The following is a 288,358-nucleotide window of genomic DNA, read 5'->3' on the forward strand; positions in this document are numbered from 1 at the left end:
AATTCAATTAGTCAATGGTTAAATTGTAACCCATGAAACATAGGGGTTATGGGATAATATGGCTATGTGTGAGCCATAATATTTGGCATCCCTTTAATTAAAGATGTGGTAAAGCAAAAGGAAGGGTGCTATTTGGTATAGAAATACTGTGCTCATGCATCCAACATAAGGCACATTCAAATTGAATCCTGGTAACTTCTAACCTGAGAAACACTGGGGATACCAAATATTAAAAGCCATATAGGCAATTATAGTTGGTATCCCCTAAGGGCACGGAAGCTAAATCTTGTGGAATGATGTACACAGTGTGAAAAGATACTGTAGTCTGCTATCAAACAAAAAGCAATTCTAACTATTCAATTGTTCAATGGTAACCCATGGAACATAGGGGATACGAGATATTAGAGCAATGAGTGAGCCATAATATTTGGTATCCCCCTGGTAAATGATGTTGGAAAGCAGAAGGGAGGGTGCAATTTGGTATAGAAATACTGTGCTCTTCCATCCAACATAAGGCGATGTCAAATTGAATACTGGCAACTTTTAACCCGAGAAACGCTGGGGATACCAAATATTATAGGCTGTATAGGCTATTATTTTTGGTATCCCCTAAGGGTACCGGATGCAAAATCTTGTGGAATGATGTACAAAATGTGAAAAGATACTGTAGTCTGCTATCAAATAAAAGGCAAATTCAATTGGTCAATGGTTAAAGGGTAACCCATGAAACATCAGGGATACGAGATATTACAGCAATGCGTGAGCCATAATATTTGGTGTCCCCCTAGTAAATGATGTTGGAAAGCAAAAGGACGGCTGCTCTTTGCCATAGAAATACTGGGCTCATCCATCGAACATAAGACCATATCAAATTGAATACTGTAAGTTCTAACCCCAGAAACACAGGGGATACCAGATATAATAGCTGGTAAAGCCATTATATTTGGTATCCCCTAAGCGAACCGGATGTAAAATCTTGTGGAAAGATGTAAAAAATCTGACAAAATGCTGAAGTCTGTTATCAAAGAAAAAGCGACTTTAAGTCATCAGTGGCTAAATGCTAACCCATGTAACGTAGGTGATACGAGATATTACAGCAATACGTGTGCCATAATATTTGGTATCCCCATAGTAAACAATATTGGAAAGCAAAAGCAAAGCCTCTAGTTGGCATACAAGTATGGTGCTCATCCATTCAACATAAGACGATGTCAAATTAAATTCTGGGAAGTTCTAAACTAAGAAACACAGAGGATACCAAATATTATAGCCGGTATTGGCCATTATATCCCCTAAGGGAACGGGATGTACTATCTTGTGGAATGATGAAAAATGTGAACGGTTACTGTAGTTTGTTATCATGTAAAAGGCAACTTCTAGTGGCAAATGACTAAAGGGTAACCCATGAAAGGTAGGGGATACGAGATATTATAGCAATGAGTGAGCCATAATATTTAGTATACCCCAAGGGAACCGGATGTAAAATCGTGTGGAATTATGTAAAACATCTGAAAAGATACTGTAGCCTGCTATCAAATAAAAGACAACTTCAAGTGGTCAATGACTAAAGAGTAACCCATTAAACGTAGGGGATATGAAATATTACAGAAATGCGTGAGCCATAATATTTGGTATCCCGATAGTAAACCGTGTTGAAAAGCAAAAGGAAGGTGGCTATTGTTCAAGGAAATACTGTGCTCACCCATCCAAAATAAGACCATATTAATTTGAATACTGGTAAGTTCTAACACCAGAAACACAGGGGATACCAGATATATTAGCTGGTAAAGGCCATTACATCCTGTATCCTCTAAAGGAACTGGATGTAAATCTTGTGGGATTCATGTAAGAATTCCAAAAAGACACTGTAATCTGCTATACAATAAAAGGCAATTTCAACTGGTGATCGGCTAAAGGGTAACCAATAAAACATAGGGGATACGAGATATTACAGCAATGCGTGAGCCATAATATTTTGTATCCCCATTGTAAACGATGTTAGAAAGAAAAAGAAAGGCCACTATTTGGCACAGAAGTACTGTGCTCGCCCATCCAAAATAAGACTATGTCAAATTGAATTGTGGTAAGTTCTAACCCAAGAAACACAAGGGATACCAAATATTATAGGCGGCATGGGCTATTATATATGGTATCCCCTAAGGGAACCAGAGGTACAATCTTGTGGAATGATGTCAATCAATCAATCAGAGCATTTATATAGCGCACTACTCACCCGGAGGGTCTCAAGGCGCTGGGGGGGGGGGGTCCGCTACTGCTCGAACAGCCAGGTCTTGAGCTGCTTCCTGAAGGCGAGGTGGTCCTGGGTCAGGCGGAGGTGGGTCGGAAGGGAGTTCCAAGTCTTGGCAGCCAGGTAGGAGAAGGACCTTCCTCCCGTGGTGGCTCTTCGGATGCGGGGGACGGCGGCGAGGGCGTGGCTGGTCGATCGAAGCTGGCGTTTGGGAGCGTAGAAGTTGAGGCAGCTGTTGAGGTATCCTGGTCCTTGGTTGTGTAGGGCTTTGTGTGCGTGGGTGAGGAGCCGGAAGGTGATTCTCTTGTTGACCGGGAGCCAGTGCAGGTCTCTCAGGTGTCCGGAGATGTGGCTGCGGCGGGGGATGTCCAGGATGAGTCGTGCTGAGGTGTTCTGGATCCGCTGGAGTCTCTTCTGGAGTTTGGCGGTGGTTCCAGCGTAGAGGGAGTTGCCGTAGTCCAGACGGCTGGTGACGAGGGCCTGAGTGACCGACTTCCTGGTCTCGGTGGGGATCCATCGGAAGATCTTTTGTAGCATGCGCAGGATGTTGAAGCATGACGAGGAGACAGCGTTGACTTGTCTGGTCATGGAGAGGGAGGAGTCCAGGATGAAGCCCAGGTTGCGTGCGTGGTCTGTTGGTTTGGGTGCGCTGCCCAGGGCGGGGGGCCACCAGGAGTCGTCCCAGGCGGAGGGTGAGGATCCCAGGATGAGGACTTCAGTCTTGTCCGAGTTCAGTTTCAGGCGGCTGTGCGACATCCATTTGGCTACGTCTGTCATCCCTTCGTGTAGGTTGGCTCTGGCGGTGGCGGGGTCGTTAGTGAGGGAGAGGATCAGCTGGGTGTCGTCGGCGTAGGAGATGATGTTCAGGTTGTGCTGGCATGCGATGGCTGCGAGGGGGCTCATGTAGACATTGAAGAGTGTTGGGCTGAGCGAGGAGCCTTGAGGAACGCCGCAGGTGACTTCGGTGGCTTCCGATCTGAACGGGGGGAGGCGGACTCTCTGTGTCCTTCCGGAGAGGAAGGAGGTGATCCACTCCAGTGCCTTCTCCTGGATTCCGACGTTGCTGAGGCGCTGTACTAGGGTACGGTGGCCGACACTGTCGAAGGCCGCGGAGAGGTCCAGGAGGATGAGGGCCGCTGTTTCTCCGTTGTCGAGCAGGGCTCGGATGTCATCGGTGGCTGCGATCAGGGCGGTCTCGGTGCTGTGGTTGGCCCGGAAACCAGACTGCGAGAGGTCAAGGGAACCGTTCGTCTCGAGGAAGGCGGCCAGTTGCTTGTTGATGGTCTTCTCGATGACTTTGGCGGAAACGGGAGCAGCGAGATGGGGCGGTAGTTCTTGAGGTCGGTTGGGTCTGCTGATGGTTTCTTGAGTAGAGCGCTGAGTTCGGCGTGCTTCCAGCTCTCCGGGAAGGTGGCGATGTCGAAGGACGTGTTGATGATGTCCCGCAGGTGGGGTGCGATGACAGCGTCGGCCTTGTTGAAGACGTGGTGAGGGCAGGGGTCTGTCGGAGATCCAGAGTGGATGGAGTTCATCGTGCGGATGGTGTCTTCGGTGCTGATCGGGGTCCAGGCGCGGAGGGTGGTGGTGGGGGGCGGTGGTTCGGTCGTGGCGTGCGTCGGTTGAGTGCTGAAGCTGTTGTGTATGTCCGCGATCTTGTTGTGGAAGTAGGAGGCGAGGGAGTTGCAGAGGTTTTGCGAAGGGGTGATGTCGTTGTTTCCGGCGTTGGGGTTGGAGAGCTCTTTCACGATGTTGAAGAGTTCCTTGCTGTTGTGTGCGTTGTTGTCCAGTCGTTCCTTGAAAGCGGTTTTCTTAGCGGCGTGGATCAGCTGGTGGTGTTTTCGGGTGGCGAGCTTGAGGGCAGTCATGTTGTCTGGTGTTGGGTCTCTGCGCCAGGTTCTCTCGCGTGCTCTGCAGTTCTTCTTGGAGCTCTTGAGGTCGTCGTTGAACCATGGGGCTTTCTTGCTGCCGGGTCTGCTCGGCGGGGTCTTCAGCGGGGCGAGGTCGTCTGCGCAGTCGCTGATCCATTTCGCGAGGTTGGTGGCTGCTTGTCTGGGGTTTGTTGTGCTGGTGGGAGGGTTCTTGTTCAGGGAAGTAGCGAGCTGGTCTGCAGTGATCTTGTTCCAGCTTCTGCGGGGAGCCTGTTGCTGGTGATGGTGGAGCCTGGTCCTACTGAAGCTTAAGTGAACACAGCTGTGGTCCGTCCAGTGGATCCCTGTGGCGTGGCTGAAGGCGATGTCCTTGCTGGAAGAGAAGATCGGGTCGAGAGTGTGTCCGGCGTAGTGGGAGGGTGGTCACCAGTTGCTTGAGTCTGAGGTTGGCGAGGTTGTCCAGCAGGGTGGTGGTGTTGCGGTCGTTGTTGTTCTCCAGGTGGAAGTTGAGGTCCCCGAGGAGGATGTAGTCGGCGGAGGGGAGGGCGTGTGGGCTGATGAAGTAGGCGATGTCCTCGCTGAATTGGGTACGTGGTCCCGGGGGTCTGTAGATGAGGGTGCCTCTGAGGGTGGTCTTGGGGTTGACGTGGATCTGGAAGTGCAGGTGTTCGGCGGGTGCGAGGGTGTCGTCGGTGTTGGTCGTGATGCGGATGGTGTTCCTGTGGATGATGACGATGCCTCCTCCTGTCTGGTTGACGCGGTCCCTCCGGATGATCTTGTAGCCGTCTGGGATGGCGATGGCGATGTCGGGCGCTGAGGAGGCGTTCATCCAGGTTTCCGTGAGGAAGGCGACGTCTGGGTCTGTGGTGTCGAGCAGGTTCCAGAGCTGGACGGCGTGTCTGTGGACGGAGCGGGTGTTGATCAGGATGCACTTCAGGTGGGTGCTGCTGGAGGTCGGCTTGGTGGGTGTTGGTGTGGCGTGGGTCCGGTTGCAGGTGAACTTGCAGGAGTGGCAGCTGAAGGGTCCGTGGGTGCGTCTCGGTGTGGCTCGGTAGGAGCCCGGGATTCGGCCGGTGTTGAGTGCGTTGAGGTCGGTGGCGTCGTAGGTCCGTCGGGTCGGCTTCCGTCGGTGGTGGCCGGGGGTCCTGGCGCTGGGCGCGGTCCAGGCGCGGACGGGCGCAGACGGGCTTACCTTTGGCGCACCTTCGGCGCTCAATCGGTGCTCCCGCTGCGCGCGTCCGCTGCGCGGTCGCTCTGGGGGCGTCATAAGTAAGGAGCCGGGTGGGCGGGTCAGCTGGGTGGCGTGAGCGGGGCGGCCAATGGGCTGGTGGTGGGCGGGGCCGCAGGGAGGAAGCGGCGGGAACCTCTGGGCGTCCGGCGGTGGTTCTGTATCCCTGGGTCAAGCGTGGGAGGCAGGGGGAGATCCGGGCGGCCCAGCAGCGGCAGCAAGCAGGAGGCAGGCGGCGGCAGGCGTGGGAGGCAAGGGGGTGACCCGGCCTAGTTAAAGGCGCAGATGTAAAAAATATGGAAAGATACTGTAGTCTGTTATCAAATGAAAGACAATTTCAAGTGGCCAATGGCTGAAGGGTAATCGATGAAACGTAGGGGATACAAGATATTAAAACAATGCGTGAGCCATAATATTTGGTATCTCCATAGTAAACAATGTTGGGAAAAAAAGGAAGGGTTCTGAACCACATAGAAATACAGTGTTTACCCATCCTACATAAGACCATATCAATTTGAATACTGGTAAGGTCTAACACCAGAAACACAGGGGATACCAGATAATAAAGCTGGTAAAGGCCATTACATCTGGTATCCCTGAAGGGAATCGGATGTAAATCTTGTAGGATTCATGTAAGAAATCCTAAAAGATACTGCCATCTGCTATACAATAAAAGGCAACTTCAACTGGTGAACGGCTAAATGGTAACCAATGAAAATAGGGGCTACGAGACATTACAGCAAAGCGTGTGCCATAATATTGGGTATCCCCATTGTAAACGATGTTGGAAAGCAAAAGGAAGGCCACTCTTTGGCAAAGAAGTACTGTGCTCACCCACCCAAGTGGAGAAGCGTGGCTCAGTGGTTAGAGGCGGCAGACCCGGAAGCTGAGATCGGCCGTGGACCAGGGTTCGATTCCCCGCCTCGGCAGGTCTCGGGCTCAAAAATTCCACGGACTCGACAATTCTCGCTCCGGTGCCTACTCAACTCACGGGGTCACACTCTACGACTCTGGGCAATAGCTTGCTTAATCTCCACTACGGCCCCTCGCGGCGGGATGCCTGGATTTCACCTTGTGGATACCCTGCCGGGGTATCTCACAGGGGAATACCAAGCAAGCGCTTAGATACCGGGTCGGTGATTTGCGCTATATAAATACATGTACATTTACATTTACATCCAACATAAGACTATGTCAAATTGAACCCTTGTAAGTTCTAACCCAGAAAACACAGGGGATACCACATATTATAGACAGTATGGGTCATTATATATGGTGTCCCTCTAGGGAACCAGACGTACAATCTTGTGGAATGATGTAAAAAATATGAAAAGGTACTGTAGTCTGTTCTCAAATAAAAGACAACTTCAATTCGCTGAGGGCTAAAGGGTAACCTATGAAACATAGGGGATACAAGATATTACAGCAATGTGTGAGCCATAACATTTGGTCTCCACCGTAGTAAATGATGTTGGAAAGCAAAAGGAAGACCGCTATTCGGCACAGAAGTACTGTGCTCACACATCCAACATAAGACTATGTCAAATTGAATCCCGGTAAGTTCTAAACCAAGAAACACAGGGTATACCAAGTATTATAGGCAGTATAGACCATTATATATGGTATCCCCTAAGGCAGGGGTACTCATAGTACGGCCCGCGGGCCGGTGGCGGCCCGGCAAGCCTTCCTGGGCGGCCCGCGGACATTGCAGACACCTGTGACCTGTGTTTAAAAATAAATAAATTAAATAGTGTTCGCAAATACAGCCGCAGCAGCGCGGACTCAGACTCTGCTCTGTGGGGGCCCGGGGGATTCCAGTGATTGTCAGAGGGGAGCTGCAGGGGCCTAAGAGGTGAAATTCAACAAAGCCTAATTACCATGTAAATGGCCTTTTAAAGACTCATGAAGTACTTGGTGGGGCTGTGTGCGCGTGGCCGGGGAAGCTGTCTCAGCCCGGGCTGAGGGCTGACACACACACACACGTGAGAGGACAGAGAGGGAGGGAGGGGGGCAGAGAGGGAGGGAGGGAGACACAGAGGGAGGGAGGGAGACACAGAGGGAGGGAGGGAGACACAGAGGGAGGGAGGGGGACACAGAGGGAGAGGGACACAGAGGGAGGGGGACGCAGAGGGAGGGGAAGGGAGACACAGAGAGAGGGCAGGAGGGAGACACAGAGGGAGGGAGGGGAGACACAGAGGGAGGGAGGGGGACACAGAGGGAGGGAGGGGGGACACAGAGGGAGGGAGAAGGGAGACAGAGAGGGAGGGAGACAGAGGGAGGGAGACACAGAGGGAGGGAGGGAGACACAGAGGGAGGGAGTGGGACACAGAGGGAGGGGGACACAGAGGGAGGGGGACGCAGAGGGAGGGGAAGGGAGACACAGAGAGAGGGCAGGAGGGAGACACAGAGGGAGGGAGGGGAGACACAGAGGGAGGGAGGGGGGACAAAGAGGGAGGGAGGGGGGACACAGAGGGAGGGAGGGGGACACAGAGGGAGGGAGGGGGACACGGAGGGAGGGAGACACAGAGGGAGGGAGACAGAGGGAGGGAGACAGAGGGAGGGAGACAGAGGGAGGGAGACACAGAGGGAGGGAGGGAGACACATAGGGAGGGAGACACAGGGGAGGGAGAGGGACACAGAGGGAGGGAGGGGGACACAGAGGGAGGGAGGGGGACACAGAGGGAGGGAGGGGGATACAGAGGGAGGGAGGGAGGGGGACACAGAGGGAGGGAGGGAGGGGGACACAGAGGGAGGGAGGGAGGGGGACACAGAGGGAGGGAGGGAGACACAGAGGGAGGGAGAGGGACACAGCGTGAGGGAGAGGGACAAATAGGGAGGGAGGGGTACACAGAGGGAGGGAGGGGGAAACAGAGGGAGGGAGAAGGGAGACACAGAGGGGGCAGGAGGGAGACACAGGGAGGGAGGGAGACACAGAGGGAGGGAGGGAGACACAGAGGGAGGGAGGGGGACACAGAGGGAGGGAGGGAGGGGGACACAGAGGGAGGGGGACACAGAGGGAGGGAGGGGGACACAGAGGGAGGAGACACAGAGGGAGGGAGGGAGACACAGAGGGAGGGAGAGAGACACAGAGGGAGGGAGGGGTACACAGAGGGAGGGAGACACAGAGGGAGGGAGGGAGGGAGACACAGAGGGAGGGAGGGAGACACAGAGGGAGGGAGACACAGAGGGAGGGAGGGAGACACAGAGGGAGGGAGGGAGACACAGAGGGAGGGAGAGAGACACAAAGGGAGGGAGGGGGACACAGAGGGAGGGAGGGAGGGGGACACAGAGGGAGGGGGACACAGAGGGAGGGAGGGGGACACAGAGGGAGGGAGACACAGAGGGAGGGAGGGAGACACAGAGGGAGGGAGGGGGACACAGAGGGAGGGAGGGAGGGGGACACAGAGGGAGGGGGACACAGAGGGAGGGAGGGGGACACAGAGGGAGGAGACACAGAGGGAGGGAGGGAGACACAGAGGGAGGGAGAGAGACACAGAGGGAGGGAGGGGTACACAGAGGGAGGGAGACACAGAGGGAGGGAGAAGGGAGACACAGAGGGGGCAGGAGGGAGACACAGGGAGGGAGGGAGACACAGAGGGAGGGAGGGAGACACAGAGGGAGGGAGGGGGACACAGAGGGAGGGAGGGAGGGGGACACAGAGGGAGGGGGACACAGAGGGAGGGAGGGGGACACAGAGGGAGGAGACACAGAGGGAGGGAGGGAGACACAGAGGGAGGGAGAGAGACACAGAGGGAGGGAGGGGTACACAGAGGGAGGGAGACACAGAGGGAGGGAGGGAGGGAGACACAGAGGGAGGGAGGGAGACACAGAGGGAGGGAGACACAGAGGGAGGGAGGGAGACACAGAGGGAGGGAGGGAGACACAGAGGGAGGGAGAGAGACACAAAGGGAGGGAGGGGGACACAGAGGGAGGGAGGGAGGGGGACACAGAGGGAGGGGGACACAGAGGGAGGGAGGGGGACACAGAGGGAGGGAGACACAGAGGGAGGGAGGGAGACACAGAGGGAGGGAGGGAGACACAGAGGGAGGGAGAGAGACACAGAGGGAGGGAGGGGGACACAGAGGGAGGGAGGGAGGGGGACACAGAGGGAGGGGGACACAGAGGGAGGGAGGGGGACACAGAGGGAGGGAGACACAGAGGGAGGGAGGGAGACACAGAGGGAGGGAGAGAGACACAGAGGGAGGGAGGGGTACACAGAGGGAGGGAGGGAGGGGGACACAGAGGGAGGGAGGGGGACACATAGGGAGGGAGGGGGACACAGAGGGAGGGAGGGGGACACAGAGGGAGGGAGACACAGAGGGAGGGAGACACAGAGGGAGGGAGACACAAGGGAGACACAGAGGGAGGGAGACACAGAGGGAGGGAGGGAGACACAGAGGGAGGGAGAGAGACACAGAGGGAGGGAGGGGTACACAGAGGGAGGGAGGGAGGGGGACACAGAGGGAGGGAGGGGGACACATAGGGAGGGAGGGGGACACAGAGGGAGGGAGGGGGACACAGAGGGAGGGGGACACAGAGGGAGGGAGACACAGAGGGAGGGAGACACAGAGGGAGGGAGACACAAGGGAGACACAGAGGGAGGGAGACACAGAGGGAGGGAGGGAGACGCAGAGGAAGGGAGGGAGGGAGGGAGACACAGAGGAAGGGAGGGAGGGAGACAGAATGAGGGAGAGAGGGAGGCAGAGGGAGGGAGACACAGAGGGAGAGTGGGAGACAGGAAGGGAGACACAGAGGGAGAGTGGGAGACACAGAGGAGAGTGGGAGACTGGGAGGGAGACACATAGGGAGAGTGGGAGACAGGGAGGGAGACAGAGGGAGAGTGGGAGACAGGGAGAGAGACACACCGGGAGGGAGGGAGGGAGAGACAGAGGGAGGGAGACACAGAGGGAGGGAGAAAGAGGGAGGGAGACAGAGGGAGAGGGAGAGGGAGGGAGAGAGAGAGGGAGAGGGAGAGGAAGAGAGAGAGCGAAGGAGGGAGAGAGAAAGATGTGTGTATGCTGGGTCTGGTGGCTCAGTGGACGAAGGTGTCTGCTGCAGGGAGTTGTGTTTTACCTCATGGTCACAATTTTTGTTTGCTTTAGCCCCGCCCCTCCCCCTCTGACCCCGCCCCCACCGGTGCGGCCCTCAGCCACAAACCACACTGTAAATTTGGCCCCCGAGAGAAAGTTTGTGAGTACCCATGCCCTAAGGGAACCAGAAGGAAAAATTTTGTGGAATGATGTAAAAAATATAAAAAAAATACTGTAGTCTGTTATCAAATAAAAGACAACTTCAAGTGGCCAATGGCTAAAGGGTAATCAATGAAACGTAGGGGATACGAGATATTACAGCAATGCGTGAGCCACAACATTTGGTATCCCCTAGTAAACAATGATGGAAAGCAAAAGGAAGGGTTATGTTCATCATAGAAACTCTGTGCTCACCCATCCAGCATAAGACTATGTCAAATTGAATCCAGGTAAGGTCTAACCCAAGATACAAAGGGTATACCAAATATTATAGGCCGTAGAGGCCATTATATATAGTATCTCCTAAGGGAACCGGAAGTACAATCTTGTGGAATGATGTAAAAAATGTATAAAGATACTGTAGTCTGCTGTCAAATAAAAGACAACTTCAAGTGGCCAACGGCGAAAGGGTAACCCATGTAACGTAGGGGATACGAGGTATTACAGCAATGCGTGAGCCATAATATTTGGTATCCTGATAGTAAACGATATTGGAAAGCAAAAGGAAGGACGCTATTTGGCATACAAGTACTGTGCTAACTCATCCAACATAAGACTATGTCAAATTGAATCATGGTAAGTTCTAACCCAAGAAACAGGGGATACCAAATATTATAGCAGGTATAGACCATTATATATGGTATCCCCTAAGGGAACCGGACGTACAATCTTGTGGAATGATGAAAACATGTTAAAGGTTACTGTAGTCTGCTAACAAGTAAAAGGCAACTTCAAGTGGTCAATGGCTAAAGGGTAACCCATGAATCGTAGGGTATACAAGATATTTGTCATGATGTCAATGGATTTATACCACTAACCTCTGAGAGATGTCAGCAGGAACGATGGATAGAAGCGATTCCCCCCTCTTCTCCAGAACGCACAACACACAGTGTAAACCAAAACACAGCTATGTAATTATGCCCCTTGGGGAAAAGGGGAGTGGATAAAAGAATAGAGACTGTCCATGAGACTTCTGGACGTAGGTTCAGGTGTCGTCCACCCACACTCACACTGGTCTCTCAGAACCCCCAGTAGTACTGCAGATGAGGAAAGAACAAGAAACCATTGGTTAGGGACTTGCTACGCTCACAGGAGTTAGATAAATAAACATTGCTTCATCAAGATACTAACTGTTGTGATAGGTTTAGATCTCAGAGAAGTACTTCTGGGTTTAATCCTAATTGTTCCAGAGTAAGCAGTGTGGATTCAAGATTATTCTCAAAATCAGCAAGGTAAGTATAAGCGGCAAAATCAGCAAGGCAAAAAATGAAAGGCAAAATCAGCAAGGCAAAAAATGAAAAGGCAAAATCAGCAAGGAAATAATGGGAACAGCACACTCCGTGGGCGAAGGCTCCTATTCTAGCAACCTGTACCGGTACCGATACTGCAGGGTTCAAAGGAATGTATGTGTTCGCCGTAAGGTCACAACAGACATAAGGTACGCAAGGAAACACTCCTGTGACGGAGACGACAACGCGCTCCTGCGCGGGTCTCACAAACGTCACGGAGTGTAAATAACCCGTCTTATATGGTGCGGGTACTCACACGAATACTTGAAGGCAGAGGTCGTCTCTGTAGCTGTCTCTCCACTGGCAGCCACAGACGAGGCCGGGGATAATGAGCAAAGTACCTGGAATTCCTCGAGGGAAACGCGAGATAGCTCCGTGGCTCAATCAGAGCAGATCCGGATTGACAAGCCCAGAGCCGATACCTCGGAAGGGTTTTGTCGACACAGCGCTTCCGGGTCCGTTCTCTCTGCGCCTCTGGGAACTGTAGTTCCGCATACACCAGGCTCCCTCCGGTGGCTGTTTGCGGATACTACATCTTCTAACAGACGTGAGACACGCTGTGAATCCCCTTCCTTTCCGTGTCCCCCAGGTAATCGCTACAGAGCCCCCTCTCGAGGACCGACGTCCCGGCGGTTGACCAGGCCTGCCAGGATTTGCAGCATGAAACTGTTCCACCAACAGAGGGCAATGCATGTTGGCTGAAGGTTCCCAGGTCCTGTCCTCTACTCCAAACCCTTTCCACGATACCAGGTACTGCAACCTCCCACGGGACATACGGGAATCCAGAATCTCCTCCACCTCATACTCATCATCCCCGTCAAGATCAATGGGGCCAGGACGTGAGGGAAGATGCATACCCACCCGACAGTGTCGAAGCAGGGACACATGGAACACGGGGTGGATTCACCAAGAAAGGGGGAGTGACAAACGGACAGCCACAGGGTTTACTAGCCCCTCAATCCCATAGGGCCCTATGTACTTGGGAGCCAACTTACCCCTCCCCTTCAGACGCATGTTCTTAGTGGATAACCAAACCTTATCCCCAACCTTGTACTCGGGTTCAGGGGCCCGCTTCCGATCAGCACTCCGTTTCTGAGCTGCTTGAGAAAGAGCCAATTGGCTTCTAGCGTCAATCAATACAGCCCTTAGGTGAGCATGATGCTCCTGAATGGAAGGGTGAGTGGAGGTGACTGGCCATTCAAAGGGGAGCATATCAGGATGGAAACCGTATAGACAAAAGAATGGTGAGCACCCTAATGTGGAGTGTTCTGCGTTATTGTAGGCGAATTCCGCCATCCACACCAGAGGGAACCAGTCATCTGAGTTCTGCAGTGCGAAGCAACGTAGGTATTGTTCCAGGGACTGGTTAAGTCGCTCGGTTTTACCGTCTGTCTGGGGATGGAAACTGGTAGATAACCGAGCTTCTATGTGCAGTGCCTGACAGAGAGCTTTCCAAAAGCGAGAGGTAAATTGGGATCCCCGGTCTGTGATTAGGACTCTGGGTATTCCATGGGCCCTCACTACATGCTGGAGAAATACCAAGGCCAGTTCGGAGGAGGTAGGCAGCTTTTTCAGGGGAATGAAATGACCCATTTTCGTCAAATGATCAATCAGTACTAGGATCGTGGTATAGTTCTCGCAAGGGGGCATTTCAACAATAAAATCCATCAACACTGTATGCCACGGGGAAGGAGGAATTGGGATGGGGCGTAGCAACCCCACAGGTTTGGAATGGCTGGACTTACTTTGCGCACAGACAGCACATTTCTTTACATAGTCTTTGACATCTTTTCGCAATGAGGGCCACCAAAAGGATCGTTCTATACTAGCAATGGTCTTGTATTCCCCCAGATGACCTCCTAACGTAGAATCATGAAACCAAGGCATGATTTGTTCCTGGAGCGTGCCCATAGGGACGTATAGAGCGTGATAATGATACAGCAGGTCCTCCTTGGTGCTTCTGTGGACAGGATCTTCCTGTATCCAGGAAGTGACATCAATCCCAGACACAGCTACTTTTACGTCTTCGAGGAAGTCTTGTGTCATCACAAACGCCAACGTTGACTCCGGAAAAGCCGAGGAAGAAAGGATAGTGGGAAGAACTGTATTAAGGTCCTGAGACGGTTCGGTGAGGTCGACCCTACGGGATAGAGCGTCAGCCTTGCCATTTTGGGGACCAGGTCTATATTTAATGACAAAATCATAATCCGAGAAAAAGAGTGACCACCTTAGTTGCCTTGGCGTTAATGCTCTTGCAGTTTTGAGAAATAAAAGATTCCGATGATCCGTATACATCTCAACCGTATGAAGAGCTCCCAACAAGTGATGCCTCCACTCTTCACATGCCCGTTTAATGGCCAGCAATTCTTTGTCGGTGATAGAGTAGTTCACCTCACATGGTGTTAGTTTTCTGGAATAGAATGCCACCGGATGTAGTTGTCCCGTTTCCGGATGGCGCTGGGACAATACCCCTCCTAATGCGTACTGTGAGGCGTCTGTCTCAACCACAAATTGCATATTGGGATCTGGATGACGCAGGATGGGTGCTTGGGTGAACCGCGTTTTCAATGTTTCAAAAGCTTGATTCGCCTCTGGAGTCCAGTCAAAAGGTACGTTCTTTCTCAGCAGTCTTGATATCGGAGTGATGATGCAAGAAAAGTCTTTAATTAATCGCCTGTAATAATTAGCAAACCCCAGGAAACTCTGCACAGATTTAACATGATTAGGGGCTGCCCACTGGGTTATAGCTTCTACTTTGCTCATGTCCATTTGGAATCCCTGGGCATTGATGACATATCCCAGAAAAGCCACTTCGTTGACATGAAACAGGCATTTGTCTAATTTGGCAAAGAGGGAATGTATGCGGAGGCGATCCAAGACTGTTTTAACATGGCAAACATGTTCTTGGGGGTTGCGTGAATAGACCAAAATATCATCGATATATACGATGCAGATGGTTTCCAGGAGTCCTCTTAGTACTTCATCCATGAAGTACTGGAAGGCGGCAGGGGCGTTGCATAGCCCAAAAGGCATTACTTGGTACTCAAATAAGCCGAACTTTGTGCGAAAGGCGGTTTTCCACTCATCACCGGGTTTTACTCGTAGCAGGTGATAGGCACCTCGAAGGTCCAATTTGGTGAACACTTGTGCCCCTCGAAGCTGATCCAAGAGTACTGGTATGAGGGGCAATGGGTATCTGTTTTTTATGGTCACCTTATTTATAGACCTGTAGTCTATACACGTTCGAAGTTCGTCACAATCCTTTTTCGAAATGAAGAAGAGCGGAGACAAAGCCGGGGAGGAGGAATGACGAATAAACCCCGAGGCAAGATTGTCCTCCAGATACGTCTTCAGATAACGTGTTTCAGGCTCTGTGAGGGCGTACACTCGACTGCAGGGTATATCCGCCCCTGGAACAAGATCTATACGACAGTCGTAGGGTCGGTGAGGTGGTAGCTGGGTTGCTTTTCTTTTATCAAAGACATCTTGATAATTCGAGTAGACTCCAGGAAGTGAGGTGGCACAGCAATACCTTCCTTCTGTGCATCCCAGGGCAAGAAGAGCAGCCTGTGTTTCGTTGGTTTCTTTGGAAGTATACGGAGGGCAGCAATGTTCTCCACAGTACTGTGATGTTAAAGATACTGAACGTTCTGCCCATTTAACGACTGGATCATGTAATGTTAACCAGGGCATGCCAAGAATCAGGCGGAACTGGGGAGCGTCTATGATATCGAATTGTATGGTTTCGTAATGAGTCGCCCCAATGTACATAATCAGGGGGACTGTGTGAAACCTAACAGGACCGGATGTCAGCGCTTTTCCGTCCACTGCTTTCACCATTTCGGGGACTCTTTTCTTCTCGTAAGGAACGCCCATCTTCCAGGCGTATTGTTGATCAATGAAATTCCCTGTGGCCCCAGAGTACAATAAGGCAGACACTGTAAGAGAGTTGTCCTCGGCAATTCTCAAGGAGACATTGAGGTTCATGTGAGCCACTGAAGGTTGCATGGTATTGGCTAGGTATAATGGGATCTTTTCTTCTTCTTCTAAACCCAAGACGGAGACCCCGTCCGCACTTGGGCTCTTCAGTTTTCCGACTCCTGTGTTGCTGCGACTTGTCATCGGGGGCCCATACTAGGGATAGACGTCTTTCCCCTAGCTCGACATTCTCTAATGAAGTGGCCACTTTTCCCGCAGTAATGACACAGCTTTTGTTGGCGTCTTTTCTCTCTCTCTTCAAGAGTCAGAGGGCCCCGAACTCCCCCGATCTGCATGGTCTCAGTCCTGTCCCAGTTTTTGAGTAATCCTCGGGAGGACGACGAGACTTTGGAAAATAGGAACGTGTTTCCCCTCCCTTCCTGTCTCCTTTTCTGTCTTGCACTCTATGGTCAAGCTGTACAGCAAGCTCAATCATTTCATCACATGTTTTGGGTAATTGAACCACTTATGAGAGGACATCCTTCAATTCCCCACGTAATCCTTAGTAGAACAGAGAGGTTCGTTTCTCTGGAGGCTATTCTGTTTCCACGACCAGACGATTGAAGGTGGTAATGTAAGTCAACAAATCTTGTGACCCTTGACGGAGGGTGATCAATTCGCGGTCTAGGGAAAACATATGCGTTTTCCGATCGAACAGTTTCCTCATTTCGATACAGAAGTCTTGAAAGTTGTGTAGGATTGGATCATTCCTTTCCATCAGAGGTATCGTCCAACTGGCCGCATTGCCCCCCATGTACGACATCATGAACGAGGTTTTTGATGCATCATCCACAAAAACGGTAGGTTTACAAAGGAAATGGAGCCTACACTGGTTGAGGAATGTTTCAAATTTTTTAGTGTCCCCATAAAAACGTTCAGGAGGAGCTAAGGGTATTCCAGGATTCTGAATGACATGGACTGTGGGAACATGACCCGGAGAGGAGGAACTGGGGGTCGGGGGAGTAAAGAATCCACCCCCCAAAGACGCCCCTTCCATGGGCTGTGAGGGAGGGGGAAGCGTTCCCTCTCTGATATAACTCTTTCCTTTCCTGACAATGCCAGCCACCTCTCGTCTAAGGGAACCTACTTCATTTCTGAGGTCATGGTTCTCCTGTCGCGTAGCTTGTACCTCCTGCTGGCGAGCGGATAGACTCTCCAGCAAGGAGGCCAACACTGTATTGGTATCCATCGCTCGGGCTGAAGAAAGTCGTGGGCTTGTCAATCTGTCACGATGTCAATGGATTTATACCACTAACCTCTGAGAGATATCAGCAGGAACGATGGATAGAAGCGATTCCCCCCTCTTCTCCAGAACGCACAACACACAGTGTAAACCAAAACACAGCTATGTAATTATGCCCCTTGGGGAAAAGAGGAGTGGATAAAAGAATAGAGACTGTCCATGAGACTTCTGGACGTAGGTTCAGGTGTCGTCCACCCACACTCACACTGGTCTCTCAGAACCCCCAGTAGCACTGCAGATGAGAAAAGAACAAGAAACCATTGGTTAGGGACTTGCTACGCTCACAGGAGTTAGATAAATAAACATTGCTTCATCAAGATACTAACTGTTGTGATAGGTTTAGATCTCAGAGAAGTACTTCTGGGTTTAATCCTAATTGTTCCAGAGTAAGCAGTGTGGATTCAAGATTATTCTCAAAATCAGAAAGGTAAGTATAAGCGGCAAAATCAGCAAGGCAAAAAATGAAAGGCAAAATCAGCAAGGCAAAAAATGAAAAGGAAAAATCAGCAAGGAAATAATGGGAACAGCACACTCCGTGGGCGAAGGCTCCTATTCTAGCAACCTGTACCGGTACCGGTACTGCAGGGTTCAAAGGAACGTATGTGTTCGCCGTAAGGTCACAACAGACATAAGGTACGCAAGGAAACACTCCTATGACGGAGACGACAACGCGCTCCTGCGCGGGTCTCACAAACGTCACGGAGTGTAAATAACCCGTCTTATATGGTACGGGTACTCACACGAATACTTGAAGGCAGAGGTCGTCTCTGTAGCTGTCTCTCCACTGGCAGCCACAGACGAGGCCGGGGATAATGAGCAAAGTACATGGAATTCCTCGAGGGAAACGCGAGATAGCTCCGTGGCTCAATCAGAGCAGATCCGGATTGACAAGCCCAGAGCCGATACCTCGGAAGGGTTTTGTCGACACAGCGCTTCCGGGTCTGTTCTCTCTGCGCCTCTGGGAACTGTAGTTCCGCATACGCCAGGCTCCCTCCGGTGGCTGTTTGCGGATACTACATCTTCTAACAGACGTGAGACACGCTGTGAATCCCCTTCCTTTCCGTGTCCCCCAGGTAATCGCTACAATATTACAGCAATGCGTGAGCCATCATATATGGTATCCCCATTGTAAAAGATATTGGAAAGCGAAAGGGAGGGTGCTATTTGCCATAGAAATACTGTGCTTACCCATCCAACATAACACCATGTCAAATCGAATACTGGTAAATTCTAATCCCTGAAACACTGGGGAAACCAGATATTATAGCTGTTATAGGCCACAGTATTTGGTATCCCCTAAGAGAACCAGATGTAAAATCTTGTGGAATTATATAAAAAATGTGAAAATATACTGTAGTCTGCTATCAAATAAAAGGCAACTTCAAATGGTCAATGGGTAAAGGGTAACCCATGCAACGTAAGGGATGCAAGATATTACAGCAATGTGTGAGCAATAATATTTGGTATCCCCATTGTAAACGGTGTTGGAAAGCAAAAGGGAGGGTGCTATTTGCCAATGAAATACTGTGCTCACCCATTCAACATAAGACCATGAAATTGAATACTGGTAACTTCCACCCCTAGAAACACTGGGGATACTAAATATTATAGCTGTTATAGGCCACTATATTTGGTATCCCCTAAGGTAACCAGATGTAAAATCGTGTGGAATGACGTAAATTATGTGAAAAGATACTGTAGTCTGCTATCAAACAAAAGGCAACTTCAAGTGGTCAATGGCTAAAGGGTAAGTCATGAAACGTGGGGGATACGAGCTATTAGAGCAATGCGTGAGCCTTAATATTTGGTACCCCATTATAAACGATGTTGGAATGCAAAAGGGAGGGTGCTATTTGCCATAGAAATGCGGTGCTCACGCATCCAACATAAGACCATGTCAAATCGAATACTGGTAAGTTCTATCCCCAAAAACACTGGGGATACCAGATATATTAGCTGATATAGGCCGTTATATATGGTATCCCCTAAGGGAACCGGCCATACAATCTTGTAAAATGATGAAAAAATGTGAAAGGTTACTGTAATCTGCTATCAAGTAAAATACAATTTCAAGTGGTCAATGGCTAAAGGGTATCCCATGAAACGTACGGGATATGAGATATTAGAGCAATGTGTAAGCCATAATATTTGGTACCCCCATAGTAAACGATGATGGAAAGCAAAAGCAAGGAATATATTCAGCATAGAAACTCTGTGCTCACCCATCCAGCATAAGACCATGCCAAATTGAATCCGGGTAAGTTCTAGTCCAAGATACAAAGGGGATACCAAATATTATAGGCTGTATAGGCCATTATATATAGTATCCCCTAAGGGAACCGTACGTACAATCTTGTGGAATGCTGTAAAAATGTGAAAAGATACTGTAGTCTGCTGTCAAATAAAAGACAAGTTAAAGTGGCCAATGGCTAAAGGGTAACCCATGTAACGTAGGGGATACAAGATATTACAGCAATGCATGAGCCATAATAATTGGTATCCCCATTGCAAATGATGTTGGAAAGCAAAAGGGAGGGTGCTAATGATCGAGCGCGCGAGGCCACCCGGCCAATAGTTTTCGCCGTTTCCGGCTTCAGGGCCCATATACTTTCCAAATCACCATATACATCGATCGGGTGACTTCACGAGCTCTACCAGGTTGAGTGTGTGTGTGTTCCCTGCTACCAATTTTCGGTGCACCTGACTTACCATCCACCGATGCGGGTGCCTAATGACCACAATGAATCAGGGAGCTAGCTGTAAAAGAAAGGCAGCAAAATACAAACCCAACCAATAACATTCAAATACTGTTTAAATGACCACGGACAACTGGAAGTTTTAAAATGTTTATCTAAAGTTCAATATTTTCTTGCATGAGGTACAATAAAACAAGGCAATCAATAACCAAGATAACGTAAATCACATAAGCATAAAGAAATAATGACAGAGTAATCATCAAGGTACTAATAAAATGTAACGAAAAAAGATACTATGCAAGTCAGTATTATCTAAACAGGGATAGCCTAAGTGTGGGTGACTATAGGAGAGTTTATAATGAATACCACGCTTCACTTAAGGTGAATGGGCCTTTGAACAATCTAGGCAACGAAGTTCTAGACCATATCAGGAAATGACACACTGCTATGCAAAATATAATTTCTAACAAATGAGAAGACATAGGAATAAACTTTAGGGAAAATATAAATGACTTTCAATAGTTGCAGAAAGGCATGGAAAATATCACATATGCAATGTTGAACTTTATTAAAGCAAAAGTTAGAAATTCAGAAGGTGCAAGAATTTCAAGAGGTTCAGAGCAATATTTACCTAGAAAGGTGTGGAAACCAAACCCTGGCCACGGGTCAGTTAAGGACAGGAAACCCTCAAGGAAGGATACCCCTCAAAGGACAGCAGGTGCAGAATGGACACCCAGGACAGGACAGGATACCCTCGGAAAACGAATCAGGACAGGACCCTCAGGACAGGACAGCAAACCCTCAGGACAGGACCCTCTTCAGGACAGGACCGGAACCCACAGTTCGGAAGCAACGCCTGCGCTCCACCCGCTCTGCAGCTATCGATCAAGACCCCGATTGGGTTAGCGAACTCCCAGCTAAGTGCCTTGCCAACACTTTAAGGTTCAGTAGAACCTTAGTCTACGGTCAAATTCGGACAGAGTGCTCCGCAGCGCTCTGTATCTTCAGTCACCTATTGAGTGCGTTGGGTCAGTGACAGGTCAGCTAAACCAGACAAGTCGGACGGTTCACTAGGTGAACCCAGGGTAGATATACAGTTTGGGGACAGTGTACCACCCCCCAATGTTGCAAAGTGTCAGAATCCCTCAATTTCGATTGGTCCTAAGGTAGGGTTTGGGTAACACACCAATCACAATACACGAATTGAAGCCTTCATTAACATATTTGGGTACCGCCTAGCAGGTTTGGGGTTCCCATGAGAAGTTACACGGCAAACAGTAGCGCAACATTACAATGTATCATATAAGGAGCCACATTCGCTGTTCTCGCAGGGCAGAGGTGACTTTCTCAGGAGCATCTTGCCCATCACTGCCAACTGGCGGTGTTCCATCTGTCAAGGTCCCTCGTGCTGCCGAATGTCGCACAGGCGCAGAAGGGACCTCCAATATGGCTCTCCTCTCACTCAGACCCCCATTTCCCGCGGTACATGAAAAGTAAGCGAAAACAAATTAATACATAATAATGTCATTATGAAAACACATCACAGGGTTTGTACTTTTAACTCATCATCAAGAAATAAACTTATTGCATCTAAATGTTAGCTACATTGACACGGACACAAGAGCAGTGGCACGAGCAGTACCACATGATAAGCACAGCTATGAATTACGCATGCGCATAACTTTCCCTCCACTTCTGCAGACGCGTCAGGACACGTGAGTGTGGCTGACGCATGCGCAGTAACTAAAATACAAGTGGCGGCCATTTTTAGGGACACGGATTAATTCATTAGAAATACACATAGGCAAGCTTCGGGAACTTTGCCTAAACAAAATAAAGGTTAGTAAAACATACATTTTTGTTACCTTATTACACATAAACGAGGTTCTTGATTTCGGCAAGCCGCAAAATATGCGAAGCTTTGCTTCATCAATCCCCTCTTTGATGATATCTACTATCATCACAAATTATAATGGAACCAGATGCCAACTTTCTTTCACACTTTATAAAGTTCTATTTCTTCCAGCAACCGTTCTAACTTTTCTCTTTCAGTTTTAGCAGGGTGAGAAGTCTTCACCTTTTTGTATATCTGATCATTCACTTCCTCTAATTCAATCTCATCCACACTTCGTTTCACTCCTCTTGCATTTATCTCGTGCTTTTTGGTGCGCTTGCGGTATTTACAGCATAAGAAAATGGAAAGTATAATAAGACCTATAATACCAATTGGCATCAGAATTTTGAATAATAAGCTTTTACCTATGCTAGCAAGCCAATGACCTACATTTGAGAGACCATCTACCAGTCTCTTCCAGGCACTATCAACCTCGAGTGGTTTGAGTTCCTTTGCCAAATTAGTAATGTTTTTCACATATCTTTTGATCTGCACACTTTTATCCGGAATATAAGTGCAACAATGTTGCGCCTTCAACATCCGGCAGACTCCGCCCTCTTTCGCTAATAAGGTGTCAAGAGCAAGTCGATTTTGTAAAACCATTGATCTGATCGCAACCATTTCGGTATTGACCAGCAGAAACCCATGAGCTGTTTCAGTAGACAGCACATCTACTATAGTAGATAACTTGCAAATTCTGTGAGTATTCAGAACCACTCCCACTCCAGGTATCAGTGCACTGAAAATACTACCCATAATTTCACCTATACTTTCTCTTTTACTACGCACTAAGCCATTAGTATCTTCATTGCTTCCAGCTTTTCCATTCACATGGTATATTTTCGGGAAAACAATGCCAAAGTAGCAGCTTCCATACCAGTGATCCGGCAATTTGAAATAAGCCTTGTCCCCACAAATGTAATAAATTCCAGGAAACACAGGCTCTGACCCATTTTTGAAACCCCAACCTCCAATTACCTTGTAATTATGTTCGCATTCACTGGAACCAATGAAAACATTATTATAATAGCTAGTCTTCTCGCGGTGAAGACATAGCTTGCCTTTCTTTTCAAAATCCAGCAACAGAGCAGGACCCGCTCCACCAGATGAGGTGCCTTCCATGTTTTCTGCCCACTTTGGCTTTTTCTGACTTTCGTCATTAGCCTTCTTCTGAATTTTAATTCTCCTTTTCTCTGCCATGTTCAGGAACATCTTTTCCTGCTCACGCAAAGAACAAGTCAAGTTATCTCTGTGTGCGTCTGCTATGTCAATGTTCCCTATAGTCAGAAAGTAGTCTCCCATATATCTTATGGTGTCAGTTTTGGTATGTACAGGATTCAAGTTCCCACGTATAGGAAGTTCAGAAAAAATCACGTCATTGTTAGAGTAATAATACTGTAACGGTCCCCTTTTGTAAAATAAACTAGCTAAAATGCTACAGGAAATTCCATATGTCAATGGCAGATGATGGTATGTCACGCCTTCAGCCACAGAAGTAGGTAGCTTCATGCAGACATAGCAATCTTCAATTTCCATAGTCTCTACATAGTGTATTAACAAGTTTGCGAAAACATTTAAGTGTGTCTTGTTCTTAACTCCATGATAATGTAGTCCTCCCTCATCTGATGCTTCTAAGTTCTGTTTGGTTTGTCTCAAAGCTCTTTCATGTCTTTCTACACTCTGTGTTGTCAACTCCTCACTGTCAGTATTTTCAGTTTCAGCAGGGACAATGTTAGTATCTTTACTTACAGCAAAGGGAATGAAAATTGTTAATCCTATCCAGATAACTATCAGTACTACTACACTACATATACACACCTTGCAACACGTCTTAAAACGGCTGCAACTAGGTCTACCATTCACTGTTGAATCAGACATTTTGGCTCAGAAGGAGTGTTCTCACCCCTCTTTTTGGCTTTTTACACAACTAGCTTACTTTGTGCAAATTCACGGTGGTTCGTCTTCCTCTTCAGCTGAGTACTCTGGGACAGGCTCCCCGTCGCTCACGTCAGTTATATCAAGATCTTCAAGTTCTTCCAAAACCAGTGTCCATTCAGGAGACTTGTACTTTTTGTTTTGTCTTTTTATTCGCTCACTCCTTCTTTTGGAAGAGTCTTCTTCTTGCTTTGCTATCCGAGCACTTCTTCTTGCCTCTGCACGTTTTTCTTCCACTGTCTTTATCCTAAGTCTCAATCTTTTTACAAACCTAGGCTCAAGGTTGTTTCTTTTCTTTAGTCTCTTAGTCGGTACTTGGACTTCACTTTCTTTTCTTATCTTTTTGTTCTCTCTATCTTGTGGTAATTCTTCTCCACTTTCTTCTCCTACTTCCCTTATCTGGCTAGTTCCAGGGCTAGCATCAAATTCTTCTGCCTGGTTGTTAATCTGGCCTTGTTCAGGAATATTTTGTTTTTGGCTTTCGATTGTCTTTATTTCTGTTTCTGTTTCCTGAACCCGTTCTTCTAACCCTCTCTGATCCTGTTCAAGCACTTCGATCTCTTGATTTTCTTCTGCTCGAACTATCACTCTTTTTCTAGTCTCTCCCTTATCTGCATCAGGTGTGCGCGGTGGTGTATCAAATACCTGCTCTGTCCCTGTCTGACCTTCTCCTTCCTCAGTTTTGATTTGAATCTCAAGCGGCTGAGGTTCTTCGCCTGTGCCTTGCTTTTCCTGACTAGTCCACTCTCTACCTTCACTAAGTCGTTCTCTTGTTCTGATAGGATCTTCAGTCAGATCAATCATCGGTATCCATTCTTCTGGCCATATGCTTGGCAGCTCGTCTTCAGCTACTCCTGGCTCAGTTTCCTGGACCTCTTCAGCAGGCTGGATTCTTGGCAGTTCGTAGTCAACTACTCCTGGGCCAACGTCTGCTGTTCCTGCAACCTGACTGGTGCTGGGCTGCTCGTTGTCAGTTGCTTCTGGTCTGGCTCCTTCAGGGTCCTCTGCTGGTTGCCCTTCTTCTTCAAATCCTTTGTCTGGCAATACCTTCTGGGTGTGTCCAGCGTGGATCCACTGAGGAACACCTGCGACCTTCACTGCAGTGGTTGTCACCAGGATTACTTGGCGTTTCTTTCCCCACCTTGGTGCCAGACAGCTTGATCGAGTGTGCTTCTTTATTTTGACCCAATCTCCTGGAACCAAGCTGTGGAGAGGAGTCGTTGGATTGAGGATGCCGTCGTCTCCAATCTGGCGAGAGATAGAACGCACTTGGTCACCCAATCTTCTGCAGTATTCAAGCACCAAATCATCAGTAATACTCAACAGTTTGCTTCCTGGCACCCATGCTTGTCTCATCACTCTTCCCATAATGATTTCATGGGGACTTAGGCCTGTCTTGCGGTCTGGAACACTTCTCAGTCCCATCAGGACCAGGGGCAGGGCCTTCACCCAGGTCATGCCAGTAGCATCTGTCAGCTTTGCTAGTCTGTTTTTGATAGTTCCATTTACTTGTTCCACTATTCCAGAAGCCTCTGGGTGGTATGCACAATGGAGTTTCTGCCTTATTCCAAAGGCCTTACAGAGTTCAGCCAGTATGTCATTCTGGAAATGTCCACCCTTATCTGATTCAATAATGCATGGTATTCCGAACCTAGGTATCAGTTCTTTTAGTAAACACTTCGCTACTGTCAGTGCGTCACTTTGAGGAGTAGGGTAAGCTTCTACCCATTTTGAAAATACGCAAACAATGACAAGGACATATCGTTTCCCTTCACAACGGGGCATGGTGATGAAATCAACCTGTATCCTTATAAAGGGACCCCCTGATCTCCCAATCTTGCTCAGTTCAACCATTGTCCTCTTGCCTGGGTTCATCTGTTGACATGACAGGCACCTCTGGCAGAGGGACTCTGCTACCTTCCTGAACTTTTTACTGTACCAAGTCTGTTGAAATACCAGAATCATGGCATCCCTACCAATGTGTGATCCTTCATGTATTAATCTAGCCATTGTGCCAAGCAAGTGTCGGGGTAACACAGGCATACCAGTTGGGCCCAAGATGACACCATCCACACGTCTCGGTCTACATCCATCCTCCTTCCATTTCTCTCTTTCTTGCCAAGGAGCCGACTCCTGCCACTCTCTCACCTCATCCCATGTAGGCACTTCCTCAAACACCTGAAGCTGGCAGCTGGTTCCTGGCCCCCCTCGTTTTGGATTTACAATATACCGATCTTTGGCACACCATTGAGCCACTCGATCAGCATAATCGTTTCCCAGTGATACTCTGTCCATGCTCCTTTGATGAGCGGTACATTTTACCACTGCCAGTTCTTTGGGCAACTGGATGGCCTCTAAAAGGTCATGAACAACTTTTGCATTCCGAATGGGAGTACCTGAGGAAGTCATGAATTCCCTTTGTAGCCATAATTGGCCAAAGTCATGCACAACGCCATAACAGTACTGACTGTCAGTATACACTGTTATGCGTAAGTCCTTCCCAATTTTGCAAGCCTTTATCATGGCTATCAATTCGGCTACTTGTGCAGACTTGATGTTATATAGGTAACCTGCTTGTTCAATTTTTGTGAAAGACACTACTGCATAAGCAGCACTCAAGCCTCCTAATTCATGTCTTAGACAGGAACCATCCACAAATAGTTCTTTATCATGCTCAGGCAATGGTACTTCTTTTATGTCTGGGCGTGGCTTAGTACTGAACTCTGTCAGGTCAATACAATCATGTTCATCATCATCCCCACCTTCCATTTCCAAGGGGTCGGGGAGTAAGGTGGCAGGGTTCAGAATACCGCACCTAACAATGCTTACATTTGCTGCACCCACAAGAATCCTCTCGTATTTAGTCAGCCGACTAGGGGTGAGATACTGTGTTTTAGTTCTGGTCAATAGAATTACCACTCCATGTGAAACATATACGGTCACAGGATGTCCCATGACAATGGACTCACTCTGTTCCAAACTTGCACAGGTAGCAGCTACTGCTTTCAGACAGCCTGGTAACCCAGCAGCTACTGGGTCCAGTGTGGCAGAGAAATAAGCCACAGGCCTTCTGGTCGTGCCATGTTCTTGAGTCAGGACAGACAATGCGCAATTATCGCGAGTGTCACAGAAAAGGGCAAACTCTTTGGAATAATCTGGCATTCCCAACGCAGGGGCTGTACACAGACAGTTTTTCAGTCTTGTGAAAGCCATTAGACTTTCATCGTCCCACTGTACAACATCTGGCATTCCTCTCGTGGTCATTTTTATCAAGGGCCTGGCTAAGGCTGCAAATCCCAGAATCCACTGCCTGCAGTACCCTAATACACCCAGGAACATTCTGACATCTTTTTGAGTACGGGGCAACTGCATTTTTTGAATTATTCTCACTCTTTCTGATGTGACTTTTCTGACACCCTTTTCTATTTGGTGTCCCAGATATTTTACAGATTTCGCACAGAACTGTAGTTTGTCAGGGGCTACTTTATGCCCTTTCTCACACAGATGATTTAGGAGGGCAATGGTGTCAACTACACAGTCCCGGTGACTTTTAGACGCCAGTAGAAGGTCGTCTATGTACTGCACTAACACAGAGTTCCCAGGTAAGATCAAAGACTCTAGACATTTCTTCAAGATCTGATTAAAGATAGAGGGGCTCTCTGTATACCCCTGAGGGACCCTGTTCCAACAATACACGTGACCCTCGAAAGCAAATGAGAAAAGAAATTTGCTGTCGGGGTGCAGGGGTATCGAAAAGAATGCATGACACAAATCAATCACAGTGAACCATTCAGCATCCCAAGGAATCTGGTACAATATCACTGCAGGGTTTGGGACAATAGGGCAGCAAGGAACTACAATTTTGTTAACCTTTCTTAGGTCCTGCACTACCCTATACTTGCCACTAGGCTTTTTGATGCCCATAATCGGTGAGTTGCATGGGCTGCTCATCACTTCCTGTATGATGTTTCCTTCCAATAATTTTTGTATTTCCAGAGTGACACCTGCTTTCACTTCAGCATTCATTCGGTAGGGCCTAGTGTTAGGATATACTGCATTGTCCTTGATGGCTATTTGTATGGGGTCCACATCTTTCATCAACCCCACATCCTTTCCAGTGAAATCCCACACCTCTGGCTTTACAGCTTCCTGTAGTTCTTGGGGCAAGTCCTGCAGGGTCAATCTTTTAATTTCTGAGTCAGGTCTAAGCAACAATAATTTATAAATGCCGTCTTCATCTGGGGTCTGTATTTCAACACCTTTTGGTGTGCAAAAGATGGTACAGTTCATTTTGCACAGCAAATCACGTCCCAGTAGATTCACTGGACTGGTGTCACAGACGACAAATCTATGCATCTGTTTAAAATTTCCAATTGAAATCTCCATTGGTTCGGTAACAGGAGTACTAATCAATTGATTAGATACACCTACTACTTGGATATTTTCTCCCGAGAGGGGTAGGTTTGGAACGTCCACTGTTCTTACAGTAGAACGGGTAGCGCCAGTGTCCAACAGGAAGGTGACATCATTTCCGTCAACCTTTCCTTCAATATATGGTCCAGACTGGTCTACCGGCAAGGAAGCGCCAAGTACGCACTCCTCATCCTCCCCTCTCAGGCCCCGTCAGTCCTGATCGTTACAAAGGAAGGTATCATTTAGCAGATACTGCGAAGTTGCTGTATTTCTGTTCTCCCCGCTTTCCCAAACCTCTATCTCTTCATTTTCTGCCTGTCTTCCCCTGTATACCTGCTTGGGTGCTCGAGGCACCTGAACTGTTTTTACCTGGGGTTGAGTCTTTCTTGGTCTTTCTTTCTGCGTCTGTGGAGTTAAATCAGGAGTTTTCTCATTAACATCGACTAATTGGGGACACTCGTTTCGCCAGTGTCCAATTTCGCCGCACTGATGGCAGGGAAATTTTTTCATAGCCTCTTCCCTGCTAAATTTGGGCCGGGGCTTTCCTCCACCCCCTCCCCCAGGACCTTTGTTCTCAGCATTTTTAACCATGTTACTCAATTGTTTTTCCTGTTGTTCTGCGAGCTTCACCTGAGCCCACATAACCTTCTCCTTAAGGGCCTTTTTCTTTTCTGCCATCTCGTCCTCGCAGTACTTAGCGTACCGCAGGACCTCATCCATTTTCTTAGTATGCCAACAGATTTTATTGTCTTTTATCCACTGACAAATTTCAGGTCTTAAACCATTTACAAACCTGTAAATAAAGTGCGTCATATCTTTCAGGTCGATGTTGTCAATACCACTGTATGTTTTAAATACCTGCAATAACCTCTCATAGAAGGAGTGCACTGTCTCGTCCCTTTCCTGTGTTGTTCTATCTATTTTTGTCCAATCAGTTTCCTTTGCGGGCACCTTTTCTTTCAAATGCTGAATTACCTGCTCATATTTTCGCATGACATCCTTTGATGGCTCTCCAGTTTCCTTGTTTCTGGGGTACTCCTCACTCGGCCAGTCTATGTTTATTTTACACTGGGTCCATAAATCTACTGGAACCACAATGTCGAAAAACCCATCCAGGTCTTTCCACAGACATTTCTGTACCTTCACGAACCTCTCCACCTGCCTGTACCAGTCAACTGGTTTCTCTCGTAATTTTGGAAAATCGTTCGTGAAGGACACAATATCCTGCCTAGACCAGGGGACATGCACATATTTACCTCCTGGAACTTCGCGCATGGGGCATAACTGCTCAGGTTTTTCTACCTCTCTTAAAGCAAACTCGGGAGTCACTTGTCGGGAGCGAACCTCTTCCCTCTTTTTCGCCCACCTGCTTCTCCATCTTTCCACATCTCCCCATTTCTGCAGTACCCCCATTAATTCTTTAATCTGCAACTTCTTCCCTGCCACATTCAGGTGTTCTATATCTTTGTCTGAGAAGTCTGCTCTGTACGGTTTCTGTAAGGGCTTGGATTTTGAGATATCTACCCCCATACTAACTGCTGTTTCGATCAGTTTTTCATGGAGCACTCTGGTGTTCCTAGTAAAGCTTTTACATATGAACGACAATTCTTCCTCAGAGTAGGTATTCAATCGATCCAACCCCACATTTCCTGCCATTAATTCTTCTATTTCGACCCTCAGCTTGTAGAGGTCTAAAGGTTTTGTTTGCGGAGTCTGCTTCTCTAATTCACGACTCCAACTCTCAATTTCATCCGGAGTTACCAGAGAGACATTCCTAGTACCTGTTGCTGTCTCTAATTTAATTTCTTTTGTATTAAAAGGGTTATACCTCTGCTGTATTCCCTTTCCAGTCTGTTTGTTTGGCAATTCCAAAAACGCAACTTCAGACTCGCACTCACTGGACTGATCATCTATGATGATCGGTTCCTGTCTCGGGGTTGCCATGACTGGGGTCATAACTGGAGTAATCGGATTTCCCTGACCATTTCCGTATAACGGGACCACCGGTCCAATAGTTACTGGAATAGTCAATGCCTCAGGACTGGTATTTAACTGAGAAATTTTCTGAATTATTTCTGTTCTTTGTCTAGCTAGAGCCTCTTGCTCCTTTTCCACTAGTACCCTTCTTAAAGTTGTGTCATGTAATATCTGGGGGGTCAATGGAGGAGTAAAACTCGGGGCAGTAGGATGCGTTTCACTTGGTCCTCCCCCATAATTTGGTTTCGGGAATAAAGTTCCAGTATTAAAGGACCTGCGCTCTTCCCCATATGGAGGTTGAACAAAAGGCAGTCCTGAATTCGATGGTTTCTCTTCGCTTTCATACAAGGGTCGGGGGAAAAAGGTTTTCGTACGTGAATATTTTTCTTCCTGGCTTGCGGGCATTTTGGGATATATATCCCTTGTTTCCGTCGGTTCGGGTTTTTCAGGATAGGGCAATACTTGACCACCCCCTCCCAGTCCCAGGGACCTGTCTTCTTCTTTTAGGAAGTGGCGTCGGGGAACATCTCCTACACTGGAAGGTCGGGTTCCCTCATTGTAAGGTGGCGGACTTCTGGTACAGATGTCATCTATTAGGTCATCATCTGAATCCCCCAGGGCCCCCCAATGCTTACATTTCTCAGTACTTTTCTCACCCGCTCCAATGTTATGACATGCCGGCATCATGGGAAACAGACCCTCAACAATCATGCTCTGTCTCCACTGTTTCATCCTTTTATCCCTGGACTCCTGTTTCTGCCTGGGGTACCACTTGGTCAAACCCTTGTCCATTCGGGGTCTTTCTCTTTCAAAAGCCTCAATCTCCCATTCCTCTAATGCCTCATACTGCGTTAGTCTTGGTCTGGGATGCAGTTCATTCATTCGGGTTCTTAAATTAAATAAGATCCTACCATTGAAAGTACCATCTAACGGAAAAGCCAATACTCCGTCATCTTTTGTGTACTTCACCCAATTCTCCAGCCACACACAGGTATTGTACCCTCGGTCAAACATCATGAATGAGGCGGGAGTATTGGGTGCTGGGACAAGAACACCTTCTCTAGATTTAATCGGTTTGTCCGTTTTAAAATAATTTTTCACCTTACTTACAAGGGACATTTTTCTCTTGGTTCCGTACATAATATCGTATCTATTAGCCTTCCACTGATCCCTTTCAAACCCTAGATGCCTTGGATCAGGTCGAGTCTCTGTAGTCTGCGAGTGCCACATACGACTTCTGCGCTAACTTTGTTTACAAACTACCTCCAATCAAAACGCGCTTCAGAAAATTCGTGCAACCAATGGGTGCGCGACACAAAATAAGCTCCGCCAATGGGTGCGCGGCCCCTTCGTGAGACAGTTCCCACGCTCCGGCGCTCACCCCTCCTTTACAATTTCAGCTCCGCTACCCGCCCGCTGCTTCTACCAATCCCAGCGCGGCACAGAGTGACGTCAGAGGCGCTTCGCGACTGACTCCCTCCCTTCACAAGGTAACGGAAACTTTCTTTCTTTTAAAGTGCTCAGTGCTTGGTTATTTTACAACAAATACACATTCGCCACAGTGCTCAAGTGTCTAGACAGAGAAAGAATTCTTTTACTGCAAGTAAACTACTTCCATTTACTTTTCACTCGCTGCGGGCAGATCTCTTCCGCCTACCCTTCACTCTAGCATCGGTGAACCTGTTATTCCCCTAAACTCATCCACTTCTTTCCGGGATATATTCCGAGTTTAAGGTTTCTCAGCGGACCCCTCTGCTTTCACGCTAGCTCCGAGGAACCTGCTACTTTTCCGATGTGACCCTTACTAGGTTACGCCACTATGGGAATTTTGCCAATGAACCCCGTTACTGTCATTTATTCACACATGTATTCAGAAAACCCTAGTTAGTGCTTCCCGGTTATCCTAACCTGCACCTAACTTTCCTCGAACCTGTGACCTCAGGACAATGGATTCTATTCACCACTTGCCCTTTCAATTCCCCGGGGAGTTCGGACAACACTTAACGATTCGATTTACAAATGCATGGATTAGTACATATAACAATATAAGAACAAGAAAAAGGACAATACAAAAATTCATGAATTATTTTTTTTACAAGATATTATTCGTGCGTATTCACAAGAGATTGATCAGGTCTCTTAGAACAGCCGCTCTTATAGCAGCATTAATATAATAGCAGCTTCCGACTTAACTAGTCCAACTAATCCCTGCCTTACTCTCAACTAGTCCCTAACCATCCTCTAGCTACCAGAAAACTGATCGAGCGCGCGAGGCCACCCGGCCAATAGTTTTCGCCGTTTCCGGCTTCAGGGCCCATATACTTTCCAAATCACCATATACATCGATCGGGTGACTTCACGAGCTCTACCAGGTTGAGTGTGTGTGTGTGTTCCCTGCTACCAATTTTTGGTGCACCTGACTTACCATCCACCGATGCGGGTGCCTAATGACCACAATGAATCAGGGAGCTAGCTGTAAAAGAAAGGCAGCAAAATACAAACCCAACCAATAACATTCAAATACTGTTTAAATGACCACGGACAACTGGAAGTTTTAAAATGTTTATCTAAAGTTCAATATTTTCTTGCATGAGGTACAATAAAACAAGGCAATCAATAACCAAGATAACGTAAATCACATAAGCATAAAGAAATAATGACAGAGTAATCATCAAGGTACTAATAAAATGTAACGAAAAAAGATACTATGCAAGTCAGTATTATCTAAACAGGGATAGCCTAAGTGTGGGTGACTATAGGAGAGTTTATAATGAATACCACGCTTCACTTAAGGTGAATGGGCCTTTGAACAATCTAGGCAACGAAGTTCTAGACCATATCAGGAAATGACACACTGCTATGCAAAATATAATTTCTAACAAATGAGAAGACATAGGAATAAACTTTAGGGAAAATATAAATGACTTTCAATAGTTGCAGAAAGGCATGGAAAATATCACATATGCAATGTTGAACTTTATTAAAGCAAAAGTTAGAAATTCAGAAGGTGCAAGAATTTCAAGAGGTTCAGAGCAATATTTACCTAGAAAGGTGTGGAAACCAAACCCTGGCCACGGGTCAGTTAAGGACAGGAAACCCTCAAGGAAGGATACCCCTCAAAGGACAGCAGGTGCAGAATGGACACCCAGGACAGGACAGGATACCCTCGGAAAACGAATCAGGACAGGACCCTCAGGACAGGACAGCAAACCCTCAGGACAGGACCCTCTTCAGGACAGGACCGGAACCCACAGTTCGGAAGCAACGCCTGCGCTCCACCCGCTCTGCAGCTATCGATCAAGACCCCGATTCGGTTAGCGAACTCCCAGCTAAGTGCCTTGCCAACACTTTAAGGTTCAGTAGAACCTTAGTCTACGGTCAAATTCGGACAGAGTGCTCCGCAGCGCTCTGTATCTTCAGTCACCTATTGAGTGCGTTGGGTCAGTGACAGGTCAGCTAAACCAGACAAGTCGGACGGTTCACTAGGTGAACCCAGGGTAGATATACAGTTTGGGGACAGTGTACCACCCCCCAATGTTGCAAAGTGTCAGAATCCCTCAATTTCGATTGGTCCTAAGGTAGGGTTTGGGTAACACACCAATCACAATACACGAATTGAAGCCTTCATTAACATATTTGGGTACCGCCTAGCAGGTTTGGGGTTCCCATGAGAAGTTACACGGCAAACAGTAGCGCAACATTACAATGTATCATATAAGGAGCCACATTCGCTGTTCTCGCAGGGCAGAGGTGACTTTCTCAGGAGCATCTTGCCCATCACTGCCAACTGGCGGTGTTCCATCTGTCAAGGTCCCTCGTGCTGCCGAATGTCGCACAGGCGCAGAAGGGACCTCCAATATGGCTCTCCTCTCACTCAGACCCCCATTTCCCGCGGTACATGAAAAGTAAGCGAAAACAAATTAATACATAATAATGTCATTATGAAAACACATCACAGGGTTTGTACTTTTAACTCATCATCAAGAAATAAACTTATTGCATCTAAATGTTAGCTACATTGACACGGACACAAGAGCAGTGGCACGAGCAGTACCACATGATAAGCACAGCTATGAATTACGCATGCGCATAACTTTCCCTCCACTTCTGCAGACGCGTCAGGACACGTGAGTGTGGCTGACGCATGCGCAGTAACTAAAATACAAGCGGCGGCCATTTTTAGGGACACGGATTAATTCATTAGAAATACACATAGGCAAGCTTCGGGAACTTTGCCTAAACAAAATAAAGGTTAGTAAAACATACATTTTTGTTACCTTATTACACATAAACGAGGTTCTTGATTTCGGCAAGCCGCAAAATATGCGAAGCTTTGCTTCATCACTAATTGCCATCGAAATACTGTGCTCATCCAGTCAACATAAGACCATGTCAAATTGAATATTGCTAAATTGTAACCGTAGAAACACAAAAGGATACCAAATATTATAGACGGGAAAGGTAATTATATTTGGTATCCCCTAAGGGAACCAGATGTAAAATCTTGTGGAATTATGTAAAATTTGTGAAAAGATACTGTAGTCTGCTATCAAATAAAAGGCAACTTCAAGTGTCAGTGGCTTAAGTGTAATCCATGGAAACAAAGGCGATATGAGATATTCCAGTAATGTGTGAGTCATCATATTTGGTATACCCATTGTAAAGAATGTTGGAAAGCAAATGGAAGGGTGCTATTTGGCATAGAAATACTGTGCTGACCCATCCAATATAATACCATGTCCAATTGAATCTTGGTAAGTTCCTACCGAAGAAACACAGGGGATACCAAATATTATAGGCTGTATAGGCAATTATATTTGATATCCCCTAAAGGAACCGGATGAGAAATCTTGTGGAATGATGTACAAAATGTAAAAAGATATTGTAGTCTGCAGTCAAATAAAAGGCATATGCAAGTGTCAATGGCTAAATGGTAACCCATGAAACATAGGGGATACAAGTTATTACAGCAATGCTTGAGCCATAATATTTTGTATCCCCATAGTAACCGATGTTGGAAAGCAAAAAGAAGGGTGCTATTTGGCATGGAAATACTGTGCTCACCCATCCAACATAAGACCATGTCAAATTGAGTCCTAGTAGGTTCTAAACCGAGAAACACAGAGGATACCGAATATTATAGGTAGAGAGACCATTATATATATTATATCCCCTAAGGCAACCGGATGTAAAATCTTGTGTAATGATTTAAAAAATGTGAAAAGCTACTGTAGTCTGCTGTCAAATAAATGTCTACTCCAACTGGCCGGTGGCTAAAGGGTAACCCATGAAACATAGAGGATACAAAATATTACGGCAATATGTGAACCATAATATTTGGTATCCCCATTTTAAATCAAAAGCAAGGGTGCTATTTGCCATAGAAATACTGTGGTCACCATTCCAACGTAAGAACATGTCAAATTGAATCCTTGTAAATTCTCACCCAAGAAACACAGGAGATACCAAATATTATAGGCAGTAAAGGCCATTGTATTTGGTATCCCCTAAGGAAACCAGTTGAAAAATCTTGTGGAAGGATGTAAAAAATGCGAAAAGCTACTGTAGTCTGCTAACAAATAAAATACAACTTCAACTGGTGAATGTTTAAGGGTAGCCCATGAAACGTTTGGGATACTCGATATTACAGCAATGCGTGAGCCATAATATTTGGTATCCCGATAGTAACTGATATTGGAAAGCAAAAAGAAAGTGTGCTATTTGTCATAGAAATACTATGCTCACCCATCCAACATAAGACCATGTCAAATTGAATACTGGTAAATTCTAATCCCAGAAACACTGGGGATACCATATATTATAGCGGTTATATGTAACTACATTTGGTATCCCCTAAGGGAACCAGATATAAAATCTTGTGGAGTTATATAAAAATGTGAAAAGATACTGTAGTCTGCTGTCAAATAAAAGGCATATTCAAGAGGTCAATGGCTACAGGGTAACCACATGAAATGTGGGGGATACAAGATATTACAGCAATGCTTGAGTCATAACATGTGGTATCACCATAGTAACCGATGTTGGAAAGCAAAAAGAAGGGTGATATTTGGCATAGAAATACCGTGCTCATCCATCCAACATAAGACCATGTCAAATTGAATCCTAGTAGATTCTAACCCAAGAAACACAGAGGATACCTAATATTGTAGGTAGTGGAGACCATTATATTTGGTATCCCCCTAAGGCAACCGGATGTAAAATCTTGTGGAATGATTTAAAAAAATATGAAAAGCTACTGTAGTTTGCTGTCAAATAAAAGACTACTTCAACTGGTAAATGGCTAAAGGGTAATCCACGAAACATAGAGGATATGAGATAGTACGGCAATGCGTGAGACATAATATTTGGAATCCCCACTGTAAATGATGATGAAAATCAAAAGCAAGTGTGCTATTTGTCATACAAATACTGTGGTCACCCATCCAATGTAAGAACATGTCAAATTGAATATTGGTAAGTTCTCCCCAAGAAATACAGGGGATACCAAATATTATAGGTGGTAGAGGCTATTATATTTGGTATCCCAAAGGAAACCAGTGGTAAAATCTAGTGGAATGATGCAAACATTCTTAAAAGCTACTGTAGTCTGCTAACAAATAAAATGCAACATCAACTGGTGAATGTCTAAGGTTAGCCCCTGAAACGTTGTGAATTCTCGATATTACAGCAATGTGTGAGCCATATTATTTGGTATCCTCATAGTAAATGATATTGGAATGCAAAAGAAAGGGTGCTATTTGGCATAGAAATACTGTGCTCACCCATCCAACTTCAGACAATGTCTAAAGAAATCCTTGTGAGTTCTAACCTGAAAAACACAAGGGATATCAAATATTGTAGCTAGTATAGGCCAATACATATGTTATCCCTTAAGGGAACCAGATGTTAAATGTTGTGGAGACGATGTAAAAAATGTGAAAATATACTGTAGTCTGCTATCAAATAAATGACTACTTCATCTGGTCAATAGCTAAGGAGTAAGCTATAAAACGTAAGGGATACGAGATATTACAGCAATTCGTGAGCCATAATATTTGGTATCCCCATAATAAACAATATTGGAAAGCAAAAGGAAGGTTGCTAGTTGGCATAGAAATACTGTGCTCACCCACTGAACATAAGACAATGTCAAATTGAATCCTGGTGAGTTCTAACCCGAGAAACACTGGGGATACTAGATATTATAGGCGATAAAGACCATTTTATTTGGTATTCCCTAAGTAAACTAGTTGTAAAATTTTGTGGAATGATGTATAAAATGTAAAAAGCTACTGTAGTCTCCTAACAAATAAAAGGCAACTTGAACTAGTGAATATCTAAAGGGTAGCCCATGAAACATAGGGAATACGTCATATTACAGCAATACGTGAGCCATGATATTTGGAATCCCCATTGTAAAGGGTGTTGAAAAGCAAAAGGAAGGATGCTATTTGCCATTGAAATAGTGTGCACACCCATCCAACATAAGAACATGTCAAATTGGATCCTGGTAATTTCTACCCCAAGAAAAATGGGGGATACCAAATATTATAGGCGGTATAGGCCATTATATTTGGTATCCCCTAAGGGAACCGGATGAGAAATCGTTTGGAATGATGTCAAAAATGTGAAAAGACCCTGTAGCCTGCTGTCAAATAAAAAGCATCTTCAAGTGGTCAATGGCTAAAGGGTAACTCATGAAACGTAGGGGGATACCAGATATTACGACAATGCGTGAGCCATATTATTTGGTATCCCAATTGTAAATGATATTGGAAAGCAAAAGAAATGGTGCTCTTTGCCATAGGAATACTTTGCTCACCCATCGAACATCAGACCATGTCTAATTAAATCCTGGTAAGTTCTAACCCGAGAAACACAGGGGTACCAAATATTGCAGCCCGTATAGGCCAATACATATGGTATCCCCTAAGGGAACCAGATGTTAAATGTGAAAAGATACTGTAGTCTACATTCAATAAATGGCTTCTTCATCTGGCCAATAGCTAAAGAGTAAGCTATAAAACGTAAGGGATACGAGATTTTACACAATGCTTGAGCCATAATTTTTGGTATCCCCTTAGTAATCGATGTTGGAAAGGAAAAAGAAGGGTGCTATTTTGGCAATGAAGTACTGTGCTCACCCATCCAACATACCACCATGCCAAATTGAATCCTAGTAGATTCTAACCCAAGAAACACAGGGGATACCAAATATTATAAATAGTGGGGACCTTTATATTTGGTATCCCCCTAAGGGAATCAGATGGAAAATCTTGTGGAATGATTTAAAAAATGTGAAAAGGTACTGTAGTTTGCTATAAAATAAATGGCCACTTCAACTGGTCAATGGCTAAAGGGTAGCCCATGAAACATAGGGGATATGAGATATTATGGCAATGTGTGAGCCATAACATTTGGTATCCCCATTGTAAATGTTATTGGAAAGCAAAAGAAATGGTGCTCTTTGCTATAGAAATACTGTGCTCACCCATCCAACATCAGACCATGCCTAATTAAATCCTGGTAAGTTCTAACCCAAGAAACACTGGGGATACCAAATATTGCAGCTGGTATAGGCCAATACATATGGTATCTCCTAAGGGAACCAGATGTTAAATGTGAAAAAATACTGTAGTATACTATCAAATAAATGGCTACTTCATCTGGTTAATAGCTAAAGAGTAACCCATAAAATGTAGGGGATACGAGATATTACAGCAATCTGGTACGTTCTAACCCGTCAAACATAGGGTATACCAAATATTAGAGACGAAAGAGGCACTATATTTGGTATCCCCTAAGGGAACTGGATGTCAAATCGTGTGGCATTATATTAAACATATGAAAAGATACCATAGTCTGCTATCAAATGAAAGGCAACTTCATCTGGTCAATGGCTAGCAGATAACCCATGAAGAATTGGGGATACGAGATATTTACAACAATGCATAGACCATATTATTTTGTATTCCCATACCAAGAGATGTTAGAAATCTCAAGGAAGGGTACCAGTTGGCAGAAACATACTGTGGTCACTGAGCCAACATAAAACCATGTCCAAGTGATCCCTGGTATGTTTTAACCCTAAAATTCTAGGTGATACTAAATATTATAGTTTGTATGGACCATTATATTTGTTATCTCCAAAATTAACTTGATGTGAAAGCTTGTGAAATACATTCAAAAGTACTGAAAGATATTGTAATTTGGTGTTAAGTAAAAAACTATTTCAAAATGTCAATTGCTAAAAGGTAAACCTTGAAAAGTAGGAAATACCACATATTATAGCGAAGAGTGAGCCTTAATATTTGGTATCCACATAGACAGTGACTTGGTTTACGTCCAGGCAATTTCACTCATTATTCCTTCGGATTGGCCAACATGCGTTCATGGTTCCTCCTGGTCGGCCATCGCAACACGTGCTTCCTCTGCTCTTTCCCCCTTGATCAGCACAGCACACAGCACTTTATGCATTCTTCTGCATGGCACGCCAACTTTAAGCATTGATGCATTTGCACAATAAACTGCATGCTTCAAACAGATCCACATTTTGACCACTGCGTGTTTCTCTGTTTATTAGGCATGTTTCTGCTCAAGCAGGTTAGGCTTCATTTCTTTTTCACAGACGGCGATTGTGAGTCACGTGGGGGGATCTCCCAATGTGGTTGTTAGACTTGACATCCTTGGCGTGGTTTTGCAGATTTTTTGCCTCAACCTCCTGTATCTTTTAAGCTGTGCTGGTGTTTGTTGTCTTAGAGGCTTTAGGAACTTTGCCTCTGCTGATCAGTGTCAAAGTGAAAGTGCACCCAGTATAATTTTCTATTACAATTTGTGATTGTATTTTTGATTTACTGGTAAGGTTCTGTTACAGTGCACTATGTGAGCCCAGGGCCTGTAAATCAAATGCTACTAGTGGGCCTGCAGCACTGATTGTGTCACCCACAGGAGTAGCCCTAAAAAGGTATCTCAGACCTATCGCTGCAGTGTCTGTGTGCAGTTTGAACCTGCCATGCCGACCTGGCAAGTGCACCCACTTGCCAGTCCCTAACCTAACTTTTTCTTAAATGTGGGATCACCCCTCAAGTAGGCTCAAGGTACCCCCATGGGCAGGGTGCAGTGTATGTGAAAGGTAGGACATATTCCGACTGACGCTCCGGCTCTGTTTGTCTGTTTGAGCATGCTGCCTCAGCCTGCGTTACAGACAAGGAGCACTGCGATCCATGTCCTCCCATGGCACACGGCACATCAGGCTTCCTGTGGTGGCTCTGCTGCATTCTCTACAGTCCCGCTCGGTTGACAGGGTAAGTGGCACCCTGATCTCCTAACTCTGAGGCTGGCGATAGCCCCCCAGGTTTTGAGCATGGTTGCTGACATGCTATGGTCTCTGCTGCTTAGCCTAGCTAGCTGAGACGACAATCTGACCCTATGACGACGATGGAAGTTTCCCATTGTCGGTGAGCTGAGGCCATGGCTCATCGCAAGCCATTCCAGGTGATTGGTGCTACATTACATCTCTGGCTGTACACAGTATTTCCCCATCGCATTCTTTTGTAAGCGGTCCTTGATGCCGACATTGATGGACATAACTCAGCCCTCCTGGGGACGAGTTGGAGGGCAAGGCGGGCTGTACTTCCCAGTAACACCGGTACTGGTGCGACCAATGGAACTATGACGATGCCCCCTAGGCGGAAACCACGAACGTTATACTAACCGCGGGCCCGAGCTAGCATGGCTGATGCCCGGTGAAGCTGTTCAGGCAACTATAGAGGAGATTGGCTCTGGTTTCTCCCCCTTGGCCGTGACATACCCAGCCGGACTTTGGACATAGTTTTTCCTTGTCTCTCGGCTGTGTTTCCTTCCCTTCCCCGCCTCCTTTCCCCTTACCTGTCTGCCTGACTTGATATGCATTCCCTACCCCTTTTTGCCATTCTCCCTCTCCCTTCCATGCCCCATTGGACGTGTGTCTTCACTATGCTAGGCACTAACTCAGGTTATTGTTTAATCACAGTTTTTTCACTTATTTTATACTTGGCTCATGTAACTGATGTAATTCTTTGTAACTTGTAATTCACTGATCCTCATGTAAAGCGCTCTGATACCTCCGGGTCTAGCCAGTGCTATATAAAACTCTGCAAAAAAAATACTGGTGTGTTTTACATGTCCTGATAGTGAAATACTGCCAATTTAGTTTTTCACTTTTGAAAGGTTATCTGTCACATAGGCTAAAATGGGCGTTGCTTTATACCATCTTAGAAGCATACATTTCTATTGGGACAAGATATAGAAATGGAGTTAAGGTTCTCTGAACTTAGAATTTAATAACACATCTTTTAGTTAAGATGGTTTTTTAATTATGTGTTTGAAAATGGCATTTTTAGAAAGTAGCGAAAACACAAAAAGATGATGGAGGAAGCGCTAAATCCTTTCAGGCACTCACCCTAGTCACAGATCTGAGTTGAATCCATCATTTTTCTTTAGCTCACTTCGCCAACCCAGTTTTTAAACTTTTAGAAAGTAGGCATTTTCTTGTTTAAACATTCTGCATGCCTCTGCTGGTTTGTGCAATGACTATCTGGCTGTGGAGTGAAAGGGGCTAGGGATGTGCATTCACTGTAGAGCCACTGGAGGGGTGTTGATGTGTGTCCTGCCTTTCCTGGGAGATGCATTGCTGGGCTGAATAGACCATGGCTGGCTTTAGAGGGGTGGGAAGAGTTTCCCTTGCACCTGAATAGGCTGTGTCTCCTTTACACAATGCTGTCTCCACCTCCTGTGGCCCTGCTGCACCAGAGAAGACAGAACTGATTAGACTGGGCTCAGACACCCTTGTCACAGAGACAAAATAGAGTATGAGTAGAGAACCTTTAACCACAGAGAATTAGATCACTTCTGGATTCAGGAGGAACCTTTGCCTAGAAGAAGAGCTGGAGCGCTGTGAGTAGGAGTACTACCCCTTTTCTTTTGGCTTTGCTTGGTTGACCTCCAGTTGTTGCTTCTGCCAAGGAAAGGGCATAAACTGGACTTGTGTGTGCTAGCGTCCTGTTCTGAAGTTTCAGGAACACCAAGACTTCACCTGCAACTGACTGACCAGCACCTCGACTACTGTGTGGACTCCTGCATTCAAATTGCACCAATCCCAGTTGTGTGGTTGGTCCTGCAACACAAAGAAAACCAACTCCGATGCCGTCTTCACCACCACAACGAGCAGCGAGGCCTGGGGCACCAACCATGAACTGCACGATGTACCGCCCTGTCTACACTGCAGCTTCGATGCCCTGCGACGTCTGCAGTTATCGCTCTTTCCGGTGCTCACACCGACCTCGTCACCATCAGCACCTGAGTCCCATTATTGCTGAGCCAGTAACCGACAAGGGTGAGTTCACAAGTGTTTGACTTTGCATCGCTCTACTAGAACTAAAGCCTCACCACCTACTGAACTGATTTCCACTGTCTTGGACTCGACGCATCACCTCCTTGTGGACATGACGCCTCACCTCAGCCATAGCAACCAGCGAACGGACCTCAACCTCGGCACCGATGCCTCACCTCCATGACACCGTGTATCATCCAAAGACTTCGTTCTAAGGTACTTCTGCTTGGGGGTCCATGTGACTCCATGCCCTGTGCCGCGCATCTCGCATTTGACCCATTCTTTGAATTATTGCCTGTCACAATGTCATAATAGACCCAGGTGGAGCTATTTGTTTTCTGCAAGTTCTGTTTTTGAGATCATTGTTTTAAAGTCGTATTTGAATTCATATAGGTTGGATTTTTGTTGTTTTGGTCTTGTTTGGTTTAGATAAAGTTACTTTATATTTCCAAACAGGTGTGGTGTCCATTTCTGGTGTTTTCACTGTGTTACTGTGAGTTTGGGTACAAATACTTTACACATTGCCTTTGGGTTAAGCCAGTCTGCTTATGCCAGATACCAAGGGGGTGAGCAGGCTCTATCTAAAGTGTGTATCCCCCTTACCCTGACTAGAAGCAAGGGTGCCTTCTTGGACAAAGACACATTCCTCTGCCAACTATAGACCCCGAGTTCTAACAGTGCTCTTATGTTTAGACCTGAGAGACCGGTCACCGGAAGCACAAAAGATGATTAGAAATGTTACTGGAGAGATTTAGACTGAGGGAGCTCTGTGCCTCGCTGGCTTGTTAGTATAGACGGCTTCTGGAGAACTGATACTGTACGTTGTTTCAGAGCTGTAAATATTAACGCTCATGTTTCTCCAAGATATAGTGTGGAGTTGTTGAAAAATGTGTGTTCTGTTAAGAATTCACACCCCACCATGTAAGATGCATTGTGTAGTTCACCCTAAAGGGCTTTGTAGTCATCTCTTCTGTACAAACATTCTCCAAGGCAAAAATTGAGTACCACAGAAAGTAACTTTTTGCGCCTCTTCATCTCCTATACTCTTTGCTAATTTTACGATAATGCTGATGGCCTTCAGCTCCTCTAGACTTAAGTCAGCGACCTGCCCTTGCCTTGTTCTTGAAACTGAATCTGGAAAACAAGACCTTTTTCACACTGAATCCCCACTCCATAGCATGCCCTCCACTGTGGATAGAATCTGTCCACAGTAGTGATGATGTGGCTACTAGCACAGTCTATTATCAGGCAGGCTTCTGTCTCCTTCCAACTCTTCCCGAATGCGCTTCCTGTTACCCTTCTGATTCGCCATCTATTTTCTGCACTATTGCCAGATAGCCATGTAAGCAAATTAAACCCACACATTTCTTCTCTGTTTGATTTTGCAAATAGAAGAGTAGTGGTGATATCTGAGGCAGATTACCTGCTGGGTGCACTTGTTGGTCTTACTATCAAATAAGAAACTGGTTATTTTTACCGTGCACGTGTTTACGGTATATAGCGCTGTGAATAACAAGGGGTCATTATTACCCAACTCACTTTTCTGATTTTCGAACTATGAAATGGTCAGTCAGCCATGCCACTATCAAACCTGTGACTAGGAGGTTTATAATAATGATGATGATAAATAGTTTTATGTAGTGCGTAGCGTAATACCAGGGGTTTGCATCTGTAGGCGCTATTATAACAAGTGTTACACAACTTGATGCTACTCATTTTATCCATGCTGAATGGATGCACGGCGGAGCTGGTCCTGCTAGATTTCAACCTGACAGGTCACACAGTAATATCAGTAGCGAACACATAACCTACTGAGCAGACACACTAACTAGGGCAGAAATACTAGAAATCCACTTGAATATGAAAATTTCTCAGGAAATTCAGTAATAATTCAACCACAAGTCTTCCAAGCCCTCTGGAAGAAATTGTAATTTATTGTATTTGGTAGTTGATCTAAGTCATTAGTGGCGAATGACCATCCCAAACACACCAGCCCTAAACACACGAAGCGATCACATTGGCGTTGAGACAGGTCAGCATCATTATAAAGAAAACAAGATTGCCCCCAGCGAGATCCAACCCCCATCTCATGTCTCAAAAGGTACACAAGGCAATTTCAGATTGAGAATGCCGCAAGGAAAAAGTCAGGAATATAACAGTAACCCTACTCTCTGCAGCCAGAAGAAATGATGCAGGTGTCTTTACTCTTTAATGTGATATAAATGTTCATGCTTTTTTTTCTTACCTCACTCAATAGCTATCTAATGCTGAGGCATTTAATATGTTTACAGTTTCACAAGAAAGCCACTTGCTGCCTGCTGAGCAGTGAATTAATCCAAAATCCCATGAATCACATACACATTTATGGGTGCTTTGTTTGGACCGTTGGAATCAGAATTCCTGTATCAAATGTGCTAGAATGAGTTAAGATGAACATTCCCTCCGCCACAGATGTGCAGAGCCCTAGCATCATTAGCAACCCAAACAGCACCCCACATTGTTCAAGCCCTCCCTAAAATTCACCAACACATATGTCACTGAGTATTCAATATGCATGTTTTATTTGAGATATTTGGACAAATCTTTGCATATTATAAAATTTTGTAAATTTGTGCACAACGAAAGGCCGCCTTTTATTCTAATTGTTTCATCATTTTGAAACTTGGTAAGAAAATCTACACAAATACACTCCATGGCATGCAAAATAATTCCATTCAGCATATTTCCACTCAACACCACTGTTAGACCTGTCAGCCCTTTGGGTGGTCCCTCCTATTATTTATTTATTTTTGTCTCCCTTTTGCCCCTCAATTCCTTTCATTTTTATGTCCACTGGAATTTTTAGGTGTTTTCCTGGGGTTTAAGTACTCCTTGACCCTATAGTTCCTCATAGGCCTTGAAATCCCTCCTTTTCTAGGGCAAGTTTAGCTACGCAAAATGGTGGCCAGTAACTGCCATAACTGATTACCTCAGGGACTGGGCCAGTCATTTACTGGGGTGAATGTACGACATTGTTCTGCATTCTGTCCATTAATTGCTGGTTTTGCATTTGTCAACCCGAGTGGGACGGGAATGCTCAGACGTGAGTCCCGTGCTCTCCACACCACTGGAGTCAAGCTATCCTGGCTGAAGATGGCTGATAGCCAGAAACCGGTCCTAGGATGCTTTATTCCGGTCCAGGAAAAACATGGCTTGGCAGTTCGGGCTGGACTGTTCCCATGAGGCACAGGGTCAAGGCTGATTTGCATATGGCCATGTCTCAACTGGGGTGGTGTGGAGTGCACAAAAATGATGGATTTAGGCCCAGATCTCTGTACTGTGGTGAATGTATGACATTGTTCTGCATTCTGTCCATCTACTGTTGGTTTTACAGTTTCATAGATAGCACTCTCATAATCCAATGGTACTGCTAGAAAGGGTTCATGGAGGGGAATCAAAAGGGTTTGCTGTTCATTTCATTCAAACAGCAGCAAAGCCAAGAAATGTAACCCTGATTGAGGTGGTTGATATATTGAAAAAGGTGCTAATCTTGCACCACAAAACAGTGCTTATTCAGTTTAGTACTGTAGAAGCACTACAGAGGAGCACAGCTGAGCGGCCAGGTATTCCAATGCCTTTTTAGGTCGAGCCTGGGCGGCGCACGGGCTGCTCTGCGAGCCATGCTGTATTGGACTATGTACTTGAAGCCCTGCCAACTCTCTCCCGATATTTGTCATTGGCTTGTGTCATTGTCCTTCGTAAATACTGGCTTTTGATTCGTTATTAGGCTTGTTAGTCCCTCCTTAGTCCCGCCTTGTCTTCATTTGTAACCTCCCATGAGGACTGGCACTTTTACTTCAGTTGTTACACAGTATGACTTTTTTAGTCTGTATGCACTATTTTCTTTAACCCCTTCCATGCGTCGGACAGCCGGCAGCCGGCCGACGTCACGGTGGGCGTGTGCGGAGGACGGCCGGGGGCCGTCCGAACCACGCCCATGCCATAAATCACCCGCACCGCGGCGGAATTTTCACCGCGGTCAAGGGGTTAATGAGTTTCTCTTACTGCAGGAGTGACCACTGGCAGAGCAAACAGGGAGCTCTTCAGGGCCCATGGAAGACAGAAGGGGGCAACTCAGCGATGACTTCAAGAATTTGGAATGCAATTGGTCTCAAATTTGCAAGAGTTGAAGCTATTGGCATTGTAAATGGCAATGCCTTTTATTTATGTTTAAAAAAATCAAAACATAAATAAAAGCATTGCCATTTACAATGGCAATAGCTCAATTTTGAGACCTATTGCATTGCAGATGCTTGTTAAAACAGGGGCAGAGCGGCACTTGAACCATGAAAAAAACTTGTATTGTCATCTGTAGGCCTGCTGCATGACGTTTTCATGAAGTACGGGCAGATGCATGCTGTTCTTATTAATCGGGTGTGCATACACCAAATGTGCCTGCTTCGGTATTAGCTATGAAAGCAGAGTGCAAATATGCTTACTTCTACCCATCGCAGGAACTTTGGCTATATACACAACAGATAGTTGCAAGGATTTATGGCTATTGCCAACTGATACAAGACTCAAATATGGAATATCCAGTCTATAAAGCCTCCTCCAGACTCATATGCAAGACAGGTTTCACGTGACTGCGCCATATAAATTCCGCAAACCCTCACCCCTTTCTACACAAGGGATGGGATGCATTATGCCAACAAGAATGCAGAGGTACTAAATCGTGCCAGCAGTAAATTTACTGACTTGCACAATACCCTTGCAAGCACAACGCCCTGGGGTCTCCATCCATAGCAAAATCAGACCTGTAGATCACTTCCCCTGCCTAATCACAACAGCTCCACCACATGTTATAATCAAACTCTTCAAGTTCAAAAACATCTTACCATTTATGAACCCTAATCTTACTGGACTGCAAGGTCATTTTAAACTGGCCTTGCCTCACATCAGTGGTGAGCGGAAGTCAATGAATGCACACTTACCCACATTGCCAACCGTCCATGTAAAAGACAAGCATGAGTTGCAAAACCAGCTCTGCCAAGTACCGCGCATCAGACGTTAGACTAACGCATTTCAGTGTGGTGATTCTCTTCACCGCACTGAAAAGCAAAGTTACTCATTATAGTGCCCCCTCAACTGTCAAGCCGGAGTGCTGCTATATAATAATGTACCCTTATACAAGCTTAAGTGGCAGAATGCAGTGCGTACTGTTCCAGGCAGGCTTGTGGGCTCTGGTGTAGCTGCAAGAGCTGCACAGTTTTACAATATAACACTTAGGACATGCGTGCAGCATTAGGGTTCACTGACACCAGGATGTCGAAGTCCGTGCCTGCCCAGGCCAATGGCTACCAAGACGTTGTATTGTTTGAGGCATGCAACTTGAGCGGGCGGCATTTCACAAAGCTTTCATGGGCTGCTGGCTGCACTAAGGGCTGCTGGGGCAATGGCAGCATAGATGGCCGCTTGCACCACGTGGCGGGTTACCAGTGATGAACCCGACCCAACCGGCGGCTCATGTACCTGCTGGCACACTGACACTCTGCTGCAGCCGGCACTATGAGAAAGAGCTCGCAGCTGCAGTGCATGCACACAGTATCACGCAACCGGACCCAACCAGTGGCTCAGTGGTTAGAGGCGGCAGACCCGGATGCTGAGATCGGCCGTGGACCAGGGTTCGATTCCCCGCCTCGGCGGGTCTCGGGCTCAAAAATTCCACGGACTCGACAATTCTCGCTCCGGTGCCTACTCGACTAAAGGGGTCACACTCTGCGACTCTGGGCAATAGCTTGCATAATCTCCACTACGGCCCCTCGCGGCGGGATGCCTGGCTTTCACCTTGTGGATACCCTGCCGGGGTATCTCACAGGGGAATACCAGGACGGGTTCCCTAAGCAAGCGCCTTGATACCTTCGGGTGATACGTGCTCTATATAAGTCGCAATACATTTACATTTACATACTGGCCACACCTGAGACGTGTGCATGTGTGCTCAGGTCCCGGACGAGCCAGAATTAAGTGGCGTGAGGAATCATTGCCACCCTGGAAAGAAGTAAATGTGTCTACGTTCAGTGTAGTAGTTGCTTATGGCACGAAGGCCAGACTCCACTCAGTGGGGCATCTTTAAGGTGATCTGCCCTCAGCAGCATTTCATCCATGGCTAAAGAACTGGCAGTTCCTCCTCCGGGCTACTGAGCAATGCATGCCATAGTAAGCCCCTGGTGGACCTCTGCTCACGGACAAGCTGCACGTGAGGCCTGCTGTCGTTGTCAACAACTTCCACACTCCCTGGTCGAAGGCGCTCGGCAGAGGCAGAAACATGCCATGGAATCATTTGTATACACTCCCAAGCAGACATTCCACTTTACATCATATTCAAAAAGAAGGATTTTATTTCTACAAGAACTGTAGCCATTTAGGAGCGCAGTTTCTATGTGGAAATGTTCACCCTGTGTACCTGGAGCCATACTTTGTACAAACCTCGTTCTGCACACAGTAATCATAGCTCACGCTTGTAAGAAAATTGTAAAAACAGGGACAACATCCACAAATGAAGAATTTTAACTCATGCCTTGAAGTCCATTTGACATACAATGACACAGATTCATGGTATTTGTAATAATAAAGTTCGTTTTTCTACAGTGCTCGAGGTGTGACCATCACTGGAGCTTCACAGCACTATAATAACAGCACACCACCCCACAACAAACAGCAGATAAAAATGAAGAACGGAGACCACATCCATTCATGGGCCTTGCTGATTTTACACCAATCCTTACAGCAGGGAGTTGAACCTACTTAGCCATATTACACGGTGCCTATTTCAGTTCAGTCCCCCCTGCCCCTAGCAATGGAGGTCAAATAAAAGGCAGCATTAACTTTTCCAAAAACCAGTAATAGTAGTTTTACATGGTAAATATTTAATGTCAAACTAGGGGCTCCAACTGTTCGCACTAGTATATAATATAAGTGCAGTACACCCAGTATGGTTTGTTTACGGGTGAGCGACAAATAGATTTGCAACAATAATCATAAATGAGTAGGGGAGAATGGATAAACTATAGAATGAATTCATTAGAAAGGAATGGAATTTGAGAAGAAGAAACATGTCCACTTAGATGGGATTTGGCTCTGCCTTTAAATGATAAGCAGTAACTCAGTACCTACAAGTTATCTAACAGCAATAAAGTGCACAGCATGTTGATTTGCAAGAAAGATGAAATATTGATGCAGACAAACAGTGTCACAGGACAGAAATACTGATTTGTCTTCCTAGTCAACGATTCCTGGCAAGTACCATTTATTTATTTATTTATTTATTTTAATTGCTTATATCGCGCAAGAATCGACCCATGAGGTATCTCCGCGCTTTGCTCGCAAAAGTTCTAAAAAAAGAATATATTGTCTCTGCGGAAGCCACATGGAAAATTATGCCATCTGAAACAGGAAAGTTTTTAAGGCCTTCCTAAAACACAAGTGGTTGTCATTGTGTCTTAGGTCAGATGGAAGTTTATTCCACATGGTTGGGCCTATAAATGATAGGGCGTTACACCATTCATAAGGTGTAACGCTTTTCAGTGCGGTCGTCCCTCCTCTGTATTGCTTAATTCTGCTGGCGAGAAAGTGTCACCCATAGTCATTCAAATGTCACTCATAATTACTCTGACATTATGAAAATGTCACTCATAGCAATCTAAAACCTTGGCTCTATGAAATACTTGTTAAAAATTAGAATGTAAGGGACCTAGCTCCCGCCTCTCCGCCTAGTTCAGTCCCAGGGTCAGGTCTCCTCTCTTTCGTCCAAAACCCGCCACCGCAGTGGCATCATGTCCGAAGTCCTGGCGCCGGAGTTGCATGGCCTGTCCAAAGAAGACATGGTCGGCGCGTGCACAGACTGTGACCCCAGCACTAAGGATTACTTGATGGAGCAAACTATGCTTAGGAAAAAAGATCCCAAAAAGTCATTAGAATTTTACACCAAAGTTCTTTGAATGACACTGGTGCAGAAATGTGATTTTTCATCTATGAAATGTTCACTTTATTTCAAGGGTTATGAGGACAAAAAGGACATTCCCAGCGATACAAAAGAATGAACAGCATAGGGGCGCTAGAGGGCGCACTTGCTGAATGGCCGCACCTACGTGAGGCTCCAGCAGCCTGGCATAAAGATCCGTCATTTATCCTCCATTCCCTGCACTCACCCACCCGAAAATCCCCACGGAGGGGCGGCAGGCCACTCTCCACACTCGGGGAAACTTTTGTGGCTCTACTCCTTAGTGCCCCGGAGTTATGACCTGCGGAGTCCCCCGGCCAGCGTGAACCTTGCGGCGACGGTGCCTGAAGTCGGCTCCTGGACCTGCGCGAGCCCGGGGATCCCCACGAGGCGGGTAGGCCTCAAGCACTTAAGGAGCGGCGCGACTGGGACTGGCGCTGAGGCCGACATCGAGCAAGAGCCACGAGGTACATACAAGGCGTACTGCTTGCGACGCGGGGGCGGGGACGGTGAGATGCCCCCACGGGTCTCGCACTGCTGAACACTCCACAATTGCCGTGCTGGGCGCGCTGTTTTGGCGCCATTGACGGCTGGCTGCACACACCTGCAGGAGGCCCGAGACGACCGGAGGCCTGCCATCCCGCCGCCATACACAGCATCGGAGCCTGCCTTTGCCGGTGTTCTGATGAGCGGACGAATCTAATGGCCTAGTGGTCTTGCTTGTATCCTCTAGGCGCTACTTCTCTGGCTGCTGTTCCCGCACTCTATCACAGGAGACTTGTCTGCACCTGAACTGCACTTCTTACCACTGCGGGCCGCCCCGCTAGAGATTGCTGTACCTTCCCCAACGCCTGGCACCTCGGTTGCAGGAGAGGCACCGCTGCGCCGCGTGGTGCGGGCTTACTATCTCCCTCACCAGCTCCCCTCCAGCAGCAGTGCAGGTGGCGCATAGACGCAGAGGGTTCGTACATCTCGTTGCCAGCATGGGAAAGCCAGACAGTCGCCAACCCAAACTGCAGTTTGAAACCGCGTCGCAGAAGAAGGCGACGCGGCACACAGGGGACGCAGCGCCACCTCGAAGCCCGATCACGGAGGCCTCAACATCGACCCCGCTGACCCCAGATATGGCCACCATACTGCAAGAGATACGCCAGGGCTTCGCAACGGTGGTCGACAAAGTAGATAGACTCTCATCTAGGATGGACGGAATAGCCCAAAAGATGGATGTCCATGAAGAACGCATAACTGAGGCAGAACGCAGAATATCGGTAAATGATGACACGACCGCGGCACATGACACTCGCCTTGCCAGAATGGACAATGTACTGAGGGTGATTGCCGCCAAAAACGAGGAGTTGGAGGCTAGGAGCCGGCGGAACAACGTTCGCGTCACGGGCATTCCGGAATCGACCAACACTGGGAAGATGGAGTTGTACATCGAGAAACTACTCACAGCAGCGGTGGGGGCGGACGCTCTTTCGAGTCAATTTATTGTGGAACGCGCACATCGCTCCCTTGGTCCTCAGCCCAAACCTGGAGCCCCACCGCGACCCATCATTGCACGCGTGCTCAACTACCGTGATCGCGATGTGGCGCTCAGAGCCGCCAGAGCGAACCAGAATCTAACATATGATGGCGTGCCCTTCTCCATATACCCTGACTTTACCCCGGTAGTCCAGGAACAGCGGCGAAAATTTCTTGCGGTCAAGAGGAAACTTCGGGATCTGAACATTGACTATGCTCTCCTGTACCCAGCCAAGCTGCGAGTCACCCACCAGGGTACACAGCACTTCTTTCTCAACCCACAACAGGTTGAAGACTACCTTAAGACTCTGCCCAAAAGGCCCAGACGACCTGCGGACGCTGAAGACTTAAATGCATCTGGCCCCGAGTAGGCAACGACTGGCTCTCTACGGTTACTACTCCTGCATTTAATTGGCTCATCCTCACTCCCCTCTCTGCTAAGGGGGACTCATTCTTTTCGGCGGTGGCTGCGGCTGCCCCTGGGGTGCCATGGACGGGTGTTGGACTGCAGGCGGTAATGTATGCCAGGCCCCCACCCCCTTACTCCCTCTCTGCTCCGGATGGAGGCCCCAAGGGTGGACTTGCACGGAGTGGGATGGCTGGGGGTGGTAGGACGTGCACCTCTGATGACCCCTACTGGGTGTTCCCCAATGACATTGACTTGGATTCTTGTTTGTTGGTTGCTTTCTAGTATTTTTTTGGTTTGTGGGTGGGGGGCGGGACTGGGGTACTGGCAAGTTGGGGTGGCTTCAGTGGGTGGGGGGTGGTGGACTGTCTATCGGGCGGAATGGGCTTACACTAGGCGAGGTATAACTTCCTTTAGAAGAGCCGGTGACATTCGCCCTGTATGGTTGCATACTGAGAACTGTTTGTCCTTTTTCCAGTTGGGTCTGTCTGTTAGGGCTGTTGGGGGGGGTGGGATGGGGGAAGTGCTGGGGATCTTGTTGGGATTCAGGTTTTGACATGTGCATGATGTGTTATGAACTCATTTATCTGCCCTATGGAGGGCTCCTTGGTTATGGCCGTGGGATGTGGGGGTGGGATGGATGTGCTGCGCATTGTTTATGGCTGGGACGTGGCTGGGACGTGGCACAAGAGGTGGGGGCGATTCCTTGATGTTCCGCTCCATTGTTCCGCTGGGTGTCGCTGGACTGGTCCGATTAGACAATGGCCTATATGTTGCTAAGGATGACGTGGCCGTCTTACACGCTTTAATCCTGCAGTTGTTGTTTTACACTATTCCATGGATGACACGCGCCTAAATGTGGTTACTTGGAATGTGAGAGGGCTGGGGGACCATAGGAAGAGGAGACAAATATTGAGCTACCTTGATTGCCATAGCGTTCACATTGCTTTCCTCCAGGAAACACATTTTGCACCCCACAAATCACACGCCTTTGGGAGTAGGTGGGCCTCTCACTCGATCTTCGCTAATTACTCCTCATATGCACGAGGTACAGCCATTCTAGTTAAGAGATCCACACCTTTTCGGCTGGCTGGCTCCAGGGCTGATCCCCAGGGGAGGTATTGTTTGTTATGGGGCAAACTGGGGCATATGTCAGTGACACTAGCATGTTGCTATGGACCCAACACGGATGACCCACAATTCTTCACTTCTTTATGGGCTGCGATTGGGGAGACGGGACCACAACACCTCATATGGGGAGGAGATTTCAACATGACCCTACACCCCCCCCTGGACAGGTCGCACCCCGCCCCACACCACTATACTAACGGGCGAGAAGTCCTTAGAGCGACCATTGCCGGTAACAATCTCATTGACGCCTGGCGTTCACACTGCGGGACAAGAGGGGAAGGTACACACTTTACAGCGCAGGCTAAGTCATGGGCGCGACTCGACTATTTCCTCCTAACCTCACAACTATATACAGCGCTTATACACGCGTCACACCTCCCCAGGACGTATTCCGACCACTCCCCCGTTCTTATCACATTGACCGGTTCTGAACTTGGCCCCCCAGTGACGGCGTGGCGTATGCAACCCTCTATGTTGTTGGACTCGGTATTCCAAGAGGAACTCCGAGATGAATGTTTGGATTTCTTTAGACGCAATAAAGACTCTGTCCAGGACGTTGAGACCATATGGGACGCCTTTAAGGCCACGCTCCGGGGCATATGTATTTCAAAAGGCTCGGGAGTGCTCAAGAGCATACTGTCTAGATTGCGCTGCATAGAAGATGACCTGCGTAGTGCTGAGAGCCGCCTTAGAGCTAACCCTGACAGTGCAACCCTCGCTACCATTCGTGAAAAACTGTCAGAATTCTCCGAAGAGGCTGCTCGCGAGGTGAAGTTTAGGAACAAGTACTGGGTGGCCAGGCGATATGGAGAAGGTGAGAGACCTGGGAAGGCTCTGGCGGCGACGGTCAAACTGATGCGATCGCCGACGGTCATACTAGAACTGGAGACGGCTGAGGGGCTGGTACTCAGGGACACAACCCAAATCCTGAACGAATTTGTGCGGCACTATGGTACGCTATACTCCTCTAACAGGAATGGCGAGCTCACACTGGACAATTATCTGGCGGATGTCTCCTTAGGTTGGTTGAGCGATGCGCAGAGAAACTTCTTGAACGCCCCCTTTGAGCTGGATGAGGTCAGGGAGGCTATCATGGGCATGAAATCGGGTAAGGCCACTGGGTTGGATGGCATTCCTATTGAGTTCTACAAAACGTTTATTGACTTCATGGCACCAGTACTGCGGGAGGTATATGAGGACGCGCTGGAGGTGGGCCATCTCCCTACCTCCATGAGAATTGCCCTCATTACGTCACTGCTTAAACCTGGGAAACCCGCCTCCAGCTGCGACTCCTACCGACCGTTGTCCCTGTTAAATTGTGACGTTAAAATTCTCGCGAAACTGATTGCAGCACGCATCAGCCTCCTCCTGCCAGCTCTGATACTTCCTGATCAGGCCGGGTTTGTCCCTGGTAGGGCGACATCACACAATCTCCGCACCTTTTTTTCGGTATATGACTCCGTACACGAAGACCTCCCAATGGCAGCCATTTTTTTAGACGCCACCAAGGCATTTGACTCGCTCGAATGGGACTATGTGTTCAAAGTTCTTGAGCGAATGGGCTTCCCACCTATGTTTATTTCTTGGATTAGATTACTGTATACACGTCCAATGGCCAGAGTCCTCATCAATGGGAAATTGTCATCGGCCTTCCCGATCTCCAGGGGGACAAGACAAGGTTGTCCCCTGTCCCCCCTTCTCTTTGCCATAGCCACTGAACCTCTGGCTGCTAAATTGAGGCAGCGTCATCAGGATAGTGCACTGCGCTGTTATCAGAGACAGTTACTCGTCTCTATGTATGCCGATGACATCACCCTTTATGTGCGCCACCCTAGCGATAACTTGCATCCCATACTTTGGGAATTCATACGATTTGGTGCCCTTTCGGGAGTTCAAATTAACTGGAGGAAGTCGTGTATCTTCCCTCTTACTGCCTCGACGAGTCAATTTCCGCTGGAGTTCCCACTTGCCTGGAGCACAGGTGATTTCAAGTACTTAGGCATACATGTGGAAAAGAGTAGAGAGGAGCTGATTCGTGCCAACTATGGCACTGTGATGGACAAGATAAGTGACAATATATCTAGATGGATCACGCTCCCCCTCTCCATGGCGGGACGTGCCTCATTAGTTAAAATGGTTATACTCCCTCAGCTTTTGTACCTCTTTTTGAACATTCCGTTTCATCCCGGATCCCATTTCTTTCGATTACTACGCTCGGAATTGCTCCGACTAGTGTGGGGTGGTAAGACACCCAGACTCAAATGGGAGATCCTAGTCCGACCATTCTCACAAGGGGGTTTCGGCATCCCTGACTTTGAGCTTTATTACCGAGCTGCTCAGGCCCATTATGCGTACTTCTGGATATGCCAGCAGAGGTATATGCCTCAACTGGCGGCCGAACACTGGCTGGCCCACCCGATCCCCATCGAAGGTGCACTCTACTCCCAGATTGAGGGTAGGGACAAGACTCCTTCCACGGTATCAAGCACGGTAACGGCATGGCACTCCATTGTTGCTAAGCTTGACTTGCACTTCCTATATGCACCGCGGCTGCCGCTGTCCTACCACCCGCAGCTTCCGCTCCTGCAAGAGGCTGGATTTCAAAAATTGCTTAATAAAATAAATGTCACTACATGGGGGGACTTGTATCTGGACGGCATCTTCCGGACTAGGGATCAGTTCTACGAGAGCATACAACCAACACCTCTTGACCTGTTTTACTATGTCAGACTCCGGCACGGGCTACAAGCCATCACGCCTGATTTCCCCTGTGAGCCCCCAGTGCTTCCTCCCCTACAAAACATGCTGCTTCATGACAATCCGATTAAACTGGTATCCACACTCTATAAATCTGTCCGGGCTAACATGACCTACGCTGCTCTGCCCGCTAGGCACAAATGGGAACAAGATCTAGCCTTGACTCTCACAGACACACAATGGGACTTTTGCCTGCAGCAAACCGAGCGCATATCCTCTAACAGCCGTTATAGGATAATTCATTATAAATTCCTGAACAGGCTGTACCACACTCCAGCGCGCCTACACAGGTTCCAGCTTAGGCCTACGGATACATGTGACCGGTGTGGGGCCCCAGGGGCTGATTTCCTACACCTTGCATGGGGGTGTGCCGAAGTGAACAGATACTGGACTCAAGTGTTTCAGGCGCTGTCCAAAATGATACACATGACGTTGGATCCGTCCCCATTGGTAGCCCTTCTGGGGTATGTTGCGCCTCTCCAGGCGGCTCACCGCAAATATGTGGCGCTGGCTATGCTTCTAGCTAAACGCAGGGTGGCCTGTAGATGGGGGAGGGGAAGGGCGCCCAAGTTTAAGGATTGGATGAGTGACATGGTATACTGCCAGGAACAACTACATACCTATTCCGAACTACTACCGCCTACTTCTAGGCCTACTGACATCTGGGCCCCGTTACAATGTTATTTGATAACTGACCCACTCAAAGATGATAACAATTGAGGTTGGGATGTAGAGATCCTGAGATGTTACTTCTTGGTCTTACATTGAAACTCCTGGACTGACGTGTATGGCATGATGTGTTCGCTACTCCCCTCCCCCCCTCCCCATTTCCCCCCCCCCTCTTTGTCTCCCCCAGCCTCCCCGTTTCAAAGCTCTCTGTGGGGAAGTCCGATCTCCACGACGTCCCCCGGGTATCTAACGGCCTACTGCCTCCGATACTGTGACCCGCCTATCCCTTCATTTGAGGTCTCATAGCTCTGCCAGCCACGTGCCCCTCAAGGTTTGGTGCGCCCGCCTGGGCGCCCGATATGCCTGCCTCCCCCCCCCCCCCCCTCCTCCATGGGTTCGCATAGACACTGCACATGTTACGGTTCATATAAAATTAAAAAAAAAAAAAATAATGAAAAAAAATGCAAGACTCATGGATTTAGATGTGGAGACGCTGCATTTGTCACTTGTGTAGTACTGTTTGACGCGATTGCTATCGCACCCATGCACATCTGTTATGATTTGTATTTATGTATGCATTGATAGCGGCCGGCCACCGGGTTGTTGGTGAGACGCTGTGTACTCCTGGCAATGCTCAATAAATGTTTTGCACCAAAAAAAAAAAAAAAAAAAGAATGAACAGCATGGACTTTTTCCAGGAAGGCCACAATAGAACTGACTCATAATTGGGGAAGTGAAGAGAGGAGTTATCATTAGGGGTGGGAGGAATTTGCGTAATTGCGTTACGCACATCTCCGCGAAACGGTAAAAAATCTCCGTGAACATGCAGAAATTCAATGAACATGGAGTATTGCCTGTTCGCGATGCTTTTTTCCTGTTCGCAATCTCTGTTTGCGTGCTTGGGGGTAAATATCTGGTGAACACGCATTTTGAGAACACAAACAAGCAAAAATTTCGCGAAATCGCTCAACGCAGAATTTTGGACAATTTTGCGTTCTCCGCGGAACGGGAAATTACCCAAATTCCACAAATTCCGCGAGAGAAACAGAATTTACCACCCAGGCCTAGTTATAATAACGGAAGCTCTGACCCTAGAGGATTTGGGGACATTGGCATTGCATTTCCAGATGTCTACACAGTTTGTAAAAGATTTGAAGATCTAGGAGTAACATCAATCAATCAATCAATCAATCATAGACATTTATAGAGCGCACTACTTACCCGGAGGGTCTCAAGGCGCTTGGGGGGGGGGGGTGCTGCTACTGCTCGAACAGCCAGGTCTTGAGCTTCTTCCTGAAGGAGAGGTGGTCTTGGGTCAGGCGCAGGTCGGTCGGTCGGGAGTTCCAGGTCTTGGCGGCCAAGTAGGAGAAGGACCTTCCTCCTGTTGTCGTTCTTCGGATGCGGGGGATGGCGGCGAGGGCGTGACTGGTTGATCAGAGATGGCGTTTGGGAGCGTAGAAGTTGATGCGGTTGTTGAGGTAGCTCGGGCCTTGATCGTGTAGGGCTTTGTGTGCGTGGGTGAGGAGACGGAAGGTGATTCTCTTGTTGATGGGGAGCCAATGCAGGTCTCTCAGATGTCCGGAGATGTGGCTGTGTCGTGGGATGTCGAGGATGAGTCTGGCTGAGGTGTTCTGGATCCGCTGGAGTCTCTTCTGGAGCTTGGCGGTGGTTCCGGCGTAGAGGGCGTTGCCGTAGTCCAGTCGGCTGGTGACGAGGGCCTGGGTGACCGTCTTCCTGGTCTCGGTGGGGATCCACCGGAAGATCTTCCGTAGCATGCGCAGGATGTTGAAGCACGACGAGGAGACGGCGTTGACTTGTCTGGTCATGGAGAGGGAGGAGTCCAGGATGAAGCCCAGGTTGCGTGCGTGGTCTGTAGGTTTGGGAGCGGTGCCCAGGGCGGGGGGCCACCAGGAGTCGTCCCAGGCGGAGGGCGAGGAGCCCAGGATGAGGACTTCCGTCTTGTCCGAGTTCAGTTTCAGGCGGCTGGTCGTCATCCACTCGGCTACGTCTTTCATCCCTTCGTGAAGGTTGGCTATGGCGGCGGCGGGGTCGTTGGTCAGGGAGAGGATCAGCTGGGTGTCGTCAGCGTAGGAGATGATGTTGAGGTTGTGTTGGTGTGCGATGGCCGCGAGGGGGCTCATGTAGACGTTGAAGAGGGTGGGGCTCAGCGAGGATCCTTGAGGGACGCCGCAGATGACTTCGGTGGCCTCTGACTTGTACGGTGGTAGGCGGACTCTCTGTGTTCTTCCGTTGAGGAAGGAGATGATCCATTCCAGTGCCTTCTCATGGATTCCGACGTTGCTGAGGCACTGCACAAGGGTGCGGTGGCAGACAGTATTGAATGCCGCGGAGAGGTCTAGGAGGATGAGGGCCGCTGTTTCTCCGTTGTCCATCAGGGCTCGGATGTCATCGGTGGCAGCGATGAGGGCGGTCTCGGTGCTGTGGTTGGCTCGGAAGCCAGACTGTGAGGGGTCGAGGGATCCATTCGTCTCGAGGAAGGCGGCCAGCTGTTTGTTGACGGTCTTCTCGATGACTTTGGCTGGAAACGGGAGGAGCGAGATGGGGCGGTAATTCTTGAGTTCGGTGGGGTCCGCTGTTGGTTTCTTTAGTAGAGCGCTGAGTTCGGCGTGCTTCCAGCTCTCCGGGAAGGTGGCGGTGTCGAAGGAGGTGTTGATGATGTCCCGCAGGTGGGGTGCGATGACAGCGTCGGCCTTGTTGAAGACGTGGTGAGGGCAGGGGTCGGTCGGAGATCCGGAGTGGATGGAGTTCATCGTGCGGACGGTGTCTTCGGTGCTGATCGGAGTCCAGGCGCGGAGGGTGGTGGTGGGGGGTGGTGGTTTGGTCGTGGCGTGCGTCGGTTGAGTGCTGAAGCTGTTGTGTATGTCCGCGATCTTGTTGTGGAAGTAGGAGGCGAGGGAGTTGCAGAGGTCTTGCGATGGGGTGATGTCGTTGCTTTCGGCGTTGGGGTTGGAGAGCTCTTTCACAATGTTGAAGAGTTCCTTGCAGTTGTGTGCGTTGTTGTCCAGCCGGTCCTTGAATGCAGTTTTCTTGGTGGCGCGGATCAGTTGGTGGTGTTTCCGGGTGGCGAGCTTGAGGGTGGTCATGTTGTCCGGTGTTGGCTCCCTTCTCCAGGCTTTCTCGAGGGCTCGGCAGTTCTTCTTGGAGCTCGTGAGTTCGTCGGTGAACCATGGGGCCTTCTTGCTGCCGGGTCTGTTGGGCGGGGTCCTCAGTGGGGCCAGTTCGTCCGCGCAGTTGCTGATCCACTTCGTGAGGTTGTCGGCGGCCCGGCTGGGGTTCGCTGAGCTGGTGGTAGGGTGCTGGCTCAGGGAAGCGGCGAGCTGGTCGGCTGTGATCTTGTTCCAGCTTCTTCGAGCAACCTGTTGCTGGTGGTGGTGGATCGTCGTTCTTCTGAAGGTGAAGTGGACGCAGCTGTGGTCCGTCCAGTGGAGTCTAGTGGCGTGACTGAAGGCGATGTCTTTGCTGGATGAGAAGACGGCGTCAAGTGTGTGTCCGGCGAGGTGGGTGGGGGTGGACACCAGCTGCTTGAGTCCGAGGTTGGCGAGGTTGTCGAGCAGGGTGGTGGTGTTGCGGTCGTTGTTGTTCTCCAGGTGGAAGTTGATGTCCCCCAGGAGGATGTAGTCAGCGGAGGGGAGGGCATGCGGGCTGAGGAAGTCGGCGATGTCCTCGCTGAATTGTGTGCGTGGTCCCGGGGGTCGGTAGATCAGGGTGCCTCTGAGGGTGGTCTTCGGGTCGGTGTGGATCTGGAAGTGTAGGTGTTCGGCGGTAGTCAGGGTGTCGTCGATGTTGGTCGTGATGTGGATGGTGTCCCTGTGGATGATGGCGATGCCTCCTCCAGTCTGGTTGACGCGATCTCTCCAGGTGATCTTGTATCCCTCTGGGATGGCGATGGCGATGTCGGGCGCTGAGGAGTCGTTCATCCAGGTTTCCGTGAGGAAGGCGACGTCAGGGGCTGTGGTGTCGAGGAGGTTCCAGAGTTCGATGGCGTGTCTGTGGACGGAGCGGGTGTTGAGCAGGATGCACTTGAGGTGGTTGCTGCTGGTGTTCGGCTTGGCGGGTGCTGGTGCGGTGCAGGTCCGGATGCAGGTGAACTTGCAGGCGTGGCAGCTGAAGGGTCCGTGGGTGCGTCTCGGGGTGGCTCGGTAGCATCCCGGGACTCGGCCGGTGTTGAGTGCGTTGAGGGTGGCGGTGGTGTACGTCCGGCGGGTGGGCTGGGGTCCTCGCGGGCCAGGGGTTCGAGCGCTGGGCGCGGTCCTGGCGCGGACGGGCGCAGACGGGCTTACCTTTGGCGCGCCTTCGGCACGCTTAGGGCGCGCCCACTGCGCGTGCACGCTGCGCGTTGGCCACTCTGCCATATGAGGAGAGTGGGGGGGCGGAGCGAGGGAGGGGCCGCTGGGAGGGGGAGCGGGGTGGCGAATGGGGATGGCGAGCGAGGGAAGGGGGCGGGGCCGCAGGGGGGCAGCGGCGAGGAGGTGGCGGGAAACGCGGCCGGGGCTGGTCGAGGAGGGGGGAGCACTGGGGGCTAGGGAGAAAACGGGGGGGAAGAAAAGCAAAACGGCGGCGAGGCAAGCAGGTGGCAGGGGGCACAGGAGCTCCGCGGACCAAGCGGATCCGGCGGTCAGGCCCAGCCAAGGGCACAGCTGGTGGCAGGAGGCACTGGAGATCCGTGGAAGCGGATCTGGCAGAGATGCGCAGGGCACAGGGCACAGCTCAGGGCAGAGGCGGCACCAGGGGACGGGCTCACTCACGGGGAGTGTGCTCGGGGGGTGACCTGCCCGGAGGTGAAGCAACCAGATGATGGTAAAAAGGAAGGACTTGCTTTTGTACAGGATCCTGATGGTTACTGGATTGAAATCCTTAGTCCCAACAACATGTTAAATATAATATAAATATCTTAGCTTTTGGGTCCGTGCCATCAAATGTTTGAAGAGATTGCTCCAAGAGGCTGAAAATGAGTATGTACGATAAAAATACTACCTGTTTACAATATTGGAATTCTATATCTTAGCTGTACTTGACATAACACTTTTTTAAAAGACTAACTCCCTTTTTGGGTCTCGTCTGAGACAGCACATAGCTGTCTCTTCGAGACATTTAGTAAGTGGCTTTTAAAAGTGCCACCAGAGACTTTTGCTGGCCTACAGCTTACATTCACGAGCTCGAGCACGTGCACAGCTGCCACCGGTGTTTTTATTGCTGTAATCAGGCTCCTCTGCTTGCACCATCCCCCTCCCTTTTCCCCATCTCTCCTGGTCAGCTTCATTTGTGTCTTCTCGCTTTGAGTCATGCTCCTCTGCTCACACTCCCCTCCCTTCTCCCCCTCACTCTTCATCAGTTTCATTTGCGTCTTCTATCATTGTGAATGCTCCTGCTTCCACCAGGCACACGCAAGCCACCAACCATCAGTGCACGCTTCCACCAGGCACACACCCACCACCCGTCAGTGCACGCTTCCACCAGGCACACACACCACCAGCCATCACTGCACGCTTCCACCAGGCACACACCACCAGCCATCAGTGCACGCTTCCACCAGGCACACATACCACCAGCCATCAGTGCATGCTTCTACCAGGCACACACACCACCAGCCATCAGTGCGCGCTTTCACGAGGCCCCCACACTACAAACCGTCACATGCTACCAGCTGATGGTGCACGCTTCCACCAGGCGCACACCCCCAGCGGTCAGTGCACACTTTCACCAGGCACACACACACCACCAGCCGTCAGTGCACGCTTCCACCAGGCACACACACCACCAGCCATCAGTGCGCGCTTCTACCGGACACAAACACCACTAGTCTCCAATGCACACTTCCACCAGAAACACATGCCATCAGTGCATACTTTCACCAGGCACACACACTACCAGCTGTCACACACTACCAGCCATCGGTGCACGCTTCCACCATGCACACAGCACCAGCCGTCAGTGCACACTTTCACCAGGCACACACACACCACCATCTGTCAGTGCATGCTTCCACCTGGCACACACACCACCAGCTGTCAGTGTGCACTTCCACCGGGCACACACACCACCAGCCGGCAGTGCATGCTTTCACCGGGCACACACACCACCAGCCATCAGTGTACGCTTTCACCGGGCACACACACCACCAGCTGTCAGTGCACGCTTCCACCAGGCACACACACCACCTGCCGTCAGTGCATGCTTCCACCGGGCACACACCACCAGCCGTCAGTGCACGCTTCCACCAGGCACACACACCACCAGCTGTCAGTGCACGCTTCCACCAGGCACACACACCACTAGCCGTCAGTGCTCGCTTCCACCGGGCACACACACCACCAGCCATCAGTACATGCTTTCACCGGGCACATACACCACCAGCCATCAGTGCACGCTTCCAGCGGGCACACACACCACCAACCATCAGTGCATGCTTCCACCAGGCAAACTCACCACCAGCTGTCTGTGCACACTTCCACCAGGCACACACATCTCCAGCCATCAGTGCACGCTTTCACCAGGCACACACACTACCAGCCGTCTGTGAATGCTTCCACCAGCCATACAGCACCAGCCGTCAGTACATGCTTTCAGCAGGCACACACACACACACACACACACCACCAGCCGTCGGTGCACGCTTTCACCGGGCACACACACCACCAACCGTCAGTGCACGCTTCAACCCGGCACACACACCACCAGCCGTCAGTGCAAGCTTCCACCAGGCACACACACCACCAGCCATCAGTGCATACTTTCACCAGGCACACACACTACCAGCCGTCACACACTACCAGCCATCGGTGCACGCTTCCACCAAGCACACACCACCAGCTATCAGTGCACGCTTTCACCAGGCACACACACACACCACCAGCCATCAGTGCACGCTTCCACCAGGCACACACACCACCAGCCTTCAGTGCACGCTTTCACCAGGCACACACACCACCAGCCGTCGGTGCACGCTTTCACCAGGCACACACACACACCACCAGCCATCGGTGCACGCTTTCACCGGGCACACACACCACCAGCCGTCAGTGCACGCTTCCACCAGGCTCACACACCACCAGCCGTCAGTGCACGCTTCAATCAGGCACACACCACCAGCCGTCAGTGCACACTTACACCAGGCACACACACTGCCAGCGGTCAGTGCATGCTTCCACGAGGCACACACACCACCAGCCATCAGTGCACGCTTCCACCAGGCACACACACCACCAGCTGTCGGTACACGCTTTCACCGGGCACACACACCACCAGCTATCAGTGCACACTTCCACCAGGCACACACACATCTCCAGCCATCAGTGCACGCTTTCACCAGGCACACACACTACCAGCCGTCTGTGAATGCTTCCACCAGCCATACAGCACCAGCCGTCAGTACATGCTTTCAGCAGGCACACACACACACACACCACCAGCCGTCGGTGCACGCTTTCACCGGGCACACACACCACCAACCGTCAGTGCACACTTCAACCCGGCACACACACCACCAGCCGTCAGTGCAAGCTTCCACCAGGCACACACACCACCAGCCATCAGTGCATACTTTCACCAGGCACACACACTACCAGCCGTCACACACTACCAGCCATCGGTGCACGCTTCCACCAAGCACACACCACCAGCCATCAGTGCACACTTTCACCAGGCACACACACACACCACCAGCCATCAGTGCACGCTTCCACCAGGCACACACACCACCAGCCTTCAGTGCACGCTTTCACCAGGCACACACACCACCAGCCGTCGGTGCACGCTTTCACCAGGCACACACACACACCACCAGCCATCGGTGCACGCTTTCACCGGGCACACACACCACCAGCCGTCAGTGCACGCTTCCACCAGGCTCACACACCACCAGCTGTCGGTACACGCTTTCACCGGGCACACACACCACCAGCTATCAGTGCACACTTCCACCAGGCACACACACACCACCAGCCATCATTGCATGCTTCCTCCAGGCACACACCACCAGCCGTCAGTGCACACTTTCACCGGACACACACACCACCAGCCATCAGTGTACGCTTTCACCGGGCACACACACCACCAGCTGTCAGTGCACGCTTCCACCAGGCACACACACCACCTGCCGTCAGTGCATGCTTCCACCGGGCACACACCACCAGTCGTCAGTGCACGCTTCCACCAGGCACACACACCACCTGCCGTCAGTGCATGCTTCCACCGGGCACACACCACCAGCCGTCTGTGCACACTTTCACCAGGCACACACACTACCAGCCGTCTGTGAACGCTTCCACCAGCCATACACCACCAGCCGTCAGTGCATGCTTTCACCAGGCACACACACACACACACACACCACCAGCCGTCGGTGCACGCTTTCACCGGGCACACACACCACCAACGGTCAGTGCACGCTTCAACCCGGCACACACACCACCAGCCGTCAGTGCAAGCTTCGACCAGGCACACACACCACCAGCCATCAGTGCATACTTTCACCAGGCACACACACTACCAGCCGTCACACACTACCAGCCGTCGGTGCACGCTTCCACCAAGCACACACCACCGGCCATCAGTGCACGCTTTCACCAGGCACACACACACACCACCAGCCATCAGTGCACGCTTCCACCAGGCACACACACCACCAGCCTTTAGTGCACGCTTTCACCAGGCACACACACCACCAGCCGTCGGTGCACGCTTTCACCAGGCACACACACACACACACCACCAGCCATCGGTGCACGCTTTCACCGGGCACACACACCACCAGCCTTCAGTGCACGCTTCCACCAGGCTCATACACCACCAGCTGTCAGTGCACGCTTCAATCAGGCTCACACCACTAGCCGTCAGTGCACACTTCCACCAGGCACACACACTGCCAGCGGTCAGTGCATGCTTCCACCAGGCACACACACCACCAGCCATCAGTGCACGCTTTCACCAGGCACACACACACACCACCAGCCGTCAGTGCACGCTTCCATCAGGCACACACCACCAGCCGTCAGTGTACACTTCCACCAGCCATCAGTGCACACTTCCACCAGGCACATACACTGCCAGCGGTCAGTGCATGCTTCCACCAGGCACACACACCACCAGCCATCAGTGCACGCTTCCACCAGGCACACAAACCACCAGCTGTCGGTACACGCTTTTACCGGGCACACACACCACCAGCTATCAGTGCACGCTTCCACCAGGCACACACACACCACCAGCCATCAGTGCATGCTTCCTCCAGGCACACACCACCAGCCGTCGGTGCACGCTTTCACCAGGCACACACACACACACACCACCAGCCATCGGTGCACGCTTTCACCGGGCACACACACCACCAGCCTTCAGTGCATGCTTCCACCAGGCTCACACACCACCAGCCATCAGTGCACGCTTCAATCAGGCTCACACCACCAGCCGTCAGTGCACACTTCCACCAGGCACACACACTGCCAGCGGTCAGTGCATGCTTCCACCAGGCACACACACCACCAGCCATCAGTGCACGCTTTCACCAGGCACACACACACACCACCAGCCGTCAGTGCACACTTCCATCAGGCACACACCACCAGCCGTCAGTGTAAACTTCCACCAGCCATCAGTGCACACTTCCACCAGGCACATACACTGCCAGCGGTCAGTGCATGCTTCCACCAGGCACACACACCACCAGCCATCAGTGCGCGCTTCCACCAGGCACACAAACCACCAGCTGTCGGTACACGCTTTTACCGGGCACACACACCACCAGCTATCAGTGCACGCTTCCACCAGGCACACACACACCACCAGCCATCAGTGCATGCTTCCTCCAGGCACACACCACCAGCCGTCAGTGCACGCTTCCACCAGGCACACACACAACCAGCCATCAATGCACGCTTCCACCGGGTACACACACCCCCAGCCATCAGTACACGCTTTCACCGGGCATACACACCCCAGCCATCAGTGTACGCTTTCACCAGGCACACACACCACCAGCCATCAGTGCACGCTTACACCAGGCAAACACACCACCAGCCATCAGTGCATGCTTTCACTGGGCACACACACCACCAGCCGTCAGTGCACGCTTCGACCAGGCTCACACACCACCAGCCATCAGTGCACGCTTCCATCAGGCACACACCACCAGTTGTCAGTGCACGCTTCCATCAGGAACACACCACCAGCCGTCAGTGCACACTTCCACCAGGCACACACACCACCAGCGGTCAGTGCATGCTTCCACCAGGCACACACCACCAGCCGCCAATGCACGCTTCCACCGGGTACACACACCCCAAGCCATCAGTACACGCTTTCACCGGGCACACACACCCGCAGCCATCAGTGTACGCTTTCACCAGGCACACACACCACCAGCCATCAGTGCACGCTTACACCAGGCAAACACACCACCAGCCATCAGTGCACGCTTTCACCGGGCACACACACACAGCCGCCCTTCAGTGCACGCTTTCACCAGGCACATACACCACCAGCCATCAGTGCACGCTTTCACCAGGCACACACCCCACCAGCCATATGTACAGCAGGCAGGCTCTTCTCAGAGTTTCTTGGTAAATATGTGTTTGATGCTTGGGAGGGAGTGGGTCTAGTTTCCTTAAACCATGCTGAGTATGCAGGTGCAGTGCATGAACTCCTGTGTGAGTGTGTCATGCTGCCTGGGGCTCACTCACTCCACACTTGTAAATTGCGCCTGCACCAGGATTTTTCTCATTTGCAAAATTTGGCGCATGCGCACAGCTAGGCAGCCCCCACTGCTTCCTACAACCATAATGGAAACAACATTCAGAGCAATGAAAACAAGTTCATTTGATGCAAAGACCTGTTAACAAAAGACATGTCCAGCTAGTGTAGATCTGGCAACTTAAACAAAACAGCAACACAAAACAAACAAGCATTGGCATAGCCAATAGGTCTCGCTTTTTGGACCCTATAAGTATTTAGTTATGCAGCAGAATATCCTTGGTGCAACAACACCAACTGCATGGCTAAACACTTATAAGGTCTCAAATGCGAGACCTATTGGCTATGCCAATGCTTGTTTTTCTTTTGTTATTTTTGTCATCTTTCTTGAGTGCTGTGAACATCTTGTGTAAGGCAGCCTTTTGCTGAAAAAGGTAACCTAGTGTCTGTATATTGTACAACCTCAGGAACCTGGTGTTGCTATATTTTTCTAATGTTTTGTAGAACAGTAACAGATATATAAAAATGCAAACATGTTTCCGAGTGGTGGTGGTATGCCCATTACTTTACGGAAATGTGTCATTACAGCATGCAGTTCACCACCGCACATCAGTCATCAACCTATTTCACATGTTTCAGAATGTCGTCTGACATTTAAGCAGAAATATTCTTATTTCGGGATTAAGCATTGTTTTCTCTTGTCTTTTGGCCTCTTTTGAATCCAAAACTCGACTGGTGGAAATTGTTCACTTGAATTTTTGATGCTGTAATATTTTAATTCTGAGTTCAGCTGCACTGCACACAAAGATGGGCAGATGTTTTATCAAAAAAGTGAGTGTTAAAAGCAGTGTCACACTAATTGTACTAATGACAGAACTCTCACAGAGAAGAGCCACAGTGTGAGCACATTTTAAAGATTCACAATAAATAATCATTAAAAAAACATTTTTAACGTAAAATCCATGAAACAAGAGTTGTATTTATGTAATTTAGCCATTAACTGCGCTTCCATACAGTGTCACATCTTTGTTTTCTCCTTGAAAATGTACTCTTTCACTTCGTGCATGCCTCGTGTGATTCTTTCACTCCGTGCATGCGTATGCATTTTTATTTATTTCAAGTTTCTTTCTTTGTTCTACTCGAGATTTGTGTCCTGTCTGTTCAGTGGAGTAGTGTGGCTCACTAGTTAGAGGCGGCAGACTCGAGAGCAGAGAACGGGCTGGGACCAGGGTTCGATTCCCAACGTGGCAGGGTCTTGGACCAGGATCAGCGGACTCGATAATTCTCGCCTCGGTGCCTACTCTATCCAGGGACCACACTCGGTAACTCTGGGCATTAAGCTTGCCTCATCTCCACAACGGCCCCTCACAAACGTCAGGGATGCCTGGCTTCACCTTGGAGACTCCCAGGAGGAACTATCTCACAGGGAAAGCCAGGACGGGTTCCCCAGCGGTCTATAGCGCTACGAGGCCTGCGGTGCGGGTAGCAGTGCGCTTTACAAGACACACTTTCATTTTCATTTCATTTCATTTCATGTGCAGTATGACTCTTTTAATAAAGACATCTCGGGTAATTTGTTGCTTCCTGTCTCTTCATGTGCAGCATTGACTCCTTCATTAAAGAAACGTGAGCAATTAATAGCCTTAGCTCCGTTTCGGATCCAGTGAAATCGTGTATCCCGCACTCAGCCCGAGCAGCGATCGACTGCTTCAGTCTGATCTTGCCCGGGCTGAGTTCAGGGCCGGACTGTGAACCAAAACCGGCCCTGGCAAAGTGCTCGGCCGGCCCCCCTCTCCCCCTGGGGGAGGGGGGGATGCCACCGAGCTCTTTACCAGGGCCGCTTTTCCGCCGAATTTGTTACAGGGCCGATATTGCAGCAATGCTGCAAAAACGTCCCTGTAACAAAAACGGCCCCCTTGGGCCCAAAAACGGCCCCCACCCTTGCGGCCGACCGGGGGATTGCCCGGTGCCCGCAACGGCCAGTCCGGGCCTGGCTGAGTTTATTCTCCGAAGAAAGCCGAAGTGCAGGGGATACACGATACCAGGGGGAAACCACATATTACACAACACTGGCCCTGATGGCACACTCTGCAGAGCGCTGTTCAGAGATTTCGACCACGAGTGCGGAGACTGCACTTGTAACTTTATTACGCGTAAGTCCCTTGGTGAATTAGGACTAAAATGTTATAAGTTAGTAGTCAATAATAGGAACTATACACCCAGTTGGACAATCTTTTTAAGTTCGATTTTTAGGATACAATATTTAGGTCGGATGAAATTTAGTACTACAATATTCTAACATACACCAATCTTGAGGAGGGCTGACTGTGCATCACCTCCCAGGGTCTGACTGACCTATTGGGCAATCAGGTAGTGACGGATGGGCTGGTCTGACTAATCAGTGTGTGGGTCAGTTTTTTACAAGTTTGGCCGGTTGTTATTGTTGATTTTCCTGATATTGCCACTAAATTGGCTGAAATAGACACAAATGCAGTCTGTGGAAGGGTGGGGCCCCTGCCTAAAAAGGATAAACCCTGGCAAGGAATATATGTTTTTTTGGAAAATAAGGAAGTTTTAGCACCGGGTTATGTGCATTTTACAAAAATGTCTAAATGACGTTGACATGTGACACTATCTAAAAAAATGACATACTGTATTCTTTCTTTATATTGTTTTTATTATTACATTGTGATTTCATGAGTATTTTTTCAAACTACAATTTTGTTTGGTCTTTTCTTCCCTTTTTGTATGATTGGTTGATAATTTGTTATACAAACATTATTAAAGCCAAGCTCTACATAGTACATTGAATTAATTCACATTAATGTACAGAACCACAATTCCATTCATTCAATGCGTTTCGGCATGCGCCTTCGTCAGGAATTCTGGCTTTCTTTCACATTACTGGAAACTATAAATTAAAAAGATGTTTCAATTAATTATTCATGTTGTCTTGCTTCAATAGTCAACGTCAAACAAATCACCTTATTTACATCTATAGACACATTTGTTTAATCTCTTTAAATTTGACTCTTCTCCTGTACCAGTAGATCCAAGTCTCACTACATTACCAGTCATTCCTACTTGGTTCCAAAATCATTACTACACATAACATAATGACATTACTATTTTTTATCTTGCTACAAACAACTATACATTATCTACAATATTTACATATATATACATTTTTGATTCATATTCTCATTTGTATACAATTTGGCTCTACTATGAATTTTCCACTAGGTGTGTCCAGACCTGCAAAGAGTAATGCCATAACCCTACAAGCCAAGTAAAGTTGATGTCCTATTTAAAGTTGGGAATTACGGCTACTCATTCTGATAGACACAAATGCATGCATTCCCAAATACTTTCAAAATTCCCATACAGTCTGTCTTTACAAGTTCAAACTGCCCTGATTTGCAAATGTGGGCCACTTTTGTTTACTATCTAGTTAGGTAGTGATGGCCACTTTTAATTTGGTGTCTGGGCCTATTTTTTGTTTAAGTCCGAACCTGGGTGGAACACGCTCAGTTGGTGCCAAGGCATGTTAATGAGCCGGCCTATCAGCTATGTCAATATGTGCCCCCTGGGGATACAAATGCAAGGGTGCCATTTAGGTCCCGGGCACTGATTGGTTAATCCAGCACAAGGGAGTCTTCATCTCAGCCAGGTTAGGTCTCCCATGTATGATGCAGAGGAGGGTCAACCGACTCACTGATAATAGTGGGGCCGATTCACAGAACTAACTTACGACAAAATCCTAAACTTACTACTTTTGGTATTCACAGAAGGCATTTAGTAGTCTAAAAATTAGGATTTTGTCTTAAGTTAGGATTTTGTCTTAAATTAGGATTTTGTCCTAAATTAGGATGTTGTCTTAAATTAGGATTTTGTCCTAAATTAGGATTTTGTCTTAAATTAGGATTTTATCCTAAATTACGATTTTGTCTTAAATTGGGATTTTGTCTTAAATTAGGATTTTGTCTTAAATTACATTTAAGTCAAACTTAAGTTAAACTTAAGTTTAATTTAAGACTAAATCCTAATTTAAGACAAAATACTAATTTAGGACAAAATCCTATTTTAAGACAAAATCGTAATTTAAGACTACTAAATGCCTTCTGTGAATACCAAAAGTAGAAAGTTTAGGATTTTGTCGTAAGTTAGTTCTGTGAATCGGGCCCATTGAGAGGGATGAGATGTTCCTCGGGTACAGACAACACAAGTGGTGTCACCTGCAGCTTCATGGCACATACAAGGCAATATATTCCTACCTGTTCCAGCATACGACATGCATGCATAAAGACTCACGTAAATATCGGCTGCGGGGGAGTGCAGTTATCAGTCGCGCAGCAGGTTGAACTGATTTTGACAGACATGTTGGGGTCACTCTGACTGGCCACCTGGTTGCACTCACTGGAGGCACCACACGTTCGTGAAAACAAAGTACCCTGTGCAGCACCTAGAGGAGAAATAGTTAGAGCAATAAAGTATGTTTCATAAAGAATTCAGTAAAAGGGAGCTTTAGTGTGACGTAAAATTGTTATCTATCTTTCTCTATATAAGACATATTACAATGCACCAAAGGTGGTTTCCATTAAGATGGCCTGCCCTCAAACCCCGTACTGTTCTATTGTAGTCAGAGTAGTGGCCCCTCTCAGGCTAGACCTTGTCTGTGTTATGACTGCGACTGTGTACATGCGCTAAAAGTCACTGGGAGCTAACACTACTCTATTTCCTTGAAAGAGACCTGACCTGCTCCTCGACTTCTATGAAGTGTCTCCTCCTTGAATCACAGAACGCAGCAAACTCTAAAGGGATGAGGCAATAACTTGTGGCTATTGACAGCATGGGTACCATTCACAGGCCAAGGTATTGGGTATGTAGACAGTATCGGCACCAGGCACAAGCCACGGTCTTGGGGCTATTGACAGCATGGGCCCCAGGCAAAGGCCAAGGTCTTGAGGCTTTGGCAGCTTGGGTACCAGGCACCAGCCAAGGTCTTGGGGCTATTGACAGTATGGATACCAGGCCCAGGCCAAGGCTTTGGGACTATTGACATCATGGGTACCAGGTTCAGTCAAGGTCTTGGGGCTATTGACAGCATAGGTACCAGGCAAAGGCCAAGGTCTTGCAGCTATTAACAGTATGGGTACCAGGCACAGGCCAAGGTCCTGAGGCTATTGACAGTATGGACACCAGGCACAGGTCAAGGGCTTGAGGCTTTTGACAGTATGGGCACCAGGCACAGGCCAAAGGATTGGGGCCATTGACAGCATGGGTACCACACACAGGCCAAGGTTTTGGGGCTATTGACAGTATGGGCACCAGGCACAGGCCAAGGGCTTGGGGCTATTGACAGCACGGGTACCACACACAGGCCAAGGTCTTGGGGCTATAGACAGTATGGGCACCAGGCACAGGCCAAGGTCTTGGGGATATTGACAGGCTGGGTACCAGGCACAGGCCAAGGTCTTGAGACAAGGCCTGTGCCTATTAATCATGAATGTATTAGAGGAAGGACATAGGCTACCACACCACAGCCCCCATCTTCAAAGGTCATATGATATCTGATCACATCATCCCGATCCTGATGGAACACCAGTGGCCACTCTTTCCGAATAACACCATTTAGAAAACCAGCTGTATCATCAACAAAGCCATCAGGGCTAGGACTCTTGTCTATGAATCAACGCCCGACCTGACCCTAATAGAGCTGAACAGCAGAATTGATAAGATGCACTTTGCAGCTTTGGCTCTGAAGCCAAATCTGGACACCCTGGATGGAGATAGAAGAGGGGACAGAGGAACAGGCATTTACTCCAGTCGACCAATGCGAGGCAGAAGGGCGCAACAGAACGATGGATCCTGCTGCAACCGAGCCATCCGGTATCACCCAGTAGTCCTTCCTAGAGTCTTGTGGCGCAGAAGAGGAGCACTTTCTGTTTCAGAATGGTGCCAGATTCACTTTAGGAGGGTTCAAGGAAGGAGGTCTGCTTGCTGTCAATCTATAATCTCCCTAGCTGTCCCTGAGTGCATTTTATTTTTATTCAGTCCGACTCTACTTAATTCACTCTTTCTAACTACTTCCCAAGAATCAAGATTATCAAAATTCACTGGTTGTTTCTTTTATGTGACCTAGAAGTCCCCTTTTTAAGGTGATATAGAATCAGCTTCTCAGATAATGATGGGACGATTTTCTGAGCAAATTCCTCTAAGAACCTGAGCTACAGAATTATCCCCTTTCAGGAACCACATAATCAGCTTTAGAGCCCTACAAACTAATCCCTTAACTATGTCTGTGATCTCCTAACTTTATAACATGGGCACCTGTGGCTTGGTCCTCCTCCGAAGGGTCAAATGTGCTCTACCTGAAGATTAAAGCAACTGTTCCTGTTAGATCACACTTATCTCACTAAAACCTAGCAGCACTTTTATGTTAGATGTCTGCAGACCCATGCCTCTTTTAAAGTATTGCCCTCCAGTGCCAACATATAGAGCGCTTTGAGGATATTTGGGAGGGGCATCCTGAAAGTAGGAAAGGAAGAAAGCTTGTAGGGTCTGGCCTCCATGCTGAGAGGTGCAGGGGCTTGTGCAATGCCATTTCATCTTTGAAAGATCCTTCTTAAAGAGTTTCGAGGGACTGCAATCAAAGTGAAGTGACTCCTTAGAGAGGGGGGATGTTTACTAGCCTAGCAGCTTACTCTTTGGGCACCTTTGACTTTAACTTACCAGCTATGATGGTCTCGGTGAGTTTAGACATGCATTGATCACCTGCAGAGGGGCAGGGCACTGAAGGGCCTGAACAAGAAGAACTGGTGCTGATGCACTGAGAACAGGACAAGGCATTTCCTAGAAAAACAAGGAAAACTATGAACATTTCCTATGTTCCGTGATAGGATAAGGTCTCACAATCTTTCTGTCTTTATCTTATGTTCTGATCATATATTTCACGTTCTGAAGTTGCCACCAGGGCTGTTGAATGGTGGGCAGCACCTCTGACATTGTCTGATAGTGTAAGTATTGGTGGTGATATTGGACAGAATTATTAAGCAAAACAAGCAGCCTGGAGGACAGGGAAAGTTTGGCATGTGATTTTAACGGTCCAGACTATTTGTTCATAGGATGGATTCAATATTATACTCGCAGTGCAATATAGTATCCCTGAACAGAAGGGTGGAGGACACAAAAGTATGTCTCAAAGGCTTCCTTCCGCCCAATGCTTTCCTTCTACAACCACCGTAAAAGGATCCAACCACCTTTCAAGGACACAACTAAGAAACAAATTGAGGAAAACACATCACATCTTCCACATATAGAAACTGTCATACAGCCACCCCTATGGAACAATCCATTTTTTAAAAACATTTTTTATTAGTTTCATATCAGCCAGTTACAAAATACAATGTCATCCACAATCTTCACGCATCAAATCTTCCTGTAATCTCTCCCCAGCACATCACAGTTGAGCCGTCAAGTGATATGCATGAGTTCTTCATAATAAATACCTGGTGATGCTCATATTACCATATAACTTTTCTCATGATGTGTGTCTTAACCACCCTACTTATACTACTCCCAACCCCAACCCCGGGCCCACCCTAGCCCTCCCCACCGGTGTGTGTTACATTAAGCACTTAATTCAAATCCAGCGTTTCCCACAATGTACCTGTAAGGGGACTTTCTCATACATAATAGTCTCTACCTATTCTTTGTCTGCCTATGAAACAATGGTGGAGGTGGTCTTCTCTTCTTGTCCACAGATCTTTCCAGAAAAAAATAATTCTGTATCCAAAAAATGGCATTACAACTTCAGAAAACTGGTGCTCACTCACCAAATACCCATCTTGGCAACCACATGCTTTGTTATGATGGCCAAGTAATGTAAGCTTTTTGAACAATCTCTAACACTAAGTAAAGCCGTGGCCTGTGTGAGGGTACCATCCCGGAAATAGTGATTGACAGCACGGCAGAACATCTACATAAAGTCGACATTTACTTAGCCATCAATACAAGACAGTGGTTGACAAAGTTCCAACTTGCTGAACCACGTGAGCTACCTGAGAGTCTTCCAGGACCCCTCAACTCCCCTCCTAAACATTTGTTGTGTCCCTCCTTACATCATCTTAGCCCCCATGTTGGTCTGTGCTTCTCAATGATACCTCTTGATTCCACAAACCAGAGACTTCAACAACACTAGAGAGAGTGCCTAAGTATATCAAAATCAACACATTTACAGCTCAGTATTAACCCCCTTCTTCTCAAAACTCACCTCTCATGAAATAAAAAGCACAATTATTTGTGCTTTCATTCACTATGAATTCTCAATTGGTCCAAAACTATAGACAATTATAAGTGTTGGGGCTACGCTAAATATTTAGTTTCAGGTTAATTTGCATGTCTCACAAGATCTTTTTGTAAGATTTGAATTATTTGGAGGGTGGTGCATATCAAATTCAGTGCATCGTGAGTGGACTCAAACTTATCTTGCTGATACACTTGGTTTATCAGGGGGCTAAAACCATTCTCACACATTCCAAGGGGTCTGGGTCATTTCCTTTGTGGATTGTTCTAGGCCTCAGGGGGAAGGTAAAGAAGTCACACACTTGGATATTTGTTAGGCTGAACCGATAGTTCAGAAATATTTTTCATACACAAAAAGCTCAAATTTCAATTGTTGTATTTCTTTTGCTATGCTAGTTGAAAATGTTGCATTTAGTAATCCAATTAAATGTTTTGTTAATTTTTGAAACTCAAAAGGAGGTCCACTTAAAAATTTCAAAAAAATCACAAGATAAGATAGCATTTTATATTATACAACATAAACCTTTACCATAAAATGTTGTTGGTATAAATGACAAAGGACGAATACTACATTTTAGAGGGATACAAATTCAATAATAATACATGAATATACAGTTTTGTACAGATAAAGTCACAATCATAAGAACTTAAGAAGATATAAATTGAAGGAGAGGAAATAAAGAGCATATATAGTTATAAAAGACACTTCCTTTGACATAGCAGCAATAATTGAGTGCAACATTTAGCAAATAGTTTAAAACTACTAAACAAGCAACATTAAACAAGAAGAGGACAGGTATCACAATGGAATCGGATTTTAAAATACAGCTAAAATTCCATTACAGCAGAAAATAAATAGAATTAATGATGTATACAGTTTAATAGAAATAAAAGAAGTCTGACAGAGATCAAATTAGTCAAGCCAGCAAATAAAAAAACTTTATTCAATCAATCTGCAACAGCTGAGTGCAAAGATCTATAAATGATTTAGGGATACTAAAATGTAGTATAATTAAATGTACAGTACTATAATGATGCTGATGCTCCGACTTTACTTACATTCTTAAGGTAAAATCACAAACAAACACCAACAGATTTAAAAACACCTTCAAAAGCTTGAAGATTTTTAAACAAACTAATTCATTCTTTGGGAAAAGGAGACACTCACAAGCTGTAGCTGCAGTCTTGATATTATTCTGTATAAACAGAGGACGTAACAGACATAGGCGATGAGGTAGTAGGGCTGCACAAACAAACAGATCTCTTAGGTAACTGATAGCGCAGATAGTGCCTTTCAGGAACGCTTTGAGTCAATGGGCGAAAGAGAGAGTACTAGCTACTCTTGTGTACGAAAGAGATTGATTGCTGAAGTGAAGTCTCGTGCAAACAAGCATTTGTCAGTCCTTGCACCAAACATATCTCAAATTAGGAAGTCCCCTATTGTATTCGAGTCACTATTCTTTTGCACATATCCCCACCGGATTACTCTAGCTAAGCCTTATACAAAGGAACTTATCAAACCAAATTCCAGATAAATGGCTGGAGTCAGACCAGAGTACTAAAGTTGTTTAGTTGACATAAACACAGGCCCTCTATTTTATCAAGGAAGCTCCATTATTCTATATGAATGGATTCAATAGCATACAGGAGTGTTGGCGGGACCTTTGCTTTGAAGAGAGATAACATATGCAAAAAGTGCCTATAAAATCTGCATGAATCATTAGTATGTGACGTTGCTTTACTAGAGCATTGAACAATGTGGGATTTGTTTTTAGTGAGGCCATCTATCATTTTACCCAAATAAAGATAGGTCTCAACAGACTCAAGTTTCTCCGAGTCTATGCTCCAGATACAGTGTCAGGCTTTCCTATTCATTCTGTTTTTTTTTAGAATCAAACATTACTTTTTGAGATGTTTTTCTTCAAGTATTGAGATTTCATATATTTGTAGATCCTTCAGTTTCTTACTCAACCCTATGGGAGTCAGATCCATAATTATAATAACTTCCATGGCCTGCACCCACCAGAGCGCGCCCTCCCAGGTACACAATAGCGTGCCTCCTCAATTACAGGTATAGAGACACTCCACTTAGACAGACGCAAGAGAAAGGTCCCCTCTGCCACCAGGGTGCTACCATCTCTATCTTCCCCGGAGGCAAGGATGAAATACAACAACGTCAAAAATACACTATGTGGAATGGACATCAAATACGCAATGCTCTACCCGGAACGCCTGCGTGTGGAACATAAAGGCCGCTCCAAAATTCTGGACACAGGCAGATGCTGAGGCCTTCTGTACTGTATCGCCCTCCACAGTTAATCACCACCTGGCTCCACAGATCCAGATAGTGCACAGTGCTCACCTCCTACCACACAGGATGTCGCAACATGAGGTGGAATCCCGCTCATGTGCCATCCCACATCGGCCCAGGCCACGACGTTCACTCATGAGGCTCGGGACTAGGGACTCCAATCAGGGTGCACATTCCAGCCATCATTGATGCAGCCGGACCATACACTGTCATTTATCCTGTACTTTACGAGCTGCCCTGACCAAGTTGCCAGAATGCCCCTTTGGCGGATGCCAATTGTTCAATTTTGGGAACATGTTTGTTTCTGTTTCTGTGTTATGTTAGAATGTATGGGATTCACTGGAATCAGTTATTACCCAGTGTGGGAGGAGGAGGTGGAGGTATTTGGAAATTGTTCTTTTTGTTATTGAAATTTCGATCAGTACTTCCTTGATAATGTTGTCCATGCTTCTAATCACACCGCCAGCACAGTACCTACCTTAGGTCACACAACACTCGAAGCTGCAAACCACCCATGACATGGCGAACACAACAGACTTATACCCCATGTCTTGGAACATCCATGGCATTAACAACCCGCAGAAAGGTAAACAAGTGCTTGCCTACTTAAACAGCAAAAGACACACAATTGATGGGCAGAATGCAGAACAAATCAAAAAATTCACCCCCAGTCAAGAGATCTTGGTTAAATTCATCATTCTTTTGCTCACCATGCCACCCCAGTTTAGACCAGGCCATATGAAATGAAAATGAAATGAAATTTGGGTTTTCTATAGCGCATGGCTGCCCGTGAGCGTCCCAGCGCTGAAGATTGCAGAACCTCTGGGGGGGAAGGCCGGTGGTAGGGAAGAAAGTTATGAAGGAAACAGATGCGTTTTAAGAAGCTTCCTGAATTTCATGAGATTAGTTTCAGAACGAAGATAAGATGGCAGAGCATTCCAGATGGTAGCCGCTGTGACCGAGAAGCGGCGTCCTCCCGTTCTGGCTTTTTTGATTCTGTGGACCGTGGCCAAATGGTGTTGGGCTGAGCGTAGGGGCCTGTTGGGTGTATATGGGAAGATCATTGCTTTCAGCATTGAAGGCCCTTGGTTTTGCATAGCTTTGTGAGTGGTACACAGGGCCTTAAACTTGACCCTTTCGCGGATCGGCAGCCAATGTAGTGCCTTGAGGGCAGGTTTGGCTGAAGCTCTACGGGAGGTCCCCGTGAGGATCCTGGCCGCAGCATTCTGTGTTCTTTGAAGGATGTTAATCGTAGATTATGGGGCCGCCAAAAAGAGGGCATTGCAATAGTCCAGTCTTGATAGGACTAGACCTTGTATTAGCAATTTCTGTGAGGGACCTGGAAGTAATGGGAGGATCTTTCTGGTGGAACGCAGTAACCCCACACATGTGCCAGCTGTTTTTTTTGCTTGCGTTTTCAGGGATAGGTCATATTCAAGCCAGAAACCCAGACTTTTTAATTCAGTCTTGGGTTGTGGGATAGGGCCCAAACAGGCTGGCCACATGGCAGAGGGAAGGGATGAAATTTTGTTTCCCAGCAGCATGAGCTCAGTTTTCGAGCCGTTGAGTTTGAGCCTTGAGGTGGTCATCCAAGCGTGAATTCCTTCTAGACAGTCATGTAAATTTTTGAGCTTATCCTCTTCAAGTGAGAATGATACGATCATTTGGGTGTCGTCAGCATATGTGACGGCTTTTATCCCAAAAGGGGAGACCACATCTTCCAGGGGGGCCATGTATGTGTTGAAAAGTGTAGGGCTCAGTGAAGAGCCCTGGGGTACCCCACACTGGAGAGGGAGAGTGTCGGATCGCACATTCCCTTCGCAGACCTGGAATGTTCTGTCTTGTAAGAACGATGAAAGCCAGTTAAGGGCTGTGCCCCTCACTCCTAGACTGGAGAGGCGCTTGATCAGAGTTTTGTGATCAACCGTGTCAAATGCAGCGCTTAGATCCAGGAGGATCAGTAACACTGATCCCCCTGAATCCAAGATGCATCTGGCCTCCTCAACCACTTTAAGAAGGGCTGTCTCGGTTCCTTGACCAGGACGGAAGCCTGTCTGTGTGGGTCGGAGAAGGTTGTTGGTTTCAAGAAAGGCAGACAGTTGTTGGTTGACTACCTTCTCCGCAATCTTACTTAAGCCTGGTAGGAGGGAAATTGGGCGGAGGTTAGTGAGGTCTGCAGGGTCCATACCTGGTTTTTTTTGTAAAGCCTTTACAATGGCATGTTTCCATTTTGGGGGGACTATTCCTTGGTTAAGGGAGGCATTGATAAGGTTGGTAGCCAGATGCGAGATTGTAGGTCCGACTTGTTTAAGAATGCGAATGGGAGCTGGGTCGTTGGGGGAGCCACTTTTCAGGTTGGAAAGAGCTTTCAAAAAGTCGTCATTAGACAGTTGGGTGAAGCTGTCTAGAATTGGGCTAGTGATGAGAACTGGTGGAACGGCTTGGGGGGTGTGATCAATTAAAGGAGGAAGTGACTGTAGGATATTGGTAATTTTGTTTTGAAAAAAACAAGCTACTAGATTGCATCTGGCAACTGTGGGTTGTTGATTTGAGGGGGGATTGGGTATTTTGAGGAGGTCTTTAACTATTTTATAAGTCTCGCGAGACGAGCTGGAGGCAGCTCTGATTTTTTTCTCAAAGAAAGAGGTTTGTGCTGCTTTTCGCGCAGCTTTGTATGTCCTCATTGCTAATTTATATTCTGCCTTGATGGTAGGGTCCCATTTTTTTCTCCATTTGCGTTCGTGAGTTTTGCAAATTCGCCTTAGGTTCTTGAGTTCCTGTGTGTACCAAGGTGATTTGAAGGTGGTACTTTTGTTCTTAAGGTCTGTCTTGGGGGCTACTATGTCCAGGGAGGAAGTGAGCCAATTGGTAAAGTTGTCGTTGGCTCTCACTGGGTCAGGGTCTGGTAAAGGAGTGGAGCGTATTAACTCCTGAGTCCAGCTTTCAAAGGGTATTCTGGACCATAGTCTGTCACGTTCTTTTGGAAATGGCTTGTGGCTCGTGTTTGTGGTGGTTTGCCACATAAAAGGGATGAGGAAGTGATCAGTCCAAGGGAGGGGGAGTGATGGGCGAGTTTCAATTGTTGTGAGGTTAGCAAAGAGAGGGTCCAGAAGGTGGCTCTTGATGTGAGTTGCCTCTGAATTAATCAAGTGAAGGTCGAGTGTTTTTAGGTCTGAGATAAGGTCCATAGCAGTTTTATTTGAGCTGTCCTCGAAGTGTAGATTTAAGTCACCAAGCAGGATGAAATTAGGGGTTGAGATACACGAGTATGCAAATCAGTCTTGAACCTGTGCCTCATTTCTTCTGATTTCAATTGATACATCTTATTAATTTGGCCATTTGATGGCAATGCTTCGTCCTCCATATGTGTTACATCTTAAAAAACATCAGAATAGACATTATTTTCCACTAGGTATAATGTTGCGTTTTTCACTTTACTAATATCCACTAACTCTTGCCATACTTTTTTGCTCTTAGTAGGGACACACTTTACTAGAAAAATAAGTGACACATCAAAATCTCTCGGTACCCCTTTAGATTCACTATTCTTTTTGAAATCTAATGGCAAGTACATAGGACCTTGAGGACCTTTCAGATGTTGTGATGGAGGTACTCTCCCAGCTTTTGGTTCCAAACATACAATAGCTTGGAAAGGATGTATGTATTGCATAAGATCTGATTTGTAAACATTTAAAACTCAAAGTTCTTGTGGAACTGAAACCAATTTCAACCGGTTTTGTACAGCTCTAACTTATGATAACAATACTTACATAAATTTGTTGTGTGCTCAAATCAAACCGTTCTTCTACAAATACATATATAGAAAATTCTTGCCGCTTATCTCAGTTCTTCTGTTTAGTTTTTGCGTACACAACTACATTGTGAATTTGACTTTTGTAGTGAGTGCGTCGCCAACAAATACAAGCACTGTTTTGTTTTTCAGAACAAACTATGTTAAACTTTGCAATCTCTTGTGCAAAGTTTTCAGTACTAATTCCTGTATTTTTTTCTAATACACATCCTGATACCAAGCCTTCATTTGCCCTAGACTCCTCTTCAGGACTGGAGAAAAAAAACTGAATATCTCCAGAAATGTTTTTTGCATCTGCTAGCATGCCATGCAATAAAACCCTACTTTTCTCTCCTAAACATAGGCAGGAATTTTTACATAGTAAATTCTCCTAACTAATGGGGTCTTTACGATGGTGGACGGACATCACAGGAATGGGACCGGCCGCCTATATGGCGGCGGTCCCGCAAGTGCATTTACAATGCGAGTGCCACTGTGGCGGTCGCATTGTGCATGTTTACCATTGCGACGGGTGCTGCTGGCTGCAACACCTGCCGCAATAGTTAAAATGCACGTTTTTCATTTCCCTGCACTACGTGACATGCACGATGCGGTGCCTCCCACATGCTGCAGGGAAATGTAGGGGGCACCCTATGTGCTCCCCAAGTGCAAAACTAACGTGCCCCTGTTTGAGGGGCGCCCACTACGGCCCCCTAAGTATATCCCCACCAGCCTGTGAATGGCGGTTAAACCGCCATACACGGGCTGGCTGGGATGCAGCATCCTAATCTGGTGGACGGTGCCTGCTAGGCCCTGTAAATTAGTATGCTTCCTCTGTTTGCAAGGATCCAATTATTGCAAAAAAACTATTTTCCACTTCAGTTTTCAATGGAAATTCACATAGGAAAGTTTTCAATGTATCTATTGATTCCTGACGAACACTGCAAAAACTGCTACAGTTCCACATATATCCAGGGTCCTGTCTGTGTATTCCTTGTATTTCTTCAGCTATCACTTCATCTACATTCCTAAGAACCATCTCCCCTTTTGCAATAGCAGTACCATCTTTTATCTCATAACAACGACCAGTTGTATGAATTGCATGCAATAGTGTGTTCTCATGGAAATAGCTTTCCTCATTAAAACAAGATTCTGTTCTAGACGAACGTTTACATTCACCTTTAAAAATCTAGTAAAAAGTATTTCTATTAATAAGCCTTTTTCTAAGGGTTTCCTCATACACGGTGATTTTTTGTCTTATTTCCTCATTCTATTCAATATGAAGATAAATAATTTCCTCGTCAGAGAAAATGCTTTCTCAAACATATTCCCAAAATGTTTCATTTTCTAGAATGCAGCACTTCTCCTCTTATATTTCTTCATCATTTGTAGCAAATTTTGCATTACTCTAGTCCAAAACAGTTTAGCACATAACTCCTCAAACCGTTTCTGTCTACTTGGCACACTCTTTGTTATCTTAAATCATTTCCTACTGTCAGAAACATGTACTAAATTTGTGTTATGTTGAAGACAAAATTCAATTTATACATAAGACTGAACCCTCATTCTGCATTTTATGCGATATTATTTTCAGAAACTGCTTAGCAAGCTTACAAGCTTTTATTTTTTCCGTTGGACATATTCCACCTTATTTTAACTGCTAGTTTGATGTTGGTAATACTGTTTCATCTGTTTCTTTCTTCCTCTATCGTCAGGCATTCTAAATCTTCTTTTTTAAATACAAGTTGGTTTCTGTTAAGCAAATAAAGAATACTTGTACCTCTACAGAACATAATATTAAATTAGTTACTATAAGCAAGCAGCTAACTACATTTTTTTTTAACTCTTTATTCATGACTGCTTTCAGATAGTACATTGTACAAACACCCATCATTGTCCTTGTACAGTCTTTTCTCGTTTTCTCCCATTAAACTTTAGGCATCTGACTTATCGTCTCTCCTAGCTGAGTACATACAAAATGCCAATGACAACATAGGTTACTCCATGTAAAAGTAGTAAGTTCTCACATGTGGGTCCTTACTGGTAATATCATACTTCCCATCAGCGTCTGTGCAACATTGGTCCTAAATAGTCAAGTCATAACCAGTCCCCATCCCCTTCAACTCCCCTCCCCCCGTACGTCTCCTGGCTTCTCCACCCATCGTGTACTGTAACCATTGGCCTAGAAATCTCGGGAAAACAGACACGTCTGAATACTTGTGCTCGTCATCATCTGGCAAACCTGTGCGTACCATGGACAAGGCTCTTCTCCCAGTCACACCTTCCCCCGTCCGACAGTCTCAGTTATGAGGTCTCTGCCTGGGAGGGCGTCAAATCTACTTCCTCTAGCTCCAGCAGCATCCGCTCCCAATCTTGTGCAATCGGGTGTTTCCGTAGCCCTCTCTCCACTTCCCTACGGAGAATTACACCCTCAGCCCTGCCCCACTTTATTAAGTCAGATCGCCAAGTCTCTACAGCTTGGGGTCTTGTAGACTTCCATCTCATGGTGAACGCCCTAATTGCCAACAACAGTGCCAGGTCCAGGAGCTTCAGTGGGGCTTTATGTCCTTTGGGTATTTTCCTGTGCCCGATTAGGGTAGGCAACGCTCCTTCCGGTATCTGCATACCTGTGACAGTGTGGAGTATATGTCGGACCTGTCCCCAATAACCGCTCAGGCGTGGGCAAGACCACATCATGTAGAGAAGGCCGGCCTCAATCCGTCTGACACCGGGGACAACAGTGGGGAGAGGCAGGGAACATCCTGCGCAGTCTTTGGGGGGTAAGATATGCCCTATGCAGCCCCATGGCTTGTATAAATTTAAACTTTACATTCCTGGACACCCTTCTAGGGTGCTCCAGAACGATTTTCCAGGCCCCATCCATCAGAGCCTCCCCTGTGTCAAGCGTCCAGGTGTCTCTGAGTGTGTTAAGAGGCATAGCAGCGTGTTCTCTAATTCCAGTGTATAACCACCGCACTAAGTGTCCCCCTGTCCCCATGTAATGAAGGAGGTGCACTAGTTCGTGTTGCACAGGTTTGCTGCGTTGTGGGGCCCATGTATGTTGTACGTAGTGTGTCACAGTGGCATGTAGGAAGTATAGTCGTGGTGGAGCCCTTGTGGCTTGTACAAAGGAGGCATGGTCTAACAGTTTGTCATCTCCGAACAGGTCACCTACTCTATCCACTCCCGCTTCCATCCAGGGATGTAACCTGCGGTGCGTCAGCGGTCCCTGCGGCGTCGGAAATGCCAACAGGGGAATATTATCGGTATAAGGTTGGGCCGTCGACGTGTACGCCAGGGCCCTTCGCCAGCACATCAGGGCGGTATGCAATAGAGGATGGCAATCCCGGGGTTTCTTGGCCTTGGGCAATAGGAGGGAGTGTAGCTCTCCGTGTGCCATCTGGTCTCCGGTGAAATCAATTTCATGCAGGTTCCTTCCCGCCACCCAGCGTGACAACCATTTTAATTGACTCGCATAATAATAACATAGGTCGGGTACACCAAGGCCTCCCTGTCTGGTGCCCAGTTGAAGTTTTCTGAGACTTATTCTCCGCCGTCCAGAGCCCCAGATGAAGGTGATCAAAATCGTATTTAGTGTAATAAATATGTGTTGCGGGAGGAGAACCGGCAGATTTACAAAGTAATATAGCATGCGGGGAAGCATGACCATTTTAGAAACCGCTATCCTACCCATGACAGACAGCGGCAAGGATGTCCAGAATTGCACACTACTACGAAGGCCGTTAATGGCCCGCCGGATATTACCATCAATCTGGTATTCCGATCGTCTATAAACGTTTATGCCCAAATACTTGAATGTGGTCTGCGCTATCGGGATTTGAGAGTCATCCAATTGTATGTGGGAGAGCCGTTGTCCCTCCTGGAAATAAAACCCCACCGATTTCGCCGGATTGACCGCCAGGCCTGACACAGCTGCAAATCGGTCAAAAATGGTAGCGAGGGCTGAATGGTTCTCCTCGAGGTCCTTGAAATATAATCAGATGTCGTCGGCATAGATTGATATCAGGTTGTGTGTTCCTCTGATGGCAATGCCCACCACATCCATCCTGGTCCGAAGGGCGATCGCCAGGGGTTCAAGGGTCAGGACAAACAGCAGGGGTGACAGCGGGCAGCCCTGCCGGGTACCTCGGTGGATGTCATAACTAGAGGAGACGTGTCGGTCAGTGCGTGCTCTGGCCGTTGGGCGCGTGTACAGTAGCCGAAACCACCGTATTAGGGAGTCGGGGAGGCCTAACGTTTCAAGACCTCGAACATAAATGTCCATGACAGGGAAAAAAAAAACCTGTCGGAGGTCTAGTGCGACACAGCCGGCTCGAGGGAGAGCCAGCGACGCAGCAGCCATAAGGGAGCCTCCTTGTGGTTTGGGACGTGCTCCTCCCTGGTAGGAAGCCGCATTGATCCGGATGTATTAAGGCCAGGAGATGGGCCTGTATTCGCAGAGCTATGGCTTTACTGAGTATTTTATATTCCGTAGAGAGCATTGAGAGGGGTCTGTAATTAGTTAGGTCGAGGGTGTCCCTATCGGGTTTGGGGATTGAGATAACCGAGGCTTGCATCGTCGAGGCAGGTAGGTGACCAGACTCATAGGATGCCTTATAGATTTTCTCCAAGACAGGTACCAGGGTTGTAGAATCCTCTTAGATCTGTCCGCCGCTTTTGACACGGTGGACCACCCCACACTCCTCACTCGTGTCAGGGCGGCGGGCATAGAGGGCCTAGCCTTCTCATGGCTTGAGTCTTTTTTGAGCGAGAGGACTCAGGCGGTCCACTTGCTGGTTTCGCCGCTGCCTCCCGCAAGGTGGACTGTGGTGTTCCCCAGGGCTCTTCACTTTCCCCGCTCCTGTTTAATTTATACATCTACCCCCTCATTTTTATGTTGCAGCAGCTCGAGGTCACGGTGTTCAACTACGCCGATGACCTCCAGCTAATTTTTAATCTCTCCAATTCCCCTTCATTCGCCCAGAATGTTCAAACAGTTATGCTGTTCATTCAGGACTGGATGAACTGCAACCGCCCCAAACTTAACCCGGACAAGAGAGAGTTGGTCTTGACCGGAGGTGGTTGCAGCCCCTGGTCTCCCTCCTATTGGCCCCCTTCACTTGGTGTTCCCCCACCCCCTGTCCCCAAAGTCAAAACCCTTGGGATTCTTCTCAACTCACAACTTTCGGTTCATTCCCATGTCAGTTCAGTTGTGTCCTCCTGCTTCTTTTCCCTCAGGATAATCAGGAAGATCTCCCGCTTCTTCTCCCTCCCGGCATTAAAAGTCATCGTGATGGCAATGGTGCTCTCGCGCCTTGATTATGGCAACATAATCTACAATGGCGCGCCTGCCTACGCCATCCACCATCTGCAACTAGTGCAGAATCAGGCCGCTCGCCTGATCCATGGCCTGCCCAAATTCCATTGTGCTACTCCTCTGTTGCAGGCATTACACTGGCTACCTGTGAGAGAGCGAGCCTTATTCAAACTCGGCTGCCTCACCTTTCAGGCCAGGATGGGCACCGCCCCTGAGTTTATATGCTCAGCCATTAAACCTTACCTGCCGGCCAGAGAACTCCGTTCCACCCACTTGGCACTCCTGACCACTCCCCGTTTTAAAAAGAAGAAGGCGGGAGGAGTAAAATTTGCGGTTCTTGCCCCAACCTTTTGGAACTCTCTCCCTATGCGTCTCCACACCTCACCCTCTTGCATCGAGTTCCGTAAGAACCTCAAAACCTTTCTGTTTTCCCGAGCTTTCGCTGCCTAATCCCCTCTCGCTGCTACTGCTGGTTATCAACTGAAAAGCGCCAAGAAACCGCTTGGTAAAAGTGCGCTCAATAAATGTTTTTAAATTCAAATTCAAATAGAATAAGTCTGATAAAATTCTACCGGTAGTCCATCTTGGCCGGGAGTCTTCCCTCGATTGAGAGACCGGATGGCCACTTTGATTTCCTGCTTTGTGATGGGTCTGTCCATCTCTGCCTGTTCATCTCGGGACAGGATTGCGAAAGGTAGGTCCCTCATAAAGGCTATCATCTCCTCTCGGTCGTCCATGGGGGGAAGGCGTATAATATACTGAGGTGGTCCCTAAAGGCATCATTTATGGCCGATTGTGTAAATACCATTCTCCCCATGCTGTCCCTAACCTGTGTAATCACTGGGGCCTCGGGACTGTCTCGTACCAGCCGAGCCAGTAGAGCTCCCGATCTGTCCGATTCGGCCTGTTGCCGCCTTAAGTAGTCTTTATGATCAACAACTATTAGCGTCTCTAAAAGTGCGGCGTGTTCTATATCAGTGGTTCCCAAACTTTTGACTCCTGAGGACCCCCATTGAGTCACCACTGGAAGCCCGGGACCCCCAAGCAATTTGTATGAGTTAAATTTCAAACATTAAAACAGTAATTTGAAAAAAATACACACGTGTGCACACAAAATAAACTCTCAAAGTACTAAGGATTTTGGGGCCAGATGTACGACCATTTCGTTTAGCGCCTCGCAATTGGCGACACATTGCGAGTGGCAAATTGCGAGTCACTAAATTAAATGTACAAAAGTGTGTTTAACACTGTTTGGGATTCCCAATGGGGTCGTAAATTGCGATATTGATTAATATTAATGAGCCTCTCGCAATTTGCAAGCCCATTGGGAATGCCAGCCCTCCCAGTGATGGTGTCCTGCTGGGCTCTGCAGGCCACCATGTCTCGGACTGCTTTTAAATAAAGCAGTTTAAAAAAAACAAATGCAGCCTGTTTACCATGCATAAAAAAAGAAGATTAAAGTTTTCATTTGATTTTCTAAGGGCAGGCAGAGGTCCCTTGGACCATTGCCTGACCTTAAAAAATAATTTTGCATGCATTTGCAAAGGGGAAGGGGTCCCCTGGGGTCCCCTTCCCATTTGCGAATGCATTACCATCTACTTAAAGTAGGTGGTAATTGCGAGTGTTTTGCGACCGCAAAACGTTTGTACATGGTTTTGAGACTCGCTATTTGGAAGGGAATGCCCCTTCCAAATAGCAAGTTGCAAAACCTATTTAGAGAAATAGGCTATGTACATGGCCCAATAGGTTTTTGCATGTGCAGATGGGTTCGCGGACCCGTTCGCGCATATAAAAACAGATCGTACCTCTGGCCCTTAGTATTTTATATTGAAGTAATAGCCCCTCTGTCACATGTATTTCATTTGTTTTGTAGCATCTCTCATACCATTGTAGGATGTCAGAGCACTTTACATCACACACATATAGAGACATTGAATCATACATGTAAATCAGTGTGTATATAAAATGTTTAAAGAGTGCTTGGTCTGGAAAAGCACAAACTCAAGATTCAGAGCATAACACAGTGGCTAGCATTGACTTTAACATTAAAAATGTATTTCCACCCAAATATATATTTTTAGCAGCATCAGGATAATGAATAACTCGGACAAAATATAAGTTACTAACTGGCACCATGCAGTTTGCAAGCAGCTCTTTGATGACAGTTTATAGGTCCCTCTGCTAGATTACGATTGTCACTTATGAAGTGCACAGTAACAAAAGAATCTCTGTGACAAAAGCAGTAACCACGAACCTAGGCACATAAAATGCTGCTTTTTAAAATGCATGTCACATGTTCTTTGCAGTAGGCACATTAACCCTCTTTGCTACATTAGGTAAATCAAAGCTGCCACTGAACAAAACTCTCCTCGCTCTCCAGCATGTACATTAATCACTGGCCTTCTCTTGACACGTTTATTGTTGCTGGAAAGCTGCTAATTATAGTAGAAATGTTTCTGTGCTTTTAAAACTGTTGCCTACGGACCCCCTGGGAATGTGTCACGGACCCCTGGGGGTCCGCGGACCACAGTTTGGGAAACACTGCTCTGTATTATTCATTTGCAATTCCTCCCTGCGTCCGGGGTCCTCACCTACCGCCGCCTCTAGGGTCTTCAGGCAGTCCTCAACGTTGCACAGCTTTCTGTAGATTTACTGCCTAGCACCCACCATCTGCCCTATGGCTGCTCACCGTATCACAGCCTTCATAGCATCCCACACCGTTAAGTTAGAAGTCGCCGAGTCCCAGTTCTCACAGAAATAATTGTCTAGGGTATCCGACAAGGATGCGCGGAACGGACCGTCCTCCAACAGTAACGGGTTAAGTCTCCAGGTAGGCCCTGGAGACGGCACCCTTCCCCACTGCAGATCGAGGGTCAAAGGTCTGTGGTCGGAGAAGGTTTTAGCCAGGTAGTCTGAGGACGCACATTTGGACACCAGAGAGTTAGTACACAAAAACCTATCTAATCGGTATGTAGGGCATGCACCGGGGAATAGTAGGAATATTCCTTATGTGTCGGATGTAGTGTTCGCCATATGTCCGTCAGTCCCCAGCCCTGGAGCCAGGTCCTATAAGAGTCCGTCAACCTATGTATACCTGTCGTCTGGAGGGGGGGATGTGACCTATCCAGGTCTACGTCTAGGATCAAATTCCAGTCCCCTTCCAGGATCCAAGGGATGTCCACCCAGTCCGCCAGCGTTCGGCCCACCCTCGCAAGGAACGCATCTTGTTCAAAATTTGCGGCATATACGCTGCCCAGAACCACTAGTGTGCCATCCAGTGTACCTTTCACTAGGATATACCTTCCCCGGTCATCAACCTTTCTCTCTAGTTCAACAAAGGGAGTACAGTGTCTCACCCAAATGGTGGCCCCCCTGGAGAAAGCAGAGTATGTCATAGAAAATACAGCTCCTCTCCACTTCTTCCACAGTGTGTGTGCCTCGGATTGTGTCAAGTGGGATTCTTGCAGGAAGACAATATGGGCATGCTGTCGGAGTAAGAATGCGTGTTCTCTGTGTCTCTTCTGTATAGCGCCAAGTCCCCGCATGTTCCAGGTAGCCAGCCTGTACTTCCCTATAGTGTCAGCCATACTCGGCAATAAGTGCCCTGAATAACAGTGCCCTCATCTGTAGCACAGGTAATATCTGCAATAGCCAGGAGACGTACTTCTGCCCACCCCAAACTTGAACTCTTTTGGCGCAGCTTGAATACACTGCTGTGCCGAACCATGAAATGTAAACCATAACAAACCAAACATTGGTGCATACGCCTTCAGGGGTTGGCTTAGCATGTACCCTATCCACATAGTCTTACAGTTCTGCGCTGTCGGCTCAACGGTGCTGCCGGGGAAGTCCTTATATGAGCTATAATTCTTGTCGGCCTCCGGGGGGTGGGGGTGGTTTGCCCTCCCTGCTATCGGCAGGTAATCCCAGCCAGCAAGAGTCTATTTTGACAGGATAACATAGTGCAACTATCATGGGAGAGATACTTAATACTGTAGTGTGGGCCTAACCGCCAAGTATTACAAAAACAAACACCTCCCAATCACTCAAAAGATCCGCACCCTCCACCCCGAACTTCCCAGCCACATGCAGGTCACCATCAAAGGATATCAATAGGACACGGAGTCACAGGTTACTCTGTGTTGGACAGTTACTCCTGTCCATTGTCCAGTAGTTCGTCCGCTGCTCTCGGCGTCACAGTCGGAAACAGGACCATGCTGTGTTCTGAGTCTGAGTGCAGTGTACTGTCCTCCGTATCCATGTTGATTGTTTCGTGTTCATCTCTGAAGGAGCCCACCATGTTGACCGCTATTATCTGGTCTTCTTTCTGCTGTGCAGTAGAGGGCTTGCGTTGTCTCGACTTCGCAGATGGCATGGGGGAGGTTCTTCCTGTGCGGTTCGAATCTTTTTTGGAACTGCTGGATGATGCCCCTTGAGTTGCCTCAACGTCCATCACCTCAAACCACTCCTCCACGTCAGTAGGACTTTCGAAGAAGTGGGTCTTGTTGTCATAGATTATCTTGAGGCGAGCTGGGAACAGCAGGGCATAGCAGAGGTTTGCGTTCTGGAGCCTCTTCTTGACCGCAAAGTAGGAGGACCTTTGTCTTTGCACTTGATTAGTGTAGTCCGGGTATAGCGAGATTCGCTGATTTTCATTTTCAATGACCGATTTCTCCCGGGCCTTCTGAAGTAGCATGTCTCTGTCCCGATAGTTAAGGATCTTGACGATCAGCGGTCGCGGCGGCTGTCCTGGTCTAGGCCTCCCCGTAGGAATTCGGTGTGCTCTTTCCACACAGAAGAGCGACGACAAGCCCTCCGTGGCGACATGATCTCAGAACCACTGTTCCGTGAACTCCGCTGCGCGGGTCCCCTCACTGCCTTCCGGAAGCCCAATGATGCGGATGTTATTGCGCCAATTGCGACCTTCGGCATCCTCCACACATTCCATTAGGGTCGTCACCTGTTCTTGTAGGTGCTTGATGGAGTTAGTCTGATCCGCCACTGTCGGGGTAAGCTCCGCTAGCGCCACACCCTGGTCTTTCACCTTGTCAGCCAGTTTGCAGTGGTCGGCCTTTAGTAAAGAGAGATTGGTGGTAAGGGCTCCCAGTTGTGTTTCCATAGTGAGTCTGGAGTCTCTGATCTCTTGAAGAATCAAATCCAGCTTATCAGCTTGCTGATCCCCAGCAGGAGCCTGGTCAGACGGTTTTAGTGTGGATCTCTCCGACATGGCCTCTGGGGTTTGTCCCGCAGCCATCGGGCCGTCTTTCCCATCCAAGGTCTTAGCCCCCTTCCGGACCATGTTTGCCCCAGCTTGGCGTATTCGATGACCAGGCGTGGGTATCTCTTTGGGCAGTACTCTGTGCTGTCACCCAGCCCCATCAGTTGCCGTTCGGTCGTCGGATCCCCGAGCTCTGTCGACGGGACCCACCACTTGGTACAGGGGGGGTCACTCAGGTCTTCTTTCAGTGGGCCCCTCTTCGGGTCGTTTGGGTCTTTGCCCCGGGAGCCAGCTGGGGTGGGGTCCCCTTACAGGGAGATCGGACTCAGCGGCGCCTTCCTACCCCCTCCCCTGGAGGTGCATCGTGGGAGTCCAGGCAGCCCCCATCCAATTTGCGGCGTCAGTGTCGGTCGCAATGGCCCGTGGCAGCTCCGCTTCCGGGCTATGGTCTTCCCCAGGAAGGCCGAGATATGCGGGGAGGGATGAAAAGGGGGGGGGGAGAAAGAGGCCCGGGCTCAATATCAGTGATCGCCCTCAGGTGATGTCATCCTCATCCCCCTACCTCCTGGCGTTCATCTGGCCAGGGGCGCAGGGTTCTCGGATCCATCACGCTCCCCAGGGCTCTCCGGATAGGTCCGGTCCGGGGCAGCGGTCACCCATGGCGCGGCGTCCAAGGCAGTGTGTCCCTGGGGGTGGCTCAGTTGTACCGCCTCTCCACTGCGCTGCCGCCGATGTGATCGGGCCTCAAGCGGCCCGTCCAGGAGCAGCGCCGGTTCCTCCAGCAGCAGGCACTTCGCAGGTCGGGCGTGCCCCAGACTCTAGGCCCCGGTCGGGGAGTAGGCCGCATCAGCGCCGGGCCCTGCCGTGCAGCACCTTCGGCCGCCAGAAGTGCCAGGAGTGCTCAGAGTCGTCGGGGGGTCTAGCGCAAGCAGGTCTGCCCCCTCCGATATGGCGTTCAGCCCCGTAGAGGCTGTTCCAGGATGTGTGCAGGCCGGGCGTGTCCCAAACCCCAGGTCCCGGCCGCTCCCAGGGGAACAGGCTGCAGCGGTACCAGGCTCTGCCTTACAGCCCCTTCGGCCGCCAGTAATGTCAGAAGAGTCCAGGGTTACCGGGGAGGCCAGCGTATTCAGGGTCACCCCCTCCAAGATGTCGTTCGGCCCCGTAGAGGCCGTTTCAGGATGTTTGCTTCCCGGTGGCACCGGAGCTCTAACAGACTCCGTCCGCCATCATGGCCTGCTAGCCGCAGCTAACTACATAAGTGGTGAATACAGTTTTTGAAAGGTTGTACAAGTCTCTCATTATCGATCTAGAAATGCATCTTTTACTGTTTGGGTATGATTGAGCTTGGGTATGTCAGTGTATTTTTCAGTATATGTGGCTGTGTTAATGTATGTGTCTAACTATGTCAGTATATGCTTCAGTGTGTGCCTGGGTGTGTCAGTGTGTGCCTGGGTGTGTCAGTGTATGCATCACTGTCTGCTTGGCTGTGTCAGTGTATGCATGAGTGAGTATCTAGCTGTGTCAGTGTATATATGAGCTCACTATTGAGTGTGTCAGTGTATGCATCACTGTCTGTCTAGATGTGTCAGTGCATGCATCAGTGTGTGCCTGGGTGTGACACTGTATGCATACGTGTGTAATTAGCTGTCTTACTGTATAGATGAGTGGATGCCTCAGTGTGTCACTATATCCATGAGTGTCTCATTGGGTGTGTATGCCTGTATATATAAGTGTGTGCCTGCGTGTCCTACTGTAGGCATCACAGTGTATCTAGGTGTGTCAGGGTATATATCACTGTGTTCCTGAGTGTGTCAGTGTATGGATCAGTGTGTGCCTCTATATCTTACTATTTGTAGTCTATGCATCTGTGTGTGCCTTGGTGTGTCAGTGTATGCATTAGTAAATCTGTGACGTGCCACTATATGCATCAGTGTGCATGGTTTTGTTAGTGTATGCATAACTGTGTGCCTTGGTGTATCAGTCTCTGAATCAGTGTGTGCCTGGGTGTGCCAATGTATGCATAACTGTGTACCTGGGTGTATTATTGTATGTATGACTGAGTGCCTGGGTGTGTCAGTGTATTCATCAGTGTGTGCCTAGCTGTGTTAGTGTATGCATGAGTGTCTGTTTGTCTTTGTGCATGCATCAGTGGGTGCCTGGATATGCTACTGTATACTTTAGAGTGTGCCTGGGCATTTGAGTGTATGCATTAGTGTATATCTTCCTATGGCTTCTGTAGGGTCCCTTTTATGTAGATAAAAGGAAATGTAACACTTGCTGAAGGAGTTTAAATGCTACTCAACCTGGCAGTAAAACAGAATACACAGACTGTGCAGTAGCAGCCGAAAGACATGTTTGAAGTGCTACTTGTCTCAATAGGATGACTTAAAGTATAATTTATTTAGTAGATACATACACATAGTCCTTCTCTAGGTATGTGAGTAAAAGTGTAAGTAGCTATATAGGTATGTCACTGGCTGGCTTAGTATTTATATTGGCCCTTGGTTGTGTCAGTATTTGATTACATACCTCAGTGAGTTTACAATCTCCTTTGAGCATGTTTAACTGGATATGTAAGTTACTATATAATTATTTGAATGGCTATCATAGAAACTGCATGATCTGAAAATGTGCATGAAAGTATCTGTATGGCTTGCTTACTTACTGTGTTAGTGACTCTTGGGGTGTAATTGTGCATGCAAGTGACTCTGCTAGTACTGCATACATAACTACTGTTTGGGTGAGTGATTGTTTGTGTAAGTGTCTTTAACTCTCTCCGACTAGTTGTGCGGATGCCTCTAAGATTTAATAAATAGGTTTATGAGTCGCAGTATGGGTGGGCGACTGTTAGACCTGGCACCATTGGCGTGGATCTCCCTTCCATTTTTCACTGTTGTCTCCTCTGTTTTTGCTGGTATTAGATGCTCTGGGCGTTGTGCCATTGCCATTCAGTGCTACAGTGCAAATGCTCCCTTTGTAAATATGACTGTGAATTGGTATATCCCTGATTGGCCTATTTGGTTTACCTGTTAGTCCCTAGAAGTGTGGCCTGTGTGTGCCCAGGGATGGTAACCCAAATGCTGCTGGTGGGCCTTCAGCGCTGGTTTGCGCCACCCACAGAAGCAGCTGGTAAAATGTTCCTCAGACCTTCCACTGCAGTGTCTGCATGCAGTCCAGAACTGCCATCTTGACTGTGAAGTGCCCACACTTCCCAGCCCCTGAACCTTCTCTTAGCATTATGTCAGTCACTCCTATGGTAGGTGCATTGTGTGTGTAAGGTAGGACATGGCTTGATATGTGTAGTATGTCCTGGTAGGGAATCACCCTCCATTTTGTTTTTGACTGCTGCAAGGCTACCTGTTCTCCATAGGCTAGAATAGGCAGACTGGCTAGTACATATTATTGACCTATCTGACTCAGGGAACATGGTAGAAATTCGAGTTTAGTATGCCTGAACTCAGAATGATACAATACATCTTTTAGTGGAGTTGGTTTTAACAGTCTGTGTTTGAAAATACCACTTTTAGAAAGTGGGTATTTTCTTGCCTAAGCCTTCCAGTGTGCTCTGCTGTTCTGTGTATTGGCTGTCTGGCTTTAAAGGGGCAAGGTAGGCTGAGTCAGACCTGGGTTGAATAGAGAAATCTGCATTGAGTATTGGAGAGGGGTAGCTCCTTGACCTGAATAGGGTTATGCCTGGCAAGGTGAATGCTGGCTCCACCTCCTACTGTGCGTCTGATGGCAGACCCCTCTTTCTGAAAAAAGGATGCAACCTGGTAAACAAAGCGCTCCAGGCCTGAGCAGAACTGGTTCAGGCTGGGTTCAGTGACTAGAGACTTTTGAGAAGAAAGACTTTTGGGCCATAAATATCTGTGCCCAAACCCCTGATTTTGGTATTGCTCCTGGATGTCAAGAGGAACCTCTGTCCGTGTTACTGTAGGAATCTGCAGGAGAGGTCTGTCTTTGTGCTTGTGTGCTGTTTCTTTGATTGGCCTGCAGTGGTTCCCCTTGGACTTGGAAGAAGAGGGAAAAGGACTTTTGGGAGACTTTTTATTTTGCTAAGCAATCACCCAAGGGCTAGAAGAGAGCTAGCCTCCTGTTAGAGTCACAGGCACACCTGACTCCCCCACCAGCCTCCTGATTCATCCCAGCAAGGATTTCTATCTGCAGGTGAGGTCCCGTTGAGTTCCAGGGCCTCTAGCTCTACTACAGAGAAGAGAGTGCTGAAATCGTCGCTAACGCCCGTTTGCGAGCCGCCACAGCTGAAGTGCATAAGAAAAATCATCGCGCTGCTACCGCCGAGCGGTAGATTCCTTGCTAGCAGAAAAAGACCTTGACACACCCAAGTTAGCCTCCCGTATCATCCCAGTACTGATGTTTGCCGATGACACTTTATTAGTATCTAAATCACCTATGGGGATCCAGAGGGTACTTAAAAATTTTGAAGTATTCTGTAGCCAAAGAGGATTAGAAATTATCCCATAAAAAAACAAATTTATGGTGTTTAATAGCACCAAAAGTACACAAACAAACCCTTTATGAAATTATAAACCCCTCGAAAGTGTTTCCTCTTTCGATTATCTCGGCATCACAATCACAGCAACCATGGACTGGGGGGCACAAATTAAAAATCATCCTTAAAATTAGCGCAATCATCAGGTGGCATCATGAAGGTTTTCTGTAAGTCCAGCAGGAAACCAGTGAGTCCAGCCATTGAAATCTATAAGGCTCAAGCCCGGGGAGGGGCGTTATATGGTGCAGAACTTTGGGCCACTCAAGTCCCGAGAATTTAATGCAGGTAGAGAACAACTTTGTCAGACAGCTGTTAAATCTCCCACGGAGCACTCTGCTAACCCCGCTCCGATTAGAACTGGGACTCATTGCAATCGCAGACGTATCTAACCTCAAACCCTTATTGTACTGGCGTCACTTGTGGGTTACTACAGAACTTTTATCATACAGGGAGGAAACATTAGAAGTAATGAACCTGCGGGGGGCTGCCAAACTACCGTGGCTACCATACATTAAACACATGCTAGCCAGTATGGCAATGGGGGAACTTTGGGTTGATCCTGAGTCCGCCTGTTCCTCACTACCTAGGAAACTACTGAAGGCTCATTATGAGGAGTATAAAATGGCACAGCTTCATAGCTGCCCCCAAACAGGCAAGCTAACCTCAGCCTTTCTAGAAATTAAAGATAGGTTTAGCTTTGAGCCGGCCCTAGATGATATCAAACCGGCAGCTGCTAGAAAGCTTTACCTCCAGTCAGGCATGGGGTTCTGCCTCTCTGCTGTTTTACATATAAGTGGGAGGGTCTGCAAGTTTAAAACTGCCCAGCATGTGACTGCCCTGAAGAGTCAGTACTCCACGTGTTTTTTAGCTGCCCTGGGTACTATAAGTCAAGAAAACGATGACTGGTGCAGATTTGTAGGAACCTTGGAACTAGACGTTGCTCTCAGGCTTTCAGGATACTGAAGTATGATGCCAGTACCTCAATTGTTTACTCAGTTACAGGTTTCTTATTTTCCATGTGGTGTACCTGCAGGATACTCACAAAACACCCAAAAAAGAGCTAGGATGTGCTCGCGGTGGAAATGTAACAATTTTATTATTAAATAGCTGGGAAAAATACCTATCCGTGGTTACTTCCACTAGTTTTAAATTAGGTCTTGTTTTTGATTAGATCAAAGTGAGACTGTTCACTGGCCCCTGTGTCATGCTACAGGGAAATGGTAATGTGTTAGCCTACTACCACAATTATTGTAAAAACTTTGTGTAGAAGTAACCTGTAGAACAGGGGACTCCCAGTGTTAGGACTAATTAGCTTTCGCATGGTCAGAATGGTAGTCATCCTTTTTAGGAATCTTTTTTAAGTAACTTATTTATGTATTTATTTATTTATTTGCACTATGCACTTTCCAAAGGTGAATCCTTGCTTCTTGCCTAGAATAACCCTCTGTGACTTTTGCTTCTTTCGTCTTTCCTCAGCGATCTAATTTAGGATTGTAGGCTTTTTAAATGGTGTGTTATTTTACATGTGCACCAACAATGTCCATATTGATTTCCTAATTTCTTTTAATTATATGTATTTGACTTTTGATGCAATTTTAAATGTACTTGTATGTACTGTGATTCTACTTTTGAGGTCACATTGACCGAAATAAAGTTTATAAAGAAAGAAAGATTATTTGAATGGCTATCATAGAAACTGCATGGATCTGAAAATGTGCATGAAAGTATCTGTATGGCTTGCTTACCTACTGTGTTAGTGACTCTTGGGGTGTAATTGTGCATGCAAGTGGCTCTGCTACTGCTGCATACATAACTACTGTTTGGGTGAGTGATTGTATGTGTAAGTGGCTCTATCTCTGTCTGACTAGGTGTGTGACTGTCTCTATGATTTAATAATTAGGTTTATGAGTCGCAGTAGGCGTGAGCGACTGGATGTTTAACATGGCATATAGGTGTGTAACTGCACATGTATCTGAGTAACCTTTTAATGTAAAACTGAGTATTATCTTTCAAGCACCTTTTTAAATGCCAATTCAGTCTACCCTTAAAACTGTACACACAGCCTCTGCAGTAGCAGGCCTGGGACCTGTTTAAAGGGCAAGTTGTCTGGATGGCTGCTGTGCTTGTTTCAGTATTTAAGTACATATCTAAGTGAGTGTAAAATGTCATTCTTGCGTGTACAACTGGATATGTAATTTACTATGTTCAATCAATCAATCAATCAATCATAGCATTTATAAAGCGCACTACTCACCCGGAGGGTCTCAAGGCGCTTGGGGAGGGGGGGGTCCGCTACTGCTCGAACAGCCAGGTCTTGAGCTGCTTCCTGAAGGCGAGGTGGTCTTGGGTCAGGCGGAGGTGGGTCGGGAGGGAGTTCCAAGTCTTGGCGGCCAGGTGGGAGAAGGATCTTCCTCCTGTTGTGGCTCTTCGGATGCGGGGGACGGCGGCGAGGGCGTGGCTGGTCGATCGAAGGTGGCGTGTGGGAGCGTAGAAGTTGAGGCGGCTGTTGAGGTAACTCGGGCCTTGGTTGTGCAGGGCTTTGTGTGCGTGGGTAAGGAGGCGGAAGGTAATTCTCTTGTTGACCGGGAGCCAGTGCAGGTCTCTCAGGTGTCTGGAGATGTGGCTTCGTCTGGGAATGTCGAGGATGAGTCTTGCTGAGGTGTTCTGGATTCGCTGGAGTCTCTTCTGGAGCTTGGCGGTGGTTCCGGCGTAGAGGGCGTTGCCGTAGTCCAGACGGCTGGTGATGAGGGCCTGGGTGACCGTCTTCCTGGTCTCGGTGGGGATCCACCGGAAGATCTTACGTAGCATGCGCAGGATGTTGAAACAAGACGAGGAGACGGCGTTGACTTGTCTGGTCATGGAGAGGGAGGAGTCCAGGATGAAGCCCAGGTTGCGTGCGTGGTCTGTTGGTTTGGGTGCGGAGCCTAGGGCGGGTGACCACCAGGAGTCGTCCCAGGCGGAGGGCGAGGAGCCCAGGATGAGAACTTCCGTCTTGTCTGAGTTCAGTTTCAGGCGGCTGGTCATCCTCCATTCGGCTACGTGTTTCATCCCTTCGTGCAGGTCGGCTCTGGCGGTGGCGGGGTCGTTGGTCAGGGAGAGGATCAGCTGTGTGTCGTCGGCGTAGGAGATGATGTTGAGGTTGTGTTGGAGTGCGATGGCCGCAAGGGGGCTCATGTAGACATTGAAGAGGGTGGGGCTGAGCGAGGAGCCTTGAGGAACGCCGCAGATGACTTCGGTGGCCTCTGACCTGAACGGGGGTAGGCATACTCTCTGTGTTCTTCCAGCGAGGAAGGAGATGATCCATTCCAGTGCCTTCTCCTGGATTCCGACGTTCCTGAGGCGTTGCGCTAGGGTGCGGTGGCACACAGTGTCGAATGCCGCGGAGAGGTCTAGGAGGATGAGGGCCGCTGTTTCTCCGTTGTCAAGCAGGGCACGGATGTCATCGGTGGCAGCGATGAGGGCGGTCTCGGTGCTGTGGTTGGCCCTGAAGCCCGACTGTGAGGAGTCGAGGGATCCATTCGTCTCGAGGAAGGCGCCCAGCTGCTTGTTGACTGTCTTCTCGATGACTTTGGCTGGAAACGGGAGGAGCGAGATGGGGCGGTAGTTCTTGAGTTCGGTGGGGTCTGCTGTTGGTTTCTTTAGTAGAGTGCTGAGTTTGGCCTGCTATCAGCTCTCAGGGAAGGTTGCGGTGTCGAAGGAGGCGTTGATGATGTCCCGTAGCTGGGGTGCGATGGCGGCGTCGGCTTTGTTGAAGACGTGGTGAGGGCAGGGGTCGGTTGGAGATCCGGAGTGGATGGAGTTCATTGTGCGGATGGTGTCTTCGGTGTTGATAGGGGTCCAGGCGCTGAGGGTGGTGGTGGGGGGCGTTGGTGCGGTCGTGGGGAGCGTTGGTTGTATGCTGAAGCTGTTGTGTATGTCAGCGATCTTGTTGTGGAAGTAGGAGGCGAGGGAGTTGCAGAGGTCTTGTGATGGGGTGATGTCGTTGATTCCGGCGTTGGGGTTGGAGAGCTCTTTCACGATGTTGAAGAGTTCCTTGCTGTTGTGTGCGTTGTTGTCCAGTCTTTCCTTGAATGCTGTTTTCTTGGTGGCGCGAATCAGTTGATGGTGTTTATGTTGGTATATGACTAGATATCTTAGAAACATATGAGTCTCTAAATGTGCATGAGAGTACCTGTATGGATTGCTCATTGGCTTCATTAGTGACTTTTAAAGTGTGTAACTGACTGTGCAAGTAGCTCTCTTAGTGCTGGAATACATATGAGCTGAAGGCGTGAGTGAGTGAATGCTTCTGTAATAGAGTCTGTCTCTGTCGGACCAGGTGTGTGAGTGCCTCTATGGTTTTGTAAATAAGCCTATGAGTTTCAGGTAGATCGGAGACTGGATGTTTAACTGGGAGTATAGGTCTGTAAGTGTACATATAAGTCAGTGAAACTTCAAACTACATATCTTACCTTTAAATCACAAAGCACCCTCCTGTATGGCCTACCTACAGCCTACCCTATGAGTAACTTATATGTAGAAAAAGGTGATTGTAAGCCTTGGCAAGGATTGTTAAATTCCAAATCAGACTGACAGTAAATATGCACATACAGGGTTTGAAGAACCAGGCCTAAAAGATGTTTAAAGGGCAACTTGTCTGGATGGCTAACTTGGTTGTGTCAAAATTGAAATACATATCTGAGAGACTGTACCATTTCCTCTGTACAACTGTCACTGGATATGTAAGTAGCAATGGTATATGTATGAAAACATTTTGCATTAGCAGTTGGTGCGAATCGCTAAATTCGGCCGTATGCAAATGCAAAATAGCCTTTCCACATGTATGAAAGGCTTTGGCAGTGCATTTTTGATAATCCCAATTTTTTGTGATTACCAAAAATTGATTACAAATAAAGAATCACGATTTCAATTCTCTAAGCACATGTACAAATAATTTTCTAAATGCAAACTGTGCATTTAGGAAATGCTATTACCATTGTCCCCAAGTAGATGGTAACCATGTGCAATTTTTGAAAATGCACAAAAAAAGGAATCTTTCAAAATGCACTTTCCATGTGTGCATTTTTGGGGAGAGTACTGGGTACCATTGCTTTTGCATTACCTAATTTGCGATTAACAATTGGGTAATTGCAAATTACATAAGGCAAAACCATTCACACCTGTGGGCCTTTAGGGCCACATGTATCAAACAATTTTGCATTTGCAAGTGGTGCAAATTGGTAATTTTAGCCATTTGTGAATGTAGTCACAATTTTAAGTAATAGTAAAAATAACGATTACCTAAAATTGTAACTACAAATAGGGAATCACAATTTGCGATTCCCTTAGCACATGTACCAAACATTTAAGAAAATGCTATTACCATCATCTTCAATGCAGAAAATGCATAAAAAATCATTTTTCAATGTGCCATAGATTGCTTACTGGCTGAGTTAGTGACTCTTGACGTGTGTGGAAGTGACTCTGTTAGTGCTGGATACATGACTGCTCTATGGGCGAGTGAGTGGGTGAGTACATGCCTCAGTCTCTGTGTGAGTGGGTGAATGAGTGGATCTATGCTTTTGTAAATAAGTATGTAACTTGCAGTATGGGTGGCAGACTAGAATTATAACTGAGCATATGTAAGTGCATGTCTAACTTACTGGAACTTTAAAATAGATGTCTTCTCTTTTAAGCACATACATGTTAAAGTATGCATCAGTGTACGCCTGGGTGTGTCAGTGTAATGGTCATTAGATACCTGGGAGTCTCAGTGCATGCATCAGTGTATACTTGGGTGTGTCACTGTATAAATGACAGAGTGCCTAAGTGTGTTATTGGGTGTATTAGTGTTTCAGTGGATGTGGCAATGTCTACACTAGTGTATGCCTGAGTGTTGTTACTTTTTAGACATTTCTAATCCTCCCTTACTGACCACTGCACTTTTCCTTTTTTGCATCCTATGCCCGCCACTCATATTCCCTTTTACTTTTTTGTAAAATGCCTCAGTATCTCACTCCTTTCTTTAGTGTTCCCCTGCTTGTATCAGTGGCTACATTGGAGTATACCAGCGTTTTGTTAGTTTTAACACAACGCTAATCACAGTACTTTTTTAGGTCTCGTGCCCAGCGCGCAGCATGTGACCTCTTGTAAGGGGGTTTTGAAAGCTGACCACACGCTCGTGCATGTGATCAGGCATTCACCTGCAGGCATTGGCTTTCGCATACTTTTTTTATTAGAAAAAGGCACGCGATTGAGCAAAGGCGTGCGCTTGTCCCGCCTTTGCTACGCCCATTCCCGACGGTGGCTAGCACACGCAGCAGCGCGCGTTCACCACGCTGCCGCTGCAGCGCTCCCTCCCCCGCTCTTCTGTGGTGCGCGCGCACCACTAGTTGTTTTTTTACAAAAGCGATCGCGACGCAATCGCTTTCAGTGCCGCTTGTTTTCTTTATTATCGCATACGAGATCACCTTGAAATGTGAGTTCAGCATGCGTGCTGTACGAAAACATGTTTGATTCAATAGATTCTAACAAGCATCTAGACCACACGCATGACCACTGCCTTCCCTCTCAGTACATTCATTGTCATTAAGGTGGGACAGGATGTTTCTAAGTTCATGTTGACAAACTGTCCCTTCTAATATAGGCCTATCAATGCCCTGATACAATCTGATGTACTGCGGCGAAACGCTTCCTTGTGTTAAATAAATACACTTTTTTTTATTATAAAGACATTTTACTGTATTTTTACATGATGCTCCCATCACATTTGATCTATACTTGCTGAATATCGACTTTATCAAGCATTATACATAGTATGTATACAGATGTGATTCAAAGGTCATACATCTCTGTTAATTCATTGGGAACAATTAGTAATCTAACCAAATGTAATACTTTCTATACCATGTACAATTTGTTCCGATTGTGCCCAAATTTTATTTTTAAATGTCACGATTTCTGTACTATCCTTGGTTTATTAGGAAAGGACCACATTCATATTACTTAACATTCAGTCACCCTAGATTGTTATTATGTTTAATATATTATCGTCATAAGAGCAGTTTTGACAGAAGCATGATCAATATCTCATATCATGTCCACTACATATTATACACACATATTTTTTGCAGTGCAGCCCCAATCAAGATACATTTCTTCATATCAGTCTTTGTATTTTTTTTAAATCTGAGTTGAACTATTACAGGGATTATCATATGTATTGGAGAATTTTAATTGGAGCATATGTTTGTGTATAATGTGATGTAATAGATGAATCTAATTTTTTTTTAACCGAATAAGAATAAAAACTTGAGAGACAAAGGTAATTCTAGTTTTGTGCATAAATAATTATCCGTGTCACTATTCAACACTAAAAAAGAGATATTAGTGTGTAGGCCTTCTGGTCACAACTGTAAAGCGAGTAACACAGAAAGGAATTCCTTTTTATACTGTTTGATACCCAGTCCTTTCTGGTCTTCTGGGAAACTCTCTTTTTTTGAAAGTTTGCATCCATTTAACCCCCCCCATAGACACCTCAGTGGAGATGTGATTGTGGGGCGCACTGGTTCTTGCCTCTCACTGCAGCATCATGTAACCTGCCTACACTGCTCTTGTGACCATCCATAAATCTGGGTGTTTGTAGGACGTCAGCACAACCTGTGGGTCTGGGGTGACTGGCGTGGTCGCAACAAACCCCCCCTCTCCCACTCCCCCAAGGCCATATTCAGAAGCTATTGTGGAGCCCGGGTTAAAACCTTGATGCGGGCCCCACTCTCTTTTTCATGCAATCATCTTTACTCTACTCTGGGGTAAGAGAAACTTTATCAGGCACTTCAAGTATCTGCTGCCACCTAGTGGTGAGGCCGCTCTGCTGCATTCTCAGGAATGAAGCAGTCAGGTTGCTTCGATAAGAACTAGTTGTTGCATGAGAACTGGGCCTGAAAAGCAGGAGCCCCCCCTTACAGGCAAGGAGCGATGGCCGCCCCTCCCCTGTGACGCCTCTCCCCTACTCTCCACAGCCAGCCATCTCTGTGCTGACCTCTCCTACCCTGCAAACAGGACTGATTCTGGCTGTCTCTGGTGGTAAGCAGCCCCCTGGCCACATCACACAGTGAGGACTGTTGGACAACACTGGTCTGGGCCCGGAGACTCTGCGGGGTACACCCCACAATTATGAACCTCAACACAACCATGCATGTTCAACAAGGTGTGGGTCAGTAGAGGAGAACAGGGGGGTACACCCCACAATTAGGAACCTCATAACCACTGGCGTGGCCAACAAGGTGTGGGCCAGGAGAGAACAGAGGGGTATACCCCACAATTATGAACCTGAACACCACCGTGCATGGCCAAAAAGGTGTGGGCCATGAGAGAACAGGGGGGTACACCCACAATTAGGAACCTCAAAGCCACCATGCATGAAGAATATGGTGGTACACCCCGCAATTATGAACCTCCACACAACCATGCATGGCCAACAAGGTGTGGGCCAGGAGAGGGGAATGGGGGTAACCTCTACATTAGGAACCCCCACACCACCATGCATGGCCAAGAAGGTGTGGGCCAGGAGAGGAGAATAGGGAGGTACACCCCGCAATTATGAACCTCAACGACATCATGCATGGCGAATATGGTGGTACACCCCGCAATTAAGAACCTCCACACAACCATGCATGGCCAAGAAGGTGTAGGCCAGGAGAGGGGAATAGGGGGGTACACTCCACATTAGAAACCCCCACACCACCATGCATGGCCAAGAAGGTGCGGGCCAGGAGAGGAGAATAGGGAGGTACACCCCGTAATTATGAACCTCAACGACATCATGCATGGCGAACAATGTTTGGGCCAGCAGAGGAAATGGGGGTACACCCCACAATTAGGAACTTCAACGCCACCATGCATGGCCAACAATGTGTGGGCCAGGAGAGGAGAATAGGGGGTACACCGCACAATTATGAACCTCCACATCACCATGCATGGCTAACAAGGTTTGGGCCAGGAGAGGAGAATATGGTGGTCCACCCCACAATTATGAACCTACACACAACCATGCATGGCCAACAAGGTGTGGGCCTGGAGAGGGGAATAGGGGGTACACTCCACAATTAGGAACCCCACACCACCATGCATGGCCAAAAAGGTGTGGGCCAGGAGAGGAGAATAGGGAGGTACACCCCACAATTATGAACCTCAACAACATCATGCGTGGCGACCAATGTGTGGTCCAGGAGAGAAGAATGGGGGGTACACCCCACAATTAGGAACCTCAACGCCACCATGTCTGGCCAACAATGTGTGGGCCAGGAGAGGAGAATGGGGGTACACCCCACAATTATGTACTTACATGCCACCATGCATGGCCTAGTAGGTGTGGGCCAGGAGAGTAGAATGGGGGCTACAACCTGCAATTATAAAACTCCACGTCACCATGCATGGCCAAGAAAAAGTGGGCCAGGAGAGAAGAATAGGGAGGTACACCCTGCTATTATGAACCTCCACCCCACTGTGTATGGTCAAGAAAATGTGGGTCAGGAGAGGAGAATAGGGGGTACACGCCACAATTATGAACCACTACGCCACAATGGATGACCAGGGAGGTGTAGGCCAGGAGAGGAGAATAAGGAGTATATCCCACAATTATGAACCTCCACCACCACCATGCATGGACAAAAAGGTATGGGGCTACACCCTTATTCATCACAGCCAGCTGGAATGCCCCAACATGGAAGCTCACACTAGCAACGGAATGACCCAGACTGTGACACTCACATTTACAATCTTCCAAAACACGAGAAGGTGCCTAACCAAGCTCATGAGAACCAGGGAATTAGCCTCAAGAAGTAACAAAGATGTAAAAAGATCACCTGAGCAAGCTTTTCTTCTTGGCTTGAGTGGCATCAGTTTCCTGTAGTTTTTGAGAAGGAACTAGGGTTATTGAAAGTGTTTGAGCACATGACTGTGCCGATGAAGAATGCTACACCATCCGTACACAAAGTGGGAAAGGTGCCCAATTTGATGATAACTCCCTTTAATGAGGAACTTCAAAAGTTGTCACGACTTGCTGTGTTAGAGGAGAATGAGTCCTCTGAATGGTTTGCTCCAGTGATATTAGTGCTCAAGGATGGTAACACCAAAATAAGGATGTGTGTGGATTTAAGTTCTCTAAATAAACACATTTGTGTGGATTGGCATTTGCTACGCAATATTCAGAACCACTTTTCAGACTCAGAGGCACAATCATTTAGTGTGATACATTTGTCTTCAGCATATCACCAAGTGCCACTACACGCTGAATCTCAACATCTCACCACTTTTGTTACACATTTAGGAGTATGTAGATTTACATGCCTGCTTTTTGGTTTGTGTTTCAGAGAATAATGAAGAAAGTACCGGAAGTAATTGCAAATGTGTTATTTTTCTAGAATGATATCTTGGTATCAGGGAAGAATCGACAGGAACTTGGCAGGTTTTTTAGACATGTTTTGAATAGATTATAAGATGCAGGATTCACTCTCAAGAAAGAAAAGTGCAAGATTGGGGTCACCTCAGTCACTTATCTTGGCCATACCACATCTGGTGAAGGGATAAGTCCCAAGTTAGAATTGTACAAAGTATTGTGGAAGCATCTACACCACTGCATCGTGACCACATGCAATCGTTTTTAGGCATTTCACTATTTTGTTCAGAATTCAAACTTAATTTTGTGAATGTTTCAACTTTAGAGATCCCGATTAAAACAAGCATTTGCAATGCAATAGGTCTCGCATTTACGCGAGTTTGACCTATTGACATTGCAAATATTAATGTTTTTTTAGTTTTTGTTTTAAAATATAAATAAAAGGCATTGTTAGTTACAATGCCAATAGCTGAAACTCTTGTAACTGCGAGACCTATCTCATTGCAAATGCTTGTTTTATTTGCATCACATACTCTCATGTTATATATCCTTTTAGTTTCGGTAAACATTCTACTCAGTTTCATCCACCTTTTATGCACTCATTTCTTCTCAATCAAATATTGATTTATGCTATAGCTTAATTCACATACCTGTTGAGTGTGACTGTTGGTTTCTATTTTTCTTTCTCAGTAAAACTCCTTTCAGAAAGTACACAAAAATCAAGCACAAAAATGGTGCACCACTCTCATAGAAGGGACCTATTAATGGCAACCTTTTCAAATTTGTTTTCAAAGTTTCACACACTATAAATAAATTAGCTCATCATTGTTAACCCTTTCTTAAACGAAAGCCCAATTCGGTCAGTATTTTCAATGGCTACGCGGTTTAATAGCGCTACTCCGCGTGGTCGCACGTGTAGCCTCGCAGCAGATCTGTGGATCCGCGTGAGAAACCAGCATCTTTTCATTAAACTACCCCTTATGACTATCACTTACACAATAATCCCAAACACACTCATTCACTATTTCTTCTACTACCACTCTCCGTTCACCTTTACGTTGTTATGTTATGTTATGTTAAATAAATGTAAATAGTGCACGTACGCCAAGCGGTTTCATGACGCTGCAAGAGCAAGAGAGGAGCTGCAACAGTGATGCATTTGACTTACAGATATGCCTGAGTGCCTGAGTGAACAGAATGGTTTTAAGTAGTTTCCGGAACAGTGAATAACAGGCAGTGAGCCTAATTTCCCGGGGAAGCAAATTCCAGAGCTGTGGAGCCAGTACCGAGAATCCAAGCCCACCGTGTTTCTTACGTTTTGATGCGGGGGTGGTCAGCACATTCAGATTCGAGGAGCGCAGTTCTCGGGAAGTGATATAACGCTGAATCCTGGAGGAGAGGAAGGCAGGGACATTCTCCATTAAGGCTTTGAATGTGGTGCATCCCAATTTGAAGGCACAACTTTTAGCAACCGGGAGCCAGCGAATGCTCTTCAATAGGGGTTTAATGTGATGTCGTAGAGGCTGGTGGGTGATTAATCTGGCTGCGTGATTCTGCACCAGTTGCAAACATTGCAGTTTATATGCGGGGATACCAACGTAAAGGGAGTTGGCGAAATCAATATGCGATGTTACTAAGGCAAGGACAGTCAAGGTTAGGGTGTCAAGGGTTAAGAATCTCCTAATATTTCTGATTCTGGGGAGATGGAAGAAGCATGCTGAAACCACTATGCTTATCTGAGCGTTCATGGTAAGATCGTTGCTAATCATGATGCCTAAAAGACTTAACGGACGTTGCAGGGAGTGGGGGACTTCCTAGAGTAGGGGGCCAAAAATTGGCGTTCCAAGGATTAGCTGATCCCCCTGTGAGGATGAGTTCAGTTTTGTCAGGGTTTAATATCACTTGGTTGTTGTTCATCCAGGTGCTGATAAAACTTAATGTGGAACGTAATAGAGTGCTGAGGAGATAGTAGGACTGATATCAAATACCAACTGAAGGTCGTCAGCATAGTTAAAAGTGACAACCTTTCTCTCGTGCAGAGACCAGATCAGGGGAAATAAGTATAGATTGAACAGCAATGGGGAGAGGGGGGACCCCTGAGGGACCCCACATTCAAATTTCATTTTCTGGGATATAGAAATTCGCCATGCGAACCACCTGGAACCGATTTGTGAGGAATGAAGAAATCCATCTCAAAGCCATGCCCTGGACTCTGGTCTTACTGACACGGTCAATCAGAATATCGTGTCAACCGTGTCAAAAGCAGCTGACAGATCAAGGAGTACCAGGACCTAGGTGAGTCCTCTGTCTATCCCTCCTCTGAGTTCATCCATGACTGCGAGTGTGCCGGCCTAAATCCAGCCAGATGGGGATCCAAGAAGTGAGATTGTTCAATGAAGGGGCTCAGGCAGCTTACCACATGAGCTTCTAGGATTTTCCCGAGATAGGGCAGCAGAGAGATGGGCTGGTAGTTACTGAGCACAGATGGATCCAAATTAGGTTTTTTCAGAATTGGGAAAATCTCAGCACTTTTGAAAGTGTCGGGGACAATACCAGATTTTAGCGAGTTGTTGAGTAGTGGTAAGGGGGGGTCGGGGCAAGTAAGGAAAGCCTCGCGGAGGATATGCGATGGGCAGCAATCAGTGGGAGAGCCAGAGCTGACTTTTTTTAAAAGATCAAAGAATATTTCCTTTGAAATAGGGGGGATTTGGTTAAATACAGGTGTATTTTTACTGCGAGGTAGAGGGGCTATAACAGAGGAAGCTGGCGGAATGCTAGTTTTAATCAGACTAATTTTGTCCATGAAATTGGAATAGGAATTGAGCGAGTCACATAGAGATTGTGTGGGGGCAGGTTTAGCTATAACCCTGTCTGGATTGATAAGTTTGTTAACTATGGAAAAGATTTCTTTAGACTTATTTGCTGAGTTAACGATCTTCGCAGAAATGTAATCCACTTTAATCTGGAGAATTGCATTTTTATAATCTTTGAGCGACGTGACGTAAAAGGCTCTTTTTTTAAAAGTTTTATTTATGATTTTCAAAATGCATCACAATACAAATGGACAATAATGCACTATAAGGACCATGTGGACAAGAAAAAGGCCAACAAAAAGGAGTAATAACATCACCTTACTAAAAAAAAAGGAGCAGGAGGCCGTATTAAATACGCATAGCAGGGTAGATTCTGTTTGGTGCAACATAGCTACCATGATAGTACATCCTAGTCATAGACAATATCAGTAGTTATACAGATTCCGTATCTGAGGCATCGTGCGTAACAATGGAGCGTAAATAAATTAACAGGGGTTCCCAGATATCATTAGGTCGGGAGGCTGCAGGAAGCTCCTCCGCATATAACACCATATTCTCACTGCAGTATGCCAGGTCTTTATTTATTTATTTATTTTATTTTAAAGGTTTTATATAGCGCTGGCTAGACCCGGAGGTATCAGAGCGCTTTACATGAGCATCAGATCATAGTTGCAGGTTACATTGTTACAAAGGTTACACAGTTATGAGAGCATAGCAACATAGTTACTTGTAAGGTCAAGATAAACAATAAGCACAAATATGTAAGGGGAAAAGCAGGCAAGGGGAAAGATTAAGGGGAGGGGGAAGGTGCTGGGGAAGTAGACAGGTAATGAAGGCAGGAAAGAGGAGGGGAGGGTGAAGGACACTGCATGGAAAGAGGAGGGGAAGGGCGACTGGGACTCAAACTGGTAGACGAGTCAAAGCACCGTCCAAAGTCCAGTAAACTGTGGTCCCAGGGGAAGTGGTAACACTTCCCTATCTCTGTTGCGGGAGGCTCCCTTCACACAGTGGACTCTCTCTGAGGGGTCTCTGAGACTCCAAGGCCTACATACTGGATCCTTCCCCAAAAAGGGGTGAGGGAGTGCTTTGGCAAGGGGTGCCATACCATACCTCAGATGTGAGTGGCTCCCTTGGCGCAGACGACACTCTCTGCGGGTACGCTGAGACTCCAGAGTATAAATATTGGATCTTTCCCCAACAAGGGGAGAAGGAGTGCTTAGTCAAAGGGCACACAGGACAGGGGGCTAGGCAGACTAGCAGGCAAGGTGCGAGATTCAGGGGAGAGTGAATAGGAGCTAGGGAGGTAGACAAAGAGAGAAAGAGTACTAAATGGGAACAGATTTAATTAATGAGTTATTATATAGCGCAGGCTAGACCCGATGGAAGAACATTAGTTACTTACCTGTAAACTGTGGTTCTCCAGTATTGGTGACTTTCATAGATTCACATGCCCGAACATTCCCCGTCGTTGAAGTGGGAGTCCCACGGCACACAAAATAGCAGTAATATATATATACACACACACACACATATATATATTTATAGCGGCCGTCCCGGTCGCGAGAATGCGCCTGTCGCTCCGGCGGATCCTCGACGGCATCCAGATGGTACCATCGGTATGGAGCAAAGGCGGAGCTGGAATCTAGCAGAGGAGGAAGGCACCGAGCCCCGGTTGACAGCCCACAAAGCGGGGCAGGAGCTTTCACAGAGACACGCATTTATTAGGCTCACAGTCTGAAGATGTGCAGGCGCGCCCACCTGGGTTTCACTGTGAAAACACTACATCACCCAGAGGACCCCGCAAGAGGCCACGCTTATTTGAGCAGGTGATTTGACACGGAGTGTTTTTCACCTTAGCGCTTGCACCAATCAGTTTGCCGTTCACGCCACTGAAGAAAGGACGATATCCTGAAACGCGTCTGGCGTTTTCCAAGCGAACACTTTGTTTCCTGTGTTGTACTCCTGCTGGCAGGCTGTTTTAACCAATAAAGTGGGCGAACACTTACCTTTGTGAGGCAGCATTCTCAATGGGATCTGCATAGGGTTGGATATATATATATATATATATATATATATTTATTACCTACTGGCAGTCGCCAGTAGGTAGTTATAGTTAGGATTGTTTTCCATAGGAAATTTGCAACATTCTATTGGGAATAACTTTGGCGCCGAATGAGGGATCTGCCTATAATTTTCCTTAACTTTGCCTCGCTGCGCTCCGCTCCTTCCCTGAAAGGTTTGGGGGGATCCGTCAAGCGGGGGCCGAGATAAAAGGGGGGTCCCAAAACGTGTTTTCCCCATGTTAATTTCCATAGGGCGGTTGGACTCACTTTTAGCCCGAACGGCTGAATGGATTTCCACCAAACTTGGCAAAATTGTAGGGACTGGTACCCCGATGTGCCTTTGCTATGTCTCAAGATATATACTCCAGTGGTTTTTACGAAAATTAACTTTGAAAAATATATATTGGGCTACATTGGGCTATATATATGTTAGAGCCCAAATGTAGCCCAATGTAGCCCAATGTAGCCAAAAGATGGCCACCAGAGACAAAAAAAAACCAAATGTAGCCCAAATATCAGCCAGATGTAGCCCAACTATAGCCCAATGACAGAATGTCCCAGAGTGTTCTAAAGAACAACTAGAGCGCTAACAGTCTTACTTATGACAAAAGTATGGCGCACCTGAAGTCATCTTGATTGGAATAAAGTGTTAACACTTAAAACATTTAATTTGCAACCATGTCATGAATGATGTAATATGTGACATCATCAGCAGTGGATTGCGGGTGCGCGATATATATAGTTAGTGCAACTAACTATATATGGAATTTCAATGGTTTTGTGTGAGTAAAATAAGGTTTTGTAAATGCTAATTCCTAACTATATATGGTCTATAACCTATGGTTTTTTCAGTGAATTTTCAAGGTTTTGTAAATGCTAATTCCTAACTATATATGGTCTATAACCTATGGTTTTTTCAGTGAATTTCATTGGTTTTTTAACAGCTAATATCTGTAGCTGTAAAATGTATTCTTCTTTAAATCCAAAAATATATTTTATATGTTTATGAATAATTTTTTTTAAAAATATTTTTTTTTCTTCGTTCCCGCTTCGCGAATCGGGAAGCTTCCCGTTAGCTGACCTTGATGCCGCGAAATAGACCGCGAGCCGGTAAACGTTTCTTTACCGCAACTGCCGCGTTAGAAAACAACATCGTGACGCCTCCCGTCCGCATGACGTTTCACGTTGTCGCGTGATACGTCATATGACGTGCTACGTTAGCGAACTGGTACGCGAAGCGAGTCGCAAAGCGCAGGTTTCTGGAAGCAAACCGGGAGGCCCTGCAAAGCGCTTAACGTAAACACAGCAGGTCATGTGACTTGGTAATAACACTTTTCATTGGTTCATTTCACTTTTGGTTTCCTAATGATGTAAGACTAGGTCATATAATCTAAAATGAACACTTTTCATTGGTTGAGAACTCTTGTTTTTCCCAAATGATGAAAATCCCTCCTTCTTTCCTCACTCTGACTTTCATCATTGTGAGAGAAAGACCCTTTGTTACCAGTGAGCAATGGCTTCTGTAGTAGCTTCAGCTGGTGCTTCCCCACCACCTCCACCACATCCAAGGAAGAGTGGACCACCTGCTCAAGTTATAATTCAACAAGAAGAGGAAGAAGAGGAACAGGACGACGAGCACGAAGAGAGGCAGTTTTTGCCTGAGGAGCCCAGGACGTCTCACCGGAAAGAAAACTTCATTTGGCAATTTCTAAAAATTCCCAAAGGTCAGAAAAAAGTAAATGCAAGATACGTAACTTGCCTTATATGTCAAGATAGACTGTCCAGAGGGACCGAGAAAAAATACAGTTTCGGAAACTACACAATGCATCGCCATATGACTAGGTGGCATCCTAACAACTACAGTGCTGCACAGTTTCGGAACGACCTAGATAATCTCCCTATTATGGCCAGAAGATCTGTTGTACCGGAAGTAACGGGACCAGAGGGCAGGGAGATGGTGCCAAATATACAAATGAGATTTGGTGAAGTAAAACAAGTCTGCGTACATTGCAATGGATTCATTTGCTACAGAGAAAGTAGCATCACTCTGATCAACAGAGCTATTGACAATCATATGCAAGTTTGTACGAAACGCCCCAAATAATAAATACTTTTTTTTTGTTTTGTTGCTCCTGTTGAGCCCTTTACAATGAATCGTTTTCATTGCCCCCTCCAAGAAAAACCCCAAAAAATATAAAACTGTTCAGAAAAATTCAAAAAAAGTAAAAAAAAATTCAGAAAAATAATAAAAAAAATATAAAACAACAAAAACAATTTAAAAAAAAGTTCTTTTCAGAACTACCTCCCCGTTATTAAAAAATTGGTACAATATTTGGAACTGTGCCAACCTCTATTTCTCGTAGTTCGCTTCCCAGTTCGCTCGCCGGTACGCGAACCGGAAGTGAACCAACATTTTTTTTTTTAAAAAAGAACAGTAAGTATAAGGGAAGGAAACAGACACTTATGTTAAAAGAAAGACAGCTATAGGGGAGTAAACTAGAGATACTATTACCCGTAATCCACTGCTGATGATGTCACATATTACATCATTCATGACATGCTCAGTGACATCATCAGCAGAGGATTGCGGGTTTTTTGGCAACGTGCCTTATCCACGGTTTAATAACGCTGCCTTTTGCTTTATATAAGTTTTCAAATTGTATGAAATATATACCAATAGGTCGTTATGAACCTTTAGGTAGTGCTTTTCTTCATGAGGTCTGGTCGCTTCCATACACATACAGATGTTTCAAAGATGATCAAGAAGTTTATCTGAATGGAGAGGAATGCACTGAGACGCCAGATCATTCACTAATGTGTAGGCACATACAGTTACACGGTTCATGCAACAAACACCGACCAAATATGGCTTGCGTGTTGCAAGGCACGCCAGTTCCTTCTATCATCCCCACGTTCAAGTTGTTGGAAAATGGTAGTTATTTGATGCTCAATAATGAAGATTGTTCTGGGTTAATTAAAAGTATTCCTTTTATCGTAACAGTAAGTGAACGGGTTATTTGCTGCAGAAATGTTCTATTTCCTCCCACACATGAACATAGGGAGTTTTCAATCTCGCCACAAATACCAACCTTGGGAGCAGATTTCAACGGCATGGCAAGAATAAGAGCTCTTTTGTCTCAGAGAGAGGTGGCCTTGAGTTCGGCCCGTGAAACTTTCGTGCTTCACATAGCGAACACCCGTACAGAGGTGCAGACCCTTTTCAATACAGATTTGCCTTTCCATTTCAGCAAGATGGTTCGGACTATCTTTAACGCGTCCTCCACAAAGGCCCTGGCGCACTTTTTTAAAGTTGTTACCAGTGGTCTCGTGACTTCATTTGAGAAAATCTTTGGAGTCATCCCTGCTTTCTTTCATTCTATTTTTTCCACTCTGCTTCGTGGATTCCCATTTTTACTTGCATTACCAGCGGACGCTCTTGTGCTTTTTTACATTTTTAAATATGGATGTCCCTCCTGTGCAAGCTCCCGCCCTGCAGCTGCTGACACTGTTCCGCAATCGCATGCTAGAATATTATGGCACAATGCCGTTGGCGATATTAAGCACGGCATATGGATTATCTTTTCGATTCTCCTACTTCACCTGTGTCCAGCCTGTATTTCACTGCCTGACCTGTGATTTCGATTGGGCCATTGATTTGTGTCTCTGCGGACCGGTTTCTCCTGACGTCGACTTTAATCAGCTGATGACTCCTATCATTACTCACGAGTTGGTTTGTCCTGGCGAAAGGATTATGGCTGTGGCATTGATGCATGGACTAATTGGTCCCTGGAATTTACTGGCGGCAACACAGTCTTTCTTGGAACAGAGCTTTCTTGAAAACCCACCGAGCTGTCCTCTGATGGTGATAGAGGATCCGGTGCTGGGAGAGCACGTATGTTCTTTTCCGCTTTTAAATTGGATGGCTGAACTCTTTTCGGATGAAGACGGTGACTTCCTATTGGAGGCTGTTGCAGCTTATTTTGCATACACAGTTATGTCATAGACCTTTTTCATGTTTGATATGCTGAGTACTAGCATTTCATTGACAATTCATTTACTTATTTGTCAAGTTTTTATTATTTAGCTTGCCTATTGGCTTAAGACTCGATAAAGTACTTGGCTGTTTTATTTTTCTTTAGCATTAAATTTTCCTAGTTTTTAATGCTTTACCTTGCGGACCGTCCACATATAAACTTGCAATCTGCCCTCATGAGATGGCACTTCTATTATCTTATTCAGTTCGTTTCCGGATCATGGGGAGGTGTCATCTAGGTCCTGGATATCTTTACACCGTGTTAAGTTAGCATGGGCTCATTACCGGTTTAAACGCCATTTTTCCTTTTTTGCAACTTCTGCACACGACACTTAGTTGTTGCTTTAGCTTTCAACCTAGTAGTTCATCGTGGTTTACATGAGAATAATATGTTATTGCTCTACTATCTGCTTTGCTTGTTAAACTATATCTGTACAGCGAGTGCTGAAGTTTCAAGAACAACACGATACAGAATTGTTATGAGGTCTGATCTCCACGACTTCATACTCATAACATAAGTGCAGCTTCTGCCAATTCTGGGCATGAGGCGGGTTTTATATTGCTTTGCCGAACACACATACACAACAGTTGATGCGGTTCACATGAAGAGAGAGCTGGTGTATGCTGATGTGATTCCTTCAAATCTAAGACACTAAAGTATGGGCACGCCCTAAACCAACACAAACAGACCTTCTTAGCAAATAATATAATATGTGTATTAGGGAGGGTGAGATATAAGCAGCCGCGGGCCGTGGAGGGAGTTACGGTGGGGCAGGGAGGCGGGGAGGGGGAGGGGCAGGGTGGAGCCCTCTCCACCCTGCCCCTCCCCCTCCCTGCCTCCCTGCCCCACCGTAACTCCCTCCACGGCCCGTGGCTGCTTATAAGTGTTGATAACTCTTATTCATTTACAGCATGTTAACATACTGTCACCATTCGCTTTTTATGTACTAGTAACTATGCTGGTAATTTTGCTACTGATAATATGTGTACTTGTATTATCTAAGATACTACGCCTGAGAAGACGGCATTAGTAAATAAACATTTCAAATACACATGTGTTCTTCTTAACTCCATGTTCTGGTTTCTAAGAAATATATAACGACCGACTGTTCATGAGTTCCACGTATCCTGAGGTACTATAAGTTCATATTCTGGATTGTCTAAACATTGAGAGTTTGTTATATCCAATGTGACACTGTACCTAGCTTGCTAAGGGGTTTTTGATTACTAACGTGAGTTTTGGGGCACCCTAATTCGCCGAGGTTCCAATCCTCTGTGCACAGTTCTCTGTGAGAACAGAAACCCTGCGACAGGGGCACCCCCGACCCTTGCTGGAGCTTTATCACACTTGCGATACAACTCCAGCAATGCGCCACCTTTACGGCACAGATACATCACGCATCTGTGCTGTTTTTGCCCCATGATGCGCCGCATTGTAAATGCAGCACACCATAGGTGACGGAACAGCGGCACAGAATGACTAACACATCCCTGGTGATGCGCCAGTCATCATAAATCTATCCCTATGCTTCTTATCTTGTTAGAGATGAACCGCCATATGTATCATCAAAGTTTTTTGCATTTCCTAAATAGCGAACTTTAAGGAATAAATAGCGATTCTTTACCATTCCTAGTTTGCGATGAGCTATTTGCTAATTACAAATTACCCATTCATTTCCTTCATTTCCATAGGGCGGTTGGACTCACTTTTAGCTCTAACGGCTGAATGGATTTCCACGAAACTTGGCAAAATTGTAGGGACTGGTAGCCCGATGTGCCTTTGCTATGTCTCAAGATATATGCTCCAGTGGTTTTTACGAAAATTAACTTTGAAAAATTTATATTGGGCTACATTGGCCTATATATATGTTGGAGCCCAAATGTAGCCCAATGTAGCCCAATGTAGCCCAAAGATGCCCGCCAGAGACAAAAAAAACAAATGTAGCCCAAATATCAGCCAGATGTAGCCCAACTATAGCCCAGTGACAGAATGACCAATCAGCTTCGCAAACCTCCGTTACGCGAAGCGGAGCGCTGTTACAGATATATATCTTTTTTTGAACGTTAATTTCTCAAAATCCACTGGAGCACATATATTGAGACCTAGCAAAGGCACATCGGGCTACCAGTCCCTAATATTTTACCAAGTTTCGTGCAAATCCATTCAGCCGTTCGATTATTATTATTATTTTTTTTTTTGCCCCGCGGGGCCCTTTTAAAACCTCCACATCAAACCTAGGGGGTCAGCGAGGATCTACTATGCCCCCTTATGGTCATTTGCCCCTTCGCTTTGGACTCCTCTTGTCTCTCGATCCTACCGAGAGACAAGATGGCGGCCGCTACGGACTGTTTGGAATGTTGACAGACGCCGGAGAACCAATCAGCTTCGCTTCACAAAGCTCCGTTGCGCGCAAAGTACGCGAACTGGAGCGCTGCCCGGTCCGCTGTTACAGATATATATCTTTTTTAAACGTTAATTTCTCAAAATCCACTGTAGCACATATATTGAGACCTACAAAAGGCACATCGGGCTACCAGTCTCTACAATTTTGTCAAGTTTCGTGCAAATCCATTCAGCCGTTCGAGCTAAAAGTGAGGCCAACCGCCCTATGGAAAACTCAATGTTAAAAACACGTTTTGGGACCCCCCTTTTTTCTCGCCCCCCCCAAGACGAACCCTCCCCAAATTTTCAAGGGCTGCTCAGAAACAAAATGTGCCATTTTCCTGAAAATTTCAGCCAATTCCGTCCACAAACGCCATCGTTATTAGACATAGAATTTTCAAAAATCCCATAGAGAAAAAATCCTAACTATATATACCTACTGGCGACCGCCAGTAGGTAATATATATATATATTCACTGAAAAAACCATAGGTTTCACACCAGTTATAGTTAGGAATTAGCATTTAAAAAACCTATTAAATTCACTGAAAAAACCATAGGTTTCGCACCAGTTATAGTTAGGTGGAAATTTTACTCGCATAAAACCATTGAAATTCCCACGTTATAGTTAGTTGGACTCACTATAACTTGCGCGTGCAATGCACTGCTGATGACGTCACATATTACATCACTCATGACATGGTCAGTGACATCACTCATGACATCACTGATGACATCTCAAATGACATCACTGATGACATCATCCAGTGAATGTGTATCTTTCTGAAAAATAAATATTTTTTATATATGTATATCTAAAGGTTGATGGAAGAATAAATGGGTAAATAAATGTCTAAATGGATGTTTGTTTGTGTAAAATTGATTGGTTAACTGACTTATTAAATGTATCTTAGTGAATACATATATTAGCGAGTAATGTTTAAATATTTAAATATCTGTATCTGTGTCTCACTTTGTGTATAAGTGGCTGCACGGGTTGGTGAGTAGCTACATGAGTGTGTATATGGGTTATTAGTTGTTTTTTTGAGTATCAGTATCAGTGTCTGTATGGTTTGGTGGGGGATATTACTTAGAGCACAGATGCATGAATGAGTGACTCACTATTTGTATGTATTTTGAAGACAGCATGTGTGCCAGACTGTATGGGTGGATGATTGTGTGTATGGGTGGGTTACTGAGTATGTGTTTTTATAATTGATTGTTTAAGAGAGTAAATATGTTTCCGTTTCTGTAGAAGTATGTGTAGTGGTGTGTATATAGCAGTATAATCAAGTAAATGGTTTTTTGATAGTTTATTTGCATGTGTGAATTTGTGTGTGAGTAACTATATGGATGAGTATTAGTGTGTAACAGGATGTATAGGTGTATGAGTACATATGATGAGTAAGTACATGCATGAGTGACTATATAGAACTGTTGGTGAATGAGTGGATGTGTATGTAGATGTTGGAATTACCTAATAAGTTGTTGTAATTGGTATTGGTTTCTCCTTTTTTAAGAAAATGTTAGTTTCTATTTTTGAATGTGTGTCAAAGGTTATTTTATGCTGATAGGAGGTCTGCCACTTTGTCACAAGGATGTTGTCATCAGTGATGTCATTTGAGATGTCATCAGTGATGTCATGAGTGATGTCACTGACCATGTCATGAGTGGTGTAATATGTGACTTCATCAGCAGTGCATTGCATGCGCAAGTTATAGTGAGTCCAACTAACTATAACGTGGGAATTTCAATGGTTTTATGCGAGTAAAATTTCCACCTAACTATAACTGGTGTGAAACCTACGTTTTTTTCAGTGAATATATATATATATATATATATATATATATTCATTGAAAAAACCATAGGTTATAGACCATATATAGTTAGGAATTAGCATTTACAAAACCTTGAAAATTCACTGAAAAAACCATAGGTTATAGACCATATATAGTAAGGAATTAGCATTTACAAAACCTTATTTTACTCACACAAAACCATTGAAATTCCATATATAGTTACTTGCACTAACTATATATCGCGCACCCGCAATCCACTGCTGATCATGTCACATATTACATCATTCATGACATGGTCAGTGACATCACTGATGACATCACTGATGACATCTCAAATGACATCACTGATGACATCACTGATGACGTCATCCAGTGACTGTATAATTCTGTAAAGTTAAAATATGTCTTACATATTGAAGAATGAATGGATGTATAAGTGTCTTGATGAAGGATTTAGTAGGGGCATGGCTGACTGTATGAGTGACTGATTAAATGTGTCTCACTGAGTGCATGGGTTAGTGACTAAACTGTCTTAATTTGTGCATCATTATGTCTGTTGTTCTGTAAACTGCTGCATGTGTTGATCAGTAGCTATATGATTAACTGTATGGGTTATTGATTGGTTGCCCAAGCATTTGTATGGGAGACTGAGTGTGTGTGTGGGTGGCTGGGAGGTGTATGACTCTCTGCATAGATGTGTGAGCAGTTGATTGACTAGATGTATGGGTTCAAAAGTGCATGTGGAAACAGCTGTATGGGCGGTTGACTGTGTGCATGAGTGTATTGGTGAGTGAATGGATATCTCAGTGCTACATGTCAAAGTAAGTACATATGTAAAACACAGTACATGTGAGAGTTGACATATATAAATAACTGTGCATAAGAGCCAGTGAATGTGTGAGTGGCTGTATGGATCATTGTGAACTTGTATCCAGGATTGTATAAGTGAGTAAATATGTTTTAGTATATGTTTGAATAAGTAAGGTGTGTATAACTGTATAGTTGAGGAAATGGAGGTGTGATTGATTCTTTGCATGACTGACTAAGTGTCTGAGTAACTCCATGGATGAGTGACAGTCTATGAGTGTCTGTTTACACTGAGTGTATCTAAGGTTATATTAGAGTCTGAAGAGGTTCATCGTATTATCACATGAATGATGTCATCAGTGATGTGATCAGTAATGTCAAATGAGATGTCATCAGTGATGTCATCAGTGATGTCATTTGAGATGTCATCAGTGATGTCATCAGTGATGTCATTTGAGATGTCATCAGTGATGTCATCAGTGATGTCATTTGAGATGTCATCAGTGATGTCATCAGTGATGTCACTGACCATGTCATGAATGATGTAATATGTGACATGATCAGCAGTGGATTGCGGGTGCGCGATATATAGTTAGTGCAAGTAACTATATATGGAATTTCAATGGTTTTGTGTGAGTAAAATAAGGTTTTTTAAATGCTAATTCCTAACTATATATGGTCTATAACCTATGGTTTTTTCAGTGAATTTTCAAGGTTTTGTAAATGCTAATTCCTAACTATATATGGTCTATAACCTATGGTTTTTTCAATGAATTTCATTGGTTTTTTAAAAGCTAATATCTATAGCTGTAAAATGTATTCTTCTTTAAATCCAAAAATATATTTTATATGTTTATTAATAATTTTTTTAAATATTTTTTTTGTTTCGCTCCCGGTCCGCGAACCGGGAAGCTTCCCGTTAGCTCAATTTGATTCCGCGATCCGGTCCGCGAACCGGTAAGAAATCAACATAGTGACGGTATCGCGTTGCCGCGTAATGCGTCTTATGACGTACTGCGTTAGCGCACCCGGAAGTGCCCCGGGGCGCGGACCGAGGCGCGAAACGCAACTCCCCGGAAGCGATCCGCGGCGCGAAAGCGCGACGTATCGCGTTGCCGCGAAATGCGTCTTGTGACGTATCGCGTTAGCGCACCCGGAAGTGTCCCGGGGCGCGGACCGAGGCGCGAAGCGCAGCGAACCGGAAGCTAACCGGGGAGCGTTCCGCAGCGCGTAACATGAGCGTTAGAGGTCATGTGACTTGTTAATAAAACTTTTCATTGGTTCATTTCACTTTTAGTTTCATAATTATGGAAGGCTAGGTCAGGTGACCTAAAAATAACACTTTTCATTGGTTGAGAAGTATTGTTTTTTCCAAATGATGAAAACCCCTCCTTCTTTCCTCACTCTGACTTTCATTATTGTGAGAGGAAGACCTATTTTGCTTCTTGGAAGACCTATTTTGGTTGTGTGAAAATGGCTTCATTGATTGCTGCAGCTGGTGCACCCCCACCACCACCTCCACCTCCTCATGGGAAGAGAGGACCACCTCCCCAGGTGGTTACCAACACTGAGGAGGAAGATGAAGAAATGGATGAGGAGGGAGAACAACCACAATTTCTGGAAGAGTTGCCCCGGGTTTCAAGAAAGAAAGCCAGTTTCATCTGGCAGTTTTTTTCCATCCCTCCTGGCCAAAAAAAGGTCAATGCCAGGTACGCAACATGCCTCATATGCAAGGAACAATTGTCCAGAGGGACGGACAAAAAATACAGTTATGGTAATCACACCATGCATAGGCACATGACGAGGAAACATCCCCTAAATTACAGCCGGGCGGAATTAAGGGATATGATGGACAATCCTAGAGCAACTCCTGTGGCGAGATCAACAACATCGGTTTCTTTAACACCAGAGGAGGCACGGGAAACTGTGCCAAATATCCAACCAAATTTTGGGAATATGATACATTTATGTATGCGCTGTCGTGCATTATTAGCTTGTGGCAACATGAGCATCAATGCACTCAACCTTGCATATGAACACCATGATTGCCCTAACCGCCCCCAGTAATTTTTTTTTGCTCCTGTTGAGCCCTTTTCAACGCCTGTTTTTTGTTGTTTCCCCCCCCCAAAAAACCCCCAAAAAATATAAAATCGTTCAAAAAATACAAAAAAAACAAAAAATGTTCAAAAAATACAAAAAAATATAAAACAACAAAAATATAAAAAAAAAAGTTCTTTTCAGAACTACCTTCCCTTTCAAAAAAAATTGCTACAATGTTTAGCACTCTGGCAAGCTCTATTTCTTTTGGTTCGCTCCCGGGTTAGCTTCCCGGTACGCGGACCGGGAGCTAACCAAAAAAAAATTTTTTTACAAAAAAAAGTGTAAGTATAAGGAAAGTAAACAGAGAGTGATGTTAAAAGAAAGACAGCTATAGGGAGTAAAGAAGAGATACTGTTTAATAGATCTATTTACCGAAGAAAAGACAGAAGAGGGTATAATTGTGAAAAACAAAATAGATAACGAAGTGAAAGAAAAACAAGCATTGGCATAGCCAATAGATCTCGCCTTTGGGACCTTCTAAGTATTTAGTTATGCAGCATAATATCCTTGGTGCAGCAACATCAACTGTTGCATGTCTAAACACGTATAAGGTCCCAAAAGCGAGACCTATTGTCTATGCCAATGCTTGTTTCTTAAGTAGAATTGCAATATGTCTGACTCTTCCATGTGAAAAGATCTTATCTTGTGCTCTAAAGATTGCTAAAGTCTCGACAGAGAACAGGCTAGGCTGTAAGTAGGGTAAATTGCGCTTGGTGATCTGTTTGAGGGAGCGTCTGCTTTGCCTGGTGTCTTTGGAGAGCAATTTTGATTGTTATACTGGACAATATATCCCTAATGTAAATAACATAGGGGCATATTATCAACATAGGCAATAAAAGTTTTGCAGCTTTTATCGGCAGAAATGTGTCGCTAAAGCTGCTTTTGCGGCAGAAAACTGCCGCTAAAGCCGCTTTTGCACCAGTTTTCTGCCAATAAAAAGAGCAATAATTTTATTGGCTGTATTCATAATATGCCACTTAGTGTGCTTCAACTACACAGAGAAAGCATTATGAACAAATAGTGATACAGTGATCAGTCAAAGACACTAAGAGTAATAGAGATGGAGTGAGTGAACAAGAGTGAGGAACTATGAGAAGAGAGGGACTGAGAAAAAGAGTGGAAGGAGTTGAGTAAGTATGTAATAGAGAAAGGAATGAGGGAAGTAGCAAAGGCAGGAAACTGAGGATTAAAGAAATGAAGCAGTGGAACTAATAGTAGTTCAATGTGATAGAAATGTAACGAAAAGAGTACAAAATATTTACCTTATAATTGTCGTTAAATTACTCACTTTTTGTTTTTATACTTTCAATCTGTGAAAGAGAGAACAAACATTAGAAAAATATAAAAACATGTATTAAAAAATTACAAAAGACAAGGGCAAAGATTGAAGGACAAACAGTTTTTCAACAACTTTGACACTTACAGAAGCTACACAGTCCTGAAGATATACATTTTAAACTAACACTATCTTGATGCAGATGAAGTGAGGCCTATATTAAAACATGGTGCATATTTTGCATTGCTGTTGTTTCAGAAAAGTGTTGCAAGACACTAAAATTTTAAATAATTGCTTCAGGATGCCAATAAGATGTCTACTATCCAGAGTTTTGTTTCAGGTGAGGCCTACTCAGGGTTGCAGATGAAATTTCGAGTTGTTGAAGAGAATAGAGGACATAATACATGTGAAGGTCTACCAATGAAGTGAGTCATGTCCACTGCAATCTTCAACAAAGTCCAAACCTCCTATGTTTCCCTGGACAGACCTAAACTTGATCTGCACAATGTGATTCGTAATGATAGGAAACACAGGTGATGTAATTGAAATACATGCAATTTATTTTGCTCATTTCACAATCACATCACTTGTGTTTCCTTTGCTTAGGTATCTCATTGTGCAGATGTAGTCTAGCATATGAAAGAATACGCAGAAGTGCAGCACTGCATGCAACAACTTTGACACTTACAGAAGCCTCACCTTCTCCATGCCTCCTACACAGTTCTACATATACATCATAAATGCAAACAGTACAGAATTAATTATACATGTTAAATGGTTTATTTTTGCTGTTCTCAGAATGTATCAAAATTCACTAAAAACAGTGACTTGAAGGTATTCATCATGTAACAGCGGGGAAAAAAAACCACAATCAAAATGATTGTGTTTAAAAAACCCATACAACATCAGAAATCAAAAATCAGAACTCCTTAAAGTTAACTTACTTTCCATGACGTCCAAGGATGTCCTATGAACAGCTTACACTCTTTTGTGCTGTTATTACTTTCAGCCCGCCACTTTCTGAAAGAAAATCTCCATCGATTTTAAAAACATGTTACATACAATAAATGACTTCTTGCTCTCTACCACAAGATTCCACAAGGCCAAATCTTGTCAGAGCCATGTATAACTCTTGGATTTCTTGTTAGCCAATCCCGTCTTTTCACATTTCCGCAACTTTCAGAATTAAAATGTTGAAGATCATTTTCACAATCCTGGAATAGTAATATCTTCCCCTTCTTGCTCAGTCATGTTCTACTTTTCCTATGACACTGCTACAAGCAGACTTACACTACCTCTATGACTACTACAATTATTTAATTCTCTACATCACTTTTAATCACAAAGCAATGTAAAACAGTAGACAGCATTGCAGACTTACATTCCCTCTACTCCATGTTTTGATTGGCTGCTTCAATTAGCTTATAAAAAGAAACAGTTTTTCTGAACTCATTCAAAGTGCACTTATTTCTCCATGATGTCCAGTCTTGTGGTTAGAATTTATGTCTCTGAACTACACTTATCCTCAAGGCCAAATAGTGTAGAAGCCATTAGAACTTCTTGAAATTCCACAGAACACATCCCGAAATTATCTCCCTAAAATTTTGGTTTTAAAAACACCAGGTAAGAGTTTTTAAGGTCATACGGCAATTTTTTTTTGAAAATTAAAACAGAATCATTGCAGAATGACCAGCCATTTCTAGACTTTAAATAAGCTGTGTAATGTCCTGATGTTATTGAAGGGCCGTCATGATATATAATTGCTGTAGTTACAAAAGTCCTTCCTGATATTGACAACTGCGAAGCTACAAAATTTTTTATTAAAGTTGTCAATTTTGTTCCATCAGGCCTACACCGTTGGAACATTAAAATGATGTACTGGCCATATGTTCGTATAAATAATGTGGACGTCATTTCAGATTTACATTGGCTACACTCCATGTTGTGATTAGCAGCTTTTACTAGCTTATTAAAGGAGACTGATTTACTGTCTGGCAAAGTTAAATATATAAATCTTTCTGAGTCTACACTAGTAGTACTTGATACCATACAGTTCTCGCAGTCATGCTGCCATTGATAAGAAAGCCCAAACAGCTGATCTACATCTACACCTTCAGCATGTAATACATCAAGCATATACATTAAAAACTCCTGACAATCTTGCTGAATATTTTGAGAGAATTGTGTTTGGCCTGAACATCTGTCTAACAGATTTCGAATTTCAGACACACTTTCTATGTTTCTTCTATCAGTGGTACATTTCTCTAACACAGAATTTAACAAACTGCAAAATCTTTGATCAGAATTGACCACAATCTCTTCTTTTACATTTTTTAGAGAAAACAAAACATTAATTACTACATTAGCATAGCAGTTGACACCAGAACTGTTTTCAAACTGAAAACCAACAACATCTTCAACAGAATCCTTTTTGTTTCTGCTTGTAATTTTAGGTTCATTGACTTTTTGTCTTTTTGCTACAACCTCCCCAGTATTGTTCTAATTTCTTCGTTTCCGGCCTACCACACGTTTCTCAAACAAAGGAAACTGAGGCAAATGTGGCGCATACTCTCTTCTTAACCTATTGTATTCCTAACACAATCTAGATCTGCACAAATGTTTGTGACATCACACTCAATCAAGTACAATCCCGATAAAGTTCTAACTCGTGACAATGCCACATATGCCATACCCTCCTTGAACACAGAACTGCCAATATTCACCAATGCACTGTCTACACTTAAACCTTGCGATTTATGGATTGTCACCGCATATGCCAAGCAAACAGGAAACTGCTTACGGCGAACATATAAGTCTTTTACAAGCAAAAATCTAGCAGAACAACGAGCAATTAGCTGTACTTCCTCAATGCCATCAAATTTAATTTTTAAAAATTCAATTCCATCTCTATTTCTGTATTTCACAAAATCAACAACATTACCCATTGATCCATTTACCAGACCTCTTTCAACATGTAAATTCCTTCTTAAAATTATACGGCAGTTCAAGCACACATTCAGAGTCTTTTCAAAACCTGCAGTTTTAGATATACTCTTCTCTAATGAATCCAATTTTGTTTTCAGATTCTCAGACAAAATAATTGTTGATCCCATATGCTCTACTCTATCAATAGCTTCCAGTTTCACAATCTCTTGCTTTTCTAAATGCAACATTTTGTTGTTAAATTTGGCACATTCTGCAAGAGTTGGCATCAAACATATTCCAGATTTCTTTTCAGTAATTTTCTGAAAAATATTCTCAGGCACAACATCTTGTTCTGGATATAAATTTGACAGTAATCGTGCATGTAAAACTTCTTTGCCATGCTCGGTCACTTTTCCAATTCTAACATCTTGTAGAATAGACTTGTAAACTTCATCCTTCGCCTGACGCATATTTTCATGCAGTTCAGCATAATTGAAGTTTAACCATATATTGACGTTGCCAATGCTGCCTAGGCACTTCCTGGTATCTTCATGCGTGAGCATTTTGAACACAGGTTGCCCTTTCACTGGTGTCAGCTGCAGAAGATCTCCGAAAACAATGATGTGTTTGCCACCAAATAACACATCATACTCTGTTTTGAGAACTTCTTGCATCCTCAAATGCACAAAGGCAAGCATGACATTGGAAACCATGCTTACTTCGTCAATGATAAGAAGTTTCATTTTCCTCAAGATTCTTGAAACTTCAAAACAAGCATCTCCAGATAGCTTGTGATATTCTAATTTGTTGTCATGCTCCACTGGCAGCATCAGTAAACGATGTAAAGTAATCCCTTTAATATTATGTGCTGCCAGTCCAGTTGGAGCAGTGACAACACAAGACAGCGATGACTCTGTCCTTTCCTGCAAATAGCATGAAATTGCTTTAATGAGGAAACTTTTTCCAGTTCCACTCACGTACAGTCGGACAGGCTTCAACGACGTACATGAGCACTCTTTCTTATCATGACTTAATCCATGATCAATTTGCATGGTAACTTCGTCATATATTTTCCTCTGCTCAATGTTGAGTTGCCTTTCCAACTCTTCTAAGTTAACCACATCCTCTTGAGCATGTGCCATGGCTCTTTCCACTTCATCCATAGCAGTGGCAGCTTCATTTTCGATAACAGGTCCTCCTAGTGGATCCTGACTCAATGAAGCAGAACTCTGACTGTCCTGAGAACTGTCTCTGGCAATCTCGGCTGCAATCGTTGCTTCCTGCTCAATTTCCGCATTCAACATTTCTACATATTTGGGAAAAGCAGGACATTCTATGGTCTCCTTGGCGGCATTGAAAGAGTCTTCGTAACAGAGAAAATCTCCAAGCAGTTCCTCTTCTGCACGCCAAGGCTTGAAAAGTTGCAAAAGTGCTAAATAGAAAAACTCCTTTTTTTCATGAGATTCGCCACTCAATTTTCGATGGTTTACCAAGTGGCATTTTCTTTGCTTGACCAGACATCCCTCACTTCCTATTACAGCATACACTCCTTTCTCAGTATCTTCTTTGATGTTCCTCTTGAATATGTAATTTTGCAGAACCTCATACAGACAAACATTCTCGAGGTGACTGCTTCGATTTGGATAATATGTATCCAACATGTTTGTCTTCAAAATGTCGGTACTGTTTGGCTCCTTTTCCGCCAAATACTCAATTTCCCGCACAGGTTTGAGAACTCGATTACGCGTTGCAGCAAGACCAAGACTCGCCCAAACGATACTCCTGGACTTGGCATAGAGACTTGCTGAAGACAACCGGTCAGAACATTCGTACGCTCCGATTTCTCGATGCGACAACATCTTCAGACTGAAACTGTACAACTTCTTGCTGAGGCTCTTTTCATGGGAAATGTCCTCCCACATATCCTTCAATTCTGTCTTCTCTTTTTTGGTGATGTAAGACGTCACATACCGAAACACAGCCATACAGTTATCAGCCACAAACTGTATATCCATGTTAGCATTCCACATGGACAAAATCACCGGGTTGTAGTCGTTGATGTACTTGGACTCTTCGTTCCTCTTCAAATTGTAAGTGTTTTTAGGTGATTTCTTCATGACATTGTGTCGCAACGAAGACATCAAACTGTTTACTCTTCCTTTAGAAATCACCGGTCGTGGAAAGCCGAAACGACATTTAGTGTAGAACTTGTCTTTGTTTCGGAATTTACGACGGCAGTACTTTCCACATCGATGGCTTTGGAAACGCAGAACTTTTTCTCTTAGGCTTTTCTTCTCCTTTGCGTTTGGAACAGCACACGTAGAATACTGTTGGATGAAACTCATCACTGAGTCTTCTGGATCCGTTCCAAATTTAGGTGCATCCTTGATCCACAGCAACATATGTATATGAGGAGCACCTCTTGCTTGGTACTCCTTTCTCCAGAAGAAATCCAACACCTCTCCAAGAGGTGGATTCTTCTTATTCATGATGAAAGACATCATAGCTTCAAATCTATGATTGAAGTACCTACATACATTGACTGGATCCAAAGAGCACAGTTCTCCGGGTGTCTTGAATTCGATGTTATCTACGTTAGCATTTGCCTCTCGTAGAAATTGAAGTAAGTCTTCCCAGCCATACTCGGCACAGCTCAGAGTGAGGAACCATGTGGGAGTACCTAAGTTCCTCAGCATACATTTTAAATCACCATGACGACGGTACCAGTACTCATTAGTACCACGCTGACACGCCATGAGATTAATCAGGTGAGAATCCAAAATACTATCTTGGACATTGACTTTATCCATAAAATCACTTGCCGAGATGTTTTGCATGTGTATACCACTTTTCAAGATGTGGTTCACTGCATATGACAGTCCAGACAGATCGCTTTCAAACAGGAGATGAAACAAATAAGGAATGCATTGTCAAAACCTAGCATCTCCTGCATACAATCGCAAAGTCCGGTATTCAGAAGCAGGAATTTGATGAGGTCGCTCATCATATCTTCCTCCCTGACCTGTTGGAAAAAGCTGTGGGAAACACCGAGCTTCCAAACTTTCCTCCCAAACACTAATGGGACTCCCTTTGGCTTGTTTCATTTGAAACAACTCAATAGCATTCCCCATGACTTCCTTGGAATGCAAAGGATGAACACTATAATGTTTATATATTTCTTCACTAGTAGAGGGTTCTACTTTCTCAATTTGACCAGCACACAAATCGCTATCTTCTTCCTCACTTACTTCCTCTTCTGCAACATATACATTCTTATAGTATTTATTATTTTTTTTCAAATACAATGTTGCCTTTTTAACTTTCCTAACATCTACTAAATCTTGCCATATTTTCTTATTCTTTGTCGGAACCCCATTAACTAAGATAACCAGAGGTTCCTCTTCCACTTTTTCTACTCCAATTGTGTTAATGTTTTTCTTGAAATCTAGAGGCAAATAAACAACTCTTCCCTTTAATCCTCTCTGTAAATCTGATGGAGGCAATTTCCCTGTCTTTGGCTCCATTCTTACAATAGCCTGAAAGGGATGGATACTTTGAATCAAAATAGATTCATAAGTATTTAAGTCCTTCAATTCAGAAGGAATCTCAACCAATTCCAGATTATTATGAACTGCTCTAGCAGGCATCTGGTTTTGTTTTAATTTGTTACAACAATAAGTACACACACGTTGATCCAATCCCAAATCAAAACAATTTTCTACCATCAAGTATGTTGCAAAATCCTTCCATTCACTATTATTTTCCCTTTCACTTTTTGCATATAAATCCACTAACTTAGTCTGATTCTTATAATAAGTGCGTCGACAACACACACAAGTGAAATTAGGCCTCTCACTTGATTTCACGTCAAACGTCGCAATTTCCCTCTGGAAATTATCTGTACTGGAAACCTGTACACTATCTTCCACATGACCCTCTACTTCTTGCTCAATTTCAACATTCTCCTCTTTACTTCCAAAGTAACAAAACTCAATTTCTTCACATATATTCTTCACATCTATTTCAGAACCATGCAAAAGAGCAGCGCATAATTGTTTCAGCATAATTGCTGGACTCTTAGCATAATACAACATTCTAACTAATTTCCTCACTTTGTTATGATGCACTGCTAGCATCCTGAAATGATGAAAAACACTCTGGCATACTCTCCTGGAAAGACAAGCCAGTGAATGACCATGCAAACCTGTCACTTCTCTTACTCTGCAAGGATCTAATTCTTGCAACAACATCATTTTCTGCTTCAAACTTTTTTTGTTAAATGACCGTACAAAATCACAAAGCAAATTGATGGAATCCTGTCGCACACTGCAAATACTACTACACTTCCAGGTGTACACAGGACCCTTAGCACGTCTTCCTAAAACCTCATTACCTAACACCTCTTCTGCCTCTGTTGTCACAAGTTTTTCTTTTTCAACTGGACAACCATCTTTCACTTCATAAGCACGACCACTGGTGTCAACTGCATGCACCAAATCATTATCCTGGAAATAACTCTCCTCATTAAAAAATGCCTCACAGCTTGAACTATGCATCCATTCTCCAGAAAAAACTTCACAAAAATTACTACGATTAACTATTCTCTTCCATCTACTATTTCTTTTGAAATCAAAAATTGCCTTGTTTAGCTTCCTAATTCTATTGATTATCAAAATAAATAACTTACGTTTAATTTCAAATGCCTGATCAATAACTTTCTCAACTTTTTTTTTTCTCTTATAAAAAACTAGTTTCTGTTGACCTTTCTTAATATTTTTTAACAAATTGCCAATTATCCTGTTGCGGAACATTCGTTTACGAATCTCCCTAAACTGTTGTTTCCTTCTACTATCATGCACAGATTTATCTCTTGCTCTAGCAGTAACATTTTTCATTGTCCTTTTCTTTCCATTTGATTTCCTTCTCGTTTTATGGACTGAAACATTTTCTGTAGTAATATTTTTTTTAATACAAATATTTCTTATGAAATATTTAGAGCTCTTACCCGGTGCTTTCTTCGTGGCTTGAGAAATCTTTTTGTTAGAGGACTGCTGCGTTTTTTTTTTCACCTGCTGTCTTTGACGTTTTGCAGCCTTTATCTGTCTTTGTATTGTAGGCATGGTGAAATCTTGAAATGATCTGCAGTTGAATCTGTGGAAAAATATAATAAAAAATGTTATTAAACATTATTACCAAACAGTAAATCAGTAACAGTGATCAAAAACTTAACACACTACTTGACATTTTAATTTGAAGATTTTTTAGTCATTGGCAATTTTACAATACAGAAATACCAGAAAAGAAATGACATTTATATTTATGTTACCTATGCTATTTTATATGTGAATCTGATCTAATTTTATGAGCATATTTTAATATTTTATTGAAGACACTACACATAACCTGTTTTTGAAGGTGTCTTTATTTTTAAATTAAACGGTTTACCTTTTTACTTTTTATTGATTATAAATTTTAAAAATAAATGTTTATATTTCCAAAGGCTCAAGCAGGTCAGCTTCCCATCCTATATCATATAATTCGGACAAATCTGCATCCTCATCACGCTCTTCTTCATCCTCAGGATTTAAATCATCCAAAGGATCAACATCCACTGATGTTTCAATTACAAGTTCAATGATGAGGTCAAAATCAACTGATTGCAGATTGTCGCTCATGTTGAGGTTGTCTTTATCTTTAAAGAAAGATAACAACAATGAGATGTTGCAGAGTAAGAGACAAATCTCACAGATTATAATAGTAAAATTGTTTAACAAGATTAACATTTTGCAGCTATTATTTAGCCATGTCCAGCAATGCTGAGCAGGTGAAGCCTATGTCTAATTTTCCACTGAACAGGACTCATCTTTTCTTAACCTTGGATAAGCCTCACCGACTCTGTGTCCCCTGCACATACTTAAATGTTAAAGGGCAGATTTATATTAAATGGCACATCCCCAGGCATGCACCAGTTAACATGCACCACTGCTCTGCCACCCATGGTGTGCCGCATTTACAATCAGATAGGAGAAAGCTGCGTCAAAACCCTGCGCCTGCTTGAAGCTGGCATAGGTCTTGACGCAGCATTGTGGAGATGGGGCACCCCTGAGCCTTGCTGGAGCTGCATCGCACTTGCGATACAACTCCAGCAATGCGCCACCTTTACGGCACAGATGCGTCACGCATCTGTGCCGTTTTTGCCCCATGCTGCGCCGCATTGTAAATGCAGCACACCATGGGTGGCGGAACAGCGGCGCAGGATGACTGTCACATCCCTGGTGATGCGCCAGTCATCATAAATCTATCCCTAAGCTTCTTATCTTGTTACAGATGAACTGCCATATGTATCATCAAAATATTTTACATTTTCTAAATAGCGAATTTTAAGGAATAAATAGCGATTCTTTACCATTCCTAATTTGCGATGAGCAAATTGCTAATTGCAAGTTACCCATTCATTTCCATGGGCTAGGAGGCTCATAGGAATGAAGGTTTAATTTGCGATTAGCAATTTGCTCATCACAAATTAGGAATTTTTCCAAGGGTGCAGGGGTGTCTCAAGAACACCCTGCTGCACCCCTGAAAAACAAATTTGGGGGCATATGGCACACATACATGCCCTAAGGGCATGTGTTGGCGTCATATGGCACCTTTTGTTTTTTTGAAAGAAAGCTTTTTGAAAAGAATTCACAAATTACCACCAATTTACCACAATAGTTTCCAAATCCTTAATGTCATTTTTTACATAGTTTTTGTTTGATACATTGCATTTAAGTAGTCAGAAAATTTGCAAATCCTTCAGTGCAATTGCAAAATAAGGAATAGCAAATTTTGCTACTCCTTATTTTGCATCAAACTTGTTTGATACATACCATTTGTCTAATTAACATTCGCAAAGGCCGAAATTCATAGAATTTTGATCTTTGCAAATGCTAATTAGCTTGATACATATGGCCCCAAGTGAGGCCTGTCTTGCGACATGGTGCATCTTTTGCATCACTGCTGCTTGGGTTTTATGTGGTACGTTTTTTTTACACCATGACATATCTGCCTAAATGCATCAATTTGTAATGTTGTCGCCTCATAGCAAATCTTTTGCACCACCGCTGCATCATAAAAGTGACGCACAGTGGCACAAAAGAGGCATACACCTATCATAAATCTGTCCCTAGCATTTTAAATGATTAATCCAGGATGACAATAAAGTGTGTCCTATCCAGAGGTTTGTTTAAGGTGAGGCCTACTCAGGATTGCAGATTAAAGTTACGCTTGATGAAGAATACAGAGGAGATAATACATGTAAAGCTCTACCAATGAAGTAAGTGATGTCTACTTCATTGCGCCAGTCACCATAAATGAATCCATAAGCTTCTTATCTTGTTAGACATCAACCGCCATATGTATCATATAACTATTTTGCATTTCCAAAAAAGCGAATTTTAAGGAATAAATAGCGATTCTTTACCATTCCAAATTTGCGATGAGAAAATTGCTAATTGCAAATTACCCATTCATTTCCATGGGCTAGGAGGCTCATATAAATGAAGGTGCAATTTGCGATTAACAATTTGCTCATCACAAATTAGGAATTTATTCCAAAGGTGCAGGGGTGTCTCAAGAACACACTGCTGCACCCAAAAAAAAAAAATTTGGGGGCATATGGCGCACATAAATTTTAACAACATTCCTTTACCTCAACAACGATTTTCAAATCATAACTTCAAAACACTACACATGGGAAAATTACTTAAATTGTCCTTAAGACACATAAAAGCGTTTTTTGATTGGCTTTCCTGCATGGTAGGGTCACTCTTAACATGGCTATGTAACACAAACATTCAAAATCTAAATTTTCCATGCACATGTGGGAGCATATTTACAAGCAATTTGCGCCACAGAGAAATGTCTTACACTAAAATGAGAAAAATAACATCAGGGACAGTCAATTGCCTTATAAAGAACCGTACACCATTATGTCCTTGTCATGAATATAAAAACAATTCCTTTTCCCCAAAAACGATTTTCAAATCATAATTTCAAAACACTGCACATGAGAAAATGACTTAAAATGTCATTAAAACACATGAAAGCGTTTTTTGATTGCCTTTCGAGCATGGTTGGGTCACTTTTAACATGGCTATGTAACACAAACATTCAAAATCAAAATTTTCCATGCACATGTGGAAGCATATTTACAAGCAATTTGCGCCACAGAGAAAGGTCTTACACTAAAATGAGAAAAATAACATCAGGGACAGTCAATTGCCTTATAAAGAAGCATACACCATTATGTCCTTGTCATGAATTTAAAAACAATTCCTTTTCCCCAAAAACGATTTTCAAATCATAATTTCTAAACACTGCACATGGGAAAATGACTTAAAATGTCATTAAAACACATGAAAGCGTTTTTTGATTGGCTTTCCTGCATGGTAGGGTCACTCTTAACATGGCTATGTAACACAAACATTCAAAATCAAAATTTTCCATACACATGTGAGAGCATATTTACAAGCAATTTGCGCCACATAAATCATAATTTTCTCCTTAAAGCACACTATTCTCTATCTAAATTAAAGAAATATTTTCTCACCTTAGCAAATACTTTGAGTTTGAAAACAGTCTCAGAAACACACCAATTTGTCTTCAGCAGAGCAAAAGGTATGCACTCCAGAGTCTGCAGCTATCAAAAGCACAGAAATGCTGTAATTCTTCACACATATTTCTCATGTCACCCAATCAAAACTCTTCCCTCACTTTTTTTCAAATGAAAACCCTTCCCCCTCTGCCCTTTCTGCCTATTTTCCATAGCAACCACCTCCTGGAATACCTCTGGTGTTTGCAAGTTCACACAACAATGTTGCAATTGAACTCTGAACTCTCAGTGCACCTGCATATCCAGTGCATTCTTTCATTTAATGATTTTTTATTGACCACTCAAAATACATCTTTCAAAGAACACATCTGTGCACCCTAACTTTCTGTTTTCATCAATCAAAATCCACCAATCACTGTTACTGCTTCATGAACACAGAAACTCCACAGTTTTTTTTTCATTTTACACTCTCATTTTTTCAACTGCCATTTCATTGCCACACTTCATCTGACTGCAGGAGAACCTTCTCTCACCATGTTTTCTGTCTGGATTGTTGGTCATAGTTATATTCACTGGGCTCAAAGGTACGTTGAAAGCAGGAATTTACCTAACCTCAATTTACAAGATGTGGAAATTAAGTGGTTTGGCCACAGAGGATTAAAATGTCACCAATTGATACCATTGGTGAAAACCTTTATGCATTTGCCAAAACCTGACCTGTTAATTGTGCACTGTGGAGGTAATGATTTGGGCACTTTGACTGGGGTAGGTCTGGAAATGCTTTTAAAGGACACCTTTGAGCAATTAATGGCACTTTTTCCTCAGACTGCCTTGGTATATTCAAATATATGCCAAAGACAGAAATGGAGGTGGTCAAACCAATTTTGTCCACAAATTGAGAAGTCGAGGAAGCATGTAAACAAATCTGTTTCAGCTTACATGAGAGACCATGGAATGGGCTCCCTGTACAACAATAACTTGCGTTACTACATGCAAGATATCTACAGAGGAGATGGAGTTCACTTCTCAGATGAGGGCAACAGAGTTTTCACTCTGAATTTAAGAATGTGCATTGGTACCTACTTATAAGTACCTAAATGTACCATAAACCCAAAAGCTCTTCTCAGAGCTACCCTACATCTAATCACTCACAATTATTATTTAACTCTAACATTTTCACTAATTTTCAACAAAATACGCTCCCTGGGGCGCTACCTGGTACACGTACCGGGAGCTAACCTCGCGAAATTTTTTTAAAAAAATGTTTTTTTTTCGCACATATAAGCCTCCTCAGCCACCCTCAGAAAACCTAGGGGGTCAAGATAACTCTACCGTGCACCTTCTACCCATTCTGAACATTATTTGCCCTCCATCTTGTAACTTAATTCGACTGAAACACAAAATGGTGGACTCCCGGAACGCTTAAGGTCCGCGAACCGAGGCGCTCAACGGTTCGCGTACCGGGTCGCTCCCTGGGAAGATAAAGAAAATAAAAAATAATCAACAAATCCAACAATCATCTAACATACAGCATTTGAAAAGTCTATCATTCATTTTTCATTTTAGTACGCTCCCCAGAACGCTTCCCGGTTCGCGTACCGGGCGCTACCCACGCAAAAAAAAAAAAAAAAAAATTTTTTTTTTTTTGCCCCGCGGGGCCCTTTTAAAACCTCCACATTAAACCTAGGGGGTCAGCGAGGATCTACTATGCCCCCTTATGGTTATTTCCCCCTTTGTTTTGGCCTCCTCTTGTCTCTCGATCCTACCGAGAGACAAGATGGCGGCCGCTCCGGACTGTTTAGAATGTTGACAGACACCGGAGAGCCAATCAGCTTCGCTACGCGAAGTTTTGGTACGCTTAAGGTCCGCGAACCGGGGCGCTGCCCGGTCCGCGCTTACAGATATATATCTTTTTTTGAACGTTAATTTCTCAAAATCCACTGCAGCACATATATTGAGACCTACAAAAGGCACATCGGGCTACCAGTCCCTACAATTTAGCCAAGTTTCGTGCAAATCCATTCAGCCGTTCGGGCTAAAAGTGAGGCTAACCGCCCTATGGAAAACTCAATGTTAAAAACACGTTTTGGGACCCCCCTTTTTTCTCGGCCCCCCCTGGACGAACCCCCCCCAAATTTTCAGGGGCTGCTCAGAAACAAAATGTTCCATTTTCCAGAAAATTTCAGCCAATTCCGTCCACAAACGCCAAAGTTATTAGACATAGAATTTTCAAAAATCCCATAGGGAAAAAATCCTAACTATATATACCTACTGGCGACCGCCAGTAGGTAATATATATATATATATAAACACTTCCTATATATATAGGATATATACAGGAAATGGTTGTTCCCATAACAACCAGGAAAATGTGGCTGTTTTATTGTGCACGGACTATTATGCTCAAAACCCGCAACAAAAACTGAATTCCCCATGCAACGCCTACCTGGACTGGAGTTGATGCATTCTGGGTGTGGCAGTCCACAAACACACCGTGAACTGTCAACAGATGTGCAGATACTTACAGGGGCGGAGTGTGACCTTGACCAATCAAAGCGCAGCAGGATTAAAACTCGTGATGTGAACAGCCTCCTGGATTCTTGGGCGCTGATGAAGGCAGATGAAAGTGCCGAAATGCATTCGCCAATACAGGAATAAAATTCGCTTCCAACAGATGTTCCCCGGTGTGGTCTCTACTCATTTCTTTTGAAAGGAGGTTTGGTGCATATATATATATATACATAGAAAACATTATAAATATACATATACATACAAAATGCAACACATCTAAAATATAGAAACAAAGTCAAAAGTACCATAGAACCAAAAAGGCCAATTGGAGCCTCAAAAGGCCATTGCGCCTCCGTGGGGGTGCGTTTACTGTCCCATACCATCGCCACTCATCTCTAAGCTAGTTTTCCCACAGCCCCTTTTAAAAAGGGAAGCAGACCCAACAGGCACAACTGAGGTGAACAACACAAGGTACTACCAATGATTTTTGACAGTGAGGTGGTCACTGCGATCCAGTACATCCGTATCTTGTCAAAGGACCAAGCTAGATGCCAGAAATCCGTCCCAGAAGTACTGCAATGGGTACACCTATCTGATTCTCGGAGACCGTCTCTAAAAGGCCGATTTATTCAAACTCTTATTTTCAGGAAATATCCTATCCGCCCTAGTGGCCTGATATAGTTTAGTGACAAGCCTGCGCCTCGTGGGGCTAATTAGTAATGTATTCAAAGCCATTATTGAGGGAGGCTCCGCAGGAAAGGTAGGAAAGTGGACGCATGATGCTCCTCTCAACCTATGTAATGTAATAGTTAACAACAGGGTTTGATGTTGGATATATTCTGTATCTGCAGAAGTCAGGAACGAGCCGTTAGGGAATAGATCCTGCATCTTTTCAATGCCCGACTGAGCCAAAATACGCATGAGACCTTCCTCATGCGTCAAACAAAAGGTGCGCATGATAAGCAACACGGAGCAGTGGGGAATATAAGGGCAATTTATCGGCCAGACGACCTAGTGCTTGCCATGCCGCAATTGTTGAGTTGACAATATTTATTTTGTCCCAGGAGGAGAGGCGACGGCTATGAGTAAGTATAGAGTGTAGCAGAATGTGATGCGCATCCCAGTGTTCCACCGCCACATGAGGAATAAAGTCATGATGCGTAAACCAAAAGTGCGCGTAGTGTGCCTGAGCACATAAATAATATAAATAGAAATCAAGTGCATTAAAGCCCCCATGTTTGTAATCAAGAATAAGAGTACGCAAGCTCACTCGCGCCTGCTTCCCACCCCATGTCAAGCTAAGTAACAATGATTGTAATGTTGAGTAAGGGGGATAGGTATATTATTAAAACACTATAAACATTTTGACAGCACCACCATTTTTATAAGTGCAAGGCGGTCCGCGAGAGAGAGTGGAGTGTGAATCCATGTCTTTCTGGCATTCTAGCCACGCAATGGCTGTACCATAATTCTCCCGAAAGACTATATCAGGATCCCGGTGTACCCAGATTCCCAGATATTTGACTGACTCTGACGCCCATACTAGAGGGAAATCCAATTCATGTGGCTCCGTGCAGACAGTCAAAGGCAGTATCACCAATGTTGCCCAGTTTATAGACAGCCCGGAGAAACGAGCAAATCAAATATATTCGTGCAGTACCGGCGCCAGATGATTTCGCAGCTCACGGATGAAAAGAAGCATGTTGTCTGCATAAAGAGGCCAATGATGGAGATTTGAGGCCACTTGTTTGTGGTGTTGTCGAATAAGACAGGCCAGAGGCTCTAATGTCAAAGCAAATAGTAGCGGCAACAGTGGGAACCCCTGGCGAGTGCCCCTAGTGATGGTAATCGGGCCGAAGTGTGGCTACCCACCCTAACCCGCGCAGTTGGTCACGTATACAGCAGTTTAACCCAATTGATAAAGAAAGGGGAGAAGCCCATGTGTTGCATGATAAAGAATAAATACCCGCATGCAATTGATTCAAACGCCTTGGTGGCGTCTAACATAACAGCCACAGCTGGCAAGTCAGGAGAGAGAGTGTGGAACAGTGCAAATAAAGTAGAGAGGTTGTAAGATGTAGAACGTGTGGATATAAATCCTGATTGTTCGGGGAGGACCAGATTTTGCATCAGCAGTTGAAGGCTGTTTGCTAGAATTTTTGCTAGAATTTTTACATCACTGTTAGTTAAGGAGAGCGGCCTATAGGAGCCGCAGTACTCAGGAGATTTGTCTTTTTTCAAGAGCGTGATAATTAAGGCTTCGCGAAGCGACAGAGGGAGGATACCCGACTCATAAGCCTCCGAAAACATCTCCAATCAAAAAGTGGCAAGCTCTTCAGCGTAAGCTTTGTAAAATTCAGAGGTAAAGCTGTCCAGGGCCTTCATGTTGGGAAGAGAAACAATGGCCGCACGGATATCTTCAACCGCGATAGGGAGACCCAAAAACTCCCTCTGCTCTTCCGACAGCCAAGCAATAGCCACCTGTGACAAATATGCATCTAATTCCACCCAGACGGTCTCGCCTTCAGATGTGTACAGTGTCTTGTAGGTCTGCCCAAACTGCTCCACAATGCCCAAATGCTATAATGATCTTGCCCCTACTCATCTGTTATCTTAGTGATGATGTCGTGGTTGAGGCAACGCTTAAATTTTTGGGCTAAGTGTTGGCCAAGGCGCCCCCTCCCCGTAAGAGCGAGCTACATAGCGCTTGGAGATGTATCTAATTTCTTCTTCTGCCAACTTTGAGTGTTCAAGAGTGGCTTCTTTAAGAGATGCCAGAGTCGATGCATAGGGAGCATATTCATAATCGGGTTCTAGTCTAGTGAGCGTAGTTTCTACTTTGGCAATCTGACCTCGAATATCTTTCAACATGCCAGCCATCGTACTGATGTACGTGCCCCGAATGGTGGCTTTAAAACTTTCCCATAACATTCCATCACTATCTACCATCCCCGAGTTCTCAGAAAAGCAGTGTGTTATGGCCTCCAAATGGTTTCTAAATAAAGAGGATCTAGCAGGGACTCTGAGCGGAAGCGCCATGTGAAGGGCCGCGTGATTATCATAGGGATGCATAAAGTGAGTTGGAAAGGGCAGTGATCAGAGAGCGTATGCAGGAGATTCTCTACCTCCATCATCCAGCCCGCCACATAGTCCCCCACCAGCCAGTAGTCCAGGCGCGACCAGCTGCCATGCAGAGAAGAAATATGTGTGCCAGAAAGTGCATTCACATGTCATTGCCTCCAGATATCTAAAAGGTCGAACTCTTCTAGTCCAGCATTTAACACCTGTGCTTCTCGCGGTGAGTGCCCATCCCTACCACTAGACTTATCCTTCTTGGGGTCTAAGTGTACGTTGAGGTCCCCCCCCATATGATCACCGCATCAGGCCAGCTACGGAGTAGTGCTAGAATGGTCTCATATAGCCCAGGGTCATCTATAATAGGACCATAGCAATTAATTACGGTGACCAGTTTCCCCGCCAATTTAGCATGTACAATAGCATATAGCCCTTCAGAGTCAGTATGTGTGCGATGGACTGTAAAAGAGAGACCCTTCCGTATCAGTGTAAGAACCCCTCGACTGTAAGAGGAATAAGAGGAGGCAAGACGAAAGCCAGCCCAGCAGGCCCCAATTTGCTGATCTGTGTGTCTCATCAAATGAGTTTCTTGAAGGAGGGGAATGCTCATACCGGCCTAAGTGAGCCAGCACTTAACGGATCTTTTTCGGTGAGTTTAACCCTCTCACATTCCATGTTAGACAACAAACAGTCACACAGTTACCATGCATAGTAAAAATGAAACGTATAGTTTACAGAATCTACCACTTTTCCTGAATACATATAGAAAAATACAAACAACCATCGATGGAACAAATAGTCTTCCGGGCACACGAACAGCCCTTAATCCCTTCCCTCTCCCTGGACAACCCCCCTCCCACTTGAGCAACCTAAACTTGCCAAAGCCATCCCGAACACCCACAAACAGATTCTCAGCAGAGTGCCAAGGAGGTAACCATTGTCAGTGAACACCCAAACAGGGGGGCGCTGAGCACTAACTCTCTCCCGATGTGGGCAGGAGGTGGATGAGCTATCGCATGTAGCTGGCCTTAGATACATCAAGTATATAACCACCCGGTACATGTAGAAGAACCATCTTAACATCATAAAACTAACGGGTCACTGGCCATCAAAAAGGTTTGCAGCCACCAATTCCGGAGCCACCACCCCCTCCATGGGTCCAGAAAGCCTACACACAATGCAACAGCAAAGAGAAAAGATCAGAAACAATGTACTCTTGCAAATCAGACAAGTCAGTGTCTGCCTCGTGTTGCAGCCACATCTTCAGGATCACCAGTATCTGCATCATCTGTGGCCCTTGGGGATCGATTGCGATGGGTCACAGTCTTTGCAAAGTCCAGAGCTGATTTTGGGCAGGTGAAAATCTTGTATTTCCCGCTATCTTCCACACGTAACCTGGCAGGGTAGAGCATAGGCATACGTACGGAATTTGCGCAATCAGGAGTAATTTCTTTGCAGGCTGTTGCTCTTGACGTGCCTCCTGTACTGCTACTGTAAAATCAGGATAAAACGCCAGGGTTTTTCCATCATGCGTGATGGTAGCCCTCTCACTGGCAAGGCGAAGAATCACATCTCGATCCCTATAGATTAATAGGCGGGCAATAATGGGGCGAGGCAGGGCACCTGGTGGAGGCCTTGCAGCCAGTGAGCGATGTGCACGCTCCACAAAGTAGACCTGTGATAGTTGCTCCCACCCAAAAATATCACTGACTAGCTTCTCTATGTAGGTCTCTATGCGCCCTGTATTTGTGGATTCTGGCAGGCCCATAATTCGCACATTAATGCGGCATGATCTGGCTTCCAAATCCTCATTACGGGTCTGGATGACAGCAAGGACCTTCTCCATAGAAGTCGTCTTCTGAGTGACATGTTGCAGCCCATCTTCTGCGACTGAGATGCGCGTCTCAGCCTCCCCCAGGCGCTGCGCATGTTTGTCCAGCTTGGATGACATGTGATCCATACGAAGGTTAAGGTGGTCAATATTGCCGTCGATGGATTGTAGGCTGGTGTGTACTGCGATGAGGGTCTTGTCTATTTTGGTCAAATGATCCATGGGAGGGTCCGCTTCTGAGTTCGAGGCCGCATGCTGAGCTGCTCTCCAAGTCTTCCGGGGCTCAAATGTACACCCCGCAGCTGGAGGGGTTCTGCTGCGATTGCCGCTGCAATGCACAAAACAGACTGATGTCGCAGGACGCAGTTGTGTGATAGTAATCGTATTGTCAATGCACTGCAGGAAACTCGAAATGTCTCGTAGAGTGTAACGTGAATAATTCATCCGTTCCTTACCAATGCAAGGCCCTGTAGTCCACAACCAGCCTCAGAGGCTCAGCCAGTAGAGCAGCCACACCGTAGCAGAACTCGGCGTAAAAATGCACACCAGTGGTGACAATAATAACAAAGCAAACAGCCAGTTCCACAGGTTTGCGCTATGACCGCAATAGACAACCACGCCGGTCTGAGCCACTGAGTTGAAGTGTTGGCATGGAAGGTAGGCCCAGACCTGGAGGAGTGGATTCTAGCCGATATAGCGCTGTATGGACAGCGCCGATGAGGCAGACACAGTATGGTACACTCTGCAGGCAGGTATCCATGATCATGCAGCTCTGTAGTAATCACTCTGGGCCCACTGCACCTGGAGCCGATGCAATGTGGCCACCGCCACACAACAGCAAAATATCCTCCTCAGTTGCAAAACGATCAGGGTCAGTGGCAGCAGGAAGGCAGAGCAGCAAATTACAGAGCGGTGCGCAGGTTGAGCTTGCTCGCTAGGCGGTAACAGCACAGAGCGCAGCCCGGCTCACCGAGAAGCTCGCAGCAGGCCCGCAGACCCATGCCAGCGGGCCCGAGTCCCGGAGACGCAGAACAGACAAATTCTAGCCCCGCCACCAGCAGGCCGCGCAGGCAAGGCCTCCGAGCCCAGTGCACAATATCCAGGCAGCTGAGCATCGCCGGCTCTTGAAGCCGCCACACAGCACACCGCACGCCAGGCCAGGTATCCACACTCTGCCATGGTACCCCCTACCCCGGCACCCCACAGCGCCAGCTGAGGCCTACCTTAAGCACCCAGACCGAGCGCGCCCGGAACCGCCACGCTGTCCGCGCCAAGTTTGTTGCCTCACATGCCAGTAGTTCTGGAAAGACGCCGCAGTTCTTTGTCAAACACTGCCACTGCAGTGTGCTGTTGTTTGGGCAGTCAGTACAGCGATTTATGGTGATTAGAGGCCAAGATTTCAAAGGATAATTGCCGGATCTGGAGCTAGGCCGGTGGAGCAGCTCTTATGAACGGCCATTTCGCGATGCACCCTCTAGCGCCCCCCCTATAAGGCCCTTTTATCCAAGGAGTAATCATGTCTCCATTTACGTTCGGCTTGCTGTAATGCAAGTTTTTAAAAAATTTTAGCTCGTTAGAGAACCAACGTTGGGCATCTTGGGGTCGCATAGTCTTTATTTTCTGGAATGAGCAATATGATTGCTAGCAGATTCAAGCCAGATTGTAATGTCTGCTGCCAGGGTATGCAGGAAATCTTCAGGGGTAGTGACTGTTGCTGTGAGTATGGAGCAAAATTTGCCCATATCAGTGTGATTCCAATTTCTCGCCAGATTATTTTTTATCTGAGCATTATTCCTAGGTGGAGTAATAGATATAGCAAAGGTAATACGATGGTGATCCGACCAAGTGCAAGGTAAGATAGTAAATTTAGATAGATCAAAGTTGGAAGTCCATACTTGGTCTAATGAGTGCCCCTTTATATGAGAGGCAGTCTTCACATGCTGAGTGCAATTCATTCCTGTTAGAAATGGGGATTTCCGGTTGGCTGAGGCTTGCGCCAAAGCAAGGCAGAAACCACCATTCTACGTCAGGGCAAGGAAGTCACCCGCCAAAGATAACCCCTGCTCACCCCCTTGGTAGCTTGGCACGAGCAGTCAGGCTTATCCCGGAGGCAATGTGTAAAACGTTTGTTCGCGCACCCAGGGCCCACCACAAAAGAAACTCCACACAAGGTTATGTATAGGCTGTGGGGCTTTAGGTTTAAAGCTATTATAACTGATAAAACCCCACTGAAAGAAAAATAGCCCTCACCGGTAAACAAATATAAACACTGAAAAACACCTGGACAACCACAAACTAAATGCCTTCCAAAGAAAGGAAAAATAGAGTGAAAGTAAGTTTTTTTCTTCCTGAAGGGGTCAATACAATGTAACTCTGTTATACAAGCTAGCAGTAACATTATTCTGCTTGAGTTGTGTTCTTTAGAGATGCCACTAAAATATTGTTTCTTCAATCAATCAATCAATCAATCAGGTCATTTGTAGAGCGCACTACTCACCCGTAGGGTCTCAAGGCGCTGGGAGGGGGGGGGGGTGCCGCTACTGCTCGAACAGCCAGGTCTTGAGCTTCTTCCTGAAGGAGAGGTGGTCTTGGGTCAGGCGCAGATTGGTGGGAAGTGAGTTCCAGGTCTTGGCGGCCAGGTAGGAGAAGGATCTTCCTCCTGTTGTCGCTCTTCGGATGCGGGGGACGGCGGCGAGGGCGTGGTTGGTTGATCTGAGGAGGCGCTTGGGAGTGTAGAAGTTGATCCGGTTGTTGAGGTAGCTCGGGCCTTGGTCGTGTAGGGCTTTGTGTGCGTGGGTGAGGAGGCGGAAGGTGATTCTCTTGTTGACCGGGAGCCAGTGCAGATCTCTCAGGTGTCCGGAGATGTGGCTGCGTCGGGGGATGTCGAGGATGAGTCTCGCCGAGGCGTTCTGGATCCGCTGGAGTCTCTTCTGGAGTTTGGCAGTGGTTCCGGCGTAGAGGGCGTTGCCGTAGTCCAGTCGGCTGGTGACGAGGGCTTGGGTGACCGTCTTCCTCGTCTCGGTGGGGATCCACCGGAAGATCTTACGTAGCATGCGCAGGATGTTGAAGCATGATGAGGAGACGGCGTTGACTTGCCTGGTCATGGAGAGGGAGGAGTCCAGGATGAAGCCCAGGTTGCGTGCGTGGTCCGTTGGTTTGGGTGCGGTGCCTAGGGCGGGAGGCCACCAGGAGTCGTCCCAGGCGGAGGGTGAGGAGCCCAGGATGAGGACCTCCGTCTTGTCTGAGTTCAGTTTCAGGCGGCTGGTCGTCATCCATTCGGCTACGTCTCTCATCCCTTCGTGCAGGTTGGCTCTGGCGGTGGTGGGGTCGTTGGTCAGGGAGAGGATCAGCTGGGTGTCGTCAGCGTAGGAGATTATGTTGAGGTTGTGTTGGCGTGCGATGGCCGCGAGGGGGCTCATGTAGACGTTGAAGAGGGTGGGACTCAACGAGGATCCTTGAGGGACGCCGCAGATGACTTTGGTGGCCTCTGACTTGTACGGTGGTAGGCGGACTCTTTGTGTTCTTCCGTCGAGGAAGGAGGTGATCCATTCCAGTGCCTTCTCCCGGATTCCGATGTTGCTGAGGCGCTGTATTAGGGTGCGGTGGCAGACAGTGTCGAAAGCCGCGGAGAGGTCCAGGAGGATGAGGGCCGCTGTTTCTCCGTTGTCCATCAGGGTTCGAAGGTCGTCGGTGGCGGCGATGAGGGCGGTCTCGGTGCTGTGGTTCGCTCGGAAGCCAGACTGTGAGGGGTCGAGGGATCCATTCGTCTCGAGGAAGGCTGCCAGCTGTTTGTTGACGGTCTTCTCGATGACTTTGGCCGGGAACGGGAGGAGCGAGATGGGACGGTAGTTCTTGAGGTCGGTGGGGTCTGCTGTGGGTTTCTTGAGGAGAGCGCTGAGTTCGGCGTGCTTCCAGCTCTCAGGGAAGGTGGCGGAGTCGAAGGAGGTGTTGATGATGTCCCGCAGGTGGGGTGCGAGGACAGTGTCGGCTTCGTTGAAGACGTGGTGAGGGCAGGGGTCAGTCGGAGATCCGGAATGGATGGAGTTCATGGTGCGGATGGTGTCTTCGGTGCTGATCGGGGTCCAGGTGCGGAGGGTGGTGGTGGGTGGCGTCGTTGCGGTTGTGGCTGGCGTTGGTTGGTTGTTGAAGCTGTTGTGTATGTCCGTGATCTTGTTGTGGAAGTAGGACGCGAGGGAGTTGCAGAGTTCTTGCGACGGGGTGATGTCATTGTTTCCGGCGTTGGGGTTGGATAGCTCTTTCACGATGTTGAAGAGCTCCTTGCAGTTGTGTGCGTTGTTGTCCAGCCGGTCCTTGTATGCATTTTTCTTGGTGGCGCGGATCAGTTGGTGGTGCTTCCGGGTGGCGAGCTTGAGGGTGGTCATGTTGTCCGTCGTTGGTTCCCTTCTCCATGCTTTCTCGAGGGCTCGACAGTTCTTCTTGGAGCTCTTGAGTTCGTCGGTGAACCATGGTGTTTTTCTGCTGCAGGGTCTGCTGGGTGGGGTTCTCAGAGGGGCGAGTTCGTCCGCGCAGTCGTTGATCCATTTCGTGAGGTTGTCGGCGGCCTGGCTGGGGTTCGCTGAGTTGGCGGGAGGGTGCTGGCTCAGGGAAGCGGTGAGCTGGTCGGCTGTGATCTTGTTCCAGCTTCTCCGAGCAACCTGTTGCTGGTCTTCTTCCTTTTACTTTTTCAGTTTTGTGGCCTTTTGGTCTAAAGATGCAGGGTTTGGTTTTATGTTTTAGGTCTAGTTTAATTATTTTATAAACTATAGAGAATCAGGAAATATCAAACTCATATTTGATATTTTGGCTGCATTTGATTCTTTCACTGATAGGTAAATTGGCTGGTTTCATAAAAATCTTTCCTAATATGTGTCATCACATTTACCCACAGAGAATGGGTAAAAACCCTTAATACATCAGGCCATAGTTTCTAGTGGGTCAGTATTGATAGTAGGTGAATTGCCAACACCTCAGGCTTTAAACAATCAATGCAAGGTATAGTGACAAGTATATATATCACCAAGCATCTGGGATAGTGGTGAAAACAGGACACCAGACTTTTGGAAAACATGGAATGCAGTCTCACTTGTAATGCTCTGCAACAAAGGTTCTTTCCAAATTCAACAAAGATTGGAGTGATATTGTTAGTATTTACAGTGATTCAGCTACGTATTTAAAAAAGTTGTGTGATGCCCTGTCAAAATTGATAACCGAGCTGAAGTGAGTCCCTGTAGGAGATCCTTGCCACTTGTTAGATGGTATGCTGAAAGCATCTTTACAATCTTCAGAGTTAATGAGGGGTGCTATTGACTTTTTAGACCATTCTGGTGCACTGTTTTCTTATGCACAGGAACTAAAATGCAAATCTTTATAATTTTGTGCTTTATGTGGCATCAAGGAAAGAGTCATCCCAACTGTGTCCCTTAGCTGATGGTTCTCAGCCCAAGGGGCTATGAATCCTGAGAGGGCCTTTTCACAGAATTTTACATGGGAAGGAAAGAGCAAGCGCACATGACCCAAAGACTCACTGAAGAAGTATTGTATGGGGTTCTACAATAAGATTAACTTGCAAAAATCTATTTGGACCTCATATACACTATGTAAATGTAAATGTAAATGTACAGGAATTTATATAGCGCAAATCACCGAGCGGTTTCTAAGCGCTTGCTTAGGGAACCCGTCCTGGTATTCCCCTGTGAGATAACCCCAGCAGAGTATCCGCAAGGTGAAAGCCAGGCATCCCGCTGCGAGGGGCCGTTGTGGAGATTAAGCAAGCTATTGCCCAGAGTCGCAGAGTGTAAACCCGTGAATTGAGTAGGCACCGGAGCGAGAATTGTCGAGTCCATGGACATTTTAGGACTCAAGACCCCGCCGAGCCGGGAATTGAACCCTGGTCCCGGGCTGGCCTCTGCTTCCAGGTCTGCCTCCTCTAACCAGTGAGCTACACTACTCCACTATAAGTACACTGTCTATATACCATGTTCTTTCCGTGCAGAAAGCAAGCAATAATAAAAGCAAAACGTTCCATAAACACCGGAAAAACACTTTTTCTGTTGTTTTTAGGGGCGAGAAAATGTGTAACCACTGATAACAACTGTGTTTTAGAATATTGAAAACACTGAAAAAAAACCACCAGAATTTACCAAAAATAGAAACTGAAAACAGGAAAGTCTAGTTATGTATAAAAATAGCCTTTGTATTATACCAAACACATTAGATAATAAACACACAATTTACACTGTGTTCCTGGCACGGGCAGAATTTAAAGGGGATTATATACACAGGACCGGGCCACATGGACCACTGTCAGGAATAAGCACTTAGTAGAAATAGCACTTTTAGAACATAGAATACGTGTAGGAATAACGCTTAGCCAATAGGGCATATAATAACTGTAGCACCAAAAAGCAAATGTAGCACACAACCAGTAATCACTGGTTAGAAAGGTAAGTACACACCACGCAACCCTAACCACCTTAGGCATATATCACGCAGGGAACCATGAACTCACTAGTAGGACCTATATTAGGAATAACAACCTCCTAAGCCTAAACATACATTTAGAGGTGTAGGCAATAAGGCATTTGCATAAATCACATTAGGAAAGTATCACATTTGCGCAAAAGATCACATGAGGCACAAACATATACCCCACACAAGGGCACAACACATGATTGGTCTACCCTGCATTTTGGCTGGAAGGGGGTTGTGTTGGACTTGGCCCTTCTGGCAGGTTCACCCCTAAACTTTTTGCTTTTAATTGTGACCTGGTGGCATAGAGGCATTCTGAGCCCTGAGGCTCCAACAAAGGGGGAATTTTTGTTTCCGAGTCCACAGAGGGGGGACTCCAACATCGGGGGCATTTCTTTTTTTTGCAGAGCGGCCCCGGGAGGCAGCGGGCCACTACCACGTTAATCCGACATCTGGGGACAATTCTGTTTTAGAGCCCGAGAGGCTCCACCAGTTTGGGGGCATTTCTGAGGGTAGAGCGGCCCCGGTTGGCAGCGGGCCGCTCCCCCAGGTGGCAGCATTTTCGTAGAGCCCACGAGGCTCCAAGGGGACCACATCTGTTTTCAGAGCCCACGAGGCTCCCACGTTGGTTTTAGCCCCTACTGTTCATTTCAAAGCCCCGAAGAGAGCCAGGAGGCACGCTGGTGCCCGGGCTCCCTGCTACAGCTGCCCAGCACTTAGTGGGCAGCTGATTCGTTTAGTCCTTGCGCAATCTTCTCTTGCTGCCTGCGCAGCCTGCCCTGACGTTGCTGGACACAGGGCGTTTCAGCCCCTGAGAGGCCAAAGTGGCCTGTCAATCTCCCTATTCACCACCGGGGCAGACCCATCCTGACTCTTGGAGCCAGGCTCACCAGCCAGCTCCAGCCAATCACAAACCAGACAGGGAATTCACCTTTATTACACAGACATGCCAACTTCTAGAAGTGGCACTTCCACACTAGACACATTAACGTCGCACACATCATCGCGCAGCATTCAATCACACGAGTCCGCACATACCAAACTCGCCCCTGCACTCCGCCCGCATCAGGAACGACCAGGGACACATACATTCCCCATGCATTCCTATGGGAGGGCAGGCCAACCTTACCACACGCACGCACTTTACACTGGGACACAGTGGTAAAGTGGCAGAAGCCAAAAACCACTAACACCAGGTCACAATTAAAAGCAAAATGTTTAGGGGTGAACCTGCCAGAAGGGCCAAGTCCAACAATTCCAGTTAGGAGATTGCTGAATTCCGTGGAGTTTACACTCTGTCTTGCGTCATTTGCCCAGTAATTGAAATCTCCAATTATTAGGAGTCTGGCATGATTTATAGCTAGATGGGAGATCATATTGCCTAATAGTTGAGGAAAAGTTGGCATTTGATAAAGGGGTCTATAAAATAAAGCGCAGATGAACGAGGATTGTGGAGATTCAAATTTAAGTATAAGACTGTCCGCAGAAGTGATACCTGCAATCCCTAAAGTAGTAAACTGGGGATTCTGATGGATGATAGAAGCCACCCCACCTCCGGCTTTTCTCAGAGGTCTGTTAGCCTGAAGAATGTAATAATTGTCAGGTATTGCTGCTAACATCAGGGACAGTTTCGGTGGGGAGCTATGTTTTAGATAAAAGTAGGAAATGGGGTCTATCTGAATCAATAAGCTGAAACATTTACAGCTGATATTTTACCACGTTGAAGGCTTTTTCTGACCCTTTCACATACTCCTGAAGCTCGGTTGCTATGGTGACCATTTTTTTAAACATTCTCTGCTAGCAGTAGGTCACAAGTTCACAACAGTTTCTAGACCAACATACTAACCCCTAAACCAACTGTAGCAGGTGTGGATGAGTGTTTGGAGATAGAGCCATATCCCATACTCCATTACCTTTTGTTAATATCAGAAAAGCTAATCACACATATGCATACGTTTATCTCAATAATACAACCTAGCTTTAACTACTATCATATTTATGCCTGCCAACAAAAATGTCTTCTTTTACATTTTAGTGGCTAGGCTTCTTTTTCAAATCTGTGTCATTCATTAGCAGCCTTCTCCTGTGTGCTACTGCTTCTTTGAAAATGGTGAAAGTGTGGATTGTGGGCCATAGCTATTTGTTTTGGGCTGGAGAGTCTACTAGAAAGAGTAATATTGGCAGGTACCTGGGTTTGCCGAATTTGCTTTTTCTTGCGTTGGTCAGAGACACAAAAGTGGCATCAGTTGCTTCCAATAGTTGAAAACATTATGGATTGCCAACATTCAGACCTTATGATTAAGTATGGGCTAAATGCGCGAATTCGCGGTCTGCATAATCCGCGAATTTGTGTAAATTTGCGGATTTTTTTTGCGTGTTCGCGGGGCGCTTTTCGTGTTCGCGGGCCTCCTGCAGCGCACTGACCGCGAAGTTACCTATGCGGTCGTACATGGGCGCGGCCTCTCTTGTTCCCGTTGCGTATTTCCGTTTCCGGGCGCTAGTTGCAGGCTCGCGTTGTGCGCGGGGCGCGAATGCATGGTCGCGTGCATTTTTGCATGCTCGCGGGGGAAATATCGCGCAAACTTACCCACGCGGTCATCAATGGGCGCGGCCATCTTGTTTTTCATTCATTGCTATGGTTCTGGGCATGCTTTTTCCATCCTCCCCTAATCTTTGTAATCCTTTGTTTCTTTGAATTTTTTTGGGATCTTTTTTACTCATTATCTATCCCTCTCTTTTTCTACATCTATATTTTTTTTTTCTACTTTTGGTTACTTTAAACTACTTTTTTCAACTCTTTTCTTTTATTTACTTTTTCCCTATTCTTTCCTATTTTTGTTTTACCTTTCCTGTCCAGGACCATGGCAAAGGGAGCCGGGAAGAGCAAGGGGAAGGGTCCCAAACCCCATAGCCGGCTCCCTTGCGGGCGATTAAAGGGGGAGGATGTAGTGGCCAGGGAGATTTTCAGCATGGTGGAGGTGGCTGCACTTATATTTTATGTTCAGCTCCACCTCCCGAAGACCTTGGCAGCAGGGGGTAGGCCCAGTGCAGGGTATGGCCTCCGGGAGCGTCGCCAGCTTTGGGATATGGTGTGCCGGGCCATGCGTAGGGAGTCGGGGGTCCGGCGCACCTATGACCAAGTGACGCACCGGTGGGCAGACATCCTTGACCGGGAGCAGGACCTGCTCCACCTGCTAGGCGTGGAGATTCCTGGCCTTGGTGAGTAGCTATTTAATAACTAATTTGTTTTCTTCTGCTCTGTGTTATATTGCTAATATATGTTTTTCCCGAAGAGCAAGAATGCTGCTGATTCCATTACATTGCAGGTAAATTAATGTTTAAATAGCTTCTATGATTGCAGGTGCTCGCCTGCTCAGTGGCGTTGCTACTATGCTTACTTGTTTGCAACTTTGTGCTCATTTGGCCTGAATATGTATGAGTGTCGTACTTTACAGAACTGCGTAATGCTAGAGAGTCTAGAGACTCAAGTCTAGTCCTTCCTTTGTACTCTTGCTGCCACTAAGTAGAAGAGATAGTGGTGGATTGATAGGTTGAGTATAATATGACTTGTTATTAGTAGTAGGACTTTTCTAGTGGTCTGCAAACATGATGATGGACTGTGTCTGTCACGTCGCGTGCTGCTGAGTGCTGGCAGTCGTAGTAGAACCTTTTTGTTGTTGGTTTAGTTAGTGATTTACATAACTTTCCAAGTAGATGGTCTGCGAATCCAGCAATACGGTACTAGTATCCTCCTAGTTGACCAGATCAGATAGGTCAATACATGTAGTCCAATTGTTGGTCATTTGTTTCCCCGAGATAATTTTAGATTGTGGTCAAAGAAATCAAATATTTCAAAAAAACAATCATCCATGTTTGTGTTTTTTATGATCATCAGCACCTCCCAGGGGCAAGAAGACTACACCCGAGACTCTGGCGGAACAAAGTGGGCAGGAATGGTCCTCTGCAGGCTCTTCTGCTGGCCCCAGTAAGTTGTTCTGTTGTTAATATAATTATACTTTTACAGCTCCTATTCATTTTAAACTGTTTCCTAATTCTATTTTTTACATTTGAAATGGACAATTGTTTGAGGTAGGGAGGGGGTGGTTGGGTCCTTGGGACTAGTTTATTTTTGTTAGGGTAAATAATATATAATTATTTATTTTACATACTTAAACATAGTGCACGCGTTCATATTATTTTGTGGGGTGGTGGGTGGGGGTTACTGCACATTTGGTTTCCTCAAACTTACCAGCATGAGTTATCTAAAACGTCCCAAAAATGTCAAAATTGCCACTAACAGAGTTAGTGAATTCAATTGGCCTGCTAGTACTTTACTAGTACTATTGTCACTCTCTCCTCCGAGTCCTAGCCCATTATTCTACCTCCCCAAAATGCTTATCTTACCTGTGATTCGTGTTTGAGAATAGAGCTAGACACAGCGCTGGCTGCATGGCAAATGGCGATTACGGTTGCCCATGAAATCCATCCAGGACAGAAATTCCATTGTTGTGGTGGTAGTAGGAGTGGTACCACACTAGCAGTAGCAGCATATGAAAAACAAAGTAAAAAAATGAGACATTGAGTGGCCTGAGAAGAGTATTAGAAGGAACAGTAAATGTGTAGCCTATGCAATGCTGAAGATAAGTATGGGGAAAAAAATCCCCTCAACCTAGGACCAAACTGCTATTTTCACACAACATTAGACCTTCCCAGAAGTGCTCCCAGACCCCTAAACCCACCCCCAAAATCTAGAACACCCCCAAATAGCCCCCCAAAAACATGCAATACTGCGACCTTGTAGGCCGCCAATGTAAGCCAATGGCACAATTGCACCTCAGAAACAGGGCCACATTCCCCTTTCCCCTCAACCTAGGACCAAACTTCTATTTTCACACAAAATTAGACCTTCCCAGCAGTGCTCCCAGACCCTTAAACCCACCCCCAAAAATCTAGAACACCCCCAAATAGCCCCCCAAAACATGCCATACTGTAACCTTGTAGGCCGCCAATGTAAGCCAATGGCAAAATTGCACCTCAGAAACAGGGCCAAATTCCCCTTTCCCCTCAACCTAGGACCAAACTGCAATTTTCACACAAAATTAGACCTTCTTAGCAGTGCTCCCAGACCCCTAAACCCACTCCCAAAAATCTAGAACACCCCACATTACCCTCCCAAAAACGTGCATTACCGCGACCTCGCACAGGCCTTAAAATCGTGCCAAAACGCACTCTGAAACTAGGCCCAAAACACCCCTTTTCTACCATGGATTTTCTTCAAACAACTTGCAATCAAAACTAGACATTCCCAACTCTCATCCCAGCTAAGCAAATCCACTGAGACCCACCTACAACACACTCCAATCGCACCCTGAAAACACGCAATAATCGAAAATTAACATGGGCGCCTATGGCAGCAGTTTCCCTTTCTCGACTTTGCCTAAACACACCCTTCCCATCAATCAATTCCTCCCAAATTTCCTGCACAACCACCAATTACCCCTCCCTACCACTCACAGAAGCCCCGTTCCCCTAGCTCAACTGGAACACCCCAAACACACTTTCTCCTTGCGCCCCGAAACCGCCCATTGGATAACATGGCAAATCGCGCCTTGTCAATAAATTGCTGTTTTCAGCACTTCCACTACTTCAATCCTCTTTAAACTTACCAAGACACTTGTTCAGGGGATTCCCAAGAATCTCAGCAAGGCAGAACAAAATAGATTCAATGGAAGGTGTACGACTTTTCACCCAAACACACGCGCCCGCAAAACACTAAAAAAGGCCACAATTTGGCCAATTCTGGACCAAAAAATGCCAAACCCCCCCTAAAACCTCGCCAACATCATTATGAACGAGCCTGCATCAGGCCCTGAGCCCTAGACTCCGGGAACCCTACCAAATTCAACCCAAAAACCCTAGTAAACCGCACTGAACCCCCAAAACAGCCCTAAACCCTAAAAAACACCCAATTTCCCTCAAACATAGCCCTCAACCCTACACTGAGTTGTCCTAAAAAAAAAAAGTCCGCCCGCTCGCCAATTTGTGAATTTTCGGCAATTTGGCGAGATTCGCTGATCGCGAAATTGCCAAAAATGCTCAAATTTTGCGAGCGGAACAGAATTTTTGGTCCATGCTTAGCACACAGCAGGCCAGGGCCATGCAGACGGTCAAGGCAGGCACCACTGAGTGAAGCAACCTCATGTAGCATACCTAGGCTCTTTGACACAGACAGACAAAGCATATATAATTGTATGCAGCAAGCCACATAGCCCCAATTTTACATGAACTACTGTCTGGACTCTGCCTGGCATAACAACACTACACTGGCACGACCACTCCATACCATGACTAGACAGGCATGTAGTTCTGCTGTAGTAGTTTTTGTTGACTGGTTTACCTGTTTGCCACTCACGAATTGGCCATAGATCTTCCGTAAACCGACGATAATGATCCATCCATCCCAGTGAGTGACTGTAAGAAAAAAGATATATTATTTAACTTTGATCATCAACACTCATCATCAATCATCATGGTATATTGGCAAACAGTGAGTCCAAGGACATTTTGCATATTGGAAAATGCAACGTAGTGGCCCCTGCAGTTGAAGTGCAATTTGAGTTAAACAAGGTAAAAAAAATCAGAGTAGACTTGAGTTACATTTAGTGTGTAAAAGATTAAATAATAACAGAAGACATATGATTCATTTCATGCATAACAAACAAACAGCAATTGCTTTCATCAGAGCCAGACAGCCATTGCTGTCCATTGCATGCCATCTTCTCATTATTCATTACCTGTTCCACTTTTTGTCCGCATCTTGTTCTGAAAGCGAAGGCCCACAGGGCAGCCTCTCCTGTCAATTTCAGAAGTAACTGTCAGCAATCAGCATGTAGTCAGTAGTAATTCCAGTCCCTCTTGAGGGGACTCGTCTACGAAGACAAAGTTTCTTGATTCTGTGTAATCCCGCCATCCGCTTTGAGGGAAATGGATAGGGGGAGTCTGGAGGAGGAGGATAGAGGAGCATGACTGAGTTGTAAACTTGTGAACCTCAGGAATACAGACTGCGGCACCTTCAAATCAATAAGGAAATAAGATGAAGACAGTGCTGCTGATGGACTTGTTGTGATTAGGTGATTAGAGTTTTGTTGTGGTAAAAGTTGCAAAATAAAAAAAACCACAGAAATAAAAGTGAATAAGGACGGAAAAAAAAGGAAGTCATTTTCAGGCCTCGGTGTCAGGGAAGTAGAGCTCGTCTTCAAACTCTGTGAATTGAGAAGGGAGTAGGTCAGCTAACAGAGAAGAACTTCCATCACCTAAGTCGGTGTCCTCCTCTTCTTCCTGCGTGCATTCACGTATTTTGTAATCTGGTGGTATGAAGTGCTGATTCATCTTGATCATTGTTAACCTCTCCATATTTTTGGGCGAGAGGCGGGTCCTTTTTGAAGTTACAATGGCACCAGCAGCACTGAAAACAAGTTCAGAAGACACGCTTGGGAGTGGGCAAGACAAATTATTTAGAACCAGGTTGGTGACCAGTGGCCATGGAGGCCTTTTCCTAAACCAATACAGCAATGGGTTCTGATTAACAAATACCTCTGTTGTGTCATCCAGATAGGCCTGCACCATCCACTCAAAGTTCTCCAGGGGTGCTCCACGTTGTGTACCACATGTGGCCTTTGCATCCCTGGAACGACCAAACCCTTGATGAGTTAGCCAATCCGCTTCCGACAATATTATTTTATCCAGAAAAACAATGGTTCCTGTGGCATATTACTTTTCTGCTACTTAATGAATATATCAGGCTCAATAGCAATTCAATCATTAGAGGGAGGGTGGCAAGAAAAAGAGAGACACACAACTGTACTGGTTCAAATTTTTTTCTTGTATTTCAAAATGAAAACGAATAATACTTGTAATTTGACTGCGACATACATATACTATACAAAGTGCAATGTGTCCCAAGTGATATTGTGAGCGAAACAAAAGCGTGTACAATTGAGTGAACTATACAGGTTTCAGCTGTGACTATTTACAAAAGAGGAAACTAGACTCAGAGTGATTATTTCAACCAATAGTTGTACAGCTGCTATACAATTATAGGAACTGTGTTAGTCTGGTTCGTTTCTTAGTGCGTCGACTGCGTTTCGACCCTTAGAATGGGGGTCTCGTCAGGACTGGGCAGTGAGGGACGTCTTGCAAAGGGGTATATATAGCCCATGCGTGAAGAAGTAAAATAAATTTACTTACAGTGAACCCAGCCGGGCACACTGTGTATGACAGCTGGTAACGTGTCCTATTTAGATTTTGGCGGACACAAATCTTGTATCATACAAACGATCGGAGGCAGCGATTGAGCTGGACCACGAATACGCACAGATAATCTCTGGATACTCTGCGCAGCGACGGCATTGACCCCCAAAACAGATGTGTGTCTCTCTTTTTCTTGCCACCCTCCCTCTAATGATTGAATTGCTATTGAGCCTGATATATTCTTTAAGTAGCAGAAAAGGAATATGCCACAGGAACCATTGTTTTTCTGGATGAACGCATTGCCCTGGTTCCGTTGTGAGTAGGGTTTCCCTTGTTCTCCTTTCCGACCATATTATGGCTGGGCCTGGTGCAGGTGAGGAGAATGATGATACGGTTGCTGGTGTCGTTAATGGCTGTGAGGGAAAGTGACTGCCTTCGGCCACAGATTCAGAAGTGGATCTTGACGCCTGATGGCCTGCTGATTCAGTAGTATTTCTGCCGGTTCCTTAAATTTTCTGCCGCTCTTTTTCGAACCGAGTGGCTGACAGAGCTAGCCAAAGTTTGTACTTTGTAACATCTGCTTCATCAAAAGGAATGAATGCTTTGCTGGCCACTGCCTTTTTGTACCGTGGATCCAGAATAGTGGCACAAATGTAATGTTGTTCTGTATGTATTTTTTTAAGCCTTTCATTGTTAACTAGGGGGCTTAATAAGGTCTCGGCCAACTGATATGCGTCTTGCTTTTCAGCATCATCTCGGAACGTTGAAGACACCGCCTTCAGTTGGTGCTCTAGCACGCGCAACAATGGGATAGCTTTGCCCAAAGTACAGTCCTCCCTACTGACTTCATGCGTGAAGACCTCAAAAGGACGAAGCATGTCTGTCAGGCTTTTAACTAGCTTCCATTCCCCCAACTCTAGCCTCATGTCTTTCATAGTATAACCCAGTTCAAAGACATACTCATTGATTACCATCCACTGCTCAGACAGACGCTCAAGCATGTAGAATTTGAGTTCCAATGTGTTACCACCTCCTGGATGAGTCCGTTGACTGGCAGTCTACGTTCACGTTGCATGCTCCTCAGCTTCTTCTGGGCCTTAAAAGAATGACTGAAATGTGTGCAGATTCTTCGGCAGGTGGTCAGTAACTTGCTGACTGTGTTTTCTTTTTTCAAGAAATCTTGCACAACAATGTTAATACTGTGCGCCAAACACGGCACTCTGAAATAGTCACCCTCATGCATGGCCTTAACTATATCACTGCCATTATCCGTGGAAACATAACCAATCATGCGCTTTCTTGGATGCAGCCATTCATAGACCTTATTCTGAAACTCATCCAAAATGTTTAGTGCAGTATGAGATTTCTCCATGGCAAACATGGCTACTGTTGCATGTCTCCGAGTAGCTTGGAAAACTGTGTCCGTGTCAACACCTGCACGTAACATGTCTGTAACCCCTGCAAAAGAGACCCAGTGTGCAGTGATGCACATGTAATCAAGGGCTTGGCAACTGGTCCACAGGTCTGTTGTCAGGTGGATAGTGTGAACAGCACTCTTCTGCGAAGCTGCCCCAATTACCTCCAGCACATCTTGATGTAGTGCTGGAACCGCAACTCTGGCAAAATAGGACCGGCAAGGAACCTTCCATTTAGGGCAGACTGTTTCCACAAATTCTAGAAAACCCACCCCTTCCATGAAAGAAAAAGGGAGAAGGTCCAGAGCTAACATTTTAGCCAGATTTGCGTTATACAGACGTGCCGTTGGGTGGTTGCGTTCAAATGGCGCCTTCGACCAAAACATGCTTCTAATGGTGGTCTGGACCATTTTACGTGATGCTGATGATGCAGACTTCTTCAACCCAGTTAGGCTCATTGAAGTACTTTTTTGCATTGGTGTCTCTCCCAGACTCTTAGTGTGCCTCATACATGTTGCAGGGGTAGAGGGCTACCACAGCAGTGCTGCTGCCAGGGGTACTGGGTGTACCAGAACAAATGTTGGTCGGTTCTTGACTTCCCCCCTGCACGATCAGCCCCTGGTCATCATCAGATGCAATGTGAATGGATACATTTGGATCTGTTCTACTTTTGGCTTCCCGGATCTTCATTAGGTGCGCCTCCCACTGGATAGTGTGGTGTTTTTGGAGATGACCTCTCTTGCCTCCGGTACCATAGTTGGTACCAAGCTGGGTGACTGGAGATGTCTGCTGGTGGTGGAGGTGCTACTTTCAGTTTCAATGCCAGATGAAGTGGAGGATGGCCGTGGCTGAATTTGACTCTGTTGTGCACTTACAGCACCACTACTTGAGGTAATGGAGGTCGAGCTGGATGGAGGTCCCTGCCGGCGCTTCTGAGTCTGACCAGAAAATATGGGAGCTTTAGTTTGTGTTGGTGTTGTAGTTAACTGCGTTGGTGGTGGTACTAGTGCCACGCCGCCCACATCCCGCTCTGCAGCAATTCGGGATAAGGTCAAAATGTCTGTCTGCTGCATGCACGCTGGGGCTGGAGTGACGACTGTGATGACTGGATCGTCGTCAGACTGTTCATCAGCAGCAGAATACACCACTTCTTGTTCGTCGTCATCACCCTTAAGTGGAAGCCTTGCGGGAACCTTCCTTTTAGGCTTAGCTACCTTTGTCGGCTCATGACGTGCCTCACTCTCAGACTGCATTGGTGGGTTCCAATCAACATCAAGATCATCAGAAGGAAGGGGGCTTGAAGAAGAACTTGTAGTAGCCCTCCTTGACTTTTTTCTTGCTGGGGATCTGGAAGACAATGGATCATCATCAGGAGGAGTGGCTTCCTCGGATGATACCTCCGCTTGAATCTCGATTTCCTGATGTGCCCCTACTTCTGGAGAAACAAGCATTGTGGGCAGTTGTGCTGCTCCATGCGCCTCTAGTTGCACCTCTCCATGCACCTCTAGTTGCGCCTCCCATGCGCCTCTCCTTGCCCCTCTCCTTACGCCTCTCCTTGCACCTCTCCTTGCGCCTCTACTTGCGCCTCTACTTGCGCATGTACTTGCGCTTGTACTGGTTGCACCTGTGGTTGTCGTTGCGGCTGTGGTTGCTGAACACTCGTCAGATGAGTTACACCCTGCGTTGATTGGATGCTACTTTCTTGTGATGAGCCAACATCACTGGTCGATAGTGATTGACCAATGAAAGTGGCTGCCTCTTCAGCACTCATGGCCTTGGACCTAACCTTGCAAAATGGCACTGAGCCCAATGAAGCGGAGGTGCTGCTCCCAGCTTGGCACCCGGCAGACCCCACTGCTGCAGGCGTTGTTTTTTTTTGCCCGAAAAAAGTGTCTGTGGGCACACCAGTCTCCTTGGTAAGTGGCGCTACTTGCTTCTTCTGCTCCTTCTTACTGGCAGTGGCACTGGCAACTTTCTTGGTAGAGGAGCTACGGCCACCTTTCTTTGGGCCCATCTTCTTCAGATGTCAGAACAGCAGGCCGCAGTTGCACGAGTTGCAGAGTTGTCTGTGGCCACACGTGACGTCACGTGACGTTGTGCGGCACACACCGCTGCAGGACTTCTTCTCTGGCACTGGTGGTTCTCTTGTCCACCTAAAAGCAAAGGAAGCCAGAGGAACATCAGTTAAACACCACCCCAAAAGTCGAAAAACACACAACAATCACCACAATCCAATGCCATCCATGCCCTCAATGATGTTTAAATTCAAGACACCCCACAGAAAGACTTTGCCCATGCACCACTGAGTACCCCTGGGCATAATGGATGAAAGCAGGGCAAACTGGGTGCAGGCCTATGGCACAAAGCACACTGCCTGGCTTCAAAATGGCCCCTCGAACCCCAGCCACATGGCCAGGCCCTGCCTGGACCAGGCCTCAAAATGGCCCCCACCCACATGGCCAGACCCCAACAACACCCCAAAAAGTAAAAAAACACACAAAAATCACCACAATCCAATGCCATCCATGCCCTCAATGATGTTTAAATTCAAGACACCCCACAGAAAGACTTGGTCCATGCACCACTGAGTACCCCTGGGCATAATGGATGAAGGCAAGGCAAACGGGGTGCAGGCCTGAGCACACTGTCTGGCTTCAAAATGGTCCCTTGAACCCCATCCACATGGCCAGGCCCTGCATGGACCTGGCCTCAAAATGGCCCCCACCCACATGGCCAGACCCCAACAACACCCCAAAAAGTAAAAAAACACACAAAAATCACCACAATCCAATGCCATCCATGCCCTCAATGATGTTTAAATTCAAGACACCCCACAGAAAGACTTGGTCCATGCACCACTGAGTACCCCTGGGCATAATGGATGAAGGCAAGGCAAACTGGGTGCAGGCCTGAGCACACTGTCTGGCTTCAAAATGGTCCCTTGAACCCCATCCACATGGCCAGGCCCTGCATGGACCTGGCCTCAAAATGGCCCCTACCCACATGCCCAGGCCCCAACAACAACCCAAAAAGTAAAAAAACACACAAAAATCACCACAATCCAATGCAATCCATGCCCTCAATGATGTTTAAATTCAAGACACCCCACAGAAAGACTTGGTCCATGCACCACTCACTACCCCTGGGACTACTGGTTAGTGTGGCTTTACAGGCACCCTAAAATTAAAAAATAAAATTCCACATATAAAAGTGAGCTAAAATTCCATGACATAAATGAGATTTAAGTTCAACAAAACTCACAGAAACAGTTGTATCATGCACCCATGACTAACCCTGGGCCTACTGGATACTGTGGCTACCCACAATATATTTTTTTTAAAGTTGTGAAAAAGTTTTAAAATTGTAGTTGCAGCAACTGCAATGCCCCAAACAAACAACACCAACTTACTTGTAAAATCTCAAATCCAAAAATGATCCAAAGTCCAAAAAGTCCTCACATCCAAATATCCAGCAGCAGCCACAAAAAGTAATCCTTCCAGCTCCAGATCCAAACGAAAAGTGACCAGGACATGGACAAAGCACTGTGAGGAGCCTGCTAGACAGGAGCAGGAAGTTGGAGCTTCTGGGCCACTTCCTTCCTCCCACCCCGCAAAAATGGACTCCTTGCACAAAAAAAGTGCAGCCAAATGTCAATCTGAGGAGTTATTCTGATCAAAATCATCATTTTCAGAAGGTTTATGCTGCCTGCGGTGGATTTCTTGTGCAGAATTGCAATTTTTGCAAGTTCGGGAACGTGAGCTGTTCAAATCTCCCGCCGGAAGTCAGGTGCCCGCCGTATCTACGTGTTCGCAATTGTTTACTCCCGCGATGCGTGATCGCGGGCCCTTATGACGCAAGATGGCGGGCCGCGATGACGTACTCGCGGTCGAAAAACTCTCGCGCGATCACGCAGCAAGATCCAAAATGGTGCAGCACACGCAAACAGGGAGGAAAACAACTCTTCGAACTCAGAATCATGGTAAGTCAACGCCACGCGCGCGATATTGTATTTTTCGAGCGCGACCAAGCAAAAAAATCCGCCAGCTTGCGAATTGCGGATTTTTGGGCAAATTCGCGCGGACCGCGAATTTGCCAAAAATCCGCAAATTCCGCGAACGGAACGGATTTTCAGCCCAAACTTACTTATGATTATGCACTGTGGCGGCAATGAACTGGTCACTCTTACTGGGGTAGTATTGGAAATCCTAATGAAGGATACCTGTGGAAAAGTAATGCCACTTTTACCTCACACTGCCTCGCTGTTTTCCAACATATCCAGAGGCAGATGTTGGAAGTGGTTATCTGAATTCTGTCCACAGATAGACAATGCCAGAAAACATGTGAATAAAATGTTTCTGCATTTCAGAGACCAAAACATGGGCTCTATCTACAATAATAACTTATATTTTGAAATGGGCAGGATTTACAGACCTGATGGAGTTCATTTCATAGAGAAAGGCAACAGGGTGTTCCTGGGCAACCTGAAAGACTACATCCGTTTTAAGTTTAGTGATTACATATACACAATAAACACAAATACTTTTATCAGAGCCACCCTATTTCCCACATACTTGTTCTATTTCTTTGTAAATCTTTTTTTAATTACATTTTCTCAACTCTGCGGATCCATCACAGATCTGCAAAGCAAAAGCACGATTTTAAAAGAAAACAACCCTTTTTGCATTTCTGAGTGCATCTGTGTGAATTTGTGTGAGAAGGTCTGCATGGGTGTGTGACTGTGTGCAAGAGTATCTATATAGGTATACGAGTCAGTATGACAGACTCTGCATGGGTGTGTTCTACATGGGTGTGTGATTGTGTAAGAGAGTATCTATATAGGTAAGTGAGTGGGTATGACAGACTCTACATGCGTGTGTGAGTGGATATGAGAGTGTCTGTATAGGTGTACGTGTAGGTGTTAGAGTATCTGAATGTGTATTTCAGAGGGTGTGAGACTGTATGTTTGGGTGTAAGTGTGGGCATGAGAGTGCCTACATGGGTATGTGAGTGAAATGAGAGTGCCTGTGTGGGCGTAAGTGTGGGCATGACAGTATGTCAGCGGGTGTGAGATTGTCTCTGAGTGTAAGAGTGGATGTAAAAGTAGTTACATTTGTTTAGTTATTTATTTGGGTCACGCTAGCTTTGTGGATCCATTGAGGAGTTCTGGGGGTTGGGTCGTGGGTGCTGAGCCCCATTAGGGGTCCCCGGATCTCACAAGTGAGATCTGACTCTTTTTGGTATTCTCAACCCAATATACCTGCTTGCCCCTCATTTCTAACATACACAAGGGCTCAGGGAAGCTCTCACCTGACCCCTTCAAATAGCATTTTCAGCCACAGGGACCATTCCCCAAGATATTGAATGGCTACCACAACTTTTCTGTGAAGATGCAGCCAGTCAATCAGAGCCCTGCCTTGGCCCCTAAATATACACATTTGCATTTATGTTACTATCTACAAAACTACTAAATGCATTTACACCAAATCACAAAAGGGCCTGTTTCTGGACCAAGAGCCAACTTTCTGCCAAATTCGGTGTAATTCCTTCCAGTGGTTCAGGCTGTAGTCGTGTTCAAAATCTCTATGGGAAATAACATGTAGAAAATGCGTTTTGGGACCCTCCCCCTTTTTCTCAGCCTCTGCTTGACAGAATACCCTGAAACTTTCAAGGCAGGAGTGAGGGGCATACCAAATTTGAACATTTTGTAAAAATTCTTCAAACGGTGCCAAAGTTATTGGCAAAACAAAAAAAGGTTTTCCTATGGAAACTAGGCCTAACACCTTCCAGCACAAAAAATATTTCCTCTTTTTTTGTGTGCAGCACAATGGAACAATCTGGTGCTGCAGATCCATATTTAAACATTCAGGGCCTCATTTGCTTCTTTTTGGTGTAGGGCAGTTCCGCAAGCCTTGCTGCTGTGCTGCACTCCATCAAAAGAAAAGGGGAGGAATGCACTGTATCTATGAGATACCACACATTTGTGTCCTTTTTCACAGTGCTGGTACACAAATGGCTTACATGCACCAATGCAGGTACCCTTGCACCATGATGATAAGGTGTCTGTGTTGAAATCATTTTGTTTTTGAGGAGGAAAGGACACCTCCCTTCTCAATAACAACCCTTACACCACCCTTGGAGAGGTGTTGGCTTTTGACACATTCCCAGGTGTACAACATGCTGTAAATCTAACTGGGAATGTGTAAAATGCCATGGGTGTTTCGTGGGAACACCCACCATAATGCCCATGGCACGCCTCCGTATCGTGACTTGCGCTGCTTTGCCTCACACCATATCTACGAGGCCGTGAACAGTCATGCAGGGTGAGGGTTGCTTAATGTTTCCTTGTAGAAATTGGCAAGCCCTGTGCGCCACTGGTCGTCAAAATAAGTGACGTTCCAGCAGAGCATTGAGCTTGTAAATAAGTCCCTCAATACATCTGTCTCACAAAGGACGTGGTGCACACTGCCAGATGGCAGTAGGGTTTACTGCAAATCAACATAGCCTAACTTCCAACATGTGATAAGGTGCAGAAAGACAGGCGTTTAGAGAAAAAGCCTTTAATTGGTGCAATACCACATGCAACATATGCATCTATTTTGGACAAATCCTGCGTCAATACGTGACTAAGTCAGTCGCGGTAACAGCCTGGTCTTGTGCTTCTGGTTATAAGCTAACTCATATTAGAAGTATGTCTGAACCCGGCCACCCAGCACAACACTTCCAATCTAGATCATTAAAAACAACAGTAAATGGGAGGGAGGCTGTGACCGTTGTATTTGTACAATACAGCAGTCTAGCTGGCTGCGCAGTACTGGCGCAGCCAGTTGTCTAGTGGAGGGAGTTGTAATGCTGGCTGATGGGTGGTGGTTACTGCATAACACTAGCTTGTACAGAAGGCAGTAAAATACTTAATATCTAATGCAGGATGGTGTACATTACTATCTGATGCTAGGTACATATATAATAGAACCAGATGGAAGAGGATGCACAATACTGGCGAATAGGAGTTGTGCTATGCTGTCTCTTGCGACTGCATAATACTGGCTGATAAGGACTGGATAGTATGGGCAGGGTAACTCCTGAGTATTGTCTATTCATGGTCATGTAACATTAGCCAAAGGAATCAGCATAATACTGACTGATGCATACATTCAGTTCAGTTCTGTGCACCAGTGTTTTAGCCACCTGCACAGGATTAATGGCAGCACAAATGCAAAGTGCATCTTTGGGTCAAGTACCAGGTATGTTTATCTCACGCCTGGATCTTGCAATGCCAGCAGCGATCAGGACGTTGCGGAACTTGTGCATGAGTGGAAGTAGCAGGCCGGAGCGCCCTGAAGATAGAAAAGTACCGGTAGGTTTAGCCCTGCCAAGTACCACGCATCAGGGGTTAGACTAACGCATTTTAGTGCTAGTGTCTGCATCAACGTGTTAAATGCATTAGTCGCGCATTATTCGGGGCACACGACCTCCCCTAGGCGTACTGTAATAAGAAGCTTCAGCAGCGAGCTTGCTGTGCAATAGAAAGTCTGCATGTGAATGTGTCAGAAAATTAAATAGATACAAGATGAACTTGAGTGCAGCCTGGTGAATCAATAATTAACACACAATCGATGCTATCAAGTGTGTCTTTTGCAGGTCCTAGTTATTGTTATTGTTATTGTTATTGTTACTATGTGCTTGTATAGCGCCAACTCACCGGCAGGTCTCAAGGCGCTTTGACCAAAATAACATAACAGCCTAGTTATCATCAGAGAGCTTCATGTGGATCCGGGGGCATAGAAGACTCTCATGCAGGTGGACTTGCAGCAGACCTGAGCTTGCCCCTCTGAGAGTTGCTGCAGCGCCATGCCATCAGAGCAGCACAAGCACCAATGAGACCGTCACCAGTAAAGCGCTCTGCTGGGCAGCCACACTCCCCCACCAGGCACTTGTGAACTGGCAGCCTGGGAGAGTCATGCACTAAGTCTCTCTGGCTCTGCACTCTATCTCACTCTGACCACTGCAGGCACATGTCTTAACTATAGTAGGCAACATTTCAAGTTGATTTACATCAAAGTGAGGCACAGTTTTCTTAATTTATATTTCAGACATCTGAAACGCACAAAAATATCATGGGTTTAGGTTAACTTGTTCCATCCACAAAGAGAGAATAAATCATAGGAAATAATTTGAGATGAATGGTAAACCCAAGCTCTCAGGATCCCATGATCTATGGTGCTGCTCTGATGCCCTGCACTAAAGCCACTCTTCAAATAAATATCTGATGCAATTTGCGGAGGTCATAATGGGCTTTAGCCCAGTCAGCTCGAGCAGTCAATGCAGCCTAGGACTCACAGCAGAAAAAAACAAGGAAAGAATAGGGGAATTACACTCTTTTACATTATACAATCTCAATTGGTTAATGCAAGATGTATTTTGAGTAATCAAAGAGAACAAGAATTGAGTCCAGGCCTAAGGGGACTGTACAGTGCTAGGATGTCCCAGCCTGTAACTGAAGCCACTATGAACAGGGGCGGCTCTAGGCTTATGGTGGCCCTGAGCAGGGAGCCTAGGTAGGGGGCCCCGGAAGAGGGGGTCCGGGCGGGGCAGAGCCCCCCAGAGCTCAGGAAGGTGTTTTAATAAAACGTCCAGAAAAGGCGTTAGATGAGTACCTGCAGCTGCTCCTACCCTTCTATGCCCTACCTTTACACACACTGCAGCCTCCATACCGTTCTTCTACCTCTACACCTTCCAGTGTATATAGTACACCCCTGCACTGCACCTTATCCTTCCTATCCTGCTGTACCTTCTTAAACATTAGCGGTCTCTGCCTTATTCTTCCTACAACTTGTACTCCTTTTTTCCTTATCCTTCCTATGCCCCAGTGCTGTACCTTTCCATACACTGCAACCTCCATATCACCTCTATACCTTCCATTTTACACAGCGCGGCCCTCTGCTACACCTCATCATTTCATACCCATGTGCCCTCCGTTTCCCTGCACTGCAGCCTCCCTCCTTATCAGTCCCGTACCCCAATGACTTCACAAACCCATCCCCCTTTATTTAGTTTGTTCTAGAGCCCCTGCCTTTCGCATATAGATGTCTCACTCTATACCACACCCCAAGACAATGCACATACACCATTCCGTGAACTGTCCTTTGCACATTTCCCATGCAGCACACCCCTACATCTACTCCTCTAAACATGTCTGCCTATGCACCATCTCCCTCTCATGTCACCTTCTGTCCCAAGCACATTTCTTCTTCAGTAACCCACGTCTTTGGCTCTACCCCTCTACAACTCTCTGCACATCTTAGTTTATATACCCTTTCTTTTACTTTTCTACACCGTACATATTTCCCCACACCCTACACAACTCCACTTTCCCAAACCCCTGCCCATTTCCTTATCTACAACCCATCTCCATACGAATGCCGCCTTTGCCACCACCTCCCCTACACATGACCCGTATATAGGGTCAACCCCTACTCATGGTTCGCTCTTCTACTCACCCTCTACAACGGCACACCCCACTCTTCTTCATATTGCCCCCGCTCCACACTTCTCTTTCCGTTCTGAGCATTGTCTCTCTTCGGCATACTCTCTTTCCGAACTCCCTTTCATTGTATATGTCTCTTTCTGCAGCCTCTCCTGCACATTTCCCCTTCTTTCCCCCTCTTATACTATCGGCTTCTCCTTGTATACATTCTCTGCCTGTCCTCGGCGTGCATGGCAGGCTCTGCCCTCTGCTCTGACAGCTGAGGCCGCTCGCGCATCTGTGGGGAGGCCCTGGGGTGTCAAGGGCCGGTCCACACGGCCTCACTGACTGGAAGCCCATCCCTATACCATCACTGCACAGGAGCGTCTCAAACTGCAGCCACCGCAGCATGTGGCTCCAATAACCACGCACATGCTAGGCCCATCAAGGGCACACAAACACAGACATTTTTTCCCTGATAATTATTTAAGCTTTTTCAACAATCCTTTTAATGTCCTTGCGGCCCATTGCATAAACACTGGACGCCCTATGATATTAGAATCATGTCAAAAAAGTTAAAGTAATTACTTACTGGGACAGCCTTAATTGATCTGCGATGGAGGCCTGCTGCGCAACACGCTGCCTGCTTCTCTCTTCGGCTGATGATTAGCTCCCTGCAGCTGCGCAGTATGGTGGGCGGGCCAGCGGCCAAAAACAATCCTTATTGGCCTGAATATGGGCACACGCTTGAAGATTCGCCTGGGAGGGACGGGGCGGGCTATTAATATATTTTACAATCGTTCATTGGTAGCTCATGAACAATTGTAAATTGCGGTGTGACGGTGACCTACGCCCGAGGCAGGGATCCAGGCAGTTTCATTTTTTGGCGGTGATGTGTGACTTATACAAAGGCGGTCTGAGGCCGCTGCATCCAATTTAAAATATATTTAAATTAAAGCACTGGCGTGGTGGCCCCTGGGGTTTGGTGGCCCTGTGCAGGTGCACAGCTTGCACATGCCTAAGGCCGGCCCTGCTATGAATATGCATGTTATTGTTTTTAAATTATATTGCACAGAGTATCAAAGAAAAGTTGCACTGTATAGTCATCCATTTCAAGGGTTTTACACAAGTAAAGATATCTTAGGGCTTCTCTTTGCTCAAAAGTGTATAATATCTGGCATTTATCTCTTTCCATGCACTCTTTGCTTTGTTTTACTCGTAAGAATGTATCACATAAACGGTCACACATTTAACATTTGAATGTCACTCTTAAGTGTACCAAACCATGGAAATGTCACACATAGGCAATCTGAAAACATGGCAGCTTTGGCTTGTAAGTAAAGATACAGGGGCATATTACCAAGCAAAAGCGATAATTATCGCTATTGCTTGGTTAGCGAGAAAAATGTATCGCCGAGCTGCGACGATTTTTATCGCAGATAAACCTTGCTATTAGCAAGGTTTATCTCTGAAACGCTAAAAATCGGCCGAAATGCATGAATATCGCTGAAAGTCAGCGATATTCATGCATTACCGAGCGAATGCTCTTAGCCATGTTATCCACCTCCCATTGGATAACATGGCTAAGAACTGCTCAGGGCAGGTGTTAGCTTTTGGAGATATTCGCGCTTAGCGCGAATATCTCCAAAGGTTGGTAATAGGAGATAGCGATGTTATCGACTGTTTCCAGTCGCTAACATCTTGGCACGCCCACTTTGCATGTCATTAGTGATACATTTCTCTGACATGCAAAGCGGGGCCCAAGATGGTCGCCATCTCCTACTAGCTGTCGCTAACTGGTGTTAGCGACAGGTAGGTAATAGGGAGATAATTTTAACTCCGCTTTCTTGGCTTTTAAAGCCAAAAAAGAGGAGATAAATCCCTTGATAATATGCCCCACAGTGCCTGAGCTGGGCTCTGCATTGCAGTCACTGCCTGCAGTCTGCACAAAGTGGAGTTCAGCGTCACTGAGAGTGACTGGGAGAGGTGTGGCGCCGCGGCCAGGGCGACTGACGCTGGAACCTGGGGACCACGGTTCGATCCCCGGCTCCGGCGGCAGGTTAGCCCAGCTCCATGTGACTCTGGGCAATAGCTCGCTTAATCTTCCAGACGGCCCCCAGCGCCTAGAGACCCTTGCGGGTGATTGTGCGCTTTACAAATGTGGACTTTACTTTACTCAGGCTTCACACTGGGGCCTCTCTCACATCCTAGTGCCATTCCATTGCTGGTGCTTTTCAGCAGTTTTAGGCTGGCCTGCTTTTCTAGGACACACTCTACATATGAAGTCTTTAATTTTACATTTTAATCATCTTAACATGCATTCAGGTCTGTCTTGCATGTAATGTGGATTATAGTCACATGAAAGCCCTGCCACTCACGACATAAAGATGTGCTCCTGCTATCTGGTGAAGAGACTTTTATTTTATAATTATTTTAATACTTTTTTTCTGAATTTGAATATGTGTCTATATATACCTGTCTCAGATGAATGTACAGTGTGCAAGTCTCGAACATATTCTTATAATGGAAGCTTCAGATGTAAGCAATGTATGCATAGTGTGTGAGCCTCTCACAAATGCACAGTGTAGAGGTTTCAGATATATGCACAGTGTACAAGTATCTGCTAAAGTCATAATATGGTATCCCCCAATACATAACCAGGATGTGTGCCTCTTATATAGGGCTAATATTCAAATTCCTGCTATGTAATAATGATTAAATAATAATAATAATAATAATGGTAATATTATAATAATAAATAATATCTTGCTTTTTTCTTTGGTGTTTTGAACAGTATATTTCAAGTTAATGAGTGCTCCAAATAAGATGTGACACTATTACCGATGTTAAGGGTACACAACTTAATCCCTTGTAAGGATGGAAGTTTCAGGTCCCGTTGCCCGGATTCAAACTTCGGACCTGCAGATTACAACAGATGTCAGGGATGACCATTAAGTTACAGGGATATTTGTAATTGCTATCCACAAAATATGCATACACTCTTTGAGACCTGAATAGCGTAAATTAAGTCGAGGCCTCCAAAGCAAACATCAGACATCTGGTGTATATATTGTGCATAGGAGAGGTCTGTATACTATGTAAAGGCCAGAGGCAGTGCACACTTTGCATGTATCAGAGACCTTCTGTTGGACTTGGCCCTTCTGGCAGGTTCACCCCTAAACGTTTTGCTTTTTAATGGTGACCTGGTAATAGTGATTTTTGGTTTCTGCGCACTTTACCACTGTGTCCCAGGGTAAAGTGCGTGCGTGTAGTAAGGTTGGCCTGCCCTCCCATAGGAATGCATGGGGAATGTATGTGTCCATGTTAGTTCCTGATGCGTGGGGAGTGCAGGTGCGAGTTTGGTATGTGCGGACTCGTGTGATTAAATGCTGCCCAATGATGTATGCGGCGTGATTGTGTCTAGTGTGGACATGCCACTTCTAGAAGTTGGCATGTTTGTGTAATTTGTATCTGGCGTGTGATTGGCTGGAGCTGGCTGGTGAGCCTGGCTCCAGGAGTCAGGATGGGTCTGCCCCGGTGGTGAGTGCTGAGATTAGCATGCTGATGTGAGGGAGGAGTGCACCTGGGACCTGAATAGGGCTGGGCTTTCCCCACACAATGCTGGCTCCACCCCTGTGGTGCGTCTAATGACCCTAGCCAGACTAGTGAATAGTGAGAGGGGCTGAGCACATCACAGTGCTCCAAAACCAGCTGCAACTGGTTTTCCCTCACCCTGCACACAGACAAAGAGATTTACTGTATAAAAAGGGGCTGTGTCCCCTTGCAAAATGCTTTCTTCCTGGATCCTCTTCTTGAGGGGGGGCTGCTGCTGGGCGCCAGGAGGACCGCCACTGGGGACTGCCTCCCTGCCTGGAGGGCCCTGTGAGCTGGATCCTAGGCCCAGCCTTGCCCCCCACCCCCTGAAGGACTTTGTGCTGGACTTTGGGGGCACTAGCGCATGAGAAGCGCTTTACTTTTACTTTCCTAAGCCCTGCAGCGCCTGGGAGCCCTGGATTGGCCCCTAGCACTCAGAGCACTTTATTTTTACTTTGGCGGCTGCCCACGCCGCATATTGCCGGGTTCCTGCTTTAATTTACCCTCCTGACAGGTGCCCACCCCGCCAGGGACATTGCCGGCATTTCTGATAATTGATCGAGGGAGCCCCCCCTTCGTCTTGGCCCCCGAGATCACCGACGCAGCACCGGGGCCGAGGAGAAGCCAAGAGCAAGCTCGAGGGGAAGCTGCCGCTGACGTCACCTGGAGAGCCGCGCTGTCATTGGTTGAGGCTGCGGGAGGCTCGCAAGGCGACCTGCGCGGTGATTGGCTGCCCCAAGCTAGAGAAGAAGCAGGAAGCAGCTGGAGCCTACCCCGCGTTCCTGCACTGCCCGAGTGACCGCCGCCATCCCCCCCGGGGCTCCCAAGAGCGAGGGAGAGCCCTGGAGAGTGAGAGGAGACCGCGACGTAGGAGAGCCCTGAGGAGCGGGAGCTCTCTAGCCCCAGCCGCCGCGAGACCCGGTGAGTGCCTGCGAAGGAGAGGGGGGCGTCGGGGCACATTGCCGGTGCCCGCCCCTCCCCTCCAGTGCGAGGGCCTTAGTGTTGCGAGCCGTGAGGCCCGTGGGGCCTTACTTTAATTATGAGTCCCCCAGGGAGGGACTCCAACAACCGGCACCATTTGTTGATGAGCCCTGAGAGGCTCAAGGGGCATATTTGTTGATGAGCCCTGAGAGGCTCAAGGCGGCATTTTCGTTCTAGTGCCCCCGAGGCTCTTGAGTGCCACATTTGTTCTCGAGTCCCCCGAGAGGGACTCCAACGTCTAAGGGGGCATTTTTCCTTTCGTGGTAGAGCGGCCCCGGAAGGCAGCGGGCCGCTCCCACTTGCCCCACAGTTGTTCTCGAGCCCAGCGAGGCTCACGGGGACACAAGTGTTTTTGGCAAGAGCCTGCAAGGCTCCACATCAGCTCCACAGCTGTCCAGCACTTAGTGGGCAGCTGCTCCGTTTAGGCCCCCCTGACATTGGGACACAGGGCGTTTCAGCCCCAGAGAGGCCAGTTGGCCTGGGGTTATTAAAAAGATTGGGAGGCCCCTCTTAGGTTTGTCTGGGACCAGGGGGAAGAAGTACAGATCCAAAGAATAAACTGAAGGATTACTGTATACCTGTTATATGAAAACAAGAATAGAAACACTACAAGGGATCTCTCACGGCCTAATAAAGTGTCACCAAGGATAGAGAAAGAATGGAGAATTTTTTTTTATTATTCTGATGTGTCTAGGGCGTGCTTACTTTAAATATCCTTAAGTACAGTCTTAATATCAATCGTATGCAATATCAATATCAATAAGTAGGCTAATATCAATTCGTTTTTAGTGAACAATGTATACAAATTTGTATTATTCATATTAAATACAAGTATGAAATGTGTGCTTTTATGGTTGAATCAAACCGAAATAAAGTCTCTTTTGAATTTGAATTTGAATATTAAATACAAATGTACGTTCATAATTTTGTTAAAAACATAGGTGATTGCACATCACAATTACATACACATTTCATAAAAAAGCATAATACATAAAACAAGAATCACAAGATTGTCGATGCAGCGTTTTGGCTTTTTTTCTTATAAAACACCTTCTTCAGGACGGATCCTTCAAGTAAAACTTAATTAAAATCATCTGTTCAGAACCCAATGGTATATTGAAGTTCGCCTCAAGGTCGTTAGGCCCAGGGAGATCCCTGTCTCCCTGGGCCTAGCGTGACCCCAGCCCCAGCGAAACCCAGACTCCAAAGGCGCGCCAGTCCCGGCTGGGGGGTAAAGGGCTCCCCGAGTGAGATAAGCCCGGGAGTTTCGATGGCACCTCCGGGCTCCCCTGAGAGACTTTGGCCTCCCCCTATGGGCCAGTTTCGATCGCACCTCTCTGGCCTCCCCGAGTGCTGGCTCCAGACCTGCTGGGCGTCTGGGAATCCCCGGATGCATCTTTCAAAGAGATCAAAGAGCCAACCGCCGGACCTCGCCAACGACCAGCCCCCAGGGCTTGAGACCTCCGCCTGCGAGGGTCCGGACATCAAAGGGCCAATGGACTATATCAGGGCCCGCCCGACAACTAGCGGGCAGTTGTATCTTGGACCTGAAGCCTGCTGATCTGATCGCGGCTGACCCTGAGAAGAACTCAACCTCGCATCGCTGAGCCCTGCTGACGCTGTCGCGGCTCCCTCTTCGCAACAAGGAACTGAACCACCTGAGCCCTGCTGACGCTGTCGCGGCTCGAGCTGAACTCGTAACCATCGGAGCCCTGCTGACGCTGTCGCGGCTCGTCCTCTCTAAGACCTCGGAGCCCTGCTGACGCTGTCGCGGCTCGAGCTGAACTCGTAACCATCGGAGCCCTGCTGACGCTGTCGCGGCTTGTCCTCTCTAAGACCTCGGAGCCCTGCTGACGCTGTCGCGGCTCGAGCTGAACCCGTAACCATCGGAGCCCTGCTGACGCTGTCGCGGCTCCTCATGAACTTCTCTGGAGCGAGCCCTGCTGACCTCGTCGCGGCTCGAAGAGTACTCTGGTCCGGCTGGACCATCGAGACCACCATCACGACCCGAGCCGACTCGACGGGAGTGAAGCAGCCAGTACGACCATCATCTTCCGTATCCCCCGGCTCGAGGATTGAGAGCTGTGTGTAGGGTACGCTTCGTACTGGCCCAAAGGCTAAAGACTGTCCCGCTTCCCTCTTCCTGAACCCTAAAAGACTTTTGTGATCCCTCGATCATTTGTACATAAGAGTGCTACTTTCCTTTTGCTGCTTATAAAGAACTTGTTACTGAAATCCATCGGTGTGGTGTCCATTCGTAAGTGTGGTGTGGGCTCAGTGTGTACGATCCTAGACCCGAAGTCCTCCCCGGTGAGGACCTCACGATAAGACTCAGCAAGATCTGTGGGAGAGGTGGGTCCTGGGGTGGTTGGGTGAGCACAACCTGACCCTCTGAGATCGCCCCTTCTAACAGGTAGTTTCTGCCTGGCTTTGGCGCAAGCCTCAGCCAACCAGAAATTCCCATTTCTAACACCTTCTGAATACACTGCGCATATATTAGAGAAATGCATATGACAGAGGCAGCACACACTTGCACATATTTGAGGCATGCATACTGTTCATATGCCTTCACACATAGTCGAGTTTTGAGTGATTACGTTAAGATTTAAACTGATATTTAATAGCATTTCTTAAGAGTTTATACTCTGCTGTATATAAATTGTCTTTTCTCTGAGCTCGTGGTATATTCAACCCACTACATTTTTATTGAGTGATTAAGAGTGAAAACCGTATGTGTCCACTGAACTAAATTTGGGTGAGGGATAATTACAAGTGAGATACATACATATTTATGTTAGGTATTTAATACAATGTAAGAATAGCTCCATATAGAAGTAGAGGGTTTTTCAGGGATCATTTTTACATAGTAGGCAAGCCTAAAAAATTACGGGCCATATTATCAAGAAAGGGCGATAAATCATCGCCGCTTTTATCGACAGAAAAGTGCAGCTAAAGCGGCGATAACGGGCTTGTTAATATGCCCTTGTGAATTCCCATAGAAGCCCAGGTTAACACCAGAACCTGGGCTTCTATGGGAATTCACAAGGGCATATTATCAAGCCCATTATCGCCGCTTTAGCGGCACTTTCCTGCAAATAAAAGCGGCGATAATGTATTGCCCTTTCTTGATAATATGGCCCTACATTCTTTACTGAGAATTACAGGTAGACAGGAGACAAGATTGGAGATCGGGATTTTGTGAATGGCCAAAGAAGAAGGACATTGCAGATTGGATCGTACCATTTAGAGCTCTCATTTTCATAATTTACATTACTTATTTGCATATATTTTCAGTTTAAGCGAGAGGAAGTAAAGGGATTCTCCCAGAATCACAGGACATGCTGGTCAATGCTAGAATCGAGTACGAGCGAAACTGTGACAACTCACCTTTGTCTTTAAGTTTACAGTAGAAAGTGCACTGTGTGTTAAAAACTAATCACAATTAGCAAAATATTTTCAAAAAAATTTCTGCATGTAGAAGAACCCGGCTCATTGATCCAATCAGCATTCTTTGTGAACATTCTATTTACTTTTTTAGGTTGTGCATGAGCCAGCGCGCAAGCAGTGCTCTGGTGATGATCTGTTGTAGTTCAGTACGGGAGAGGAACCCCGCCCACTCCCCGCCCATATTTTTCATTGGCTTGTGTCTTAGTTGTTCATAAATGCTGTCTTCTGATTTCTAAATAAGCTTGTTAGTTCCTCCTTAGTACAGCCATGTCATCATTTGTATCCTTCTATGGCTACTGGCCCCTTTACTTTGTTGTTACACAGTATGTATACTTTTTTCTTTATTGAGCTTCTCCTGCTGCAGGTACGATGACATGCTTTGCTTACATTTGGCGCACCATGCCCACTTTTATTTTTAAGCAGCCGGGACAGTGGCGGCCGTTTGTTTTCAATGCCATAGGTTTCTCATTTAAATGCGAGACCTATAGCATTGCAATTTTTTTTTGTTTATGGCTTAAACATTATTGGACAGCCCCAGCCCACCCTGCAGTTGGCGTGGGAGTCAGCGCGAGCCGTGGGCAGCAGTGCATGGGGGAGGCAGACAGAGAGGAGCTTGTGCCAGTCCTGGCCTATTTCAGTGTCACCCGCCTCCATCGCATCGCTGTTCAGGCAGGAGGAGATGCATTCTCTGGTAGATCCCTGCTTTGTTACGGAGAATACTCATCTGTATTTTTGCGCTGAAAATAAGCGTTAATACAGCAAATTTCTGTTTGCCTACTTTTCCTGCATGAATGTAAAGCTTGGAAATGTGTCACAACATGCGGGAGATTCACACATCTCGGTGAAATCTGTAATTCCTCCATATGGTTACTGGCCAAAGAAATAAACTTGCACCGTAATGAAAATATAAACGAGAATAGACCGATAAAGTACATTTTAAGACATACTTTCCATTTTAAGGTGTACTCTCTGTTGGATAACAGAGATTCAACTTGTGAGTGCTGTGTTCTTTTCCATTCAAAAATCAGTTTCAATGTTGGAATTTGGCACTGTTGTTAATAAGATACATTTGTTTACGTTTTCTTGTTGTGGGTGGCTTGCAGAGTGAGCTACTTGGCTCTCAGAAGCTGGTTTCGATTATTGCCTTTGCAGTCCGGCTGTTCCGCCGGCGAACTTGACCATGGGGCTAGGTATTAGAGGACAGTAGGAAAGAACATCAGTGTAATTGTTACATCTATTTGTTGATTACTGCTTTTATAAAGTACATTCGTAACTCACGAGTGCAACAAAGTCATTTGTGCAAGTTAGGTAAAGAAAAATACACTGACAAAAATCATAGACATGTCGAAAGGACCTAAAATTTCAAGTCGGAGCGCTTAATATTGTACTTTTTGACACTTTTAGGCGCTGTACATAACAGGTGATACTATAACCCAATTGCATGGTTGTTGGTGGTGTATCGATCTCGGAAGGATGAAAAAGCGTGTTTGACTTTCCTTGATTCTAACTTCTACAGGTTCATCAGAGAGAGTTTAAAGAGATAAACTATTGAATACAAGATATATACCTGAAGTAAAGAGGTGTAACGCAACAAAACAGACAGACAAAACTTTGACTGGAGTTTTAGAAACATGTTTCTGAAGCTGAAGATTCTGTGTATGTATGTATGTAGGAGAAATATGTGTTAATGTAATTTAACTACATTGAACCAGCACAGACGTATTATGGTAATGCAGGTGTTTTTTGGCAGACATTGGTGTTAGGACAATACTGTAACAAAGAGTGCGATACAGAAAAGGGGGTGGTGATGAACAGAGTGTCTGAATTAAGCAGACCACTCTTACCCAGTCCAAGGATCAGGGCTTGATCGGTCCCCGGAAGCTTGTTTCCTTCCCAGTGTAAGAATTGGCTTTTGTAGTCTGGTCTGCCCTGTTCCCATGATGCACTGGGCCAGGGACAGACTAATTTGCATACAGCCAGGTTCTGAAACTGGGATGGTGCAATGAGCTAAAAAACGGTGTTGGATCTAGCCCTGATCTCTTGACTGGGTGAGAGTACTCTGCTTAATTCAGAGACTCTGTCCATCACCACCCCTTGTTGTAAATTATTATTGTAACAAAGAGTGCGGCGTAGGGTTCTAAATCCCAGCCTTCCTTTGGGGGAATATTTTGGGTGCTTTGGTTTACCCCTTGATTATCCGGGCTCAGAAAGTGTGGATCGCCTTTGTGCGTGCTGGTAGGGGTTTTGCATGAATGGTGGCAGGTGCCGGAGGGCTGCCATGGTTAACTGACCTCCAGAGTCATTGCCATCCCATTGGCCCACCCGGAGAGCGATTTATTTCCTTAGAATTGACAGATGCGCTTGGTGCATGCCAGGCCTTTTAGTTGTGACATGCCCCCTGAGTGAGGGCGTAGGAGGCAAGGAGGGGCAAATGCCTCTCTTTGTTGAGTTCTGGTCCTGTTGATGAAACCGTCCTTCTGCTAGGGTGACCAGTCATCCATAAATTTCATGGATTGCCCCTAATTTGGGCTTATTGTCCGTTTTTTGTGAGGAATTCTTCCACGGTTGCCTTTTGTCATCTCTGTAATATCTGACATTGCAGCAAGCCGCCCCCCTGCAAGCAGCCTGGGAGTTATGTAACTTTCACTGGGGGGCCAGCTCGTGCTCCTGCTGTGATCAGTGGCTTGTAGCAGCCCCTCCCCGACCTGGCACAGGCTGCTATTGTCACAATATCATTCTGTATGCCGGCCTAATGATCACATACAGAATAATAATGGGCCTCTCTGCACAGTGACAGCATTTGCTGGGCCTCCTCCTGCCAGAGCTGAGGGCATGGCAAACTGCTTTTGTTTATGGGCTCCTGTCACCTCACCAGGGGCCAAGATTTCATTCTGGCCCGTGTTAAATTGCGTAATACGTTTTTATTTTTATTTATGAAGATGGACCCGCTAGATAGAAGTGTGCCATTTGCTGTTAATATGAGAACGCCTTAAGAATTGTGATTGTTCGTTTGAGGATAATGCTTGGTTACAATTTTTTGTTTTAATGTGGTGTTTTCTGTTAATCGACATGACCTGTGTGTACCCAAATGAAGAGAGCTTGCGATCATGTCATTCATTTTATTGAGTTGGAAGGGGCTGAGATCCATAACTGTGCCTATAACTCCTACACTTCACAGTAGAAGTGAAGCTCATGTCTTTTATGGAAACCCCATCCCTAAATACCTAGCTCCTTCTATCTAAAGAGAACTCGCCCGCCTATGCTTCTGTTTTTCTTGTACACCACCAGTGGTTTCCTACTGTCCTATACATGGCGCTGTTACTTCCCAGCCAGGGTTGGCATGGCATACCTGAATGCATGGCATATGAACACACAAACACGCACACGCACTACCATAGACACCAATAGAGTGGATTTTGGCCTTAGTAAATAAATGTAAATTGATACTTGTATAGCGCACTACTCACCCGCAAGGGTCTCAAGGCGCTTGTACGAATACTGCTGTGGAACCCATCCTGGCTTTCCCTGTGAGGTGTCCACTGTGGAGTAGTGTGGCTCACTGGTGTGGAGTACTGTGGCTCACTGGTTAGAGGCAGCAGACCCGAGAGCAGAAGTCGGCCCGGGACCCGGGTTCAATTCCCGACGCGGCAGGGTCATGGACCAGGGTCAGCGGACTCGATAATTCTCGCTTCGGTGCTTACTCTAACCAGGGGTTCCACTCGGCAACTCTGGGCATTAGCTTGCCTAATCTCCACAACGGCCCCATCAATTCCGGGGATGCCTGGCTCCACCTTGGGGACTCCCAGCAGGGACCATCCCACAGGGAAAGCCAGGACGGGTTCCCCTGAGTTATACAGCGCCAGGAAACATATAGACGGGTAGCAGTGTGCTTTACAAGCTCAAATACATTTACAAAATACATTTACTCCTGGGCACCCCCAAGGTGGAGGCCTGGCTTCCTTAGCGTTGTGGGGGCCGTTGTGGAGATTAAGCAAGCTATTGCTCAGAGTTGCAGAGTGGGACTCCATGATTGGAATAGGCACTGAGGCAAGAATTATCAGGTCCCTGGAATTTTGAGCCCAAGACCCGCTGAGGCAGGGAATTGAACCCTGGTCCCGGGCCAGACCTCTGCATCAGGGTCTGCCGCTCTAACCATTGAGCCACAAGTGGTTTACACGATTTCTGTCCATCCGTGCTCGCTATCCACAATTCCAAGAGTCAATCCAGTTCATATTGTGCTCTGTGCAACTCTCAAAAACAAATATTTGCCTGAACAAAATTAGCCTCAGGTGCAAAACTAATGCAGACAAACAATCCTAAAACCGGTTTGGGTTGGAGGAAGTTTGGATGCTGCATAGGCAGAGGAGGCATGTGGGGACATGTGGCATGCCTCCTGGCAATGTCTGGCACAGGTGAAAACAAGAAAGACGTGTGCAGCAGGAAGGTACGTTGATGTTGGCATTCAACCTCTTGAGTTCCTGTTACCCAGCTGAGATTGGCTATAACTGCATGGAAAGTCATACACAGACTACCAAAAGGGCTGCAGTGGCAAACTTTAAGCTCATTATGCTCTGTATGAATTCCAAACACTGATACCCATTTGTTTCCCCCTCTTTAGTATTGCCTGTCCCAGTTTCTTTCACCTCTATCGGTACTGCACCTGTTGATCTCAGCGCCGGGACGCCTCTTTGCTGGGGCAGCTGTCGCGCTTACACAAACTGCTAACATAACATAACATACAATGAACAAACACTGGTCTCTTACAGTCAACTGGCCTCCTCTCAGGAGACTTAAAGACCCACACCAAGGCTAAGGAAAATTTAACTACGTTTACCAGCATGCTTCTCTTCTGGCCCAAAAACAAGACTGGCTGAAAGTGACTCTCACAATCTGGAGAGGACAGCTACACTTGCCTTTCTCCAGAAAAAGACTGATCAGGCCGCTTGAGCAGACAGCTTTAGTTGTCTGCTACCAAAAGACCTTTGTTCAATGCCAAAACTTAGAATGGGCTTCGGTTCTGCCCATGGCTTATTATTCGTGGGCTTGTTTATTAATCTTATTTCCTTTCTTCTTATTCAATTGCTTTCATTCCTTTTATTGTGCTTGTCCTTACTTTGGAGCATAGGTTTTTACAGTGTTTATGATTGGATGTGGTATATCCTTCCATTGCTTACAATCAGGGAGCTACTTTTTTCTTTCTCTTTTAACTCTCTATTGGAGTTCATGTGTTATTTCTTCTCTCCTCCTTGTGTGCTTGTTTCACATTTTTGTCCCTCCCTTTCTGCTGTGTCTTTTACTTCTTTTACACTCCATTGAGTACTATTTGCCAGAAAAGCACTTAAAAAAAACCCAATCAGGGTTAGCAAGCAATAACAAATGCAAACCTTTTTCCCTCTTCTATCCCTCCCTTATCCTTCTCAATCCCAAAAACTGACTAACATATCCATCACTCAAATAACTTTTATATTTCACTATACCAATTCATCACACATTTTTTATGGGATCCGGAGTAGCGTGCCACTCGCTAAAAAAGCTCTTCAACGCCTCGTCAGGAGTAGTAAGCACTATATAGATGGAATTACGATACAATACAATATTACCCAGGTGCATCCACGGTTAGCCTCTTACATTGTCACACAAGCAGCGACAATAGTTCAGCACATTTGTCCTTTAGTATTTATTTATTTTGCTCCAATAGTGGAAGGTTTCTGCATTTGTGCTTTTATTATTTTCATGTTTACCCTGCCCCCCTCCCATCCCAGCCCCCTTAGCTTTTAAACACCACATTCCCTTGGGATGATTGATCGGGTGTTTCTTTTTCAATGGGGGACAGGGGGGTAAGATCTGAGAAGCCTTCAGCTTTGATCTTTTTCTTCATTTTTTTAAAATATATAAATGAAGGTGTTTAAGTTTCACTTGCGCTCACAACAGATGCAGTGCAAGGTTGTCGCAACCTAATATAAAGTTATTTTGACTTCTACTTGTGTTGGTTGTCTATTTACTTATGTAATAGTACGATACCTCCTCTGGTGTGTCTGTAAAGCATTCCTTTTGTCCAGAATATTTGCCCTGAATTCTGACCTTCTGTCCTGAATTTTGACCCTTTGTGCTGAATTTTTACACTTGCTGTTCTGAATTTGCACCCATGCCAGTTTGGTCGCCCTACCTTCTGCGCGAATGAGACTGGCGGAGAAATTGCCACGCTGTGCCCTGCTGCCACCCTCCAAAGTAACTTGGATGGTATGTGTTATTTATGAATCAAAACAAGGGACCACCCTGGCAAAGGACCCCGCTGCTATCAGCAAGTGGTCTTTAAAGACGTATTACACATTTTTTTCTGGAATTTAATTAAGTAGTGGCAGGATTAGCCAACTGTTTCGACGAGGGAGTCCCTAAAGCTTTAGACAAATCATGTCCTTATTTACTAACTAAGGAAGAAACTGGCCTCCCACATAAATTGTCTCTACTAAAATATAGGGCCATATTACCAAGGGCATTATCGCCGCTTTAGCGGGAATTTTTCCCGCTAAAGCGGCGATAATTTTATCGCCCTATCACCTAGCTGTCGCTAACACCAGTTAGCGACAGCTAATAGGTGATAGCGGGCATTTAGGGGCCCACTCTGCATGTCAGCGATGATTATCGCTAATGACATGCAAAGTGGGCGTGCCAAGATGTTAGCGACTGGAAACAGTCACTAACATCGCTATCCCCTATTACCAACTTTTGGAAATAATCGCGCTAAGAGCGATTATCTCCAAAAGCTACCGCCTGCCCAGAGCAGTTCTTAGCCATGTTATCCAATGGAAGGTGGATAACATGGCTAAGAGCATTGTCGCGATAATGCATGAATATCGCTGATTTTACAGCGATATTCATGCATTTCCCACGATTTTTACCGCTATTGAGATAAACCTTGATAATATCAAGTTATCTCAGCGGTAAAAATCATCGGAGTGCGGCGATATTTTAATGCCCGCTAACCAAGCTTAGCAATAATTATCGCTATAGCTTGGTAATATGCCCCATAGTAACTGCTAAACCAGCGTCCGTTTAAGTACACTTTGTAAAACGACTGCTGTGCCTAAATTTTGTCATAAGGTGTGACCTTTGGCGCATATCATTCCCTTTTCACCCAAAACTACTCTTTTTGTATCTGAAGGAGGGATTTAATTACACTGTTTTTATTGAAATAAAACACGTTTAACATTTTATAATCCAGATTTTTTTTTAATAAAGGTAACATTGTTCATGTAGTTGATTAGGCAGGAACTTACCCAAAAAGTTCACACTTGTAGATTAAACTCCCTATTTCCAAACATGCATCTTTACTGCTGTTTCTGTAAAGGTTTAATCAGGTATATTTGTTGTATTTTGCTTCTTTCACACTGAGGCAACATTGTAAATAGAGGCCCATACTCACTCTTGAGCACACATTGTGGCCCCTGGCAGCTGTGCGACACGAGTTCAGATGATACTGTCACTATAGCATCTCGGATTGTGGTCTGTAAACGGAGAGGTGGGAATAAAGCAAGTGTCACTTACGAAAAAGCAGCGATGGTGTTCACCTGCTGGGCCATACACGTGTCCCTCACACAATGGGATGTAGAGCAGTGCCATTAGGATCTTTGGCTCAAGCCTGTCACTTGGTATCTGAAGACACCACACTCTTATCTGACCAAATACTTCCAGTGGTAAATGAAGTTTACAAGAGTGACACACGACCAGGGCACGATTCGGGTGTACAGGCGGGTGGACGGCGTCCACCCACTATTTTATCCCGCTGATGACGGAACCGCTCTGTCATCAGCTGCGGCGGCGCTGTGCTGATGACGGAGCGATTCCGTCATGGCCCTGCCACCGCGCCTGCGCGGATTCCGCTCCTGCACTGGGCGTTCTATTGAGCGGGCGGGGCCATGACGGAACCGCTCCGTCATGAGCACAGCCCAACCGCGGCTGATGACGGAGCGGTTCCGTCACCAGCGTGCTGCCGCCGCGCGGCCGCCCCGCCCGTTTAGCACTGCGGCGGAATAGCCGCCGCAGTGAAGGTGTTAATAGGGTGGACGCCGCCCCCCCTGCCAAGAAGTTGGGTCCCACAGAAATATGTTAAACTTGTCCCAGTGTCTTTTTCAGACACCGGGCCACGTTCAGCAGCTCCTGCACGTTGTCTGCTTTTCATTCTCAGCAGTTAGGTGGCCTTTTTCACACCTCCAACTGTGCCGAAGATAAAGTCAGAAGTTAAGGGGGCCTGAGGCCTCCTTTTGATCGAGTATTGGAGGGACCGGAGGTAGCCTGGAACCTCCCAATTAAATGCAAATGCACAGGAGAGAAAACAAAAGCACACAGATTGTTATATCTTCACAGATACTTAAGAGATGCATGCTTTTAACTTTTTTCAGCCCCTGCATATAAGTGCTTGCACTGTAAGTATATCGGATGGGATGATCTGTGCCAGTATACAATATAAATAGCACTATTTTATTTCTTTTATAGCGCTACTCATCCTAATGCAGTCTTCCAGTGAGGTCACTTCTGTGATGCCATGTGGGATGTCACACTTTGTGACGTCATGTGCGGTGATGGAAGTCCCCCCTCTTCTTTCAGTAGGACTTGTGCCCTGCAGAGGACCGCATCTGGCAGGCAATGCTTGCAGGCAGCCAAATAAATGCCCAATGGGCACACCCAAGAGGGCCCTGTGGCCTTCACTGGTTGCGCCCAGCTGGGATTTATTCCAAATGCAGATGAACAGTACTTGGCTTGCAGTGATTGTAAGCAGCCAGATAATTGGCCAGGCGATCCACCCGGGAGTGACAGAGGGAACAATTGGTTTATAAACTGATGTAACACAAGGGTGTTGTTTATTGGTAAAAAGGTTGTTCATTACCAGACTGCTTCGGATGGCTTTGTGAATGTCTTACTGATGGTGGACAGTGTGTTTATATATTCAACGATTGATAGAGTGCTCGGTGGCACAAAGGGAGGTCCCAGCTATAACACGCATTTGCAATGCAATAGGTCTCGCATTTGCGAGAGTTTAAGTTATTGGCATTGTAAATGACAACGCCTTTTATTTATGGCATTTACAATGCCGATAGTTCAAACTTGGGTAAATGCGAGGCCTATTGCATTGCAAATGCTTGTTTTAAATGGTTGTCATCCATTGTAATTGCAGCTATATAGCGCTTATGGCGAGTTAATGAAATGCTTTCTGGCAAGCAGCATTCCGCTATCCACTCTGAGCCTTAACAAAAGAGGATACACCGGTAGGAAAGGAGTGACAATAACCAATGTGTGTCTGAGAAACGGGGGCACCATTCCTCATCCCACAAAACAGGGTTTACACAGCATGAATTTCAAAAGTGAAAGGGGTACCCCTCCCCCCCCCCGCTCACTGCGCTGTGGAGGATGGTTTTTTTCCAGTCCCACTCAGTAACACCATGATAACCCTTTCTGCTAATGTGTGTCAGCGCTTCTGATTTTTAGCTAAACGTCAGATGCCCAGTGTGATCCTCTGCTTTTTCACACATTAGCCATGTGTTCTTTCTCTCTGCTCACCCCCCAGCCGCTGGACGAAGAGCTGGATCAAATACCTGGGCATGGATCTTACTTTGCCGCTTCATGTAGACATGCGGGATGGTGGCCATGCCCAGGATGTTGCTGATTCCTCCACAACTTTCCGCCATGCTGACCAGCAGCCCCCTGCTATACCACATGCCTAAAAGACATTGACAGCAGCAATAGCTCTCGCATTGCCAATATCTATTGGCTTTGCCAATGCTCGTTTTTTATGTTAATGTTAATGTTAATGTTATATGGACTTGTATAGCGCACGGCTGCCCCAGCCAAGGGGCATCCCAGCGCTAGCTGTAAGAAACTGAGCGGGAGGAGATGCTGAAGTGACATAATAGCGATAATTGCAGATTAACAGAAAAGATGAGTCTTTATGGCTTTCCTGAAAGGTAACACATCTTCCATTCCCCGTATTTGAACTGGGAGTTCATTCCAGGGCTTTGCCGCAAGGTATCTGAATGACCGGCCGCCCATCCTGGCTAGTTTAATGCGGGGTACTATGTGAGTGGATTTAGGGGTTATTGAGAAATACTTTTCTATCAAGGTTTACATACAATCCCTGAATGCAGTTTGGGAAGCGCATGTGGATAGCATATAACATTTCCATTGTCCACAATACCTCAATAGGTGATTTATGCCAAGCATGGGCACAGACACGGCATGCTTTCAAAAAACATGGTCTTCCAGTCCTGCTATTATCCTTTGAATACCGTGACTACTGTGGTCCATTTTCTGGCAACCAGCTATACTCAAAAGACGGTGGTGTGGGACTTAGCTACTGTAGTAGGTTTGCCAGGGAGTTCTGCCTAATTGGACTCCAAGATGAACATGAAAGGGGTGGTATGCACTCCAAGTTTTTCAAAGTTAATCCAATATAAACATCCTCCTTCTTTATTGCGTGCAGAACTAGGTTGTGCCTCGCCCAAATGCACTAAGTTAAGTACATTAAAGTGGGGAGCGCAGGTTCCACGCTCCACTCCCAGACGCACTGCATGAACTGGATACAAGATCCAATCAACTTATCATCACTTCACTTTACTGAAAATTTTAACATTGAATTTAATCCGCGGTTTTTCAAGGTATTCTTTTCTTTTTTTTGCATATCCACATGCGTGACAAAATGCATTTTGGAAACTTCTCGTATTTACGTGTGCACATCAGGACTTCTTCGAAAATATGATCCAAATACAACCAATAGTTCGGAGCAGCATCTCTTTATTACAAACCCAATGCATTTCGGGCTGTGTCACCAGCCCTTCGTCGGGGGTCACTGCAAATCAACTAATTCAGGAAAAACCATCAGTACCAAAATATACAGTTTTTAACATGTTGGCTTTGCACCCGAAAAATACTGTTGGACGAAATGAATTACTAAAGTAAAACTCCACATTCGGCAAGTTCGGAAGAGCAACTGAGTTGATGACAGAAGAACAAACATATAAATACTGAACGCAGGAAGTCCGGGATATATTTTTTTTAAAACAAACAAGACATTTAACATGTTGTTGATTGTGCGCACGAGTGTTGATTATTTATTTTTTTAAAGGTGTATGCTGGGGATTGTGGTTCGTAGAAAGGCAACAATATGTGGAAGGGATTTTTTAGGTTTCACGTAGAAAGGGGGAGGAGCACGCACATTTTAAAAGTGGGTTGATGAGCGGAGCAAGACACGTGTGAATTCCTTGGCTGCTGGAAGTGTACGCCGAGCGGCTTTGAGAGAGCACAAGTTTGGAAAAAAATGTATAAGTGCGCCATATTTACAAGCACGTAGTTAGTTTAAACATGTTTTGCACACAAGTGTTTTATATCCAGGAGTGAAATATACAGAGTGTTTTATATTCAGTAGCGAACTGTATAGAATGTTAAGTAGAGTAACTATAATTATAACGGTGTGAGATTAATGTAGAAATGTTGGAATATATGTGAAAACCTCATGTTCTCATGTTAAAAGAATCATGTCCGAATTAAATGTAATTTTGAAATCCAGATTAAATGTGTAGGCCTCAGGGCAATTCACAGCAAACCTAAACGTGCTGCTAAAATAATGTGAGATAAGGTTGACGTGGTTCTTCCAAATGTATTATTGAACTTAGTGTTAAAAGTATATGCTTTATAGATGTGTTATTTTAGAAACGTATGCTAGTTAAGAATGTTTGCTGTTTAAATCAAGTTAACGTTTTAAGAGTGCAGGGACCTGCTTCATGTAAATCAAGTAGGCCTGAACAGATAATGACATGTCGTTTGAACCGCCATGTGCTCGTTAGGGAAGAAGTCGAGAGGTGTCCAGCACAGAGCTTGGAGTGTGTTTTACGACTTAAAGATATGGTGGAGTCTGGAATTTGAGGCCCACTGCAGGACGAGCTGTATGCAGGTGCGAGGGTCCTAATCAGCTCGAATGAAAGGGACTTTGTTCAGTGGCGCCTTGCGCAGGCCTGTAGGAGTTTCCAGGAATTTAGGGGGTATCGGCGCATTGGAGAAGAAGCCTGGGAACCAAGGTCAACTTTAACGAGGGTCTTCAAGAGTACCATCATGGAGTTTGCCGCGCACAGAGATACCACGTGAGGGGCGTCCCAAGGGGCGTTCCTATCAGAAATGTGATTTGGTATTAGGGAAAGAGACCCGGGAGGAGAGCAGAGCAGATGATTTTGGGAGCCTAAGGAAGCGGATGGGTAGGCAGATAGGCTGATCAGGAGAGACCCATTATCAGAGAAGAGACAAAGAGAAGTGCGTGATCTTCTGAGGAAGTCACCACGGCTGACACCTAGAGGGTAAAGATCTTGCTAAGTAGGGATGTCACTTAGTATAGTGTAGGGACAGACTAACCTTAATTTTCTTTTCTGTAATGACTTTGAGATTGCAACTTATATCCATTTTGACAACCCTTATGGTTTTCGAGATTGTACTTATTATTTTGTTTTTCAGACTTAGACTACTCAAGAAGTTCATGTTCATAGTGATACCGATTTATCTTCTGAATCTCATTTTGAGAAGTTTGTATCTTCAGTTATCTCTGACTTTATATCGTAATATATAGTAATCAGTAATCCCGCGTTAGCAGTTGGTAGCAGAGTGAGGATGGTTATCTTCTTGAGGAAGGTAATCTAGAGAGGTTAGTTTACCCCAAGGCCCCAGACGTCGAGAGACGAGCAGCGGAAGAATCGTGTGCCGAAAGGTGCAGACGGCGCGAGAAAAGCAGCAGTATCGGAAGAGAGTGAGTATAACAAAGGGTCATGCGTGAACAGATTGCGGTGTTTTGTGTTGTATTTGTATTGTAATGTCTTGCGGAGTTGAATGCCTGTAGTGTGAATGAGAGAAGGTTGTGAGCGCGCGCAACCTGGTAAACTGGTAACCTGGTAAACGGGTGAACTGGTGAAATCTTAAGTTCAGGCCAGAGCTTAAGTGGTTTTGGGTGTATCGAACATCCAGGGTAGTTGTCGACCATAGTACGGAGGTCACGAGGTACCATTGACCGCCGTGGATCCAAGATAGGGGGAGTGTAAGAGTGAGTGTATGAGTAACGGACGCTGGTCGAAAGTTACTGTGTGTGAGTAACCTATCGGAGAAGGCGATTGTCTGGAAGTAAACGGAAAGACATTTCGCCAAGTTAAGGTGACAACTACAGAAAGACTGTGGGCGTACAGTCAAGAAAGGTGATCGCTTGGACGGAAGTAATCATTTTTCAGAGTATGAATGGGACGCGTGCATGACCGAGGAGACGAGCTGAGAAAGGAGGGGAACTGCTGCGAAGGGGGACGGGTGACGTCGGCTAGAGCCGCGCTGTGATTGAGCGGTTGGTGTGACGTTAGCTAGAGCCGCGCTCTGGTTGGGCGGCTAGAGTGACGTCGGAGGAAAGTCGCGTACGGATAGGCCAGTTAGTGAGAACGGCGCTGAGATTGGTGGAGTGTCATCAGGAAGTAAACAAATGCAGAGAAAAGAGAAATCATGAAGTGTTTTAAGTGTTTGAAAGGGATTTTTAAACGTAAACGAAGTGAACATTATTACGGGGAAGAGGCTCCGCCAGAGGGTACGCCAGCTCATTATATGGCAACGAATGTGGGGCTGCATACCATATTATGGATTGGGGCTTGGAATAAGCTTACGGAAGGGAATGAGGAAATGCAATTCCCGAAGTACGGGACGTTTAAGTTAGAGGTGTTACATCGGCTAAAAGCAACCATGTCCTCATTGAAACCCTCGCCCAGACCAACACAGTTTGAGGCCCTTAATGCATGGATTAAGGCTGCACACGATAGAAATTTGAACAGGGGTCAACAAAGGCTGACGCGATCGGTAAGAGCAGTGCGGGATTCTAAATGGGATGAGGAGGCAAAGCGTTGGAGGGTACAGGCTATTGAGGTGGAAAAAATGTATCCGATGAGGGAGGTGGCAGGAGGAGGAGGAAACCTCATGGAAGAAGACGAGGAAAGCGAGTCGGAGGACAATCTGATAAACAGGTTGTTGATGGATAGACCACCTCCAAGGGTGGGGGTGATAGAAGATAGAGGGCTCGCAAGAGAAGATGGGAATGACATAGAGGGATATACACCACTCCCTATATCGGAATGGACACCTATCAAAGGCGGAGAAATACCTCAAAACAACACTGTACAGAGTGTAGTGGGAAGGTTTGTGGTGCAGAAAACGCCAACCACCGAAAGGGCTGAGTCTGTGGGATTGCCAGATGCTCTTCAGGTGCCTGTTACCATAGGACCCATAGTTTCGATCTATAACCCTGAGAGAGATAGAGAGGAACAACAAAGGCAATTGGATAGGGAAAGGATTGAGATGGAAAGGAGGAATAATGTGACAAATGCATGGAAACAATTGCCAGGATCGGTAACATGGAATACCCCATTAGACACGACTGTCGGTCCCAATTCAGAACAGGGAGGTCCGAGAGGTCCAATGGATCTAAGGGGACCGCGGCCAAGATCCTATTCAGAATTAAGAGCTGATTTGAGGGAATGGGACGGGTCCATAGTATCCCCGAGTAACAGGACAAGAACGGAACCAGAGTGGGAAACCAGGGGCAATGGGACTGTATCTCATTGTGGGGCCAGCGAAAGTAGTCAGGGCCGGGAAGGCAAAAGTCAAGCGAATAGAGGGGATGCACGTCCTACAAATCAGGGAGAACAGTCGGAACAAAATACTAGGATTGTAGAATGTGAGGAAATGTCCCGTCTCTGGGGGAAAGGAGGAGATGAGGCGGTACGGGCTTTTCAGAATAGGTTTAGGTGCCTTCATCATACACTCGGGGAAGATGTTCAACATTGGAGGAAAGAGAACAGTGATAGGTCCCGCCATACTTCGAGTAATCAAGAATCACGGGGAAATAGTGAGGAAAGGGGGAGCAATGGGATGCCTTACTATGTACCCAGTGAAAACAGGCAGAATGGGGAAGGCGGGAAGGTGAGAAACAAGGAAGTATTTCACCATCCACCCCGAGAAGATGGAAAGGCGTGGGACTTAGAGAGATGGGAACAGGGGAGGACTCCCTTTAACTCACCAGTGCCTAGACGCAGGGCTAGGAGCTGGGAAGGGAGGGAGGCAGAAGGTACACCTGGACCAGAGGTGCTGAAAGCTGCGATAAAGGTTAAAAGGCTTGATGTCTCCAGTCTAAAATCCGATCTTGACGAGATTATAGAAGGAACGGTGCCTTTAGAAAGGATCGATTTGTACGAACAAGACGAATTGCTGTTCATAGCGAAGGATACTACTAGGAGAGCTAGAGCATTCCACGAGAAACTGACTGATTTGGCAGATAGGTATGCCGTGGATTTATCTAGGACAAGGGCATTACAGAGTAACCATAGGTTACAATACTCAGACCAAGACCTAGATGAGAAGAGGACTACTGGATTGAAAACTCACATAAGGGAGTTGATATCTGGGATAAGAGTGTGGAGAGAACTGGACAAATGGGAAGAAAGGTGGTCGAAAAAGGGCACGGTTAGGCGAAGTACAAATGTGATGACCCCGGAGGGAAGGGTAATGCAGATGGAGGCATTCCCTTTGCGAGAAATATCCAACGGAAATTATGTACATGTGCCCTGGAGTAGAGGAGACTTAGCTGCATTTACCAACTCATTTCCGAAGTTGCGGGACAATCCAGTAGAGTGGTATAAGCAGGTAGAGAGGTTTGTTAAAATTTCGAAGGTATTGTGGATTGATTTGAACACGTTGTTTGACATCGTGGTCCCATCTGATCTGTGGACCCCTTGTAAGACTAGTGTCGAATGGCCAAATGCTGAACCATTGAGGGATGCTCGAACTAATGGACCATCTGAGATTGTCATGCGAAAGTATGAAAGGGTAATAGCTTGGTTGAAAGATAAGGTACCACCACAGGATATAGATTGGGTAAAGATAGATCGAACAAGGCAAGAACCGAAGGAGACCGTGCATGAGTTTTATGAGAGGTTGTTGAAAACATTCAAGCAATACAGTGGACTTGATGTAATGGATCCCAAAGATATAGGACAATTTGTGTCAAAATTTGTCTTGGGGTTGAGACCTGACATTTGCTTGATGATTCAACAACATTTAATCTGTTGGCAGAATAAACCACTAGATGAGATTCTACGTTATGCACGATACTGTAGTGATGAAATAGACTCTAAAGCCAAGAATCTAAAGGAGAAATTGATGGTGGTACAAATGCAGTCCGCCGGGAAGGGTGGCCAGCAGAAACAGGGGATGGGACGAAAGCCAAACGGTCAGAATAAGCACAATGAGGAAGGGCAGAGACCTAGGATAGACTTTGCCACTTTAAAGAAAACAACAAAGTGTCATCAGTGTCACCAGGTGGGGCATTGGCGACGCGAGTGTCCCTTTAACCCGGAAAATGGAGAGCTAGAAGTAGAAGAGCAGGTCCAAGAAGTACCAACGCAAAAGGTGACAGTTCCAAGCAGTAAGGCGGCCAAAGGGGGGACTTCGGCTCCACGGGTCCAATTCCCACAGCCACCGAAGATAGCAGCTGGGGGAAAGGTCTTTAAACAAATGCCTCTGTTTATCGAGGAAGAAAAGTGTTATTACATTGATCCATTGACAGGACAACGGGTGAGCAGTGAAGAGGACTGTACCCTCGGGGCAGTCCTAGAAGTGGATCAGAGAGGGCCATTTGTTGAGGCAGAAGTGGCAGGGTGTCCCACTACGTTCTTAGTGGACACTGGGGCTACTCGTTCGACTCTGAGATCAGCGGTGGTTCCAGACTTGCCAATGTCAGGGGAAACAATTCAGGTGGTAGGAGTCGCAAATAAAAGAATGACTAGTCCTTTGACAGAACCTGTGTCTGTGAAAATTGGAAACCACATGAACGAACATCAGTTTGTGGTTTGTGACTCGAGTCCGGTATGTCTGTTAGGAAGGGATTTGTTGTGCAAATTGAACTGCACCATATACTGCACCCCGCAAGGAGTGGAAGTACAGACTACCGACGAAGATGCTACTTTTAAGGTGGCCAATTCAAAATCCTGTGTAGAACTATATCCTACTCTGACAATAGAAGATCTTCCCCAAGACCTACGAGATGCAGTGGCGTCAGAGGTATGGGATTTCACAGGAGAAGAAATAGGATTGATTAAGGGGGTAGAGCCGGTAAAAATATTGGTAAAACCAAATGTTGAGTTTCCAAGAACGCCTCAATACAAATTGTCACAGGAAACGATTGCGGGAATAAAACCTGTGATCGAGTCAATGATACAACAGGGAATACTGAAAGAAATCGTGGGTAGTCCTTGTAACTCCCCGATTATGGGTTTGCAGAAACCTAGTGGGAAATTCAGGATAGTACAGGATTTACGAAAAATTAACAACATAGTTGTTTCATGTTGTCCCGTGGTACCGAATCCTTCAGTGATACTGTTTCAAATACCATGTCAAGCAGAATGGTTCACAGTGATAGATCTTTGCCAGGCTTTCTTTTCAATCCCATTGGATGAAGAGAGCAGGTATCTTTTTGCTTTTAAAATGGAAGATCGCGTTTTAACATGGTGTCGAATCCCACAAGGATTCACAGATAGCCCCTCCATCTTTAATCAGTTGTTGAAAAAGAATCTTGAGAATCTAGTACTGCCACAGAACTCGGTTCTGGTACAGTACATAGATGACCTACTTGTTGCGTCAGAAACAGAGGAAGCCTGTAAAGCAGACTCCATTGCCTTACTGAACCATTTAGCTGAAAATGGACATAAGGTATCTCCAAGCAAGTTGCAGTATTGTTTGACAGAAGTACAGTATCTAGGGCACAGGTTAGAAAAAGGGAAACGTAAGGTGTCCCCAGAGAGGATTGAGGCGATAATGAAAATGAATGCGCCTACAACACAGAGAGAAGTTAGAATGTTCCTAGGAATGGTGGGTTACTGCCGACAGTGGATAGTTAACTTTTCACTGAAAGCAAAGCCCTTACAGAAACTGACGCACAAGGAGGTGAGTGATCCGGTACCATGGGATGAAGAATGTCTGGTGGCCTTTTTACAGCTGAGAGACGATTTATGTCGTGCTCCGGCTCTGGGAATGCCCGATTACGATAAATCATTTTCACTCTATTGCTGTGAGAGAGAGGGATGTGCTTTGTCAGTCTTGGCACAGACCCACGGAAACGCCCGTAGACCAGTTGCATATTTTTCGGCTACATTAGATCCAGTAGCCGCAGCGTTGCCCGGATGTCTCAAATCCGTTGCTGCAACGGGTGTCAGCATTGAAAGGAGCGAGAGTATTGTGATGGGACATCCAGTGGTGGTGTATGTACCACATTCAGTTGAATTGTTAATGACCAGGACGAAGACGCAGCATCTGACCAATAGTAGGCTCACGCGCTACGAGCAAGTTATTCTTGCCGCAGAGAACGTGACTCTCAGGAGATGCTCTGTCTTGAATCCTGCTACTTTGATGCCATTACCCACTGTGATAAAAGGCGAAGGATGTGAAGACCACGATTGCCTTGATGTGACTGAACTATGCACGAAACCCAGACCAGATATTGTGGATGAGCCGTTGTCTGACCCCGATGAAATTTACTTTGTTGATGGCTCATGTTTAAGAGACGATACTGGTCGGTTGAGAGCAGCTTATGCTGTTTGTACTATTACTGGAGTTGTGGAAGCCGCTTGCCTGGAAGGAGTACATTCCGCACAGGTAGCAGAAATTATTGCCTTAACTCGTGCCTGCATAGCAGGAAACGGAAAGAGAGTCACCATCTACATGGACAGCCAATATGGTTTCGGTGTGGTTCATGATTTCGGGCAGTTGTGGTCTCAGAGGGGTTACATGACCTCCTCTGGTTCGCCCATTCGAAATGGAGAAATTGTGCGGCTGTTGTTAGAAGCATTGCAAGGTCCAGTTGACATCGCAATAGTAAAGTGTGTGGCTCACACTAAGAATACAGATTTTGTGTCACAAGGCAATAGATACGCTGATGAAGTCGCACGTTACTGTGCGGAACAAAATTATTCTTTCTCAAAGGTGGAAATAGAAGGTGCAGAAGAAAGGACGGAATTAAGCATGATGTTAGAGACCGTGGATTCCTGGGAAGATTTGAGGGTAATGCAGGAGAATGCACCAGAAACTGAGAAAAGGGCATGGGAAACCGCAGGTTGTGTGCGAAGTGAAATGGATTTTTGGGTTTCAGCAGATGGGAGAGCTGTGTTACCTGAAGAATTAGCTAATCCCATGGCAAGAGAAATACATGGTCCAGTACATCTAGGAAGGGATGCTATGATGAGAGTGTTTAGGCAAACTTGGTATTGCCCTAAATTTAGAATAGCAGCAGAATCAGTATGTAAGCGATGTGTTACCTGCCAACAACTGAATGTGGGCAAACGAACACCAGTAACACTGAGTCACATTGGGAGGTCGGGGGGGCCTTTCAATAGAATGCAATTAGATTTCATCGAAATGCCAAGGGTCAATCGCCTTAGGTATGTGTTGGTGATTGTATGTGTATTTTCCAGATGGGTTGAAGCGTACCCTACACGTAGGTGCGATACGCTCACAGTGGCTAAATTGTTGCTCAGGGAGTTGATACCGCGCTTCGGGGTGCCTGCCTCTTTGGAATCTGACAGAGGAAAACATTTTAACAGCGAAATAGTGAAGATGTTGTGCTCCACACTGAATATCGATCAAAAGCTGCATTGTAGTTATCGACCAGAAGCTTCAGGAATTGTGGAACAAGTGAATGGCACTTTGAAGAATAGATTGGCTAAAGTAGTGGCATCCACATCTTTGAGTTGGCCAGATGCTCTTCCTCTAGTGCTCATGAGCATGCGCAGCACCCCTGACCGGAGGACAGGTCTTTCTCCCCACGAGATCCTGATGGGGAGGGCCATGAGACTTCCTACAGTTCCAACTACTGCCCTACTGAATATTACAGATGATCTGATCTTAGATTATTGTAAAGGACTGTCTGACGCCATCCATTCTGTGTCCCTTCAGGTGCATGCGGTTGAAGTTCCAGCATCGAGGAACCTGTGTCATGACCTGAACCCAGGGGACTGGGTCTTGGTTAAAAAACACGTCCGGAAGAACTGCCTAGATGTTCGCTGGCGTGGGCCCTTTCAGGTAATCCTGATAACGAACACCGCGGTGAAGTGCGGGGGGCTGCCAAATTGGATCCATGCATCCCATACTCCAAGGGTTCCAGCACCTCTAGAAGGAACAGCTCCTATCCCAGACGAAAGCCCGGAAGTGGAAGAAGAGTCGCAAGAAGGGATTGAGGCAGCTGAGGGGGTGTCGGAAGAAGTTGGGAACGCAACGGATTCAGAAGAAGAGCGAAGGCAGGACGGCAGTGAGACGGAAGACGCAACTGAAGGAGAGAGCAGAAGTGAATACGACTCAGACTCAGATCCGTATCAGAGCGACCAAGAACCAAGTGAGAGGACAAGGAATAGGAGAATAAGGCTTGGAGCTGCCACTTGGCCAGCAAGGAGAAGAAGGCTAAGTTTGAGGTCTGCCCAAGAAGAAACGCTTGCTCCTATATCCGAAGACTCAGATCCAGAAGAAGATATCCAGGATCAAGCCGAGGAGGGTCTTAGAAGATCAAGGAGGGTGCGAGTGCCTAGCAGAAGATACTCTACTCCCGACTGGACCTACCTCGTTGCAGATGTCTGGGAGACACAGAACAGGGAGGATCAGGGAAGTGGAACTGGTCAGAACTGACCCGATCATCACAGTGCAAATAAGGTTTCTACTGCCAGGAGCGGAGACCGAAAGGTTGCTGACACTCAACATCGTTCATCCTGCTCTCCCGAGCGGAATAAGAAAATTGATTTTAGAGACAGTTGAGTTTCCAGTTTGCTGTTCACGATATCCAATATTGGAGGGAACTCTTCTTCGTTTGGAAATGCTTGAGCGAGTAGTAGAAATGCTAGGAGCGCTTATTGTTGTGGATTAATACCATATTACGAATGTCTTCAAAGGGGCGCAGAACTGGAAAGGTGAAGAAAGTGATCTTGATTAGAACGGACCCCTTTGTAATTGTGGATGTAGAACTGATAGTACCAGGAGTAGAAATTGAAAAAACGCTAACTCTCAATTTCGTCCGTCCACTTGTCCTGAGCGAAATAAGGAGAATAATCCTAGAAAAAGTTGACTTTCCATGTTGTGGTACGAACTGCCCAGAACCTGAGGGAATGTTACTTCGGATGGACATTTGTGAAGACGTAGTGTCCCTCCTTGAGCCATACATAACTTCAGACGAAAATAAGACTTTTGAAAAGAAATTGTAAAATTGCTGCAAGATAACCTAGCGCCGAGTGGAAGAAGAAAAAATGGTAGGGGTTTCCTTTTAGCGGATGGAGAAGGGCTAGGGTTGTCTAAATTCCTACTGGACTTTGAACTGTTTTGCGGAAATAGATTGTCAAGCTTCCAAGTGTTCAAAAGAGAGACATTGCAAGAGAGAAAGACTTTGTTCGAAAAGAGGAAGAAGTTGATGCAGGAAGAGCGTCCAGAACCACACTGTTTGAGAACATGGAGGCTGGCAACCCGAACCGCAGGGCAAAATGTATAGTTGTTACACTTTTAGGAGTAGTGGTTTCTCTTATAATTTTAGTGGTAACTGTTTCATTCCTAGTGGGACACGAGAGGCATGAAACTGCAGTCAAGGAGGTCAAGGGAGTGTCAACACCGAAAACTACCATTATTAAGGAAAAGGAAAACATCAATGATAAAGACAAAGCGTTGTTAGATGCAGAAATAAAAAGGCTACATACAGATGAGTCACAGGGAAATTACAAGTCAAATGCTTATGCTAAATTGCTTTATGAATATGTTGATGCCATGGAAGTGAAGGATTGTTACGTTTGTATGCAATTACCAGCTTCGGTAGAGGAGGGTATCAGATACCATCATCTTCCGTTGACGTATGGAATCACGTGCAGTTTGTTGTTGAGCATATTTTATGGACGAGAAGGATTTGAGTATTATTTCCCGAATTTCGACTCGACATTGCCAGAGGTCCCGAATTTCAAGCATTTGAACAAGTGGGACTATTACAAAAGCGAAGACAGATTACACAAATGGTTTATTCCATGGAAAACGTTAGATACTTCACATGCTCGAAGAAACAATCTGACTTGTCAAATATCAGAAGTTGAGAAAAAGTTTATAGGACAGGTAGATACTAGATACAGGAGGCAGAAGATTTTGAAGGCATCAGGACAATGGGAAACAGATTGGACCAAGGAGGAAAGGGCACATCAAAGAAAAGGTAGCATTGGTCCAATTGCTTTGGATAAGGAGAAACTGTGCATTCACAGGAGTTACTCTTATTATGAAAACTTTTATGTAGGTCAAGTCAATTGTGAACATGCCTTTCAATTGGAGTACTATTCTAAGGACTTTTTGAAAGGGATGCAAGCAATACCAAATGTATATTTTGTATGTGGAAGAAATGCCTATGTGAAGTTACCAGATAATTGGTACGGATCATGCTATCTGGCTGTTGTCTTCCCTAAAATATATCATGTTGAGAATTTAGACATGCCAAAGAAAGAAATACCAACTAGATGGAAGCGAGGGCTGGGTGCAGCAGAAGTAGTTGGAGATGTACTCGGTGCTGCATTCCCTATCTTAGGACTGATATTGAATGACATTAAGATCAGGAGGTTAGCTACAGTCGTAGATAGGCTATCTGCCAGTACTGCAAGATCATTGATGCTGATAGAAGGGGAGATGCAATCGATTAGGGCAATGGTTCTTCAGAACCGACTTGCTTTAGACGTTCTGTTAGCTAAAGAGGGAGGAGTCTGTAAGGCTTTGAAGGTCCAGGAATGCTGCACTTACATTCCAGACAATTCAAAACCTCTAGAGAAGTATATACGAAACATCACTGCCATACACTACGAAATTGAAGACCTGGCAAAAGTAAACGTGTGGGCGAAAGTAGGTCATGGAATGGGTAAAGTTGGAGGTTGGTTTGCCAACTTAGGAAAGGGTATTGTTTGGTACATACTGAAACCCATCATCATAATTGTGATTTGCGTAATCACTTTGTGGGGATTGGTGCGTTTGTATCAATGTTATAGAGCAAATAGGTTGCAGAGAACTATGAGGAAACAGGAGGAAGAGTTGACAGCGATGCAGGACACTCAATACAAGAGTCTGAAAGCATTAGAGAGTATGAAAAGAAGTGGCACAGCCATGACTTCACTTTGAAGGGTTCTACATTTTTAGTGTCTTGATGGTGATGACCCCAGAAGGTCATCAAAGGGGGGATTGAGAGAGCACAAGTTTGGAAAAAAATGTATAAGTGCGCCATATTTACAAGCACGTAGTTAGTTTAAACATGTTTTGCACACGAGTGTTTTATATCCAGGAGTGAAATATACAGAGTGTTTTATATTCAGTAGCGAACTGTATAGAATGTTAAGTAGAGTAACTATAATTATAACGGTGTGAGATTAATGTAGAAATGTTGGAATATATGTGAAAACCTCATGTTCTCATGTTAAAAGAATCATGTCCGAATTAAATGTAATTTTGAAATCCAGATTAAATGTGTAGGCCTCAGGGCAATTCACAGCAAACCTAAACGTGCTGCTAAAATAATGTGAGATAAGGTTGACGTGGTTCTTCCAAATGTATTATTGAACTTAGGGTTAAAAGTATATGCTTTATAGATGTGTTATTTTAGAAACGTATGCTAGTTAAGAATGTTTGCTGTTTAAATCAAGTTAACGTTTTAAGAGTGCAGGGACCTGCTTCATGTAAATCAAGTAGGCCTGAACAGATAATGACATGTCGTTTGAACCGCCATGTGCTCATTAGGGAAGAAGTCGAGAGGTGTCCAGCACAGAGCTTGGAGTGTGTTTTACGACTTAAAGATATGGTGGAGTCTGGAATTTGAGGCCCACTGCAGGACGAGCTGTATGCAGGTGCGAGGGTCCTAATCAGCTCAAATGAAAGGGACTTTGTTCAGTGGCGCCTTGCGCAGGCCTGTAGGAGTTTCCAGGAATTTAGGGGGTACCGGCGCATTGGAGAAGAAGCCTGGGAACCAAGGTCAACTTTAACGAGGGTCTTCAAGAGTACCATCATGGAGTTTGCCGCGCACAGAGATACCACGTGAGGGGCGTCCCAAGGGGCGTTCCTATCAGAAATGTGATTTGGTATTAGGGAAAGAGACCCGGGAGGAGAGCAGAGCAGATGATTTTGGGAGCCTAAGGAAGCGGATGGGTAGGCAGATAGGCTGATCAGGAGAGACCCATTATCAGAGAAGAGACAAAGAGAAGTGCGTGATCTTCTGAGGAAGTCACCACGGCTGACACCTAGAGGGTAAAGATCTTGCTAAGTAGGGATGTCACTTAGTATAGTGTAGGGACAGACTAACCTTAATTTTCTTTTCTGTAATGACTTTGAGATTGCAACTTATATCCATTTTGACAACCCTTATGGTTTTCGAGATTGTACTTATTATTTTGTTTTTCAGACTTAGACTACTCAAGAAGTTCATGTTCATAGTGATACCGATTTATCTTCTGAATCTCATTTTGAGAAGTTTGTATCTTCAGTTATCTCTGACTTTATATTAAATCTTTGAAACTTAAAATTTGGTCAGTGGTCCTTTAGAGTGGTGTAAGTTCTTAAATTGATTGACTTATTGTAAGATTACCTTTTACTCAATGACAGGTACCAACGATTCAGTCGACTTAGTTTGGGATTTGGTAAGGTAACTAGTAACCAGTAATCCCGCGTTAGCAGTTTGAAGAAAATGGAGTAAGCAGGTATGCACTAAGCAGAGTTATTTAGAATGCAGGAGTTTGAGTTCACAGATAGGTCAAGTAATGAAGTTCGTAGAAGAATAAAGAACGTTGTCACATTGGCTGTTAAAGAGAGGTGAAAGTTGAGAGAAGGGGAGTACAATGAGGGTTTTGAAACGTCCGTGTTTAAAATGGATTATGAGTCATGCAATTGAAAATGAACCAAGTATGTGACTTAATAGAGTGATGACATAAGATTTCAGAGAGCGCACTGCGTGCAAAAAGGGTGGTTTATTGAATTAAGGGCAGGTGGGTTGTAATATAATTTTGGTTTTGGTTGATGGGGGGAGATTGTGGGATCTGGGCACTTTAATAGATTGTTGAAAGCAACTCGGATAAAAAAGTGAACTATATTAAGTTAAAAAGTTTTACATAACATGTTAAAAACGGTATATTTTGGTACTGATGGTTTTTCCTGAATTTGTTGATTTGCAGTGACCCCCGACGAAGGGCTGGTGAAACAGCCCGAAATGCATTGGGTTTGTAATAAAGAGATGCTGCTCCGAACTATTGGTTGTATTTGGATCATATTTTCGAAGAAGTCCTGATGGGCACACGTAAATACGAGAAGTTTCCAAAATGCATTTTGTCACGCATGTGGATATGCAAAAAAAAGAAAAGAATACCTTGAAAAAACGCGGATTAAATTAAATGTTAAAATTTTCAGTAAAGGGAAGTGATGATAAGTTGATTGGATCTTGTATCCAGTTCATGCAGTGCGTCTGGGAGTGGAGCGTGGAACCTGCGCTCCCCACTTTAATGTAATTGGACTCCAAGGCCACACACAAGATAAAGTTTTTTCAAAAGCACTATGACACAGACTGCGTTGACCATGTTATAGCCCTTTTTGTTAACTTTAAGCCATGCTGTACATTGACAAAACGGAAAGTTTCTGCAAAAGTGTACCCTATTGGCTTTGCCAGTGCTTGTTTCTTAAATGAAATGGGACGGGATTTAAACAATAAAAGCTTATTTTTAGGTCGAGCTTAGAGCAGCGCATGTGCTACTTGCTCAGCTCGACTTTTAGTAAGGGGCTTTTCAAAGTGCTACCTTTGCCGGCCACCAGCTTGCTGTTACGCGCACAAGCGCGCGCAACATGCACAGCTGGCATCTGGCGTGCGCTTGTTCTCCTTGGATCCCTATCTTTTTCTTTCTCACTCACCCTCTCCCTGCCTTTTACAACTGCGGCCGCACCGCTGTGCCCGCCCCCACTCCCCCTCCCACTCCCTCCTTGTCAGCCTCAGAGCGAGCTTGCGGTAGCTCATGTACAGCAGTGACTGCATTGGTGCAACCATTAGCATCATTTTCTAATATATTTAAATTACCTGCAGCCCTTTGCAAAATCACCAGCTTCTAGATTAACACGGCCGCACAGCATCACTAATGGCGCCCGCCGCCCGTTTTTACTTCAACCTGGCACACATAGTCACCAAGGGTGCCCGCCGCCCACTTTTTACCTCAGCACCAGCATGCAACGTCACCAATAGTGCCGGTTCCCGCCACACGCTTTTACCTGTATCGCTGATTCATCCACTCTTTTCCCTCCTTCTCTGCTGTACCTCCTGCGTCCCTCTAGTTTCTCGTTCTCTTCGCCCCACCTTTTGCCCTCTTGTCATTCTTCTCTGTTTGTCACCCTTTCCTGTTTTCATTGGTTAGTCGCTCTTTTCCCTTTACTGCCCCTTGCTCTTCTTCCATTCTTGACACTATATTCAGTTTATCTCCTTCTTTCATCCCTCACTCCAACCACCCTCTATTTCTCGCCTTTATCTTTTCTTCTTCTTTCATCACAATTTGTTCTCTTCCTTCCTTGTTTCTCTCCCCTCACCTCGCTCTCTACCTTCCTCCCTCCCCACTCTCTCCTTTTCCTCCGCCCCTTCCTCCCACCTCCTCCTCTCTGCAGAGCAAGCCTTTCTCTGTCAGCCCCAGGGCACATGACCCCCATCTTCTGAAGCCAGCCCAGGGAGGTTCCCTGCTCTTGCTCAATGCTTGGACGGAGGCGGCAGAGCGGTCTTGATTTTGTTGGATCTCTCTGCCCCCTTCGACACTGTGCCCCATGAGCTTCTTCTCGCCAGGCTGTCTGCCATTGGCATTGCTGGCTCCGCTTTAGAGTGGCTGACGCCATTTCTAAATAATCGGACCCAGCAGGTGTGGATACCGCCGCATGCGTCCTCGCCTAGGATACTTTCTACTGGGGTGCCTCAGGGGTCTACCCTTAGTCCCCTGTTGTTCAATGTTTACTTGACTCCTCTGATCTACCTGGCGGAGCAATTAGGGGCAAAAACAATTGCCTATGCTGACGACACCCAGCTTTTGTTTACCTGGCCAGGTGACAATCTGGACACTTCTGCTGTTCAGCTCTGTCTCTCTTCAGTATTTCGTTGGCTTGCACTTGCCCAATTGAAGTGCATCGAGGAAAAGTCCGAAGTCCTCCTATACAGTGTTTTCCCCAGTAACTTCAGAGAACTTTTATGGCCACTGGATGCCCACTGCCCCAAATCCATGGGGGGCCCGGCAAAAAATCTGGGTGTATGGTTTAGCGAAAATCTCAAATTTGAAGACCATATAAAAAAATTAACGGGTGTCTGTTTTGGCACTTTAAAAGCCTTGCGCAGATTTTTCCCTTTACTTCCGAGGGAAGCTAAAGAGAAGGTGTCACGTGCCCTTATTCTTTCTCGGCTAGACTATGCTAATGCTCTGTTTAGTGGTATTCCAACTTACCTGAATAAACGTCTTCAGGTTATTCAGAACGCGGTAGCTAGGCTCCTCTTTAACATCCATCGGAGGTCTAGCGTCCGCCATCATCTGCGTAGCCTACATTGGTTGCCGGTGGCACAGCGGATTCTGTTTAAATCCCTGGTTCTCTCCTTCAGAGCGATGCACGATCAAGGGCCACTGTATCTAAGGAAACGTTTTTCAATGTATGTCCCTACACGTTGCCTTAGATCGGCCAGCATGTGTCGAATGGTCCTTCCCCGATTCCAGCGTGCTAGGCTGCGGGGACAGTCTATTTCTGTAACAGCGGCTAGAGCCTGGAACGCACTCCCTCTACACCTTTGTACCATTCAGGACATTGTTCTTTTTAAAAAAGCTTTAAAAACTCATCTTTTCAATACAACAATCCGATCCCCCCTTTCTGTTTTCTGCCTACACTTTTGGTGTCTGCCTTCCCGCACATGACCGCGCCAGGATACTCCTGAGTAATTGAGCGCGTTACAAAACTGTTTATGACATAACATAACATAACATAACATAACATAACATAACAATGGGCTTTGCGCTTTCTCTCAAATACTCCATAAAAGGAGACACTGCCGTCAGGTAGCGGCGCCAAACCTAGTCACAAGAAGCTCCCGAGCGGGAACAAGGCCCGAGCTCACTCAGCAACAACTTCCTCCCAGCGCTTCCCGTTTTTGAGGCTGAGGGGCGTGTGCTCTTGGCACAGGGGCTGGGGCCACGGGGCTCCCCCCTTTAGAAATGTTGTATTATTTGTCGGAATGCTGTTCTGTGGAAATTTCCTGTTTGCACCAACCAATGAATGTAAGAGACTTAGCCTGCCCTAGGGAAGGAGCCCAGTGGACCGGAAAAGGACGTGTTACACGTTGCGCAACAAATCAATAGCTTTGCACATTTTTTTCCTAACACAAAACGTTTCCTTTTTCGGAAACAAAGATGCACAACACAAGCCCTTAAAGAGGAAGAGCCGAATCATATAGAGCACTGCCTTATTTTTTATTGAAGTGCCTCCACTTGTTGCCTTCTGAGGTGTCAGGGCGCTACACTTTATGAACAATCAGTGAACCGCTCTGGCTTTTGTATTGTGTACATGGTAAGTCTTCTTGTCAGGTGGTATTTATTTTGTAGCGCGAGTTTGGCCCAGGTGCAGTAGAGTGATTTATATGAGCCCACGTTATGATACACAAAACCTGATTCATTTTTTTTAAGGCACAGGGTGATTATTTAAGATTTGCCCAGAGTCAAAGGCTACTGAGCCAGAGCCGGGATTCAAGCCTGAGTCCGCAGTTTGAAAGTCAGCAGCTTTAGCCATTAGGCCACACCCCTCTCCATGAATTAGAAATAGAATTTGGACTAACAAATGCATGAACACAAAAGCGTCTTATAAATTATGAGACGCTTTTGTGTTGCGGCTCCTCAGAGCGTCGCCCCACTGCATTCAAGCAGTGCAAGAACCAGAAAAATAAAATGATAATAACTTTCACTTATTATCATTTTATGTTTGTGCTGCTTTGCGGGTGGGTGGGGCTACTCTGCTCTCCGAGCAGGGCAGGAGTGGTTTGCCCAAACCAGTCATGCTCACTTTCTCCGTTCTCCATGCAGTCTGCATTTCAGCCTGCGTGGAGAACATGCCCAGGCCCCTTGTCCCTGGTTGCGCGTCGAACCAGGACGCTCAAAACAAATCACAACACTGCATTGCCGCATTGTCATTGGTCAGTGGGGCCTGGCTGTGTATGTATGCATGTGTCTTGTAAAGCGCACTGCTGCCCTGAGACGTCCTGGCGCTGTAGACCGCTGGGGAACCCGTCCTGGCTATCCCTGTGAGATGGTCCCTGCTGGGTATCTCCAAGGTGAAACCAGGCATCCCCGACGAATGTGGGGGGCCGTTGTAGAGATGAGGCAAGCTAATGCCCAGAGTTGCCGAGTGTGATCACTGGTTAGAGTAGGCACCGAGGCGAGAATTATCGAGTCCGCTGACCCTGATCCACGACACTGCCGTGTCGGGAATTGAATCCTGGTCCCGGGCTGTTCTCTGCTTCCGGGTCTGCCGCCTCTAACCAGTGAGCCACACCACTCCACTGTGCTTCCTGTTCTTCAAGGAGAGCATGCGCTGCTTGCTCAGCTCGACTTTTAGTAAGGGGCTTTTCAAAGTGCTACCTTTGCAGGCCACCAGCTTGCTGTTATGCGCCGAAGTGCACACAACGTGCACAGCTGGCATCTGGTGCGCGCTTGTTCTAATTTGATTCCTATCTTTCCCTTTCTCACTCACCCTCTCCCTGCCTTTTACAACTGCGGTCACACCGCTGTGCCTGCCCCCACTCCCTCCTCCTACTCCCCCCTCCCACTCTCTCGTCGTCAGCTTCAGCGCTTGCGGCAGCTCATGTACAGCAGTGATTGCATTGGTGCAACTGTTAGCATCATTTTTTAATATATTTAAATTACCTGCAGACCTTTGCAAAATCACCCGCTTCAAGATTAACACGGCCGCACATCGTCACCAATGGCGCCCGCCGCCCATTTTTACTTCAACACGGTGGACACAGTCACCGATTTGGGACCTCATTTGTCCTCCTCAATTTACCATTTGTTAATGTTATAAAAAAAATGGTTGTGGCAGCTCGTGTACAGCAGTGATTGCATTGGTACAACGGTAGATGGAGTTTCTTAACTCTTTTCCCTTGATCTGTTGAATTGGAAATACTTTTTTTTACCTCTGTCTTCATACACTTTCCTGGTGAGGCTGCAGGAATGATCATGTATGTGGCGATTACTACCCTGGTGTGAGTTTAGGAATGTTGTCGCAGGGGCTCCTCTCTCTGCCCTGGTGAGAGCAAGGAATGTCCTTACCAATGGTAAAAGGGGTGGGGGGTCTAGTCACTGACCTGGAATCTGCCCACCCGAGGCTTCATTCACTGCCTTAGGGCGATTACCTGGCCTCATTCAGATACATTCACAGCGAGAGACATTCACAAAACTCGTAAAAATAAACACAAGTCAGCGAAAAGAAGTGAAATCTAAATTCGCGAATCCACAGACATTACAATAAAACATGCTTTCCCTTTTTGATTCCAAAAACTGCAGCCACTCCCTGTATTCATTGCTCAGAAATACCCGTGGTTGCAGCGCTTCTGCTCTGAGCGCAGTTGCTGCTTTCAGTTTAATTAAATATTTTCCGTTGTATTAATTTATCATGACTTTCATGTTTTTTTTTAATATAGAGCATAATGTTTTCATCTGAAGAGAGCATTGTTTCCATCCACAGACGCACATTATCAGAGCACACTTTTGTAACACGGAAGATAAAATCACTCAACATGTAATAATCTAGCAATGCACAGTGCTGTCTCTTGAGTCACTTACACTGCGCACATCCCCTGGGCGTCAGGCCCGGACTGGCCGTAGCGGGCACCGGGCAATCCCCCGGTGCGCTGCAAGGGAGGGGGGCGTTTTTGTTACAGGGCCGTTTTTGCAACATAGCTGCAAAATCGTCCTGCAGCAAAATAGGCTGAAAACCGGCACTAGCAAAGCGCTCGGCGGCACCCCCAAGCCTGGGGGAGGGGAGGCCAGACGAGCACTTTGCCGGGGCCGGTTTTGGTTCCCAGTCCGGCCCTGCTGGGCGTCCTGGCACATTCACATAAAGGTCCCTTTGTGCAACATTATCCTCAAAGAATGTTTACAAATTTAGCAAGGCGCTTTCGCCAAACATGTAACCCTCCGAGTGGATTCAGTTATTTCACTTAAACCACCGCACATTTCATGTATATGTTTTAAAGTAGAGCTAATCACTGATAAATACAACTGAAAGACCTTTTACAACAAGCATTGGCATAGCCAATAGGTCTCGCATTTGGGACCTTATAAGTGTTTAGTTATCCAGCATAATATACTCGGTGCAACAACATCAACTGTTGCATGGTTAAACACTTATAAGGTCCCAAAGGCGAGACCTATTGGCTATGCCAATGCTTATTTCAAATCACTATGACACAGACTGCGTTGACCATGTTATAGCCCTTTTTTTGAACGGTAAGCCACGCTGTACAGTAACTAGTGCTGCTGTGTAACATGTCTAAAATACATTAACACAACCGACAGATTCTGCAAAGGTAAACCCGATTGGCTTTGCCAGTGCTTGTTTCTTAAATGAAATGGGACTGGATGCAAACAATAAAAGTTTCTTTTTTAATTTGTTTCAGAGGGTATACAGCCTTTACAACAAAACTTTTACAACGAACTACCATTACAACGCAACTTTTACAACGCAAACTATTACAACGCATAGCGCTGGGGGTGCTCTAGGACAGGGAATAGGTTTAATGTACTATCCAACACCTTCCCTACTATCCACGGGGACTGGAGTTGGAATAGTAAATTAAACTATTCACTATCCAGCGCCTAAAAGCATTATGCGTTGTAATGGTATGCGTTGTAAAACTTGCGATGTAAAGGTAGGCGTTGTAAAAGTATGCGTTGTAACGTCATACATCCGTTTCAGAGGTACAGTCGTTCTCTCGACCACTACCTGCTCCCCAACAAACGTTTTTATTACATTTACAATTACAAACATGTTAACTCCCCAACTCAGGAATCTGTTACTTTTCAATGATGTGCGGCTGGATTGATACATTCCATACCGACTCACTATATAGGATGGACGCCCTAAACACGGCTCTTCTGATCACTGATTTGTTACGTTTTTCTAAATCCATATTGAATATAAACAACCTCTTAGCGAATCACAATCTAAAAGCCATTTAGTAGTCACAAACCCTGTCATTTTTTGAATCACAAACTTTGTAACCCCAAAATGACTTTGCAAATCTGACCCAGAATATCTCTGTTCATTATGTAGCAGCCTAGCTTACGCTGTGTGTAACTCAATATTAAAATAATGACTTGCATATTTACAGTGCTTTCAGTCTCAGGCTGGGTATTTCTTGGCGCTATGAATAGATGTTACTATTCCCCGCTGCACCGACCAGGATTCAGTTGTATGACCCTCATTGTATGTACAGACATCTGCAGTGACAGCGTTACCCAAATGATCTCTCCTGACATAAAATCACGCATTTCCCACAGATGACCGGAACTTACATTTATATTTAATTTATGAAGGTGAAAGGCTGACATGATAGTTGTAGAATACAGTTGTCCTTTTCAGGCACATTCCTGACCCAGTCCCCTTTGCACTCAGTTTCCCTTCTTGTTTTGTGTGGGGGTGGAGGGGGGGCGCTGAGCCTCCCTGGTCACTGCTGCCCGAGCACACAACAGCCGAAGAGCTGTGTGTGTCGTCGAAGCTGCAGCTGTCGGGGCCAGGGACTCATTCCTGCCAAGTGTCACGCATCAGGCGTGACAATATCTCATTTCAGTGTGGTGGTCCGCATCACCGCACTGAAATGGAAAGTCACGCAATATAGCGTCTCCCCCACTGTCAAAGCGGGAGTGCTTCTAATGCAGCTTAAACTAGTGAGGAGGAGTGCAGTAACTGTGCGCCCAGCTAAGGTGTGCTTTGGCAGGTTTGGCACCTGGATCAGCTGCTGTTACAGGCCCGGTTCTAGAGGGGGGGCCGGGTGGGCCCGGCCCACCCAAACATGAGCCTGGCCCACCCAAACAGGAGCTTTGGCCCTCGCAGTGAGGGCTTGAAGGCAGGCGCGCAAGGACATTGACCTCAAAGTGTGTCTGCGTGGGTGCGCCCGGGCTGAGACAGCTTCCTGGCGCGCACATACACAGACAGTTTTAAAGATTATCGCAGCCTGCACCCGAGTCTTCAAAAGACCATTGACATGTTAACGAGGCTTTGTTTATTTTTTCACCCCTCCATCCCTTCATCTCCACATGGCAAAGGCAACATATCCTTACTTTGACAACGTAGTGACCTTTGCCTACTCTACTGTTCAGCTGCGTGGATATTTCTTTTTCTATGCAGCAGGAGAAAATACCTTTGTTTATTCATATTCACCTTTCCTGACCCCCAAAGCTGCTTATCACATCAGGCTGCCTGTGACACAAAGTTTGACTATACTATTATTTTTTCTTTTTTAAATCTGCGCAGGCCCAGGACACATACTTGTGTGAGCTTCATTTAAACTGTTTTTATCATTATCATGGCCGATGCAGGACAACAATAAGACAATACCAAATGCCCAGATAACGCTGGTGATTAATAATCCTGCTGCAGAGAGCGAGTTAGTAGTTTGTAAATTCAGATGAACTGTATTTTAGGTGGAAGCTCAGTGGGTTACTGCCTTTGTCACAGAGATTCTTGTGTTACTTGCAGTTCAGAGGTTATAATCCTAACATAGGACAGTGACCAATGAACTGTCGCCAAAGAGCAGAATACAGACCTGATTGGTATAGTCAGAACTTGACTTTTTTTTGTTTTGTGATATAGTTAGAACTTCTTCAATCTTTCATTATTCTAATGTTGCTGTTTCTTTCCTCTCTTCTACCCATTCCGTATGAGTTCATGTCTTGCTCTCCTTCTTGCATATTCCCACCTTTCACCTAGCTTCTTCCTCTCCCCCTCCTCCTTTCTTTTCTGTCTTTTCCCTTTTTTCCTTTCTTCTCTCTTCTTCTTCTCTCTCCTTTTCTTTCTTATCCTCATTGATGTTTTTGAAATTTTTCTTACCTCTAGTGTCTTTTGTCTTAACCGATTATCGCTTACATTATCGTATGGCTTTCTTTGTATTTTTTTTTTCTTTTTGCTAAAACCCAATAAAAATGTCTTAAACTAAAAAAAAAAAAAAGAGTTCGCCTGAGCAGATATATATTTGTATTAGTAAATCCAAACCCCAAGCACTGGAGTACACTTTAAATCCTAAGGTTGTGTTTCCCCACCAAACCCTCTTAAACATACTGCCCACCAGTATGGATGATGTGTGATTTATACACTTTGTAATCCTCATTGGCTTATGGAACATTTCCTATAGACTGATTCATTGACTCTGTATAATGTATGCATGATGTAAAGTACTGACACACTACACTGATATGAGTAGCACTATAGAACAAATGAAATGCATATGAGAGAGGGGCTACGTAAAAATGAGGGGCACTGTTGGAGGGTGGCAGTGATGGAATCCGAGGAAGCAGTCATGGGTGGAGGGGTGGAGGGGGGTGATAGGGAGAGATAAGGGGTACTGATAGAGGGTGGTTGTGAGGGAGTCTGAGGAGGAGGTTATGAGGGAGATGGGCTACAGAGCGATGAGGGGCACTGGTGGAGGGTGGTAGTGAGGAATTTGAGGAGGAGGTCATGAGGGGGAGGGGCTATGGGGAGCACTTGTGGTGTGTGGCAGTGAGGAAATCCGAGGAGGTCGTCAATGGGGGATGGAGGGATGAGGGGCACTGTTGGAAGGTGGTAGTAAATGTATTTACGGAGAAAGAGGTTATTGGTGCAGCTCCAAAAAAGACTTTCGCAACAGCGCTGAGCCGGCCCTGTCATGGCCTTTCTGTTTTTGTTTATTTAATTAGCAGTTGGGTCATAACGGCTACTGTGGAACATACTTTAAAGTGCGTGCTAATTATATTTACTGCTATATTCAATGTTTTAAGTTTGAAGGTGATTTTACTAATGTTTTTACCAGGAAAAATTAAAGTGGAGTCTCGATGGTGCCTGATATGGGGCTGGGGCCCAAGTTCAGCTGTGAGATAAGGTGTACTGGAGAGGTGTAGTGTATAATCAAGCCCGTAAGGGAGTGCGTTGCAGAGTTCGGGGTCAGGTGGAGGCAGTAATGAAGAGGGATTCACCCTGAAGGCTCGCACAGAGGGAGCCTTAGAAGTGTCACTTGCCTGATACTCCCATCTCAGAAACCTCCTCTTCCCATCAAAGGAACATTACATGGAAAAAACACTTTTTGAGAGTGTTACTAGTTAGAAAGAGATTTGGAAAAGAGTGCGTTTTACTGGGCCTTGTAAGACTAAGAAGAGATAAAGGAGGGCCCGGACGCAGGCCTGCCCAGACATATATGCGACAAATCGAGCCCGCAGTGGCCCACCCAAATGCACCCTTGGCCCACCCAAACAAAAATTCCTGGAGCCGGGCCTGTGCTGTTACAATGTAAAACAGGGGCACGGAACACTGCACGCACCTCGGGATTTTGCTTACAACTTTATTTAAGGCGGGTTGGGTCCTCCCTCCTGCCGCCCGAGGTGCAGTCAGCACAGTTCCCGAGAAACATTTTTAGCAGAAACTGCTGTTGTTTTAACTGCTCTATCTGAACGGTTCTGTTTCTGTAAAAATTTTTATTTTTTTACCTGTTGGACCAGGATCAATCAAGTAAAGTTGCTGTGTTTAACGAACGTATACAGTTCTCAGCAAACTCTATGGCTTTTGAGTTCAGGAAGTTGTTCAAATGACATTAATTTGGAAAGCGCCCGTGAGCCCTGCAGACTCCCTTATGCTGCAGGTGCCCTGGACTTTTTTTTTTAATAATCAGCACTGTCGCTAAATATAGTGCTTCAGTCCGTGTGCGTGTTAATTAGCACGTTCCTTTTTGGCAGAGCGTAATCAGGCAGCTGCCTGCTGTCAGTGGGTGCTGGTTCTACAGTGTGTCAGATTAAAACACATATAGTTACTTACTGTGCTATGGCGAATCAGGTCAGTCTTAGACCTGCGTTGTCCTGTGCAGGAAGAGTGTGTAAGTCAAGAACTACTGTTGCACTGACTTGCTATGCTATGAAAAACATTTTATGCTGACGCAGTCACGTTGCTCAAATGGGTGTAATTTAAGATAATATAATAAAAAATAAATCAGCCCTCTTCGTTGTTAACTCTTCGTGGTTAAGGTAAGTCGTTATACAAACATCGTGGTTAAGGATGTTTCTCATTTAAGATATTTGTTTCCCTCATTTTATCTGCTTGATTTTTCTCGTGATAAAGCGTCACTCATAGTCAGTGAAATGTCACTCATAATTACTCTGAAATTCTGGAAATATCACACATAGCAATCTGAAACCTTGGCAGCTATGCACGGGGGATGCGAGGGTTGGGGGGGACTGGAGTCCTTTTGGCCCAGTGGGTGCTGTGCACTTTAGGAACACGTTCAACCCAAAACATACCTTGCGCCAGGAGGACGGCCATCAGCATTCCCGCCAAGGCCACTTTCCGCAAAACGTGCGCGTGCTTTCCCTCTTCCATCCCCGCGCTTCCCTTCTTGTTCGTCTGCCGAGGAAAACAGATGGCGTCAGAGTGGAGCCGGGACCAGGTGTGAGGAGGCTCTTGTGCCACGTCAGGTCTCTTCACTTCTCTGCCTGCGTCTGAACTGCGCATGGGATGAGTTCAGGAGAGATACCCACCACCCTTCACCCTCACCCCGCCCTCCCTCCCCCGCACACACACACACGTCAGTGTTTCCACACGGAGCACCGGGCACAGCTCTGCCAGCCCCACTGCCAGTCCCGCTTCGTTGTGAATTTCTATTCTGGACGATTGATCTACACCCAACTTTTTTTTAAATAACTCCTCGGGCAAGAACCTCATTAAAAAACAAGTGACGACAAAGCGGATACTTTCCTCAGACTCCACCTCACCAGGGTGAATTGTTTAAAAAGTCCTCCCACCACCGCCAGCGAAGAGGAATTTATTTTGAAAAACAGACCGTTGCTTGTCCTCTCTTGAACTGAGCTCCCACTCAGCCAGGTGTGTTTTTTGCTAACTTGACTGCGTTCTAGTTTTGCTTGAACTAAGAGGGTGGATTCCTTGCTGTTTGTTGTCTAACTAATACCAGGGCAGTTGAAATTATGTGCAAGAGAAGGATCTCACTTTTCGGCAGGGTTTTTTAAGTTATGCGGCGTAATAATTCACATTTTTGAAAGTCACTATTTTGTCGTTTGTACGCATTTTAACACTGTGTGAACAACGTTTTCACTTCAGGAGTACCAGGTGAACAGCCAAACTCGGCAATAAGCAACTGAAAGGTGACCTGTCAACCTCTGCAAAGGGCTTTCCTCTACAGGCCAACACCCAGTGCTGAATTTGTAGAAGTTATTTTTTTTTAACTGCTTCAGCTACACAAAAATGTTTTGCTCAGTTCGGTAGATTATGCAGCATATGATGAATTATTTGGCAAATGTGGCTAATTCGTAATTATATGAAAAACTCAGAATCGCATAGTTCCAGTCAGCCTGACTAATATAGGTTTATAATGAAAGAAGTAAGCATAGACTGCTCATTTGTCAGCCACCAAAAACAAATCTGGTGGCACAAGTCAGTGCAGAAAAGGGGGGGCCAATCTGCCCCCACGCAGGCATGGCGGGGCCCGGACCCTCCCATACCCCGGTTCCTTCGTGGTCGCTTGCCCCCACCCTCGCCCCGGAAGTAGTTGTGCACTTCCGGGGCGAGGGGGCGGGGCCGCGACGGCGAAGGGGTTAAGAGCCTGGGGAGCGCGGGAAGCGGCCTCTTTGTGCCCGCGCTCCCAGGCTCGCTCCTCGCCCCACCGTGGGGCTGTTTAATTTTCTCTACATTTTTATTTTTAGGTCTGCCTCGGAGCCGACGCGAGTTCGTGGCGGAGCGGGAGTAGCAGCACGACCGGAGCCGACGCAAGTTCGTGGTGGAGCGGGAGTAGCAGCAAGACCGGAGCCGACGCGAGTTCGGGGTGGAGCGGTAGTAGCTGCAAGTGACCGGAGATCGGGCGTAGCTGCGGAGGAATCCTGTGGATCTAGCGAGGCCGGGGAGAGCGCACCGCCGAGCAGCAGTTCCAGGACTCAACTGGGGAAGGACACATAAGGGACGCTTGCGCACGGAGACACAAGGTATTTTGCGGGGCGGGCGGGGCTCGGCAGCGGCTCAGAAGCACCGGCCACAACGAGCGGGGATAACCGGCTTTGAGCGCTGCTGCCCAGCTCACGAAGAAAGATTTAAAAACCCAGAAATTAAGTGTGTCGTGTGCGCTGTCCGTTGGGGGGGGGGAGATTGTGCCTCCTCGTGTGTACTGAGTGATTCGCATAATTTTCCTTCAACGAACTTGGGGCGGGCTCGGCCCTTGCTTTCTCTTTACCCGGCAAGTTTTGCAAAAAGTTAAGCAGGGACAGCTAGGGCTGAGAGCGGATGGGAGGGTACAAGCGAGTCGGGAGAGCGCTGCCTTTTGTGGGGAGTGTTAGACTCGTTTTCCTGTTGTAACATTCCACGAAAGCGGGGCAGGCTCGGCTCTTAAATACAGTACAAGTGAGTCACGCGAGCGCTGCTTTGTGTGGGGGTTTTTAGATTTGTTTTCTGCTTACGTTAACACAAACGCGGGGCAGGCTCTGCTCGGTGTTTATGCTAGAGTTTAATTTACAGAGCGAAGGTGCCCTTCCTGTTTATCTTAAAAAGTGTAACGTGACTTAGAGACTTTTTTGTTTTTATCCTCATATGGAAGTGTCTCTATGTAATGCAACTAGTGATATGTAAAGCGCTCTGATACTCTTTTTAAACAGGTTTAAGACCGGTTGTGTTCTTTACAAAAGTGGTTTGATCTAGTCAGGTCCCCCAAGGGATTTACCTGTCTCTTCGCATATAAGGGCTTGACTTAGGTTGCAATCAAAATGCACGCAAGGAATTATTAAAATACATTTGGAATTTATTAAGGGTTTGATTGACAATTTAATAAGTACATGATCTGTAGTGTGTTTTCCCAAAAACGTCAAAAGGGCGTGGACTGTCCAGTCAATCAGTTCAGTTACAGGTGGGAAGAGAAGTTTCCCATGCATAAATAGCCACAATTGTATTTTAACGTATTTTCTATTTTCAGGTAATCAAGTCTACGATCTTAGTCAGTGTATTCCAGCCCGGGCGCCTTCAACTGGGTCAGGTACGGAGCACGGTGTGCTCATAAGTATGTCTGCAAGAAGGGGGCATGGGAATGCGAACGTGGGTTTAATGTTTCAAAAAATGATGCGCAGAATGTCTGTAATGGATAAGCGACTAGGGAAGGTTGATAAACTGGGTAAGACCGTAGAGGAATTGGGAGCAAAGGTAGATGCTCAGGCCGGGCCATCTGGAAGACCTAAGCGAATGATAGTACCGCCCAAACCAAGGGGAGTATTTGAGACACCACCCAAGCGGGCAAAAACTAGGAGGGTGGGGGGTCGTCCACGAAGTCCAACTCCCAATGTACCTCCAGCTGCACCTATCCTTCCACCTCAGGCCCGGTTGGGTGTCCCGGCATTGGTACCCCAGCTGCCAGTGGCAGTGCCAGTAGTGCCAGCCATTCCAGTGGCGGCGCCAGTGGCGCCACCGCCCACTCCGGTGCCCTCGGGGGGCCCGGTACCGAGTGCGGTCCCTAATTCTCTCCCCGCGTCGGGTCCAATGCCAACAGAACTGGCAGCCCAGGTAGCAGCTGTCCTCCCATGGCTAGGTGGGGGAGCGCTGCCGGCCAATACGACGCTCACAGCAGAGCAACAAACATTGATTACTCAGATATTGTTGGCTAGTGGTCGGGGCAGCACGCCGCCTGCACCAGTTTCTCCACAAACAGGTCCAACGAACGATGGAGGTGCTGCCAAGACCGTGGAAGCGACGTTACCCAGCGACAATGGTAAGGAGATTGCCCTGCCACTGCTGGGCGAGGGCGCAATGCCCTCCAGGGGGGAGTGCCTAGCGCAACATGTATCACAAAGCGTGAAAGAGATGATTTGGGCGGACAAATATGTTAATATTTTTTCATTACTGATAGACAACAGGGAATGGGAATATGCAAAATCACAGAAGGATATGATGTTGCCTAGTGAATGGAGAACACAATTGTACAAATTTAGGGTGGAGGAAACCATCATGAATTGGGTAAGGGCCTTTGCGGTGTACAGTGCAGTAATTGGTGAACGTTTTCCAGGAATGCAATCTGTTATGAGCTGCTATCAGAGTAGGATCACAATGTACCATGATAATCATGTGGGGGATGTTTGGAAAGAATATGACATAGCTTTTAGAAAGTCTAGGGAGTTTAATAAGTCTTTGGCATGGGACAAGGTTGATTCTATTTCCTGGCATTCGCAATTTGAGAAGGGGCAGGGCGCAAGCACTAGCGCTGCCTGGAGCAAAAGTTATTCTCCTAGGCCACAACAGCCATTCCAGCAGCCCTTTCGAGCAGCGCAGGGTGGGGAGACAACCCAGAAAAACAGAGGAAATGGAGGTACGAAGGGGGTATGCTGGGACTTCAACAGAAGGACATGCAACAGGGCACAGGGCACTTGTAAGTTCAGGCACGCGTGCAATTTATGCGGCCACCCTTCCCACCCAGAGTCGACATGCCGGAATAAAGGCAATGGGTCGGGTAATAGGGGAAGGAAAAAACCAGAATAACAAGATCCATCCCTTTATAGCACATTCACCTATTCTTTTGGCGGCAATGATCCCCTGGCTTAATAGGTACCCTAACCACACTTCTGCGAGACTGTTGCAAGAGGGTTTCACCCACGGTTTCCGAATTCCAGCTGGGGGTTATGTCGGGACACCACAGTGCAGAAATCAGCTGTCAGGACTTTCCAATCCCACGCTGGTGGCGACCAAAATAGAAAAAGAGTTGCGTTTAGGTAGGGTAGCGGGACCTTTTCATGTCATTCCTACTCAGAATTTTGTATGCTCTCCTTTGGGGGTGGTACCAAAGAAGGAGAAGGGGGAGTATAGGCTCATCCACAACTTGTCTGCACCTAGGGGCCTATCCTTGAATGATGCTATTGATGAATCAGTTTGCAGCGTTAAATATGCGTCTTTTGATCAGGCAGCGTACATGCTGAGGGGCTTGGGCGCGGGAACACTGATGGCTAAATCAGATATCGAGTCAGCCTTTAGATTGCCCCCTGTTCACCCGGAGGACCAGCACCTCTTAGGTTTCTCTTTTGAAGGGAAGTACTACATGGATAAGTGTATGCCCATGGGTTGTTCAATTTCATGTGCATATTTCGAACAGTTCAGCTCTTTCCTGGAATGGGCCCTAAGGCAATGTACGGGTCACCAGTGGGTCATGCACTACCTGGACGATTTTCTTTTTCTGGGTCCGGCGGGTTCACGGGAGTGTGCGTCAGCATTGCAGGAATTTTGCGTGCTCATGCGCTCTTTCGGGGTCCCGCTGGCGCAGGGGAAGACAGTCGGGCCAGTAACATGCCTGGAATTTTTAGGCATTGAACTGGATTCAGTGGAGGGCTGTTTTAGACTACCAATGGAGAAGATACAAAGATTCAAGAATACCCTAGGACTATGCCTACAAGCTAAGAAAGTGACTCTACAAATGTTACAGAAGACAGTGGGGCAGTTAAACTTTGCATTAAGAGTAATTCCCATGGCACGCCCTTTTTCACGCTCAATTGCACAGGCCATGAGGGGCCTTCGGGAGAAACATCACCGGACACGGCTATCTACTGAGGTTCGCCAGGATATGCGGATATGGATCGCATTTCTGGAGGACTTCAATGGCAGAGTGCTGTGGGGTGCACCCACGCTGTCCTCGGAGGACCTGGGTTTGTGGACCGATGCGGCAGGCAGTGTAGGGTTTGGTGCAATCCTTCGTAGGAAATGGGTGGCACAGAAGTGGCCCGCCTGGTGGGAGGAGAGCGGGCTGACGGTGAACATTGGTTTCCTCGAGCTCTTCCCAATCTGGGTGGCACTGAAAGTGTGGCCTGAGGATTTGGCCAACCGATCTGTAATCTTCTGGTCAGATAATATGACAGTGGTGGAATGCATCAACCAACAAGCTGCAAGGTGTCCCTTCATACTACGCCTGATCAAGGAGATTGTGCTGTGTTGCATGACATTGAATATACTTTGCAGGGCGAAACATGTCCCGGGGGTGTTAAACAATGCAGCTGATGCCCTTTCTCGCTTTAAGATGCAGGTTTTCAGGGATCACTTGCCGGAGGCGGAGGCAACCCCGGCCCATTTCCCGTCGAATCTCTGGCAGATTGGTGCCCCCAACTACATGACCTCGTGGCAGCCAGCCTAGCACCCAAGACAAGGACAGCTTACGAAGGGGCGTTCAGGTCTTACTGTCACTTTCTGGGACAGGGCTGGGAGAGTGGGTGGACTCTGGAAGCTAGTTTCAATAGGTACATGAGCGCCTTACACAAAGAAGGGCGCACGGCGGCGACAGCCAGTAGGCACAAGGTGGCAATCTCCTTTTTCGCACGTGCAAAAGGGGTGAGGGATCCTACAAACAGCTTCCTAGCTCAGAAGGCATTGAAGGGATGGCGGCGCATGCAAGCACCTTCCACAGATTCTAGGAAACCAATAGGTTTTGAACGCTTGTCGGCAGTTCTCCTCGCACTGCCTGACACATGTAGCTCTGCGTCCGAGGTGGGCCTCTTTAAAGCGGCATTTTCTTTAGCCTTTTATGGTGCCTTCAGGGTAGGCGAACTGGTGGCGGCCAACAAATGTGATAGGGTAGGCGGCCTTCAGCTACAGGATGTCAGCATAAGGAGTGACACAATGTGGATTATAATCAGGAAATCAAAAACTGATCAGGAAGCTAGGGGTCAAAGCTTGGTGTTACACCGGGCACGGAACAATCTCTGCTGCCCGGTGACACACGTGGAGGAACTGATAAGACAGCGGGCGCAAGAGTGTAGGGGGCCACTGCTGATGCATAGGGATGGGACACCATTGACCAGATTTCAGTTCCAGAGGGTACTAGCCATGAGTATGGCCAGGGCTGGTTATAACCACAGAGAGTTTGGGACGCACTCCTTCTGGATAGGGGCCGCCACGGAGGCAACGGCCAGGCGTTTGAACACAGATAGTGTGCAAAGGATTGGGAGATGGTCCTCGAATGCCTATAAATGTTATGTGCGGTTGCACATGTTGTGAGAGCTGTTGCCATTTGGAGTTTTCTAACACCTGCTGTTTTCTGGTTATTTACAGTTTCTCGGGCCTGCAACGCAGGACGGAAACTACCCATGGATCTTCACATCAACTCATCAACATCAAGGAAGTACCAGGAGGACAAACAGAAGACAGTGGTAGTTTGGGTTGTGGGACATTCGTATGTCAAGCGTGCTAATCCTAATTTTCTTGCAGGATCGGGTAGACAGAGGGTGGAGAGCGGGGGGTGCACGGTCGCCTTCCATGGCAGGGGGGGCTTCGCCTCAGTCAGTTTAGGGACTATATGTCGGACTTATTAAGAAGACATACTGCACCTCCTTCGGCGGTGATCCTTCATCTGGGGGGGAATGATCTGACAGGTCTGTGTAGAAGGGTCCTCCTGGAAGAGATTATATCAGCAGCAGGGTGGCTAGCGAAACGGTTACCGGGGAGCGTGATTGTATGGTCACAGCTGATACCGAGAATGCAATGGAGAGGAGGGGACTCAGTCAGCACGTTGAATAACTCGGTAAAGAGGGTCAACAACAAGCTGGACAAGTTATTTAGAACTCCGGTCTTACAGACCATACCGCACGATTGCATCTGGGGAGAGCACTTCTACCTGCGGGATGGGGTCCACTTAACAGAGGCGGGGAATGCCCTTTTTATAAGGAATATCTTGGCATGGGTTGAAGTCTTTGCAGGGAGAGTATGACCTTTCTACAGGATGGTTTTGGGGGGGGGCCAGATAGTCGGTCAACTACCTGGCCTGTGGCGGTAAGGTCATAATCGGTGAGCAGCATTTTAAGGTCCTTAGGGGTGGCGGGCCCATTCACGAAAGGGGCCGCCCGTCGGGAGGGGCCGTTGGTCTCTCTCAGAACTTCAGGGGCAGGATATGGTATCCATTATTTAAAAGGGTGCGGGGGAGGGAGTCTACGCTTTCCTCAGGCTGGTAGCCACCCCTCACAGACACTATGACGTCATCAAGGTGCGCGAGTGTCAGGGCCCTCCTGTTATGGTTAAATGGAGTTCAGGGAGCGCACGTGGGTGAAACGTGCCCTGGGTTGCGCATGCGCATCTCGAACGTGAGAGCGCAGCTGTAAAAGGATCTGACACCGGTTAGCGACCTTGCCGTACGACTTAATTATTAGAATGCAATTTTAATTTTCAGGATGTTAGATTCGGTTAGCAAACACGCTGTACTAGATATTTGTTAAGGTTAGCCCATCATACCATGTCAAAACGGATGTCAATCTAATGTTCTGAAATGTGCATTTAATAATTGTCTAAATGTTTATTTTATTAAAATTGTAATTTTGTTTTTATATTTTAATAAATACGGCCAGGGGGGGCCCTGACCCCCTGACTTCCAAAGACCCCATGTGTTGAATGGTTGAATTAGGTAATCCAGTCAGTGTGTTAAGGAGGGGGGTGGCCGGTAGTCCCAGACCATGAGAAAAGGGGGGGCCAATCGGCCCCCACGCAGGCATGGCGGGGCCCGGCCCCGCCCATACCCCGGTTCCTTCGTGGTCGCTTGCCCCCGCCCTCGCCCCGGAAGTAGTTGTGCACTTCTGGGGCGAGGGGGCGGGGCCGCGACGGCGAAGGGGTTAAGAGCCTGGGGAGCGCGGGAAGCGGCCTCTTTGTGCCCGCGCTCCCAGGCTCGCTCCTCGCCCCACCGTGGGGCTGTTTAATTTTCCCCACCCTCCATCCCCTTTATTAGCGGAACTTGGGGACAGCCAATGGTAGGTATACTGTCTAGCGATGTGCAGGATCATAGGAATAATATGCTTGATTCATTAGGCCTTTTTTCCCGTTTACTGGAGGAATGAACAGATGTAGATGTTTTGTGCTTTGCTGTGGTTTTTTAACTAATTTTCTCCTTAGGCCTTTTTTCCCGTTTACAGGAATATGTATATATGTATATGTTTTGTGCTTTGCTGTGTATTAACTAATTTTCTCCTTAGGCCTTTTTTCCCTCTTAGTATAGCAATGTCGTATTTATTATGTGGGTCTGGCGGTAAGGTCATAATCGGTGACCAGCATTTTAAGGTCCTTAGGGGGGGGCGGGCCCATTCACGAAAGGGGCCGCCCGTCGGGAGGGGCCATTGGTCTCTCTCAGAACTTCAGGGGCAGGATATGATATCCATTATTTAAAAGGGTGCAGGGGAGGGAGTCTACGCTTTCCTCAGGTTGGTAGCCACCCCTCACAGAAACTATGACGTCATCAAGGTGCGCGAGTGTCAGGGCCCTCCTGTTATGGTTAAATGGAGTTCAGGGAGCGCACGTGGGTGAAACGTGCCCTGGGTTGCGCATGCGCATCTCGAACGTGAGAGCGCAGCTGTAAAAGGATCTGACACCGGTTAGCGACCTTGCCGTACGACTTAATTATTAGAATGCAATTTTAATTTTCAGGGTGTTAGATTCGGTTAGGAAACACGCTGTACTAGATATTTGTTAAGGTTAGCCCATCATACCATGTCAAAACGGATGTCAATCTAATGTTCTGAAATGTGCATTTAATAATTGTCTAAATGTTTATTTTATTAAAATTTTAATTTTGTTTTTATATTTTAATAAATACGGCCGGGGGGGCCCTGACCCCCTGACTTCCAAAGACCCCATGTGTTGAATGGTTGAATTAGGTAATCCAGTCAGTGTGTTAAGGAGAGGGGTGGCCGGTAGTCCCAGACCATGTGGAGTGGGAACCTAAAGCAACCCTGGCACGTTATGTCAGACCAGCCCCTGTACTGTGCTTAGTGAGTGCAACGAGTGAGCCCGGGCACTGCTAGGAGGGTTTTGGGTGGGGGAAGGGGGGATTCTCCCCTCAAGATAATTTGGGCAAACGTGGTGCATTCCACAAACACATTTTTCATTATATATTCAATTGTATTACTTTAAAAGTATGGCAAATGATGACCTTACAGTGCACCAGGATACCACAATCTCTGTGGGGCCCCCTCACTGATTCCCTCACTATCACCCTCCAAAAGTGCCTCTCATCTCTCCATAGCCCCTCTGTCACATGTATTTAATTTGTTTTATGGCACTTCTCATACACGGGAAACATCCTTTACAACGCAACTTTTACCACGCAGTGCCTTTACGACGCAACTTTTACAACGCAAACCATTACAACGTATTGCGCTGGGGGGCACTCTAGGATAGGGAATAGGTTTAATTTACTATCCAACACCTTCCCTACTATCCACGGGGACTGGAGTTGGAATAGTAAATTAAACTATTCACTATCCACCGCCCCAAAGCACTATGCGTTGTAAAGGAATGCGTTGTAAAAACAGCGTTGTAAAGGCATGCGATGTAAAAACATGCGTTGTAATGTGATACATCCCTCATACACACATACAGAGACAATGAATAATACATGTGTAAATCAGTGTATAGTAAATGTTATGACAAGTGGAAATACAAGGAATAGGATTCACATGTCATCCACAACTGTAGGTAGTTTTTAAGAGTGCTTCGTCTGGAGAAGAACAAACCCAGGATTCAGCACGTAACACCGTAGTTAGCGATGACTTTACTAATAAGAATTTATTTCTAGCCAAACAAACACTTTTTAGCAACATTATGATTATGAGAAACTCGGAGAAAATATAACTTTCTAACCTGCACCATGTAGTTTGCCTGTAGCTTTTTGATGACACTTCACTGCTCATCGTGCTAGATTTCGCCTGTGGGATTAATAATAAGTCAAGGAGGCTGTGGTATCGTATGACTGCAGGGACAATGGTGTGAGTGCTGTCTGAGCAAGAAGATTGGTGCATGAATGAAGGTTGATAAGTGTCTGAGTCCAGGGTGAAAGTGCCTCAGTGCATAGTGATTGATGTGAGATTGTACAGGGTGAGAGATATTACACTGTACAAGGAACAATGTTTGCTAGTATTGGGTGAGCGGTATCTCAATAATATAAGTGCAGTATGAGCGGTTTAAGTTCAGGGTTAAAAGGGTGGATGGAGGGTGCGTAGAATGTAAGTGCTGGGTGAGAGGTATGCCAGTGGTGTGTGAGTACAGAGTCAGCACTGTGTGAGTGGTGGATGAGCAGTATCTGACTGTTAGCACAATGTCAAGGTGACTGTGCAGAGTAAATGGTGGGTGAGTGTGCACAGTGAGCGGTGTCTGAGAGTAGGTGAAAGGTATGCAAGTGTTGCGCAAAGTGAAACAGGGCACTGCAGGGAAGAGAGGCACAGAAAAGACAAATAACAAGTACAGAAGTGTGGGGGGGTACAATAATGTATAACAGATTGCCCGGGGGCTGAATTATTTCAATGAGAAAGGGTGCAATAGAGGGGTGGAGGAGGTGATTTCCAGGTTTAGCAGTGGAATGTCTAAAAGAGAATGGAGTAGGAGCAGGAAAATGTGGCAGCATGGGGCAAGGAGGGCACACAATGATAAATATTTAGTGAGAGAAAAAAAAGCAGTCAGGGTGAAAGTGCAATCACTAGTGTGAATAGGCTATAGTTGTGGATACAGTAGATGGGGTGTTTGCACAGAAAAGTGCTGGGTGGACCAAGAAATGAGCCCTATTGGAGATGAGGTGGTGCGGTGAAGAAGGTGCCAGCAGTGGTGTAGCCTGCCCTCTGGCCGCCTGTGGCGGTCCCTATGTTTGCCACCCCCAGGTGGGCGAGTGAAGAGCAGGGGGAGAGGGGCATGCTGCTGCTGAGTTTTCTATGTTTGCCTCTGGCATTGAAGAGCAGGGAAGGGAGGGGGTAGTACAGGAAGGGTAGGCAGCAGCAGGCAGGGTTCATGGGCAGTATCCAGGGTGTCAGGTTCAGGCTTGGAGCCGGACAGACGAGCAGCTGCTGGCCGAGAGGCTCTGAACTTAAGCCGTCAGCCCCAGCCTGGGCTCTGCAGGGATGCCAGTCAGAACTGTGCCACCCAGATATATATGAGAATTCTGGGGAATGATGTTAGAACCAATAACTAGATTTAAGAAATCAGCAAACATATCAAGTTGACACCAGTGTGTTTGAGAGAAAGAAATATAGAACCCATAATTAGATTCGAGAATTAGCGAGTACATCAAGTTGACACTAGTGTGATATAAAATCAGAGAAGTGCAAATCAGAAAATGTGAAAACCACCATAGTCATATGACTAATCTGTGCAGAATTTAACAAACAAAACCAAAACATAATAAAAAGGCATTGTCATTTGCAATGCCAATGGCTGAAACTCGTGTAAATGCGAGACCTGTTGCATTGCAAATGCTTTTTAAATACAGTCACCTAATTTCATGACAGCCCGAAGGCTACGGGATGGGTGACACCGATGTGTCAACAACACCTGCGGGTGCAGAGTAGCTCTTGTACTGCTCAATACTGGTTCTGCGACTGAATTCTAGAAACACAGATGGGATATTTTACAGAAGTCAGAAGATACGTGTTAATTAGCAGGACACTTCTAATTAAAAAAAATACGAAAGCCACACTCAATTAGTATAACTACGATGTGATACAGAAAAGTACAACAAGCATAGGGAGGGTACACTCATCTACTTCTGAAGTGGCAGTGCCGCCGCTCACGGGATGCAGCCTCGAAGTTAGTGCTTCGCACAGATAACACCTTCACCGCCTCGTCACACTTCACTGTGCACGCTACATTCCCTAAGAGAGGAGAGACATGGTCTGTCGCTAACACCAGTTAGCGACAGCTGGTAGGAGATAGCGACCATCTTGGGCCCCACTTTGCATATCAGAGAAATTTATCACTAATGACATGCAAAGTGGGCGTGCCAAGATGTTAGCGACTGGAAACAGTCGCTAACATCGCTATCTCCTATTACCAACTTTCGGAGATATTCGCGCTAAGCGCGAATATCTCCAAAAGCTAACATCTGCCCTGAGCAGTTCTTAGCCATGTTATCCAATGGGAGGTGGATAACATTGCTAAGAGCATTTGTTCGGTAATGCATGAACATCGCTGACTTTTCAACGATATTCATGCATTTTGGCCGATTTTTATTGCTTAGGAGATAAACCTTGATAATATCAAGGCTCCTAAGCGATAAAAATCGTCGTGACACGGCGATAAAATTATTGCCGCTAAGCCAACCTAGCGCTAATTATCGCTAGTTGTTGGTAATATGCCCCACAGTTCCCAGAAGTCCTGTGCAATTATACTTAAAGTTCGACCTCACTTATTTATATACAAATACTGCTTTGGGAAAAGGTGGGTCCCGTCGCTGTAATGTCCAGGAAAGGTAATAAAAAGCTGGCAAAATACTACTGACGTCTGGGTAGGGGTTAGCATGAAATAAGCAGTGCTAGGCATAATGTTAATACAAGAAGTGCACTCACAAGCCCATGAACCGCTAGGAAATACCGTGGCAGTGTTTCAATCTTTTAGAAAATATATACCATAACGAAGTGCATGAAGCTGTCTGACCTGCAAAACTGCAGATGATTTGGGGTTTGGGTGCCAGATCTGGTGTGGCATCAGGGACATCACAGCCACTCTGCTCTCAAGGTGCGTATGGGACAGTAGGGGCCGGTAGAGACCTGGAAAGACATAACAGCCCCTGCATAAGGGACATGGATGCTGCACACCATCTTTCCCTGAAGGAAAGTGATAGATTGGTCAGGGAAGTGTAGCTCTATCTTCTCATCTGTAGTGCACGTTGGTGTATGCCGCCCGGTACCAATGTGAAAACCTATACTGCATAGTGAAAGGAAAGGCCATGGGCGATTTGATCCTGAACAATCTGAATGAGACAAAGAGCTCAGAAAGAGCACGACTGCAACTCTTCAGACTTGAAAACCCAGGAGCTGTTGGATCCGCCTTGAACCAGACACATATTGTTTGCGACAGGCAGCCTTTCCTCCTGCAGGTAGGCTTGCTACCCATCAACGTGTGCCATTGTTGCCAGACAAAACAGAAACAAGCATTGGCCGCGAGAGTGAAAGTGATCGTCCAGGAGTGGTGGGTGCGCGATCATTGTACTCTTTTTCAAAGCACATACTCGTGCTTGTGGCGCGCCCCTGCATGCTCCCGCAAGGTGTATGTCGCCACAAGCACGAGTATGTGCTTTGAAAAAGAGCTGCACGACGGCTAATGGTCTCCTATGCAGTGCATGCGCACTGCGTATGAGAGACCTAAAAAGCGCACACATGAATGCATTTCAAATATCTACAGCGTGCAACATAATGTGAGAAAGACTAAAAGATGGAGTAACAACAGTGTGGGAATTTTAGATTGAGTACCCTATGTTCATTGTATCTCCAGTCCAGTACGACTACGTGTGCGATTATAGTGCAGAGTGAACAACGTCAGTGTGGCATGTACTCAGTAGTATTCTACAAGCTCCTACGTGCAACAGAATGGATTTTAGAAACTACCATTCTGACAGAATTTACATGTTATAAATATATGTAGGAAAATAGGAACTGCTTTTAAAGTAACCGCCACTTTTGCTGGTGTCATTATGTTGTCTTACTAGTCTGACTTGGATCCTGCTAACCAGAAACCCAGTCTCTGTGTTTCTTCCCTAAAGTGGACATGGTGAGTACTTAGGTGCACTCCAGATTGGCTACTGATTTACTAGTATATGACACTAAGGTACCCAGGGCAGAGGTACACCAGGAGACTTCCATGGACTAAAGCATGTATTATGCCACCCATGAGAGACCACTCATTAACTACAGGCCTGCCATTGCAGTCTGTGTAGGCTGGTGCTAGCACCACTTACAACAGATATAAGTTTTCTTATAGCTGATGTCACTGCACTTAAAACCTATGTCATCCCTAAAGCAGACCTTTCAATATTGAAGGAAGGGTGATCAGTTCTAATTGTGAAGGTGCCCCTGCATAAACAGGACACCCCTACAACCTTGTGAGTCCATTCTACCGGGTTGTAAGTGCATCAGCCATTAAGATACATATAGTGGCCATGCGTCATTACACAATGGCTATCTCCAAAGTGGCTTAACGAACCCTGTCATGTTTGGTATCAAACATGTTGAAATCATACTCCCACCCCATAAAAGGTGTGGCAGATATGATTCCATGCACTATAAAACTCCACCTGGAGGCCCTCACTGCTCCTGTTACCAGTCTTCTAGACCCTGGACAGCAAACTATGGCTGCTGCCGACCAGAGACAAAATTCTGCTCTCCTCCGGCTCAGCCAAGCTCGAGCAGGGGAAGGCAGGACAATAGGTTTCCTGTCACAGTGAGGTGTGACCACCTCCAAGACATGACTTAGTGTATATTAGTAACTCACCGCAAAGAAACAGGAAGGGAAACGAGCAGGGAAGCAACTTACTTCAAGGCTTTGCAGAGAGTGGGGCTCAGGGTTGAATGCAAGGCTTTCAAGCCTCATTTAATAATATATGAAAGGAAAAAACCCAGATCTGGCATGCACGCTTAAAATGTGTGCTGCCAGGGTGAGAATAATCATGTAAGCGTGATGTACCAGGGAGAATAGGTACACAAGCACAGCACAAGCGCTGTGCAGGCAAAACATTTCTGTGAAGGCAAAACTTGAAAAAAGTGCCCCAGAAGAAATGGAGCTTTCAAAGGAGACAAGGACCACCCTACTCACACGGAGCCAGTTTACATACTATATATAAAAAAAACAATGGTGCCTGTGAGAATAAGAAAATAAAATTCTAGTATTTCTAATAATGATGCTAATTCAGCACAGTAGCAATAATATAGGAGAAGATGTACTAATTAAAAAAAACACTTAGAGAGCCCAGGTAAAATGCATTGTAATTTATATTGAAAAGTCCCAAAAATGTGTACTGTGTCCCAAGTGAAAAGTGGAACCTGTATACAAAATTGACAGGTTGTCACAGACATGAAGGTTTAAAAAAACACAAGAGAGCAAAAAGCTATAATCGAATTAATTTGCAATAATAATTCAATGTCTCCTGTAAAAATGACAGAGGCTGAAAACAATGGTTCGCTATGCAGGTGTGTCGAAGACGCTTCAACCTCTTAAGAAATATGAGGTCTAATCAGGACCTATAAATTGTGGGACACCTGAAATCATGGAGAAGGGGGATTAGTGACCTAGATAAAAACAAGAGTGGGAGATCAGGAGAATGTGGGAAAATTACCCCTGTGATATTAATAAAATTGCATGGCAACCCCCCCAGATTCCAAATCCCCTATAAAAAAAATTGGGAATGTGGCTGGGTAGAGCCCTCACAATGGATCAACAAGCAAAAAAATTGGCTGGGATCAGTTTCAGTCTACTTAGAATGATAAGGAAGATATTAGCACTGATGCTGAAGCATCTAAGAAAAACTGTGATTCAAGTTCTCATAGTTTCCTATTTGGATTACAGTAATTCTCTCTATGTGGTCTTTCCAAAGTATGTAATAAAAAGACTTCAGTATTTGCAAAATGCAGCAGCAAGACTCCTTCTCAAGGTCCCAAGTTATGTCGCAGTAAGAGAGTATTTGAAACAGCTCCACTGGCTGCTGGTTCAAGCAAGGATTAATTTCAAATCCCTTTGCATTACACATAAGGCCAAAAAGAATAAAGGTCCAGCTAAGCTCAGAGGCCTGGTATCTTCTTATGCCCCAGCCAGGCTCCTAAGTTCATCTCAAAAACACCATCTTAGCACTAGTACAGTCATCCCCCATTAACCCATTAACATGCACAGTTATCTAGGTCAACATTCATCAGCGTGGGGAAGCCCTTGGGTTGCCATGCGCTTAACAAAATCCTAAACATAAACATAAAGGATCTGTTAGACCTGGCATCAATGGCGTGAGTCTCCCTTCCATTTTTACTGATTGCCTCCTCTGTTTTTGATATATTTTGCTGGTTATATGCTTTGGGTACTGTGCCACTGCCATTCAGTGCCACAGTGCAAGTGCACCCTATGTTAAACTGATGTACTAATTAGTGACTCCATGATTGGGTTATTTGATTTACTTGTCAGACCCTAGTACAGTGCACCATGTGTGCCCAGGACTTGTAAATCAAATGCTGCTGGTGGGCTTGCAGGACGGGTTGTGCCACCCACAGAAGCAGCTTGTAAAGTGTGTCTCAGGCTTGCCATTGCAAGGCCTGTGTGCAATCTGTGACTGCCATGTCGACTTGGCCAGTGCACCCATTTGCCAGTCCCTAAACCTTCCCTTTGATTCATATCAGACACCCCTATGGTAGGTCCAAGGGCCGGGTGCATTGTAAGTATAAGGTTAGGAAATGCCCTGTTGTGTGTAGCATGTCCTAATAGTGAATTACAGCCATTTTCCTTTTACACTATTGCAAAACTACCTGGTCCCCATATGCCAGAATGGGCAGTTAGATTATTACATCTTATAATCCTAACTGACTCAGGGAACATGGTAGAAATTCAAATTTAATATGCCTGAACTCAGAATGATAAAATACATCTTTTAGTAAAGTTGATTTTAATCTTCTGTGTTTGAAAATACCACTTTTAGAAAGTAGGTATTTTCTTGTCTAACTATACAGGCCTGCCTCTGCTAGGTTGTGTATTCCTTGTTCGGAGTTTGAGTGACAGGGTGGGGGATTTCAGGAGACAGAATGAGTCAGCCCAGTGGTGAATAGGGAGATCTGCATCTAGATGGGAGGGAGGAGTTGCACCTGGGACCTGAATAGGGCTGGGCCTTCCCTCCACAATGCTGGCTCCACCCCCTGGGGTGCGGCTGATGTCTCTGCCCTGCACTGTGAAAGAAGACAAGGAATCATATCAACAAAGTGCTCCAGGGCTGTGCTTTCCCTCCACAATGATGGCTCCACCTCCTGTAGGGCGTCTGATGTTTCTGCCCTGCACTGTGAAAGGAAAGAAGGAGTCATGTAAACAGAGTGCTCCAGAACTGGTTTGGACTGGGCAAAGGCCCCACTGCCTTCAGAGAACAAAGAGAAAAGTAGTATAAATCTTGCGACTCAGACCCAAGGACTTTAGATCACTTCTGGGAACAAGCCAAACCTTTTGCCAAGGAGAAGAACCAAGGAAGCTGCAGGAGTTTGGACTGCCCCTCTGCCAGTGCGCTTTTTGCTGGGTTGGCCTGCCGTGGTTTATTCATTGTAATGGAAAGTAGAAGGAACTTTTAAAGAACTTTCATCATCTTGCAGAATATTTCTCCAAGGGCTTGAATGTGTGCTTGCCTCCTGCTGAAGTCTCAAGGACAAAAGACTTCACCACTAACTCCCCTCTGAATTTCCGTGCTGGGAATTCTAACTGAAGAAGCCTGCTTGTCGCTGGAAGCGGGAAGCGCGACGCAACAAGAAGAAGCGTGACGCCGCCGCAGCTGTAGTCGTCACATCGCCGCACAAGCGTGCCACCGCTACATCTCCCAGGAAGCGTGTCTTCGTCAAAGCTTCCTGCTGTCGCATCACCGGAGAAGCGTGATGCCATCTAGAGGGTCGCCATTGCATCGCCGGAGAAGCGTGTCGCAGGGCCTGTTGCGGCTCCAAAGTACAGAGTCGTCGCAAGGCTGCCAGGGCGTGAACGCAATGTCATCGTATCATCGCATCAAGGGCGCCATCTTCTCGCATCGCACCAGGATTGTCCCATCGCATCGAGGCGCCATCTTGTGCATTGCAACCGGGCCACAGGCCGAGAACCTACGCATCATCCCAAACCTGTAAGGATCACAACGCATCCCCTACTCTGCGCAAGCATTGAGGCGTGATGCATCATCTCCCCCAGGGCACGGAACCAACGCATCTCCGTTTGCAAGCCTTTTGTTTATTTTGCATTATGCATCCACGTACTTTTGTGACAACTGTGTCGCATTTATCACCAACTTGAACTAAGCAACTTTTACCATCTTTTAAGTCAATCTTAAGTACAGTATTGTGGATTTTTGTCGTTTGTGGTCTTGTGTTAAGTCTATATAAAGAATACTTATTTTTATAAAACTTGTGTTGTGTCCATCTGTAGTGTTTTCACTGCATTACTGTGTATATTCACAAATGCTTAACACACTGCCTCTGAGATAAGCCTCTCTGCTCCTGCCAAGCTACTAAGGGGGTGAGCAGGGGTTATCCAGTAGTGTAATCCCCTTATCCTGACTTAGAAGCAAGCGTCCCTATTTGGACAAAGGTGTATACCATTGCCAACTAGAGACCCCCAGATCTAACAGATTCTAATACACAAAGTTAATCTGAGCCAAAAGTCTAACTTTACGACTTTTTTTTAAAGTTTAGAAAGCTTTATTGAAACATGCAAAAGAGCACGTACAGAATTATAATAATAGTCATAATAAACAGATACAGAGGATGATAAAAAATATACATGGGCAACAAAGGTTGAACGCTTGATATATTATTCATTATCAAGAACAAATACCAATGTTAAGAGCAGAAATAGACAGAAGTGTACCATAATAAATTTTACTTAATTTTTAAAAAAAGATTAGAGAGGGGATGAAAGAAAAGAAGGAAGAAAGAAGAGAGAAAAAGAAAGCAGAGAAAGGAAGAAAGGAAGAAAAAGGAAGAAGGAAGACAAAGAGTATTAACAACCTTATCAAATATTCTAATAAAACTTTCCATCAACAAACAATATAAAATCACAATAACAGTTTATTGTCAATAAAATATGATCAGTTGTAAAGGAATAAATGCAGTACTCACGGCGGTTGAAAAACATACATAGTATCTTTGGTACATAATGCTGAGGAGGATAGGTACTTGGTAAGGGGACACCAAAAGTATTCTTTTTGAAGAAGTTGCTGCAAGGTGGTTACAGAGGCTCTATCGTGCCTGTGATTATGGCATAAAAGATTCCACCAAGCTGCAAAAGAGACCTTGGAGACATCTTACCAATTGGATGTAATTACTTGAATAGCAATTGTAATGGGCAAATCAACAAATGAGCCCAATTTGCGAGCACCCAGCCAATGTATGGAATTACTGCCCAGAAGTATTGAGTAGATATCAAAAGGGAAATTAGTAGAGAAAATGGAGGCAATTGATTTACATACTTTTGTCCAGAAAAAAAGTAGTAGGGCAAAGAAAAAAGGAATGTATATATGCGCCTGGGGTATTCTTACAGAACCAGCAGTTATGAGATAAGTAAGAACTGAATTTGGAAACAGCTAATGGGGTTAAAAATAGTCTCTGATAAAAAATAATAGAGAGTTTGAGTGGTGTTGGAGTTGCAAAAAGTGGGGGGATCCGAGCCCAAATGGGATTCCATGTGTATATAGAAAGAGTATGTTGTAAATCCGTTTCACATAAAATTTCAATTTTACTTTTGGGACGGGTAGGTAGAGAGAAATGAAGATATTTATAAATGTGAGAAGCCCGGACAGAAGGGGAAGTAGGTAATGGTTCTAATGGAGGGTCATATGAAGAGGAGGAAGACTCAGAGATAAGGAAGAACTGTTGAGGTAAGATCAATCTTAAAGATTCAAACTTAAGGAGAGAGGCAACTGGCGGAAATAACTTGGGTTGAATTTCCTGTAGGGACAAAAACCGCATATTCTGCATAAGATGCTTAACTTGAATAATCCCTTTGGCAATCCAAACCCTCCAGAAAATGGTACGATTAGAGATTTTAATGGATTTATTGTGTACGATGGAGTAATCCAGGAACGTCTGTGAAGGTGAATGCAATTTTGAACAAAATGGATAAAGGGTTGATACAAGTTGTGAAATGGTAGAGGATTTAAACGAGAAAGAATAATGAGTAAAACTAGCTAGGGAGGAAAAGGGAAGTGGGTGAATAAGGGATTCCTCCAATTTATACCAAACGGATAAAGGTGGGTCATCCAAGGAAGAAAGATAAGGTAAAACCTGACGGATTAAAAAGGAGGAATGGAATTGACGAAAATTAGGAAACTTAACCCCACCCCTATCTTTAGGGGCAGACAAGGCAGGCAAAGAGATACGAGCTTGGCGGTTATTCCCCCCCAAAAATTGCTCAAGATGCCACTGAGAGTTTTTAAGAAAGTCGTACTGGTAACATGGACAAACAAAAATTAATTACTGGAAGCATCGTCATCTTAGACATATCTAGTCTACACCACCTAGACAAAAATAAAGTCGACCATTTCTCTGCCATGCCAAATATCTTTAATAGAACATCCTCCAAATTGAGTTGAACTGTTTTGGCAACTGAAGAAGAATACTTTATCCCCAGACAAGTTATGCAATTGGTATACCATATGAAATCTTTCCCTTCGAACATACTTCTTAGACAGTGTTAGTTTAATGGAAGGATTTCAGATTTAGAGAAGTTTCATTTATATCCAGACAGGGTAGCATAAGAAGATAAAAGTTAAATAAAAGTGGGTAAAGAGGTGGAAGGGTCAAAAAGATAGCAAAATATCATCTGAGTAACCAGTGAACTTGATTTCAATAGATTTATGTGTAAAGCCCCGAAACGCAGAAGAATGTCTTAGGGAGTGAAGAAATGGTTCAAGAGACAGAATAAAAAGCAAAGGTGATAAAGGACAACCCTGACGAGTGCCACGGTGAAGAGTACAATAGGGAGATTCAAAACCATTAACAAAAACCGATGTAGTAGGACAAGAATATAACAAACCGATAAGAGATAAAATAACAGGGCCAAAGCCATGCCACTGAAGTGCACACATCATGAAAAGCCAGTGAATGTGGTCAAAGGAGAAGAACTTTTAGAAGCTGTATAATATTTAAAAAAGTTCTAGAATTATCCACAATCGTTCTACCCTTGACAAACCCTGTTTATTCATAATCAATCAATTCAGGAATAACTTTATTAATACAAAGAGGGAGAACCTTAGCAAAGATCTTACCCTCTAAATTGATTAAAGAAATAGGGCGATAGCTAGCGCAAGAAGAGGGATCCTTGCCCTTCTTGGGAATCAAACAAATCATAGCTTCCAGAAAGGAACCACGTGCTTCTCTGTGAGAAATAAAATGTTGGAATAAAGATAAAAGCTGAGGAAGAAGAGTCTGGGAGAAACATGAGTAAAACTCAGCAGTGAAACCCTCTGGACCAGGGGATTTATCTTTTGGTGATTGAGCGAGGGCTGACTAAAGTTCAGACAGGGATAGGTCATTCTCTAATATCGAGCAATCAAGGAAGGAAGAGCGGCAAGGAAGTAACACTTCAAAAAAAGAGTCCAATGCAACACCAGAGGTTGAAGATTCTGGGGTGTATGGTGTCTTATAAAAATCTGTAAAACAATTAAGTATTTCTTCATCCCTGAAATGATCAACACCACGATCTTTGGGATTTTACTTTCAAGTAGTTTGCAAGTAATTTACCAGCTCTGTTGCAGCCAACATACATTTTAGAGTTAACTTTAAGTAGGGCCCCAGAAGCCTCCTCAGGTGATTTTCTATTAAACAACGTTTAGCTTGAATTAACTTCTTAACTGTATCTTCATTAAGTGCTTAAAGGCTAATAAGAAGGTGGAGTCCTTCATACATTGTTTCTTTTTAACCGCAACATAACCAATAATGAATCCTCTGGCTGTCGCTTTGAAGGCGTCCCAGATAGTGTGTAAATGGATATCGGGGTTAGCGTTCCTAAGGAAGAAATGTGGCAAAAATTATTTAAAACGTTCCAGAAAATTAGGATCCTTAAGTAAGTAATTATTAAAACGCCATCTGCGCGTCTTGGATGGCTCAGAAGGGAGATCTAAATTAATCCACACCGGGCATGGTCGGAAATTAGAATAGACCCACTATCAGTATTGATTAAGTTAGGAAGGAGATGTGGACTCAAAAAAAGGTAGTCTATTCTAGACAAAGAGTGGTGAGTAGGAGAATAAAAAGTGTATTCTAGTTTTTCCGGATGAAATACCCTCCAAGCATCCACCAAACCCCGCAAGCGAATTGCACTCGTGAAAGCTTTTTGCATTATGTTGGGAATGTATCAAGTATTGGACTTTCTATCCGTGAAAGGGTCCATGGCTTGATTGCAGTCACCACCCACCTGTAGATTAGCGTCAGGACATGAATGAATGGTATGTGACATGTTCAGCCAAAATTGTGAATTGACACCAGTAGAACCATATATGTTAAGAAGAAAGATAGGGGAACCATTTATAACTTGTGCAGCTGCCAGTTTCAGCTTTTCCCCCTTGCTTCTCATGGGGTCATTGTGATTTGTTCCTATATAGATGTACTAGACCAACCCTATGCCAATTTTGGCTGACTTTCTTTTCCATTCCTCCCTTCACATATACAGTGCCCGGCTGGATCCTATGTGAGTAACACCCCTTCCCTTTTTTCACTTTATCACTTTCTGGAGGTGCTTGTTTATATCACGCTGACCTGCTATCCTTTGCTTTAGGTACAAGTCTTCCATCTCTCCTACACTGTGTGCTAGACCACACAAGGTCCTCTCTTACGTTTTCTTTTCCATTTTTCATAGATGTCCCTACAATCATAGGTCCCGAAGAGACCCCTCATTCAAATAGGGGTCGAAACACCGTCGACACAAGCAAAGCGAATCAACAATTAGGTTGGCAGAGATTCACAACTTCTATGGAACGGAACCATAATTAACCGGAAATCTGAAACTGTAAGACTAAAAGACTAGAATTCTTGGTAGAACATTCACACTCACACATGCAGGCCAGACACGGTACTTAACCCTTATGCTAAAATGGCAAAATGGAAGCAGGGAAGAAAACATGGAGCGAAAGACTGACAGAAAAATCAAGGGAGTGTAAGAAAGAAAGTGAGACAGAAAAAGAGAAGACACAGATCGAGCAAGAGAGGGGAGGCAAGTCTAGTATTCATAACTTATAGCAATGGATATTAACATGGGAAACCATGCTCTGGGTCTATTAGTAGTGTTACGAACATCTATTACTGGAGCATAGTCAGCCTTTAGTGTAGTTCCTATATTCCCAATGGGCTCTGCGCTTTGGAATAACATATACTATAGTTAGACGTAGGACTGAGGTCGACTAGGTCTCTATCGTATATATTAAACTTAATTGATAGTGCCAGCTAGCTCAGAGGTCACTAGAAACTTTCTCGAATAAACAAGAATGGATTAGTTTCTGACAACCTCATAAAAATGACAACTTTGTTTCCCAAGAATAAGAAATCAATCTATAGAGTCGCGGAAACAATAGATAACTATTTTACTCAGTCAATCGTGCATGCTTCGTTTCACCAGAGGTGCTGAGGAAATAGAGAGACAGACGTTTTCAATAAAAGGTATTTATTGAACAGTTTTCTCTCTCAAGCATAAGAAATGTACTGCTACAATCGTAATACTGGTTATAAAGTACAGGGCATATAATACGAAAAATATTATAAAGTCGTACTGTAAAAGCATGATATGGTTTCTAAGCCATAAATTGCCTTAAAATATATAAAATACATACAGTAATAAAAAATAATGACTAAAAGTACTCAACTGGTGCTTTTAAAATACACCTACCCCGGTGTACCTAACCTAAGTCTAGTGCAATGGAAGAAGTAAGTGAAGAGTAGCTTAAGTTTAGTATTTCTCTGCCAAGGATCTATCCAAGAATTCTCTAAGGGTCTAATCAGCTCCGTACCTTGGTTTAGAATGAAGGAGGTCTTGTATCTCTCTCTCAGGACTCGATTTCCCAGCAACCCGCAAGGGTAGCCTGGAAACACTGGAGCTGGATTTCTCGGCAGGAGAAAAGACAGCGTCTCTCAGTGCGTCAGCTGGAGGGTCGGCTTCCTTCGGCACTTGCTGCTGCAGGGCGTTGGGCAAGTATTTAGTCGATCTGCTCCAAACCACTGTGTGTTTGTCTGGGAAAATCTAGGCTTATTTATACTTTGAAGGTGCCGAGTTTGACGTGTGATTGGACTTAATAACGTCATCAAAGACTCAGTTCTTCGAAAACTCCATGAATTCCTAGATAAATTAGTATTCAGGCAGGGGGATGTCCCTAGCTGCTGAAGGCGGGTTTCTCTAAGAAATCGTTATTGATTCTTGGAACTTAGTGGAAGTAGCCATGCCGTATTTGGGCGGCATTGGCTCAGTCTAAATATGGTAATGATTTCTATGCCTATATAAGAATTGGATAATGTATACCTATATAAGGGCATGAATCTGTAAAAGTTACACTGGGTCCTAGATTAATTTACAACACCCACTCCACGATGTTAAGTTCAATAAACTAAATGTATGAGCACTGAACATATCTAAGGCATGTGTTTACAATCCCTCCCCAAAATACATGAAATGCACTTGAAATGGTTGTACACGAAAATTTGAGCATTTCTACTGTACGTATTAAAGGGAAATTATGTCATTCTAAGCATAAAGTATCATATCTGAAATGCAAACTGAATGAACCATGTAATTACATGTAATTACATTTATGAAAATGGCTCTTAAATACAGAAAAAAGGTTGAGACCATTTCATAATATAACATAGCATGTCAATATTTATAGTATTGAGGACAAGGCCAAATATTTCCTCTAGGAAGAGTTCAAAAATAATTTCTTGTTCTCTATGAATAGTTCTACTTTAAGCAGATTAGTCTGTGCCAAAAGTTCAATGTTTTGGGGGAGAAAAGTTAGAAGTCTTTGTTTTGAAAACGTGAAGGCCGAATTTCAGCGTTCAGGGAACGATGTGTGCATGAATCAAGAGTTATTCTCGGTGTCAGGAGAAAACATCAGATCGTCTAGGCTGGCAAAGAAATCGTCTACCACAGTTGGTCAAAGTGGAACTATTTCATCAAGTAGATAAAAGGTGCACAAATGAGAAATATTGCCGTCAGCACCAAGTGCAGTGTTAGTAATGTTCATATCAGATGGTACCTGTGTGCCTGTTGATCCTTGTATCTTAGCCATTGGGGAAAACACAATGCATGAGTCATTACTGGACCAAGTAAGGCATCGACATCCGATGGCCGGACTGATGGAAGTGTAAGACAAATGTCCAACACGCATTCCTCTCCGCAAAGCAGGCTTCGTAGAACAGTTAAGATGCAATCTTGCCAGATTGGTCTGAACGATAGAAACCAAGTTGTGTTCAGATCTCTTAAATGAGCCAAGCCAAGAATCTGTGTTATTCTCTCACGATACCTCATAGCAAGGAAGCATTGTTCCATGGTATTCTGGGTATCACTAGTGACCGGACTTGCCATATCGGAGCAGAAGGAATAAAAATAGAATTCCTGCTACGAGTCCCAAAATGAGAGGCAGACCGCCGAACACAGAGTGCACGAAATTTGGAAAAATGCAGAGGACTGCTTTAAATGGTGATAACAGTCCGAGAAAATCATCTTAAATACATGTGCGATGCCACTGGTATCAGACATATTTAAGATTTGACTTAACATTTCTGCGAAACGTACTGGGCAGTTTGTTGATAATACTGCATGTATCTCTGGATAAGTCCTTGCAACTTGCAGATCATACGTTTCTTTAGACGAGGTCAGTGGCACAGTTTTTTGCAAAAGGATGATTTTCATTCTGCTTAAAGTATCAATTTGTATAGAAGAGATATTCAGTGAAGGCCATAACTCCGTCTCCCTGTCTGTCTTGCTCTTTGGATACAATACTTGCATACAACAAGTGACCCTGGATGACACAATAACGAGATACGTTTTTCCTGGCAACATGTCACAACAGCTGTGGTCATTGAGCATACCGTAGCTGCCATTGGAAAGCTGCCTTAAAATTGGTTCTATCACTGTGGAGGGTGTACCGTTCAGGTGGCAAGAGAGGTTATGTGCAGAACCGTCGCAGGCTCCGTGTAAATTAATACCTTGGCACAGAAATGTACCACTTAGTGAGTTCTTACAATTTTTACCACTAAGGAATACCTCTTTTCCCCCACTCCAAAATGTGTGTGTGAATGGTAAAGTCCAGGTCGACTTAATGTATTCTTTACCCAACCTTTCATACAGACACGCTGGTATATGCTGTAGACAATACTGAAATTGGAAAATCGTCACTGGTATCGTAATGGTGCCATGTATTATCCATTCAATGACAGGCTTCTCAGAAACTGTCAATGGTAATCTTTCCAGTTTCTCAATGCTCAGCACCGTATAGTCTGCTCCTTTTTGTGCCAAAGTGATTTGTAAGGTTAAATACAGAAAACAATTACTTTGTGTTGATTAGACGCCATGGCACGTAGCCTGAACGAAGATTTTGTAACATCCAGCCTAACTGCATTATAGAACGTAATTGAGACTGGCCATGTTGTAACATTAGCAAGTCCTGCTCTATTATGTCAATTGCAGAGGATACAATGCTGTCCAAAGAATATATTCTGGAGGACAGAGTTGTTAACCCATTGTCCACTACAGAGAGTGCTTTCTTTAAATTAATACGATCAATTTCTCGAATTCTTTCTGCAGTTTCCATTTGCGTTATTTTCCAAGCTTCGTTGTACGCAGCGTATATACCGGCGTATATGAAAAGTTTTTGCCGCGGTTTGCGAGGCCCCTTTAAGAAATCTCGCGAATCATTACTTTCTTTAAGTAAAGATAAGTGTGGTTTGACTTCCGGAAGTGTGGCTGTCTTTAGCCACTCAAGGCATAGTTTTCCTACACTGTATGTTGTTAATATCCCTGGATGTTGTCTCTGGGAATATCTTTGATCTGGCCTGTTCATTTTGAACCCCTGTGTTTTGTTCACGAATCTATCATGACAGTTATTAGTGTCTGTGGGCCAGATTAACCATTTCCTCCAATCAGGATTAGTTCTGTTTTGTTGTAATATATAAATTACGTCTACCTCCTCTTCTGTAGTATTATTACTGACAGATGTGGGCTTTGGTATTGACGGTTTATTTAAATCTTTTATCTTAGCCAGGCCAAGACAAGAGGTCTGTTGAACTGTGTCATTTAAAAACATTATTTGTTCTGGTATTATGCAGGCTCTGAACAGGGCTTCTAAACCTTGTACCTGCCAGTCTTTCGTGCCCCAGACAGTTTTTGTCTCAATGTTGTTTTTCCAAAAGTCAAAACCTAATGTAGACAGTTGAGCATAAAAGTTTGCAGAATAAATTTGTTTAGTATTGGTCAACATTGTTTTCATTCCTGTCTTATTCACATTTTTGAAATAAAACATTTCTGGATTTGTAATAATAAACCCTGAGAAGTACTGAAACTTTTCAAGAGATGTTTTTGAGCTACCCGTTGGTGACATTGGACAGTGTTCCCATTGATTATAAGTAAAAACATTCCTAGGGTTTGCAGATTTATGCAAATAATGGTGAACATAATGATTAAAACAATACATTTGTTCAAAATCTGATGAACCTTGTAAGTATTCATGTTCTGTAAATTTAGCTGACATTTCTAAATGTGTCATCATGTTATTAACAGTTTCAAAGTCCCAATCATCAGAAAATGTGCTGGGTGATACAAAGTCACTTAAAGAAATCTTGAACTGGTGTAGAATCTTCAGCAGCTCCACCGGGCCATAGATGTCATAATCAGTTCTGTCCCATGCTATACCACCAGGTATAGGAACGGCTGTGATGTTCACTGATGAGAGGTCTCTTTTTTCACGATGGGATGATTTGTGAGGTTTCAGGACCAAGTTGATTTTCTGACTTGCTGTGTCCATTGTACTGTATTTTTCATCTACCATTTTTTCCCAAGCTTAAAACCAAAATGAGCCAGAGCAGGAGCAAAGGTACAGACTACATCATTGTAGACAGGTGTTTGTTGCCGAACTGTTATTTGGGTTTCAAGAGGCATGAGTTCCATGGCTTTGTTGCATAGTCCTTCTTTTCTTACTGCAGGTTTATCAAAGGTGATAAGTCTTTCAGTTTTAACCTCTTGGATAGTAGCGAGATTTGGTCTTCTGCTACATCTTGGGAGTCCACTGGGCCTACTACTTATTATTGGCCACAAGTTGTCATTTGACCAGGTCGATGGATACAACTCTGTTTTCCCTTTTACCAGCAAGGGGCGGTAGTACTACTGATCTTGTTCCTTGGATTGCCAAGACAGGTACTGATTTCCTGTAAGAAGGCCCACATTCCTTCTTCACCGCGATGTTTTATCTGACTAGATCCCCAATCCTTGCAATCCAGACAGGTCTTGCTGGGACAGGTGGTTTTTCTTCAGTGGCTGTTGGCTTTTGCGTTGTGTTACTTTGACTGTTTGTCGTGTCATTTAAGTCCTGTAAAACAGCCAAACGATCTTTGACATCAAAGGGTTTTTGTTCCACCTCTGAAGTTTGACAATCGAGGTCTTCGATTAACATTCTAGTACCAAATAGTAATTCATATGGAGTGATTCCAACCAGAGAACTTCTTGGCAGATTATTAAGACTGCGTTGGACACTTATTAGATGTTTGACCCACCCATCACCCGAACCTAATACCATGGATTGCTTTATGTCACGGTTTTTTCTTTCCACTTCCGCATTACCCTCAGGATGGAAGGGACTAGAATACCGCAATCCAACGCTCAAGCTAGCCATGGCCTCTTTGTAAGCTCGAGAGCTAAACGCAGGGCCCTGGTCAGAATGTAGCGTGCCGATTGCATATGTGCCGATAAAGACTCGCAAATCCTTTATAACAGTTCTGGCGTCAGCCGAGCGCTGGGGCCACATACAAATAAATCTAGTCCTAGTAGTTGTGGGACCGCATCTGTCCATGGTGACGTCTGCGTGTAGATAGACTAATGCTGTCTAGCAATGGTATCTGAACTGGGCTGGCTACACTGTAGTCAGGTATCTGGTGGTCCTCAAGCTGTGATATCAGTAACAGGTATCACAGTTTATTCCAAATTCGTAAATTTGGATGCTCATTCCTGGCCACCAGTACATCTCCTCTAATTCTATAAGAGATTTCAAGATCCCTTGTTGTATCAGACCTTCACCCATATGTGCTTCTTGAACCAAGTAAGCTCTCCACTTCCTGTTTGGAATTACTCTGTCCCCCACTCCAGGGATTCGAGCAAAAGGAACGGAGTTTGCATCAATTATGTATGTATACGTGAGTGGATAGTGTAGAGGTAACGCTGCATCATTGCCTTCCATTGAGGCTTTTACTGCTAATAACTTTTCACCATCTATTACTCTTTTTGAGCGAGCGATTGTAGCTACGGAAGACATTCGCACAGCTGCCTTCGCGGCTTCGTCAGCCAATGAATTTCCTCCAACGTGAACGCCATCACGCTGATGACTCAGTGTATGAATCTCGTGAGTCTTTTGTAGTTCTTTCTGTAAAAGAACTATTTGCTCCCAAAGCATTTTATGCTTGATTGTGCCACCTTTTTAATTTTTTTACCCGTTTTTAACCCAGCTCTGCAAGTGTTCCTTGTAAGATTCAATGCAGAAATACGAATAGCACACTATTAGTGTGGGGAATTCACGATCGGTATTTTGAAGCGCCATCTTGAAAGCCTGTAGGTCAGCTCGCTGATCTGTACTGTCTCCGAGTGATTGAGTTTTAGTGACCATAGGTCTAAATTTACCTTCGCGCCAGCGACCTTTAACAATCGCACATGCTGCACTATAGGCTTGTTTCCCCCAATTGCGGGCTGTGCTGATCCGTCTGTATATATTATACATCCGTAATGTTCTAGAGGCAGAATCTCGGTTGGCAGAGGACATTTGTATTCGTATTGTAGGAGTTATTGTGTCTTGAGATAGGGGTCAAAGACGAATTCAACGTCTGTTGCAGCAAGAGAGTTAACCCATTGTATCCATCTCGGATGTAAAGCTTTAGCATTGGGAATGCTTGCTTTTGTCACTGCTTCTAAAGCAGGTACAGGTGTAACGATCATTATTCGTTTTCGTTGTGCTAGGGCTCTCTCCTTTGCTACTGCAGTTTGAACCGCTGTCAGAATTTTTTCTGTAGAAGTGAATTTCACTTCAGCTTGTGTGTACAAGTGTGATTTGTAAGCAATTGGTACCTTTTCACCTTCATTAAAGTTCAGGTATGTGAATCCGCATCTCCCTAGTATGATTCAGATCACAAGGTTGCACACATTGTCGCATGTTTCTAACTGTGTTTTTGCTAACATGTCTGTTTGCACTGAACGCAGAATTTCTGTGTGTGTTTGAGTCCAATTAGTTGGTTTGAAATCAGGTTTGATTAGTTCTTAAAGAGGTTTAACCCTTTCTGCGTAATTCAGAACATAAGTTCTTCCGAAATTTAGGAAACCTAGAATTGACTGTAAGTTTTTCAGCATCTTTGGAGGTTGGAGCAGCGCACATTTCTTTAGAAAGTTAGCTGCCAGGCTTTTGCCTTCACTTGATAACTTGTAGCCTAAAAATTGGACGTTGAGGTGGACAATTCGTGATGTCTTAAAATTGAATTTATACCCTTCAGAAGCGAACCCAAGTATTATGGTGTTCACTCTTTTCAAGTGCCTGTCCAAGTCGTCATCTGTAAGATAGATGTCATCGACATATGATAGTGCCTCATCATCGTACGTTTGTAGTAACTCTGTTACTCTGGCTGAAAATAACCCTGGACTATTCTTGAATCCCTGGGGGAGACGGCAAAATTGTCGCTGTGTCTCCATAATTGAGATAGCGGTCAAATGCCTACTTTCAGGTGCAATGTTTTGACGGAAAAACCCATTAGAAATATCCAATGTGGTTTTATATTTGTTCCGCACGATGTTATTCATTAGTGCTGCACTGTGTGCATTTTGTACTGCAAAGGTTCTGCAACAAGAGTTTAAGTGTGGGTAGTCCAAAACTAGACTATATGTATTGTCTGGTTTGGAGACAGGAAATAAAGGATTGTTCATTGACGAGGTGCATGTTTCAATCACCCGTTGGTATTCAAGTTGAGTTAAAATCTCCCTGACTTGTTTTTTAAAGTAAAGTAAAGTCCACATTTGTAAAGCGCACAATCACCCGTAAGGGTCTCTAGGTGCTGGGGGCCGTAGGGAAGATTAAGCGAGCTATTGCCCAGAGTCACATGGTGCTGGGCTAACCTGCCGCCGGAGCTGGGGATCGAACCGTGGTCCCCAGATTCCAGCGTCAGTCGCCACGGCGCCACACCTCTGCCACTTCTTGCTTAACTGGATACTGCCTTTGTGCAGTAGGCTGATTTTTAAACTGGATTTTATGGTGAGGAGAGTCCTCATCCCATCCTACGTGATTTTTATATAATCCTGGAGCCTGAGCTACTGCCCATTTTCTGCCATATGCCCATTTTCTGGCATATGTTGTATTTTTTATGAATTGGAATGTGATTTGAGAAGGCTGGCATAATTATCTCTTCGCCATGTGGGCACTCCCTCACAAATTCAGGTGGCCAGTCTTGTTCAGCCAGAAGAATGTCATAGCCCTTAGAGAGCTTCTCCCAAAAGAGTGCTCCTATTTTTCTAGTTATGTCCCCCTCCATCCGGAGTGTTACTTCATATAACTTGTGGGCTACGCTAACCCTGGTGTCGGCAGTTTCAACTTGAATGCATTCATTGAAGTCCACTGTCTCCAGATGATCCATCAGGATCCTGCGAACTATGGTGACTTCTGCTGCGCTGTCTAGCATTGTCTGGGCCCACTCCCCGTTCTTGAACCTCGGCATGTCTGATTTTTATGCTTGCTACCTTCTTTTTTGGTGAATTGAGTTTTCTTATTTTTTGGAACGTGCTGTTCTTCTTTGGACTTCACGCGTTCCTCTTTCTGTTCTGATTGTCCTCTCCTCTCGGATTTCTGCAAGGAAGTCTGGAAGGTACGAGAGGAATGAGTGTCAGTATCTTGATATCTATCAGGTTTTCTTAGAGCATCCCTTTTTCTAAGGTTATACCTTTTTTCAGAGGGCTCCCGTTGGGGAGACCTACCTCCCCTTTGGGGAGATCTTCCTCTGGACTGAGAATGTTTCTCTTTAGGAAGTGTCTGTTTACTATTTTACCACTTCTTTTTAGGAGTAGTGAGATTATTTTTAATAAACACTTTTTCAGGATTTAATGTTAATTCGGGTTTTACTGGTTTCCCACCCAAACTATCTCTTCCTAGTTCTTCATAAGATTTTTCAATCATTCTTACAAGCTCATATGGTTGGTCTCTTATATCTGTTTCTTTTAACTTTTGGCGGATTGCCACGGATGCTGCTTCACCTTTAATGTTAGCTAATAATATAGTTGAAACCTGTTTGAAATCTTTCAGTAATTTCATACCCAGATTTAAGGCCGGTTCTGGACCGTATTCATTTTGAATCTGTCTCAGAATGTCTGGTATTACCGCCATGGACGGTACACCATGTGTTTTTGTGTAGATTGAAGCAAAGACTCTACCCCAAGTGTCACAGTCCTCCACATGTGGTGCTATCCCCATTGGTAAACAGATTGTCAGAATTCTGTGTTTCTCATGAGGTGTACTATCAGGGAATACTGCCTCTATTTGAGTAATTTTCTGAGCTAACCAGAACGGAATTTGTTCCCTCTTTGCGGGCAATTTACCTATGACTGATTGTATAGTCTGTGGTGAGATTTTATTTGTGTTGTGGAACCCTTACAGTAGGTTGAACTGTTAAGGTCCGCATGACATATTGAACCAATTGTCTATGTATTTTAATTAACCTTTTCAGTTGGGCTAACAGTTCTCGACCTGTCTTATTTTCTATGTCAGGATGTGGTGTATAGCTGGCTAGTACGGGCCATGTAGCTCCTGGTCTACCTAGTGGACCGAGCCTGGTAATGTGATTTTCATGTTTTAGCCACCTTTGAACCAGAGATGATGCTCTAGGTAAGTTAATGGAATTTCAATGTCCTCATAAGGAACATATTCCTCTGGAGGTTCCTCTACTTTGTAGGAGTGAAACTCGTGTGTTCCTCCGTCTGCCGTGAAAAGAACACCTCTGTTTGCCGATATTCATGTGCCTCTATAACAAAGATTACTTTACCACCTCTTGATGATACCCCAATATTTATGAGTTTGTAAGTTATAGTTTTTCTTACATTTACCGGGATGATTATAGCATCCGGGTCATTATCCGGCCTATTTCTGAAATCTAAAACCGCTTGAGCTGCAGCTGCAGCTAATTCTTCGTCAGACATCATTATTTCTCCGACTGAAGAGTTTTGCAGAATGGGTTCAAGGAAACAATAATTAGGTACACAATATTTTGGAACACTGTATCCTTCAACGTTGAATAAACCAAAAACGAATACATAGGATTTTTGTCCTACTCAGTTCTGGTGGATATTATCCTTTCACCCACTCCAGACGTCTAATGGAGTATTTTACAGGAAAAAGGGGTCTGTGTGAAAAGCACAACTGAGTTACTCTAGTATTTAGCGTTAAATTATCGCCTTATCAAACATTGGGCGCCATGTAGTGTAGTTCCTATATTCCTAATAGGCTCTGCGCATTGGAATAACATATACTATAGTTTAGATATAGGACTGAGATCGACTAGGTCTCTATCGTATATATTAAACTTAATTGTGAGTGCCAGCTAGCTCAGTGGTCACTAGAAACTTTCTCGAATAAACAAGAAGGGATTCGTTTCTGACAACCGCATAAACATGACAACTTTGTTTCCCAAGAATAAGAAATCAATCTCTAGATTCGCGGAAACAATAGATAACTATTTTACTCAGTCAATCGTGCGTGCTTCGTTTCACCAGAGGTGCCGAGAAAATAGAGAGACGGGCGTTTTCAATAAAAGGTATTTATTGAACAGTCTTCTTTCTCAAGCATAAGAAATGTAATGCTACAATTGTAATACTGGTTATAAAGTACAAGGCATATAATACAAAAAGTATTATAAAGTAGTACTGTAAAAGCATGATATGGTTTCTAAGCCATAAATTGCCTTAAAATATATAAAATTCATACAGCAACCGCTGAGCCTCTTACCAGGCTAGGTCGCCCCCACGCTCTGCTGCCTGCCAGATAGCCTGCATGCTTCCTGCCGCCGCTTCAGATGACCCAGCTGCCGCTAGGCCGCCCACCGCCAGTCTCTCCCCGCCGCTGCCTCCCTGCGGCCCCGCCCCCTCCAGCTCATTCACCGCCCCGCTCCCGCCAGCCAGCTGCTTCTCCCTCCCAGCTCCTTACTTAAGGAGACCGCACTCTCGGAGTAGGGAGCAACCGCTGAGCCTCTTACCAGGCTAGGTCGCCCCCACGCTCTGCTGCCTGCCAGATAGCCTGCCTGCTTCCTGCCACCGCTTCGGGTTGACCCAGCCGCCGCTGAGCCGCCCACCACCAGTCTCTTCCCGCTGCTGCCTCCCTGCGGCCCCGCCCCCCCTCCAGCTCATTCTCCGCCCCGCTCCCGCCACCCAGCTGCTCCTCCCTCCCGGCTCCTTACTTAAGGGGACCGCGCTCTCGGAGTAGTGAGCAACCGCTGAGCCTCTTACCAGGCTAGGTCGCCCCCATTCTCCGCTGCCTGCCAGATAGCCTGCCTGCTTCCTGCCGCCGCTTCAGACGACCCAGCCGCCGATGAGCCGCCCACCGCTAGTCTCTTCCAGCCGCTGCCTCCCTGCGGCCCAGCCCCCCTCCAGCTCATTCGCCGCCCGCTCCCGCCACCCAGCTGCTCCTCCCTCCCGGCTCCTTACTTATGACGCCCTCGCGTACGCGCAGCGTTCACGTGCAGCGGGCGTGCCGATTGTGCGCCGAAGGCACGCCAAAGGCAAGCCCGTCTGCGCCTGGACCTCGCCCAGCGCCAGAACCCCTGGCCCCCGAGGATACCAGCCCACACGACGGACTTACGACGCCGCCACCCTCAACGCACTCAACCCCGGACGGAACCCCGCCTGCTACCGAGCCACCCCGAAACGCACCCATGGACCCTTCACCTGCCAAGCCTGCAAGTTCACCTGCCTCCAGACCTGCACCGCACCCACCAAGCCGAGCACCAGCAGCACCCCCCTCAAGTGCATCCTGCTCAACACCCACTCTGTCCACAGACACGCCGTCGAACTCTGGAACCTGCTCGACACAACATCACCAGACGTCGCCTTCCTCACGGAAACCTGGATGAACGCCTCCTCAGCACCCGACATCGCCATAGCCATCCCGGACGGATACAAGATCAGCCAGAGGGACCGCGTCAACCAGACTGGAGGAGGCATCGCCATCGTACACAAGAGCACCATCCGCATCTCGACCAACTCCAACGACACCCTCACCACCACCGAACACCTCCACTTCCAGATACACACCGACCCCAAGACGACCCTCAGAGGCACCCTCATCTACAGACCCCTGGGACCACGCACACAATTCCGCGAAAACATCGCAGACTGCATCAGCCCGCATGCCCTCGCCTCCTCTGACTACATCCTCCTAGGGGACCTCAACTTACACCTGGAGAACAACAATGACCGCAACACCACCACCCTGCTGGACAACCTCACCAACCTCGGACTCAAGCAACTGGTGAACACCCCCACCCACTACGCCGGCCACGCGCTTGACCCCGTCTTCTCCTCCAGCAAGCACATCTCCTTCAGCCACTCCACCGGACTTCACTGGACTGATCACAGCTGCGTCCACTTCAGCTTCAGGAAAAACACGACCACCACCACCCACAACAGGTTCCTCGCCGGAGCTGGAGCATGATCACCGCCGAGCAGATCACCACCTCTCTCCACCAGAACCCTCCCACGAGCACTACGGACCCCAACGAAGCAGCCAGCAACCTCACACAGTGGCTGACCGCCTGCGCCGACGACCTCGCACCACTAAAGAACCCTCCCAGCAGGCCCAGAAGCAAGAAAGCCCCCTGGTTCACCAATGAACTCAAGGACTCCAAGAAGAACTGCCGCACCCTCGAGAAAGCCTGGTGCCACGACCAGACCTCAGACAACATGACCGCCCTCAAGCACGCCACCCGCAAGCACCACCAGCTGATCCGCACCACCAAGAAGACAGCATTCAAAGAATGACTGGACAACAACACCCACGACAGCAAGGAACTCTTCAGCATCATCAAAGAGCTCTCCAACCCCAGTGCCGGAAACAACAACATCACACCCTCGCAAGACCTCTGCGACTCACTCGCCTCGTTCTTCCACCGCAAGATCGCCGACATACACAACAGCTTCGATGCACCAACCACGCACCCAACCACCGAACCAACCCTACCACCACCCTCTGCAACTGGACCCCGGTCAGCACCGAAGACACCACCCGCACGATGAACACCATCCACTCCGGATCACCAACCAACCCCTGCCCCCACCACATCTTCAACAAGGCTGACTCCAGCATCGCATCCCAACTGCGGGACATCATCAACACCTCCTTCCACACCGCCACCTTCCCGGAGAGCTGGAAGCACGCCGAGCTCAGGGCCCTCCTGAAGAAACCAACAGCGGACCCCACCGACCTCAAGAACTTCTGCCCCATCTCGCTCCTCCATTTTCCTGCCAAAGTCATCGAGAAGACCGTCAACAAACAGCTCGCCGCCTTCCTTGAGACAAATGGATCCCTCGACCCCTCGCAGTCCGGTTTCCAAGCCAAAAACAGCACCGAGACCGCCCTGATCGCAGCCACCGATGACATCAGATCCCTGCTCGACAACGGGGAAACAGCAGCCCTCATCCTCCTGGACCTCTCCGCACGTTCGACACTGTCTGCCACCACACCCTAGTACAGCGCCTCTGCAACATCGGAATCCAAGAGAAGGCACTGGAGTGGATCATCTCGTTCTTCGCCGGAAGAACCCAGAGAGTCCGCCTCCCCCCGTTCAGATCCGAGGCCACCAAAGTCATTTGCGGCGTTCCACCAGGATCATCACTCAGCCCAACCCTCTTCAACGTCTACATGAGCCCCCTCGCAGCCATCGCACGCCAACACAACCTCAACATCATCTCCTACGCCGACGAAACCCAGCTGATCCTCTCCCTCACCAACGACCCCGCCACCGCCAGAACCAGCCTACACGAAGGGATGAAAGATGTCGCCGAGTGGATGAAGAACAGCCGCCTAAAACTGAACTCAGACAAGACGGAAGTCCTCATCCTGGGATCATCGCCCTCTGCCTGGGACGACTCCTGGTGGCCCCCTGCCTTGGGCACCATCCCCCAAGCCAATGGACCACGCACACAACCTGGGCTTCATCCTGGACTCCTCCCTCTCAATGACCAGACAAGTCAACGCCGTCTCCTCATTGTGCTTCAACACCCTGCGTATGCTCCGTAAGATCTTCCGATGTATCCCCACCGAGACCAAGAAGACCATCACCCAGGCACTCATCACCAGCCGACTAGACTATGGGAACACCCTCTATGCCGGAACCACAGCCAAACTGCAGAAAAGACTCCAACGCATCCAGAACACCTCCGCACGACTCGTCCTGGACATCCCCCGACACAGCCACATCTCCGGCCACCTGAGAGACCTGTACTGGCTCCCCGTCAGCAAGAGGATCACGTTCAGGCTCCTTACCCACGCACACAAGGCTCTCCACGACCTGGGCCCGAAGTACCTCAACAACCGCCTGACCTTCTACACGCCCACCCGCCAGCTACGATCGACCAGCCTCGCCCTCGCTGCCGTGCCACGCATCCGCAGAGCCACCGCCGGAGGACGATCCTTCTCCTACCTGGCAGCCAAGACTTGGAACTCCCTCCCCATCCACCTTCGGCTGACCCAGGACCATCTTTCCTTCAGGAAGCAACTCAAGACCTGGCTGTTCGTGCTGTAATGTACCGCTCTCCCCCAGCACCATGAGACCCTTCCGGGTGAGTAGCGCGCTATACAAATGTCATGATTGATTGACAGCAATAAAATAATGAATAAAAGTACTCAACTGGTGCTTCTAAAATATACCTACCCCAGTGTACCTAACGTAAGTCTAGTACAAGGGAAGAAGTAAGTCAGGAGTACTTGCAGCTGCAGGGCGTCGGGCAAGTAGTTAGTCGATCTACTCCAAACCACTGTGTGTTTGTCTGGGCAAATCTAGGCATATGTATACTTTGAAGGTGCCGAGTTTGACGTGTGATTGGACTTAATAACATCATCAAAGACTCAGTTATTCGAAAACTCCATGATTTCTTAGATAAATTAGTATTCAGGGGGGGTATGTCCCTAGCTGCTGAAGGCGGGTTTCTCTAAGATATCGTTGTTGATTCTTGGAACTTAGTGGAAGTAGCCGTGCCGTATTTGGGCTGCATAGGCTCAGTCTAAATATGGTAATGGTTTCTATGCCTATATAAGGATTGGATAATGCAGACCTATATAAGGGTATGAATCGGGAAAAGTTACACTGGGTCCTAGATTCATTTACAACAAGCTAAGATTATGTTACAGTTTACAGACACACTGGGGAAGTAGGGCGAAAACCAAAACCTTCTGCATGGAGAACTAAACAGCTCCAGACATACAGCAATTGAACTTGGAGATTTCAGGGTTCTCTTTTTGAAAGCACAGGATTGATTTCACAGCTCAAATTGGGCTGAGCAAAAACACCCAAGACATAAAAAGAATGCCATCTGGGTATTAATTAAACTTGTGTCATTTACTGGTGCAATGCCTCGCTTTCAAATGACCCAAATTTCAAGAGTTTGGACTGTTGTTTTTCAAAGGACCCCTTTCTCTCGGTAACTGCTTTACCCAAGGACAGATTGGGACAGAAAATAGGGCCTGGCACCTTAGTAAAAGAGGGCCCTATTAGTGAATCAGATCGCTAATATGTGGCCCATATTTGCAACCCAGAGTAGTTTTCAACTGATACAGAAAAGCTTTTCAAGGTGTAGAAGAGTTCATTCCTTTACTCTTGCTACAAGCAATTATCGTGGTAGTATCAAGGAAAGCATTCCGTAATGGGCCACCAAGCTATAAACAGGCCCACATCAGAGGTGGGTGAGTCAGTGAAAGCTCAAACCAGATGCCTGTCTCTGGCTCAGGTTGAAGTCCTCTTGGCCCCTAGAGCCCAAACGAGCCTGGCCGTTTCCCACTCAAGAAGTCCACAACGTTTGCACCCTGCCATTTGCTTGCAAACAATTCTACTGTCCCTCTTCGGGTGTCTGGACAGGCATACAATACACTTGCCACTCACCAAGAGCTGAAGCACTGCACTGCATAGAGATTGAACTGTGTGTTGATGACTTAACTGTATATTACAGGGTGACAGTAACCCTCTCTTCCCCACCTGCTTTGCAACTTGCACTCCGTCTGTTCACATATGGGCCTGAAAGATGCCACCCTGCCTGCACGGGCTAATGGAGAGTGGAGCAGGGACGGAAGGGGTGCTACATCTCAGAAGCACTCACAAGAACGGGAGTACACAGGGATTCACTGATGAGAGGCACCAGTGACAACAATCTCAGCTCTTAAGACACACACGGAGTCTCTCCCAGAATCAGGACAAAACAGGAGGGTGCTCTCGCCGCATGAGCATCTGTAATAATCTTGCAATTGAAATCAGTGTGTCTAATCCCACAATAAAGTGTCTAGGGTTCCTCTTTGATCTAAGCTGAAAACTATTGCACAATAGTGAACTATTTGAGTTAGATTGTGCAAATGTTGTGCAATAGCCGGTTGGCGCAAACTGTGCTTTAAAAGTGCACTGCAACAGTTTTACACAGGAAAGGGGGGCTGCTCGGCCCCCATGCACGCATGGCTGGGCCCAGCCCCCCCTTCTACTCCTGTTTGGTTATGGGTCCCACCGTTGACCCGGAAGCGGTGTGAGTGCTTCCGGGTCAAGGGGAGGGACCAAGAGGTTAGAAAAGGCCTGGGGGCGCGGGAAGCGGCCTCTTGTACCCGCGCTCACCAGGCTCGCTCCTTGCCCCTGCTGCAGGGGCCGCTAAATTTTCCCCACTCACCATCCCTATTAGCAGAAATTCAGTTTGAACGTTGGTAGGTATCATCGGTGATGGTAGTGAACGCTGTTAATATGTGTGTAATTTTCTTCCTTAGGTCTTTTTCCCTTTTACAGGCAAAATTAGTGGAATGTCCTCAATTGGTTATGTGGATATGTAATTACTCGTTTCTCTCCTTAGGCCTTTTTTCCCTTCACAAGTTTCTTAATTTTCGTATTTATTATACTGGTCAGGCGGTAAGGTCATAATCGGTGAGCAGCAATTTAAGGTCCTTAGGGGGCGTCACGCTTTCCTCAGGCTGGTAGCCACCCCGCACATACACTATGACGTCATCAAATGGCGCAAGTGAAAGGGCCCTCCTGTTATGGTTAAATGGAGTTCACGGTGCATACGAGGGAAACCAGGAGAGGTACGTACTCTCCCGGTAACCGGGCCCTTGTTGCGCATGTGCACTCGTACGTGAGTGCGCAGCTGGAAAAGGATCTGACACCGGTTAGCGACCTTGCCGTAGGCCTCAGAATTTCTGAATGCAAAATTGATAAGTAGGATGTTAGATTTGGTTAGGAACACGCTGTATTAGACATTTGTTAAGGTTAGCCCTTCATACTTTTCTACCTTGCTGTAAATCTAATGTCAGAATTTTGCATTTAATAATTATGTAAATAATGTTTATTTTACCAATTTTTATTTGTTTTCATATTTTAATAAATACGGCCGGGGGGTTGCGAGACCCCCTGCCTTCCAAAGAAATCCCTTGACAGGCTAAATTACTACGGGGATTGTATGTGGTGTTTGCATGATGGGAAGGGGGTGGTCAGTAGTCCCAGACCATGTAAACCGGCAGTGCTGATGGCAATCGTCTGAGCACGAGGAAAGCAGCTGAAAAATGCGTTCTTTAATAACTGCCATCACAAACTCACGGGCACCTGGGGAGCGAGGGAGAAAGAACGGTGCTCTGAAATTGAATATGGACAGAGTCTGAAATTAACGCTCATGTTCCTTCTGCGTCTCCAAAGAGGAAAGCAGGCTATTCTTAAAGAAAAACACATTTATTCATCAAAAATGATGAGTTACCCGATTTGTGGGCATGTGAGTTCCCAGGATCATGTTAGGACGGCTCATCATGGGTTGTAAGCGTTGTAAATGAATTTTTCTTGGCGCCTTTGGCACTCGTTTAGAATTGTTCCATAAACAAGTACTTAAGTGGATGCCTGCTTGTACCCGGGGGGCTTTGAGGCAGGAGGGCGAGCGGGGGTGACGGCCGGTAGAGTGCATGCCATGATGAAAGCATTCAAATAGGTCCATGACCCTGATGAGTGGTATTTAGTTGTGGGGGGGTGCTTGGAACTGTGTTTGGTGTTTTACCCCCGTGTGAGACACGTCCCCCTGCTGAGCAGGCTCCAGCGCTCCGCCGGCATACCAGATAACAAAATCCCTCGGGTGTAGTGCCCATCCTGCCAAGGATGCCACGAGCCTGTTTACAATAGCTGCTGGAGAGCCCATCTAGAGTCTAAAGAGGGAATGCATTCTCGCTTCAAATGTTCAGAAGAGGAGGGGGAGAGTCTCTAGTTACAGACGCAGGGAGTGAAACGCAGCGTGAGAAACAGATGGCCCACTGCAATCAATTAAAACAAGTGCGAGCGGACGGAAACTGTACTTAGGCGCCGCTGCTTCGGGACTACATGGAAGTAACTCTACAATCAACAGCCAGCAGAATGCACGCAAACAACAGCAATGCCTCAAGTAAACCAATCACAAGCGGAAAAAGAAATTAGAGGAAGTTTCAGACAACATACAGAATACTTAAGGTTTCGCTGAGACAGTGCATGCAGCGCATGCGCTGCCAAGGCGAAACATAATAATGGTATTTGGTGTCAAACGTCTAGTGTTAATGAATCTGTACTGATGCCTGTACTAGATTTATTATGACATACACCCAGAGGACACTTGGTGGTGCCCCCTGAACCTTACCAGCCCTCCAGTGTGCTGGCTGACTGGCATCTTTCAGTCTGCCACTACAGATGAGTTTCTGACCCCCTGCAGGTGAAAGCCCAGGCTCTCAGAGGTCAGGAACAATGCCTGCTCTGGAGGAATGTGAACTCATCAGGAAATTAGACGGAAGGTGTGTCACACTTACAGGCCAGGTACACCCCTAAGGTGGGCCCCCTGAAGTGGATAGCTGAAGAAGGGTCTCACAATCTAGTTTTTCATGAAACTAGGAACTCTGGGGCATATTACCAAGGGGGGCGATAAGCAATTATCACCGGTTTAGTGGCCGTTTTCGGCCGCTAAGCGGCGATAATTCTATCGCTCTATTAGCAAGCTGTCGCTAACTGATGTTAGCGACAGCTTTCAGGCGATAGCGAGTGCTTTGGGGCCCGCTTTGCATGTCAGCAATATTTATCGCTAATGACATGCAAAGTGGGTGTACCCAAGCTGTAAGCGACTGAAAGCAGTCGCTAAAGTCGCTATCGCCTATTAGCAAGGCGGGCGTCGCGATGGCAATATTCCTGCCATCGCCAAAAACTAACGCCTGCTCAGACCATTTCTTAGCCGTGTTATCCAATGAGAGGTGGATAACATGGCTAAGAGCATTTCGTCGCTAATGCGTGAATATCGCTGTATTCTCAGCGATATTCACGCTATCGCCGGAAAAATTATCACTTTGGAGATAAACGTTGCTAATAGCAAGGTATCTCAGCAATAATTTCTGGCTATGCTTAGCGATAAAAAAATCGTTGCAAAGCCTAGTTAGCGATAAATATCGCTACTCGTTGGTAATATGCCCCTCTGTGTCAGGTTTATGCCCACTCTTCACAGAAGTGGTCATATAGGGAGGTAGCAAACATAAGGAGATTATGGACGGAGCGCTGAAACTTTTCACGACACTCACCCCCGTCACAGTTTTTGCTTGAATCAATCATTGTTCTTTAGCTCACTTCGCCACTCCGGTTCAAACCCAGCCGTATGCAAATCAGTCTTGACCCTGTTCCTTGTAGGAACAGTCCAGCCCGAACTGTTAAGCCAGGTCATCCCTGGACCAGAAACAAGCATTCTGGGACCGGTTTTAGGGTAACACCCCTCATCAGCTAGGCTAGCTTGAATCCAGTGGCAAATTGAACAAGGGACGCACGTCTGGGTGTAACCTGCCAACTTAGTGTGAACAAAGCGACCACAAGGAGAAGATGAATGTAGCACTGAAACTTTTCTGATCTGGGTTGAAACCATCATAATTCTTTAGCTCACTTCACCACCCTAGTTCAGACCCAGCCATATGCAAATCAGTCTTGACTCTGTGGCTCATGGGAGCATTCCAGCCCGAACCGCCAAGCCCAGTCTTCTGTAAACCGGAAACAAGCATCCTGGGACCAGTGGCACTGGTAATATGTGCGTCTCTGTTGCTCTGGGTTCTGTACATTGACAAATGAGATACTTCTTGTCTGGTGGCAGCATTATGTGTTTTTGATGAAGGTTTCAATACATTGAGGCTTTATTAATAACCTCAAACCATTTTACTTTTTCAGGATGTGGTCTGGCAAATTTGGCTATGGCTCATTTAATGCATTCACTTCCAGTGTCGCTGCTATGTCTGCACACAGGCTGGAAACACATATTCTCTCCTACATCACTCCTAAACAAAGGAGTTAATTTGGCACTTTTCAGTGTACAATTCCGAGGAAAGTTTCAAAACCATGGACAAAATGCAACCCTGACATTCAAAGTAGTTTGTGAGGACAGCGCATGTCCACAGCCTTCCTACGAAGAAACATTTCAACATTAAAAACATACTCAACTTTCGGTTGCAAATTGGAAGGTACTGAGCAGTAGCATGCCCTGTACTGGAAGAACTGGCTTTCCAATGAGGGAGCTAAACACCTATTTTTGTTTTAACTCTGTTCAATCCTGTAACTTATAAGTTATCATATCAGTCGTTTTGTGTGTATAAGTTCTTGACATATAGCAAACACAAAGTAGCTGTGGGTCAAACAAGTGCACTCTTTCAACTAAACATGCATCTGACTAGAGGAGGATCGTGACAATGGATCAGCTGAGTACCCATCAGTTAACGACCGGTACCGCCCTTGTCATCATCTGGGATCCTTCCCACCAGGAAGGGTAATAGCTCATACCCATTCAAATATTCATTTACATTGTAATGATGGGTGGATCAGTGAATATAAAATGTATAAGGGCAAGTGGACGTTACTGTATAGCAGTGCGTGAAAAAAATAGTGAGAGTGAGAAAAATAGTGATAACAACTAAAATTGGAGAGAAAAGAGGATAATATGTTTAATTAGTACCTCTCTACTTCTAAGGAATAAAATCAGTGCGATGGTTTAGTAGTTTAAACAAATATCTACTATATCAAATATGATGTCAACCTGTTTCTGCATTGGAATGGACCCAAGTAGGTGTCCGTTGCATTCTTCAGGACCAGATAGATCGCTACTGCTCAACAAGGTGAAAAAAAGGGAATAAAAGAAATGTCACCTGGGTATTTCCTATGTGTCCATTCTCCTTCCTAATGTGCAGGATGAACAGAGTCAGATACATGAAAAAGACAAACAGAGTACAAACAAAGTACAAACACATAATCATTAGCGTTTGAAAGACAGCCATTTGCCAGTTCTTTACAACATCGGGGTGACTGTAACCTAATTACATTTTTCACCCAGAGGTGTCAATTATTAAACACCCATATAGTATTAAAATAATGGCCTCTCACTTACCTAGTTGGTAGGAGAGAATAACTCCACCTCACCTGGCTATGGCGCAGGTAAATGGAGCACCGTTCTGGTGGACACATATATAAGCAAGAGAGTTAGACAATTGCACTTAAAGTCACAGACTTCACATCCACACTCGCTGCCAGTACACCTAGGTTAGTCAGTCCTCACCACACATTCAGAGACAACCACACGTTGATGATATAGTGATTATCTCATCGTGAGCACCAGCAAACTAGACTGCACTGGTTTATTTTTGCGCTTTAAAAATATATGGAGTTTTTGTGTAGACAGTTCCAAAGGAGTGCCTCTCATATCAGTACTCATTCGTGCCACTATGTTGGAACTCAAAGTGGACGAGCACCATAAAGTATTGCGGTACGATCGCACTCTGCAATCGTAGCTATGGAAGGCTATGTCTCAGTACCCATTCGTGCCCCTATGTTGCAACTCAAAGTGGGCGAGCACCGTAAAGTATCGCGGTATGATCGCACTCTACAATCGTAACTATGGAAGGCTATGTCCCATACCGTTATTTAGAATTATGGATTACTACCGCTACTGCCTCTTAACTAGCGTAAGGCTGTTGAAATAGCCTCATATCTGTATTTTGCTTGAATACTAGAAATGCGCCTGTGTGCTATGGCTCAATGCAAACAGGTGGTGAGATCTTGCTTACCTGACCGTCGGTACTCCGGGCGTCCCACTGGGCCGTCTCGGGGAGGTACCGGGTCCGCGGTGAGCTCCAAGCTAAATCCTGTGCTCTGGCGCCATGTAGTGACGTCATTGCCGGCAAAAGCGTAACGCGTCCCAAAGGATCATGGGACGGGTAGTTTAGTCCTTCAGTTCCGTTCGTAGACATAACGCACCATTTCAACTCTTCCTTTGTCCCATGTCTTAACACCATTGTCCTCGTTATGTTTGTATATTATACGCGTCCCTCCAAGTACTTTGAACTTTACATTGTTGTTTTAAAAAAAAAAAGAATTTTATACTGCTTGTTTTCGAAAAAAAGTACTGGTTCATGTTGAAAACACCGGGGAGAGGTAAACCAAAAACAGGCGTAACAAAGTGCCACCATAATACATACAATCTCATAGTAAATATGCCCACCTGATTATGAGAGACCCCGGGGTTAAGCTACCCATATAGCGGACCGAATGTACTGCAAGACGGGCCGTGTGCGTGCCATGGGATGCTTTCGCTGACAACTCCCACTTTCAATCTTTCTTAGCCCAGAGCATCATAGGACATTTAGATAGGATCAAGTAGTGTCAACAGAGTGCTGTGTATGTTAAATGCCAGAGCACCATCAGAGATAACCACACGTGTTAGATGATCTCAAAGTAGGGAGTGTCAATATAGTGTGTCACATGAACGACACCACAAACAATTTCCACCATTTACCTGCAGCAGGCATGACAGTGTACACTTCGATAGGTGTCAGAAGCTTTTGTTAATCATTTGGAGAGTCCCACTGCCAGACCCTATTGTAGTGTAAGAGTCAATCACTCATACCTTCCATCATTTACCTGCAACAGTCATAACAGTGTACTCTTCAATAGGTGTCAGAAGCTTATGTTGATCATTTGGAAAGTCCAACCGCCAGACACTGATGTGGTGAAAGGATCAATCACTCATACTGGATTACAGGGACATCCACGGGATGTCTTCGTTCAATCCGATCTTATCAGAGTTCAACTTATATATCCATTTTTGTTCCTTTTTTAAAAGGAATTTACCCACATCAGTGACCTGTTGTGGGATCAAATGCTGCTCAATTACTGTTCACTCAAAATCAGTGGGTGCAAGACCAACTTCTAGAAAATGATTGGTCAATCGTGTGGACTGATTCCTGTATCGGATGGTACTCTTATGCTCGGAAATACGAGTCTTTATTTTTCTAGTTGTCATCCCCACATATTTATGATGACAAGGACAGGTGATAAGATATATAAGGTTGCAGCTATTGCAATTCGTGAATCGTCTCTGTTGCCAGAGTCGGTCACTCCCTATATCAATGCTGGTAGACTTAGAGGTTTGTGGGCAAGCCGCACATTTTCCACACGGATAGTGTCCCTCTATAGCTGGCAAATCCCACCGGGTACCTACTGTATGGGGAAGATTGGTTTTGGGTCTAGTGTGTACTAGCTGGTCTTTTAGATTTTGTCCCCGCTTAAAAGCGAACAACGGCATTGGCAGGTTATCATCGCCAGTGTTGAGGATTGTCCAATGTTTTCTCACAATTTTTTGTATGTTATTTGAGTGTGTGCAGAACGTATTGACGCATGTAATGAGATTCTGCCTTTCCTTGATGACGGCTGGCTCCAGCAGTCCTTCCTGGTTGTTGTTGGAGACTCTCTTCTTAGACTGACGCACCAAATGCTTAGGATACCTTCTAGCCACTAGATGTTTCTCCAGGGTTTTTGCATGCATTTGAAAAGTGTCTTTAGTTGAACAGTTCCGTTGCAGCCTCAAAAATTGCCCATAGGGCAAATTGTCCCTTAAGGCCTTGGGATGACAGCTGTCGTAACTCAATAGAGAGTTACGAGCCATGGGCTTGCGATAAAGTTCTGATTGTAAACCCTCAGGGGTGGCTGACATGAGTAAATCAAGAAACACTAGATGGTCTGTATTAAATTCAACTGTGAACCGTAAAAAATCATTTCTATCATTCAGCCACTCATGGAACTTCACAAGGTTTTCTTCCGTTCCCCGCCATACCACCAAAATTTCGTCAATGTAACATTTCCATAGACGTACTGAGCTGTAATACGGATTTGTGGGTGTGAGTACGTGGTCCTGTTCAAATTTGTGCACGTAAAGGTTTGCCAAGCTAGGGGCAAAAACACTACCCATGCTGGTCCAAGACATTTGCAGGAATAGGGTGTCTTCAAATTGAAAGAAATTTTCTTTCATCGCCAGACTGGCAAGGTTCATAATCAGAGATACAGGTAAGATTGAATCCAGTTCCCTTGTTAGTAGGAGATTGTCAATGACATCCAGAGTCTCATTTTGCAGAATGGATGTATAAAGAGACTCTACATCGAACGACACTAACCAGCCTGTGTCCATGTCAAATTCGATTTCTGGCAAGATTCTGAGGACGTCTTTCGTGTCCTGCAGGAACGTAGGCATCTCTCTTACCATGGGTCTTAAAAAGAAATCCACAAAAGTGGAAAGTGGTTCTAAGAGAGAGCCTATCCCCGATAATATGGGGCGTCCTGGTGGTGGACGTTGGGTTTTGTACACTTTAGGGAGCACATAAAAGTACGGTATAGTGGGGTGTCCAGCACATAGATATTGTGCTTCGTTAGTTGTCACCCAGCCTTCAGACAGTGCTTCTTCTACGATATGGCCTATGGTTTTGGTAAGCCTCTCCGTAGGATCCACAGTAAGTGGTTGGTAAGATCTAATATCATTTACTTGTCTTAGGCATTCATCTCGGTAACTGCTGGTGTCCATCAGGACTATTGCCCCACCCTTGTCAGCTGGTTTTATGGTTATGGAGTCATCACTGGTGAGGCTCCTTAGGGCATCCTGTTCCCTTTTGGGAAAATTAACAAATGGTTTGTGGTCCTCTTGATACAGTTTCTTGCTGTCATGTTCGACTGCTTCTTCAAAGGTCAAAACCTTAGGTGGAAGACCCATCGCAGATGGATTGAAAGTCAAGGGTCTTTTGAGTCCAGTGCTCTTGTCAATGGTATCACAACCAGGGTCATCAATATTCTTCTTCTACTACTTGGGTCCATTCCAATGCAGAAACATGTTGACCTCATATTTGATATAGTAGATATTTGTTTAAACTACTAAACCATTGCACGGATTTTATTCCTTAGAAGTAGAGAGGTACTAATTAAACATATTTTCCTCTTTTCTCTCCAAATTTAGTTTTTCTCACTATTTTTCTCACTCTCACTATTTTTTCAGGCACTGCTGTACAGTAACGTCCACTTGCCCTTATACATTTTATATTCACTGATCTACCCATCATTACAATCTAAATGAATATTTGAATGGGTATGAGCTATTACCCTTCCTGGTGGGAAGGATCCCAGATGATGACAAGGGCGGTACCGGTCGTTATCTGATGGGTATTTTTTCCACACGGAAAGTACTCAGCCGATCCATTGTCACTATCCTCTCCTAGTCAGATGCATGTTTAGTTGACAGAGTGCACTTGTTTGACCCACAGCTACTTTGTGTTTGCTATAGGTATTGTAATTGGGGGTTGTAGCTGTGCGAGGTCGTTAAACATCCCCTCGGACCCTCCTTCTCACTGTGTTGTTTAAGTTCTTGACATACCTGAGCGCACATGACACCCAGAAAGACGAACAAAGGCCAGCCATGTTTAAAGGCATTCGTTCGTTCGAAAACCTTTATTTTGGTCACTAGGACCATAAAAGTATACACAAGACAACATAATAATAAACAAATATAAGCAGTTCCTACAAATCAGGACATCAGCTCTAAAAATATTTCAGTTACAGGTTTGCGAAATCGTGGAAAGGAATTTTACCAAGTGGAATAGGGTGGGAGATAAGGAGGACATAAAAAATGGGCATAAGTGAAAAGCAATCATTTCAATGGATGTTAGTGTACTCAGAGATAGCAGAAATATTTCAATAAATAATTAAAAATACACAGATTACAATAAAATCACGTTCATCATAAAAACATTTATGTAAAAGCACGATTAAAAAAACTGTATCTGTTATCCTAATCTCCTGCTGGTCACATTATATTAATGATAAATGCCAATTGGCAAGTTGTGATTGTTTTTCCTTTTTGATAAAGCCCCTTCTCCTTCGCCATATTGTATTTAAGTAGCGGGAGACAGCAAACACAATTGGTTTGGAGGTATCATATATTAGAACTCGAACTGCCTCCCTGCAGTGCTTGAACCCCAGATCCCGGCAGAGATGTACTAGCCAATATCGCCTTGCATCCTGGTAGCCTGGGCAGAAAAATAAAACATGCAATTCTGTTTCCTCTTGACTATTGCATGCAGGGCACCCATGTTCAGATTGCCCAACCCATTTGTTGGTAAAAGCACGTACGGGTAGGGTACTATCTCTGAACTGCACATACAGTTTCCTTGCTACCTGTGGAAGGATATCATCCATGAAGGTTTTAAGTTTATAGTTGTCCTTCACAGTGAGAAACTGAATTGTAAGAGTGCCTAGTTTTTGGGTTTAAGTGAGTGGCCTGGAGCTTTTGGGTTCGGTAGATCCTCGGTATTATAGCTCGAGGAACCGAAGGAAAAATCTCCCCTGGGCTACTCCACAAGGTAGGTTTACCTAGCTTTTCGCATTCATACTTCACATGTGCAAACCAAGGAACCTATTTCAGTAGCCCAGGATAGGCTAATAGCTCATTAGTTTCTGCCTGAAATGTTACTAGTTCGGGGGTCGCCCACAGTCTTCGCCAAAAGGTTAGAGGTCTTAGGGCGACCTCGTCTTCAATCGGGGAAATGCCAAGATCTAATCACAAGGGAATTAGCGGGGTACTAGCTGGAAGACCCACGATTTGTCTAAAGAAACTGTTCTCCACTGCAGTTAAAGGAGCGGACGAACAGTGTCCCCAGAGTTCCGTCCCATACAATGTGGCTCCCCTCGCTTGCGCCCTATACATCTCAATTGCGGGGCCAATGGGTTTAGTTGGTGATTCCCTTACCATTTTGGCTATACTCCCAGCAATCTGGGCTAACTTGAGCTTGGCTTTGGTTATCTGGGCCACCCACTGCATGTCTTCTGTATGGGTGACACCCAGATACCCGAAGATAGACACCCTTTCCAAAGCTATCCCATTCAATTCTGGATTGGGCCGTGTTGTCTTAGGCGGATTAACAATCATAAACTTGGTTTTGGCGGTGTTAATTGCCAAACCCCATGTATTGCAAAATACGGCAAACCTGTCCAATAACCTCTGGATACCCATTGGCGTCTTGGATAACAGGAGGGTATCATCAGCAAACATCAGAGCTGCCACCTTGGTGTTTTCTAACTTCGGGGCATCATTATCTCCGACCTCTGCAAGTAGTGGGATGAGAGCGTTGACAAAGAGGCAAAACAGGGTCGGTGCGAGCACACAGCCCTGTCTCATGCCTCTGTCAACTGGGAGTCTGTTGGTTAATTCTCCTCCCCTTCCACATCTTACTTGAGCATAGGTGGCGTCAGCTTAATGAGCAGATCAAGTAGATAAGATGGAATCCCTATGTCTCTTGGGACCCCCCAGAGTTTAGGTCTAGGCACGAGATCAAAGGCCGTTTTCAGGTCCACAAAATCAAATAGAGTCTGCCGCCCTGTGGAGGTGTTTTTCCTGAATCCAGCTTGATAGGGGCTAATGATGTCATTTTCTTCCAACCAGCCCTGTATCCGTTCTAGTATTAACCGAGCAAACAGTTTTGTGTGACATTGATCAGACTGATCGGTCTATAGTTTGCAGGGTGTAATGGAGAGCCTTTTTTGAAAATTGGGACTATTTCGGCCCCAGCCCAGGTGTCAGGAATTGGCATACCGTGCATGATGGCACTAAATAGCACCCACAAATAAAGGCCCCAGATAATCGGTACTTCCCGGAACAGGTCCCCGGGGAGTTTGTCTAAACCGGGTGCTATTCCGGCTGGTAGTTTTTCTAGGCATTCAACCAAACAGATCCCTTACCTGCCTGCTCTGCACTCACCCTGACATTTGTAATTGATAGTTTATGTTCCCAAACTCTTCCTCATCTGTTTTACACCACCAGTGACAAAGCCGCAAAGCTATTCATTCCAAGTTAGCAAGCTCAACACAGCACTATACACAGAAAATGCTATCTCTGACATCAGGTGCAAGTGCTTCGAAGCTGTGGTCATGACCTCTGCTACTTTTGCTCACAGTCTTTGTTTGTTGTCTCATCCTAAGCACTCATTAACATTTTAATGATTATATTGTTTCTGAGTAACTACCTTTCGTTGTTCTCATTCCTCAATTTTAATTTTCACAATGTTCAGATTGTTATAGCACGCTAGCCAATTTAATGGGCTGCAAACAGTATGTTGGCCCTTTAGAGGTTCAAACGTTTGACCTGCACCTCATAAAGGTACAGCAGTGAGATCGTAATGTATCAAATGATATCACAGAATTTTAACAAAGAGGGAGGGTGCACGTCGTGCCACAGAAACATGCACAAGTAGTATAAAGGATACCTTTAGACATCACTTTAAAAGTGACAGGTCCCAGGCTCCTGAAAATGACGCAGAAATGACGTATGAATGACCAAATGGGTGTGTGCGAGCCCTCAATGGAATTTAGGTGTGTGTGGGGTATATATACCTGCCATTTTTATTTTTACTTTTTATTTACTGATCACTTTTTACCCGTTTTGAGCCCCTCCAGGCTGTTAACAAATAGGACAATAATGAGCAAGGAATATTAAGCATCCGCTCCACTGATGTTTAAAACAAATATCTCTTGCACATCTTACATGCTCTCTGAAGTCTGCTGAAGAGATCACCGTCAAAGTGCAATGAACATGCCACCGGATGGGGTGGGTTTTTTATACCCCCAACAGTAGTTTGTGTTTATGGATCCTGAACCCTGGGCCTTGACTGACAGCGGAGTCCCCTGGTGCACAGTGGAGTCCCTTTCAATCAATCAATCATATCATTTGAAAAGCGCACTACTCACCCTTGAGGGTCTCAAGTCACTGGGGTGGGGAATGCTGCTACTGCTCGAAAAGCCGGGTCTTGAGGAGTTTTCTGAAGGTCAGCAGGTCTTGGGTCTACCGTAGGTAGATGGGGCGGGTGTTCCAGGTCTTGGCGGCGAGGTGGGAGAATGATATGCCGCTGGAGGTCGCTCTTCAGAAGGGGGGGACTGTGGCGAAGGCGAGGTCGGTGGAGCGGAGCTGGCGGTGGCGGTGTAGAAGCTGAGTTGTCTGTTGAGGTACGTTGGTCCGGTGGAGTGCCTTGTGTGCGGGGTGAGGAGCTTGAAGGTTATCCTCTTGTTGACTGGGAGCCAGTGCAGGTCTCTCAGGTGACATCAGTCTTCTTTTCGTGCAGAAGTCCCTCACTTTATGTCTGGGTGCTTCGTGGATGGTAAAGCAGAGGTCTCCTCCCCACCTGACCCCCAAGTTCTCAGAAATGCCAGGACAGCGCGGAGGCGGTCTTGGAACGCAACCCAGTGCGATGCGCGTGGCTGAGATAAGGTTATCTCCCAATGAGAAAATGGGCACTTTCTAATGAATTACCCCATGTATGTCAGCGTCATTGGAGTAGAGGTGGCTCTCGGCCCCAGGTCTGTCTGAGCAGACAGGGAGGCACATTGGGGGATGGGCATATATGCCCTTGCATCCTGACACAGGAACCCCACCGTACCCAGGTCTGTCTCAGAGAACAAGATGTAGTGATTAATGAAGTAGGAGACAAGTGAAGGTAAAGTCCTTTTATTTGTAGAAAGGAGAGCGGGGCACATGTACGTCGCACATAAGCTATTCCCAACTGAACCCACCAATGGTCCTACCAATCTTCTGACGTCCCCAACATTCCAACTGTGATGTCACCGCAAGACGGTTTCTAGAAGCATCTGGACTATACTCGTAAACACCACACCAGGGAGCTGTGCAGCCTGCCGGACCCCAGTTCCCTAGTGCTCTGAGCACACACTATGTACCCTGAAAAGAGGAAGCTCCTGTGCTGGTAGACACATGTGGATATCTGGTTGGGGGGGTGTTACTCTGGGGTAAAACGAAGAGTTCTAGGCATTACGTTTTGGCTTGCATGGGTACACAGTGTTAGATACCTACTGGCTCACTTGTGGTTGTGCTTGGCCATGATTGGAAGATCAGGCACAGGGGCTGTGCCCTGGGGCCCACATGACTGTGCTCTCTACACATTCATGTGTTGGCCAACTTAAAAACACATAGGGCTGCAAAACGTGCAGGTGGAAAGAGGACCAAGATGGTTAGACTGTCCTACAGCATGCACGGTATCTGGCATGACACCTGTAAAGCGCACTTGAGTAGCACTTGTTTATTATTCAACAACTACGGGGGACTCATGTATCATCCTCGAACGATGAAAGGCAAATCGGGCCCACCGGGATTCGAACCTTTGACCATGAGGTCTAACACTTCTGAAGCAGAGGCATTAGTCCACTGAGCCACCGTCCACAGGTACCGACTGCTAGTAAGTGAGACTCACCAGTGTCCCACGACCTCCTGATCACCACATGCTGTGCTAAGCCTCCAGCTCTTTGTTTGCCCTCCTAGTATGAACAGTGCCCGGAGTTGTCCCGGGCTATTACCGTGCAGCCACCTGTTTATCTTTTTCACTGTGCCAGTCCAAGAATCACTCATCACAGAAATTTGTAGTGACAGTCACCATGAACTTACACTGCCCACTGGTGTCAGCATGCTTTACTTATTCAGTAATGGACCATCACTTGCCCATTTTTAGCGTTCATGGCATAGAGTCGTTTAAGTACATGGTGATGTTTATATATATATATTATTGATGGAGCAATCTGAAAAGGCAGATACGAAATATGTTGGTGCTATACAAAATAAACACATCATATGAAAGGGAGGGTGTGAGGAACAGATGGAGAGCTAAAGAGACAGGGTGGGAACAGAGAGAGGCTGAGAGAAAAGAACGAATGACAAGAGAGTGTCTGTGTGAATGTGTGAGGGAGAGAGGGAGGGAAAAAGAAACAAGACAAGATGACAAAGGAAGAAGGAGAGAGAGACCAGGGGAGGACAGCATGGTTAGCGGAAGAGAGAGATATCAACGGAGTGTGACATCGAGGGGTTCTGAGAGTTAGAGAGAGAGGACGGCCCATCATCTGAAGCGGTACAGCCACGTGCGTGCAGTGCCTCTTTCCCCGACCACCTCCCTCCTCCCATAGCTCCAGGAGCGCACTCACTGCTGCCCACAGATTGCAAAATCTCCTCCAACTCCACCTCTTTGTGCCTTATAAGTTCATCTGTAAATCAAAGCATGCCACCCCCTAACACACCCTCCCCCCGCTCCCCTGGACGGCCCCGGTGCCAGCCTGCTGGGTGTCCAGTGTTGACATTACCAGCCTCTGTCACAACCCATCCTGCCTCTGGGAGCTGTCCACGCGGTGTGCGTGCAGATTGAGTGACAGGAGCAGTGCTGTGCACCCTGGTCATACAATGTCACCTGTAGTGTATGTGTGTCCGTGTGCATGCAGGGGACGTGCAGACTGAGTTATGTGAGCAGTGCTATGCACCCTGTGCCCTGCTAGTGAAGTATCCCAGGCACACTGAAGAACCGGGTTATTTAAGACCCAGTGGTGCCAGGGGACACACCCGAAGTCTCCGGATTCACCTGTCTCAGAATTACAGAAACGCTGACTCTTCTTGGTGACGTCAAAGATCAAATTTATTGGCTGCAACCAGTAACAGAGGTCCACGAAGTACAAAGGCTGTTTATTCATAGGAGACTGCTCAATCTTAAAAAGCAAGCCATCCCTTTTATACCAAATATTGTGCTTCAGGCAAACATTCCTTATTTACAGTTGACCAATCCCATGTGTACACGACAAAAAGTATTGCATGACAAACCAACATTTCATTGTCCAGCCCACAATCAAGTTTCCGGGAGGGCTCAACACTCTTCATCAGATAAGTCGAGCGGACCCCTAATAAAACCGGGCACCTCCCCATTGTAAACGGACCATAAAGAAAGGACCAGAGACAGGTGTGAGTAAGATTAGACATAGTTGTGTGCAATAAAAGGTTTCTAATGTCCTGTGCCCTGATCCTCAATCTTGACCAGCTGCCGAACAAGGAACTGGCTCAACAAGTTTGGCATCGGGCAACGGAGTCAGCTTGCCCAGGTCACACAGAAGTCAGCTAAAGGTGTACGTGTCTCAAGGACCCGTACGGCCTTAGTCATCGGCCTATGTGAGGGAAACCACAAAATGGCTGCCGTACACAAAATGGAACCCAAGGGTTCAGAACAGAATCCCTGATTTCATGATGATCACGTTACTAGAACATGACGAAAACACTCGTACATCTTACGCTCGCCGTTTTTGGTCCGCTGATACCAAAATCGTCATGATACGACGACATTTATGAAACGGGTTCAGAATCTCAGAACCTCAGCCCTCCTTTTGCCCTTACATAGGCAATAACCTAAACCCATGTCAGTCTGAATCTAGGTCTAAACTCATCAGATCATCAAGATGTTGCTGTAGCATCATCCTATTACTTAGCACGTCTCGTGATACCGGTCTCCTTACACACGATGTAGCACAGAGACCACATATAGCAGGAGCACACTGTACACAAAGACAGAACAGTAAAAGGATGGCTAAGATCATCCAAATGACCATCAGAATCTTCCATCCCCAGGCGGATAACAGTTCCCAAAACCATCCCATCAACGACCAATCTCCTTTATCCACGTGTATAGATTCGGAGATCTTTTGTAACTTGGAAATGGCCTGGTACACTGTCGGAGCATTGTCTGGAATGAAAACGCAGCAACTTGATTGGATCACTTTACATGCCCCACCTCGGTCTGCTAGTATGACGTCTAACGCAACTCTGTTCTGGAGAGTCATAAGACGATCCGACTGGAGCTCAGCAGTCAAGTTACTAAGGGCACCGGCAGTTTTCAATTACGGTGGATGCAACCACTCTTGTCAATTGCCGTATGTTCCTGCTGTTAACCACAGGTCCCCAAAACAGCAGAAAACCCTTCAAGAAATCACCTAATTCTTGTCCTGCGGTATCTTCCTTACTGAAAACACCTCTAACAGGTGGGAGGCAACAGGAACGAGACAAAACATGTGCCAGAGAAATCAGGGGGCAACCATGTGTATGCTCTATCGTGACAGACAAAATAGGTACCCTTAGCTGCTAGAAACGATAGGGAAGTCTGGGATGCAAAAACATAAGTCTCAGTGCAGATACTCTTCCCTAGCTGAGCTCTCGGATTCTTACCATTACCCTGCAGACAGTAATGACCCTGATGGGGTACGATCCAGATCGAAGAGGATCTTTTTGCTCGCTGGTTCTCACTCAGACTAATTCCATATCCGGTTACGTTCCATCCAATATATGCTAGTGTCTCAATTCTCGGGATAGTCTCATAGGAAGCAGCTCCTCTAATCATGTCTACTATACCCTTAACTAGAGCACTATTCTTCGGATTGTCTTTCACAGAACGTAGGGTGTGGACTTCACGAGCATATATGAACATCGTTCTGTATGCCCACACAGAACCATTGTAGCTAAATGGCAGGACCAGGTAAGGAATACCTTTATCAGTAGTATGAGGCATAAGACCACACACCCAACAGTTAGTCGTGTTCACTACTAATTGGTGTTGGTGCAGAAGCTGAACGAAGGAGTTATTAGCGAATTCCAATCTTCTAATGGACTCATGTTCAGGCAGAGGGTGAAAGGAATGAGAGGAAACAGTAGAAGGAGGTATGGGCTGTGCAGTGGGTGCAAACTTCACTTGAAAAGAGAATATAATATATCCCATCAAAAACATCATTACACTAAGCAACATGCAAAGACACAATATTAAAAAACATTTTCTGCTCATGATTGTACACATTTTGGCTCTAAAATTCACTTCTTCAACAGGTCTCTCCATCTTGAAAAACTCCTTCCTCTAACCGTGCTGTTCGCGGCTGTTGGGTGTTCCGTGCTAAGGAATGCGTCTGTCAGTCCAGGGAACGCCCTTGGACCAACCAGAACCGTCGACCTAACGTCTTTGGCTTGCACTCCAAAGACTTGGCACCGCGACCTTACAGCTGAACCCGGATGGCGGTTTGAAAAACAAAAATCGGTCAAAACAGTTTCTCAGATGGGAGAGCTGAATGTTCAAAAATAGCAAAAGGAAAAATGTGGTCACTTTATTTGTCCATGACTCTTGGTCGCAAATTATAACGGCCTTTGCCAGGTAATGTCTGGTCTCGGAATAGGAGTTCAGGCTCAGTAGTGTCCAATCGAACTGACGGTGGCACAGCTCCTTGTAGAAGATCGTTGCTTTCACGCTCAGAACTTGTCCCAATTAAGCGTGTATCGCTAAAAGGCAGAAAACGAGGCACAGTGTCAGTTTCTGTATCAGGGATACCCTCCTGGACCCACTGGTCGTACGGCAGAGGCAAAGGGACCCTCTTACAGTGTACGCCGTGGATCCAGTTATTTTTTTCCTTGTACTCGCACAGCAGATCGCGTTGATAGGAGCACCAAGTAGGGACCAATCCAGCGAGGCTGATCGTTCTTTGTCCGCTGGAAGTTCTTTATTAGCACCCAAGAGCCAGGATCGATGACATGTCCTGGATCGTCAGAGGCCTGAGGTAATGTATTGTGAACCTGTTGGTGTAAGACACATAATTTAGCCGTGAAATCATACAAGTAATCAAGCAGTACATGATGTTCGATCTCACTGAATTTCGTCGGCCTCGGCACTCCCCATATGTTGGACGGGCGACCAAACAGGATCTCATAAGGACTAAGTCCTACTCGGGAATGTACAGTCATCCTGGTTGACAAAAGTGCCAATGGCAGGGCATCAGGTCATTTAAGACCAGAGCTCGCCTGTATCTTGGCCAGTTTCAGTTTAAGAGTGCCATTATAGCACTCTACTAGTCCAGCTGATTGGGGGTGATTTGCAGCATGGAACTTTTGGCGGATTCCTAGCCCTTCACATACTTTCTTCATCACTTGACCCACAAATTCAGTCCCATTATCACTCCACACCATTCTCGGCAAATCATACCTAGGGAAAAATTCTTTGATAAGGGCTTTAGCTGTGGACAAGGCAGTGTCAAGGGATATGCTTCCACCCATCTTGAGAAGGCACAAACAACCACGAGTACGTATTTCAGGTTGTTGCACCTCTCCATGTGGATAAAATCTAGCTGCAAAACCTCGAACGGATACGTCGGAGGCGCAAAGTGGCCAGCTGGGGTTTGAGTTCCCTTACCAGGATTGTACTTCAAGCACACCATACAATTCTTGACCACATTCTCTGCACACTTAGGAATTCCAGCATTTTGCCATACTGGAGCCAACAACTTACAAATCCCTTTCACACTGATATGAGCCATTCCATGCGCCATCGTAACCACTGCAAGCACATACGCATCGGGTAACAACCATCGCTGATGCTCTGACAACTCAACCCAACAACCATTTGCATCCAATTTACCCGTACTCTCTCTCCACACACTCAATTCTTTCTCTGTAGCTTCAGCTTGAATAGACTTCACGCTCTCTATCGTATCCTCGCACATTCCTCTATCCGGAACCCATCTTGCCGGACCCGCAACATACATCCGACTCATCACATCCCTTGCCACGTCTTTCGCCACTTCGTCTGCAAACGCATTACCATGACCAACATCATCGGTAACCTTCTTGTGTGCACTGCATTTCACAATCACAACTTGCAACGGCAAGGTAAGTGACTCCAGAAGCTCGTTCACCATCTGACCATTCTGAATCTTCGCTCCATGAGACGTGAGGAACCCACTTTCCTTCCACAGGCGTCCAAAACTATGAGCCACACCAAACGCATACTGGCTGTCGGTATATATGGCCACTTTCTTTCCTTTCGATAACACACACGCTCTTGTAAGTGCAATCAACTCCGCTGCTTGGGCTGAATTATGTGGGATACGTGCAGCTTCGACAATCGTGTGCAAAGTCGTAACAGCATATGCCACAGTCGTATCACCATTCGGAAGCTTGAAGCATGAACCATCCACCCATAAGGTACCATCACACTTCACAAGGGGAGTGTCCCTAAGATCTACTCTTCCTTTTGTTTCTTCCTCTGTCCTGAGAAAGCAATCATGCTTTTCAAAAACATCTGTCTCTACTGAAATCGGCAACAACGTGGCTGGATTCAACGTATTGCATCTCTTTATGTGCACATGACTCGCTAAAAGTGTTAACTCATAACCTGACAATCGAGCACTAGTTAAGTGCTGTGTCTTAGTCCTATTTAACAAGGTATCCACTGCATGTGGAACCATTACGATCAGTGTATTATTCATCCCCAAACCAGCAGACTGTCGAATGGAAACAGCTGCAGCCGCCGTAGCTCTCAAACAACTCGGCAACGCTCTAGCTACCGGATCCAAAGTCGACGAGAAATACGCACATGGACGCTGCTTGTCCCCAAAAGATTGTGTCAACACTGACAACGCACATCCCTCTCTCTCGTAGACATACAACGTAAAAGGCTTGCTGTAGTCGGGGGTAACCAACACAGGAGCCGAACACAATGCATCACGTGGGATGACTTACCTGGCTCTCTCTAGGTAACATTATCTAGAATCCTTTGCAAGAATCCACGTAAAAATGGTACCTCACTTGTGTGGGTAGCCTAGTGCTCACAACAGGAAATGTTTCAAAATGTAAAATTTTTATAAAACACATTTTCCTAACATTTTTGTGATTGAAAGTTATGGAATCTGCTGGGAGCCACTAACTTCTTTCCACTCAGAATTCGGCCAAGTCACCAGAGAGCAATAGTACTTCACTTGTGTGGTTAGATATATCGCCCACTATAGGAAATGGTCCAAAACACAACATGGACACATCAAACTCTTCCACTGAAAACAACCCTTTTTACAATGTAGGTAGTTGTGGGATTTGGGTGCTAGTTCAGCAAGCCCCAAGGGAAATGTTACAAACATGCAGCTTTTGGAAAACTAGACAAGAGGAGAATTCCAGGGGTGTGTGTCTTGAGTTGATCCCATGAGATTTCATACCCGCGATGCCCTGCAACCCTCAAATTTTAACTAAAATCTCACATTTTCCCTACATTTCTGTGGGGGAACTTCCAGGACAAGTAAGAAACAACAAAATTACTACAATCCAGTGTTACCCACTTGTCCCGATAAAAATGCTGCCCAACTGTAAGTGCCTGTGGCAGGAGCAGATCAAACGGGGGTCTATTGGAGTCCTCTTGCAAGGGTTCCCTTTTAAGTTGGGCCTATGGCCAATGCCAAAGTGCAATACCCTCACTACTTTCTTTTGCCCCATTGGGCTCTGGGATGGGGAGAGCATGGACCCATGCCCAGGGGAGCAGCTCTTCCCCCTAATAAATTCCATAAATGTAGTCCCTGGTGTTCAATAGGCTTTCTACTCCCCTTGAGAGGCAGAGTTTGGATAATACCCCCTTCAGCACCCTCAAGGGGGTAGAAACACTACTTACACATTTTATACTTTGGGGCAAGGCCATGCCACAGTAGGCTGCCTCCATTCTCGTAGAATATTTTTTGCAAAATATCCATAGTGTCCAGTTGGCTTTCTGCCCCCGCAGGGGGGGTTATTGGGGATAAACAAAAGTGATACTTTTTGAAAAAACAATTCCTGGCATCTAGTTAGCTTTCTACCCCCAATGAGACAGATCATAGGTACTTACCCCATTCTTCGTCCCAGGGGCAGAAAGACTGCCTTTCTTTGGGGAATGAGAATGGATATGCCCTGTGTGGGCATGTTGCACACAATGGAATAATTATTTATGCGATCTGGTGAATTCCATCTCAAACATTCCAGTTGGCATTCACAAATTGTCTCTACCCCTCATTGAAACTGTGTGACTGGTGGGTGCAAGAAGAGCGTAGGGCATTTAGTTTGTCCAGTATGTGTACCTCTTTCCTGGGTGAAACTCATCTATCCACGATTTCCTGTGCTGTTTACCTTTCATAACCCTGGAAAAGGGGCAAATGCAGGCTAAATTCTGCTCAAACTACATGTAGAACAGAAAAAGCTGGCGGACTCTGAACTTTGTGCTCAGAAGGCTGCAGTACCTGACCAGCAAGATGGACAGGCTGATTTGGTTTGGTGCAAGGACGGACTGACGGTACTGAGTATCGGGCATTTCCTCGGGAGGGTGAGGGGTGCTTTTGTTACTGGGGTTCAGGCTGGACTGGCCGTAGTGGGCAGCGGGCATTTGCCCAGGAGTCAGAAAGGGTGTGGCTGGTTTTGGAGCAATATGATATGGTTTTGCAGCAGTGGGATACAATTTCGTTTTTTGGGGCCAGTTCTGCAGCTATGCTGAAATACCAGCCCGGGTAACAAAAGCAGCCGTGCAAGTTTTGCTAAGCAGTAGTGCTTCAAGTTTCTCCCTCACCCCCCTCTTGTGGGTGAGGGCCGGTCAAAAAAATTGCCAAGGATGCTTTGGGTTCCCAGTCTGGCCCTGCTGGGGTCCAGTTTTGTAGCAGAGCAGCAGTTTTAAAAGCACTTAGATATTTAGCAGTTTTCATGCAAGAAGTGTCAAGTTACCTCTGCTGATTAATGCACCTGCTGGAGATGGATGGGATATTTGTCTACTGGCAGTTTTTACTCATCTGCTGCTTCAAAGAATGTGTACCGTGCATATCAACGAACAATATTGTATGCGCATAGCTTAGTGGGTTATTGCTATTGTCATAGAGGTCCTTTTGTTACTGTGCACTTCATCAGTTACAATAGTAATCTAGCACAGTGAGCTATCAACTGCCATCAAACAGCTGTGTGCACACTGCATGGTACAGGTTAGAGAGTTACTTTTTTTCCCAGTCTTTCATTTTCCAAATTTTGAGGAAATGGTTTCTTTGGGTAGAAAGGACTTTTTATTATTTAAGTCAACTTGCACTATTGTATTACGTTCTGAATACTAAGTTTGTGCTTCCCCAGACCAAGCAGTCTTGAAAAGTGCCTGCCAGTATGAATGGCATGTGAGTCCTACACCTTTGCCCTATGTAACATTTTCTATAGACTGATATACACATGTATGATTCATTGTCTCTGTAGGTGTGTGTGATATAAAGTGCTCCGACACCCTAAACTGGTATGAGAGGTGCAATTAAACAAATAAAATACATGCAAGAGGGGCTATGGAGAGATAAAAGATGTTGTTGGAGGGTGGTAGTGAGGGAATCATAGTAGAGCTGCAAGAGAAATTGTCTAATCCTGGTGCACAGTAAGGTCATCATTTACTATGTTTTAAAAGCTAATACAATTGATTATATGATGACAAATGGTTTGTAGAATGCACATTTTTTCCCTAATGTCCTTGGGGGGATCCCAAGTACCTACCTTGTAGGGTCAGGCTTGCTTGCTTCAGTCATTATGCACCGCATGGGGGTTCTCTGACAAAACTTGTCAGGGCCGCTTTGGGTTCCCGGTCTGGCCCTGGTTAGAAGAAGCCGGAAAAACTCACATTACAGCAAAAGTTCTGGCTGCCTTGGTGTTCCAGAGATGCGTCTAAAAGCTGGACCCCTCAGGGACAACTTTGCTCATTCATTTTGGAGTTAGAAGTGATCTTCATGTTCTCATCCGTGGCCTCATACATGACATTAGCCTCTTCCAGACTCTCATTGTCAATGGGGTAGGTGTGCTTGTTTTTGGGACGCTCCTAGTGCCCCCTTTGGTGGTACTTTAGGATTTTTTCTATTGTTCATTTCTTATTCCACCAGTGATGAGAAAACTGTCCTAGAAAGCTCAGGCCCAGGCAACTGATGGGGATGCAGCAGTGAAGGCAATGGTTCAATGACGTCATTGAATCATTTCTTTCACGTCATGTCAGGGGTTTCCTCCATTCCCTCTCAGTGATGCACAATCCACCCCTATTGATCCAGCTCATTGTATTCAACCTTTTACCCGGTGCGGATTGGTCATCAGTCCAGCCCACATTCTGGCAATAGGCACTTCCATATAAAAATACTAGCTGCCACATGCATCAAACTAAGCAATTGCGGTTCCTTAAAAATGATTATTAAGGAATCGCTATTAAGGAATCACAATTGCCTATGCATGTAGGTTTCACTAAAACACAGCGATTCCTACACATTTCCTAATAGCGAATCACACATTGCTAATTTTGCGATTACCTATTTTGCGAATGGCTTTGGGCTTGATGCTCCTCGAAAGGCTAATGACCGCTTGCAAAGGGGCCGATTCTGCGAATCAGCCCGTTTGCGACCAGTAATTAGCTTGATGCATGTGCCCCTAGAGGTCTGTAAGTCAAAAAAGACCCCCCAACACATTTCCATAATGTAACTTACATTTGTTTTTGCCTACAAGTGTTTGTGGGTAAAGTTAAAGGCCTACACAGGAGAAGAGGTGCCGAGGCCACAGCGAGTTAGTTTTGCAGCATCAGTGTTGTCTGCGTGTGTGCAATGCACTTACAGGAACATCACTCGAGCTGTGCAACGACCTTGAGACACTTGACAAGTTCAAAGAAGCCATATCAGATCACAAGCTCCTTATTCAGGTTCTAGCCAACACAGTCCTAACGCCCAAAGTTGCACCTTCATTACCCGGAACTTTTTTTGCTCTAGTTTTACTGGAGAAGAGAAAAGAAACATTTTAAAGAAAACTTTTATTGAAACAACTAACAGCCTGATTCATCAAGCTGATTTGCACTCGCAAAGGGCAAGATTCTGAGAATCTGGCCCTTTGCGAGTGCGATTTTTGCATTTGGTATTCATCATCCCAAATGCAAAAATCACTATTAGCGAAATCGCATATTTGCGAGGAATTGGATTTGAGGAATCTCTAATAGAGATTCCTTAAATGCAATTCATCAACCAAATAGAAATAGCGAAATCGCAATATTTGGTCTCAATTTACCACCAGGTCTGACTTGGTGGTAAATTGCGTAAATAGTGTAAAAAGCACTTTAGTGCATTTTTTTCTTTTGCATGTTACACACACACATGTCCTTTGGACATGTGTGTGCGCAACACCTGTTCAAATGTGCATTTTAGGGGTGCTACAGGGTGTCCTTTGGACACCCCTGGCACCCTTAAAATCGCTATCAGATTTGCGAGTAGCAAATTGCTACTCGCAAATAAGGGATACTCCCCATTCATTCCTATGGGCCTTTTGGCCCGTAGGAATGAATGGGGAGTTATTTCCTTTTTTTGCGAGTAGCAAATTGATACTCGCAAATAGAGAACATGTAGGAATCGCTATTTATTTAGCAATTCCTACATGAATACCGTTTTGCGTGTCCTCAATAGCGAGTCGCTATGATTCGCTATTAGGGCCACGCAAAACGGCCCGTTGATGAATCAGGCTGTAACTTTCTGGAACGGCCCTTCATCAGCTGTGTTTGCCACCTCCAGCTTTGGGGATGAGCTCCCAGGAGCCTGGAGCCGAGCTGGAGCTCTCTTTATATAGCTGTGCATGTGTGTACTTGTGTCAGTGGTGTGGAAAGAAGTAGAGAGAACCTTTCCAAGGTGAATCTCGGCTTTTGTTCTGACCACTTGAATTATTCTGCTCTTTATCTTTATTTTATTTCCTTCTTTCTCTCTTTTGGAGACACATGCCTCTCCGCCACTGAAGTCACCTCTGCATCCACATCACATCCGGAAGTCCCAGACCGCCCATTCTGCAAGAGCCCCGCATCACAGTCGGAGGAGGTGTGGAGTGTGCAGTGACACCACAGCTGTTTTTCAAGGGTGAGTGGACCAGGGTCAAAGAACTGAAGATGTGACATCAGGTGTCTAGTGAAAGGCTTTAGGGTGGCTGTCAATATTGAATTGAATTGATTTTCAGGATGAATATTGAGCTTTCGATGTTGTGGGAAGGTGAGGCAAGAGCTGGGAAGCTGGGTTACAAATAAGAAATATACAAGGAAATAATCTCGCATCGCTGTGTTATTTTATGAAATTAGCAGCTGCAATCGATTCATTTTCATCATCAACTTTAGAACAGCTGGAGCTGTGGGCCATCAACCTACGTTGAACATCTGTAATTAATCACTTTAAAATACCAGGGGCAGGTTTATCCATACTTTGCGCCAAGGCAAATTTACACACTGCAGCACAGAGCAGTGCAAAGCCTTGGTAAGGGATTCGCTTTCCAGAGCAAAATATTATTGCACCAAAAAGAGACCTTTTTTAGCACAAATAGGCGCAGACTTACTAGGAATTTCCTCCTTGTTTGCCTCACGAAAGTGACCCAAATTGGTGCAAATTCTTTTTTTCACAATTGACTTTCCTGCGTGTATGTAATGCGCTGCTTTGCATTACATAGCGCCAAGGGGGCGGACGTGGGTGGAGCATGGGCGTTCCCATGCACCCACCCACGGTTTCTGATGATAAACCTGTTTACTTATCAAAGTAGACTGGGTTTACTGTCAGACAACTGCACCCTTTTCGACCAGGCACAAGAAAGGAGAATTGCTTGCATTTCTCCTTTCTTTTCAGGCTTTGCATGCGTGTTGCACTGTACAGCACACAAGCAAAGAGGGAAAAGTTTTTCCTGTACAAACCCTATGCTGGACTCACGGAGACATCCTTGCACCCTGGCTGATTTCGGCGCCGACGCTAGGGAGAGGGGAGGACAGTGCCTTATTTTCGTAAATTTGTCGCTCCCCACCTTTTTCCTTTTCTCTCAGCGCAGCATTTGCGGCTGCTGCACTGCGCTGCGTATTAAAAGTAGTCAATCTCCCCCTTAGTGTTTTGCGCTGCTTTTCTCTGCTTTGCATCAAGCAGACGTTCCATGGGTGGCACTTGGCATTACACTGCAGCCACACTTGATTTGTGGTGAAAAGCCCAAATTACTAATGCTCTGAGACTGGGCTTTGTGTAAATAAATAAAGCCTCTTTTATTTCTCCAAATACACATTTCACACTTGCATGGTCGCCCCAGTGTTCAGAACACAAGGACTGTGTGAAATGGTTTCATGTTTGTCTTGGCACAGAAGTTTGTACTGTGAGGGTATCCTTCCAGTACACAGCCTGTGCGAGACGTCACACACATCTATGAACTACTGTGCAGTGCAGTGGAAGAGAGCAGCAGCCGCATTCCATGATTAAAAGATAAAAATCTGCGCTGCTTTCTCCTCCTCTCAACAACTGTGGGGGCTGCACTGGGTTGAGCTATAATTGAGTGAATCTGCCTCCAGCTGTTCAGAAACTTTAGAAGAGTGTGAGTATGAAGGCGCAGACAGAGGTGGACACAATTCTGGTTTTGACTGCGCCTCTAAAACGTAAATTGTATGGTATTTGGACCAATATAAAGAATGTAAATCCTTTATTCCACTGACACACATGTAGTTTACATGTGTGTGCAGACCTGAGCAGACAGTGATTGGGTCACACAGAGAGGGGCTGGTGTTTGCAATGTCTACTGGAGGACAGAAGTCACTGGGGCACTGCTTCGTGAAAGGTTTTAAATGAACATTATCCAGTGATTACAGCTGATCCTATGGCTTCCCTATTTGTTTTTAAAAGGACTGGATGAACAATCCCAGTGCTGTCTGCTAAGGTATGAGTAGATTCACGCTTTAGAATATGATTGTGCAGAATATGTATTCCTTCATTCAAAATCGAGAAATCATATATTACAATCAGGTCCTCACAAGAGCCGACTCACCCGTGATGGGCCATAAAAGTCCATTAGTATTTGAGGTCTGTGGAGCCCTGCAGGACGATTTAATGCACTATTAATGAGGGAGATTGTGCCGGCCCCGGACCAGTAACTCCTTGGGTTGGGTAATAGGCTGGGCCCCCTAAATCTACTGCTTTCTGCAAAGTATGTTTTATGTAGAAACATTTCGTCAAATAGGCATGCATTTTATTCAAAGGCTGCAGACAGCCCTACATATAAACTATTGTTACAACCCTAGAATATGGATTGACAGCAACACGTGTCAGCTGTATCACCACAATTGTGAAAAAACTACCTCCATTCTAAAAGCTGGAGAAATTACGAATTCACGTCTATTTCATTCAATGATCTCACTGGCAGCAAAGGAATGGATACAGGTAAACAGAGCCCTTGGCTGCCGCTACACTGAGGAGCATATTATCAAGGAACGGCATTAGAATTATCGCCGCTTTAGCGGCAGGAAACTGCCGCTAAAGCGGCGATAATGGGCTTGATAATATGCCCTTGTGAATTCTCATAGAAGCCCAGGTTAACACCAGAACCTGGACTTCTATTGGAATTCACAAGGACATATTATCAAGCCCATTATCGCCTCTTTAGCGGCAGCGATAATTTTAACGCAGTTCTTGATAATATGCCCCTTGGTTTTCCTCCACTTTAGGAGTCTTGCTTCCTCTATATCTCTGTTCTCCCCTCACACAGCTTGCTGCTCACAGGAACCGCTTTGCGCTGTTTCAGATGCTCTTGGCAATTAGATTAAAAGAGCAGATAAAACTGTTTTAAGAGCAAATAGTCATCTTCAAAATACGGTTGTAGGATTTTGGCTTATGCGGGTGTTTGCTGGTTGTGATGATGATGCATGTATTTGCCATTTGCTGGTTTAGTCTGAATATGGACGAGCGTTACTGATGTATATCAGAAACATTAGCTCACATGACACAAACTCATAAAAAAAGGGTAGAAATGTGAGTTGAGGCATTTCTATCCAGACACCTGTTATGTTTTGCTGTGTTATGCTATGTTATTAGGATATTTAATTATGTTATTAGGCTATGTTATTGTGCGTTGTTATGTAGGAGGATCAACTGATTTTAACCTGAAATGTGGTTCTTACTTTCAGAATTGAAGATAACATAAGGTCAGATCGAGCCTTGAGGGAAGCGAGCAAGGACAGAAAAGCCGGCCTACCGAGTGCACCTCTTCAGAACTGATGTGAAAACCTGCGAGGTGCCCCTAAAAGGAAACATACAGTGGCATTTGTGTATGCAGAATCAGGCTGTAAGTGAACCTGCAAGCAGTGCGGGTACTTTTTAGGAGATGATGCTGAGTGCCAACCCCAAAATTGTGAAAAGGTTCTGACTTGGATGTGCAGTCTATGCAGCTGCTTAAGATGTCATCTGCATAGACTGCAGCTGACACAAGCAAGAGAAGCGGTGGCAACAGAAGCCTCATTGTATAGGGAGGAGAATGTATCACACCTGGTAAGTACAATTACCTCAGGGAAAGGTGTGTACCGAGTGAAAAGGAGGCACAGCATGCAGAGTCAATGTTTAACACACTGAGGGCCGTATTATCAAGAAAGGGCGATACATTATTGACACTTTTATCGGCAGGAAACTGCCAATAAAGCGGCGATAATGGGCTTGATAATATGCCCTTGTGAATTCCCATCGAAGCCCAAGTTAACACCAGAACCTGGGCTGCTATGGGAATGGGATAATATGGCCCACAATTCTGCATCTTTTCTCTAAATTGCGGGCACATTTCCCGACACATATTTTAACTTTGTCAGACTGACCATTGAATACATTTTTCTTTCTGGTACAGCTCTTTGACAATTTTAATACCACGTTTTTCACATCACTGTAAAAAAAACAGCTCCACAGTATCCTGGCGTTGTAGCACACCAGGGAGGCATTCGGCTTCTCCTGGTGGGCCCGATGATGAAGCATGTCACCACCCAGGGTGGTGAGTGAGGGCTTCTAAAAAAACCCTAACAATTTCCAATGTGGAGTTGATGGGAACATATCGATCTCTGATCATATGCTAAATCCACATAACTTTAGGCAGGTGTAAGTTGCTTTAATCTATCCGAGGAAAATGAGAAAAGTGTAACAATTGCAAACTTCTGCTTCGTTTAGCCCGGTACCTGTATTGAGGGTCTAAGGTTTAGAAATGGCCCCTGACATGCTCCTTTGGTCTTGCCATCCGCCCTTAGAGGTGTGTCTGTGCCCAGTGTGGCATCACAAACACCCAGAGCGCCAGCCAGTACTGGCATTTGCACAAATTAGGAGCACGTTTTTAGGGTGCTTCTTCCACTCCACGCCAGGGGCCATATACACAATTTGTTGGCAAAGGGGAGCGTCACAAGCCTTCTAGCTGACTGCCCTACGACAAAAGAAAAGGGCAGGAATGTGCTCTATCTACAATGTCTGGACCATTCCTTTCTGCCGGTGCACAAACTGCAGCCGAGCTCCAACGCAGGCACCCTTGTAACATAGTGCAAGGCTGTCTGCGTTGGTGGCTGATTTTTGAGTGGGAAAGAACATCTTCCCGCACAAAAGCAATCGAAAGAGGTGTGTTCCTTGGTCTTCAAAAGCAGCATACATGGAATGAGGGAAAAACGAGGAGAAATGTACATATTTCTCTTTGTTATGCCTGCTTTGGCAAGGTGTTAGTTTTTACACTGCCCCAGATTTACACTAGGTTGTAAATCTAGGGCAGTGTTAAAAACCAAGGGTGTTGAGATGGTGCATCCACAGCAACACCCCTGAAATGCCCCTTTCACGCTGAGTAAGACATCGCATTTGTCTATATTTAAAGGCCATGAAAAGTCACGCAGGGTGGCTTTGCGTCGCCTTTTAAATATGGGCCGGCACCTTGTGCCTCCGTAACCCGCCTGTTTAAAAGTGCCACAAGGACATTGTAAATATGCCCCCTTATTGTAGCAATCCAAACCACGAAAACATTTTATTGCAGGCCAGGCGCTGGGAGAAAGCTATTGGTGTGTCTGGGGCTTCCATCTAGCATTTTACATTTACAGTACGAACCCAATACTTTCATGACTGGTCTTTGAAAATGTAAAAGTGTCATGTGGTCCATTATGCACCAGTGGCACGGTGGGCCAGTCAGTACGGCGCTATTTTGGTAAAAGTGCTACTGTCTTGCACTTACCAACAGAACCATTCCCAGCATTAAAACTCTGCCGGGCGAGTACGTAATTTAGATGGGCTTCTGTTCTGTAGGTACAGGAGGGTTCCAGTTTAATGCCTGTTTAACACCTCTTCAAGCAATGTCTATGTGAGACCACAAGTCTGCAAGAACTCCTCCAAAGGAGGTTTTGTGGGGAAGGGTATTGCAAGTTTACCTATGTTTTTACTACCTACTTATTTTGAACAGTTTTATCAAGAAGAAAATACACACTCGTCTTGATCACTAGATCAGTGGTAGTTCAGGACTTTCCTCAAGTTGTCAAGTGACTGAAATCTATAGCAACAGCCACAGGGCATCACCCATTTCAAGAGATAAGTTTAGCTTAGAACAGCTATGACCATATCAACGTGAAAATATAAATATATTTACCACAGTAAATCCCTGTACTTTACAAATCAAATCAGTTCAATGTATAAACCACAAAACTTTTTTCAACCTGCCCGACACTGTATTTCATTCATTCATTCACTCATTCATTCATACCTTAACCTTTCTTCAGCTTTGAGGGAGAAACATAAAAGATATTAGAAGACAATAAGGTCCACCACATTGAAAACAGTCAAGTCACAGCAATAAAAATCCTCCTGTCAATCTTCCTAAGAAAAAGAAATAATACAATTATGGTCTGGTTTTAAACAGTTTAAAAGGGTTTTCAATGATTGGAGTTAGAAAAACCGAAGGACAGATCTGCATAAATATCTACAAAATGCTGACCCAGTCATCCGGTGATTATTAGAACTCGGGGGCATATTAGCAAGGAACATCTAACCTGGGATTCTATAGGAATTCTATAACGCATATTAGCAAGCCCATTTTTGCCATTTAAGCGGCAGTTTCCCGCCGATAAAATGGCGATAATTTTAACGAGGTTCCTTGCTAAAATGCCCCTCAGAGAGGAGGCAACAGATTCCCAGAAAGTGCTGTTTACAATCTGCTGGAAGGCCTCTATATGTAAATACATAAACCTCCTACAAGATATCCCTCACTTCCCTACAGATAGTCATCTTCCTATCAGTGATGCTCTGCTTGCATGTAATTATTGGTGACTTTCAGGGCTGGACTGTCCGTTTCGGGCACCAGGCGTAGGGTCTGAATTAGTTTGGTACTAGCTAGTGCACAAGCATGATCAAATCATTTGGGAGAATTATTTAGTTAACTTCGAATCACAGTCAAAGATTGTTTGGAATACTGACAGAAGGAGTAAAAAAAATCTAAGATCACAGAACATGAAGATGTCATCTACAAGAAAACAGAAGGGAAACCTGAAGCTTAGGTTTTACAGAAATCATCAGGTACTAGCCTAGCCCATCAGCATCTTCGACTCTGTTCCTGGATACCCTCAGACCTCGAAGAGGCCCCATGCAACCAGCTATGTCTCGTTGTAAACCCATATTTACTTAAGTCATCAAACATGGGTTTTTACAAAAATGTGGTGAAATCCCAAGATCTTTATTTCTTTTTGTTACTTCCTCTGCATGTGTGCTGCATTTTGCACTTGCGGATAGGAATAGGCCTCAAGAAGTGTTTTTATGTAGGCTAGTAACCCTTCCTGCACTATAACTATTCTGTCCACATCACATACACCCTTGCTTTGTGGTGCAAATGTACCTGTGTTGGCGCTAGGGAGATCTTGCTCCGTCGTAAAGCTACTTTTCTACTTCTCTAGATGAAAGCAACAATTACCATGAAAGTCAGGTGCATTATGTTTCATGGGCATATTTGTAGTAACTGTTGTAGACTGTTCCTGGGGCACAAGAAGCATAAAAAACACCTCATGGAAAGTTACAAAAACACAACATCAAATACCCAGAAAACAGCTATGGTAAGCAGCATTACAACTTCATTAGCCAGGAAGTACAATATTTATTTTCTCTGGCTTCATTATTCGGTTTTCACATTTCCCGCCAAAGAAAAGGAATATATCAGGTTACACCTAATTGTCTAGATAGGTGTCTCCGCTATCCCATATATCTGATGGTGGGCCCAAGTGGCAACATGGAAGTTCTGGCACAGCTAAGCGTTATCATGCCTCCAGCTGTCAAGATTTTTGGTGGGGCTGGGATGACTTACAGGCAAAAATAGACAATGACTGATGGTAAGCTATCACTCTGTGGCCCGCTAGCAACACTAAACAGCAGCACCATTTTGCATCTTTCACTCTCTTTCCCATTATTTCACCATGAAGCCACTCACCTCACAATTTATCAAACTCCTAATAAATATATAAATATCCTGGAATCTTCTCCCTGCAGTTCTATGTTTAGCATGCAACCTTCTTACTGTCAAAGAGATCCCCGAAAATTCTGTCTGCTCCACAATACTTTTAGAAAATACCTGACAACCCATAATCCCTGGATTCATTCCCTGATGCTTTTTATGATCCTGTCCTTCTTTTTCCTTTTACTTCTCAGCTGAGTTTCTATTGTTATTAATATTATGTGTAAGCCTTGATCTTGCCCATGAGCGTATGTCATTTTTTTACACATTCTATAATAAATAAATATATATAAATAACAATGTGGGTAGATTTCTGAAACCATTCAGTACATCAGTGAGATGCTGCTTGTATAACCTCTAAGTTATGTCACTGTAAGACTACTGTGAATTGTTAAAGTCTCTGTGAGGGTGTGTTTTGGTGTAATTTAGAGTCTGACATGCAAGCTATTCTGTCAAAAAGTGAGAGACATCGTCCACCTTAATACATGTGCATTATTCCCTAAAACACGCGAAATAATGCAGATATGAAGAAATCCATCTTTCAAACTTTAAATCAGGACTCATGTCACTTTGACTGCATAAGCATTTATCAATAGCTGAAACAAATGTATATTCTGAGCAAACTTGTGTTTTTCCTGTAATGATCTTGACCAGTGTGCATGTCCCCTGAAGGTGGCCCACTTTGTTGTTGTTTTTGTGAACATTCGAAATATGATGTGATATCAGAGTGACACCTAAACTGTGGATCTATTTGAGCGACAGCTGCTCCTGTACTCTTAACCCATGATAGTGGAAGTGTGCATATTATCCAGGGCATGCCCCTTTTTAATTGTATGTTTATATAGGACTGACTCTTGACTCTCCAGTGTGCAGTTCCTTCTTTTTTCCAGAGCTGCAGTCACTTGCTCTCATCATTCCTGGCAGAAGAATGAAAGATGTAAGCTGTGTGGGTGTGTGGTACGATATGGGACTCATGTCTAGACTGCTGAATGAATGAAAAAAAAAAAAAAAAAAAACGCAGGTGGTAGGTATAGTGGGAGCGGAGAAGGAGCCCAGTCTGACCGATTGTGTACGGCCCGTGATGAATGAGCAGATCCAGCTCAATGCAGGGCCCCTGAGACCTGCCTGTTCGACACGGTCGACCAAGATGGTATGGTCGACCGTGTCGAATGCAGCAGAGAGGTCCAGAAGCACAAGCGCCTGATGGATTCCTGCATCTGCGTTCCGCCTCAGAGTATTTTAAACCGAGAGAATGACCGCCTCGGTGGAATGGCAGGGTCGGAACCCGGCCTGATTCGGTGCCAGATACTCAGATTTTTCCCAAAAGCTGGAGATACTATCACATACATGTGACTCCAGCAATTTGGCACAGTATGGCAACAAAGATATGGGTCTATAGTTAAGGGGATCTAACGGGTTTGCTCCTGCCTTTTTTTATGAGGGGGACGAGAAGGGCTTTTTTCAGATTGCATGGAACTTTGCCCTGTACAAGTGACCCATTCAATATAGAAAGTAAGCACCCAGGAAGATTGGTGCCCACTTCTTTCAAGATGTGGGGGGGACAAATGTCATCAGGGGAGCCAGTTTTAACTTTAGTTAAAAGTTTGAGTAAGTTAACATTGCCTATGAGGGGGTAGGAGTCTAAGGTGGCAGAGTTGTAAAAAGTGTCTGCAAACAAAAGAGGGGGCTGAGTGATGGGAATACTTTGTTTGATAG

At 45.9% G+C, this 288,358-nt stretch overlaps 1 protein-coding gene and 1 pseudogene across 1 annotated transcript; one reads left to right on the forward strand and one right to left on the reverse strand.

Moving 5' to 3' along the window:
- Positions 1-50,202: 50,202 nt before the first annotated feature.
- LOC144769825 (lactoylglutathione lyase-like) lies at positions 50,203-61,763 on the forward strand (annotated as a pseudogene).
- An 8,456-nt stretch (positions 61,764-70,219) lies between these two features.
- Positions 70,220-214,046, reverse strand: LOC144770849 (uncharacterized). The gene is made up of 4 exons (XM_078655629.1): positions 213,829-214,046; positions 74,296-74,415; positions 71,875-72,025; positions 70,220-70,474 (listed from the first exon to the last, which is right to left on the reverse strand). Exons 1-4 carry the CDS (start codon positions 214,037-214,039, stop codon positions 70,465-70,467), a joined length of 492 nt encoding a protein of 163 aa, XP_078511755.1. The 5' UTR covers positions 214,040-214,046; the 3' UTR covers positions 70,220-70,464.
- Between the last annotated feature and the right edge of the window lie 74,312 nt (positions 214,047-288,358).

Source organism: Lissotriton helveticus, chromosome 7 (genome assembly GCF_964261635.1).
Source record: "Lissotriton helveticus chromosome 7, aLisHel1.1, whole genome shotgun sequence".
Taxonomy (NCBI): Eukaryota; Metazoa; Chordata; class Amphibia; order Caudata; family Salamandridae; genus Lissotriton; species Lissotriton helveticus.

Excerpts from the sequence above, each read along its gene's own strand:
- LOC144770849 (XM_078655629.1), bottom strand. The coding sequence starts at position 214,039 with ATGCGCAGTTCAGACGCAGGCAGAGAAGTGAAGAGACCTGACGTGGCA. Across the intron at positions 74,416-213,828 it reads GGCCGTCCTCCTGGCGCAAG|GAAATGCCTTGTCCTGTTCT; the intron begins GTATGTTTTGGG and ends TTGTTTTTCTAG. Across the intron at positions 72,026-74,295 it reads CACCGAGACCATCATAGCTG|GTGCTGCACAGGGTACTTTG; the intron begins GTAAGTTAAAGT and ends TTTCTCCTCTAG.